Source organism: Microcebus murinus, chromosome 6 (genome assembly GCF_040939455.1).
Source record: "Microcebus murinus isolate Inina chromosome 6, M.murinus_Inina_mat1.0, whole genome shotgun sequence".
Lineage (NCBI taxonomy): Eukaryota > Metazoa > Chordata > Mammalia > Primates > Cheirogaleidae > Microcebus > Microcebus murinus.
The window spans coordinates 108,835,767-109,114,800 of NC_134109.1; the positions used below are offsets into that span (position 1 = coordinate 108,835,767).

At 56.3% G+C, this 279,034-nt stretch overlaps 6 protein-coding genes and 1 long non-coding RNA gene across 11 annotated transcripts in view; 3 read left to right on the forward strand and 4 right to left on the reverse strand.

Moving 5' to 3' along the window:
• Positions 1 to 18,964: 18,964 nt before the first annotated feature.
• On the forward strand, positions 18,965 to 20,712 carry LOC105862172 (uncharacterized). The gene is made up of 2 exons (XR_001149931.2): positions 18,965 to 19,193; positions 20,292 to 20,712. It is a non-coding gene; the product is annotated as an uncharacterized LOC105862172 (long non-coding RNA).
• A 6,130-nt stretch (positions 20,713 to 26,842) lies between these two features.
• Positions 26,843 to 29,951, forward strand: ISLR (immunoglobulin superfamily containing leucine rich repeat). Of its 2 annotated transcripts, none has more exons than XM_012748261.3 (2): positions 26,843 to 27,141; positions 27,943 to 29,951. In XM_012748261.3, exons 1-2 carry the CDS (start codon positions 27,123 to 27,125, stop codon positions 29,238 to 29,240), a joined length of 1,317 nt encoding a protein of 438 aa, XP_012603715.1. In that variant the 5' UTR covers positions 26,843 to 27,122; the 3' UTR covers positions 29,241 to 29,951. The 2 variants fall into 2 exon arrangements, with proteins under 2 accessions (XP_012603715.1, XP_012603716.1); XM_012748262.2 differs by lacking the exon at positions 26,843 to 27,141 and adding an exon at positions 27,617 to 27,752.
• A 2,411-nt stretch (positions 29,952 to 32,362) lies between these two features.
• STRA6 (signaling receptor and transporter of retinol STRA6) lies at positions 32,363 to 54,461 on the reverse strand. Its single transcript, XM_020286082.2, has 19 exons — positions 53,514 to 54,461; positions 52,640 to 52,757; positions 48,972 to 49,038; positions 48,604 to 48,689; positions 47,328 to 47,467; positions 46,967 to 46,990; positions 46,612 to 46,778; positions 45,183 to 45,296; positions 42,936 to 43,003; positions 42,685 to 42,761; positions 42,349 to 42,410; positions 41,003 to 41,165; positions 37,847 to 37,922; positions 36,798 to 36,931; positions 35,192 to 35,309; positions 35,018 to 35,119; positions 34,261 to 34,424; positions 33,747 to 33,899; positions 32,363 to 33,184 (listed from the first exon to the last, which is right to left on the reverse strand). The coding sequence occupies exons 1-19, from the start codon at positions 53,557 to 53,559 to the stop codon at positions 33,015 to 33,017; spliced, it is 2,049 nt and encodes a 682-aa protein (XP_020141671.1). The 5' UTR covers positions 53,560 to 54,461; the 3' UTR covers positions 32,363 to 33,014.
• A 30,925-nt stretch (positions 54,462 to 85,386) lies between these two features.
• CCDC33 (coiled-coil domain containing 33) lies at positions 85,387 to 170,518 on the forward strand. Its single transcript, XM_012748251.2, has 19 exons — positions 85,387 to 85,765; positions 90,340 to 90,503; positions 105,880 to 106,013; positions 109,685 to 109,794; positions 111,259 to 111,375; positions 114,913 to 115,004; positions 116,128 to 116,248; positions 121,663 to 121,792; positions 122,350 to 122,483; positions 123,400 to 123,471; positions 135,009 to 135,200; positions 165,029 to 165,194; positions 165,496 to 165,584; positions 165,771 to 165,902; positions 165,993 to 166,068; positions 166,940 to 167,106; positions 168,144 to 168,230; positions 169,461 to 169,574; positions 170,312 to 170,518. The coding sequence occupies exons 1-19, from the start codon at positions 85,742 to 85,744 to the stop codon at positions 170,435 to 170,437; spliced, it is 2,247 nt and encodes a 748-aa protein (XP_012603705.1). The 5' UTR covers positions 85,387 to 85,741; the 3' UTR covers positions 170,438 to 170,518.
• A 1,855-nt stretch (positions 170,519 to 172,373) lies between these two features.
• On the reverse strand, positions 172,374 to 202,124 carry CYP11A1 (cytochrome P450 family 11 subfamily A member 1). 2 transcript variants are annotated; one of them, XM_012748245.3, is made up of 9 exons: positions 182,807 to 183,142; positions 179,987 to 180,142; positions 178,232 to 178,431; positions 177,031 to 177,234; positions 175,854 to 176,014; positions 174,166 to 174,332; positions 173,798 to 173,876; positions 173,111 to 173,308; positions 172,374 to 172,659 (listed from the first exon to the last, which is right to left on the reverse strand). In XM_012748245.3, exons 1-9 carry the CDS (start codon positions 183,073 to 183,075, stop codon positions 172,528 to 172,530), a joined length of 1,566 nt encoding a protein of 521 aa, XP_012603699.1. In that variant the 5' UTR covers positions 183,076 to 183,142; the 3' UTR covers positions 172,374 to 172,527. The 2 variants fall into 2 exon arrangements, with proteins under 2 accessions (XP_012603699.1, XP_075860659.1); XM_076004544.1 differs by lacking the exons at positions 179,987 to 180,142; positions 182,807 to 183,142 and adding an exon at positions 201,369 to 202,124.
• A 30,072-nt stretch (positions 202,125 to 232,196) lies between these two features.
• Positions 232,197 to 256,807, reverse strand: SEMA7A (semaphorin 7A (JohnMiltonHagen blood group)). The gene is made up of 14 exons (XM_012748227.3): positions 256,563 to 256,807; positions 242,307 to 242,458; positions 241,765 to 241,806; positions 241,363 to 241,455; positions 241,056 to 241,140; positions 240,801 to 240,911; positions 240,033 to 240,172; positions 239,314 to 239,498; positions 238,323 to 238,431; positions 238,032 to 238,230; positions 234,763 to 234,890; positions 234,431 to 234,585; positions 234,175 to 234,236; positions 232,197 to 233,868 (listed from the first exon to the last, which is right to left on the reverse strand). Exons 1-14 carry the CDS (start codon positions 256,732 to 256,734, stop codon positions 233,507 to 233,509), a joined length of 1,995 nt encoding a protein of 664 aa, XP_012603681.1. The 5' UTR covers positions 256,735 to 256,807; the 3' UTR covers positions 232,197 to 233,506.
• A 12,080-nt stretch (positions 256,808 to 268,887) lies between these two features.
• The window catches only part of UBL7 (ubiquitin like 7), a 13,894-nt gene continuing 3,747 nt past the window's right edge, over positions 268,888 to 279,034 (reverse strand). For 2 of the 3 annotated variants that reach the window (XM_076004546.1, XM_076004547.1), the window contains 8 exons: positions 275,960 to 276,042; positions 274,948 to 275,032; positions 273,977 to 274,034; positions 273,136 to 273,269; positions 272,828 to 272,877; positions 272,400 to 272,603; positions 271,709 to 271,831; positions 268,888 to 269,135 (listed from right to left, as the gene is read on the reverse strand). In XM_076004546.1, coding sequence (XP_075860661.1) covers positions 268,998 to 269,135; positions 271,709 to 271,831; positions 272,400 to 272,603; positions 272,828 to 272,877; positions 273,136 to 273,269; positions 273,977 to 274,034; positions 274,948 to 275,032; positions 275,960 to 276,042 — 875 coding nt within the window. In that variant the 3' untranslated portion in view covers positions 268,888 to 268,997. The remainder of the gene's footprint in view (positions 269,136 to 271,708; positions 271,832 to 272,399; positions 272,604 to 272,827; positions 272,878 to 273,135; positions 273,270 to 273,976; positions 274,035 to 274,947; positions 275,033 to 275,959; positions 276,043 to 279,034) is intronic. The other variant, XM_012748223.3, reaches the window with a different exon arrangement.

Genomic DNA, 279,034 nt, shown 5'->3' on the forward strand with positions numbered 1-279,034 from the left:
CTATTCCTTATTCTGTTTTTGTTTTTCAAGACAGAGTTTCATTCTGTTGCCCAGACTAGAGTGCCACGGCGTCAGTCAAGCTCACAGCAACCTCAAACTCCTGGGCTCAAGCGATCCCTCTGCCTCAGCTTCCCAAGTAGCTGGGACTACAGGCATGCGCCACCATGCCCGGCTAATTTTTTCTATATATTTTTAATTGTCTGGCTAATTTCTTTCTATCTTTAATAGAGACAGGGTCTCGCTCTTGCTCAGGCTGGTCTCCGACTTCTGACCTTGAGCGATCCTCCCACCTCAGCCTTCCAGAGCAATAGGATTACAGGGGTGAGCCACCTCACCCGGCCCTATTCCTTATTTTTTTTTTTTTGAGACAGAGTCTCACTTTGTTGCCTAGGCTAGAGTGAGTGCCATGGCGTCAGCCTAGCTCACAGCAACCTCAAACTCCTGGGCTCAAGCAATCCTTCTGCTTCAGCCTCCCAAGTGGCTGGGACTACAGGCATGCGCCACCATGCCCAGCTAATTTTTTCTATATATATTATTTGGCCAATTAATTTCTTTCTATTTATAGTAGAGACAGGGTCTCGCTCTTGCTCAGGCTGGTTTCGAACTCCTGACCTCGAGCAATCCGCCCACCTCGGCCTCCCAGAGAGCTAGGATTACAGGCGTGAGCCACCGCGCCCGGCCACTATTCCTTATTTTTTAATCCTAATTTTATTCCATGTGCTTTGTGAGGGTGTCATGTGTGACTTCTGTTTTTTTGAATTTTATTAATTTTTTTTTGTGGACTAGTCAATGTTTAATTTTTTTGAAAGCTTTGTATGTGCTTGAGGAGAATACATACTTTCCAATTATTGAGTAAAGTGTTTTGGATTACTTTTAAGATCAGGCTACTTAACTGTTATCAAACAATTCATATCCTTACTTATTTCCTATCTAATCTGTAGACTTCTGAGACACATGTTAAAAATCTCCCACTTGGGCCAAGCGTGGTGGCTCACGGCTATAATCCTAGCACTCTGGGAGGCCGAGGCGGGTGGATTGTTTGAGCTCAGGAGTTCGAGACCAACATGAACAAGAGCGAGACCCTGTCTCTATCAAAAATAGAAAGAAGTTAATTGGACAGCTAAAAATATACAGAAAAAATTAGCCGGGCATGGTGGCGCGTGCCTGTAGTCCCAGCTACTCTGGAGGCTGAGGCAGGAGGATTGCTTGAGCCCAGGAGTTTGAGGTTGCTGTGAGCTAGGCTGACGTCACGGCACTCTAGCCAGGGCAACAAAGTGAGACTTTGTCTCAAAATATATATATATATAGCTCCCACTTGGACTGCAGATTTGTTTTCTCTTTATATTTCTGTTGAAGCTGTATCAGCAGATGCACAAATGTCTGTGTCTGTCATATCTTCTTGTTGGGCTACACCGTCTATCAATATGAAACGGCCTCCTTGTTCTTTTTAGTGTGTTTTGCCTTGGATTTATTTTTTGATGATGATGTTAATATTGCAACTCTCACTTTTTCTTTTTTAAAATATATGCCTAATATATCTTTTTCTGTCATTAAAATTTCCTTTTGATCAATAATTCTCTGAGGTTTATAATGAAGAAGCAGTCCCATACTTCACCCTCTGTTCCAGTTCCCTACGGCTTTCCCTCCTATTTTCAACCTTTTCAGTTTTTTCTGCTAGTTCCCACCATATTAAAAAATAACTTGCTTTCTTGTTATATTTTTTAATTTTATATGTTATCTATTGACTTCCTATGGAGGTTGAAGAATTAGCTCTCTAACAAAGACACACACTGAACTCTCCTTCCTCCATCCTTCCAACATGATGAAATTGCAATTTTTGCTGGAATCAATGTTTAATGTTTACATTATGATAATTACACAAACACTGCTCACAGCTGGTCCATGAACTGAATTATACTTCTATTAATATTTCTTTTCTTGTACGACCTTTTGTTCTCCCTGGAGTTGATAATTACCTTGGTTTTGTTTTTTTTTTTAATTTGCTTATTTTCTTTGTTTCTATTACTATACCCGAAAGCTTATTCCAGAAGTATACATTTCCTCTCGATATATTTTAAAAATTATATATATGATCGGCTTCTTTCCCTTTCTTGGAGACACCACAAGACCCTCCATCCTCCTGCTCCTGTCTGGGCGGCTGATCCCCAGGACTGCTGCACGGCTGTCGCCTGGCCATCACCCTTATTTCCTGGGCCCTCTGTCTTCCTCTTCTTGGTTTGGGCCCTCTTTTTGACAGAGCACATTTCTCTAAAGAAGCAGGAGAGGGTCCTGATTCTTTGGGGCCAAAATGCACACAATTATACGAAATTACAAATAGACAATTACGCATCCCTGAAAATACTTCTTTAGAGTGAGAAAAGAAATCACAACAAATTGCAATTTTTGGAAACGGTAACAATTACCACAAACCACACAATCTAGGAAATTAGTCTAAAGTTAAACAACATGACATCCCTTTATAATAATTTTCTCCTGAACTTTTAGTTGTATCTCGGATGGCCTCTATATCAGTCAAGGTTCAATCAAAAGCAGATCCCACTAGAAAGAAATATTTCTCTCTCTCTAAAGGGCTTTGTTACAGGGCTTTGATCTTGCACGACTGTGGACACCGGCTACCCATACTCTGTGAGGGTTACTGGTAAACCCGCCTTTGCATCTGACGCTGGAGCTTCAAGTTCACGGGCAGGCGGGGTGGGAAGGAAATTGGTTATCAAAATGGAGGACACATGTTGTCAAATGTCTGGATTTTCAAATAGAATAGTGAAAAACAACAACAACAAAAATGAGGGACAGTGAGGACACGTTGGAACCCAAGAGGGTGAGCTGGGACCTGTGAGGACAGACCAGAACTGTCTTCGACCTCAGGGTGCGGAGGAGCTGGTGTCCTGCCCGCGGCACAGAGCTCACGCACCTGGCCCAGGAGGAGCAGAGGGAGGAAGGGAGGGCGGGGCAGGTGCAGGCCTGCTGCTGCCCCACCCCAGAGGGACCCACTGGCTGCTGCTTCTCCACTCTCCAAACTGCCGTCAAAAATGTCTCTTGTGGCCACCCTATCTGAAAACGTTTCAGAAAGGGGATTCTGAGAAACACAGTTCAGAAACCATGTTGACACATCACAAAGCCACCACGATGCCTCTTAACGGTGACAGTTATGTAATATTTTCCACAGGGAACAAAAAGACAGTTCAGTCTTTCCTCAGAATGTTTGACCAAAACTTGGTTTTTATTATCGGTAGCTAAGATTCATAAACACCCGACTTCATACAAGTGGTTTTGAAGCTGCAGTTCTGTGCCCATACACAGAGGGACTCTGATAAATTCTGTTTCATGTGACTCCTGCACAAAAATGTAAAAAGGTGCCCTCACAATTAATAACTTTGCTGGGCATAGAATTCTAAGTTTGAGACTTTTCCCTTAGTATTTTGAAGATATTTGTCTATTTTGCAATATTGAATATATTCTTGACAGGAGAGACTGTTGGCTTTGAGCAAGCTTCAATGAGAACTGAACACTTTTTTTTGAGACAGAGTCTCACTCTGTTGCCTGGGCTAGAGTGCCCTGGCATCAGCCTTGCTCACAGCAACTTCAAATTTCTGGGCTCAAGCAGTCCTTTTGCCTCAGCCTCCTGAGTAGCTGGGACTACAGGCATGCGCCACCATGCCTGGCTAATGTTTTCTATATATATTAGTTGGCCAATTAATTTCTTTTATTTTAGTGTATTATGGGGGTACAAGTGTTAAGGTTACATATATTGCCCATGCCCCCCTCCCGCCTCAAGTAAGAGCTTCAAGCATGTCCATCCCCCAAACGTTGCACATCTTACTCGTTGTGGTTGTATATACCCATCCCTTCCTCCCCTCTCCCATCCTCCTGACACCCAATAAATGTTACTCCTATATGTCCACTTAGGTGTTGATCCGTTAATACCAATTTGCTGGTGAGTACATGTGGTGCTTGTTTTTCCATTCTTGAGATACTTCACTTAGTAGAATGGGTTCCAGCTGTATCCAGGAATATACAAGAGGTGCTATATCACCATTGTTTCTTAAAGCTGAGTAGTGTTCCATGGTATACATATACCACATTTTATTAATCCACTCATGAATTGATGGGCACTTGGGTTGTTTCCACAGCTTTGGAATTGTGAACTGTGCTGCTATAAACATTTGAGTGCAGGTTTCTTTTTCATAAAGTGACTTTTGATCTTTTGGGTAGATGCCCAGTAGTGGAATTGATGGATCAAATGGTAGATCTATTTATATCCGTTTGAGGTATCTCCATATTACTTTCCACAGAGGTTGAACTAGTTTACAGTCCCACCAGCAGTGTAGGAGTGTTCCTCTCTCTCCACATCCACGCCAGCATTTGTTGTTTGGGGACTTTTTGATAAAGGCCATTCTCACTGGAGTTAAGTGATATCTCATTGTGGTTTGATTTGCATTTCCCTGATGATTAGAGATGTTGAACATTTTTTCATATGTTTGTTGGCATTATTCTGTCTTCTTTTGAGAAGTTTCTATTCATGTCCTTTGCCCATTTTTTGACAGGGTTGTTTGATTTTTTTCTTGCTGACTTTCCTAAGTTCTAAGTAGATCCTAGTTATCAGCCCTTTATCAGATGTGTATCTTTCAAAAATTTTCTCCCATTCTGTGGGTTGTCTGTTTGCTCTCTTGACAGTTTCTTTGGCTGTGCAGAAGCTTTTTAATTTCATTAGGTCCAATTTATTTATTTCTGTTGCTGTTGTGATTGCCTTTGGGGTGTTCTTCATAACTTCTTTGCCTAGGCCAATCTCTAGAAGAGTATTTCCAACATTTTCCTCTAGAATTCTAATAGTTTCACACCTAAGGTTCAAGTCTGTTAAACAGCGTGAGTTGATTTTTGTGAGAGGTGAAAGGTGTGGGTCTTGTTTCAGTCTTCTACATGTGGCTATCCAGTTTTCCCAGCACCATTTATTGAATAAGGATTCTTTTCCCCAGTGTATGTTTTTGTCTGCTTTGTTAAAGATTAGTTGGCTATATGAGGATGGTTTTATATCTGGGTTCTCTGTTCTGTTCCACTGGTCAATGTCGTTGTTCTTGTGCCAGTAAAAAGCTGTTTTAATGACTATAGCCTTGTAGTATAGTTTGAAGTCTGATAAATTGATGCCTCCTATTTTGTTTTTATTGCCTAGGATTGATTTTGCTATACGGAGTCTTCTCTAGTTCCATATGGAGTATAAAATTATTTTTTCTATATCTGTGAAAAATGATGATGGTATTTTGTTAGGGATTGCATTGACTCTGTAGGTCACTTGGGGTAGTATAGACATTTTAACAATGTTGATTCTGCCGACCCATGAGCATGGTATATTCTTCCACCTGTTTACATCCTCTGCTATTTCCTTCTTCAGTGTTTCATAGTTCTCCCTGTAGAGGTCTTTTACCTCCTTAGTTAAATATATTCCTAGGTACTTTATTTCCTTTGTTGTTATGCTGAAGGGAATTGAGTCTTTGATTTGGTTCTCCCTTTGACTGTTGTTGGCATATATGAATGCCTCTGATTTCTGTGTATTGATTTTGTATCCTGAGACTTTACCAAATTCATTTATCAGTTTAAGGAGTCTCTTGGTTGAATCCTTGGGGTTTTCTAGGTATAATATCATGTCACCAGCGAAGAGTGAGAGTTTGATCTCTTCTGCTCCCATTTGGACACCCTTAATTCCACTCTCTTGTCTGATTGCTGTAGCGAGGACTTCCAGCACTGTGTTGAACAGAAGTGGAGATAGTGGCAACCTTGTCTTGTTCCAGTTCTAAGTGGGAATGCTTTCAATTTTTCCCCATTCAGTATGATACTGGCTGTGGGTTTGTCATATATGGCTTGTATCATTTTTAGGTAAGCCCTATCTATGCCTATTTTGTTGAGCATTCTTATCATAAAAGGGTGTTGAATTTTGTCAAATGCTTTCTCTGCGTCTATTGAGAGGATCATATGGTCTTTGTTTTTGCTTCTGTTTATATGGTGAATTACATTTATAGATTTGTGTATGTTGAATCATCCCTGCATCCCTGGGATGAAGCCCACTTGGTTGTGATGAATTATTTTCTTGACAAGCATCTGGATTAGATTGGCTAGGATTTTGTTGAGAATTTTTGCATCTATATTCATAAGGGATATTGGTCTGTAGTTTTATTTTTTTTGTTGCATCCTTTCCTGGTTTTGGTATCAAGGTTATGTTCGCTTCATAAAATGTGTTGGGGGGATTCCATCCTTCTCGATGTTGTGGAATAATTTCTGCAGGATAGGCACCAGTTCTTCTTTGTAGTTGTGGTAAAAGTCGGGTGTGAAACCATCTGGCCCTGGACTTTTGTTTTTAGGAAGGTGTTTTATTGCTGTTTCAATTTCAGTACTTGATATTGGTCTGTTCAGGAATTCTATTTCTTCCTGGCTGAGCCTAGGGAGGCTGTGTGTTTCTAAGAAATTGTCCCTTTCCTCCGCAATTTGTTCGTGCACATAGAGGTTTTTGTAGTATTCATAATTTATATCTTGTCTCTCCATGGCATCAGTTGTGATTTCTCCTTTATTGTTCCTGATGGAGCTTATTAGAGATTTTTCTTTTCTGCTTTTCGTTAGTCTAGCCAATGGTGTGTCAATTTTGTTTATTTTTTTCAAGGAACCAACTTTTTTAAATTATTAATCTTCTGTATAGTTTCCCTGTTGTCAATTTTGTTTAGTTCTGATTTGATCTTAATGATTTCACTTCTTCTGCTGGGTTTGGGGTTGGTCTGTTCTTCTTTTTCTAGCTCTTTGAGAAGATTCATGAGGTTGTCTATTTGTAATCTTTTTGACTTTTGCATATAGGCATTTATGGAAATAAACTTTCCTCTCAGGACCGCTTTAGCTGTGTCCCACAGGTTTTGGTAACTTGTGTCACCTTTGTCATTTAGTTCAAAGAATCTTTTGATTTCCATCTTGATTTCCTTGTTTATGAAGTGATCACTCAGCAGAAGGTTGTTTAGTTTCCATGACTTTGTGTAGAAATGAGAACTCCTGTTAGGATTGATTTCTATATTTATTCCATTGTGGTCTGAAAAGGTACATGGTATAATTTCTATTTTTTTAAATTGTTTGAGACGTGCTTTGTGTCCTAGGATATGGTCAGTCTTAGAGAATAACCCATGAGCTGATAAGAAGAATGTATATTCAGTGATTTGGGGGTAGAATGTCCTGTAAATTTCAGTCAGGCCCATTTGTTCTAGAGTTCCGCTTAAGTCCATTATTTCTTTGTTGATTTTTTATTTGGAGGATCTGTCCTGTACTGTCAGTGGGGTATTAAAGTCTCCAACTATTATGGTGTTGTTGTTTATCCTTTTGTTTAGATCAAGTAGAATGAATCTGGGTGCACCAAGGTTGGGTGCAATATATTTAGAATTGTTATGTCTTCTTGTTGAACTGTACCTTTCACCATTATATAGTGACCTTCTTGTCTTTTATTACTTTTGTTGATTTAAAAACTAAGTTATCTGTAATCAGCACCACCAGGCCAGCTTTTTTTTGGCTTCCGTATGCTTGAAATATTGTTCTCCACCCCTTTACCTTTAGTCTAATTGCATCCTTGCAGGTTAGATGTGTTTCCTGAAGGCAGCAGATTCTTGGCTTGTGTTTTTTTATCCATTCGGCCAGCCTATGTCTCTTGAGTGGTTAGTTCAAGCCATTCATATTTATTGAGATAACTGATAGGTGGTGCAGATTTCTGTTCATTATGATGGGTTGAATTTTGTTGCTTTGTTTTCTCTCTTGAGCCATTATGGTATATAGGCTTTGATCTTTAGCTTTGAGTAGATTTACATTCGTGGGTGTTTATTGTGCTGATCCGTGGGTAACACTGTTTCGAGTACTTCTTGAAGGGCTGGTCTTGTCTTGGTGAATTCCCTCAGTCTTTGCTTATCTGAGAATGTCTTGATTTCTCCTTCATATACAAAACTTAGTTTTGTAGAGAATAATATTCTAGGCTGGGCATTGTTCTGTTTCAGAAGAGTGAAAATGGGGCTCCAGTCTTTCCTTGCTTGTAAAGTCTCAGTAGAGAAGTCTGGTGTTATTCAAATTGGCTTTCCCTTGTATGTTACTTGCTTCTTTTGTCTTAAAGCTCTTAGGAGGGTCTCTTTAGCTGATATTTTGGTCAGTCTGATGACTGCATGTTGTGACATCTTCCTGTTTGCATTGAATCTCCCAGGGGTCCTTTGAGTTTCTTGAACTTGTATATCAAGATTTTTAGCAAGGCCGGGGAAATTTTCCTCTATTATATCTTCAAATAGTTTGTCCAATCCTTGAGTGTTTTCTTCTTCCCCTTCTGGTAACCCTATGACCCTCACATTAGGTTTCTTCACATAATCCCATATCTCTTGTAGGCTTTGCTCTTTTCTCTTGTTTCTCTGCTCTATTTCTGTGACTGATTTATTTAATTGGTAGGTGTTATCTTCAATCTCTGAGATTCTTTCTTCTGTTTGATCTACCCTGTTCTTGAGGCTTTCCACTGAATTTTGTAGTTCTCTGAATTAATTCTTCATTTCTAGGAGTTGGGTTAAACTTTTCTTCATTGTATTGATTTCTTTAGTGAATTTTTGTTCCAGGTCCTGGAGGCTTTTTGTGGTTTCTTTGTGTTGGTTATGGAGTTGTTCTTGCAGGTCGTTGAATTTTCTTATTATCCACATTCGGAATTCCTCTTCTATCATTTTGGTTTCCTGGTTTTGGTTGGTGTCCGTTTCTAAGGGGCTGGTGCTCCTCTTTGGGGGTGTGGTTTCCATTTGGTTCTTTATATTTCTGGAGTTCCTTCACTGATTTCTTCCCATGTTGATCAGTTGTTGTTTCTTTCCTTTAGGTTTTTGTTTGGGTATTGACACGCCTTGTTTAGCCTCTAAGCCGGTAGGTGGTGTCTGTGGGTCAGATTCGACCACTCCCTGTATAATGAGTCAGTAGGTGCTGTGAAAAGGGTGTGCAGGGTGTCCTCCCTGTCAGTAGATGGCGCTTGCTTGGAGGAACAGGCTACCCTGTTGTTTTTGTGTCCTGTTATCAGCTCTTCTTCCTCTAGAGAGGCACTCTAGTGCCTCAGGTGGTGGGTGGGGCCCTGGGACTTCCAGGTGTGTCCTTTTCTCCCCCTCAGTGAGGGCTGGCCTAGGAGAGAGTCTGGGTGGAGCTGGGTTGGGTCAGCCTGCCCTCAGGCACCACCAATGCCGTTAGCAGAGGTCAAAGTTCTGTTCTCTGCTTCCAGGAAAAGCTGCCAGGGAGGGGCTGGAATGGCCCTGCTCACCCAGAAAGTCTGCGTGTGGGGTGGGGCTGTCTGAGACCTGCAGTCTGGAGCGGGCCTCACTTCTTTCCACCCTCCCCAACTCCACGGCTACTCCTGGGCCTCTGCCAGCAGGCCAGACCACACGCCACCAGGCCTCCCCTGACTGTGATGCCGGTGGGGAGGTTCCCTGAGCAGGAATGCCTCCTGGGCTGGGTGTATGGCCTCCCTTTGGGAGGAGGGTTGCCCTCTAGGACGCTGATCTGCCCCTGAAGGCAGACACACCGCAGTAGGCTTCGTCAGGAATATCCCTTCTGTGCCCCGTGCAATGCGAGACCTGGGTGCACGGGATCTGGTCTGCAGGTCTGACCTCTGGGCCCCAGAGTTCAATCCCTGACCCCACCAGGGAGAGGAGTGCCAGTCCCAATTCACTCACGGGAGCCCAAGCTGGGTCTATGTCTCTCAGCCTCAGGATCTGCCCCGTACTCCTGGGATCACCAGGCCAGCAGCTCCTGGGAGGGCTGGCGGGTGGGGAGCTCCCAGTCTGAGTTCCCCTCAGTCAGCTGTAGGGCCCCAAAAGGGAAGGTCCCGTTCCCTGGAGGTGCCTCCGGCTGGTGGCTATACTGTCTCTCTCAGCAGCCGCGGATAGGGTGGGGGAGGGGAGAATGAGGCAATGTGGCGCCTGCCGCGCGGCTCGGGTCTGTGCACAGGGAGGTGCCCAGGGGAGTTGGGAGCCTGGTGCCGCGTCCGCTACAGGCTTACCGTCTCTGGGCTGGTGTCCGCAGGTCTCTCCACCCGCTGGGGTGCCCACCAGCAGTCCGAGATGCAAGGGCGGGGAGAGTTAACCGCGCCACCTACCCTTGCCGCTGGTCTCCAGGCTGCTCCGGAGGTCTCTGCTTCTAGTTCTTCTCCACAACCTCCTCCCGTATAGTCTCCCGTGGTCTCAGGTACCCCTCCTTCCGACCCTCCTCTGATGTGTGCGTGTCTGCTTGCTTCTTTCTTCTAATTTCTGCTAGAATCTGTCTTTTCTGCAGAGACGCTCTGTCTGGCGGTGCTTCTCGTCCGCCATCTTGATTCCCCAGTAATTTCTTTCTATTTTTAGTAGAGACGGGGTCTCGCTCTTGCTCAGGCTGATTTTGAACTCCTGACCTTGAGGGATCCTCCCGCCTTGGCCTCCTAGAGTGTTAGGATCACAGGGTGCCTGACCCTGAACACTTTTTTAAACAAATTTCTGTATCTAACGATGGGAAGAATTTTCCACAGACCACCTTCTGGCTCTATGCTCAAACCTTGTTTTTTCTCCACTATCCCCATACTTAATTGCCAAATGCCTTAGAACAAGTTCATATTATGGTACAACATTTGGCCCCATCCCTTAAAGTCACAATGCCCATGACCTGGCCCACTGGGCAGTGGGAACTTTCCCAAGTGTCCTTTTTATTAACACAATAGACAACTACCACACTGGAGAGAACTTTCGGGCCCAGCCAACACCAACTGCCAGACGTGTACTGGGGACATCCAGGTCTCCCCAGTCTTGGTCGAGCTGTCAGCTGACAGCAGCCACGTGAGTGATCCTGGCAAGACCAATGGAAGAACTGCACAGATCGTCAGCTCACAGGATTATGAGAAATGATAAATTGTTTTTGTCTTAAACCACTACGTTTTTGAGTGCTTTGTTGTATAGCGACACATACACCTGCAAATCATCTAACTGGGTTTTCAACAAACCCAGTTTGAATGCCTTTCTTCTAACTGATAATAACTTATCACAATTTGTTAATAGTTAATACTTAATGATATGTTTGGTCGATTCCTAACACTTTATTTTGAGTTTTCTATTGACATGCTTTTTTGTCTGCCCCCCTTTTTTGCTTTTTGTTAGACAGGTCAAGTTTTATTTATGGTATTTTTTCTCTCATTGTCTGGGAGTTATAAATCCTATTTCCATTCTCCTGGCTTTTCTATTCAAACAAAGGAATATATCTGAACCTGTTTCCTTATTTTTCTTTGTCTATTAGGTGTGCTTTGAGTTTAATTAGGCTGAATTTTACCCATCAGAAGGGACGCTGCTGTCTGTGGCCTAGAACACCGTAAAATACAGAGAAGCCATCAAAGTCCCCACAGGAAAGGGCCACGGGCCTGTCTGTGTGGCGTGCGAGCGGTTGGTGATCGGACGTGGCTGAGGAAGGCAGCGTGGAGGCAGCGGCTCTGCACACGCCAGTCACCCATCTGCCACTCAGCAAAAGCGGCACCTCCTGTAGGTTGACCCGCCGTCCTCAATGCCCAATTCCTGCCCCGACCAGACCTTAGGCAGGCTCCTCTCTTTCCTGCAGTCCCTGAAGTCTGCTTTCCTCCAAGCCTGCCAAACATGAAAAAATGTGGAACGTGACCCCTTATCAGCTCCTCCTGGGAACTGGCTGACCACAGCAAGCGCTTTCCCGTCACCCCGGGCTTGTTCAGCTCCCCTCCAGAGACTTTGCTTATCTCTACTGCTTGCCCCTCCTTTACCCTGTAAAAGAAAGATCTTTTTCTGTTTGAAATTTTTTTTTTTTTTGGAGACAGGGTCTTGCCGTGTCACCCAGGCTGAAGTGTAGTTGTACGATCCATAGCTCACTGTAGCCTCTAACTCCTGGGCTCCAGCGATCCTCTGGCCTCAGCTTCCTGAGTAACGGGGACTACAGGTGTGTGTTGCCACTCCCAGCTAATTTTTCTTTTTTGTAGAGATGGGGTCTCACTGCGTTGCTCAGCTGGTCTCAAACTCCTGGCCTCAAGTGATCCTCCTGCCTTGGCTTCCCAAAGTGGCTGGGATTACAGGTGTGAGCCATACCCAGCCTTCTGTTTGATTTTGAGACGCTTACAGATTTCTGAGATGGGAGCATTCTCCATATTGCAATAGTCTTTCTAATTAAAGTCTCTCCCTATTTAATTCTGGATTTGTTTTTATTTGACAAAATTTAGTCACCATTTTCTGGGGATAACTTGGATAACATCAGAAACCTGGAGGGTACACTCTCCACAGTCAGGAGCAGCTTACTCACCTTTCTTCCCTAGAACTGAGGCTGCTTGAGGCATGACAGGCCCTCAACGGAGGAGGCTGGGAGACCTGGTGCCCGCCCCTCCTTGCCCCAGGAGCTAAGTTCTCCCTGTTCACAGCTGTAGCTGCCAGCGATTCTGGGAACACATTCTGCTGCCATGGAAATGAGTGCAGTCACAGAGTAGGAAACTTTAAGTTACTTTTCTGAGAGAGTTACATCATTTAGAAGCAGATCTTTAAAAGTCCTTGTTCCTGCAGGAGTCAGTGGCTGGGTGACAGTAATCCAATCCACATGGTTAGCTATGACTGTCACATGAAGTTAAAATGACTGATTGGACACGCAAAAATTCTTGCCAATTACATGGGCTCCCTGCTCCCTCCAGCTTGCAGCTGGACTTACTGACACATCTCGGCAGCAGCTGGACCCACCCTAGTGACTGGGGCAAGTTGATCTGTGAGTCTCAGTTGTCCTTGAGAAAGCTGAGTCGACTAAAAGCTGTTCACCCTTCCCCTGACACTGCTGCGGGGGCTGGTCCCACCTTCTCCGGCCTCGCTGGGCCTGTGCATCTTTTCATCACTCTTGACTGGCTCTGGCCTATTTCTGGATCCCATGTCTGTCCTCTGACAAACCCTGCATCTCCGCCAGCTTCCTGGCGTCTGTCACTCCGAGAGGCACGGGAAAACGACATTGCCCAACAGAACCAGCATCTCACCGTGGCAAAAATAGACTCATCAAAAGCAATCTGGGCACACACGAATGTCCCCAGCACCGAACACCCCCAATCACTGATTTCCCCTGTCTGAGTAACTTATTCCCCATGAGGCTGTTTTATGAACATTTATGCACCTTTAGACATTTTAACGGTCTGATTTTCTTAATTTTGATGGCTTTTCCTTTTTCCCTTTACTTAAAAAATTTATTTAAATCCATTTATAACTGATGATTGCTTTTCTCTATAGTAGCAACAAGCTAAAAATAATGTAATTATCCAACAATAAAAGGCATTTCCTGTTCATCTTTTTGCTCCTTGGTGCTCAGGCTGTAGGTCGAGGGTGACTCATCCCCTCCCCCGGGCCTGGCCTGCTGGGAGGCTGGGGCTAACCTATGGCCTGGCAGCCTCGGCCTCTGTCTTTCCTAAGAATCTGTTCCAGCCAGCTGACCTGCCTGGCCCTTCCCAATCTGACAGGAGACCTCCTCATTCCTGGGGTGCTGAATGGCACAGTCCTGCCCACGGCAACCGATGACAAAAGTGCATCTAATCTGCACACCCAGTTTGCTCCCTCTCCCATGAATGCAGGCTGCACCCGAGGAGCTGCGCCTGCTCCCCTGCTTGCCCCTGCGCAGCACAAACAACCTCGGTACCGTCAGTGAAATCCTCAGATCGCTCGCAGTGCGCAGCGCCCCCACTTCTCAGTCACATGTCAGGCCCAGAAGCAGCTATGATGATTACAGCATCACCTCCCTCCTCTCCATCTACACAGTTGAACAGCTGTGCTGCAGTCTAGAAAAGTCACCCTGAAAACCAGCTCTAGTTTGAGGAGGTGACATGTTCTTGCTTTGTCCCCAAAGATGTTCTTCTGCTGTCCTCGCAGGGGGGAGTACCTCCTGGGCTGGCTGCAGCAGTCCTGCACAGGGAGGGAGAGATCTGGCCACCAGTACGGAAGCTGAATGTCACCAGTCTGGGATGAGGTGGGTACTTTTAATCAATCAACCCCATTGATCAAGTTTTTCATCTTCCAAAAAGACGCTAATGCCCAGTTGAAAATAGCAGGCACTGAATTAGCCTGGGCATATCACACAAACAAACTCTCATATCACACTGTTGCCATGGCGCTTTATAAAGCTGAGTAAAGTTACATTTCCTGAGTCGGAGGTTGCAACTGAAATGACTGGAGTGGGAACAAAAGGGGAAGTTTTGATAACAGATAGGTTGACCCTACAGTGTAGAGCTGATTCTGGGAGCTATTCCAGCGAGCACGCACTCTATGTTATATGGAGCAGTCTGTTGAATCATGTAACCAAAACACGTTCTCCATAGCTCTTAGGTATTTTTATTTGAGAATGGAGTTTCAAGTTGTTTTCCTGATTTCTATGAAGACCATGATGAAATCACAGAATATATAAAACATGAGATAGTGTATATTTTGTCCAAATGCAAATTAGACTCTACTTATCTATCTGCATGTTTGGCAAATGGTGAAAATGTAAATTTTGGAAAATTCCACTGAGTCCATAAACTTCTTTTTTGAGACAGCATCTGGCTCTGTTGCCCCAGGTAGAGTGCAGTGGCATCATCACAGCTCACTGCAACCTCAAACTCCTGGGCTTGAGCAATCCTCCTGCCTCAGCCTCCCGAGTAGCTGGAGGCACCACCATGACGACTGGCTAATTTTTCTATTTTTACTAGAGACAGGTTCTCGCTCTTGCTCAGGCTGGTCTCAAACTCTTGAGCTCAAGCAATCCTCCCCCTCCAGCCTCTCGAGTGCTGGGATGACAGTGACATGAGCCACTGTACCCAGCCCATAAACTTCTTATCAAAGAAAATTTTTAAAAATCTTACCTGCTAAGCACCTTTAAACAACTCCTCTAAAAAGAGGTATGATTTGCTTGCCTATAATATTGACACTATCATAATGAAATTTTTGGTTACTTTTCAGTTTTCTCACAGCATGCAGAAGCACTTTATGAGATTTTTGATTTATGGAAGTGGAAGGAGATAGCCTTCTTAGACATCTATAAGATGTCTAAAGAAAAGATGTTAAAATGTTGGCCTACTATAAAACCATATTTTCTAAGTGTGGAATAAGCAATGTCCGTCTCTGATTTAGAAATACATTGAGGATAAGAATGGAGAAAAGAAAAAAAAAAAAAAAAAAAAAGAATGGAGAAAAGAGTTACTGTAAAATGAAATGTATATGCTGTTTCTCTAAAACTGTTTCATAATCTTTGAAGAAGCTATAGAAAGGATGAACTAAGTGCATCTGACTTGCTCCATTTAGGTGTAGGTTGTGACAAAAACTCATCCAATGAAAAAAATGACTCATTTCTTGGAAGAAGATTGCTTTGAAACTCAAAAAATTATCAGCAGGAAAAGATAGCCAAGTTAAACAGGACTTTCTCAATTTCTTTACTTAAACTGTAACTTAATTGGAATCCAATTACCTCTGTGCTTTAAAACCATTTTTTTTCTTGAGAAAGAGGTTTAACTTAGGATGACATCCAACGTGCTTTGAAGTGTTTAGAATGATGGACATTTTAGACAGGGCTCACCTGTCTAAATGATGAATTTGTGAGTGCAATAGACCTTATTGACAAACAGCTGGGCTAGCAGACAAGGCTGGTCTAAAGTGAGCCTACAGATAAAAAGAAGATGGATATTTGTGGAGAGGCGGAAATGTATTCCTCCAAGTCTGAAACCCGCTGTTGCTAGCGAGCGAAGCCCCCAGCATTGCATGTCGCGCCTGGGACGAGAGCTAGGACCAGTGGGCCGTGGGCTCAAGAAGAGCAGAGCTGCAAGTCAAAGTGCATTTCACACTTGTCTCTGGGTGTATCATTATATAAAAAGAAAAGATGGATGCCCTACATGCTCAGGCAATTTGGAGGATTATTAACAAAGGAAGCTGAAAGAATAAAAATATCCTACTGTAGCATGGGACAAAAGGAATGTCACTGTTATTTTTATTAAATTTATATAATATCTATTTCATTAATCCTATTGTATTTATGTTTTGTTTTTGGAAGTCTTAGATCTATATATCTTAAGAATATATAATAATTAACCTATAAAACTTAAATATCCAATAAGGAATTTTTAAAAGTTAAAATAAATTGTTGTACCAGAGGATAGAGACAGTATAAAAATTGTTATATTTTTCTTGCACATGTTAATTAGTCTTGCTATTCATCACTACCAATTGCCACTAACTAGTCCTACTGATGTTTTGTTTAAATAGCATTTATGTAACAGCAAAGTAAATAATAAAGAATATATTTCAAAGAAACACCTATTTTTTATATTTTTATGGTCATATTTAAAAAGCGATAACATATCTGTGTATAGTTATTTGTTACATATTATATCATTGTGGCTCTTTTATTGGTCTGGCATGGTGGGACTATGTGAGGCTGTCTTTTTAAAAAGCTGGTGATCCTGTCCGGCACACAGCACCCTTCTGGGGTTCATCCGTGGTGGTGTGCAGACGGGTCGTTCGGTCTTATTGATTGCTAGGCGGTGCTCCATTCTGGGGGATGGACATAGCCCTGATGATGTCGTTGTTGTTTGTATCCATTCACTAGCTGATGGACATTTGTGTTGTTTCCAGTTGGGGTGATTATGAATAATGCTATTATAAACATGTGCATGTAGGTGGGTTTTTTAAATTTATTTTTATTTCAAAATATTAAGAGGGTACAAATGTTTATGTTACGTGGGTACCTTTTATAATGCTTAAGTCAGGGCTTTTAGTGTGCCCACAACCCAAATAGTGTTCATTGTACCCGATAGATCAGTTGTTACCCCTCCCCCGTCCTGATTTCCAATGACCTTTCCATGTCTTTGTGCCCCTGTGTGCCCATCAATTAGCTCCTAATCATTAGAGAGTGCATGTGGGCTTGTTTTTCTATTCCTAAGGTACTTTACTTGGGATAATGGCCTCCAGTTCCACACGCAGGTTTTTATATGAACATGTTTTTATTTTTCTTGGGTAACTACCTAAGAGTAGAATGAATAGGTTGTGTGGTAAGTGTATGTCTTACTTTGTGAGAAACTCCCAAATTATTTTCCAAAGTGGCTGAACCATTTTGCATCCCGCCAGCAATGTATTAACTGCTCTGCACCCTAGCTAGCACTTGATAATTTCAGAGTTAATTTTCAGCTATTCTAATAGATGTATAGTGGTGTTTCATTATCTTGAAATTTCACAGCAGTCATTTTGATGGGCATGCACAACTGCTTCTGATGGAACTGAGACAAAAAGAAAACATAAGGAAAAAAATTTCCTCCTGTGAAATGGAAGAATGGGAACAGGTGCGGAAAGGGTCCGGGAATGTGCGTGGCATCGAGTATGTTCTGGGTAAGAATCAGCTTTGGCTGAGGAACCGTGCCCGGGGAGGGGTGTCAGCCACTCTTCCTCTCCCCACAGAAGCCCAGCCCCAGAGCCCTGGCAGCTCTCAGGCCGTGTGCCTCAAGAGGAAAGAAGGAATGGAGAGCAGAGGGGAGACTCGCTCAGAGCACATTCTTGGTGGTGGTGTCCGTGTCGCTGGGCTGTGAGCTCCACAGAGGCAGCCCACGGTCACTCTCATCCCCTGCTCTGTCCCCAGACCTGGCTCACTGCCTGCCTTGCAACAGAAGCCCAGGATGTACTTGGGGAACGAATGGAACAGTGAGTGTCTCCGGACTATGTAAGCTGCCTAGTGACCGTCACCCAGAACAGTGACTGCATGCTTTCTGCCAGTCTGGGGAAAGTCCCTCTGCTCACTCTAGGCCCAACTCATGGCCCATCTGGTCATTTCTTTTCCTCCTCTCATGCCTGCCCATTCCACTGCCCCTTCCCTTGCCACCGCTTCTCCTCTGGGCTGTTGGCACAGCCTCCTCCAACAACGCTCCCTGCCCCCATCCCCTTCTCTCCCCCACTTTCTAATCTGCCACATCTGCGTGAGATTCTGAATTCATATGTCCCAGCTCTTACCCTGTAGCCGCCACATCCAAGACTATACTGGCTCCAGGATGACCACAGGAGGAGAGCCAGCAGTCCGGCCTGGCTCCCTTCCTGCATCCCAGCTCCCTCTGGCCCTCTGGCAGGCTCAGGCTTTGCTCGAAGTCTGCCGTCACCTCTTTGATCCTGCCCTTTCCTGCCGCTGCCTGTCCCATCCAATCTGCATGGCCCTCAACAGAAGGGAGAACTAGGGCTTGAGAATCAGAGATGTGGGTTTGAACTCTGGTCCCCTAGTTCCTACCCGAGGGGACAATGACAAATTCTTTAACCTGAGCCTCAATGTTCTTTTCTCTAAAACAGGCAATAAAAGTACCTACCTGTGTCCTTGTGTGTCTATAAGGAGAATGTGTGTACAAAGGGCCTGGCACATGGGACAGCTTAAAGAATGGTAGATATGATTTTCGGTAAATCCTATAAGTATAAAAAGAAAAAAAAGGCTAAAAATGGAGCTATAATTTTTTTCTCAGTCCTCTACCAGCCAAAACACCGGAGGAAACTTCACTAAGCCTGCTGAATACACTGCCGCAAGGGGACAGGGCGTCGAGTGTGGGTGCTGCCGCCCCAGCCTAGTGGGCCACGCCCTGAAGAGAAGCTCCCCCAACTCCCGTGCACCTTGGGAGGGAGGCCTCCTGGGCTGAAAGGCCAAGTGCGCCACGACGACGGGAAACCGGGAAACCGCAGGGAAGACAGGCCAGAAGCAGAGCCCTTCCATGCTCAACCGCAGGCATTTGGGACTGGCTCACGAGTGAGCACTATGGATGGGGAAGATTCAGACAGACAGACAGACAGACAGCCTGTGGTCCCCCGACTGGGAGCTCCCTGAGGGCAGAGTCATGAGCCTAAAGATGGTTTGAGTAAGGGTGCCTCCAGATTCCTGCTGAAACTTAGTCCCCGGTGCAACAGTGCTAAGAGGCGTGGCCTTTCGGAGGCGATGAGTCATCAGGGCTCTGCCCTCACAATGGAATGGGAGTAGGTGCCCTTCTAGAAAGGGTGGATTTGGGGAGTGCACCCTTTTCCTCCCTTTCTGTCCTTCTGCCGCGTGAGGACACAGCGTCCCCCCTCTGGAGGGTGCAGCAACACCATGCGTCCTGGAAGCGGAGGGCAGCCCTCACCAGACAGCTGAACCTGTGGGCACCTTGACCTCGGACTTCCGGCTCTGGAGCTGTGAGGAATAAATTTCTGTTTTTTATAAATTACCCAGTCTCAGGTATCTTGCTATAGCAGCCCCAACAAACTAAGACAAAGTTGTCCCAAGAAGAGGACACTCGAACGTCTCAGAAGTAGAATGGCCTCCTTGGAGTAGGAAGCCCCCAGCCTGGAGGGGATCCCGGAAGGGACGTTATGACCACATAACAAGTGTGACCAGTACCAGGGCAGAGAGGGACACTGCAGACGGGCTCTCTCATTCGATGCCCCTCGAGAGCCCAGCCTCCAAGAGGCCCCGAGTTTTCAGTGGGCTTCCAGTTGCTGGAAAGCAAGAACGCACCAAGGGAGCCCATCTGTCAGTCAGACAAGTAATTAAGGAAAGTAGGTGCTTTCAATACCAGGTAATGTCAGCACCAGGGGCTGTACACAAAGCCGGGTTATTTTTAGTATTCGGGGAAGGCACATTCTTCTTCTGACAATAAGAATAAAGAAAGCAATTAGAACCTCCAAGAAAATGAAAAGCTGTGCAGAAAAGCTGCAGCCCAAATGTAAAGCAATGAAGCACAGCCGCCTTTGAGCAACTGATGGGCATGGAAAATTAAACACATTTGACCTTGGCGCTAAGAACCCCTTCTTCATGGCCTGTGTGTCACAACATTGGATCAGTAGGGAAGCAAATGTAATCCTTGGATCTTCCTTGCTCAGCAGTGACAGTGGCCTGTGTTCCCACAGGCATGGGAATGTAACATCAGTTTACTGACTTTTTGTTTAACTTTTAGCGTCAATCTATAGACAAAATGCAACCGTTGCAATGATGACTTCAGAACAGTATCTAAATATTGTCATCTTTTAAAATGCAAGACTATTAAAGATTTAAGTTGAAAGGTAGAGGATTGAGGAGTGGAATAGGAGAGACAGGAGTGAAAAGTTTCTCCTTTTATACAGCGGGTAGTCATTAGGTTGTATCTCCACTCCATGGAGTAGGAAGTGAGGTTTATTAGTTAGAGCTCGAATGTAATCAGTAGAACCAAGAATATTTTCATTAGCAAAAACCAGGAAGAGTGGGGAGGGATGAAAGGGAGCTGTATAAGTGACCTAAAACCTTATTTTTCGTAGGTGAGTGGATTCGTTCCCTAGGGCTGCCATGACGAACTACAAGAAACTGGGCGACTTAGGCGACATGCAGTTGGCATCTCACCGTTCTGGAGGCTGCGTGTGAGTCACGGTGTCGCAGTGTCGGCTTCTGCGGGCCGTGAGGGAAGACCTGTCCCAGGCCTCTCCCCAGCGTCTGCTGGCTTGCTGGTGACCTTCGCTGGACCCTGGCTTGTGGATACATCACTGCGACAGCTGCCTTCGTCTCCGTCTGATGCTCTCCTGCGACTTCACCTTGTCTTCCCTCTGTGTCCAAATTGCCCCTTTGTATAGACAGCAAGAATTCTAAATCTGAATTTGTCCTTCCAGGTGGTTATGAAGAAACAATTGTCAAGGTAGAAGAATGGGACATATTAAATAGTTTGTAGGATTTGTAACTTTAAAATATTTAGACGCATGGTATGTGGGCCTCCAACTGTACCCTTGCCCCAGGCCCTGCAAATGTCGTAGGCGGCCTGGCAGGTGTGACCACAGTGAAGGAGAAAGGAAACCACCAGTTGCTGCCTCTAGAGAGCGGACAGGGGCGGGGAAGGATGGGAGAGAGAGCATAGTGGCACTCTGTTGGGAGCCTCTTGGTCAATGTGATTTTCTGCTTTGCCACTTGCATACTTCACTTTGCTAAAGCTTAGGAAAATTATTTAAGTTCCCACCTCTCCTTGGAATCTTCCTGATCCCCAGCTCTCACCTTCCTTCTCTGAACTTCCACAACGCTCGGCAGCTGTGCAGCATTCTTCCTGCCCCGACCTGCTCTCCCAGAGGCCTCTGCTGCCAACACCACCTGCCCAGGCCGACTAGCTGCCCACTTTCTAAGAGGTTCCCCTGGGCTGAATCAACAAGCCTCATTGCCAGGCCTCAGTGGTCTGCAGCCCCAGCCGAGCCCCTCCTCCACCCATCTCTGGCCTGGTGCTCCCACCTGTACCTCCCCACGTCCCTTCAGGGCTGGGAGAAGCCCCTGCCCGCAGCCTCTGTCTGGTGGCGGGGAGGGGGAGCAGCACTGTGGAGCAGCCTGGCGCCTGGCGCGTTAGTGAGGAGCAGGCGTCTGCGGCACCAAATGGCTTTCTGCTGTCAGCAAGAGGCTCAGACTTCCTCCTGGCCATCCCTGGTCTTTCAGGTTGCTGTTCTCTGTGTGTTTCTATCTCACCCCCCGCCCCCAGGCTCTCCCTGCTCCCTAGCCCTCCAACCATCGCCTCATTCCACTTTCCCTGTGGGACAAAGGGACTATTGCTGTTCCCCACTTCCAGCCCCCAGGCGCTTCATCTGCAGCAGCTACCCCTGCCCCACCCACCAAATCTCGGCCAGTTCCTAGTCCCCACAGCTGACACAGGGACGGGATCCTGACCCTGGAACACTTGTCCCAGGCTAGAACCTAGAATCTAAACACTCCGGTAGCCTTTGGGGGGGGGGGCTGGGGCCGCAAATGGGAGGTCTGCTATGTGCCCTGGGTGTGTGGCCCAGGTCTGCATTTCTAGACATTGTGGGGCCAGCGTAGAGAAGAACAAAAATAATTCCCGTGAAATATGCCCAGCTGGTGCTGCTGCTGAAGGCGGCCCCACGGGCTGAGGAAAAGGCCAGGGAGGGTGGGGCAGAAGTGGGGTGCAGGGCCCTGAGGGGGCAGTGATGGGAGCGCAGGCTGAGGAGGCCCTGGGTGGTCAGGGGCTGGGGCAAAGGCTTCCCGATGGAAGGCCAGAGGTCATTCTTCATTCAACAACTACTTACTGGGCACCTAGAAGTGGCAGGCCCTTTGCCAGGCATTGTGGGGTAGCAGTGAGCAAACCAAGTCCCCCCTGTATGGGGCTCACTTTCAGATGGGGAGACGGTGAGAAACACTAACAGACACATCAGGGGGACGGGACAGAGAGTGCCAGAGGCCCTGGAAAGCCTTTCAGGGGAGCTGGCATTGGAACAAATATCAAAAGACAAGAGGAGGTGAGCCCTGAAAATATGGGGGACAGTGTCCAGGTGGAGAAAAGAGCAAAGGTGGCAGCCCAGGGTGGAGCAGGTGGCCTGTAAGGCTGGACATGGTGAACAAGGGCAGAGAGTGGCAGGGGGCAGGGCAGGGGCATAGTCGGACCCTGCAGGGAGGCTCGGCCTGGTTTCCAAGGTCAGGGGTCCTGAGAGGGGTGAGGACCTCACAGCTGGGTGGTGGGAGGGGTGCAGGACAGTGGGAGAGGAGACAGCAGGGAGGCTGCCCCGTGTAGGTCAGGCTTGGCTGGGCCGTGGGTGGTGCAGGAGAGAGGCAGGGCCAGCAGCACCCCAGCCTCAGGGGCATGCGGTGTGCTCAGCTCACTCCCCTCCTGTCTCCACCAGCAGGAGCCAGCAAACATGCCCGGGATGAGCACAGGCCCGCCTCTCACAGGCGTGCACGTGGAGCTGCGCCTGAACACATGCGCACACAGGCTCCTCGGGTAAACGTGGACCTCCGTGAGAATCTCTAGAACAGCAGAACACTGGGCTGGAGGACTTTAGACCAACGCTCACGTGTGACAGAGGAACTGAGGCCCAGGGAAAGGAAGTCCCATAATTTGGTGGTCTAGGCAGATGTCAGCGTGTCCTTCCCATGTGTGTGCACACGTGCTCCCGTGCGCTGGCCAGTGTCTTCCAGAGCCTTCTCCTCTCAAGGGCTGGGGCCAGACTCTCCCTTCCAGGACACCCGCAGGCTGACCCAGTCCCTCCAGGAGTGAGCAGGGCTGCCTCTGGCCACTCCAGCAAGCCACGGCGGGCGCGGGCTGGGACCCAGACCGACTCTGGCCCCTTGGTGTCCGGCAACAACGCACACCCGACTGGCCTGGCCTCGCAGCTGGGCCACCGCGTGTGCCTCTCAGAGCCTGTGTCAGGGCCTGCAGACCTTGCTCTGTCTCTCTTCTTTCCTTTCCCTCCCTCCAGCTCTAACCCTGCTGTCTGCAGTTCTCTGTGGTTCTCTCTTCCTCCAGCGTCTCTCTCATTCCTGTTTCTCTCCAGTTCTCTCTCTGCCGGGCTCCGTCCCTCTCCATTTTCTCATCGGCATCTTTTGTTGACTTTCAGGAAAAGCTGACGTGGCGCCACCAGTAGCCCCTGGTCAGTGAGCGAGGCCGCTTGGGGTGGGGGCAGGCGCAGCAGCCAGCTGGAGGGGGAGGCCTGTACCCGGAGGGAGGGGCAGCGGAGAGGGAGGGGGGAGGGCCGGCCTCTGCGAGGCAGGAAAGGGAGGGGCAGAAACACTGCGGGAGGAAGTGGGCCCCACCTCCCCTGCTAGGGTGGCCAACTGTCCTGGTTTGCCTGGGACCGCTGGGGTCTTAGCACTGAAAGTCTCATGTCCTGGAAAACCCACCAGTCCCAGGCAAACCAGATGGTTGGTTAGTCGCCCTACAAGCTGCCTGAGGCCCACAGGAGCCAGGGCAGGGCTGACCTGAGGGCTCCCAAACCTGGCCCCTCTTCCCCCTCGCACCACCTGGTGGCTGCCCCTGCACCGCTTCGGGGCTGTGGAGTCCGAGTCCGGGCTGGGGTGGGGGTTGGAGGGTCAGGAGAGCTCTCCAGGCCTGGGCCTCCAGGCTCCTTTTGTGAGCTGGGCACTGTCAAGGTCCACACACTCACTGTGGGTCCCCATCTGCAGGCCTGAGCCCAGCTGGGAGGAGGTCAGGAGAGGGAAGATGGCAGCTCAGAGAGTGCACAGGAGGCCCCCAGGCTGGGAGGAGGACAGGAGGTCAGGCGTCTGCCTTGTCTCCTCACGAGCTGGCATCATCTCCTGTGGGTGGGGTCTGCAGGATGACGGCAAAGGGACAGTAGGCATTGCCCGGGAGGTAGCAGGCCCCCACCTTGGGGCTGTGCACAACTGCTCCTTGGCTCTGCAGGGCGAGGGGGCACCTGTCCCACTGTGAAACACCTTGGAGGTCGGAGTGTCCTTAGCTGAGTCTGCTTGGCCCTGGTGGTGGTGGGGCACGGCTGCACCTTGCAGGCAGCGGTAGGACCTGGGTGGATGGGAACGAGCTGTCAGTGACAGTGTCATTTCTGCCTGAGTGGGCTGGCACCTCCAGCATCTCCTGCCCTCAGCCCCCAACGGCGGTTCCGAAGTGGGAGTCTAAGCCTGGTGTTCGGCTGTCGTCAAGGTCGTCAATGGCCGGGAGTGAGGGGTGACGGCTCCCTGCGCCCAGGAGGGCTGGTACCAACAGAGTGTGGGGCTCCTAGAGCGTATGAAATATTTTCTAAAATGTCCTTATTGTAAGGAACCAAATAACCTTGGGCAGGCTCCTTCCCCACACTGGGCCCAAAGTCCCTATGTGTGCAATGCGAAGGTGGAGTTGGTGAGCTCTAGTGCTTCCGCTTCTAGCACCCAACGGCCGTCCTCGCTGTCCACGGCTGTCAGGGCTATTTACTGAGACCTTCTCTGTACCAGGGATCAGCAGCAACTGCAGGGAAGGGCGTCTGTCCTCGATGCGCGTGCTCTCTGGTAGAGGGTCGCGCATTAAACACGTGTGAATAAACAATTGCGGATTGTGGCAAGAGCTAAGAAGAAAACTCAGGACCTGCGTGAGAGTAATTAGTGGGAACTGAGGGCTGGGAGACGGTTGCACTCTGACCCTGGTGTGGTTTGGAGGAGGGGGGTGGGATGTGGTCTGTGAGCACCTCAGAGCACCTGGAGGTGAAGCTGGTGGCGCGGGTTCTGTGCAGGTGCGGGTGCATGGGCTGGACAAGACACAGTGAGGCCCTGTCCACCAGGAAGCCCTCCCTGACTGACAGTGAGGTCGCTGGTTCTCCCTGTGGTTTATCGAACCTTGGATGTGTGTACTTCCAGCCTCTGCTTCACCCACCAAACAGGACCTTCCCAGAAATTCTATGGCACGGCAAGGGGGATGCGAGACAGGGCTTCCTCCCCAGGGGGAGGCTCTAGATCAGACCGCAACAGACTCTCAGCGCGGGACTCAGGCATCGCGCAGGCAGCGTGCTCTGGACCTCTGCGGCCTTGCGTGCTGACAGGGAATGGGGCATGAAGATCGGGCAAGGCTCCCTGGGGATGCTTTCAGCCAAAGATGCTGGCTGTCTGAGCTCGGCTCTGCCCAGAGGGTAAGTTGAGTCGTGAGCAGAATCCGGCCAGTTAACAGATGGAAGGAAACAGAAGCTTGGGTGAGGGCTACTGGAGGATACAGTAGGCTTATGATGTGAAAGGCAAAATTATTCAGTCTACAAAATTCGTTTCTGGGCTTCCTCGTCTTTTGTTTTCTCTTCCAGCTCTCTTGCTTTAGACCACTTTTATCTGATTCTTTCTCTCTCTCTCTCTTTTTAGAGGAGATCTTGCTCTGTCACCCAGGCTGAGTGCAGTGGCATGATCAAGCTCCCTGCAGCCTTGAACTCCTGGGATCAAGCAATCCTCCTGCCTCAGCCTCCCGAGTAGCTAGGACCACAGGTGTGTGCACCACCACACCCGGCTTTCAGGCCTCTTTGGGTCCCATTCCCACTCCCCTGGGCCCTCACGTTTGGGGAAAAGGGCCAAATATCCTCGCCTTGGAGGTGTATGCCCCTCCCATATGGCACTGGGGCAGTGGAGCCCAGAGAGGGCGATGCCGACTGCACAGGCACCAGCCCCTGGGGTGCGGTTTCAGGCACTGTGGGGCCCTGCAGAGAGTGCTCCAGGAATGGGGCCCCTCAGCCTCCCCTCCGTGCTCTAGGTGGGCAGTCCTGGGTGACAGAGCCTCTCTGTGAGTCTGGTGTCTCAGAATCGCAGGCAGGGACCCCAAAGCCCAGCTGCTTCCCTCCCTGAGCTTTCTGTTACCGAGTTCTGAGCCCCTGTCCCCTCCCATGCAGTGGAAAGCCCAGTGTCGGGGTGGGAGGCGGCAGGCCTGGAGCCTTAGGAGCTACCTGGACAAGGACACGCCTTTGCGGCAGCTCAGTCTCAGAGCTAGCGGGAGGTGTTTCCTTAAAACAGTGGCCTGGCCTAACCCTGGCTTCTCGCTGAGGGTGGAGGCTGGTGGCTGTGTCAGACGCTGTGGCCTTCTCAGCTCTTCACTGGGACACACGCGCGCACACGCACACTCACCTCCACACACACTCACACACACCAAGGCAGGCACAGAGTGTCTGCCCACAAACACACACAGAAACATGCATTCACAGTCACACATAGGCACACACATCCACATACAAACACACACACTTGAACACTCTTAAGCGCACACAAATTCACACACACACACAGTCTCATACCCACATCAACGCGAGCACACACGGACACGTCCACACACAGGGGTGCACACTCACACCCACACTCTTGCACACGCGCACACATGGACACACATGTGGCTCCTGCTGGGAGAAGGAGCCCCACTCTTTTCTTGCTTGAAGTGAGGTTAGAAGTCTCCCCCCTTCCATGAGATTTGATTTCTCTCCCTGGCCCCGCTAAAAACTTCCTGGCCCCATGTTTTCTTGGGTCCCTTCCAGACAGTGCTGTGTCTTTAAGGAAGTTGAAGCTGCTAAAAGTGAGTGAGAGAGAGAGAGAAAACACAACCCAAAAAAATTTGGCATCGTTTCCCCCTCAAGTTTCTGGTGTCACTTATGAAACACGGTCCTAGTTGTTGTAGAGAAGCAGTTGTTTTGCTGGAAGGAGGGAGCTGGCGGCTGCCCTGCCCCTCCCTGCAGCCCCCTCTCAGCAGAAGCTGGCCCCAGGCAGCCTGTCTGTGACAGGGGCACAGGCGTGCAAGCTGAAGGTGGGGAGGGGCCCGGCTAGCCCTTCCTCGGCGTCCAAGCCCTCCCGTGGCGCCCTTGGCCCCGCAGACTCCAGGGCTCACTTGTCCTCTGCTGGTGTGTGATTCCGCCTCAGAAGAGGACTGGATGGAAGCACAGCTCGAAGGTAAGCTGATGGCAGGGGCGCTGCAAGGGGGCTGGCGGTGGGGGGCCTGTTGGACACACGAGCTGGTTCCCTCTCGGCGCTTCCCTGTTGGTTCGAGGTGCTTGGGACAATCCCGAGCTTGGAGCTGTTCAGGGGCCTCTGCTTCTTTGACGACAACCGAAGCCCCGGAAATCCCAGCTGTGTCTGGGCTGAGCTCCTGGCCTCACCCATGTCAGCTGAGAGGTCCTGGCGGGTTTGTTTAGGCAGCTGCCTGGCGTAGTTTGAGCAGAACAGGCCATGGGTGTGATTCTGCAGAAAGGGCCTGGTGTCTGCTGTGGTCACGCCGGGGGCGGGGAAGGGCGGGCGGGTGGATGGATGGGGGTGGGTGCACTGCACAGGGGCCTTGTCTGGGCCGGGCAGAGCATGCCTATGGGGGCTCCAGTGGGAGGGACTGCAGCCAGGATGTGGGAGGGCAGGGGGAGGTTCTGCGAAGTGCTGGGGGAGGGGGTGACTGGAAAACAGATTTCAAGTCATAAAGTTGGCTAAGAACAGGCTGGAAGAGCTGTCTGCTAGGAGGAGGAGCTGGGGTCCTCTTCCATCTTGTCTTCCTCTGCCTGACTGCGTGATCTCGGGCAAGTCCTGGCTCTTCTCTGGGCCTCAGTTTCCCCTTCTGTAGAATGGGGGTGGTGGGCTCAGTGGTGTTGGGCCTCAGCTGGGTTATGTGGGGCAGGGCCCCCTGATGGGCCCTGACAGTGAGAGTCCCTTTGGCAGAGTCCCGTTGGCAGGTCCTGGACTGCCTGGGTGACTCGCCCTTCTCTGCAGGAGGCGTGATGCAGGGGCTGCGTCTGCTCTGCTGGGCGGCTCTCCTGGGCCTGGCGCAGGCCTGCCCTGAGCCCTGCGACTGCGGGGAGAAGTACGGCTTCCAGATTGCTGACTGTGCCTACCGTGACCTGGAGGCTGTGCCGCCGGGCTTCCCCGCCAATGTGACCACGTTGAGCCTGTCGGCCAACCGGCTGCCGGGTTTGCCGGAGGGCGCCTTCAGGGAGGTGCCCCTGCTGCAGTCGCTGTGGCTGGCGCACAACGAGATCCGCACGGTGGCCGCTGGCGCCCTGGCGCCTCTGGGCCATCTCAAGAGCCTGGACCTCAGCCACAACCTCATCTCTGACTTTGCCTGGAGCGACCTGCACAACCTCAGTGCCCTCCAGTTGCTCAAGATGGACAGCAACGAGCTGACCTTCATCCCCCGAGACGCCTTCCGCAGCCTCCATGCCCTGCGCTCGCTGCAGCTCAACCACAACCGCCTGCACACGCTGGCCGAGGGCACCTTCGCCCCGCTCACTGCACTGTCCCACCTGCAAATCAACGACAACCCCTTCGACTGCACCTGCAGTATCGTGTGGCTGAAGACGTGGGCCTTGTCCACGGCCGTGTCCATCCCAGAGCAGGACAACATCGCCTGCACGGCACCCCACGTGCTCAAGGGCACACCGCTGAGCCGCCTGCCCCCGCTGCCCTGCTCCGCGCCGTCGGTGCAACTCAGCTACCAGCCCAGCCAGGACGGTGCCGAGCTGCGGCCTGGCTTCGTGCTGGCGCTGCACTGTGACGTGGACGGGCAGCCGGCCCCCCAGCTCCACTGGCACATCCAGACGCCCGGCGGCACCGTGGAGATTGCCAGCCCCAATGTGGGCACTGACGGGCGTGCCCTGCCTGGCTCGCTGGCGGCCAGCAGCCGGCCACGCTTCCAGGCCTTTGCCAATGGCAGCCTGCTCATCCCCGACTTTGGCAAGCTGGAGGAGGGCACCTACAGCTGCCTGGCCACCAACGAGCTGGGCAGTGCTGAGAGCTCAGTGGACGTGGCACTGGCCACACCTGGAGAGGGCGGTGAGGACACACTGGGGCGCAGATTCCACGGCAAAGCCGCTGAGGGCAAGGGGTGCTACACCGTTGACAACGAGGTGCAGCCATCAGGGCCGGAGGACAATGTGGTCATCATCTACCTCAGCCGGGCCGGGAGCCCTGAGGCTGCAGTGGCGGGAGAGGCGGCCCCTGGGCAGCGGCTCCCAGGCCTGCTCTTGCTGGGCCAGAGCCTCCTCCTCCTCCTCTTCCTCACCTCCCTCTAGCCTCGCCCTGGCCGCTGGGCTGCAGCAGCCCCAGGCCTTCCCTAACTCCACCCCGACCCTGCCACGGCCCAGTGAGCTGCAGGGGTCTGCAGTTGGCAGCTGCTGAGGCCTGCCGGGGTGGCTTTGCATTTTCCTACCTCCCCTCTAATCTCTTCTAGAGCACCCTCCACTCCCAACTTCTAGGCCTGCTCCCAGCTAGTGACTAGGATAGGATTTGATCCCCTAAATCGCTGTCCGTCCGTGGAGCTGTTGCTGCTAACAGCATTGCCTGTGCTCCCCGTCAGGGCCACAGGGTCATGCCCTCCCGGGAGCCTAGCGGTGGGGTTCCAGGCCCTGTGACCCACACGCCCCGGCAAGGGCCAGGTGGGCGGGGCTGGGGCTGGGGCTGGGCTGGGAGCAGCCTGAAGCACACAGGGCACAGGGAGGGGGACAGGATGTATGCAGGGCAGTGGTGGCGTGGCCCTGAGTCTCTTCATGACCTGCTCATGCTCCTCCTGCCTCCTGCCCCTTGGGGGCTCTGGAGTCTGTCTGTCCTCATCTCAGACTGAGCTGCAGGATGGGGGATGGGCCTTCCCCTGGAACTGCCTTCTTCAGCCTGGGCACCTGCCCCTCCCTCCTTCCTCCCCAAGTGCGCATCTGTAGCCTGCCTGTCCCGGAGGCCAGGCCGGCCGGCCTGGGGTGGCAGGGAAATAAACAGCATTTCTGATGCTCCCCTGTGTTCGCCTGGAGTTTCGTCTGGATCTAGGAGCCCCTGTGGGGATAGACTCGGGGGCTGAGAGTCGGGGCAGCCAGCCTGCCTGCCCACATGTGATGCGGACCTGTGAGACCCACGCAGGCCACGTGGTGGGCCAGGGGCTGGGCCTCTGGGGAGCGGAGCTGCAGATGTTCCCTCCCCTGACACTAGCCCACAGGAGGCCGGAGCCTCACAACTGTCACAGAGGGTTCCCTGGGATCGCTGGTGACTCCGAGTGGGGCTCTGTGTCAGCAGTGGCTTCAGGAGGCATTTTCAGAAACGGGCGGGGAAGTGGGAGTGCCTGGGTTGTGTGGCCCCTTCTGCCGTCCTGCTCCTGGAAGACAGTTAGGAATACAGAAAGCAGGGACAGGCGAGGCAGAACGAAGGAGGAGGGAGGAGAGGGGGACACGGGACAGGGGCAGAGAAGACCCGAAGGAGAGCCGGAGGGAAATGACTCGCACTGCCCTGCCCTCCAGGAGGGAGGAATGGGATTGCAAGCAGAAAGCCCAAATAGGGGTGCAGGTCCCCACAGGAATCTTTCCCCACAAAGCAGAGGGTCAGTGACGACCGGGTCAGTAGGTACAAGGAGGGGGTGCTGACAGTGACCTCCAGGTTGCTCAGAATGGGGGCACACGGGTGGGTCTGAACCTGGAGATTCTGCAGAACCCCAGATCTGTGCGGGTCAGAGATGTGTCTCTCTACTTCCTCCATCCTGCCCCTTTCAAGATTGAGGGAGCTGCACACAGGGACGATGACCCAGAGCCCCCGGGACTGCTGAGCTCAGCAAAGTGGAGGCAGGAGGCCAAGGAGTCTGGGGTAGCAGCTGGGAGCCCTGGAGGCTGGCCAGCCCCTCCCCCGTCCACATACAGCGCCTCCCCTCCCCTCACCCCTCACCAGCTTGCAGCTCTGGCTGAGCTGATGTCATCAGCAGCCAGTGTCAAGAATGACTCCACATCTGGTGGAAAGCAGCAGGATAGAGCCGAATCCCATGTGCTGTGCCACCTTGGGTAAGTCACTGCCCATGTCTGGGCTTCAGTTGTCTCAGAAGTCAAATGATGTGGTAGGACAGGGTACTGCTTAAGGGTCCAATCAACTCTGATTATCTAAGGCTTGATAATCCTGGCCTAAGCTGGGTCCCCGATGTCCCTGGCTCTATTCACAGGGATTGGTCCTTGAAGCAGGACCTGGACCTAAGACCCGGTCAGGGCAGCAAGGGAACAGCTGCGCTGGGCGAACTGTCTATGCCCTGCTGTAAGGTCTTCCATGGCCCCGACGTGCTCCAGGCAAAGCTGAATTCCCAGCCACCATTCACAGCCCTCTGGCCCTTCTGTGTCGTTCAGCCCCCTCTCTGCTCCTTCTTGGAACTGCAAATGAATTGTTCCCATAGTGCTCCGCGGTGTGTCATCCACTGCACCTCTGCTTACGCTGTTCCTCGACCTGGGCACCACCTCCCTGTTCTTCATTTGGCTAAGTCAGCCTTTGAGACTTGGCTCAGGCACCACCTCCTCCAGAAAGCCTTCCTGGATATTCCCCCACCCCAGTGTGGACCAGGTCCCCTCCTCTGTGCACACAGTCCTGGGGTCCAGTGACCCAGTTGGATCACACTCTACTGTGACTCTGTTTCCTTGTCAAAGCAGAGACTGAATCTGGGTTCTCCCTTGTGACCCTGTCAGTCGCTGACACAGGGCCAGGAAGACAGTTTTCCAGCAGGCTGCAGTGGGATTGGAGCTTGCCCTCTTTGGCCTCTTCAGGGCAGCCTCAAACATGGGTTTGAGGTCCCTGGCCCCGCACTGGTCCCACAGGTGTTTAAGGCTTAGTGGCGGCAGGAACCTGGGTGTAGGGCAGGGGGTTGTTGGGCTCCACTAATCGTGCAGATGTTTCTCAAGATCCTGTTGCCTCCGCTGTGGGGTGTCCACACCTTCCCCCCCCTGTAGCCCCAGCCCATCAGTGCACCTCACACCTAGGGCCTCTTTCTCACTAGCGCGTCCCTGTCTACCAAGCCCCCAGCAAGGGGAGGGACTCCATCTGTCTCAGCTCCCTCTTCTCCTCCACACCCTTGGTCTGCTCCCATTAGGGCAGCCTGCGCCGTCCCCCGCACGGCACACCCTTGTCTACCTCCCCAAATCCCGCCCATCCTTTGAGACCCAGAATGAGTCCTACTTCCAAAGTGACATCCACACTGCTCAGGGTGGCACCAAGGACCCTCAGTCTCTTCTCCACCCAGAGGGATGCAGCTGTGGGTTCTCTGCCCTCCACCCCGTGCCCAGCCCAACATGTGACCTGATACCCCAAACTACCCAGGCCCACGACTGCAGTCTTGGCTTACTGAGCGTGTGGCGGGGTTGCCCTGCGTACCCCTCCCCTAGAAGGAGGACCGTTTCTCAGGAACAAGTTTATTACAGGAGCACACTAACCTTTTTCATAATAGCTACAGGCACAAAAACTACAAAAATACCTGGCTCTCAAGTGTGGGCAGCTCGGTATGGGGCCTGGCCTGAGTCGTGGCTTGGGCGGCCTTGCAGGCCAGAGGCCCCGGAGACTTCCAGCCACACCCTAGGGAGACAGGGAGCTTGGGGAGAGAGGAAGCGCCGTGGCTGGCTTGGAGGCACAAAGGCAAGGCTGGAGTGGGGCTGAGCCGGAATGCAAGGCAGCTATGCCCTGCATCACCTACCCTGTCCGATCCAGAGAAGGCTTCAGGGAGGCTCTGCAAGGCTGGCGGCAGAGCCAGGGTGGGGAGGGGCCTGCAAGTGGCTGCCCAGCTCCACTGGCTCCTGCCCCAAGGGTCCAAGGCACCCTTCGCTTTCTCCAGGGCTCCGGCTGGTGCTCCAGGCACGGGGGCAGAGCAGAGGCCCCCTGAGGTGCACAGAGGAGACAGACGTCCACCCAACCGCGGGGGTCCCCGGGGACCTGCGGCAGGGCTGTGCGCAGGGCAGGCTGGCTGCTGGGGCTGCAGCGGTGCTGGGAGAGCCAGGGCAGGAGTGGGGTGGTGGGCAGGAACGCGCCACGGCACAGAAGGGCAGGTGGGTCTGCGTCCCCTGCCCTCAGGGCGGGGTGCCGTTGGCCCGGGCGCCTGGCTGGGCTGTCTTCCGGAAGGCCTGCAGGGCTGGGTTGCGCAGCAGCGTGTAGGCCAGGCCCCAGCGGGCCCTGCCGCAGCCGGCCCTGGGTGCTGCTCCCTTGGTTATGGGGTCCTTTGGCTGTAGCAGCTGTAACCCTGAGAGGAAAAGACCTTTTGTGGGTCACTCAACAAACGCCCAGCCAAGCCTCCCCAGCCACCATCCCTGAGCAGAGCGCCTGAAACTCCTGAGCATAGTGAGGGTGGCCAGCCTGGGGTTCCAGGTGGCAGCTCAGAGTGGGAAGTGGGGAGACTCCTCTGTGGGGTACAGAGGCTGCTTGTAAAGGCTTGGCATGTCACCCTGCAGGTGGCAGACAGAGAGGGAGTGATGAGGTCTATGGGGGACGACACACTTCCCGGGCAGCAGAGGAGGGCAGCTTCCTCCCTGCAGGGAGAGGTGAGGGTTGCGGGGCTGGCCTGGGTGGCGGTGGGCACGCCAGAGCCCCTCAGCAAGGCAGCCATTCGCTCTGTGTGTACATATGGGGTGTGCTCCTGTCGTGGAAAACATTACCCAGAGACCGGACTGGGAGGGGCGACCACAGGCCGCCAAGGCAGAGAGGCAGCGAGAACGTTCCTGGCGCTCACTCTGGGTGGGGTGCATGCCTCCTTCCTGGGAGAAGCTGGTAGGCTCGGTTCCCCCCATCTCCAGAAGGGGGCACACCTTCTTCCTCCCCTGGCCTGAGGCTGTCCTGGGGGACTGGCAGGGTCCAGGGCCGGGGGCTCCGTGCTCGCAGGAGCAGGGTGCAGAAGGCTGTCATGGCCGGATGCGACTGGCTGACTTCAATCTTCAAGAAGTTGCGGTATGTGTGGTAGCCTGGGGTGCGGCAGGGGATGGCAGCGCTGAGGACAGAGGGCCCCCAGCAGACCAGGGGCACCCAGACAGCCCTAACCACACACGGGGAGTGTGCAGGCACACCCTGCAGCCAAGCATGTAGACACGCCGGGCACGTGGCACACACATTGTGCGTGGGCACACGGGGACCTGCTAGCACACACCACGCCTGGTGCGCGCACTGCAGAGCCACTCAAAGCACGGTGCAGTGGTGCACAGGTGGCGCGTGTCACGGACATCTTCGTGAACTAGTCAGCACATGGACGGGGCAGGGCACACCCCTCCCTCGCCGCTAGGGTAGCCTGAGCAACCCCGCAGCCCCCGGCCCTGCTCAGGGACTTACCGGGGTCAAAAGTGGCGGCTCTTGGGGGCAGCAGGCTGAGGTCTGTCTGGCCGAGGTGGACAGCGTTGTAGAGGGCAGAGAGGAACACTCGCCATGCAGCCACCACGGCGCCCACCAGCACATTGATGGGGAAGAGAAGAAAGGTGGCTGCGTAGAGTGCTCGCCTGGGGTGGGGACAGAAGAAAGGCTGAACGGGCCCCCCACCTCGGTCACCCTCCCTAGGGTCAGGGTCAGACCCAGATGCCCAGAGCTGCTGTGCATTTCCAGAGTGCCTACTGTTTACCGGGTGAGCCTTCTGTGCACCCGACCCTGTGCTGGGACTTGTCCACTTGGGTCTTTCTGTGAGCCAGGTGTCTCCCACCTCCCTCCTCAGGTCCCCTGTCCACTAACTCTAAGTCTGTCTCGGGGCCAAGGTTCTCCTAGAGCCTTGCCATCTGCCAGGGACCCTCCTTCCCAAAAAGGAAAGAGGCACGCGGTTTGGAGGGGACTGAGGATCCAGGGAGAGCAGCGCTGATTCCCAAAGCAAGAAAGACTCATGGGTATTTCTGGCCCCATGACAGGTATAGAGAGGTATTTGAGGAGGTTGGGCCACTGTCCCTTTTCTCTGTAGGTAAGGCAAGCTTTCTACGGCCTTCTGGGATCCCTGATAGACAAAGTGGAGAGACAGTAATGGAGGAGGAAGGGCACAGAAAGAGAGAGACATGGGAGGAGAGGAGGCTGAGGGCCGAGGGAGCCACAAGCTCAGGCGCCACCGTACCGGTTGGTCAGCTCTGGACGTCCGTGATGAGTCTCCAGGAAGAGCCAGTGGGCCGCCACGTTCTGCAGGGTCACAGCCAGGGCCAAAGTCAGCCAGAAGGGCCTGCGGGGGGGTGGGAGGCGGTGTCTGTTGGCAGCCCTCTGGGAAGGCCCGAGCCCTCCTCGCCTCACTCACCACGAGGACTCCAGGAAGCGCAGGAGCGGGAGGCCCCTGCCCTGGAGCACAGGCACGAACACCAGGAAGGCCAGGGCTGTGGTCCCCAGGAAGAAGATGATCTGCTGCACCAGGAGCCCTGCCAGCGGTGGAGAGGCAGAGGGACAGGCATCAAGTCCTGTGGGGCCATGGACCACCCCTGCCACCCCCAGGAATTCAACGGCTTTGGAACTGGGCAGATCTGGTTTCAGATCCCTGCTCTGCCATTGCCCAGCTGTGCCGCCTTCGGCAAGTTACTTTACCCCTCCGAGCCTCAGTTTCTTCTTCTGTAAAATGGGGATAGTAGTCCCTACCTCAGAGGGCTGTTATGAGGATCCCATGAGATAGTGTCTGTGGAAACTCTCCGAAAACCACAAAGTGCTTTGCAAATGTGATTAATATTTTGGTCTAGTTGCTCCAGAGTTCTTGGGGATAAGACCACATTTTAAACAAACGTTTGCATTCCTACGATCCAGAGCCTGGCCTATGGTAGGTGCCCAGGTGTGTCTATTGCAATAATCTGGCCACTTGATTATTTGGGATCATGTGTACAAAGGGGCTTGGGAGGCACAGTATACATAGAGTCTACCAAGAAGAGAAACTGTGACTTTCAGTCCCAGTAATTCCTCCACTTCTTTATCATCCTTCTCCAGCAAAGTGGGAACCGAAGGGGCCGAAGCGGGGGGGGGGGGGGTCAGGCCCTTGGATTTGCAACCCTGGCCTGGCCCCCAGCATCAGAGTGCTTTCTCCCTGCAGTGCCCAACGAGGGGCTTGAAACTCAGGGTGGGGAGGGGTCCTAGAAGGTTATTTGGTTCAGATCTCTCAGGGCAGGACCCCCTTTGCAGATGCCAGCAACATCTGAAGAACTCTGCTTGCAGACGCCCGGCAAAAGGGATCTCATCACCTCTTGAAGTGGCCCATTGTGGCACAGCCCTTCCTTATATGAGCAGGAATGGGCCACCCTGAACTTGCCACTTTCAGACCTGGGTCCACCCTTCATGTAAACAGCTGGTGGCACCCAGGGTTCATTTTCATCTGAAGGGTACCCACTTCCTAAGGGGCTCCTACACCCCCCACCCAACCTGAGCAGCTTCCTGAGGGCAGGGAAGGCAGGGTAGGTCCCTCCGCTTGCTCTTGCCCCAGAGCCTGCCCAGCACAGGCAAACACTCAGGGGCAGCAAGGACCTGCTGAGAGGCAGGGCGCAGTGGCTCACGCCTGTAATCCTAGCACTCTCGGAGGCCAAGGCAGGAAGATCGCTTGAGCTCAGGAGTTTGAGACCAGCCTGAGCAAGAGTGAGACCCTGTCTCTACTATAAATAGAAAGAAATTAGCCAAACAACTAAAAAAAGATAGAAAAAATTAGCCAGGCACTGTGGGGCATGCCTGTAGTCCCAGCTACCTCGGAGGCTGAGGCAGGAGGATCGCTTGAGCCCAAGAGTTTGAGGTTGCTGTGAGCTAGGCTGATGCCACAGCATTCTAGCCCGGGCAAGAGAGCAAGATTCTGTCTCAAAAAAAAAAAAAAAGGACCTGCTGAGTGCCTCCCCCTCCCACACTGGGCCCTGGCAGGGTGTAGGGGCAGGGGAGCTCACCAAGACAGGTGAAGGCAGTCTGGTAGGCGCTGAAGCTCATCCAACAGAATATGGCTTGGCGGGAGGGGTGGGGGCTCCGGGGTGGGGGACCCAGGTCCAGGGCAGCCCCTCGGTGCAGAGCTCGAAGGTTGACCCTGGGGCGGGAGCAAGGGAGCCAGGGACCTCAGGGAGCAATACACACTCCCTCAATTCCTGCTCTGAGCCAGCCTCCAGCCGGACTTCCTTTTTAATTACATGCCATGGCCATTGGCAGGGAAGCCAGAGCTGTGGAGCCCAGAGGAGGCCACTAACCCAACTTGGGAGTCGGGGAGGGCTTCCTGGAAGAGGCAACGTCTGGGCAGAGTCTGAAAGGGTGAATAAGGGAGACACAACCAGGCAGAAGTTTCAACCAGAGCCAAGTCAGGAAAGTGGGAGGCCACAGTGAGGGTGGAAGTGACATGCAGCTCAGCCACAGGGCGGGCGTGAGGAAGGCAGGGGCTGGGGGCCTTGGATGCCAGGACAAGCAGTGCCGGCCCTGTGGGGAAAGGTCCCTGAACAGGTGGTCTGAGGCCTGGCGACTGCACAGGGCATATGGGCCCGTTCTCCGACACTGGTGAGCGCCCATTCCTCCCCTCCCACCCACCCGCCCCGCTCTGCCCAGAATCCCCCACGAAAGGGCAAGCCAGGCGGCGTGGCATTCAGACCCGCGCAGCCACGGCTGCCTCTGACCCCTCTCACGTGAGGCCCGCGTGCTCCCTCTCCTGCCTCTTCTTCCATCCCCAGGCTCACGCAGGCTGCCTTCCCGCCCCTTCTCCCCTTCTCGCAGGGCCAGCTCCACATGCTGCCCAGTCGCCTGTGCCTGTCACTCACCCTCACAGACAGGAAGGCCCGAGGGCAGCCCCGCCCCACCTTCTCCTTCCACCCAGCGCAGACAAACTCAGGGGCCTCGGTGGCAGCCTGCCGCAGAGGCCTGCCCTCCCTCCAGCCCAGGCCTCCCCACAGGCGCTGCTAGTCGGGGTCCTGTGGGCCCTTCCCTGCTCCGCACTGGCGAGTCAGAGCTCGCCACTAACCTGTGTGCTGCCAGCGAGCGGACCAGGACCAGGATGGTGAGTGAGCAGGACAAGACCAAGGCTGAGATGTAGCAAACTGGAGGGCAGAGGGAACAAAGGGGAAGGTCAGGCCTTCAGGGTCTCCGGGGTCCTCTGAGTCAGTGCCAGGGTGGTTGGTGCCTTGGGGGAGAGAGCCTGTGCCACACCCCACTCTCAGTGCAGCCCTCTTGGCCACACCCCCAGTTCTCAGATCCAGTGTAAGTTGATGACCCTGGCCACCCATCCTTCCCAGTGACATATGGTGGCCGAGATGGGAGAGGTCAGCTCTGAGCCTGGAGACCCAGCCCTCACTCTGCTGCTGCAGCTCCACTGCTGTGAGGGCCACCGACCTGGCGTCTGCCTCCAGCTCCACCGCTTCGGGAGGGCACTCCAGCGCCCCAAGGCTCGCTTTGCTTGTAAACATACGGCTGCCGTGTTATCATCTCCCAGGGTAACAGGAGACTCGGGAGAGGCCTTTCCCAGCCAGCCACAGTGCCGGCAGCGACGCAGAGGGTGCGCAGCCATCTCCCAGCAGATGCAGAAGGAGCCCGGCGCCCGCACCCTGGCCTGCTCAGTCAGCCCAGGGAAGTGTCCCTGGTGCCTGTGTCCGCACCAGGAAGCCGGAGCAGGGCAGAGCAGACACACAGGGACAAGGCAAGCTCTCAGGCGCTACAGCAGGATCACCTGGAGCTGCTAAAACTCCCCATCACACCTGACAGGTACATCAGAATCCCCGTGGGCGGCACCGAGCCCTGGCTCTGCGAAAGCGCGGCCGCGACTCCAGCCTGCAGCCAGGGCCGGGAATGCTGCTCTGGGGCTTTCCGAAGGCAGAAACTTCATGACTTATTTCCATCAGCAACGGATTGAGATTAATCAGTCACCGGCACTGACTGGTGGTGCTCAAACTGCCTGCATCGGTCACCGCGGACTGCGCAGCCGCAGGTGCCGGGCCCCACCCTCCGAGCTTCCGGTTTGGTAGGTCTGGCGTGGGGCTTGAGCGCTAGGAATTTCAAAGTTACCATGGGTTCCCAGGCACAGCCAGGGCTGAGAACAGCCTACAGAAACCTGGGGCCTTGCTGCCGGTCCTGGCTCCCTCCTCCAGTGGCCTCACAGGGACACGTGTCTGAAAAGCAGGGCCGGGAGAGAGCGCGGCACACCCGTAGCCCCGGCCTCTGCATTGCCTCTCTGGAGCCCGCGGCCCCGGCGCAGGTGCACCCCGCACATTTGCTGCCAGGAAGAGCCTCTTGCTGAGCTGGGCCAGGGCAGAGACAGGCTAACACAGGGTGAAGGGTTAGCAAGCGTCCCTGGCATTTATCTCCACCTGTCCACCTCCTGCCTCTCTCTCCCTCCGTTGGCTCCAAATGTGGGTCCCTCCAAACCCTGTCACCATACGATCTCCTTTCTTTGCTGCCTTGGGTTGGGATCCTGTACATGCCCCTTCTGGGCTCTGCTTTGGGGATCGATCTGTGTCCCCTCTCCTGATTGGGGGCCTCAAGGACAAGGGTGCCTTTTTCACTTACAGCACCCATCTTGCAAGTAGGGAAATTGAGGTCAGGAAAGGTTAAGCTGCTTGCCCAAGGCCACTCAGCTTGTAAGTGACGGAGCGGAGGCTGTAATCTAGTCTGGCTGACTCAGAGTCTGAGCGTTCTGTGAATCATGCCAAGCTTATGGTCCAGTGCCAGGTGGCAGCCCTAAAAGAAGCTGTCAGAGCTCAGAAGACACTAGCTCCCTAGGCTGAGAATAGACCAAAGGACTCCCAGACCCCAGGCCTAGACTGCTGAGTGGCTTTGGCAGATCTCTAACCCTCTTGAGCCTCAGTTTTCTCATCGCAAACTAGGAGAGTAAAACACCACTCTCTTTGGCCCCTGCATCCAGGAAGATCCAAAGCAGGAGAGTTGTGAACTGGAAACTGCATGGTGTGATCACAGACATAGGTGAGATGCGCAGGAGCAGTGTGCATTGCCCGGGACGCGTCACTTCTTGCCCCAATTTTCTGCTTTGTGAGGCGGGATCAGTGATGCTGACCTAACGAGGCTGCTAAAAGCAAGGCCCAAGCTTGGATGTGGGCTGACCTGGGCCATGTCTGCTCCTGCCTGTGACCCAGGTTGCAGCCAGCTTAGAAAATCTCCCTGGAGATGCCATTTTTCAGCCCACCGGAACTTGTCACCTGTCCAGCAGCAGTTCCAGGGCAGCCTCCAGCGTGAGAGCTGAGGTGCTCAGGAAGGTCAGGGAGGGAGGCCACCACCCCACTCCCTGTCCCCTCCCACATTGCCAGCATTCCCAGGTCTGCAGGACGAGGACGATGTTATTGGTCAGGAAGAGCTGTAGAGCAGCCACACCTCCACCTGCAGTGCAGGCTGCCTGAGCGCCGACCTTTGCATGTTACTCCTCAGAAGCCAGGGTGCCTGTACCAGCCTGGGTCCCCAAGTCAGCTGAGGGTGCAGCCCCACAACTCCTGGCCACCCGGCTTTGTCTCAAGGTGGTGGAGAGAGCCCAGCCCAGGCTTCAGGAGTCCTGTGTCCTTTTGTCCACTCAGCCTGCTGGATGGCCTTAGGCAGACCCTCCCCACCTGTCGAGTAGGGGCACTTCTCAGTCCCCTCCACGGGGCTGACGGGAGGGCCTGGCAGGTGGGGTAGCAGGTGGCTGCAGAAGGCATCAGACCATAGACGGCAAGGCGGGGGAGGCTGCCTGGTCTGAGGACTCACCCTCGGGGAGGAGTAAGGAGACACAAGAACGGAGACAGGGAGGGGAAGGGAAAGCATGCCCCCACCCTCTGCAGGCCCTGCCCTGAGGACCAGCTCAGAGAGGCTGGCCCACTGCCTCCTTTGCTCCTTTGCCCGCCCCCAGCTCCTCATCCCATGGCCTTTGCCGCCTCCATACCCGGAGAGCTGGTCAAAGACACTGGGGTGGGGGTGGGAGATGCAGGAGGACTGACAAGGAGCAGGGGCCACTGCGGTAGTCCCTTTGGGTTTCATGGAAGCTCCACCTGCCCCTATTTGGAGATGAGGCTGTCAGGACCCAGAGAGTGGAAGAATGTGTCCAAGGGCTCCAGGGCATCTGTGCAGGCTGGGGTGCAGCGCTGGGGTCTCCTGGCTGGTGTCCCCACTGTGGCCCTCAGGGGCTCCCGGGAGGCCTCACCTTCCAGAGCCCACAGATAGTGCTTCACCAGTTCCACCACCTCCTGCCTGTCCTCTGATAGCACGATCCCAAAGCCGGCCAGCAGGTAGGAGACGTCCGTGGTGACCCCTGCCCGCACCTTCTGGATGGTGGGGATCACGCCCACCAGCAGCAGCAGGGCCACCTGGAAGAGCCCACAGTGAGGCCACCAGGGCCTGGCCGCGCTCACACTGGCCACTCCCACCCAGGAGAGGTGTCTTCTGTGCTCACGGGAGGCCGCGGGGGAGAGCGTGGCGCACGCAGGCTGCAGCCACACGGCCACCACCCGCCGAGGTCCTCACGCCTCCCAGCAGCCAGCACAGACAGGCCCAGCAATGGCCCACTAGGCCACGGATGGGCCTTCAAGCACTGCAACTGTATACAGTTGGCCCTGTGTACAGTGGGAAAAACCCGCAATAGAAAATAACAACAACAAAGAATAATTCAAATTTAAATAGCACAGCATAATAACTGCTTGCACGGCATTTCCAGCGCGGGAGGTGCTATGAGTAACCTGGAGACGGCGTGAGGTGTCTGGGGGTGTGCGTCGTTACGAGCAAACACTGCCCCATTTTATATCAGGGACTGGAGCACCCTGGATTTTGGGATCTGTGCAGGTCCTGGAACCACTCCCCTACGGATACTGAGGGACAAGTGTCTCTACACCTCCATCCACCCACCCATCTACCCATCTGTCGTCTATCTAAACTTCAGAACATAAAATTCCCGATTTTTCCATGTTGTAGAAAGCAAATGAGGACAAGAATTAAAGCTAGACAGACAGGATTCAAATGGCCACTGCCCTGAGACATTGGCCGTGTAGGAACTTGGCCAAGTCAAATTCACCTCTCTGAGCCTCAGTTTCCCCACCTGTAAAATAGAGAAAATCCTACATTCCTACCTCTCAGAATTTTAATTTTTTTTTTTTTGGATGTGGTGGGGGTTCGTTTGTCAAACATATTAGCTCACTGAATCTTCCTAGCTACTCAAAGAGGAAAGTGATTTTATTTATTTCCTCCATTTTACAGATGAACTAACAGGTACAGAGAGGTTGAATAACTTGCCCAAGGTCACTAGGAGGTAAATAATGGAACCCGGATGAAAATCCATGTGTATGTGGATTCCAAAGCTCTCACTCTGAGTCGCTTTGAATCAACAGGAGTTGACGCCGCCCGCCCGTCGGGCAGCCGCATCCCGAACCCGGCCAGAGCAGCCGGCCAGGACTGCGTGCGGTGCATCTGGAGAGCTGAGTGGGGCCTGAGCTGTTCCAGGCGCGGGGACTGAGAGCAGGTCCAGAGGCAGATGGCACTACGGGGTGCAGGACATACCTGGTAAATGGCCGTCCCTGTCAGGGTGGCTGAAAGCACCAGCTTCAGGGGGAGGCGGAATCCTGCAGTCCCCAAAAGAAGGGGCGTGGTGACCAGCACAGCACCAGCCAGGTCTGGGAGTCCCCATTCCGCCCAAGGGGCCCAGGAAAAGGGCCAGGGCTCCCAGGACTCAGGACCACCAAGGCCAGGCCAGGGTCTTCCCGTATTAATGAGCTGGCAGTTGTCCCTCCCAGTGACAAGGATTCTGGGGAGCAGGAGCCAGCCCTCCACTGCAGCTGTTCTGTGCAAGGGAGGCTGAGGTCACGCGTCACTCTTGGCCTTGGCGCCCACCCTTACCTCTCTGTGGAGTGTAGACGCACTGTCGGAGGCAGGCCCAGGCCCAGGGCAGAAAGCCATGCTTGGGGGAGGGGGAGCTGTAGAGAGACCCAGGCGGGCGGTGGGGCACTCAGGAGAAGCCCCTGCCCCGAGGGCAAGCCCCTGAGTCTGGTCACCTCTCGCCTCTGCCCCTGCCCTGCTGCCAGTGCCCGCCTCCCACGCACCCCCGTGAGCAGTCCCGCCGGCCCGCCCAGCCGCGCCTGGGACCCCACCTGCTCTCCAGCGTCTTCCTGCGAAGGAGGGTCCTCAGGTATTCCTCAGAGTCGCTGCTCCGCAGCCCCTGTGAGACCGGCAATTGGAGAGCAGATGAGACCTGCTCGAGCTGTCCCTGGGGCTCTGGCTTGGGGTCTTGGAGCGCCCCCCAAGTAGATGCCCTGGCAAATCCTCCTGGCTGCGTGGCAGTGGTGGGTGTGAGGCTGACCTGTGGGATGAGTCCGTGCCCCTTGAAGCCGCCCCTTTCTCTTCCACAAGTACAAGGCCAGTCAGTCTCCTATGGAAAACCCTCAATGCTGGGAAGTTCTTCCTAAAATCTATCTCCAACTCTCTCTTGCTTTACTCAGTCACCTCCCATCACTGCTTTTCTTCCATCCCTCAGGCCTCTGCTAGCTGAGAATGGGGTGAAGCAGAACTTATGTCCCATGGCGCATCCCTGGCCAGGACACAGGATGGGGTCGTTCCAGGCCAGACCCCCCAGGCCTCTCCCCCTGCTGCCACTCAAGGGAGATCACAAGGTGGCCGGATTTGTCTAAGCCACATTCCAGGCCTTAAGCTGCCCACGAAGTGGCAGAGGCCCATGGGAGGATGGGGTGAGGCCCTGACTAGTGTCACCTGTGGCCATGGCAACCCTGGGATCCAGGGGAGGAGTGAGTCAGCTCGAAGCTTGATGAGGTCCTTTGAGGCTTAGACCTCTTTGACCAAAGTCCAAAGAGGATTTTGTTCCCCTCGAGACCTGGGAGGAGAGGCATGCGTGGCAGGAGGGTGAGGCAGAGGAAGTCCTGGAAGGGGAGGTAACGGGACTCAGCGCGGCCCTGCGTGTCCCTGGGGGGCCACGCCGTCTCCTGGGCCAGCTGTAAACCTGAGGGGCCATGGCTTCCCAGGAGGACTGTGAGCATCAGGGCAGGAGGGACACGTCTCAGAAGCCTACTGCCTACCATGAGAGAGCCACACCAAGAGTCAGTGGCCTCCCCAGTCCGGAGGGGCCTGTCGGGGACCCAGGGCTGCCCCTTGGGAACCTGAGCTCCCCGCTTCTCCTCTCCTCACTCTCCATCCACGGAGCTGAGACCCAGTTCCAGCCCAAGTGGCGCATGCCCTGAGCCGGGCCTCGCTTCCGGAGCACCTGCTCCTCATCCACCTTCTCTCGGTCAGCACCGGGCACCGCCGCCTCCCTGTCGCCGGCCTAGGTGCTTCCCGCCAGCCCCTTCCTTCACCGCCTGTCTAGAGAGGAGCCCAGCCCTTTGGCCTCTGCGTCCTCCGCCTTTCCTGAGACCGTCCCCCTTCTTTGCTGAGAACCCAGGGGAGTTTTCCTCCCCTCCCGCCCCGGCACCTGTGCTCCCGCTCCATGCACTCAGAGGAGCCCGCTGTGTTTACATTGCACTGTCTGCATTAGCCATGGCTGCATGCATCGCCCCCACCTCTCCCGCCCAGGGACCTCCTGCAGCTCACACCCACGTCCATCAGCTCTGAGGCCACAGCACTGAGCCCAGGGCCTGATGCAGGGTAGGTGCATGGAAGTCTTTGTAATAAGATCCCAATGTCTTTTAAGAATTCTCTCTTACTATAATGTATCCACCTGTCCATCCAAAAATTCAAAACATTTGCTGAGTATTATTGTGGGCTAAGACCTGCCCAGTGCTGCAAACACACATGAACAAAGCAGACAAGACCCATCTCTGCCCTTCCCTCAGGCTTCTTCCTGTGCCGCTGCTGTCTTCTCCTAGTCCCTCCCTACTCCAGATCCTCCCTGGCCTCCAGGCCTCACTAACCCCCACCTCCTCCAGGAAGTCTCCAGGATCGCCCCTTTATTTGATGTTATCCAATCATGTCTGACCCAGAGTTGACTCATGATGCAGTTCTGCCCCGGGTGCTCCCTGCACATCCCAGCATGTGGAAAGCTCTGGCTAGGCACAAGGCTCCAGGCCCGTCTCATTTCTCCATGGGTCCTCTGTTTCAAGAACAGGGCTGTGATGTTCCTATCTCCTGACCCCGTTCTCCTTTCAGTCCCTACCGTTCATCTGACCCAGTGCCTCAGGTGTCCTGGGTGCAAGTCAAGGGCCCAGTCCAGCCTTTGCCTGCGGAGGGAGGACTGAGCAGTCACTCAATGACTCAGCAAACATTTTCTGAGCACCTGTTGTGTACCGGGCCCTCCTGCAGGCATGGCCGTGGACACTGGACCACAGACGGGGTGAATTCAGGGTGTCTTAGGTGTGAGCAGGGCCCACCCCAGCCCTGTGCCCCTTTACCTCGAAGCCTGTCCGGCTGAAGCTCCTCACCAGCTGCACCGGGTACCAAAGGCTCAGGAATGCGAGGCCCAGAAGCAGAGGTAGGGAGGCCAGCAGGGAGTAGTACTTGTAGATCTGGACAGACAGACGGACAGACAGACCTACCTTCTGCCTTCCTCCTCCAAAGACAACCAATCCATTTCCCTGCCCACCTCTCGCTGGGGCTCTGAGGATGTCTGGGGGGCGTGGAAAGGCTTCTGATCTAGATCCCCCAATCTGCCACCTGCTCACTCTGCCTTCTCAGGCCCTGCAGAGGGGCTCACCCCTCCCCCAGGCTCCTGGGCTCCCTTGGACCTGAGAGAAGCCAGAGAGAGGAGGTCACGTGACCCCTTCTACCCACCCCCAGGGGTGGAATGAGGGCAGAAACGGAGGACACCACTTTCTATGTTCCTATGTTCCTGGAGCGCTAGAACTCAGGCTTCTGAAAATCGGACAAAAGCCTAATTTTGTCCACATACGGTTTGCAACATGGGCATTAGGGAAGTACATCCGCTACACCTCCCAGGACTGAGGCCTTGCTGGAGCTGGGCGCCTGATGTACTCATTCATTCATTTGTTGATTCAGCATGCATTGAGTGAGAGCTCAGTACGCGCCAGGTCCTAGGTGCTGAAAAAGACCCACCAAGTCCTCCACCTCAGAGCAGCCTCCTAACTTTCACCTCCACCATGAGGGACTGGTGGTGTTGTCACCTCCATTCACGGGTGGGGAAACTGAGTCTCAGAAAGGTGACATTGTTTTCTCAAGGCACTTAGCACCACCTGGCATTATTTTGTTTGTTTATTGTGTTTCCCCCTTTGGAATGACAGCTCTTGGGAGGCCAGGGACTTCCTTTGTCTGTTTCACAATGGTAGTCCAGTGCTTGGAAATGTCTCTGGTACAAAGTATGTGCTTCAAATATGTTTGTTGAATGAATGAATGGGTGAGTGAATGAATGAAGTAGTAGAGCTGGATTTAAACTCAGGTTGTCGGGCTCCAAAGTCTCCTGGGGTTCTAGACTAGGTGGCTTCACTACCAGTGAACTGGTCCTGAGGGTCTGGAATTTTCCTTTCAGCCCTCGGAGACCATCCCCCAACTCGGCACTGGCAGGTCTCCAGCCTACTCTGGCCTAGCAAGGAGCGAAGTCTGGGGAAACTAACGGGGTGTTTGGGCTGCTTCCTCCTGCTCTGCCCACCCCCCGCCCTCCTAGACTCGAAGCTCCTGAGGGCAGGGCCCAGCTGCCTCGCCCCTGCTGCTCCCACAGAGAAGCTGGGCTTGCCTTTGCAGGAGTGGCGTCCCCCGCGTGAGGGACAGGGCAGGGAAGCCAGCACAGGGGCAGATGGAAGGGCACACTGGTTTCAGTGGCTGCTGTCTGCTCCCGTCCGCCCTAGGCCATGGGGAGTCAGCAGTTACCTGGGGTGCCTGGGGACACTCTGCCCTCTGCCAGACCTGGACTCCAAGGTGGGCCCAGGACAGCACGCTGCCGAGCAGGTGTGCGGCTCTGTGGCCAGCCGTGGCACAGGCGGCCAGCGGATAGCAGAGGGCCGCGCAATAGAGCAGCCCCAGCATCTTCCAGGGCCCTGGAAGGCGAAACAGGCAGAGACCCGTGCTGGGAGGACATGGTGGGGCTGGGTGAGCCCATCCCAGTCTTTCTCCCGCCTCTAGCTTCCAAGCCCCTTGGCAAGTTCAGCGGGCAAGAGCCCCGGGTTCAAATCTAGTCAAATCCAGACGCTGACTAGCATCAGCTCTGTGATCTTGGACAAGTTACCTCTTGGAGTCTCAGTTTCCCCATCTGTAAAATGGAAATAATCATAGCATGTTAGCAAGGCCAAAACAAAAAGGTTTATGCACAGTGCTTAGCGCACAGTGCCTAAGTACTTAATAAATTAAACTACTACTTATTATTGTTCCCTTCTCTGACCCTCAGTTCCCTCCATTATAAAATGGGGCTAGTGTGCGTGCTTCGCAGAGTCATTGTGAAGACTGGGTGACCTAGAGAGGTCATGCTGCCTGGTAGTGGCCCCTCCCATCGATACCCTTTCTTGTTACTGTCACCTCCTCGAGCCAAGCTTAACACCCCAGGACCCCTCCCCTGGTCCCATCGAGCGAGCCACAAAGCCTCTGGGTACCTGGGCTGGGCGGCCAGGCGAGGCTCAGGAAAGGCAGCGGGTCCTTGTCAGGGAGCAGCAAACACAGGGAACTGAAGAGGACCACGAAGACAGCAGCAGGCACTGTGCGGGGCCTGTCCCCAGCCAAGAAATCCACAGGGCTGGACAGAAGCAGGGGCAGGCAGGGGGCAGTGGCTCAGCCCTACACCCTCATTACCCATGTTGTGTTCCATAAACCAAGGGATATAGTCAGCCCCACTTTCCAGATGGGGAAACTGAAGCTCCTTCATTCATTCATTCATTCCATAGGTATTGTGGAGTGCCTGCTGTCTACCATCTCAGGGCCCTGTGGCAAATGGCCCTGGGACACACACAGTGGGAGCAAGCCCTAGCACTGCTCCCTCCACCCACCCTGGAAGCTCCAGGAAACAGCTGCCTCCACACGAATCAGTCTGTCTGTCTGGGCTGGCAAAGCTTCAGAGAGCTCAGCGAGTCACAACATCCTTGTGCAACGGCCGCCGCCCTAGGCGGGGTGGGACCCGGGTCAGAGGTTAGACAGCGGCCACAGCTGTCCCAGGCATCACCCCTCTGGGCTCGGGATAGGCCACTCAGACCCTCTGCTTCAGCATTCCGGCTTGAGCTCACGCTCTGAGAGCCCCATGCAAGCGCCCCCCACAGGCATGACAAGCTCTTTCGTGGGCCAACCAGAGACCCCAGGCTGGTTCCCCACAAAACCAGCATGGCAGGACCCAGCTGGGTGCACAGACGGCCCAGGTCTGGGGTGTGAGGCTGTCTAGCCTGGGGCTCCACCCACCACCTCCCCCACCCCTTTGGTCTCTACCCCACTAGCCTGCCCAGTCCCATCTCCTCAGGGTGCTGCCTGTCCCAGGCTTTGGTTCCAGCCATAGGGACCTGAGGTTAGTCCTCATAAATCTGCCTTTAAGCATCAGGGTCAGACGACAGCCTCGGGGAACGGAGGGTCAGGATGGCGTTGCGGTGGTCGGGTCAGCCCCGACCTGAGGGCTGCCTGAGGAGCCTCGGCCTGGAGCTGGGTCCTGCTGTGCTGTTTCCCTGGTCTGGGCGGGAGCCCTTTCCCGTCCTGCGCCACGGGAGCAGCTGGCCCCAGTGCATCCCTCCCCGCCCTCTGGGGTCCGGAACCACACCTGGAGGTGGGGGGTGGAGAAAGCCCCCAGGCTGAGAGAGGTTGGGGTGTCCCCGAGGCCAGACCTGGCTTTTAGGTACCTAACAAATCGCCCAAGTGTGCCCCTGAGCGGGGTGCCCATGCCACGGCACCAACCTGGGCAGGCCTGGCCTGCAGCGCCCACAGTCGGGCCGGAGCCGGCGGCGCCTCCCCAGCGTGGCCAGCAGCAGCAGCACGAAGATCTGAGAGGACAGCACAGGAGGGGCTTGGGTGCCCGGGCCTTCCCTGAGGTCCGAGTCTGAGGGTTGGACGCAGACCCCGGCACGGCCCCCACCTGCCCAGTGCCCACTCACATGGCATCTTGGGATGGCCAAGAGGTGACAGATGTCTGGGAGGTTGCACTTGGCCTGCATCCTGGTTTGGGTTCCCACCCTGGGAGAACTCCCAGATTCCTCCTCCCAGGGGCTCCCAGGGTCCAGGCCGGCTGCAGGTTGCAAGCCAGGCTGGGTTCAGGTTGGACTCACCGACAGCGAGGCGAGGCAGGCGTGGGGCAGGCCGGGCGGCACACTGGGGTTGCAGGAGGGCACTGCCCTGTAGGGCAAGCAAAGGCCAGCTCAGACCTAGGTAGGGCCCCCCTGGGTGAGCAGGTGAGCAGGTGAGTACAAGGCTGTCTACACTGAGGCTCCACCCAACACCTCCCTCAACCCTCTGATCCCTCCTACCCAAGCCTGCCCAGTTCCACTTTCTCAGAGTCATTCTGGGGCCCTCGTGTCCTGTAGTGTGCCAGCCCCATGCCGAGCTCAGGGGTTATAGGGCAAAGGAGATAGGAGGCTCCCAGGGGAAGCAGAGTGGGCCAGCTCGACCTGAACACCTAGTTTTGCTCACCTAGATGCTTCCATCCTCCAGGACCCACTTCATTCCTCCCCTTCCAGGAAGACTACCTGACTGCTCTAGCCTCCCAAACCCCTTCTCAGAACTGTCTATGGTCAAGCAATCAAGTAACTGGTATCTGAGACTGGACTGTGACTGAAATGATCTTTCCTGGACCCCCTCTTTTCCTATTTCCCTCTCATTAAGAGTCTCCATGTACAGCTGGGCAGGTTGCATACTGCACAAGGATGACCCACCAAGGTAATGAATATGGTGTGAGATTCAGGCCACACTGCTCACCAAGCCCTATGCAGCTGAATGTACCTAAAGGGGGGTCCTTTTCTAATTCCACAGAGGCTCCCTACAGCCTGGTGGAGGTCCTGTTCTCGCCTTGGCTGAGCACAGAAGAAGGCCCATTGTGGAGATGAGGAGATGAGTGAGGACAATGAAGGCCTCAGCTTCCCCGCCTGGGTCATGTGCCAGAGAAAGGAGGCTGGGCAGGAGCCCTGAGTGCAGGGCCGGACCTGCACCTGGGGGAGCAAGCAGGACTGGGTGCCCAGGGGGGAGTAGACCTCCAGATTTGCCCAGCTTGGCCTGGGAGTGCCAGAGGGAGGGTGGCAGTGTGATCAAGGCCAGTGAGGTGTGGTGACAAGGGCCTGAGACAGAGCCCCGACTGTAGCCAGGCCCTGCCTGCCCAGGAGGCTGTCTACACGCTGCATCTTCCCCGTGAGCTCCGAGCCCTGGGCCCTCTGCCGGGCCAGCCCGTCCCTCCTGCTTGCACTCGCTCAAGAAATCCCAGAGGGTGAGGGGTGGGAAAGAAGCCAGTCGCTTGGGCTTGTCCTTGGGGTGGAGGGGCAGCGCGAGTCCACGCCGTGGCGCTCCGTGCGGGCAGAGCTGAGCAGGCAGTGCAGGCGCCACTCCGGCCCGGCTCCCATCGTCTGGGCTCAGGCCTCACTCCCCACTCCCAACTCTGAGGCCTCTCAGCCCTGCATGCGCGGCCGGGTTTGGGCGCCTGCCCGGCCCCCTCAGCCTGCATCTCACATGACTGTCCTGCTCCGCCCTGTAGCCCTGGGCCTGGCCAGGGCAGGGACTCGGCAAACTGTCCCTGGAGCAGCTTGACCATTTCTCTGGGGCCCTCACCCCAAGCTAGGGACTACCTCCACCCCTGGAGATGCCCTCCACGGCCCTGTCTGGGGGAACCTCTGGCCCTTTCTGTACCACTTGAGGTCCCCATCTGACCCCTCAGCTCCGTGTGTCCCTTTCCTGAGCAAATGTTGGGTTGGCCCCGTGTTTTGTGCTGTGGGACAGGCAGGATGGCACAGACAGGGCACGGTGTGGGTGAGGGTGGCTCCATCCCAGGAGAGGCACAAGCAGGTGCTCGAGGACTCAGAGAAGGGAGAGGAACTTCGGGCAGGAGGAGGCGGCATCTGATTTGAGCACCTCTTTAGACAGAAAAGGGGAGGGCAGTCCCACGGACAGGGAAGAGCGGGAGGAACCCGGGCAGGAACCCAGGCAGCCGCAGACAGCAAGCGGGGCCGGCAAGGCTCCCAGCCTCAGTGCAGCCCGGAGCTCAGGGAGACCAGATTTCAGCAGGTGTGGGGGGCCCTGGGAGGCCATTGAGTGCCTGGATTTGGGGAAACTTATCTTGGCTCAGTCCATCCTGGCCTCTGTCGCCAGCGCCCACACCCCAACCCCAGCCCAGCTATGCGGAGCGTGCTCAGGCGCAGCGGGGAGCTCCGGATTCCGGATTCCGCAAAGCTTTGATGCTCCACATCCGTCCCTGTCCCTCGGGTGAATGACTCACAGAGCGAGAGGTGAGCCCAAGTTCAGCTCCTTGGGATTCCCCTGAGCTCCCAGCTTCCCACTCCCACCTTTGGGGCCAGGAGGATGGCAGGCAGCTGGCCTGGGTTTGGCCAAGCAAGTAGATCCAAACGGATCTCTCCATCCTTATGGCGCCAAGCCCTGCAGTGGGGAGGGGAGCTGCAAATTCCAGGTGCCACCCACGGTAGGGAGAGCGCTCCTATCTCCAGGCCCTGCCATGCACGCGGCTTCATTCCGAGACCGTGTCTGAACACCGCAGCTACACAGCGGGCTGTGGCACCTGCCCCAGCCGGAATCCAGGCCCTGAGGCTCCCAAGGCCACAGCTTCAGATTCTGGCCTTTGCCCAGGTTGGAGCTTCGTCCGCATGGGGTTCCTGGCCCCTCCCCCTCCACTCCCTGCCAGCCCGTACATACACAGAGGGGACCTGGGAGCCCACGGGCTCTGGAGGTTAGCCAGAGCTGAGTGGGGAGCACGCCCTTGCCAACAGCAGGCTGTTTTCCAGGGGGTCGGAATGCTGAGTCCTCCCAACAACAGCTCCTTCCCGCAGGCCCGGGTGGGACCTCCATCCCCCCTGGGTGACCCAAGCCCAGCCAGGCTGCAGCCCGGCCTCTGGGGAGGCACGCCAGAATTTTTCCTTCTCCAGTTTCGGGATTTGATGGAGAACAGATGTGTACACATCTGGCTCAGCAACCCCCCAGCCTCACCTTTCCAGTCCCCCAAACCCTCAGACAGCGCAGGGAGGCAGGGGATGGGGCCTGGGCCGGGGGAGAACTGAACTCTGGGTCCCACGCAGGCAAGGCATCCTGGCAGCGGGTCGGGGGCACAGAAAGCCCCAGTGCCCCTGCCAGCGTGCCCAGACTAAACAAAGGTAGGAAGGGCCTGGGCGAAGCAGCTGTGGCCAGTCCTCAGGTCCCCACCCTCCCCTGGGCTGGCCTGAGCACACTTGCTAGAGAACAGGCCCTGAAACCATCCAAAGACAACGAGGCGCATGTTTGCTCTCTGCCTTCTCCCCAGGCCTCCTTTCTCCAATTCTCTCCCCTCCTACACACCCCAGGCTGCCCAGAGAACCGCACGCCCCAAACAGTCACCACGGAGACCAGCAGCCCCTCGAAGTCGGGCCCCCTTCCCCCAAGGCCCCCAGCCTTCTCCATCCTGGCTGCGGGCCAGGATCACCCAGAGAGACACCCCAGACCTGTCGGCCGGAATCTGCAAGGATAAAGCCCAGGAATCTGTATCTTCAACACACCACACAGGTGCTTTGCAGGTGACCAGCCTGGCCCATGTCCCCCTCCTCAGGCACCTTAACAGCAGGGCAAGGGGTGTTGTTCTCATGGAACAGATGCAGGGACTGAAGCCCAGAGAGGCTGTGACTTGCCCAGGGTCACACAGCAAATGAGTGGCAGAGCCAGTCTCAGTAGCCGTGCCCAGGACCTCCCTCCCCCATTGGTAACCTCTGCCACCCCCGCGCTGGTGGCCGCAGAGCAGGGCCTCCACACTCACCCCTCCGGCTGGATCTCCTCGGCCCCGGGGGCCTCGTCAAGGTACCAGGAGTCGTCATCCGCTGCCCCGGAGGAGCTCTGGTTCCCTGCGGCCTCTGACGACATTCTCCGTCCTTCTCCTGTGACCCCCAGATGACAGAAAAAAACGCCACTACAGATGTGAAAAGAGGCTTAAGAGAGAAAAAAAGAAAGAAATCCCAAACAAAGAAACATTTTTCTTTAATCCTAAAGGTTACTTTCTTGCTTTTAGCTCTCTGGGAAAAGCCCGTGTGGGACTGTGGCCCTGGGCAGGCTGGCACGGAGGAGGGGAAGGTCCTCTCGTGTCCCTCCTGTCCTGTCCTGCCCAGTCTCGCCTGGTCCTGCAGAGGCAGTTATCCTCTGCCTCGAGGTCCTGGGGTCTTGCCGGAGCTTCTGTCTGTCTGACCGCCACCAGCAGGCCTTTGTTCAAAGGACCGTTTTCAAAGAAGGTTTGCTCAGTCCTAGCCGTCCACAGAGACCCCCCTTCCTTTCCCCTCCCCAAGCCCACCTAGATGGACCCACAGGCACACCAGGAGGGAGGCCAAGAGGAAGGAGCTGCAGAGATGAAAGGGTGGGCGGGCCAGGGGCAGCTCCGCATGGCCTGCCGGCCCTCCCAGCTGGCCCCCTGCCCCTCCCCATCTCTGGGGTCCTGCCGAGGCCCCCACCTAGCTCAGGCTCCCTTGAGCCCCTCCCAGCCTCAGCCTACCTCTCTCTGGCCCCTTTGGGCCTCAGTGATGGGAACACACCATAATCCTTGGCAAATCCCCCTCCTGGGGGAGGAGGCCCCAGCTCCATTGGCAGCCGAGCCCTGGAGGGGTGTGGCCAAGAGGGGCCGGCACCTGACTTCACACACATACCTGCCTTCAGCGCCTGCCCAGAGCTCCCAGCCTTTGCCGGCCACATCTGCAGTGGCCCTCATGTGAGCCCAGCCTTGCAGCAACCCAAGGAGACAGACCACGGGGGCTGGGCCGGGGGTGGAGGCAGGGACAGGGAGTCTGTCCATTCCTTCTCTTGGGGTTTCCACGAAGGCGGCAACATGTGTCTCACTAGTAAACCCTTTTTGTTCCTGCGACTTGATTTCACAAGGAGATAACTCACCCCCACGGGGCGGATGTTCTTTAAACACAACCAGACCCATGGGCAAGCAAGAAGAGCCCCGCCTGCCTCCCCCTCCTGCTGGCGGTGGGGGAGGGGAGGAGAGGGCTCCTCCTCATCCTCCCTCCACTAAGGAGCCCGACCTCTGGCCCACTCCCTCCCCTCTCCCTGGGCCCAGCCCCCAGGGAGGGGCAAGGTGCAGAAGAGGGCAGACAGAAGTCCTCAGGCCACTAGCCCTGGCCTGAAACTTTGAGGGCCCCTATCCTTCCAACCCCACAAGGGGCTTGGGTCCTGGCCCCACCCAGCTAAGGCATAATCATTCAACAGCTTTTTTGAAAAGACATTCATTCACTTGTTCGTTTAACATAAATTAATGGAGCCCTGCTGTGTGCCAGCACTGTTCTGGGCTGTGGGATGTGAGAGATTCCAGGGGGGAAGAGCAAAGTAAGTAGCCTCAGTAGCCTGAGGGTGACAAAGGGAAAGCACAGGGTGACCTGGCACTCCCGTGGGGACCGCATGTGGATGACAGAACTGGCCGAGCTGGGGGATTCTGAGGAAATAGGCTGTCAGCGGAGGTCTGCAGCAGGGAAGAGTCTGCCGGGCAGAGGGGCAGGCTGAGGGCGTGGGAGAGGGGAAAGTGCTGGGGTGGAGGGACAGCGCAAGGAGCAGCCAGGGCTAGAACTCCACACTCGGTGGCACCCGCAGGGCAGGATTAGAGCCTGAGTGCTCGATCAGCCTTGGTCCCTCCCCTCCTTCCCAAATGGCCCCTCTTCCAGGAAGAGGGCTCTGGCTCCCCTCCCCCGTCGCACAGAGATGCCCGTGCCTGCTGACTCAGAGCTGAACCTGAACTTTACTTGATGCCAAGCAGGAGCCCACACTGGTCCCTCTGATCCCTCGGGGTGGGGCAAACCTCGCCCCCAGGCCTGGGAGTGAGCTCCAAGGGCAGCAGGCTGGCCCTTCCTCCCGTCCCGCCTCCATGCCCTAATGCACAGCACCTGGCCCGGGGTCAGAGGGGGTCTGGAAATTGAGTCTGGCAAAGCCATTGCTTGTTCTGGTGACCATCGTTCATCTGTGGGCATGTCCCTGTCCCGAACAGGCTGTGTGCCCTGGGGTCCACCGCTGGGCTTCCGGAGCCCCTGCTCCAACACCAGAGCCCTTCACCGCTCGGGGCCCCAGACCTTTACCTGCCGAGCAACCAACTCCTATCTGATTTCAAATCTCCAGTTGGAGTCCTGTTCCAGACAGGGAGCTCACCCCTCTACAAAGCAGAGATGTCCCTGGCGGGTCTCTAGGCCTATCCGACACCATGTGCTTGCTTGGAAGGAGCTTAACTCTGCCTGCCTTGGGCCATTGTGTTCATTCATTCATTCAGCAAATGTCCCTCGTGCTGACTGTGTGCCTGGCAACGTTCTGCCCGCACCGCATGGAACTTGACATGCAGTGGGGTCGCGGGGACACAGCGTGGCTGGAGTGCTGGGAGGGACGATGACGTGGGGAGAGAAGACACACAGGAGGGCTGTGTTAGACGCGGTGTCAGGGAGGCCTCGCCAGGAGGGCTGTTTGCCCATACCTGCAGGGAGAGAGGGTGTGCTCCACGAGGCTGCCCGACGGAGCCTCCCGCAGCCCCGGCCAGCACACGGGCCCGGCCAGGCCCAGACACAGACCCTCCCCACAGCAACCTGGTCCCAACCCCGCCCTGCCCCCAAGGGACTTCCCGCGCACGCCCCATCCCTCAGGGCTGGCCCAGGGTGGGCAACACCCCGTCCCTCCTCTCTGGGGGAGGCAGAGGCCACCTCCAAGGTGGCCCTAAACAGAGGCAGGGAGAGCTTGTCCCGCTGCCCCAGTGTGGGCACAGCAGGCAGAGGGCAGCCTTGGCCAGGGAGCCAGTCCGTGGCGCGAGGCCAGTAGGGCGGGCTGGGGAGGCAGCCTAGCTGGGTTTGAGCCCAGGGCTGGAGTGTGGTCCGCAGTGAGTCCCTTCCCCTCGCTGGGTCTCACCCCCCCTCTGTCCAGCCTAGAGATTCTTCAACTGTGGGCTCTCCCTCCAGGGCCCCCACTCCCTGCCCTCAGTGACACCATGGCCCAAGAATGTGGAGCCAGCACACCAGTCACTGGCTGTAGCAAGGTCAAAGCCACAGAGAGCTGGCTGTGACTCCCCAGGCGCTCCCACTGCCTTCTGCCCACCCGCCCTCCCGGCCCCAGCTCTTCCACCCACCCTGGTGAAGGCAGGGGCAGGCTGGGTTGAAGATCCATGGATCCTGGGTGGCCGCATGGCTCCAGCTGGAAGGCTGACCCCACTTCTTGGAGTCCAAGGTACCTCCTGGGCTTGGGGCTCCCGTCTGCACAACGGGAAGGTGAGGATTGCCTGTGAGGAGGGTGCCACCGGCCAGACTGCAGGCTGCAAGAAGTATTTCTCCGAAGGCCTGGGTGGCAGAGTCCAGGCCTGCCCTCCAGAGCCGGCCTTACCGAGACACTCACACCCAGAGTCCAGCCCCCACCACCGGGAGAGGAGGCTGGGGAGTGGCATCTGGGAGACGGAACTGCAGAAGCCGGGCGCGTGGAGTGAGGAGATGGCTTGGGCAGGCTTGCAGGCTTCCCGGAGGAGGGGGCCCAGGAAAGATTGGAAACGGTAGCAAGGATGAAGTATAAGCGTCTTAGCAGGCTGAGAAGCGGAGTGTGAGAGGCGAGGAGAGAGCACGGCGGGTCAGGGCAGGGCTGTCTCGCGGTGACCTGCTGCGCCCACGTGGCACACTCAGACGGGCTGATGCCAACGTCCCAGGAGCAGCCCAGGCCAGCAGGACTCCCAGCTGGGCACAGATGGGGGTTGGCCAAGCCCTGCTCACTGTGGGAAGGGGTCCTAAAAAGCTTCTAAAAATCTGAGCCAATGGAGGCCATCTGACATCTGGGCCTGGCACAGAGCTGCCCTGTCCCTCAGGCTGGAGCTGGCCTATGAAGGCTTGGGACAGAGCTTCCTTCCTCCCTGTGTTTTTGTTCGAGTTGATTAAACCTGAGGAATTTTTGCATCCAGGAACAGAGGCCACGTGCGTGCCTTTGGCAGCCCGTGGTCACCAACATCCTCAAAGGGCAAAGTGCTTTGCTTAGAGGGAGCTGACGGCCAGCCAGAAGGAACGGGGAAGGCCAGCACCCCAGAAACACCCCCCAGATCTCTCAGAGCACCTCCAGCATCTCAGCGACATTTCCAGAATTTCAGTTATGCAACAAGAAACCCTGGCGTCTCAGTGTCGCCCCAGCCCCCAGAACTTTGGTGACACGTCGGAGGCATGCGACACCTCGGCACCCTCAGACTCTGGTGACTCTAGTGCAGGCTGGAGCAGGGCGCCCAGATGCCAGAGCCTGTAAGTGGCACGGAAAGCCCGGGGCCCCTGTCACTGTCCCCCTCCCTTCTCCCCCTGGGCTCTGAGCCGGTGGCGCACAGCCGAGCCACACCCCAGCGCCCACAGCACCCTCGTCCCACAGCACAGCAGAGAGCGCCCAAGGGGGCGGGGGTGGCCAGGGAGCCTGCCTGTGCAGCCCGAGCCCCGAGAGCCCATGGGGAAATGGCCCAGGCACAGTCAGCCCCACGCAGACGAGCGCGCACACACCCCAAACTGACCCCCTCACACAGAGGGGCTTCACTCTGGCCCCAGACCAAGCCTGACGCCGGGCAGTGGCTGGGCAGCAGTATGATTGGCTGCCAAGCTCGAGAGGGAAGAGTGTAGGTGGCCGTCTCCCCTGCCGCTCTGCCTCCTACCTCCCCTCCCACGTGGGAGGGTCAGAGCACACCCGATGCGCCCTTCCTGGCATTCTCTCCACCCACTCCTGGAGCACTCTCTGCACGGCCCCACAGTGCCTGAAACCGCACCCCAGGCGCTGGTGCCTGTGCAGTCGGCATCGCCCTCTCTGGGCTCCACTGCCCCAGTGCCATATGGGAGGGGCATACACCTCCAAGGCGAGGATATTTGGCCCTTTTCCCCCAAACCTGATGGCCCAGGGGAGTGGGAATGGGGAGACAAAAGAGGTCCGGAAGCCGGGTGTGGTAGAGCACAGCTGTAGTCCCAGCTACTCCGGAGGCTGAGGCCGGAGGATCGCTTGAGCCCAGGAGTTCAAGACTATAGTGAGCTATGATCGTGCCACTGGAATTCTCATACCCCTTTCACCAACAGCATTATTATAACATGAGGGACTGGGGCAGGCTACTCTGGAATGAAGCTGGACTCTGGCGAGGAGGAGAGTAGCTGGCTGTTCCAGGGGACCAGTGTGTTCTTCCCTTCCCAGTGGGCAAGGCTAGAACAGACTTGGAGGAGGGAAGGCAGATTTTAGCTCAAGACAAGGGAGACTTCTTACTCTAACAGAGTGGTGAGCCTCCCATCAAAGGAGGCAATCAAGAAGAGGCAATTGCCATCAAGATCCTACAGAGGGTTTCCTGCTTTCAGAGGAGAACTTGCCAAAAGGCCACAAAGGTTCCCAGCTATAAGAGCCCTGGATTCTCTTTTCCCTGGGTTGGTGCCCCCATGATCTGGCCTTGAGATGTAGGCTTTGTGCTCCCCTCCTTCCTCACTCAAGACACTGACTGCTGGGCAGGTGCCCTGAGTTCTCTCTCTTTGTTCCCCTGGTGACCACAGGATGAGGTTCTCCAACAACGTGTAGGCCACAGGCAGTCAGCCTGGCCCAGACATGACTCTTCTGACTTCTCCTTGCCCTTTGGAGCTCCCACTCGCCCCCCAGTGTCCGGTCTCCAACCTTATCCATCAGAATCGCTCAACCCCACCATTCCCGCCCTCTCCTTGCCTCTAAGCCTTGGTTCATGCTCTATCCTCCACCCACCCCATGTGCCTTCCCCGTGCTTAGCCTGGTTCCAACCCAACCTGCCCTCCGAGCATGGCTCTAGCCCCACCCCCCGCAGGCTCCTGACCTCTACCTTCTGCATCCCTTCCTTTCCCTTTATTGATCACTTCAGGCAGGCAGGGTGCTCCCCCAAACTGGGGCCGCCTCCCCTGAGCCCCAGCACTAGCTAGGCTGGGATCCTGGAGGGATGGCTGCTTGTGTGGTCTCAGCAGGTGGCCCTGAGCAGTGTCCCCAGCACCTGCTTTAAAAGGTGTTTCATCTCCTCCTGCCAGAAGGCAGCTCCCTCCTTCCCTAGTCTGGCCCTGCCCCTCCTCCTTGCCCCCGCCACCCTGTGATTCCAGGATCAGAGAAGCCCACCCCACCCCCATCTCCCCAGCTGGGGCCCAGAGCAGGGGCTGTGGCCCCACACAGCACTCAGGGCGGCTTGTCCCCCATCACAGCCTCTCCCCGCAAACCATTTGCCGGAAACTTGATCTCCTTGGCCCTCCAGTCACCTCGGTGGAGAAACGTGCACGGGGCTTTGATGGCTGAGTTTCCCCAGCTGCGACCATGGATGGGCTCAGGAACCCCCTATGTACCCTCATTTGTCACCATCCATCACTCCCAGAAGGCAATTTCCTGATGAATTGCACTGAGCCGGAGGGGAACCACCAGCTCAGCGTTTAATAACCGATCAGCATCTTGCCGCTGCCCAGCCGGCCCTGCTCATGCAGGGGTTTCTCACACCTTCTCGGGCCTTGGGGCTGGAGCTCCAGGTGTGAGCCCTTCCAGGAGGAGTCAAAAAGGCCCCAGGGAGCTTTCTCTCTCGCCCCTCATAGAGAGGCTGGGCCTCTGGGGTCCTGCTCTTCACCCCAGGCATGTTCCTACAACCTCCAAGGCTGCAGGACAGTGGGGCCTGATGCCCCAGCACCTGAGCACCAGCTCCCCATGTCCCTCCACCCCCAGAGGGGCGCCCTGCAGGGACACAAACCAGACTGGGGAAGGAAACCGGTGCTCAAACCTGGTGCTGTGGCAGGCGGGGAGGGCAGGGAAGGGCTAAAGGGGAGGATAAGAAGGGGGCCCTAAGTCCTCAGGAGAAGGGAGCTGGAGAAGGTATCTTCTTGTTCTTGAAAGAAAAAGGGGGTGCAGCCAATACAAGGGGGGGTGGCCCAGAAGCACGGGCTTTCAGATGTGAGATTGGCTCTCGGTGACAGTGAAGACCGCAGGAGGGAAGGCTATGGGGGGACGGTGCCAGGGCTGTGCCTGCCAGGCAGGGAAAAGGAAGGGAGGGGGAGAGCCACCAAGCAGAGGCGGAAGTGTCAGCCCGCTCCCATGTGGCCGTCCTCTGGCCGTGGAGAAGGACATTTGGATAGAGAGGGTTAAACCCACACAAAGAGCGTGAACCTTTGGCTCATTTCTAAGCACTCGTGCTCAAGGAATGCTTGCATATCCGCGCAGAGGAGACGCCCAGGGCTGCTCGTCAGGGCAAAACGTCGGCAACAAGCCCAACATCCATCGGTAAGCTTCGGCAAGTCTACATGTGAAGTGCTATTTTGCTGTTAAAAAGAATGAGGTACCTCCCTGTGGACTGACACGGTGGAACCTCTAAGGTATATTGCCAGGCAACAGTAGCCAAGAAAGCAAATTGCTGAACAATACATAAATCGTGATCCATCAGATCTTCTTTAACTAGGGAGACATATGTGTGTGTATGTGTGTATATATAAAAAGTGAATCTGGCAGACACACAGCAAACTGTTCACAGTGGTCACACTTAGGGGAGGGATGAGTCTAGAAAAATGAAGGAGGGTTTTCGCTTGTTTGAAATGTATATTTAAAAACTTACATCGCATGTGTAATTTTTTGTAATATGCCTGCTGTGAGTAAGGAGCTGTGAAGGCATCTCTGAGCTGTGTGAAATGGATCCTGTCGCCGGCCCGGCACTGCACATTCCCCGCCTCCCTCGAGGCTAGATGTAGCCCTCAGGCCAAGTATTGGACAGTGAGATGGAAAGCGCAGTGTTGAGCATAACTCTAAGTATGTATTCTCAAAAAAGAGACGTTTTCTTTACCCCTTCCTCCTCTGGCTACCATGCAGCTGTGATGGCTGGATCTCAAGCAGCCACATTGGACTGCGAGGTGGAGGTCATGAGTTAAGTAGGATAGAGAAGTAAGTTAGCTGCAAAGACAGAGCCTGAGCTAAGGCCAGATTGTAAGGCTGAAGGAGACCTCAGAGACCCCTGATCCACCACGTCCAAAGGACGTCCAGAGAGGCCACATGACATGCCGGGGCCAGTGACTGAGCCAGGGGGAGAATTGCCAGAGATTACTGTACACACCCCGCTCACCACTCTTTCCCCAGAAACCTTCCTTCCTAGAGCTTGCACTCTTTTCCATTCTGTGGCTGGAAGACCCTCTTTGGGGTCAGGGGAAGCCCCCAGAGTTGATCAAGCCAAATGGCAGGGCTGGGACATCTCTCTCAGCATTGCGCCCAATGACAGCACAGCAGAATCCCTGCCCGTGGGGCCCGCCGGGGCCACTGTGGGTCTGTCTGTCACCGTCTCCTGTTCGGCTTCTTTCTCTCTTTCTGTCTTGTTGTTCTTCTGTCTGCCTTTCTATCCCTGTCCTTCAGTGTCTGTCCACCCTTGTCATTACCCCTCCCTGTCTCACCCTCTGTCTGACTCAGTCTGTCTCCTCTCTTTCCGTCTCTCCTTCTAACTCTCAGCCTCATTCTTTCTTGGTCTAACTCTGGGTGTCTCTCTATGACTCTCTGTCCTTTCCTATTTGGTTTGGTTCGGGGTTTTTGTTTATTTGTTTGTTTGTTTTTGAGACAGGGTCTCACTCTGTTGCCCAGGCTGGAGTACAGTAGTGTCAGCCCAGCTCATGGCAATCTCGAACTCCTGACTCAAGCAATCCTCCTGCCTCAGCCTTCTGAGTAGCTGGGACTATAGGTGTGCACCACTGCGCACGGCTGTTTTCTACTTTTAGTAGAGACAGGGTCTCTTGTTCAGGGTGGTCTCAAACTCCTGACCTCCAGCCTTTCAGAGTGCTCGGATTACAGGCGTGAGCCGCCGCTCCTGGACTGTCTTTCCTTTGGTTTCTCTCTCCTGCTCTTTGTTTTGCTCCATGCCCCACTATAACCACCGCTGCCTGGCCATAAAGTTTGTATCTCTCCTCCGAAATGTTTTAGGTGGTGCCTTTTCCAAGCTAGCCCTGCCCTGCCTAAACCTCTGACCTTGGGCCCTGTCCTGGGCTGACTCAGTGCTGCCCCACCAGCCTTCCCCTACTCACCTGTCCAGTCTGCCCTGCGGCTGCGGGAGGCCGGGAGGCGGTGTGGTCTCAGAGCCCCCAGAGGCGCAGGGCCCGGGCCGGCTGACACTGCTCAGGGCTTTGTGCCCTCGGAGCCTGGTGAGGCAGCTGGGCGGCTGGGCACACAGAGGCGAAGGTCAGTGCTGCTGGCGCGGCCAGCGAGGCCCCCTCTCCCTACTGCCAGGCAGGACCGTTAGCGCCTCCGAGGCAGGGCTGGCAGAGGGGCTGCTGGGGCAAGCCCAGGGATCGCTGGCGCAGCCTGGCTCCCTCCTCCAGCTTCTGCTCAGCTGAAGGCCAGAGCAAGAGGCCTTCAGGGATGGCCTTAGACTCTCCTGACAGTGCTCAGGGCAGGAGCCTGGAGCAGGAGGCCAGGAGGGGAAAGGTGTGCCACCTGATGGGGCGTAGGGGACAGGATCACAGCTACCACTCCTGGGCGACAGATTCAAGGTAGCCAGACCCTCCGTGGAGGGACAAGACCAGGCTTCTAATTTTGTCTTTACTCCGTACTAGCTGAGTGACCACAGTGCGCCCTGTTGAGACTCGGAAAACAAGACCCCAAAATGCAGCCTGCGAAGCAGCAGTTCCCCTCTGCCCTTCTCCTGCCCCTGCCTCTCAGTCCCATCCTCCTCGATCGCTTTCCCCAAGGGTCCCAGAAACCAGAACCCCTTTTCCCCAAAGCCGGCCATAGAGCCTAAAATCATCACTCTGACTTTTCCTCTGCCTTTCTGTGTACAAACCAGCCATTAAAAAAATTATCTGACCTGCCCTGTTTGACTGCAAGTCTAAAGACCCCATTCCAGAAAGGGCCCTGGCCCCACGCCCAGAAGGAAGAAACACACCCTCAGGGAGGCCACGTGGAGTCCAGCCCGGCGGGCCTGGCTGTGCCCACTCAGCCTAGCAGCACCAGGCCACACGCTTTGCGTCCAGTCATCTTCCTACACGGCTGTCGGCGCTTCGCTGGACCTGCGTGCGGAAGTGGGCAATGTCCCCTGCCCCTCTGGGCCTTCCTCCCGAAGGCGCCGTGTGCACACTAACAAATTGCTATGCCTCTTCTCCTGCCAGTCTGCCTCTCACCAGGGGTCCCAGTGAGCCCTGAGGGGTGAAGGGGGACTTTTCCCTTGGCCTCTACGGTCCCGTCCTTGATTTTGCCATCTGCGCAGTGGGAGAGACTGGCTGCCCATCTGAGTCTGCGGCCCGTGGCCTGTGAGCCCCGCACTGTGGCTGAAGGGCGTGGGCAGTGGGCCTGGGACGGTTCCCTGCGGGGGAGGGAGGCTGCTGGGGGCTGCGGGGGAAGGCCCCGCGCGAAGCAGTGACGGCCACAGGATCACAATGGCTGGGCAGGCAGGAGGCCTGAGGTCCATCCCTTCGCCACCTACCTGATCTCTCTGAGCCTCTGCTCCCTCATCTGTGGAAGGGGTAAGGGTCCCAGCCCCAGGGCCTTGGCAGGACCCAGGCCGCACAGATGGCCCTGCTTGCAGGGAAGATTCAGTCTAAGTGGGCAGTGGGTTGGGGGTGGGGAGGAGTTGGGGGTGGGTCTTTGGGAACCAGGACAAGAGCCCTCAGGAGCCATGGGGGGGTGTCAGCTGGGGAGGCTGAAAGGAGCCCTTGTGAGAAGCAGGAAGGGCCCTCTGCGGTGGGCTAATTACAGCCCAGGCTCCTGCAGACAAAGCCAGCAGCCATTCTTCTGGCCATTCTTCTGGGGAAGAAAGAGGACTCAAGGGCCCCATTGAGATCTTTCAGGCTGGGGCTGCGGAAGGTGGCTCAGAAGTCAGCCTGCCAAGACTGCGCCCACCCTCCCAGCTCACCTCCCACCACCTGCCCACACCCGACCCCCTTCCCTTCTCGGCTCCTCTGTGGGAGCCAGGCCTACCACCAGGGACAGGCTCACCTGTAGTTTAAATCTTTTGAAAACAGTAGGAAGAAAGCTGAATCAGGGAGGCAGCTTTAAGTAGAGCCCTGGGAAAGGAGTAAGGATCTAGTCCTGCTACGCGTCCTAGGCTCAGTTTCTTCCATCTGTGAAATGGGAGCGCCACCCAGCCCTGACTTGCTAAGGTCCATTGAGGTTTCCAGACTCCCTCCACAGAACTGAGGCCAGGCCCAGAGAAGCCTGACCATCAGGAGCCCCTGCCTCCCGCCCTGCTGCTTACCCACACTGCTCCCTTTCCCCCAGGCACCAGCTGGCCCACTGAGGCACCAGGCTGTATCTCCAAGTCCAAGTTTGACTCAAGAGCCTGAAATGGTCTTTGCCTCTCACATTTGGAATCCAGATGAAATAGCCAAAATTATTAAGTATGGAATGTCTGATTTCCTTAAGTACTAAGTTTGACAGTTGATATCTCTGACATTTCACTTTGACACTTCTTTTTTATTTTTACTGTGAAGGAACATCCTCATTGTTTCAAACACATGGTTTGGCTTGTGATTATCTTTCAATTTTTTTAGAGCAATTTTTGTGAAACCATGGGTAAGTTAAAAATTCAGGTTATTTTTTATTATGAGTTCCATCATGGAACTAATGCAGCGCAGACAGCTTGAAATATCAACAAAGTGTTTGGGAAGGATGTGGCTAATGAACACATAGTATATCGATGGTTTGAGTTCTGTTCTGGTGATTTAATCTTGAAAATGAGCCACGTGGGTGACATGAGACCAAGGTGGATAATCATGAGCTGAAAGCTGTAGTGGAGCCAAATCCATGTCAACCTATGCGTGAATTAGCAGCAAGCTTTGACGTTACTATTCCAACAACGTTGGACCATTTGAAACAAATTGCAAGGTAAAGAAGCTGGATAGATGGGTTCCGCATGAATTAAATGAGCGTCAGAAGAGAAATCGTCTTAAAGTTTGCCCTTCTTTGCTGTTGTGACATAAAGGTGACCCATTTCTATACCCTTCTGTGATGTGTGATAAAAAATGGATTCTTTTTTGACAATTGCAAGCATTAGGCACAGTGCTTGGATAAAGATGAAGTGCCAAAACACAGTCCAAAACTGAATATTCATCAAAAAAAGCTAATGGTGTCTGCTTGGTGGCCCCGCACTGGTGCTATCCACTCAGCTTCATGAAAGCTGGTCCATCCATTACAGTGGGAGTCCACAGCAACCAGGTGGACGACATGATGAGGAGGCTTGCGAGGAAGCAGTCAAGATTGGTCAATAGAGACAGGCCAATCCTCTTGCAAGAAAATGCTAGACCACATGTTGCACAAACAATGCTGCTCAAACTATAACAGCTGGACTTGGAAACTCTCTGTCATCCACTGTATTCACCAGAACTTGCACCAACTGCCTACCCCTTCTTCCAGGCATTGGGCCACTTCTTGCCAGGAAAAGTATTCAATTCTCAACACACTGTGGAAAATGTCTTTCACAATTTCATCACCACTTGCTCTCCAGGCTTCTTGGCTGCTGGCATAAACGAGCTGCTGTTAAGATGGCAAAACTGTGTCCGTAGTTCAGGTGCATACTTTGATGAATTGTACCGCTTCTTGTTTGAGATATAATAAACTAAGCCTTTAATTTGAAAACTGATATTTCATATTTAATGACCTACTATTTCTTATTCCTTTCTGCACAAGCAGAAGCTAGGTCAGGTTTGTTCATCAATTCATTTATCCTTCAATTCATTCATTCATTCATTCATTCATTCATTTGTTCATTCATCCCACATTGCTTTAAACCATTCCCCTGGCAGCATTCCTTGGCCAGCCCTGTCCTGGACTCACAAACATGATCCCTGAAGGAACATTCTGTCAAATGTGGGCAGGTCACCATGTGAGACAGAAGAGTCGTGCAAAATGAGGTGGGGAGGTTGTCCCTGCCCGGGAGGAGGCTGTGAGCCAGTCTGCCGAGGAAGAGGAGCAGGGTTCATCGGGTGGAGCTGGGAAGTTTGGCAGAGGGAATCGCAGGGCAAGGGCAGAGAGGTGAGAAAGGGCAGGCCTGGCCTGGAGCAAAAGCGAGCCTTCCCCAGGACATTATGCTAAGTGAAATAAGCCAGTCACAAAAAGACACATGCTATAGGATTCCAATTCTGTGCGGTTCTGAGTAGTCAGATTCATAGAGACAGGAAGTAGAGTGAGAGTTGCCAGGGACTGGGGAGGAGGAGTTGTTGTTTAATGGGTGCAGAGTTTCAGTTTTGCAAGATGAAAAGAGGTCTGGACATTGGTTGTGCAACAGTGTAAATGTACTTAACACCACCAAACTGCACATTTAAAAGTGATTAGGATAATAAATGTCATGTTATGTATATTTTATCACAATTTCTTTTTTAAAAAGCAACCATACACATACACCAAAAAAAAGTAAGCCTTCCCTGAGATGGAGTGGGGGAGGGGAGGCCAGCAATGGGAGGGGGTGGGGATGTCAGGAGGTGGAAGGCCCTAAAACCTTACTAAAGCCAACAGAGCCACCTCAGACCTTTTGCAGAAAGTCGGAGGGAGGGACAGAAGAGAGGAAGGGGGAGAGGGCAGTGTTGAAGGGACTCGGGTGAACAGACCAGGAGAAGATGCGACTGTGCGCGTGGCCCTGCTTGCAGGGCAGGGGCTGGGCTGCGGTGCACAGAGGTTGGCTCCAAGGCTGAAGCAACTCACCCCCATCTTGTTACATTTCCGGGGGTGCTCCAAACATGCAAGAGAAGAGAGCTGCTCTTACTGAGTCACTAAGCTCCAGCACCTTAAAGCTGGCAGATACAAACTATGGCCACCAGACCCAGGTTGGGTGGGCCATGCCCAGCCGTTGAGACCAAGGTTTCCAAGAGTCCTCTGCCACCCACCCGCTCCCCCAAATGGCCATGCTGTGGCCTTGCCCAATATGATTATAAAGTTCAGACCAACTGAGATGAAGGATGACTTATCTACCCCACCCCCTTATCATTCAGAAAGGGCACTGACACCCAGAGAGAAGGGAACTGGTAAACTTGACCTACAAGTCAGGTGACTGGAACTCTTTGCTGCAGTTTCTCCTTGGGGAACTTGAAGAAACTGAATTGCAATCATTGCAGAAGCCTGCCACATACATTAGGACCCCTAACTGGGTACTTTTACAGTTCTAAGGCACAGAATTTCCTAATATAATGCATTTCAGTCTCTGAGCCAGTCCCAGGACATGTTTAGTAGGAGAAAGTGTAGACTTAAAGCCCTTGGGCTCAGATCTCAGCTTGTACACAGTAGCCATGTGATCTTGGGCGAGGTTCCTGACACTTTCTCAGCCTCAGATTCTCATCTGTACAAGGGGAAATAATTACATCTGCCTCACAGAGCCACATAGAGCGCCTGGTATCCAGTAGCTTCTGACGAAGGGTGTCATGGGTGATGATGATGATGAGGTTGAAAAATGATGACAGTGATGGTGGTGATGGAAGTGACAATAGTGATGCTGTTGTGGTGGCCGCGGTGATGGTGGAGGTGGTGCTAGTGACGGTGATGGTGATAGAGACAGGCATTACTGAGGTGTGTCCAGAATCCCCCATCTCCCCCTGGGTAACAAGACCCAGGATCGGGAGAAGGGATTCCATGTTGACAACTCTTTGGTGTGAGAGGCTCTGAGCTCTCTGCAAAGCGAAGCCGCGTCCTGCACTGTGCGTCTGGATTGAGGAGATAAACTAAGAGCATGCCCCCAGGGCACAAATACTGTCTCCCTTCCTTGGGAAGCTCCCACACGCCAGTCGAGGACCCTCGGGAAGGCACGGGCGCAGGCACGTGGAGACAGGCTCTCCGGCAACGGGCGGTTCTGAGTCCCACACACCTCTGTGCTCCCCGCACCGCAGTCTTCATCCTTGACCCATTCTCATTTTGCCATAGAGCTTACCATCTTCTACATTACAAGTTACTTATTTTCAATATTTGGTGTTCATCTTTGTCTGTCTCCACTCGCCTCCCCCATTGGACGACCAGCTTCAGAGGGCAGGAACTTTTGCTTGGTTCACTGCTATATTCCAAATGCCTAAATAGTACCTGACACAAGGTAGGTGCTCAATAAATATTTGTTGAAGGAATAAATGCTACAAGGGAGGGACCAATGGCTGCCTTTGTTCCTGGGTCAGGCCCAGCTTCCTGGCTTGTTACCTGGTTTCTCCTCAAACAAACAGAGAGGGCAGGGAGCGGCCTAGAGTGCCCAGCCTGCAGGCTTTCAGACTGGGCCAGGCAGGGACTGTGGGCGGGAAGGGGCAGTGCTCAGCCTGGAGGTCAGTCCCTAACAGTGGCCATGGCCTCCAGCACGCCCAAGCCCTGGGCCTCTGCATCCCTGATGAGCCAGAGGCTGAAGGTGGAGGAGAAGACACTGGAGCTGGAGTTCGAGGTCTTGCGTGTGGGGTTTAACGAGGGGGGCAGATATGTCCTGCGGCTGTCAGCTGAGAACCCCCTGCAGGCAGGCTCTGGGGCTGGGGTGCAGCTGCGCCTGAATGACGGGGACCCCCTCCCTGCCTGCTCTGCTGTCACTGGTGTCATCCAGCAGCAGGATCCGGGCCAGAGCCTCGCCCTCACCGGGAACAAGTTTATCTTTACTTTGCCCAAAGGTATGAAGTAGGGGCAGGGGGAGGGGGAGAGAAGGGCCCTGGAACTCCTGTCCAGCCCCGGCAGGGACCCCAGGGAGCCTCAGGGGAATGGGAGGGGCAGGATCAGAGCTCCAAACTGCATTCCAAAGCTCTGCCTGTGTCACCTTGGGCAAATGGTGGCCCTCTGTGAGCCCCTGCCTCCTTCAGTGTGATATGGGGACACTGACACTGGTCACATAAGGTAGGGTGAGGAGGAAATGGAAGGCAGATAAGAAAGGGCTTTGTGAATGTAAAAGTGCTGAGCACACAGCAGGTTAGGGCCAGTCCTGGGCAGTGGACTCTCCCTGAGTGACATTACACCAAGTGCTCAGCCCTGAGCACCACCCACTGTGGGTATGGGCGGTGGACGGAAACAAGGAGGCCTGGCCCTGCCTTCCGGGAGCTTCCATACCAGCTGGAGGGGCAGGGATCCCAAGCAGATAGTTAAGTGAGCTGAAGGGAGCAGAAGACCTATGCCCAGACTGCGAGGCCACGTAGGCAGGCTGCCTGGCAGAGGAGGACACGAGGCAATAGGGAAACCAAGTCCTAGGCCTTAGGTGGGCAGAAATCGGGGCAGACTGAACTCTTCGCTGGTCTAGGCTGGTGGCAGGACCCCGGACCATGCCATAAGCAGAGAGCCCTCCCCTCCTCAGCCCCTCCAGCTTCAGCCCCACCCTCCCACCCCCGGCCATAGGCTTGGATTGGGCCTTGGTAACGAGAGAGAGCCATGGGTGGGGGCCTGATGGGGTCGCCCACCAGGGAAATCCTAGCAAAGCCCGCTTGGCTTCAACTCAAAGTCCGGGCAGCTGAGGTGTCCCCAGGGCCCTGCCTGTCCTTCTCTCCCCTGGGCAAAGACAGGGAGACCCCAGGGGCCATCTCTGAGCCCCATGCTCCCTCACCCAGGGTTCTGCAAGAACGACGGGCAGCATGACGCTCAGCTGCGGGTGGAGGCGTTGAGGCTGGATGGAGCCTCGGCTCGGACGGCCCGGCGGGTGGGCGAGGCCATCTTCCCCATCTTCCCACGGCCAGACCAGCCCCGCATGAACCTCGAGGCACGAGAGCACGAGGACCTGTACTGCTACTGCGGCAACCTGGCTCTGCTCCGGGCTGGCACAGACCCCACAGCCCGCCACTGCGGGGGCCTGGCCTACCGCGTGGCTTTCCACGTGCACCGGGCCCCTCGGCCTCCCGCCTCCGACTGCACTCCCGGGGTTGGCCAACCAGAACCGATGTCATCGTTCCCAGAGCCTCAGCTCCCCAGGCTGCAGGTGGGTGCTCCCTGGGTTCCAGCTCAGGTTCTGGGGTCCCCCATGTGGCCAGGAGACAGAAGTCTCCTCTTTTGCCCACCGTCAAGCCTATCTAGCTCCCACCGTGACTGGGAGGGCTCAGCCTGCGCTAGGACCCTGGCAGGCTCAGGCCCAGGTGTGGGACCTTATCTGAGCTATAGTATGGGCCCCGGTGTGGCCATGCTCTGCAGTAAGGCAGCATGTCTAGTCGGCCCCACAGCCTGCACAGGTAGAAACTGATAGCACAAGTAGTAGCCCGTGTCACCCGTGGAGAAACTAAGGCCCAAAGATGCTTGATTCCATTTAATGTCAACAGCATTTCCTGAGGACCTACGTGCATAACAGTACATTGAATCTAAAGCTAGACCAGTCCCTAAGCCCAGGGTATCACATGGCTTGAAGACAGTTGGGTACAAAGTGGGCATCACCCATGGTTCTGCAAGGCACTGCTGGAAGGAAAGCCGTGGTGAGGGAGTGTGCTTGTCATTTTGGTGCCTAGAAATGCTTTCTTGGAAGAGGTGTCATCTGAGATGAATCTTTCACGCACTCCTTCATTCACTCACTCGTCCATTCATCCATCCATCAACCCCATGCTAGGTAGGGTTGGCGACCCTGCGCTCAGGGGAGGGTATTCCAGGAGAAGGGATCACAACAAGCTGGCTGTGGGGAAGGGAAGGTTTGGCTGGCAGCAGGAGGACCAGCAAGGCTGGAAGCAGAAGTTTGTGACCAAAGGTGGCTGGCCCCCTGCAGCACCTCTCTGTCACAGTGCATTGGCCTGGCATCGATATGGAGCCCAGGGGTGCAAGGTAGACTTAGTTGGGCTGGGAAAGGGACTATGGATGGAGAAAGTCAAGGGCATATGGCAGAAGAGTGGGTAGGTGTTCAATTCAGGAGGCAATGGGGAAGTGCTGGGGGCGTCGTGTGGGAGAAACGGTGTCCGAGCTGTGCTTCAGGCTGAGCAACGGGGCAGCATGTGACAGCAGAACCAGAAGGCTGGCCAGGGACGCAGGACCAGCTTCTCCTGCCCAGGTTGCTCAGTCTGCTAACATGGCCCACTGTGGCCTCTTTCCATCCATTCATTCATCAGTTGATTGACACATACTTCTGACCACCTTCTGCATGCCCAGCTCTGTGCTGGGTGCTGAGCTTGTAAAATGAGATAGCTGTCACCTACGTTCCTAGGTGACATTCTGTTCCCTCAGACTGCAAGCTCCCCGACTTCAGAGCCTGGGCCCTGGCTCTCCGCCCTACAGTTCATCACAGGACTGGGCATGCAGGAGGCTCAGGCTCAGGAGAAGCTGGCCTGCTCTCCAGGGCCCAGCATGCCCTGGCCGCCGGAGCCACAGGCTGTGGACAGTGCTCTTCAGGCTGCAGTTCTAGATGGGGGTGAGGAGGGGCGGGGCTGCTGGGGGAGGGGATTGACGGGATGTCCTTGGCAGCTCTAATTTCTGTTATTTAAAGCCATCATCTCCCCACCATGCTCCCTCTTAAAGTGTCAGATGTCTGCTTCTAGCAAGACAAGAAAATGACTTTCAAGGGAGAGGAAAATCGTTCCCTCCTGGTGGGTCAGCAATCACAGCCCTGAGGAAGGGCAGAAGCGCAGGGAGCAGACAATGGAGGGCTCTGCAAGGACACACTGCGCTTCCTCCCGCAGGGAGCTCAGTCCTCCTAAGAGGGCCTAAGGGAGGCAGGCACCTTTCTGGTGCTGCCACTTGGAGGCTCAAAGACACAGCTGGAAGGACAGCAGCAAGACCGGGCTCTCAGAGACCAACATTCAGTTCAAGGCCAGGAATGGATTTCTGGCTTCCAGACACAAATGTCTAGGTTCAAGGCCACTTCCTCCAGGAAGCCTCCCCAGCATTGATTTCCTGGCTTCTGTTCTCAGTCCTGTCTGCATCCAGCATTTCAACAACTGAATTTATCCAATTTAGAATTTCACTGCAGGCTCACAAATTGTTCTCCAATATGTGGAGGGCATGTCCCTTTGTTGGTAACCAGAACTGAGGGTGGTGGAGGTGGGAGCAGGGGGCCGCAGGTAGGGGTGGTTGGGAGTGTACTAATGAGGAGGGAGCCCAGGCAGGGCTCAGAGCCCACTGCCAGGCTGACTTTGAATCTGAATCAGTTGCTTCGTGGCCCTAAATGGCCGTGCTAGTGCTGTTCACCACATTTCCTGAGTCCTAGAGACCCAGGGACTGGAACAATCAAATCCCCTGAGCTAATGCTGTTGTAGACAGTGGACACCCTCCCTTCTCCAGCCCTCCATCTTCCTCCTCTGGGTGCGTGTGGAGAGGCATGTGGAAGGGACTGTCCCCATCAATATTTCCAGCACGTACAGCTGCAGCCTGCAGGATAGAGTCACTCCCTGGGCCCCTGGCCCCTGAATGGGGACACTTGGAGTGTGCAGGTGAGGGCTGCAGAGGGACTTTCCTGCATGGAAGGTAGCGGCCATGGGTGGCGCCCTTCCCCAGGCTCAGGGTGTTTCCTTTCCTCCTACCCCAGCACTGCCTCCTGTCACCCCTCAGCAGGTTTGAGACCATGTGGCTATACCACCCCAGCACACCAAGCCCCTCTCCCCCAGGGCAAGGGAGTTGAGCAGACCAGAGTGAGAGTGGCCTGTCCAGTGCTGGGCAGAGCAGGTCCCTGAGGCTGAGGAAAGCAGGAAGGTGCGGCCCGAAGTCTGGACGAAAGGCTGGACTCTTTAAAGGGCAACTGATGCCTCTTGGATGGATTGGGGGGGCAGGGGAGGCCACAGCAGCTCTGGGCCGAGAGCCTCCGGACCCCCAGGGGCCAGTACCCTCCAGCCCTGCAGATACCAAGAGATCCCTGAAGATTTAACTGCAACCTCCCAAAGGCAGAGCTATTTAAGAGGGAAACTTTGGGCTGGAAATTCCCAGGGATGAAATTTCTGGAAACATAAGTTTAAAATTCCTTGCTTGCAGCCCTGGGAGCCATCCTGGGAGCTCCCTCTCTATAGGGGCTGGAGCCTCCTCAGGCTTGGCTCCCAGCTCTGGGCTCCAGGTGGAGGAGGAGGAGGAGGAGGAGGAGGGGGAGGAGCATGGTGGGCCCCCTCCCCCAGCACTTACCTCTTCCAACAATGGTAGTTTTGTTTCATGGAAATTGTTCTGTTTCCCAGGAGCCTTTTAAATGATGCTTTCAAGGTTTTTTTTTTTTTATTCCTTCCGTTTAAAATACCTTTTTTTTCCTTGCCCTGGAGGGAAAAAAAAGAGAAGAAAAAGCTAATAAAGCAATCACCAAATGCTGAGCACCTGGCTCCACGCCTGTGGGTTCTGACTGTGGATTTGGCTCCAATAGGCTGGGGGCTTTCATTAAGAAGTGGGGGAGTAGGAGAGCAGTGGGCCGTGGAGCTGCTGCTAGTGGCTTGCCCAGCGTCCCCTCTGCCCTGTTCCTCTCACTCTGCCCCTCCTCCTCCCCGTGTGTCTCTGGTCCCGGTTCTGGCTGGAGCTCTGGGCCATACTCTCCAGCCCCAGGCATCCTCTGCCCTTGGGCCCAGGCTCTAAGTCCTCACTCACCCTGCTTTTAAATTCATTATGCCTTTTATGCTTTTATTGCTGGCTATTGCGTATTCTGTTTCTATTGCCCTGGAGACTAGAGCAGTTCAAGCGGGAAAGGCAGGCAATGTGGATTTCATTAACTTTACTCTTTACTGCCCATTTCATCTTGGTGGGGATACCTGAGGGAGGGCTGGCCTGGCTGGGGGAGCTGAGCTCTTTGTCCAGGCCCCTTCATCTCAGTGCCGGCCCTCAGGTCGGCTGGCTTCCCCTGTCTTGTGAAGCCTCCCTTCTGCTGCTCTGCCCACTCTCCTGGTGGAGGGGAATGTCACTGGCCCATTTTACAGGTGGAAAAACAGAGGATCTGGAAGGCAATGCTTGGGCTGCTACTGACAAAGTGGCGGGAGGCGGGGATGCTGAGAACAGGTTAGACCAGGACTGCCAGCCCCCTCCCAGGCGTCCCTTAGCACTAGGACCCCAACATTGCCCCTCCTCCTTTCCTGCTCCATCAAATACGGAGGACAGGAGGCAGGTCAGCCCTTCCTTGCAAATGAGGCTGTTTTATAGGCTTTAGAAAAACACTGCAATTGTTCCCTCAATTACCCTGGAGCGGATTGAATATATTAATCTCTCTCTTAACTCGAGTTAGGGACTCGGCTGCCACCCCTCCCCCAGCCACCAGCTCCCCCCTCCCAGCCCCCACCCTCTAGGCCGGGCCCTGAGTGGTTGGTCCAGGCAGCATGCTTCTGCTGAGGCTGTGTCTACCATGCACACACGCGCGCGCACACACACACACACACACACACATGCTCTGCAGACAGCTGCTGTACATTTCTCTATCAATGTTCATTGATTTCCTCCTTTGCCACTATTTGGAAGAGACTTCTCCTTGAGTAAATGCAATCATGGGGCTCCTCTCCCCAAATAGAGGGCAGGGGGGGTGGGAGGGGGCTGGGTGGCTTCCCCTTCTGCTCCTGTGACAACTGCCTCCAGCTTAAACACACTCTGCCCCAGGCAGCTGAGCCCGGTTAAAAGCTACCTGAGGTTTCCCTTTGTAGCTCGGTTTTCTTTTATTCTGGGGAACAAAGCGCTGTCAAGGCATTCTGGAGAGAGCACAGTCACCACGCAGGGAGGGGCGCAGACCCACCACAATGGAGGGGTGCAGAGGTGCAGCAGGCGGTTGCTGGCCCTGGGGAGGGTGGGCTGGAGGGCGCCCCTCCCCCACCCGGCGTCCCCACCCTGTCAGGAAGAGAGGACGGGCTAAACGCAGCACAGTCACCCTGCAGGCCCCCTGGCTCCTCACCCTCATCCTCCGTGGAGTGCTCTGAAACACTTTCTGCCCACCAGGCCCTGGGCATCATGGATGGTACCCACAGAAGCATGTCTGGGGGTCCCACACTTATGTCCTTGCCCACATCTGTCTCTCCACTCCCACCCTACCTGACTTCCAAGTCACCTGTAGGTGCCTATGGAGATCGATTGAGGCAAGTGCTTGGAACTCAGCGGGTAGAGTATGGAGAGATTTGGGATTCAGCCAGTTCAGGATGAGAGGCAAGTTAGGCTCTGGCATTTATTTAGAAGCTATTTGCCTTGTGGAGGTTACATAATAATATCCCTTTGCCTCTACTTCTGCATTTATAAACTGGGGAAGAGAAGTTCCTGTGTCCTTTCTTGCTGGGAAGGTTAAATGAGCTCGTGCACAGTTAGCCCTGCCCTGCAGGCCGTGCTTGGCAACTTCTCGCTGTTCTAGTAACGAGTTGGGATGTCTGCGCCGGGCAAGGAGGCTGCATCTGAGCCTCGGTTTCTGCACCTGGAGAATCGCGCTGCTCCTGCTTGCCCAGCCAGTCTCTCAGGGGAGGGGTGTTAGGAACTTGTGAGTCTCGCTGTCTCTGGGCCCAGATACCAGGTTGCAGTGTGGAGCAGGCTGGCCCAGCCTGGGTGCTAGTCTGGGAAGAGGCTCCATTAGCAGATTGTTGTAACCAAACACACCAGATGGCCCTGCTGCCCTCCCCCGGCTGCCTTCCCCACCCAGCCAGGGGCTGACGCTGATTCACACCTCCTGGAGGCGTGTGTGTGCGTGTGTGTGTGTGTGTGTGTACGCAATGTGTGCATGATGTGGGGGGGAGATGGGGGAAGGGGTGCCTGTCTCTGTTGTCCTCCCAGCCAGCCGAGGCCCAGCCCGATGAGCAAGCGGCTGATGGACTCACGGGCGGGGACATGTGGTGGCCTTCTCGTCTCCAGAAATGACCTTTGCGGTGAAAGAAGTGGGGAGGAGGTACAAGAGGGCCTAGATATGGTGGCCTTTTCTGGTCCTTACAGCCCTGGAAGGGGTCAGGGGGATGTGCCCCATCCTGACCACAGCTGCCCTCATGGACACGCAGACACACGGGAACACGCATGCCTGCACACACACGGACACGGACGCGCCACGTGGCATAGATGCGTTCACATGGAGGAGCACAGCTGCAAGCGCATGTCCCCCACGGGCCCACCCCGCCTTGGGAGCCTTCATCCCTGTACAGATGCCCCAAGTGCAGCCTCCGCCAGAGGAGGAAGAGGCTGGGGCACAGGCCTGTGTGACGTGTGCGTGGCAGTGAAACCCCATGTGGAACCCATCTTTCAACACATTAACTGCCACGTGAGTTGTATTTAATGCACACAGTTTTGAGCCCGGGGCCTCGTGAAGCACATGTAACTCACACGTCTCTTCACCTCGGGAGCTGCCAGAACTGCCTTTCAAGTTGCATATAACTCTCGCACAGAAAACAATAAAAAAAAAACCCACAAATTTTCCGTTAAATTAGAAAGGATTCTTTTGTTTTCAAAGTTTTTATTCTATTTTCATAATAAAACACCGTGGCCACAAGGAAAAAAATATTTTTCCTAAGTGTGGCAGTCAGTGTGCTAATTCAAGCCTACCAGAGGGGGGCAGGGCAGGAAGGCCCAGGGCGGGTGGCCTGTCAGGGGCCCAGGGCTGGTTCTGCGGAGTCCTGGGCCAGGAGTGGTGCGGCCAGGAGGGACCAACCCTCCCGATAGATGGAAGAGCTGGGACATCCTTCCTCCACCTGACCTGACAGCTCGCCCTGGGCTCCAGTGGTCTGACCTCCCTCAGCCTAGACTGGCTATCATTCATTCATTCATTCGGTTTCCTAAGCAGTAAGGTAGGTTGCGGTATGCCCAGCCCTCGGGGAGCTGCCGCGCTGGACAGGGAGAGGAGGCAGGAGGAGCTGGGGAACGTGACTTCACAAGCTGACTGTGGAGAGGAGGGCACACCTGGGTGGCCATGAAGGACTCAGCCTGCTGGAGGAAACAGCTCTGGCCGGCAGTCGGAAGACTTTGGTTCCCAGTCGCATGGAGCGGGTCACTTACCCCCTGGGCCCCAAGTTCCTGGTCTGTACATCGGGCGGAGCGCTTCCTCCTGACAGGCGCGTTGTGAGGCTCAGGTGAGGAATGAGTGGGAAACCGCATGGCGCTTAAAGTCTACAGATGTCAGGGGCCCCCTGATGCCTGCCTGGACGGTGGGGTGGGGTGCCGACAGAGACCAGGGGCAGGGGCTTTCAAGGGCAGAGGACAGTGTGAGCAAGGTGTGGAAACCAGACGTGGAGGGTGCGAGGGGCAAGCAAGTAGGGGAAGGCAGGGGGGAGAGAGCAGGCGTGTGGGATGGGCAAGCTGCAGGGGATGCCAAGGGAACGGCTGCAGGCTTCATCTTGGCAGCCCCCGAGCTTCTGCTAACCTGTCTTTAGCTGAGGCTGCTCTGAGCCAGGCTGGCAAAGGCAGAGGTCGTAGCACACTCGGCAGCCTTGCGAAGCCCACTGGCACATCACGTTGGTCTTGGAAGGTGGGCAGGGTAGGCTTGATAGAGTCTGTTTTCTGGAGCGGGAAACTGACCCCCGAGAGGAGGTGAATGACTTGCCCCGACAGTGCATAGCAAATTCGCTGCAAGCTGGGTCTCCACTGTACATTCTGGTCTTTCTGATCCAGCAGTCGGCACAGGGGGAAATGACTGGCACCACCCTTCCCCTGGAAGACCCACACTCTGCGAGCTATTCCTCAGCCCATTTGAACACAGCACTAGTGCTGGGCTTTCTGGGCACGGTGACCCAGGATCATGGGGAAGCAATTTGGGGGAGCAGATTTCTTCCTGGTGGCCCCATGTCACATGAAGTCTAGCCAAGCCAGGTTACTTGGCATTAAGTTGGGCCCGACAAAGAGTGCTCACCGCACTGGGTGCTTTGGGAGCAAGGCTGGGGCTGGGGTTGGGGCTGTCAACGGCTGAGTCCAGGGCAAACCCCTGGCCCACTGTAGATGGCTGATGACACTTGGGAAAAAGTGTTCCACAAGTAGCCCCAGCCCAGAACGAAGCCCTTTCCCACCCTATCTGAGGAGTGACAATGAGTTAGTTGCACCAAAGAAGGTTCTGTCGACAAACTTTGGAACTCAGGCTTGAATTCAGACTCCCACTTTGCCACATAGTAGGTGTCCCTGAGCAAGTCATTTTACTTCTCTGACCCTCTGTTTTCTCATCTGTAAAAGAGGGATAATGATGCCTATTTTGCAAGGCGGTTGCCAGTGATTAAAAGACATGCTACCCTCATTGCATTCCAGGAGGCCTTCTTGCAGGAGAGGGGATTCCAAAGGTTTCTGGAACATAGGCAGCCTGGAAGGCAGCCCGATTCAGCCTTGGAGGCAGGAGTGGGTCACCCGTCCCTGCTCCAGCCCCCACCTCTCTGGGAGGGTTAGCGATTCTCCAGTGCAGGAAGCGTTTGCTGAGCCCCGATTCTGTGCCAGGCCTGGCCTCCCAGAGCTCCCCATAGGGGCAGCCAGTGGGCACAGAAGGGGAGCAGCTGGGCCCACGCTGGGGCGGCTGAAGGCACAGAGGAGGGGTGGAAGTACTTGGGTTAAGACAGGAAGGCAGCCAGTAAGCAGTACCAAGTTCTACCTTAGATCCTGCTCTGCCCTCTCCAGCGGTGGGACTTCAGCCGTCGTGCCTCCTTCCTCACTGTGGGAAGGGGGTGATGCCGCTCCCCCAGCAGGACTGCTGAATGGAATAAGCAGCACATTTGGAGGCTATAGCAAGTGTCCGTAAAACATTAGCCAAGCTCGTGGTGTCCAGTGGATGGCAGCTCGCTGGGTAGACAAGGGTTGGAGGGCCACTGACAGCAGACGACAGCTTGGGCAAAGACCCCCAGACTTGGGGCAGTGTGGCTTCTTTGGGGAACCTGGAGGCTGTCTGGGGAGGTAGTGAGTGTGGGGGCAGGTGAGGGGCCAGGCCATGGGCCCCACCACCCCTCAACTCTCACTCTAGCAGGAGGTTTGCCCTTGAGTGAGCACAGGAGGGGAGGGTGTAGACATTATTTTAATCTTCCTCTGAAAGCATAATTGCTTCTTGTCGGTGGCGTTCCTAGAGAACCTCCCCATGAGAAAGGAGATTGCTTTCCCGTCTCCTCTCTGCCAGGAGACAGGCAGGGGCTGGGCCAGCTCCACGCTGCATTAATATGCTGCAAATGCGATTTCATGGCCTCAAATGAGATTAGGGCCAGAGGCTCTGCTCTCTGGTACAGACGGCAGGCAGGCGGGTGTCGGTGAAGGGTGGCCGGAGCTGAGCAGGGAATGTGAGGGGAGGGATCCCAGCCGGCTTGGCCTGAATAAGCAGTTTCCTGTAACCGGATCGCCTTTGCAGAGCCTGCCCTGAGGCCCTGGGTAGGGGCCTGGGGCTCAGGGTCAGCCCCAACCCTAGACTCCCCACCGGCACCTAAAAGGGAGAGCTGAGATTAACAACACAGGTTCTGCAGCCAGATGGCCTGGGTCTAAAGCTGGTCTCTTCTGCTCCTGGTTGTGCCTCAGTTTTCTCATCTTTAAAATGGGGACCACAGTAGTACCTACCTCATATGTAGATGTGAGGACTGAGTGCACACCTGTAAAACGCACAGAACAGTACCTGGCACGTCTTAAGTGCTCGCTAGTCGTTAGCTGTTATTATGAGGTTCACACAGGCCAAATATTCACGCCCTAGCAGAGGGAGAAGGCACGAAGGGCTTGGACTCTGGAGGAGGAATGTTTTGGGGAGCAGACGTCACTATCCGGGCTGAAGTAGCAGGGAGGAGGAAGGCACCAGACCCGTCATCCCTCACTCACTTGCCAAGCACCTGCCTGGTACCAACTCTGTGCCAGGCAACATGCTGGGCCCCAGGGACGGGCAACCGCCAGGCACAGTCCCTGCCCTCAGGGAAGACAGACCCTGTCCCAGAAAAGTCACCATTGAGTCATGAGCCAGGGCAGGGGAGTCCCACGGGCTGTGGGTCTGACGTCGCTGGGGTTGGGGCGGAGACAGGGAGGGAGGTTCCAGAGGACAGTCGTGCCCTGAAGAAGCACCGTGAATTACTCAGGCTGGCGGGGGAAGGACAGCCGGGCCTGTGGAGCAGCCACGCAGCCACGTGAAGGCACGTGTTGGAGAGACCAGCGCCCACTCTGGGACACAGGCGTGCCGCGAGGCAGGAGCAGGGTGTAGGGCAGGGACCCTGGGCGGGGATGGAGGCCCGGTGGGCAGACCATGAGGCCCGCAGGCGTCTCTGGGAGCAAGGGGGCCTCCTGAAGTGGTCACGGAAGCAGGGGGACTCGCTCAGGTTTGCGTGGCTAGAAGAGTGGGGTCAGGGGACACAGATTTGCTGGAAGCTGCTTGAGCCTAGACCCCCAGGCCTCCGCCCTCCGAGTGGACCCGCCAGCCTTGGCAGGGCACCGCTCTGCCCTCCTCCTGGAAGCAATGGCAGAAGGCTTCATAGCTTGCTCCTTTATTCAGGTCCTTGTTAACGAGTTATTGATTTCTCAAAAGAAAAACGCCCAAAAGGCACTTTGCATCTTTAGCAAAGTGATTTACGACATGACGGTGGGACCTCGCTGCCCCAGACGAGAGCTCTGGGTACCAAAGGCTGAGGTGAGCCCTTCAGTGTGGCAGTCAGTGAACGCACCCGCGAGGCAAAAGGCAGCCGTGTCCCCCAGAGCCGGGGCCACGGGGGTCCACGCTGGCGCGACCTGGTGCATGGGTGAGGGAAGGCTCACTGAGGGGCCGCATGCCATGTGCCAGACATCCATCCCCTTGTCTAACCCTCCTGCTTGCTGGTCTGCTCTGCAGATGAGGAATTTGAGGCTCCAAGGAGTCGGGTAGCTTTGCCCATCCTCACTGCAGGGCCCGGCAGGGCCAGAGTTAAAGCCAGGCCTGTCGGATTCCAGGCTGTCATGCTTTTTGCTGCCCAAATCTTTTTTGCCTACTTGTTGGTGCTAGACCAGGCTGTCCCGGGGGGCCAGAGCCCACAGAACAGGTGCAGCAAGACAGGGTGAGGACTATCACAGAGTCTGCTCTGTAACACAGCAGGGATGCACATGGGTTTAGCCCAGGAGCCGTTTACCAAGCTGATCCAGGTCACCTCTGTGCAGTAAGGAAGCAGGGGAAGGGCAGAAGGCAGCCCCCAGTGCCTCCGGGATCCACCCTGGCCCACACAGCCAGCAGGCCCCAAACAGTCAGCCTGCTCCCAAGGGGCTCAGTTGGAACAAGCAAGCTAGCCCTCGTGACACGAGTCATGGCCCAGAGTGTTGTGACCACACCAACCTTTGGGGGACAAACAACCCCACGGCCCATTTGTGCTGGACAAAGGCGGCTTCTTCCAGACCCCTTGCTTCTGCCCTTGCTGGCAGGGGCTTGCCCTGCGCCCCTCACTCTCCCTTGCCACCGTGCCCGCGGGCCACACTGTCACAGAGCCATCTGTTGGCCACATCCAAAAGGCCAGGTGTTTTTGACTTGAATTCCTTCATGTTGCCCCAGTCTCAGGAGAGAAGGAAGGAGAGCAGTGACTCCTTTCCCTGGAATGAAAGGAAAAGGCAGCATGATTTGGTGGCTGGTCACGGACTGGGCCAGCAGGACTGGATTCAATCCCAGCCCTGCCACTCCAAAGCTGTGTGACCGTGGGCAAGTCCATTCCTCAGACCATCTGTGCTCTTATTGTAAAAGGGACTAACAGCAGTCGCTGCGGGAGCAGGAATGTGAGGGTCAAACGAGACAGTGCAGTAAGCGCTTGGCACAGCACCGGGCACGTAGTAAGTGCTCACTGAACGTCGAGGGCGGGGTGTGAAGGTGCTGGTGGTGCCATGCTGGCAGTGGCGCCAGGACGTCAGGCGAGAGCGCAGGCTCAGAGAGGAACTCGCACACGCGCCAGTCAGGCTCTCACAAGGGAGAGAAGGCGCTCAGATTTGTGAGCGTGGGGGAGTTTAATAGGGGCACCATGTGCAAAGTCCAGGGTGGGGTTCAGGAGAAACAAGAGGCCGAGTGCAGCACCCTGGGGACTGGGAACTGTGAGGACCCTTCGTTGCTCCAGTTTGGGAAGGGGAAGAGGAGGGAATGATGGCCTTGACCTAGAGGGGCAGCTGTGGTACGGAGGCAGCTGCCAGGCAGGGTGGCGGTCCCAGGGAAGTGTGTCTCTCCCAGAGCCGGCGAGCTTGGCCTTCCCGTCCCCCTCAGCCCTGTCCGCCCCCACCCCCACTCCTCCCCCATCACTCTCTCCATGTCTTTTGGGCAGTTGAGATGGATGAGGCGGGAAATGTGGGCAGTGTGATTTTGCAGCAAATGGCAGCTCATAGCTGTGTGATCTTGGGCAAAATGTTAACCCTCTCTGAGCTTTAGCTCCCTTCCTTGTCCAGTGGGGCATCAGGGTGCTCTGAGGACCCAAGGAGACAGCGCAGGAAGGCACTCGACACTGACAGTGAAGAGTCCCCACGTCTCGTCCCCGCCCCCGCTTGACCCTGCACAGCGCCAGGCATCCCAGCCCCTCCCTCTCCTGCCGACAGGCAGGCCGTTCCTGTGGCCACACCTTTCCCCGGGCAGCCCCTCACCAAAAGTGTCCTTCCCTTCCTCCCTGAATCCAGTTCATCCTCGGGGTCCTGCTCAAGACCCTCCATCCAGGGGACCCTGTCATCTGCTGTTCTGCACGAGCGCAGGCCTCTCTGTCCGAGGCAACGCCACGCCGTCAGCGCTGCCTGCCACGGCTCTCACCCCCCACGCCGCGTTCGCTCCTGGGGCTTGATACGCACGAGGCAGGGGCCTGGGACCTGGGCGCAGTCCTGCCCCTCCTCGCTTTTTATTTGGACAGCTGTGAACTGGCAGTTCCTTTAGAAAGTCTTTGTGCTCCAACCACCACTCACCCTCAGCCCCAGCAGTGTATACAGCAGGTGCTCACTTGTTGGCTAAAGGATGGAGGTCTCTGAGAGGATCTCTGCCTCTGACTACAGCAGTGAATCCACACCAGGGGTCCTCACACTTTCTAAGCAGGGGGCCAGTCCACTGTCCCTCAGACCGTTGGAGAGCGCAGCGCACATTCCTCACATGCGCACTGGGGCCTGGGAGAGCCGCTAAGCAGGACAGGCAGCGGCGGCCAAAACACCTAGCGGCCGGATAAATGTCCTCGGCGGGCCGCATGTGGCCCGCGGGCCGTAGCTTGAGGACCCCTGATCCACGGCCTGCCTGGCCAGCTCTCCAGGGGCTGCGCTGACCTCGCATCAGCTATGAGGCTCAGCCTTGGAAGATTCCGCAGAGATCTGAGGGGCTGGCTTTGCCTTGTGCTTAAATCATGGCTCCAACCGGGCCCCCGGAGGCTGGTTCACATCCTGACCCTTGAGGTGCTGGGATGGGTTTAAGCTTAAGTCACTGCAGCCGGAGCTGTGCTGGGGAGAACTTGCCAAGTCCAGGGTTGGTTAGCAGGGAAACAGCAAGCATGTCTGGGGCACTTAACCATCAGTGTTGAGTGCCTTCCTGCGCTGTCTCCTTGGGTCCTCAGAGCACCCCTGATGCCCCACTGGACAAGGAAGGGAGCTAAAGCTCAGAGAGGGTTAACATTTTGCCCAAAATCACACAGCTATGAGCTGCCATTTGCTGCAAAATCACACTGCCCACATTTCCCACCTCATCCATCTCAGCTGCCCAAAAGACATGGAGAGAGTGATGGGTGGGGGAGAGAGAAATGGGGGTGGGACAGAGCTAAGGAAGAAGGGAAGATTGCGTTTGCTGGCTCTGGGAGAGACACACTTCCCTGGGACTTGCTGCATGGGCAGTCAGTCCCAAAGGGCTGACTCCTCGGAATGCAGGCCCTAGACATGGCAAAAGGCGTGGCTGACTCCGAACCGAGTATGTCCGCCCAGATTCTTCTTGCTGCCCAGCAAGGCCCGTGCAAAACTAGGGCAGCAGGACCCCTCCCTCCACAGCAACCAGCCTCAGACCCAGCCACCGGGCTTGCGTCTCCCAGGGCTGTGGGCTCCCTAGTGGCTGTGTTTAACCCTGGTCCTGCCCAGTGACATGGCTCCAAGTGCTCTCTCACTGGGGGACAGGGGGTGCAGGGTTACCTATTACCTTGTGAGATTAATCATTATCTGCTTCCCCTGAATCATCAAAGCTTGAGGCTAGCCCCAGGGCAGGGGAGCAGAAGTTTCCTCTGGACATTTGGGGAGCAGGCGAGTTTCCCTGGGCTGGGGAGGTGGAGCCCCTCTTAATGGGGGAAAGGGAAGAGCAGGCAGAGCAGCTGGGCCCATGCTGTTGTCAGGCCTTCTCACCAGCCAGGAGAAGTCGGTTTGGGGAGGGGGTTATGGTAGGTACAGGGGCCAGTGTCCCAGGGGTCCTTGGTCCAGGGAGATAGACAACCGGCAAGGGAGGTCGTGAGAGGGCCCTCCTTCCCCTGTCTGCTGAGTGTGCAGAGCTGGCTCTCGCTCTGGAGCCAGACGGCCTGGAACCAGTGTCCAATTGCATTATCTTCTTCCCGGGCAGGAAGACCGCAGGGGTGGGGCTGCAGGGGCAGAAAGCTCAGATGCTAGGTAGCGCAGCTGAGCGATAGCCGAGCATGGTGGGGCCAGGACCACAGTGAGGCAGGCTTGGTGGCTGGGGCACAAAACATAAAGAGGCACTTGTGCAGGAAGGGAGCACCCACACAGCCCTGAGAGCAAGTGCCCCCTTAAGTGTGCTTCCTGAGCACCTTGCTTGCCCCTCCAGGCCCTGCTGCAGGGATGCAGGGATGCCCCATCCCCTTCCCCTGCTTTCTGCATAGCCTCCTGGACCAAGCAGGCCTGAGACGGGGGAGGGGCGCTCTAGGGAGTCTAGGGAGCAGCCACTGAGACCCTCTCCTCGCATGACAGTGCTGGCCAAGGAAGGAGATAAAGCACGGTGCTCCCAGCCAGCCCAGAGCCCCAGGGTACCACCCTGGGCAGGCCTGGAGCAGGAGAAAACTAGGAGTGGGGTTCCTGGCTTCCAGCCCCAACCATCTGGGTGAACTTGGCTGGTCCTTTCAGTTCTAATCAAAGGCGAAGCCTCAGTTTTTCTGTCCCTAAATTGGGGAGAACCACATCTTCCCTGCCTCTCTCCCTGGAGTGGGGTGGAGGGGAGCCAAGAGGCTATGGGGTGGTCCTGCTTTGGGCCCCAGGCCAAAGAAGATGAAAAGAATCCCCAGTGCAGGGCCTAAAACAGCTGGCTGAATAGCGAGGCAGGCCAGCGGCCTCCCAAACACCCCAGGCAGCACCCAAGTCCCTTCTTGTGCAGCCCAGGATGCCTGACTGTCCTGCAAGGCCCAGCTCAGACCTCCCTCTCCATGGGGCAGCCCCACCCCAGGCCAAGGACATGCCATTTTTCATTCTGCCATCGTGCCCCACAGCAAGCACTGAGAGCCACTCCCGGTGTGCAGGAAGTGCTCAGTGAAAAGATTTGTTATCCTTATAATTTCCTGTGGCACTCAGAACCAGATTAACCATAATCTTTGGTTCATACTCTAGTACCATCATTGGTCCATATATGGCCCTCTTTAATTCTTTGATGATAATTTATTTTCAAAATAGAGTGAACTCCCATTAACTGCCCACCCAATCTAAAAACCAGAATGTTACCAATAACAAATCTACTTATATTTTCCCCCTTCATACCCCCATCTTCCCACCCACCCTCAAGAAATTATCCTCTTGAAGTCTCTGTTTACTATTATCGAACAAATGGAAACTGCAGGCACCCAAACAGTCAGAATGGCTGCAGATTCCAGCCAGAAGACATGAGCCTCCAGCTATTTCTTGGGCCTGTGAGACTTCAGCCCCGCCCTGTGACGTCACACAGCGTTGCCCAGGTGACCCAGCTAGGTGGCAAAGCCCACTTGTTTGCCAAGTCTGGGCAGAGAGAGGCCTACCCCTCTCTTCACCTTCCTGGGGGTGCCAGGAGTCAATTGCCCGGCTGTTGACCCCTGCCCAGGCCATGGCCCAACGCCCCCAAGGCATCTCCACGCACAGAACGTCTTGCTGCTGAGAAAGATCCAGGCCCCCACCCCGACCTGCCCGCCCCCCCATCCAGGCCCCAGAGCTGGTGTGGGGTCCCCCTGAGACCACATCGACCTTCGTATTGTTCACTACCCCCAAAGACTCGAAGGTGCCCAGGCCAGCTGTCTGGGCAGGACTGATGCCTGGTCACCCACCAATTCCAGGTACTGGTCCCCAAGATTGTTAAACAAGGCCAAATACTCCTGCCCCCAAGATGATGGGATGGAAAAAGAAAAAGGTAAGGCTGGGGGCATGAGCCACGTACCTGTGTGAACCCATCCCTCCTTCAAAGTCTCTTATTTTGTTTGCTCTGAAATCATAACAAAAGCTTTCCTTCTCTGGACTTCAGTTTTTGCAGCTGTGAAGTGGGGAGTGAGGTGGTCTCTGTGGCTCCCCCAAGTTAGACCCCTCTACTCTCGGGCTACGTGGGAGCCGAAGTGCACTGGGTTTGCAGGTGTTGTTGACTTCGGTTCTGCCTTCTGTTGCTGGGGGCACGCACGCCCAGAGAGCCTGCGGAGATGGCCCATCAGCCCCTCTCCCCCTCTCCCCGAGATCTCTGGGGGGGTTCCCAGGCTGCTTCCTCGCAGCCTCGAAGCCCCAACGCCCCACTGTCCCCGTGATCTCCCAGCTCTGGCCCTGACCTTCTGGGACCCAGGCCCCTGTCCAGGATGCAGATGCGTCCTGTTTGTTCTGTTCTCTGCTGCATCCCCAGTGCCTGGCACATAGTAGGTGCTTAATTAAAAGCTGTGGATATCCAGACATGGTGGCTCATGCCTGTAATCTCAGCACTTTGAGAGGCCAAGGTGGGAGGATTGCTTGTGCCCAGGAGTTTGAGATCAGCCTGAACAACATAGTAAGACCCCATCTCTTAAAGAAAACAATTTAAATTAGCTGGGCGTGGTGGTGCTCACCTGGAGTCCCGACTACTCAGGAAGCTAAGGCAGGAGGATTGCTGGAGCTTGGGAGTTCAAGGCAGCAATGAGCTATGATGGTGCCACTGCACTCTAGCCTGGGTGACAGAGTGAGACCGTCTCAAAAAAGAAAAAAAAAAGCTCAGCCAAGCAGCAGAGCCCTGCCAGGAGGGGACTAGAATCTCAGTTCGATGAGATGCAAACAGTTCGATGTTCCCTTACTGGCCGCTAACTGGCAGGGCTGAGCCTGTGCCCTCAACTGTGTCACCCTTAGGGATGGCAGAAGGCACACAAGTACTTGCTAAGTGGGAGCACCCTCTTTGCAGTTACACTCTCAGGTCAAATAAGCCAAATAGCTGGGAGTGCCCAGGCCCCAGTATGAGTTCCGTGTCATTGTCCTTGATTTTGATGTCTCTGGTTCCTGGTGTCCTCTGCCCACAGCTGGCCCCTCCCCAGACTCCACCCTCCTTATTAAGCCTCTTTCTAGAATGCCGCACACTCAGGACCAGGCACCAGGCTGGCCTGGGCACTAAGCTGCCAGCTGATTCCCCCTGCCCCAGCGAGCTGGACTCAGGGACCCAGGGAGTGTGCATGGGAGCCCTGAGGAGGAGCCAGAGTTGTGTTTGATTCATAGCTTTTAGAGCATTTTTAATAGCTGGGTAGAATCCCCTGTAAGGATGTTCACACGTATATACACTATTATACATTCATGTTTCTTCTTTTGTGGATCCCCAGTTTATGTCTTTTTATTGGGGTGATGTTTATGGATTTCAGTACTCTCTGTGTATTAGGGATATTAGTACTTTTATATTTCTTGCAAATATTTTCTCCCATTTGTCTTTCCTTTGTACAGCAGTGAATCTTGGACCATTATAGAAGTTGACATAGATATACATTTTTTAAAATGTAATCAAATCTATCAATCCTTTTCTTTATTCTCTCTGACTTTTGTGTCATCTTCTGAAAACTCTCTGCTCCAAATACAACTCTTCTTGCTGCTACAAATGAATACTCAGGTTAAGAGTTCAAGGGGGTACATCGTGGCCCAGAGAAGGAGCCCACATCCAGAGAGGGGCGGTTGGAGCAGAGCAGGGCCACGAGGTCGTGGAGTCAGAGAGACGCTGGCTCCAGCCCGGCTCTGCCCTGCTGGCTAAACTAAACTGTGTGCTTTGGGGCGAGAGGTCTAGTCTCTCTGAGTGCTTCCTCACCTGTGAAAAGCCTCCTCACCTGGCCACCGCAACGCCCAGGTGAGTTTAGATGCCGACACTAGAAGGAACACTAGGAGCCATTTCTAACTCAAGGTCCTCGTGATGCTGCTGAGGAAACAGGCCGCTCCTCCCAGCACAGCCTCTCCGCGCCTTGGCTCGCAGACAGGCCCTTCTGGGGCAGAACTGGGCCTCTTAGCTTCCGGCCTCCCAGAATGCTGGGGGAGGAGGGGTGGGCCGGGAGGAGGGAGAAGGGGGTGGGGGTGATAGAGTCCGGCTCCTTCCATCCCTGTCCCCACCAGGGCCAATGCAACCCCTCCCACTCATGGGAGCCAAATTGAGTGGGCCATTAACTCCTTCCCCTTCCCTGTTGGTCCTACCCTCCCACTGCCACCCCTCTCCCTCCCCCCACCACACACATCCAAAAATGCCCCAGGCGATGGGCAGTCCCAGGGCCCCTGGGCCATCTGCTGGCCAGGCCCAGCCTACCGAGGGCAAGGCCGCCCATGAGGACAGGTAAGGCGCCGGGATTAGCTGCTCTGAGCTTGCCCACACACCAGGCCGCGAGGAGGAGTGGACAGTGCCATACTCTGGCACCAGGCTGGCTTCAAGCTCACACCCCAGCCTGCCACCCACTGCTGTGTGGCCTCGGGTGGCAGGGAAGCTGGCCAAGCCCCTGCCTGGCAAAGCTGCCTCCTGAGGTCTGCACCCTGCACGGGCTAACCGAGAGCAAGCCTGAGAGGCCGAGAGGGGGTGCTCAGGGGAGGGAAGTCCCTCTCAGGGCCTGTCACACCCCAGTAGGTGAGTTTGTGGGACCTGACAATTAGGGGGATTTCACCGTCACTCACAGTTCAAACCCCTCATACAAACCAGCAGGTGTGCCCCCTCCCTCATAAATCCTGCAATGCAGGCCAGGGGCAGGGGACGGGGACGTTGGTTCTGATGCAGGACATCTCTGAGGAAGCCTGCAGGTCCCCAGATTTCCATCCAAACATGGGAAGGAAGGAGGGGAAGGCAGAAGAAGGGTGGCGGCCCTGGCCCACCATCCCCGCTCCAGGCCTCCCCTGTGGCCCCAGGCCTCCCTGGCCCTGGGCCTGGCCTGCCTGGTGGCACATGCCTGCAGGGCTCACCAGGAGGAGCCAGCCTGGCAGCTGGCCTCACACCCAGAGCTGAAGCAGGAGCGGTTCTCGCCAAACCCTTTGCAAGCTTTATTTCCCAGAAGGCTCTCCCCACGGGGAGGCACGGAGAAGGCATAGAAGGAGGGTACAACTCCTAGCCTGGTCTGCAGATGCCCAGCTGGGATCCAGGCTGCCAGGGAGTCAGTGGGAACCCCTGGACAGTGGCCCTGCTTCTCGGCCCTCACTTCTGTGGCCCTAGGGAGCTCATGACAAGCCCTGTGCCCTCACAGCGACAGGGGGATCAATCTCGGGCCGGGAGGGCCATTACTCACCCCTCCCAGCCTCACTGCAGGAACTTGAGGCACACTGAGCACTGGAAAGGCATCAAAAAGCACTCCCGACATTCCCGTTGGCCAGGTGGGAAAACTGAGGCCCAGATTCGTGGCACAAAGTTGGAGACGGAACTGGGCTGAAACCTAGTCCTTGCTCCTGGGCTGCTAGTCTCGCCGCTACACACTGAGGGGCACAAAGCTGCTGGGCGTGGGCTGGCTAGGTGCAGCCGGTGAGCTGGTCCTGGGAAGAGGCCGTCCGACCCATGAGGGCACGGGGCGTCTGAGGGCACTGCCCCTTCATTCTTGCCTGGCAGCAGAATACAGGAGGGGAGCGGCAGCTCTCATCAACACCTTCCCAGATGGTGACAGGCCCTGCTGGGTCCTGGGGGTGGGGGCGACCTCCTCAGTCAGGGGAAGGGGGGGTCTCTGTAGGGCTGGCACTTCTGCCTTCGGGGGGGTTCTCACCTCCTAATTAGTCACTAGGGTGTGGGCAAGGGACAGGAATGACAGTGTAGGCAGAGGGAACAGCCAGGGCAAAGGCTGGGAGGCGGGGGGGGGCTTGGTGGGGACAAGAAACAGCTAGGAGGCCCGTGTGGCTGGATGGAGTGAGCAAGGGCGTGGGACAGATGAGGTCAGTTTCCCTGCCAGTGAAAGGCTCTGAGAGAAGTGGGGAGCTACTGCAGGACTGTGAGCAGAGGAGAGAGGTGGTCCCATTTGAATTCGTAAAGACCACTCTCACAGCTGTGTGGCATGGGACAGGGTAGAGGGACAGCCAGAAAGGAAACAGAGGAAGCAATCATGAGGATAGTGTGGGCATCGGGTGTCCGGGCACCAGTGTTTGAAGTGGGGATGGTGAGAAGCGGTCAGCGTCTAGATGGGTTTGGAAGTGAGCGGCCACCGTCTGCCGCCCGGCTGGAGGTGGCGTGTGAGATTTAGGAGTCACGGCAAGGGTGCCTTCAAAAGCAAAGGCGTGGAGACGAGGCGGCCTCTCTCACTCTTCAGGACGTGAGGGTCCAGGACCAGGGGAAGGGCAGAGAGGTCCTGAGAGAGGTGCGGGGTTCAGTGCGGGGTGGGGAACCGAGGTAGGGAGAAGATGGGGCAAGGTGACTACCTTCCAGAGTGGGTGGAAGGAGACAGAGGGAGACAGGCACTAGGAGGGGAGCCGTGGGGGGCTAGAGGTTGTAGGGTGGCAGTAAAGGGAGGTGCCACATTGGAAGAGGCCACTCAACCCAGGCTCTCCCCACAGAACATTGATATCTCAGAGGAGCCCCTGGACACCTCCCAGAGTGCAGAATCTGAGATCAGCCACCTGTCTCCCCCTAACAAGGAGACCATCGTGCTCACTTTCCACGGGGCCACCAATCTACCCCTCTGCAAGGACGGCTCTGAACCGTGGCCCTATGTGGTGGCGTAAGTAGCTGGGCGAGAGTGGGGGCAGGGGACGTGTGGGGGCTGTGAGCAGGAACCAGAGCATGGCCATTGGTACATGAGCACCCAAAGGTCAAGGCCTGGGACCGTGATACCCAGTGGGGAAATGCCAAGTGTGACTCACATGGGGCTGTGCGCTCTACAGATGAGAGGCCTGGCATCTTCCCTGCTGCATGGCAAGCTGCTCACCAGAGCTGGGGACTGAGGGGCGACAAAGGGTCCAGAGAGCCACCCCTAGATCCCACACCAACTGGGCAGGGCTTGGCCACAGCTCAACCCCAGGGGGGCAGGGCCCTTGCATGCAGAGGCCTGGCTGGGCTCAGTTGGGGGCGATGGGCAGCGGAAAGGGAGACTTGGGGCTGCCTCTCCTGGCCTCTGGGTGCCCCACCCACCCATGTATAGCCCTGGGGTAGAGTCCTCACAGCTGCCCTCCCCTGAGGCTGCCACCCCTCCCCCAGTCATTTCCGTCATTGGGGCTTCCCACGCTCCGGTCCTTCAGTGCATCCACATGCCGCCACCAGCCAGCTGCTGTCAGGGCACACACCTCTCAGCCTGGTCCCCAGGCTGCCATGCCATGTCCGCTGCTCACTCTGCAGACCTGGGCACCACATCTCCTGCAGCCAGCCTTCCGTGTCCATGCAGACTGGGCTTCTGCTCAGTCTGTATTGTAAAGCACCATCCTGTATCCCTCTCCAAGGAGTTTGTCGTCCCTTAAATCCCCTCTGTAGACACTGGGAGCTACACGACTTCTCCCCAAGGCACCCTACGCTTCCCTTCCTCCACCAGTATAGCATCACCCAGTTCCCGCCAACGGTCTGTTTCCCTCTGTCCTTCAGGGGCCGCCTGCCCCAGCCCTCTCACCAGCACCTGCTGAGCCCCCTGCACAGCCCTGCTCAGGACGCCCCCTTCCGAGCAGCCACCAGAGTTGAGCCCTCCCCACTCTGGAGCCCAGGGTGGTGGCAACACTGGTCTGAAGCACTGTATGTAAATTGTGGTTTCCTGCTCCTCTTCTGGCCCCAAACCGGGGCTCCCTGAGCATGGATCCAGGCAGGTCGCCTCCATTTCTCCAGCAATGCTCCCAACACAGACCTGAGCACAGACCGAGGGGCCAAGGAGTCACTGAGACAAGCACCTGGTCCCTATGACAACAAGCCCCGCCCTGCCGCCCCCCCCCCCCCAGCGAAGGGGATGGGCGCCTTGCTGGACACCAACAGGTGAAACACTCTCTCCAAAGCCCGTCTGCGCCAGCCCAGCTCCCGGCCCTCCCCTCCCCCAACCCCATTTCGGAGATGACGGAAGGAAGGACAGGTGGCGGGAGCAGGCTTGGCAGGGAGGCTGGTTTCTAGCGGGGAGCGGCTTTCTCCCCTCAGCTATTTCCATAAACCAATTATCACCGATCATCTCGGGAGATTGAGGCCCTGCCTGTCACCAATCCAGCCTGGGCGGTGGGGCGGGGAGCTGGGTGGCCGTGTTGCTCCTCAGCAGGCACAGCGACCCAAGCCATCACCCCGTTGCCATGGGAACGAGCAGCTGGAGCCTTGAGAGCTGGGGGCTGGGGGTGAAGAGCTGGGCACACCCGGAGTCCGCCTGCGCCCTCCTGGCAGCTGTCATGTGAGGAGGGGACACAGTGGCAGGGAGGGCCGGGGAGGGGAGAAAGGGTGCATCGCTACACCCTTCTCCACTGTCCCAGTGCTCCAGGCAGAGCTGCCACCAGCTCGAGGTGGTGCTAATGAGATGCAAATGAAATGAGAAGGGAGGGCTTCTGAATGCAGTCCCAGCTGTCCGGCTTGTTGCTAGCCCTAGCCCAGGCAGGAGCCCCAGAGGAAGGACCCAAACCCCGAGAGGCCACAGACCCGGAAAGAATTTGATGTCCTTGCATGTCTAATTATAGATACATAGTAACGAAGCATGCACTAGTCCACTAGAGTTTTCATTTTGCTCATGATGAATATTTCAATGCTTTAAATGTTTATTTATAAAGATTTAAAGGTAACACCTGAAACTGTAAAAGTCCTAGAAAAAACTCAGGGGAAAAGCTCCTTTATATTGGTCTTGAGACCAACTGGGAATGATTTTTTTGATATGACTCCAAAAGTATAGGCAACAAAAGCAAAAATAAACAAGTGGGACTGCATCAGACCAGAAATTTTCTATACATCAAACATCCACAAAATGAAAAGGCAGCCTATGGTATGGGAAAAAATATTTGCAAACCATGTATCTGATCAGGAGTTAATCTCCAAAATACATGAGGAACTTATACAACCCAATAGCAAAAACACAAATAACCTGATTTAAAAATGGGCAAAAGGACCTGAATAGAAAAATTTCTGAAGAAGACACACAAATGGCCAACAGGTCTATGAAAAGGTGCTTAACATCACAGTCATCAGGGAAATGCAAATCAAAACCACAATGAGATATCATCTCACACCTGTTAGGATGGCTGTTATTAAAAATACAAGAGAAAACAAGTGTTGCCCAGGGTGAGGAGAAAAGGGAACCAACCCTTGTACAATGTTGGTGGGAATGTAAATTGGTACAACCAATATGAAAAACAATATGGAGGCTCCTCAAAAAATTAGAAATAAAACGACCATATGATCCAGCAATCCCACTGCTGGGAATATATCCAAAGGAAACAAAATCAGTATCTCAAAGAGATATCTGTACCCATATGTTCATTACATCGAATTTCACAATAGCCAAGATACAGAATCAACCTAAGTGTCCATTGACGAATGAGTGGATAAAGAAAACATCACGTATCTGTACAATTGTGTATATTGTATACATCGTGTGTATATATACACACACAAATGAAATATTATTTGGCCGTGAAAGAGAGAACCAGGCATTTGTCACAACATGGATGAGCCTGGAGGACACTATGTGAAGGGAAATGAGACAGACACAGAAAGGCAAATACTGATGATCTCACTTACCTGTGGAATCCGAGTGAACTCGTATGCAGAAAGTAGAAAAAGAAAGTAGTAGTGGTTGCCAGGGGCTGCGGGTGAGGGCCATGAGCAGATGTTGGTCAAAGGGTACAAGCTTTCAGTTTTGAAAGATGAGTGAGCTCTGGGGGTTTAATGTGCAGCAGGTGGCTGTAGCTAGTGATGCCATATTGCGTATTTGAAGTTCGGTAAGGTGATCCTAATTGTTCTCACCACACACACACTCACACACACACACTCACACTCACACACACTCACACACACACACTCACACTCACACACACACTCACACACACATGCTCTCACACACTCACACACACACACTCACACTCACACACACACTCACACACACACACTCACACACACATGCTCTCACACACACTCACACTCACACTCACACACACTCGCACACACATGCTCACATACACACTCACACACACACTCACACACACACACTCACACACACACACTCACACACTCACACACACACACTCACACACACATGCTCTCACACACACTCACACTCACACTCACACACACTCGCACACACATGCTCACATACACACTCACACACACACACTCACACTCACACTCACACACACACACACATGCTCACATACACACTCTCACACACATGCTCACACACACACTCACATACACTAACACGGTCACACACACACTCACACTCACACGGTCACACACACGCTCACACACACACATGCTCACACACATGTTCACACACATTCACACACACGCTCACACATTCTCACACACACACACTTACACAGACTCACACACACTCACACAACTAACTCACATTCATACACACACTCACGCTCACACACTCACATGCTCACACACACTCACCACAACTCACACTCACACTCATACACACACTCATACACCCACTCACACGCTCACACACACTCACACACACAACTCACACACACTCGCACACACACACATACTCACACACTCACACACACTCACACACACACTCACACACAAGGTAACTACATGAGGTGATGAATGTGTTAATTAACTTGATTGTGGTAATCACTTCATAACGTGTACATGTCAAATCATCACATTGTATACTTTAAATCTATACAATTTTGTCAATTATACTTCAATAAAGCTGAGAAAATATGCATATATAAAATTTCACATTCTTTCCAAACATACTTTTCTCATCCCTTTGCTGCCCCTGTTTTCTGGTGCCCTGAGCGTGGTCTCCGAGCAAGGTGTCCTGTCTCAGCCATCCCATGCTGTCTCACCTCTGACTTTGGCTGGGGACTCCGGGTCCCTTGGTTCCGTCGTCCTCTCTGGGCTTGCTGCCCCCCAGCAGGCAGGCCCACAGTCGGGGTGGGGGTACTGAGGCACAGGCTTGGGAGTGCTCAAAGCCATCCACTCATTCGCCACGTTGGTGGGGAGCTCAAGAGGGTTCAGGCCCAAAGATGGCGCCTGCTTGTTTGGGGCTTGGCTGCTTTACCTGTTACGTGGCACCAGCCTGAGCCAAGCTGGTCCTGGAGCACGTCCTCCAGTTGAAACTACTCCAGACCGGAAGGTGCGCCCAGCTCGCCCTGTGCTGCGCCCCTCGCCACCTAACCCCGACCTGCTCCCATTCACCCCGCTTCTCCATCAAAGCCGCTTTCCCCACGGCCCCGAGCCACCACCATGCCTGACCCTCTGTCCAATGTGCGTCTCGTCTTACATGATCTCAGGACATCAGCCTCTTGGGACCACTCAATCTCTTCGAAGCCCTTCTCCTCTTCCAAGATCCCCTACTCTCTTCCCTCCTCGTGACCACGCCTCTCTGTCTCTTCTCTCTGGCGTTAAATGTCGGCCTGTCCCAGGTTTCAACCCTAGGTTGCTCTTCTTTCCTACACTGCACTCTCTCTCCATGTGATCCCATCCCCAACCTGGGGGCAGGAGAATCTCGGTCTTCACCCCATCCACTCTGTCACCATGTCAGGTCTCTCCTGCCTCTCCAAGTCAGCGGCTTCTCTCCGCCTGCCCCACCCACTCAGGCCACTGCATGATTTCCCCAGCTGCTCTTGGTACATCTCAACTTGCCCCTGCAAAGTCCCTTCAAACCAAAGGAACCCAGTAGCTTCCCCTTGTTCCTGGAGCAAAGGGGATTCCAGGCCCAGCACGGTGGGTCTTCGCTGGCCCCTCCAGCTCCCCGCACTTCCAGCTACACTAGACATCTCTTGGTTCTCTGAGCAGACTCTGTTCCCTCTCACCCTAGGCTTTTGCACTCTCCCTCCCCCAGAACATTCTCCCTCCCTCTTTTCCAATCTCCCTGGTTTCCCAGACCCAGCCACATGCTCCCCATTACATGCTTCATGGGCCTATGTGCAGCCGCAGTGTCACCTGTGGCAGTGTGCTGTATGTGATAATGACCTTACCCTTTGTCAGTGTCCCGCCCCATGGTGCCCCATTAATTCCACGAGCAGTGTAGGTCTGCTTTGCTCACCGTCACGTCCCTATTATTAAACACACTATCTGGAACACAGGAAAATAAATGATGTCAGCAAATGATTGTTGAATGAATGAATGAATCTGTCCCTGATTCTAGCTTGCTGTGAGACTTTGGGAAAGTTCCTTTGCCTCTCGATGCCTGAATGCCTCGCTTTAAACCTGCCTCAAAGGGTTGCAGAGATGGTAGAGCCGGACAGTGGGATGCTGCCAGGCCCACAGCATGGCGGGGTTGGGGTCCTGAGCAGCGCCTGCGGTGGGCACAAGAGAACTATCAGAAGAAAGCCACAGACTGGGCCAGGCTAGTCTGACCCAGAAGACCCAGCATGCAGCCCACTGCCCCTGACTTCCTGTGTGGCCTCAGGCCAGTCCCTGTCCTCTCTGAGCCTCATGCCCAGGATATAAATTTTGGTTTCCACACTGCCGCAGGCCTGCCTGGCTGGCTTGTGCTCTGGCCTGGGAAACAGTCTCAGCTCTTTAGAGGCGACAAGAGCCCCAGCTATGCCGCCTGAGACAGATTCCACCCCCAAGTTTGCTGGGCCAGTGCCCAGGCCCAGGGTCTCCCAGTGCCCAGCACCTGTCACCAGCCTGGCACAGAGAGACCTGCCAGTCAGAGCCCAGCAGGCACCAGGAAGGCAGTGGCACTGACAGGTCGGGGGTGGCCCAGGGCAGGATGAGATGAGAAGGCGCCAGCCAGGAGACGGCTTGTGGGGTTCTGACCCCTGGCCAAAGGCTGCGTAGCAGGGCCACCAATGTTGGCAGCTGCTTCTTTGGCTGTTTGCTGCCCAGAGCTAGTGAATGGGGACAGAGCCAGGCCTGGGTGGGGGAAGGCGCATCTTCCTCTGTGCACATGGTACGGGCTTGGGGCAGCACGGGAGAGCTGGCACAGATCAGGGCCAGCTGGAGCCACACTCAGAGGATCTTTGGTTTTCTTGGATAAGCCTGGGCACCCTCACCCTGGCCTGGGCACCCTCACCCTGGCCCCAGACTGAGCCTGACCTTGGTCACAGACTGAGCCCTAACTCTGGAGAACAAGTGGAGAAGGCACTGAAAGCAGGACAGGTGTGTGTCGTCCTGGTAAGAGGGAGTTTAAAGAAGGTTCTGCTTACCAAGTGCCTACCGTATTCCTGGCACATGTGCTAAGACTGTATGTGTGCGTTTCATGTGATTTAGTTGTCACCCATCCCTATGAACTAGGTATATTATCCCCATTTCACAGATGAGGTTCCTGAGGCTCAGAGCATTTCCGTGACTTGCCCAAGATCACACAACTACTGAGTACCCCAAGAAGGATCTAGGATCCAGGGTCCCAAAATCCAAAAGCTCTTTCACCTCATTTCCTGCCTTGATCTTCCATCAGCAGTTACCCCTTTTGGGAGGGGGACTGTTGGCCCCAGGACCCTAACCCAGACTTCCAGAGAAGATGCAGTGACATTCTGGAGACTCCCTGGGATCTGGAGTTCCCCTCCCTCCGGGTCTGGCTGTGGGTGGGCAGGGATCTAGGCAGAGTGGGTGGAGGCCTGGCTTGACTCATGGTGCCCTATGGGCTTGTCTCAGCAGCCAGAGGGTTGGGTTTGGCAAAAATAACAACACAGTGACTGTGATCATGGGACAGTCCCAGGAATAACTCAGCCCACACGCGCTGGTTGTGCCCCATCTAAGCTCACTGGGAACTGGCTCTCCACACACCCTGGCTCCAGCGGAGCAGCCCTACCAGGCAGCTTGCATGACCCCCATGTGATAGCCATGGAGGCCGGAGCCCACTGCAGCGCAGGGACTTGCCCGAGGCCACATGGCTGGCCAGTGGGAGTGAGCAGATGGAGATGGCTCTTCCCATCTGGCGCCAGCTCCTTTCCTCCCCGCAGGGCGCCGTGGGAGAGCAGAGGCGGTTGGGGAGCAGTCCCTGGGTGGGGCTTGGGAATCCAGGGTCCTCACCTCCCCGCAGGGCCCCAGCCCAGCGCCTGCTTTCCGACCCACACCTGCTCCCTATATTGCCAGTCCCTGGAGGCTCAGAACCTCAGCACTTTTGTTCAGTGAGAACTTGCCAGTATCCCAGGGTTATAAACACAGCTGGTGTCGGGGCTAAAGGAGGCTTGGCCTGAGACCCCCTGCCAGACTGAAGCCCAGGGATTCTTTCCAGATGTTTCCCCACCACTGCCACCCAGGGCCCCTGAGGTCTTCTCATGGCTGAAACGCTCATTCAGACTCAGAAAGCAAGAGCTCTCTGCCGGGAGCCTGGGGCCCGAGAAGCAGCCATGAGGGCAATGGCGCTCAGAAGCCAGTGCTCTTGGGGTGACTCCGGGCAGTGCGCCGGGCCGGACGGGGCCTTCCTGGTGTCCTCGAGGCATCACGCACGGCTATCTCCTGGGCTTATCCCCATCACAATCACGGGCAGAGCTGCTGGCAGGCTCCTCCTCCCTCCCCAGACTCGGGGAGCAGCCAGGGGGCGTGGTCCTCCCTCCAGGCTTTCCATGGCTGCCCCCTGGCCTGCTGGCCCTCTGGGCTCCAGCGACAGTGCCAGGCGGTCCCGCATCTAGTGAAGCGAGGGAGACCGCTGGGCGGGGGCGGGGCTCGGGCCAGTTCAGCGTGTCACCCCTCTCCCTGCACACACGGGGCTGCCAGATGCAGTGTCCTCAGGGCCAAGCCAGTGCCACCAGCCCGAAGGCCCCGCGTGAGGCTGCGGAGTGCGAGCAACTGTGGCAAGCCCGAGGGCACGCAGCTCGGTCAGAGCAGCAGCCCTGGTCCCTCTGCTGATTTCTGTCAGGGAAAAATGAGGCCTTGGGTTGTCAGCTGTCTCAAGTTTTCAATTTTTCTGCAAACGAAGCCATATTTTACATGCGGACTGAAAACTCTAGGCAGTTAGCTCCTCTGGCCCTTCACCCTCTTCCCCGCCTAAGCCCTGGCCCCGGCTCAGACTCCATGCAGCATCCGGCTCTGCTGACAGCTCCTCTTCGGCAACCTCCGGTGGCTGCGCGTCCCCTACTCTTGTGGGAGTCAGCGTCCCCTCCTTGAAGCCCCTCCTGACTCCCTCCTCTGTCTCTGGCCACGGTGCTGTAGACGCTCCACGTTACGTCCCTGTGAATGTGGGGGCTCCTGGCTCAGGCCCTGCCTCTCCTCTGCACCCAGCTCTCCCCGAGAGACCCCCACCCCAAGCACCCCCATTACCCCCATGCTGAAGGCCCCAGGATCCCTGGGTGCAGCTAGGGCCTCTCTCCTGAGCCCCAGCCCCGTGGGCTCGCCTGCCGCGCACGTCTCCACCTCGGACTCAGCCTCCCCCAGCTGACCGCCTCTTCCTCCTCCTCCCACTCCTCTTCCTCCTCCACCAGGGCTCCACTGTCCATCTAAGAACCTGTGAGATACGGGGAGGCGCTGAGCCCAGAGGTGTCTAGGGGCCGAGGCACACGGCCAGTGGCAGTAGAGCCAGGAGCCAGGACCCAAGCCCACGCCCCGAGAGCCCAAGTGTAAACGCATCTCTGGCCTTCAGCAGGCCTGGCCTGGGAACGCTGAGAGGGCAGGCAGTGGCCTCCCCCTTCTCTGCTCCTACACAAAGGTGGGGACAGAGGAACAGCTGGCCCTTCCCTGTCACTCTGTCTGACTTCCCAGGCAGCTCTGTGGGCCGTGGAAAGTGCTATGTGCAAGGGGAGGTCCCTGTGGGTGCTGGAGGAGTGGGGCCTAGGGACTCGCTGGGGACTGTGGCTGGGGACTCAGAGGGTGGCCAGTGTGGCCAGTGAACCGGACCCAGGGTCCAGCACAGGGCCCCGGGCTGGGATAGAGAGGCCAGGGGCCAGGCAGGACCAAGGTTCCCGGGGCTCAGGGCCTTGAAGGAGCCCAGTGGCCGCAGAGGGCTCTGCTCCGTCTGTGGGGACACGCCGTCCTCCCAGCCAAGAGCCGCTTCCAGGTCCGTCCTAAGGAGGTGCCAGCAGCCGGCCGGGAGCCTGGCAGAGCCAGAGGGTTGGGGCTTCCTCTGTCTCCACCCGATTTTCCAGCAGCCTGTCCCCTCCTTCTTTCTCCATTCGACAAACACCACCGGGCCCACTGGGCCCACGGTGGCTGGGAGCTGAGCTCCAGCAGTGACAAGACAGGTCTGCCCTTGAGGAGCCCACAGTTTAGTAGTGGCAGTGGTGGCGGTGAGCAGACAGACAACCCTTTGCCCGCAGTCCTCCAAGAAAGCAGCCGAGCGGCGCCAGGCCCCAGCGCCGTGTCAGAGCCCCGGGCGGGCGAGGCTGTGTCTAGGAAAGGGCGGGAGGCTAGCTCCAGCCACCGAGCCGGAGCGAGCCCCGCACGAGTTGGGCTGGGGATCGGAATCAGAATGACTCGGGAATCAGAAGGATCAGGTGTTTCTCTGAGGCCGGCAAGGTCCCCTGTGTGTCTGGCCACGTTCCTCCCCGCCGAGGCGCTCAGAGGCCTGGCAGTGCAGAGTGGCCGAGCCCTTGAGAGGACCTGAGTCACGGCGCGACCTGCCAAAGGCTGCCTCACCCAGGCCGCTGCCTTGCCACGGGCACTGTCCCTCCACCCCCACGGGCTGTGGTGTTGACTCACAGGCGCATCCTCCCGCTGCCCAGGACGGTGGGGAGAGACCCTCGCCTGCTGCGCCGGGGGCAGACCCGACGCGACACCCCTTCCTGGCCCTGCATTGTCTCCAGTCTCAAACAGAGAAAAAAGCGAGGAAACGAGGCAACTCCCGTCCCTGGAGAGGTAGGAGGCGCCACGACGACAACCCCAGCATGGTGGCGAGCCTGCCTCTGCACAGCCACAAAGCTCTGGTGGCTGCAGTTGTCCCCTGTGCTGCCGTATGCAAAGAGCCCTCGCGCCTGCCAGCCCCAGCGTCACAGGTGGGGACTGGAGGTGCACGCAGACCAGGAAAGGTCCCTCAAGGACCGCTGGGGCGCCTTCAGGCGAGGTGTGAGCAGGTGAGAGAAGCAGCACTTTTGTTTCACAGAAAGATTTCGCCTTTCCCAGAGTGCTTGGCTCAGAGTCCTGGGAATGTGCCCTCCCTGTTCCCAGAGCTGTCCCCATGCCCTGCCTGCAAGTGCAGGGCGCTGCTGGCCTCCACTTTAGACCCTCCTTGCACCAGAGCCAGTGCTCTGCGAATCGAGGCCCACCTGTCGTGTTGTAGCACCATCAGCAATTAGTGACAGTTCATTGGAGTCCAATTAATAAATGAAACCAGGATGAGAGCCCATCGCTTTGCTGAGAATAACAGCCCTGCTCATGCCTTAAGTGGCAGCCTCCCGAGAGCTCAAAACCCACGGGACCGCCCGGCCGCCTTAGCCCTGGGGGCTGGGAGGCAGCATGGAGTGGGGGCTTGTCTGTGGCTGCTTTCTGGGGAAGCGGGCAGGGGGGGAGGGAGCTTCAGACCTGACTGTCCCTGCCTCACACCTCAGCTCCTCCTCAGAGGAGCCCCTGGCTCAGCTCCCTGCCCGGCAATCCCAGGGCAGCGTGGCCAGGCCAGAAGTATGCGGGCGGGCCTTTCCCCTCCTGCCTGCTGCCCTCAGAGGACACTGCCTGTGGCCATGAAGAAAAGGGACTCGAGAGGGAACTCAGTCAGGGAGGACCACAGCCTCTCTCCTGACCGCCCCAACCCACGCTCCCAACCACCGCACCCTCCCATGACCTGCCTGCGAGCCCACCGCATCCCAAGCCTCAGGCCTTCCCCTCCACGTGAGGAAGTCCTCCTCTCCCTGCTATTCACACCTGCCTCTGCCAGGAAATCTCCCCTCACCTGTCCAGCCCAGGTGAGGTCAGAAACACAGGAATCCAGCTTTGGCCACCCCATTCAGATGGCTGTCTCTGCAGAGACCCACTCCTCCACTCCTGTCCCTGTTGCATTAGCTCGGGCTCCTGGGCTGGGGAGAGGTCACTGGGATTTTCGGAGCCTTCTGGGGTGGAGGCAGGCCTATGGCCTGGGAACCTGGCTGCTACTTGGACTTCTGGAGGGTGCGAGCGGCTGATCTCCCTGGCCCGGAGCTGGCGTGGAGGATGCAGGTGGAGGGAATTTGCCCTGACTTCTCAGGACACATTGAGGCCAAACCACAGCATCCTGGCAGCTGGCCCGAAGGCTCTTAATCTGAACCTGGCCCCCCACCTCCCTCTCAGATTCCCAGGTGAGCCAGCAACAGGCCTGTGATGGACCAGGCCAAAGGGCTGCAACACCTCTTGACCCACCATCCATCCACCTAAAGGCCTGACTTTGCCCATCCTCAATGCCTGTCTGACTGCTTCCTTCCCCAGTGCTTCTGGGCCAGCCCTCCGGTCTTTCAGGATCTGGGAGCCTGCCCAGCAGCCAGAACAGACATGAATTGGGGCTCTGCCCTTTCCTTCACTCTCCTGGCAGCTGCCCTGGAGTTGGCACTCAGGACTGGACAGGCACCCGTGTACTGGGCGTCTAAAGCCCTGCGGGAGGAGGCCACACTTTTACTGCTGTTCCTGTTTTGATGCTTGAAGAGGAGCCAGAGACCAGAGGACAGGCAGGGCGGTGGGGCAGGTGGACTTAGGTGCAAAAAGAAGACCTAGGCTGGCAGCCTGGGGGCATGGGGTGGGTAGTGAGCATGGGCATAGCATGGCACTCAGACCTCCGGGCGTGTGTGCTCTGGCGACAGGGTGGGGGTGGCCCTCCCTCTCTCCCACAGCAGTGGCCTGTGTTTTTCTGCTGCTCACCTCTGCTCACAGCTGCAGCCCTGGGGAATCAGACAACACATTTTCCCTTAGTCATGACCTTGTAGAAGGAAAGCCAAGTCCTTCTTGTTCCCTCCCACCCACTCACAGCTGCGCTTGGGCCTGGCCTCCCACCACCGGCTGCTGGGTGGAGCCCTCCTCCCACCCCCCCAGGGATGCCTGGCTTGAGACTGGAGTTTGTCAAAGACACACACACCCCTCTAGCAGCCTGGGGGTGGCCTGGGTTGGGGGGTGGTTCCCATTTTCCCCAAAGGTTGGGCCCAGGACGGTTGCACTGTGTCTGTGAACATAACCCCAGTCCCCACCCTGGTGTGGCTGCCCTGCTGTGGCTGGATTAGGTCTGAGCCACCCACTAGCACCCCCTGGCCCTAACTGCCTGGAGCCAAAACCAGGGCAGGACCCTGGGGACAGGGAGGGAGGACAGACAGTCTGCGGAGAGGCCTGGGGAGGTAGGCCTTGCAGAGGTCCCCCAGGGCTCTGAGACTGCACTGGCAGGCGGAGCTCCTCAGGGCCTGGGGAACCTAGAACAGCCAAATGCCCAGCTGGAAGTTCAGAAAGGAGCTGAGAGCAGGGAGTGAGCTGACCCTTCTATTCTGCACGGAATCAGAGGTGGCTCTTGCTCTGCAGTTTCTAGAATAGTATGAAGGCCCAGAGCAGTCAGCGGTGCCAGGAAAAGCTGTTATCACCCTGACAGCTTCCCTCCACCTGCTAAAAGCACCCCCTTCCCCTGGGGCCTCCCCTCCTAGTGCTTCCTCAGCACTCACCTAGACCTCTTTTGGGGGAATTCAGGGGAGGGAAAGAGAGGCAGCCTTGCTTAACCCTTTCTTTGCCAGAGGGAAGCCAGTGGCCTAGGCTCCCTTGCCTTGCCCCCAGCCGGTCCCCACGCTTTTGCCCCTGGAATTCCTCTGTGACTCCCAGGAGCTTTCCAGAGAAGGGGGGGACCTGAGGCAGCAGAGGTCAGGAGGGTAGAAGACAGGCTGGCAAGTGCAGGACATGGGGTCCAGCGTGGCTCCTATCACTACGCTGCTGTGACCTCATGCCCTCAGTGTGTCTTCTCCCCACACATGGAGCCACTGGAAGACCTGGGACGCCCCAGGGCCGAGCCTGTGCAGGAGCAGGAGCAGGAACAGGTGTGGTGCGATGTTCGATGTTGTTCTGGTGTAGGACGGGTGTGCCCCGCACACACCCTCAGCGCTTCACCTTTCTGCTCCTGCCCACTGTCCCTGGACTGCAAGGCCCTGAGAAGGGAGGCAGGCATGCGCACTAGCCCGGCAGGGGCAGACCCCGGCCTGATGGCAGAGGGGCTGCGAGAGCCCTGAGGTCTCTGACTCTGGGAGGCTGGAGGAGGGGGCACCAGCCAGAGTGGTGGAGGAGCTCAGATTTCAGGAGGAAGGGACCATGGGGGTGGGGCTGAGCACCCCTCCAGCCTGGCAGCCTCCCTCGCCCCCCATGCCCTGTGGGAGCACATTCTGCGGGGCCTGAGGGGTGGGATGTGAGAGGGGCTGGGCTGTCCCCTCTTCCCCTGCGTGCGGCCCCAGCCATTGTGTGTCACAAACGCGGTAATAGCATGAACTGGGGCTTCCTGCGTGCCGTGTAACCACTCCGTGCGCGAGGCTCGGTTTATGGGCAGGACCCAAGGCTCAGAGGGCGACCGTCCAGCCAGGATAAATGCGGGCTCAAACCCAGTTCTCAGTGACTCTTCCCAGGAGTCCACACCTTGGCCAGAGCAGCCAGAGCCCCAGCGCTGGGGCGTGGGGGGAGAAGCGAGGCCGCCGAGGCTGAGCTCTCCAGTGCTGTGAGGTGGTAAGAAGGAATTACATTTATAATTTAATAATTAAAAGTCATCATCATTATTAACACTTTATGGCCCTTAACAATGTGCCAGGCTGTACACATGAAAACGCATTTCATTCCCACGACAGACCTGCGGGTTGGGTGCCATTATCCACCCCATTTTATAGATAAGGAAGTGAGGCACAGGGAGGTTATGCACCTTACCCAGAGTCACACAGCTAGTACAGGGTAGAGCAGGGACTCGGAACCCAAGTGGTCTGATTCTATGACAATCATTGCGTCACACTGCCTCCCCATCGAGGCAGAGTGGGAGTCCTCAGCTGACCACTGGAGCTTGGAGATGGGACTCCCACAAGAAATGGTGACCACAAGAGCAGGACTGTATGAGTGGGAGCAAGGAGCCAGGCCACGTGTTGCTTACGTCTAAAGGACCGAAGCGGCAGGGAGGAGCAGGCTGGGCTGGGAAGGTGCTGGTGCTGCTCATGCACAGGCGGGTTGGACCTGAGCTTCTGGGCCAACTCTTCTGCCCCATGCTCCATTTGGGGGCTTTAGGGTGGGCCAAGGGCTGGAGAGGATGCCACCTTCACCTCCCCCCTGGGACACCATTTGTGCACCAGGCCTGCCCTCCTGGGCACCCTCTGCTGCTGCAGGTGACGTAGCAGTGCCGTCCACAGCCTGACACGACCACCTCTTCAGCACAATGTGAGCTCTCTCACCGAGCTGGTGACTGCTCTGGATCTCAGGACACTTAGCCCACATTCCTGTGGGGTGCAGTGGGGTGCAGAGGGCCCCGCTCCCGCCTCACCTTGGGCAGCCTGGCTGTGAGCAACTTGAGTGCTTGAGGGCTGGAAAGCCCTCACCCCTGCCCCCTGCCCCCTGTCCCCTGCCCCCTGCCCCCTGCCCCCTGCCCCCTGTCCCCTGCCTCCTGCCCCCTGCCCCCCGTCCCCTGCCTCCTGCCCCAAGCCCTGCACGCATTGGGCACCGCCAAAGGCCTAGCATGTGTGTGCTCCGCGGAAAGGGCTTGGAGCCGGGGGAGCTGGGCCGGAAGCTCAGGGCAATGACAGTCAGGAGAAGGGAATGTAGAGGAGAGACTGGCGGGGAGTCCCTACACACACGCACCTGCTAGGGAGCACCCTGCCAGCCCCCCAAGGGGCAAGAAGTCAGACGGGCAAGGCGTCCACTCCCACCCCCACCCTGCCCTGAGCCTCTGGTGCCTGTCTGAGTGAAGGCTTCAGCAGTGGCCAGCGAGACAGTATGGTCACCGGGCAGGCAGGGCAGCCGAGGGGAGAGGCCTGGTGTCCCCTGGGTCTGGGGTGACATGAGTGTCTACCCGTGGGAGGGAGCTCTCCATGTTCTGTCCACCTCTTGCTCAGATTCATGGGCAGCGGGGTCTGGGTGGGCAGGCAGCAGGCACGACCCCTCCCTCTGACCCCCTGCCCTTCCCTCCCCAGGAAAAGCACATCGGAGGATGAAAACTACCAGACCTCCAAGGCAGTCACATCTGTGACCTCGAAGCCCACCAGAGACCCCATCTGGGGGGACACTGTGAAAGTGGAGATCCAAGCGGAGGACGCAGGGCGGGAAGGTGAGGCTGGGGCGCGGGGGTGTGAGCACAGACCTGCCGGGGACGAAGCGGCCCCCTCAGCTCAGCTGGCAGCCACCTGGATGTCTCTGTGGGCTCCGTTAAAAGCACTTTTAAAAAATCCTAATACTGTCACGCCTCATCTCCCCAGTCTGCTCGAAAAATGAGTTGTTACACATAAATGAATTTTCCAGACAATGTAAGCTTACCTTTTTTATGTCTGCTGTTATTATTTTCATGGTTATTATCACCATCCCCCACTGAAATGGCACATTAAGCTTCATGGCACGTCCCCACGCATCACTCGCTGGAGTCCGCGCCTCCCAGGAGGGGCAGTGCTGCTCCCACTGCCCAGGGGAGGACGTTGAGTTCGGATTTAAACAGCTGGCCTGAGCTCCAGTACTCAGTGAGCAGAGGCCTCGGCATTGCGTGTGCTCACTGTGGCTCCCATGTTCCAGCTGCCTCAACTGGATTTTTTTTTAAAATGCTTTTAACGTCCCTAGAATGGATTCCTGTCGCTGCCTAGTCATCCCCGGTCTCAGCCCAAGCCGCCAGGTCCCTGTGTACACACATGCCTGTGCACGCCTGGTTCCCACTCTCGTGGGCAAGCTCAGGCGGGCGCACGGGAGTACGGGCTGGCGCTGGGGCGGCTGTGGCACCAGTGTCCGGCGTGGCCAGCACAGACCAGCAGTGCCCAGCGACGTCTCTGGTCTTGCCTAGTCAGAAGCAGCTCAGGCTCACTTCTCGCCACAGGCTCTCCTACAGAGGACAGGCTGCCCTCCCCTTAAAATCTTGCCAGGGACCCAGACAGACTCCTTCGCCTCACAAAGAGCAAAAAGCTGGCAGCTGGGGGCTGGGAGGGGAGAGAGGAAACGGGAGCAGCCTCCACAAAGGGGGTCTGATTGTGGGTCAAGCCGGAGAATTCTTTTTCTGCCTGTAAAGGGATAGGTGGAGCTGTTGGGACAGTTTCAGAAGACATGGAAGAGGAGAAAAAATTGACCTGGGATTTCATGCAGAGGCACGTGCCAGTGTGTGCCTGCCTTTGTGAATGCCAGCATGCCGGTCCGTGTGTGTGTGTGTGTGTGTGTGTGTGTGTCTGTGTCTGTGTCTGTGTGTGCATGAGTGTGTCTGGCTGCAACGGTGTGTTGTGTGCTTGCCTGGACGTGTCTGGATGGTAGTGTGCACCCTGCAGCGCATAGGTATGTGTAGACTGTGTGTGTGCGTGTGTGTGTCATGCATGCATTTATGTGGCTGGGGGGAAGTTAGGGGCTGTGGTAAGTGGACCTGGGCTGGGATCCTGCCCTGGGCTCTACACACCCAGGACGATAGAGGGAACAGTATGTCAGGGTCATCAGCCCTTGGGCCCATCTGTGCAGCAGGGAGGGGCAGGACTAGCTGCAGGGGGCTAGCAGGGCAGGGGCCGCAGGGGCAGGCAGGGAACACTGGCAGGTCCTCTCTGCAGATTGAAGTGGCTGGATGCTTGTTGGAACCCGGTTGGAACCGGTTGCTGTGGTGATGTCTGCTGTGGGGGTGGGGAATATGGGGGCCAGGCCAAGAGGTGGGGGAGGGTGGGAGGCAGCTCAAGGATGTGTTAATGAAAAGCAAAGGGGAGTTTCAGACCCTGCATCAGGGCCAAAAGCAGGCAGGCGACAGAAATGGCTTGTTGGCCACACAAAGAAAGCAGTAGGAGGCCGGAAGGGCACAATGCCCAGAGAGGAAGCTGATGAAGCGTGTTTGTGGCATGGAGACAGGAGCAGGAGGGTGGCTGTCCATCCCCCCAATTTCAGCTCATTGCTGGCTGCCCGCACAGAGCTCCAGGAACAGGGCTGGGGGTGGGAAGGACACAGGGCACTCACCTCTCGCTTGACCTCAGCAAATCCCAGCCAGACCTGGGCACCTAGGGTCCATGGGGAAAGGGCCGGAGGGGCTGCAACCTGCACAGACTCTGGAGCTTTGGCTGGGAGGGCTGGAATCCCCCAGCTGAGTGTCCTCAGTCCCCGAGTGGGGCGCGTGTATGGAGAGCCGCAGATGGTTAGCAAGGAAGAAAATAGTGACAACCACAGGAGCATTTGCACAGACCTTTATAGTGTGAAAAACACACTCCCCTCCCTACGGCAACCCAGGGGAGAGACGAGGTGTTTCTTTCTTACAGTATTAACATTCTGCAGAGCAGGAACATGAGGCTCAGACAGGGGAAGTGACTCGATAAAGGTCCCAGTTAGGGTCTTGGTACTAGAACCCAGGCCTGCCAACTTCACACCCTCACCTCGGTCTACTTTCTTCAAGCCAACCTCAACACCGTGGGTGCCCTTGCCTACTCTTTACTTTGAGCAGGGATCCCATGTGGCTAGGCTCTTGGAAGTCTTTGGCAAGTTTCCCTCTCCGAGTGTTCAGGTTAGCTGTGGGGAAAGGGAGAAAGAATAGTTAGGAAATCCCTCAGCTTCCTCCTCCACCCCACATCCAAATGGCCCCTCTAGCTCCAAGTGACCCAGATGCTGAGCTCACCACTGGGCCTCCAGCCTGCAGAGCCTTCTGGGGCCAGCAGCTGTCCCTGGTGCTGAAATGTCCTCATCTCAAGCAGAGAGGCAGGGGCTCCCCAGGGGTTCCCTCAGGCACCCCTCTCCATCCCCATCCCCCTTCCTATTCTTCCCTAGCTCTTTGTTTTATCTCATTTTGTCCTCCTCCCTCTCTCTCTCATTTCTCCCTCACCTTTCTCTTCCCTTCCCCCTTCCCAGTATCTCTTGTTCCTCCTCAAAGCATAGATTTCCAGAATGGAAAGATGCCACAAGGGCCACCAAATCCAGCTCCTCCCATCATCCCTTTCCTAGCTCTGTGATGTTGATCAAGTCGCACAACCACTCTTAGCCTCGTCGTTCATACTTTAAAAACAGAGATGGTGACGGCCTACTTGAGGGTGGTGGCAGGGATTCGCTGGAGTAGAGGCTGTGGAGTGCTGTCCTCATGCCTGGCACGCAGTGAGCACTCACTAAGCAGGACCACCATGACTGTTTCCAGGACACTGGTGTTCTTCTTACAGTTCACCCCAAAGTTCATGCCATCTTTGGCATGGTGGTCTCTTTGGAGGGCCTTTACTAAGTGGTGCATTATTATTAGTGTTTAATTTTCATTCATTTGTAGTAGACTTTTGTTAACAGTTGCACTAAGGAATTTCTTGAGTGGTCACTTTTTGTTACTGACAGTCAGTTTCCCCACATGCAACATCTGGAAGGTAATTCTCTCCCCTTCCCTTCTTGCCTGTGGAGCTGGTGAGAGTGTTTATGACCAAGGGAGGGGGCCTTATTCCTGGACAGGGGCACTATACCTGCTTGCCTGCACATCCCTGTGTGTGTGCGCATGTGTGTCTGTTGCCCTGGGGGCTGAGCTCCATTCTGTGTGTCTCTCTCTGGGCTGGGAGTTTCTCAACCACAAGAGGGAATTGCACGTTGGGGTCCTAACAGCACCTGGCATGGAGCCCTGCCCAGTTCAGGGGCTCAGATAGTGCTCGTGGGGCAGTGTGTGCCTGTGTGACCCACACGTGTGCATACATGCGTTGATTCCTCAGTGTGGTCCTGCTCCCTGCTCCCGGCAACGCCTCTCGCCTCTCATCGTCTCACCTGGCTGGGAGGGAAGCTGGGAAGTTAAGGCCTGTCCTGACTCCTGTTTTCTCTTTCCAGATGTGGTCATCAAGGTGGTAGACAACAAGAAGAAAGAGGAATTGTTGTCCTACAAAATCCCCATCAAGTACCTGCGTGTTTTCCACCCCTACCACTTTGAGCTGGTGACGGTGAGTAAGGGACCATGTGGGGCTCAAGAAGGATTTCTCCTGACCCATAGCAGGAATTCTCCAAATTCATCTCTGTAAAACAGCCCAGTTAGCATAGAACAATGATACCACATTAAACGAATGCACCCATTAAAGATATATTCAATTTCATAAAAGTTAAAGAGGGCTAGATCTAAGAAACAATATATCAAAGAATATATTGAAACGATAAATCAAAGAAACAATACTGACAGAGTACCTACTGCTTCCAGGCCCTGCGCTAGACGCGTCACACACCATCTCCAAACCTCAAGGCAAATACATTCTGCAGACATGGGACTGGGGCTCGGGGGAAGGACTCTTCCCCTCGTGGGTGGCAGAGGGTCAAGGGCGAGCCCAGGGCATGATGTCTTCCAGCTGGTTCTGTCTGTGCTCCCCATGCTTCTCCACATGCTGCCTTGGCAGGCAGGCCCAGGAGGGTTGGAAGACGTGAGGGATAAAGCATTCCCAGGAACGCTGAGTGGGCAGCTGGGCGCGATCTTGGAGGGGGGAGCCTCAGACCCCTCAGTCCACAGCCTGGACCTCCCAAGCTGGGCCCTCTGCCTGCCCTCCCCGCTGGTGCTGAGCAGTAGGGAGCAGAATTCACTTTCTCATTGCTCAAGTAGTCAGGAAGTACCTACTACGTGCCAGGCACTGGGCTGGAGATGAGCACAATTGTCACTTTCCCCTCCTGCCATGTGCACTCCAGCCCCCTGCAGTGGTCGAGAGTACAGAGCAAGGTAAAGCCAGCCAGTCTGGGCACCCACCCCAGGCCTGCTGCCCACTGGCCGGGTACCCCTTTGAAGCCACTCAACCCCAGGCCTCCACCCTCATCAGCAAAGCTGAGACAGGTACCCCTGCCATGGCCATTTGGAGGATCCAGTGCAGTGATGGGCAAGGTGCCCCACACATAGTAGGTGCTCGGTTCAGTTTCCCTCCTCCCTCCCTCCTCCAGGCACTGGAACTGACCTTTTGTCCAAGCACCTATTCAACCATGGCCCCAGGGATGTTTATCTTCCCTTAGGCCCCAAAGGGGACCCCAATCCCAGGGCTTCAGGGTAAGGCACCAGGGCCGGGCAGGGGCTCAAAGGCCCGGAGAGATGAGCGACTTGCCCTGGGAGACGCAGCACTTCAGCTGTAATGCTGGGAGTGTCACCCAGCTCCCCTGGCTCTGTGCACCGACGACCCAGGCCTTGTTATCGCATCCTCGCCAGAGAGCAGCAGGCAGTGGTCCCTGCGAGGGCGATGAAATATTCAAATGGAAAAGGGAAGATTTATTCTATCGATCTCCTTGAAGGGCTCACAGGGACCGTGAGCTTTAATTACCAGCTCAGAGCCCCGGTGGAGCAATGCCAAGTGACTGTCTGCAGAGGGCTGGATTTATGGCCAGGGTCTGCCCCTTAGACACTCTCCTTCTTGTGTGTCATCTTCCCCCACCGTCTCCAGCCCGCCCAGTCTGGGAAGGCCGAGGAAGACACTGTCAAGAGCAAACTCTACGCCACGGTGGTTCGGAAGTGTAGCTTCATCCCCCGCTACATCGGCTGCAGCCACACAGCTCTGGAGGTAGCAGGGCGGGGCCCCGGGGACAGGGGTGTGGGAGGGGTTAAGCTTTGAGCCGACCTGGGCCCTGCCCCTGGCCCCTCTGGCTGGCCTGAAGGTGTGGAACAGAGGCGTCAAGAATGGAAAAAGCAACCAGGCTTCTCCAAAACAGTCAAAGTAGTTTGTAAAGACAGGCCCTGGTCGGGCAGGAGTGGCGAGGGTGAGGATGCCTGGCTTCTTCCCACTCTCGAGCACCATCCCTCTGTCCTTTGGGAGGACGGAGCCTCCCAAAGCCTCGTGTCTCCCTGGATTTCAGGGAGGGGCAGAAGCCCTGTGCTCCCCACCGTGGCCAGTCCCTGGCTGCTTTCTGTTCTACTCTCCCCTTTCTGGGGTACAGAATGTGCCGAGGCCCCCAACCAAAAGTTAGGGCCTCCCCGGTTCTTCCTTTAGTGTTTCTGAAGACCTTTGGCTGGTCCCCCGTTAGGTATCAGGAGCCCTTTCACCCATTCAACAGCTGTGCAGAGAGCCGCTTCCATTAGCCAGCACAAGGCCAGGCCAGCTGGGCTGGCGCCGTCCCCCGGCCGCCCCTCCTGGCCAGGCCCTTCAGCAGTGTCGGGAGGAATCACTGATGCTCAAGGCCACGTGATGAGGGACTGGCCCTGCCCCACCCCCAGCCTTCAAACTGCCCGCGGTGACAGATTTGAATCCAGCTATGGCTTCGGTATGATCAAGGTAGGAGTCACAGAGCCCCAGCTCTGGGCTCCCCCCACAACCTGGCTGATTGGACCCCCACTCCTACCCCATAGCACCATGAGCCTGGCAGGGCAAGAATTGTTCTTTGGCCCCATTTCACAGCTGGGGACACTGAGAACCACAGGGGTCTGGTATGGAGAACTCCTAACCCATTCCTCTGCCCCACAACCTCCCCTGGATGCCAGCATGTGCCACCCCTGCAGGCGCCCTCTGCCCCCACCTCTGCCCTCTCTTCTACCTCACCTTTTCCTGAAGACGGCCAGCAGCTCACACACACGCCAAGCAAGAGGGAGTGGCAACATCTGGGCCTTGCTGTCCCCAGGCTGCACCCCACATGCCCGCCCCCCAGCCCTCGGACTTGCCTGCTAGAGTTTGGGCCTCCCTGGCCCCCAGCACCCTGCCCACCCCCTGCCCCAGAACAGATGCCCCCGTCTGTGTGACTGGTATGGCCACCAGAGAGCACAGCAGGAGCAGAAACTGCTTCGTTCCTCACCAGGCTGTCACGAGCAGGTGTGCTTGGGCAGCTGTCACATCCACACCCGACCAGAGTCAGCAAGACAGGCGTAAATTAGCTCTCCCTCCTCTTGCACCCCAGCCTTGCACCTGCCAGAGCCCACGGGCAGCGGGGCAGAACAGTGCTCCCGTGAGCTCCCGCAGGCCCAGACCCAAGCCCAGCCCCAGCCAGAGTGTGACACGCACCGTCAGAGATTCCGCCCTCCACCGTGGTGAAGGGGTTCAGCTCCAGTGAGAGCTGGGAGGCCCCAGGGACTGCTGTGAGCACGCCTGTGTGGAGTTAGTGACGACCAGCTGGGATGGGCCCCGGCAGAGGGCCTGAGGGGAGCGTGCTCAGGGAGAGGAGAAACCAGAGAAGGATCCAGAACAAGCCCACTCCTGGGCCCTCTCCTCCCCTTGAAGGTCAGAGCTGGAAGCAACAGGGAGATTATGGCCAACCCTCCACGTCCAAGTCGGAGCACTGAGGCCCAGAGCGGAGCAGGACTGGCCAAGGGGCCTGGTGGAGTGGGCAACCGAGCTGGGGTAGACTGGGGCCCTTCCTGTCCCCACCTGTGCCTGGGCATGGTCCCACAGCGCTGCCCAGAGTCCCTTCCCTTCCTGCTTCTCTTCCCATCAGCACCAGGCACCAGGTAGTTGGGACCTCTGCCTGTCCCTCCGCCCCCCTCCTGGGGCTCTTCCTCTGCTGCTCCCCCTTGTCTCCCTCGTTAATGGGACACTCATTCACCCTGCAACGGATGCTGTGCTCTACTCTGCACCAGGCTCTTTTGCTAAAAGCCACTGGGACAATGACAGTGAATGAGACAGACGTGGTCCCTGCCCATGTGGAGACTGTGTCTAGTCAGATAGAAAATGAGCCAGAAGCGAATTAGAACGAGCAGTGGGAGAGGCAGACAGGGGGCTCCTTTGTCAGGAGGGTCATGGAGGCCTGTCAGAGGCAGCGACACGAAGGCCACAGCACCGGGAGAGGCCGGACAGAGGCGTTGGCAGCGCGAAAGAGTCTAGGCAGGGGACCAGCTCACACAAAGACCCTGAGGCAGATGCGAGCAGGGCCGGTTGGAGGAGGGAGAGAGTCTGGAGCAAAAAGAGGGGAGCTGGGGGCTGCCATGAGAGTGGCAGAGGGGCCTGCGGCCAGCACACGCCAGCACCGCAGCCGCAGGGACCGCAGAGCTCCTGGGACGCAGGGTCTCGGGCAGGAAGTGGCGAGACCCAGTTCATTTTAACGGGACAGTTTTTGCCACTGTGTGTCAATTGCCGGGGAAGGGGTGGCTCAGGGTCAGAAGCAACGGGAGTGATGGCTGAGGCAGCCAGTGGGGGCAGAGAGGACAAGAGGCCACTGGTGGGTGAGGGACAGGCGTCGGGCCCAGGCGATCGGGGTCGTGGGTGGCAATGGGGGTGGCGGGGCCGGCACCCGCCTTCTCCCACTGTCAGCCTGGCAGGCGCTCCGGGAGGGCTGGAACACGCTCTGCCCGCCCTGCCCCTGGGGACGCCGCCCGCTTCTGGCTCTGCCCCTGAAAGCTGTAGGTACAGGTCCGGAGGAGAGGGGTGGCAGTCAGGGTGGGGCACAGGGAGGCCCTTAGGAGGTGACGGGGACTGAGGAGGTAGCCGGAGGGCTGTCGGGGAGTAAAGGCTGGGCTCTGATGCAGGAAGAGGAGCCGTGGCCGTCGCGAAGCAGCCCTGCCAGGGAAGCCTGCGGAGCAGGCCCAGGAGCGGGGGCTCCGGGGCTCCGGCAGGGGGTGGGGGGCTAGCTGGGCCACTGCCCTCGAGAAGCTCGGTGTGGTCAGAGAAAACAGACCTGGGCGTGGTGTCCTTGGTTTGCAAAGTGCTCTCTCACGGTCTAATCAGAGCCCCCCCTAGCCTTGGGAGGAGCCAGGACAAAGGTTTTCGGCCCCTTTGGTGGACAGAAACTAAGAGGTGCAGAAAGGCCTAACCCCAACCCTAGCCCCAGGAGCCAGGGGAGGAGCCAAGGTTAGAACCAAACCTCCTGCCCTCCTGTCTAGGTCCTGACTCATCTCAGCCCTCCTCCCCAAGGGACATTGGTGTGAGAGACCCGCCACTTAGTCCCAGGACAGAAAGCTGGAGCAATTGCCTCCGCTAAGCAGAGAAGGCAGCCTGGAAGGCTACCTGGAGGAGGGCAGCCTGCACGGAGCAAGCACCAAGCAAGGCAGGGAGGAGCAGGTGCAGAGTGTGGAGCCAGCCATGCGCCCCCGGGAGGGGAGAAAGATGGCAGTCGGGTTGACTGTGTCTCTGGAAGGGCCCAAGGCCACACAGAGGTCACCTGTCTCCTTTCTTCTCCAGGTCTTTCTCCAGGGAGTCAACGAGCCCCTCGTCAACAACCCCAACCCCATGGTGGTGATTGCCCGGGTGGTTCCCAACTACAAGGAATTTAAGTGAGTGAGGTGCAGGGGCATGGGTAAGGGGGCTGTGGCTGGTTCCAGGAGCTCCCCGCTGGGGGTGAGGTCCCGGGAAGCTTCCTGCAGCAGACCAGCCTTGCTTTCCCCAGGGAGAGCTCAGGCCCCTGGAAAGGGCAGCCCAGACCCCTCCTGAGAGCAGGCTGGGGCGGTGGGCGGATAAGCACCAGTGTGTGGAGGGGGTCCCCACTTCCTGTGGGGGTGCCAGCCCCTCAGCCTGCCTCAGGTCTCACACTCACCCCTCTCTCTCTAGCTCAGAGCCACGGGCTCCAGCTGGTGGCTGTCCCCAAAGGAGGCAGCCTAAGGGACTTCTTGCAACTTCATAACCTTCAGCCCTGCCTGGGAGTCCCCTCCCTCACCCTCCTGGAGGTGTCCCTGGCCCCAGCCCCAACACGTCCCCTCCTCCCCAGACTTCCTTGTGTGTGTGCTGGATTTGCAGCCCTCGGGGGCTCGGGCTAGCGTGGCTGCACAGTGGGGCATGTTCCCCAGTGTTCTCTGGGACAGCACCATCTCCTGGGAGTCGGTGCCTGCCACTAGCCCTTCCACTGGCTCTGATGGCCCAAGAGGACCCGGACTCATCCGCCCCACCTGTTGAGTTTTCATCACCTTGAATCCCCCCTGCTTCTTGAAGGAATGAAAATGTCTGATGCACGCCCGGCCGAGTGACCTCAGCGCGTGCGGACACACACACACACATGCCCTGAATCCTGCCCCTGCAGGTTCTCCAACCCCCCCCCCCACGCCTTTAGGCAGGATTCCCACCGTGGGGGTGAGTCATCTGACTGCATCTTCCAAAGCCGGGCAGGGAACGCAAGGCCCGTTTTAAAGCTGGAGCAGCTGAAGCACTCAGGGGTGGCCAAGGCCAGTCAGTCCCCGCTAAGGGACTGAGCGCTACAGCCCGTCTCCTGACCAACCGGAGCTTTCCCGAGTTGGGCTGGCAGCTGGAGGACAGAGGTCTACCATCCGTGTCAGGAGGTCCGGGCCTGAGCTCGGCAGGCCACGGCACCCTTCTCTCCCATCCACCCAGAGTGCAGTGGGGGCCCTGGGCTGCCCCGCGTGGGCCCGGGCCAAGGGGGCTAACCCTGTCTCTCTGCCTCCCCAGGGCCAGCCAGGTGAACAGGGACCTGGCCTCCGTGGGGCTGCCCATCACCCCCGTCTCCTTCCCCATCCCTTCCGTGATGAACTTTGACGTGCCTCGGGTCAGCCAGAACGGGTGCCCTCAGGTACGGCTCCTCCCCTCGCCGGCTCCCCGTCTGGTGACTGCCGCCCCTCGCTGGCTGGGTGAGCTGCTCCCGGCTACTGAGTGCTGCCTAGCCGGCCGCACTCTCGGGGCGCGAAGCCGCTCAGGGAAGGCGGGTGTTGCCGCGCTGGTTACAGGCGACACCAGGTGATGTGTAATCTAGTAAACCAGGAGCGACTCTCAGAGCCATGGAAATCAGAGGAGAAAAGACGCAAAAGGACAAATATTCCACTTATCCGGAGCACCTGGAGTGGGCACATTCACAGGGACAGAGAGCGGAACAGCGGTTACCAGGGACTGGGAGAGGGGCACACGGGGAGTCATGTTTAGTGGGAACAGAGTTTCTGTTTGGGGTGTTGAGAAAGTTCTGGAAATAGACAGTGGTGATGATTGCACAAGATTATGAAGGTACTTAACATCACTGATCTCTCTACACCTAAAAATGGTTAAAATGGTAAATTTTATGTTATGTATATTTTACCACAATAGAAAATTTTTTAGAAAAATCAGGAGAGGGAAGTGATTAGGGAGGGCAGTCTTGACTTTTGACAGAGGGAGGGTTGGTGCAGGGCAGCTGACAGCAGCAAGAGCACAGGTGAGGGGACACGCCAGTCGCCATCCATGGCGAGTGGACAGGAGGGCAGTCATCTGAGCAGGGGGGTGGGGTGCAGTTCATGGCTGGTCCCGGGAAATGGCCAAATCTATCTCTTCCTGCAGTCCGCACTGCTGTGCGAGCTTGCCCCACACAACGGTCCCAACATTCCTAGAGGCCTTTGAGGCTGGGGGCGGGGGTTCCTGGAAGTCCCTCTTGTTGTCTGCCCACCAATGCTCATGTCTGGCATGGCAAATCAGAACAATACACCCCTTCAGAGCCTCTGCCCCCATTTAAAGGCAAAGACATCTGAAGAAGGCTCAGACACGGGCAAGAGAGCTGGTAGTGGGGAGCAGTAGGAAGAAGGGAAACCCTGGGGACGGAGGCTTCAAACCCAAACCAATCCGTCCTCTGATTTCCCCAGAGTCATCTCACACATGGCCCTGCATTTGCCTAGGAAATTATGAACCAATCAGCAGGCTGTCCCAAGGGGCAGGAGGCACTGCCTGCTTTAATGAGTGGTCCCCCTCCCAGCCTCAGCCCTCTCTGGCTGCCTTAGCTGCTAACTAGTGTGGGGGTCCCCTTAACACAAAGCCTGGCCTCTCCTACTCCCTCACGTGTGGACTTGGAGTCAGAGGTCCGGCAATGGCAGGACACTTGTTGAAGGTCACCCAACACCACAGCAGCTGGGCCAGGTTGACACGAAGGTGCCCAGGGGCGGCAGTGAGAACAGGGGCAGGCTGACCGCCACCTGGAGGGGTGCCAGTCAGCAGCCCTGGGCTCCGGTGCTCACAGAGACCCCTGCCCTGACCTCTCTGGGCTCGTCCCCTCTCCAGTGGAGCGGTGGGGCTGCACTAGGCAATCTCTAAGGCCTGCCCTCTCTGACATCGTGGGGGGCTGTGATTTCCCCCCACTGTCACCAGGCAAAAGCACCTGGGCAAGGCTGGGGAGTTCAACAGACCGGGCTTGCCCCCAGCTCTGTGACTTACTAGATGTGTGACCTCTGGCCAGCTGCTCAATTCTTTCTGCACCTGCCGATTCCTGCCCTGCGGGCTGTTGGGAGAGCTTAGAGGCTAACCTGTGCAAGCGGCCCAGCTGGGGTCCAAGGTCAAGCAGTCTGGCCTTCAAGAGCTGCACCTCCGCTGGTGCCGAATGTCCCTCTGAGGCAGCCTCACCACTGCCCTTGTCCCATTTGGCTCTGAGTAACAGAAACCCCAACTCGGATGGACTTAAACACTAAGGATATTTATTGTCACACATCACAAGTCCCGACACAGGATGTGCCTGTGATGCCGGCTCAGAAGTGTCCTTGAGGACTCAGGATTTTTCCAACACCCCAGAACTGCCATCTTCAGCCGGCTAGCAGCTCATGGGGGAAACATCCCAGGCGCCCCATCCAAATATGACCAAAGACCAAGGGAAGAGCCAAGCCGTCCCTTCTCATGGGTGGATTTTATGAGGAACTGGAAAGCAACCACCCAGCCACCCGGTCGGCAGAGCTCCCTCTCGTCTCATTGGCCAGGGTCGCAGGCACTGCCCTGAGCCTGTCGCTGAGGAGGGGCCACCTGGACCGCAGGGCCACCTGCCAGGAGGAGGTGGGGAGCAGACTGGCTGCTGGCTCAGTGGCCCTCAGTGGAGCTGGCGGTGATGGCAAACCTGAGCTCTGATGAGTTAGGGGACAGGTGGCCCAGACTGCTGCCGCCAACACTGGGTGGCCGTGGGAGTTTCTCCTGCCCCTGGGCCCACACCTTGGAAAGGGGCCCTGGCCCAACAGGCTGCTCTGCTGTCACAGCCTCCTACAGAGCTGGAGGGGCTCCGAGGAGCTGAAACACAAGCCTGTTCCCAAGCTTTCCTGGGGCCCTTTCCACCGCAGGCCCTGCCCTGGTGCTGGCGCACTCTCCAGCCGGGACCCTCCCTCATCCTCTGCCCAGGGCTGGGCCCCTCCCCGGACCTATGGTCTGAGACTCAGCCAGGTCCACAAGGCTTGGCCCTCAGCTGTCCGGTGACACGCGTCCTCCAGCCCCGCGGCCAGCCTGCGGCTCTCCACAGTCGTGCCGCCCTTGCTCTCCCCCAGCCCTCGCCTCGGCAGGCCCCAGCCTGGAGTGGCCTTCCTGTCCTGGGCTGCTGCCCCCATCCCCGTCTGCCCTCCCCGGGCGGAGCCACGGCTCGCTCAGACCTCGTGCTCCCACGGTCACCGCTGGCTCAGGATCACGCATGCGTGTGTCCTGTCACCTTGCAAGACGCTGGCGCCTGGGGCAGCGGCCTGGCCCCGGCTCCCACGTGTGCCCGCAGCACCCACAGGTATCTGGCGTGGAGAAGTCCCCGCCAACACGAGCTGTGTCCTGTCAAATTGCACTGTCACCTTACTAGAAAACACCCTCTGTCGCCTTCAGCCACTTCAGCGTGTGGACACAAAGCATTTCCTGTTGGTTGTTGAGAAAACCTGGTCCCAGAGAGGGAAAGGGACTTGCCAAAGGTCACACAGCCAGGTTGAGGGAGACCCAGGCCCACAGCCAAGGAGTCCTAGCTCCCTGGAGGCCCCACCCCAGCCCCAGCTGCCTGCCCTGCCCTGCCCAGCAAGGCGGCCGCAGAGCAGGCAGTGGTAGGTGTGGGTGGGTGGGCCCAGGATGGGAGGATGAAGGCTGTAGAATGAAGGCTTTGTCCCCAGGGAAGGCGGGTCTGCCTCAGTGGCCGGGGTCACTGGCCTTTCTGCAGATCACAGCTGAGGGTTAATCTCATTCCTTCATTCCACAGCCTGCCTCTCCCATTAGAGCTGCCGCAGTGCCGGCCCTCACTCTCCCACCCCGCCCCGCACACACCTCAGCCACCAGCACCTTCGCCGGGGCCCTGGCATCAGCCTCTGCAGGTCATTTACCTCGAGTCCACTCCCCACACACACGCAAGAGAGGACAACCCTCCCTCCCCAGTTCGAGGTCAGACGGGGTCTTTCCTGGAGGACTTAGCCTGGGGAACTGTCCAGGGAGGGCTGTCCCTTATTGGGCACTCACCACCTCTTGCTTTGTAGATTCCATCTAGACACATCAATAGGTCCCAGCGAGGACAGCTAGCATCCATTAAATAACCCTCCTCCAGGGTGGGAGCAAGGCACAGGGCAGCAGGGACCAAGTCACACATCTTCCCTGAGTACCCCAGTGCCTGGCAGATGGTCCTGGCCATTTGGACCCTTGAGCACCCAGGAGAGGGGTGGCTCTGGGAGGAGCATGGTTTGAGGATCAATGCTGAATGATCACTCCCAAGTCCCAAAGAAGCCAGAACCAACTTCTTTGGCCTGACATGGTAGCCAAGTGGCTGTCCCTGAGCTCCCACCAGGAGTGTCTCAGGGACCCTCCCATCGCCCCAGTCCCTGTCCCTGTGTTCAGGCCCCCTGGCCCTGCAGTGACTACAACCTGTCTCCCCAGGCACAGAGGCAGACACAGCTGAGCCTTGGGGCTGGGGCTGGGAAAAAGAGGCACATTCTTGTGACAGACATCAGGGCCCTGCCACCACGGGGCGAGCAGACCCACACTGATATTTCATGATCCTCCATCAATAACTGCTGCAGCCCCGGTGTATGTGCGCTGACCTTTCTGAGCAGTGACTGATTCCCGCAGGGGAGCGCGTGGGGGGCAGCAGCTGCCACTGTTGCTGACAGCCCCTGACTCGGGCCAGAGGCGAGGCAGCCCCTCTCTGTGCTGGGACCATGCAGGGCTGCCTGCTGGGAGTTACAGGTGACACCCACCTTCCAGCCTTTGCAGATACTGGGCCTCCTCCTGGAGTCTCCCCTCACGCCAGGTGTCTTCTGTCCATGCCATGCTTGGTGCCACCCCATGGTCCTGCTTGTGCCACTCTGCCCGCAGAAGGGCTTCCCGCCTCCCTCCACCCACTGAAACCTTCCTTCAGAGCCTTCCTCTGCTTCTGCTTCCTCCAAGGCGGCTTTCTGACCACCCCCAGGGAGTCTCATAGAGGTCCTTTATTTATGAGCTTTGGCTAATGCTGCCTTGTTTCATTGCTTAAATCGTACCCACGTGAGTTCCTTCACTGCTGATCACGGTGCCTTCAAGTCCCCAAGTGCGTGATGGCCCTCCCTGCTGACACACAGGCTCCAGAGCCTGAAGACCTGTCCTAGCTTTCCGTGAGGTGCTGGGAACTTGTGTGGGGCAGAGAGGGGGTGTAATGAGGCTGGAAGTCGTGTCTAATTTGGAATCCGTGACAAGCCACGAGTATGAACATTGGTGCAACAGTTTAGGAAAACAGTCTGCCAATAATGAATCAAGTGCCTTAAAATACACATGTCCTTTAACTCAGCAATTCTGATTCAAGAATTTGTGCTAAGGCAATAATTTGAGATACACAGGTGTGTGGCAAAGAACATTCAATGCACTGTTAATACGGGGAAAGTAGGAAGGGAGAACCAGGACACTTGGACATGACAGAATGCCCTGAAGTCACTAAATCATGGGCAACAGGAGTTTTTGTGACTCTAGATGGCTTAGGCTTTGATGGTGAATGAAAACTGCAGGGTGTAGAATGACAAATATATACAAAATATGCATGGAAAAAACTGGAAAGAAGCATACAGTTTTATGAACTGTTGTCTTTAGTGTGAGAACACAGGATTTTGTTTCTTCTTTCTACTTTTCTGTGTCTTCCAAAATTTATTCATTAAAAATTGTGTGTTGGTTTGATAACGGGGACAAACATTTGTGACATAGATAGACACACACCACACACAACCAAATGTCCGCACATGCTTTGATTTGGGAGGAGCTATAGCCCCACCACCTGCTCTCACCCTCTCCCTCCAGCTGTCCAAGCCTGGGGGACCCCCAGAGCAGCCCCTGTGGAATCAGTCCTTCCTCTTCCAAGGCCGAGACGGAGCCACCAGCTTCTCAGAAGACACAGCCCTGGTGCTGGAGTACTACCCCTCCACTTCCAGTAAGTGCCCGGCGCCTTGCCAGGGCAGCACGCTTCGGGAGCTTTGTGTGAAAGGGTGTTCGGGCCACCCCGCCTCTGCCTCCCAGGTGCCGAGGCAGCCTCCCAGTGCAGGCAGAGGAGAGCCTGGCTGCATTCCTTGTCCGAGTGGCAGCTGTGGGGCACGGGCCAGGACAGCTGGGCCTATTCCCAGGCTAGGGCCTGTTCCCATGCCATGTTTTCATTGCACCTGTCAGTGACTGGGAGGGCGGAGCCCTCAGAGCTCACAGGGGTGGCTGGGGGAGACAGGATTTACTTCCACTCTATAGGATCAAAACCCCCAAAGGGCAGAGATGAGGGCGACCCCTATAAATACCCGGAGACTCAGAGTGCGTTTAGAGTCGGCTTTGAATTCACAAAGCCCTGAAGATGGGTGGGGGAGGGTGTACAGGGATGGCCAAGAGGCAGAAGCAGGTGGGGCGGTGGGAGGGGTGGGAGGTGGGAGGGCTGGACGTGGGCTATGGAGGACGGGGCGGGGGGGGTGGGGGGCTTTGGTGGGACCCAGCTGCTCCTCCCCTCAGTGAAAGGCAGCCAGCCGTGGACCCTCACCCATCCCCTGGGCATCTCTGTGTTGCCGCTAAAGAGTCGTTTGTACCGGAAGATGCTGACGGGGAAAGGCTTGGACGGGCTACGTGTGTCGCAGCTCCCCATCATGGTGAGCCCCTGCTGGACTGGGCCCCCACCTGGTCCCACCCCGCCCCTCCCGCCCCACCTCGCCTCACCTCCACGGAGAACTTGGTTTCTGTGAAAGCCGCCGCCAGGCACTCACTGTAGGTGCGGAGTTCCCCAGACCAGAGCACATCTCGCCCCGGGCTGCGGAGACCCAGGCCCCATGTCGCCCCGGGCTGCGGAGACCCAGGCCCCATGTCGCCCCGAGCGACCTGCTGGAGGAGCACGGGGAGGCTCTGGGGGGTAGCACGAGAGCTCAGGCCTTCAGCCAGCCAGACCGGGGTTCGAACCCCGTCTGGCCCCATCTTCGCCGTGGAACATGGGTAAATTACTTACCCTCTGGGAACTCAGAGCACTTGTCTCCAAAATGCGAGCGACGTGCCCAGGACGCAATTTCTGTGTGTAAAAGAGAGTTAAGAGCTCAGCTCGCGAGCCAGACTGGGCCCAATTTCTGGTTCCTGCTCATGGTTACCCACTTACAAGACTGCGGCATCTCGGGCTTGTCCCGCAGGGCTGCTGTGAGGTTCTGTGAGGGAATACATGTAAATGCTTAGAATAAGTTCTCAATGAGAATTAAGACCATTATTATTATCGTCATTATCTATTTCTGTGCCACTTTCCCCCTAAAATGCTTCTGGCCATCCTGACATGTAGACCTCAACAAATGGGAGCTTCCCTCTGCCCGGCAGTGACCTGCAGGTGCCACGCAGGTGCCCAGTGGAGTTGAGAAGGGGCTGTGGAGGTGGTGACGGGGACAGAGGCAGAAGGCCAGCCCCCGCTCCCTCCCACCTTGCTGGGTGCAGCCCCTGGCAGGCACCTTCCTGGGGCATCCAGAACAGCGGGTGGAGCAGAGGCCAAAGCTGCCCTGGCCAGTGTGGTCTGAGTGCCCCTTCTCCTCCCAGAACACCAACCTGAAAACCATAAACGGGGAGGCCCCCACAGTGGATCTCTCCTTCCACCTGATCTCCTCCGAGGTAAGGCTGTGGCCGGCAGGGGCGGGGGCGGTGCAAGGCTGGCAGGCGCGTGCCAGTGCCCGTAGCCCTTCAGTGAGGTGTGGCCTCGTTCAGGGCCTGGGGCCAGGGGCTTCTGGACAGAGGGTGCTGCTGCTCTGGATGGACAAGTCTAAGGGTGAGTTGAGGCTCCAGAAGATCAAAGAGAAAGCTGAAATTAGGAGGAGGGAAGTTGAGAGCAGAGGGCCACCCAGACCTGAGAGACAGCCTCTGACCCAAGCCAAGCCAAGCCTGGCTCACTGGTATCAAGGTTCTACAAGGGTGAACTAGGACATCAGTTTTCTATTACTGCATAACTAACTTAGCAGCTTAAAACAATACCCATCTATTAGCTGACACTTGTGTAGGTGGGTAGTCCAACACAGCAAGCCTGAAATCAAGATGTTGGGAGGGTCACACTCCTTTCTGGAGGTTTCCAAGCTCATTTAAGTTGCTGGCACCATCCAGTTCCCTGCAGTCAGGACTGGTATCCCAGTTTCTTTGCTGGCTGCCTGCCAGGACACTCCCAGAACCCCCCCCCCATCCCAGCACCACGGAGAGGAAAATGGGAAAAGCATGGGAAAAGCCCAGCCGGCCAGGTGCCCAGGGGCCAAGTGGCCAGGGACCAAGCGGACTCAGCGCTCAGGTGCAGCTGGCTGGAGGAAGAGAGGCACCGTCAGTGCGGTCCCAGCCCCGGGCATCTTTCCGTTCCGACCAACCGACTGGGGCAGACAGAATTCCAAAAATGGGTCCCCAGGATCCCACACCCTAAATATTGGAACCTGCGAATACTGCGTGCTTCCCCTGCCATGACTCTGTGGTGCTACGCAGCACCATTGACCTCACGATAGGAGAGTAGATGAAGCTCGGAGACGCTGGTAGGGCTGGTGTCGGGCCCAGCCCACTCCTGCCAGCTTCCCACGAGGGAGAACTACCCCCCAGCTCCGGGGCAGTACTTGGCCCTGTGACCTCACCCACGCAGAGCACAGAGAGTCCTGTGGTGCGGGGCATAAGGGGTATGTCTGGGCAGGTCCCAGCCTCAACGTGTCTTCACAAGGCCTCTGGTGAGGGCCTGAGAACTCCCCTTAGCACCCCCTGCCATGGGGGTTCAGCACTGCCCTCTCAAGGGTCCCCTAATACCTGGGTGAGAGAGAGCTAGCTACTCCCTGGCAGCCCCCGCCCCAACTACCAAACCAGGAATAAGAAGATATTAAAAGAGGAGGGCAGGGAAGAAACAAAGGACCCCAAGAAAGGGGCAGCAGGATCTTGGAGACAAAGGTCACAGACTTCCAGATTGGAGCCCAGGCCTCTTCCCAGGGTCAACAGTCTGCCAGTGGCCATTGCCAGTCCCTCCTCCCCTCCCCCGCCTACTGCCCCCTTCACTGGGGCACATGTGTCCTGGGAGTGAAAGAGTGTCAGGTGCCCTGGTCGGGCCTGGTGGGCCCAGGCAGGCAACAGGCAGGTGGGCAGGATGCTTCCCCCATGGCCCAGGGGCTGGGCCAGGTCTCCAGTAATGAATTATTCACTGGAGCTGAGCTAAGTGCAGAATTAATCCCTTTCCTTCCAGCTGGCGGCCTCACTAAATTACCCCTCCAAGCCATGCGGGAAAATGCTGTGAATTCATTTAGCTGCTGAGTGTTTTGATCTGGGCCTCATGATTTTAGCGGTCCCTTCCCCCAGCCCCCTCCCCCTGGAGGCGGGTAGAAAAAAACCTTTTAGTAATGGATTTCTGAGAAGAAAGGAAAAGAAAGGGATAGAGATTGGGCGTGTACCAAGAAAACAGTACGAGCAGATTGTGCAGCCAAGAATTTATACACACAGACTGTGCACATGTACATGCTCCCATGCAATCACACGCAGATGTCTCCACGCGGACAGCCACATATGCACGGATGAGTGCAACACCCTTGCAAGGGTGCACACACTCAATGCATACGTGCATGCTCTCACACACGCAACCTGACACGCAGAAGCCAAAACTCTTTGTAGCTTAACTGTTTTTTGGTGAAACCATTGAGAGTTGGCCAATAACTGATTCACTTTGGTTCTAGAATCTTAAAGATCAATTTAGGGGCCTGAGTATGAAGTGCTAATGGCTAGACTCACCAGAAGGTTCTTGCTGCCACAGGACCCACCCATTTATTCTTTTATTTCACATATACTTGAGCAGGAACCACTACATGCCAGGCAGCATGCAGGGAAGGAAGTAGAACGTTGGCTGCGCTTGTGGGTTGCAAGGGGAGGGGCCAGCGGTCATGGAGCCCGTCTGCTCTGAGGTCACCCTCATCAGGCTTGGACATGGCTCTCTGCTGGCGTCTGAGCCCTTCTGGCACCCTTCTTCCTAAGGGAGTGACAGGACAGCGTCAGAACTGAACAGGGCAGAGGGCATGCAGCTGTCTGAGGGGACACCCCCTTCTCCATCCCACACCTCCATCTTTACTGCGATACCCCCTTGTCCTCCAGGCAGCACAAACGTGGGGCACCCCCGCTGCGGAGCAGATACTGTTCTGAGTGTTAGGGGTATTACATAGAAGAAGACAAAAATAGAAAGCCCTCCTATCATAAAGCTTACATGTCAGACAGCAGGAAGTGTGGCCAATGAACAAATAATTTAAAAGCAGGGATCAGCCAGTGACAAGTGGCCTGAGAAAATGCAAACAACATGATGTGATGGGCAGTGCTCGGAGGAGCTATTTGGTTCCATGTAGTAGCCTGGTAAGGCCATGAGCTAAGTTGCTATGAAAAAGAGACCAGGGCCTGCACCTTATTGTCATGTCTGAGGTGTTGCCTGCAGCTTAATGGTGGCAGGTGCCTGACCCTCACCCCTGCGTCACAGCCCGTGCTGAGGCAGTGCAAGGCAGTGGCTGTCCATCCTTCCACCATTTAAACCAAACACTTCTTAAAGGTACAGGCGCCACCACCAGACACCTGGAAATCTTAGGGTCCTTTGGACACTCCAGCTGCAGGGGGTTGTGATGGCGGGCTCCTGGGCCCCTCGAGCACCTGGTCAACAGCTCCATCTTAGGGACGGCTCTTTGCACATGGTGAGACACGGCAGTGCTGTCACAGAGCAGAAATGCTTCAGGAGAAATGGACATGCAAGCCTTATTTGGGAAGAGCCCCAGCCTGAGTACACAGTCTCTTTCCCGTGAGCCTCCACGGCCGGAGGTTTGGGCACAGGCTGTCCTGAGTAATTGGGCATTTTGGTGACACAGCCTCCCCACACCAACTGCTTCCACATCAGAACTCTCAGAAACTTCCACATAGGCAGAGACGGACGGCAGAGGTCTCTCAGCAGCCCACCTGGGCAGGAATCCTTGGCAACAGGCAGCACAGGGGTCGTCCCACCTCTCCTCCTGCTCTGCCACCACAGGGAGCTCGCTGCCTCCAGAAGTAGCCCCTGCAAGGCTTTTTGAGCCCAGACTGCCTCTGGGGACCTCCTCTGCCCCAGGTTCCTGGCTCTGCCCTCGGGGCTGTAGGGCACTCCAACAAGGGTGGGACAGGCAGGGCCCGCCAGCGTGCCTGCGGGCAGACCAGATAACAGAGTCTGCAGTCTCGGTGAACCACAGGAGGTGGCCTCTGGCTTGGGACATTGTACTTGAAGGTGTTTTGTTGGTGATGGGTTAGTTTTCACCCTCTGGTGGAATCTCTCTATAAACTGGATTTATGTGTGCAAGTGAGTAAAAACTAGAGAAACAAGTAAACTCACACACACAAAACTTCCCTTTATTGCACATCGAGTGGGGTCAGCCTTTGAGGTCCTTTAGGCTCTGAGAATCCACAGCCTGTGGCTGCTCCACATGCACATGCACAAATGAACCTGCGGTCTCCTCCAAGCCCTCTGGTCTCAGCCTCTTCACTTTGAAGAGCGTGATGTGGTCCCCCCGGGAGTCTGCACTTCTCCGGCTAAGCAGCCTGGCTCTTTAATGAACTGGTTTCATGATCCCGCAGCATCCTGGGTGCCCTCCAGCTTGCAGCCAGCCTCTTTGAAGTGAGGCCCATGCTGGCCAGGTTTCCTGGGCTGACCCATGTGGATGGGAGCCTGGTATGCACACAGTAGGTGCTCATTGTGTAGGTCCCTGCCTCTCCGCCTGGGAGTGCACCTCCCCACGAAGTCATGTGTGTGTTTGGCAATATTTCCCTCTTGGGGTTAGGATTTGGAATCCATTGTCTTGCCCAGGTGGAGCACAGGGCACAGGTGGGGTCAGGCTCCTCAGACAGGTGACCACCCTCCTCGCCTCACAGCTGAGAGCTGCCGGGAGGACATGGAGCCCACTGGCTCCCTGGGATTTTAGCACAGGGAGGGTGCATTTGAGGAGAGGAGGTGGTGGCCACTGTGCCACCACTCAGGAAAGGGCCAGCTGCCATGGTCCCATCTGACCCTCCCCTCCCTCTTCCCCTCATGGAAAGCAGGTGGGGTGAGTGTCGATGCTGTCCTAGTGGGGTTTTCTTTCAAACTAGCTACAAAGCTCTCTCTGGAGACTAGGTTAGAGTGGGGACAAGTGGCTACTTAGCAAATGTAGCAGGGAGGGCAGGGGACAGGCAGAATCATGCTGGCTTTTGAATAATTGTCATGGATTTTGGAAGCCATGCACAACAGCCCTGGGATGGTCCTTAGAGAAACCCCAACACAGACCTGCCTCCATTTCCTCCCCCGACACTGCTGCCCGAAAGGACCGGTGCCGGGACAGCACAGCCAGTGGGTTCAGTCCTCTGGAAGGTTCTGTCCCCACACCCAAAACTCCAGCTCTGAAAACACTGTCACAAGGATGCCAATAGATCCAGAGAGAGACCCTTTCGCTCCTACCACCTCACAACGTCCCTGCCGTCCTTCCTCCCTGACCCAAAGCCCCTGCCCTCCCGTCCTCTCGCTGCCCCAGGTCAGATGGCAGGAGGCAGCTCCCAGGCACCCTTTCCCTCACCTGCTCAGGTTCCAGGTCCAGTTTAGAGCCCCTCCCACCAAACCCAAAGGAAGCTGGGCACAGGGCAGGGGAGAAATGAGAGCCTGGGCTTTCCCAGGGGCCAGCCCGGCCCTGGGGTCACAGACGCTTGGCGTGGGGGGCCAGGCTGGCCACCACACCTTAAAGGGCTTTCCACAATGTCTGAATGCCCCCTGGTAGTGCTCTGCACCTTGGGGGCAATGTTGGCCCCCCCAGTCTCTTGGTGGTTGTACAACTCCCCCCAGACCCCCCACCTCCAAGAAAGGGGGTAGGGCATTCCCCCGGAGCACACACAGAGGGTTCTACAGGGTCTGTTTTCTCATTTCTCCTACCAGGGAGCTCATTACCAGCCAGGAAGCCCTCTCCCAACGCCACAAGCTTCCTTGTAAAGCTCTTGCTTCTCTCTCTCCAGCTTCTGCCCCTGGCCCTGCCTTTCCTCCCTGAGGCCAGCTCCAGAGAAGTCCGCGCCCATGCCCATGTCAGCCCTGCTGGCGTTTGCAAACATCTTACAACATCTCCAGCCTGAACCCGCTCTCCTTCCTCTGCCTGCTGTTTGTCACACTTGGCCTCTGACACTCATCCTGTAGGCTGTCTCCTCTTAACAGCACTCCTAGTACAGTGTCCCCCAAGAGTGTGGGGCCCAATCAGCACTGATGGGTAGAATAGGACTGTCACTCCTCTCTCTGAACTTGTTCTCCCCTTTGGTGCAGTGAAAGTCCAGTGCTTGCTCTGTGTTGGTGCTTACCACGGCAGTGAAGGGCCCTTTAGGGCCAGGATCCAGCTCTGGCACATCAGCAAGGCACAGCCACACCTTGCACCTCTGCTGCAGGAGGTGAACTTAGGGTTCGCCTCTATTTGAACTTAGGGTTTTTCTTCCCTGTGGCATTTGCTGCCTTTGTCTCAGCCCATCTTCTAGGGTTGGGATCATTCTGGACCCTGATTTTACCATGCAACATGTGCACAGTCCCACTCATGCCCCAGCCCAAGCTCCAAGCTGTCTTCGGATGTGGTTAGAAACATTCAGTGCTGTGACATCCACAATGCGCATCTTTAGACCTGGGTTTAGATCCTGGATCTTCCACTTGCCCTTAGCCACCTGAGCTTCCGTTCCCTCATCACACAATAGGATTGTTGTCCCCACCAGCCAGGAACATAGTGACGTTTGAATGGGGAGGGTGTGCGCAGTGTCCCACAGACATGCAGAGGAGCTCCTGGTGTCGCTCACCCAAGTTGCTGACAAACATGCTGCACTTGTCAGGGATGAGGACAGGGCTCCTTAGGGAGGGGGAGTGACAGAGCCCTGAGAATCAGTGGCTCAGCGCCTGCCCCTGTGACAGCTGCTCCACCAGCCTCACACCCATAAGGACATCGGGAGGCCTTGTCCAGCGCTGAAGACAAACATCACCAGCACCACACTGGGTCTCACAGCAATTTTCAGAGAATGAAAAAATGGGGAAGAGACAGATGGTCACCTTTCCAGAGGCCAGATTTGCTAAGGTCCCTAGTGTTTCCTGCCTTCCACGGGGGCTGTGCAGGAGATGCAAAAATGAAGACCTGCCTCCTGGCCCAGGAGCTCCCAGCCCAGGGCGGGTAGGCTGGGACCAAGAGCCAGGCTGCTTCCCATTGCTAGTAACTCAGGAGGCCTGATACAGGGTCATCCCGAAGGCCTTGCCTACCATAGCGCCTGGCTGACTCGAGAATGTGAGCCCACAACTCCCACCCAGATATGGAGTGTGCTAAGTTAGGAGGCAGAGGTGGCTGAGGAACCTTGACATGTGGCCCCTCCCTTCCCCTGCTGTGCTCTCCTGTGCACCCAATGCATAATTGGTAGATTGAAGAAGGGGGAGGGAAGGACTAGAGATGTGGCAGAAGCTTCCAGACCAAGCTTCTCAGAAAGTGGAAGCTGGTCTTGGGATTTTCCCCATTTCAAAGCCCAACCACCTTAGCCTAGACCTCCCTTCAGCCAAAGCAGATGAACCCCTGTCCCAGCCAATGTCATTCATATATATTACCCATTTATTAGATTCCTTACCCATGCCAAGCAGATCATCACCACCTATCTTCCTAAGGGTCCTAGTTAAGGGTGGTGTGTTGAGCATAGAGAGGTCGGGGAGGCATGACAGGGAGGCATGGTTTGAGACCTGCCCCAGATAATGACTTGGAAATTGGCAAGGACATTTCAGTCAAAGGGACCCCATATGCAAAGGCATGGAGGCATGACGGTGTCTGAAGCACATGACATGGGGACTGTAGTGAGTCGGGAGAGGTGGATGGGGCACAGGTTATGGAGAGCCGGGTGCCAGCATACAGGGTTTAGACTTTGCCATAAATTGATGGGAAGGTCTTTGAGCAGCAGTAGGATGTAGTCCGATCTATACTAGAAAGGTCTCTCTGGAAGTGAATGGGGAAACCCAAGGGCAAAAATTAAATACAGAAAGAGCAGGGCTAAGGCAAAAAGAGTGAGCACAGAGCCGGAGCCACAGGCAGGACACTATTTAATATTAAAATCCCTGGCAGAATTTTTAAATATTCTTATCAGTGGCTCCTCTCCCAGACCCCATAACTTGCTTTTAGATTAACTCTCTGACACCAATTTCTGGCAAAAGAATCATGGCCCCATCAAGGATTAACACCTGGACTCTTCTTGGCTGGGAGACAGACTTGCAGATTCAAACCCCACTGCAGCTGCAGGAGCAAGAGGGAAGCCACAAATGAGGGTCACCATATGCAGGACAGGCAGCAACCTTCTTGGAGGGGCCAGTTGTCTGAGTCTCGCCTACAGCTGAAGAGATAAGAACCTGCAACTGCGGCCACAGGAAATAACAAAGCAGTGACTGATCTGGGAGCTGCTGCACAGGGCTCATTACGGCGCTCGCCAGCGGGCTGAGAAACCCTTATCAGGGAGAAAATTGCATCAGGACTCCTGAATTACTAGAGATTGGAAGCAGATTTCTTGGGACGCACTTTGTTAGATACCTAATGAGCGGGATACAGGCGGGCAGAGCCCAAAGCCAGCGGGGCGAGGGACAAATGTCTTTGTTAAACAGAATTTGTCAGTTTCCGCTCCAGGCTCCCTGGGGAGGGTTCAGGGCCAGCTAATTGAATTAAGAGCATGTGCGCTCCCGCAAGAAGGCTCAGGGCGGGGCAAGAGGCGGGCTGGCCGGAAGGCGGGCACTTTCAGCACCAAGGACAGCAGCTGTAGCCTGGCTAGTCCGTAATTGCCAGGGCAGGCTGGAACTGCTGCATTTTGCATGATCAGGGATCTAGGGGATGGAGTGGGTTGGAGTGAGGCAGAGGATGTTGCGGGGAGGAGGGAGACAGGTGACTTAAGAAGTCTCGAGCCTGTGATGCCATTGGTCTGGTCTGTCTCAACAGACCCCGCTCTGCTGGCAACAGTGAGGGCTGGGAAGTGTGAGGAAGGGGTGTCTTCCCCCCACTATGGCACTCATGTGTGGTGTGGGCAGCTGTAGCAGCACAGGGAATGGTGGGCTGGGTGCTGAGTCTGAGCTAGTGCGTGGCTGTGCATTGCTTTGAGCTTTCAAAGTTGGTCTCCAATTACAGCCCTAATGAAGCAGGACATGCTCCAGCCACGGAGCCACAGAGCCAGGGGCCACTTGTCAGCCTCAAGCTGTCCCAGCAGGCAGGGCAGGGTTTATCAAATAGAAAAGCAAATAAGCAGACTGTGGGGTGGGCCAGGATCCCCAACCCACCTAAAGGAAAGGAGGAGAGCCAGGCAAGCCTGGGCCTGAATGGGAGGAGCTAGTCCCAAGGCTTTGCTGTCTCCCCATCCTCTATCCCGACCACCACCCCAGCAGCTGGCCCCTCCCTGTGGTCTCAGACAAGCTCCCTCCTTGAGGATCGAGGAGATGAGGGCATAATCCCCTCCCCAAAATATGGGCTGATTGAAGCTGAGAGCCAGGAGAGACAATGTTGGCCATAAAGAAGGGAACTATTAGGGGAATTTAGACCCTGTGTGAGGCACTGTGTCCTCTTGGTGCCTCTCACCTTATGTGACAAAAGCAACTGCCTTGGGCTTCCCCTGTAGGGCCTGCACTGTTTAGAGGTCTAAAGATTTTCCTATGGTGCAGTGGATGGGAATGTGAGCAAAATAGACTTAGTCTCGCCTCCCCTCCTCAGAACACACCCCTGCCCACGAGAGACTGATGGGTGAGGGCACTGGTCTGGACCAAGGGGTTGATCTCATCTTTATTTTAGCTCTGTGATAAAAGTAAATGAATTGCACATAGTAAAGTTCAGAATCCACAGAAAGTTACGTGGTGAGTGCCCAGCTCTGACCAGGGGCTCAGGAAATGTCAGCTCTGGATCACGGAGTTGGCCCAGCCGATGCTGGGCCACACAGGTGGACATCAGGGAGGCAGACTGTGGGGGAGGGGCTCCCTCGGCAATTGTCCCTGCTTTCAGTGCTGATGGGGGCACCTCTGGAGACCTCTCCCTTGATTTCATTACTTCTACTTCCTCCCCTAACTGGATTAGATGGCAGTCTATGAAATCCAGGGCATTGAGATTGGCTTTCTGCCTGGAAATGAGGAGAAATGTTATTATGGGTCCTGAAGCAGCATCTCACCCCAGCCCCAGGGGCACCTGCTCAGTGGGGACGTGGTCTTTGCCCTGGCTAGTTATTCCTTCCTTCGTTCTCTCCTGCATCCATCTAGCCACCCATCCATCTAATATGCATTTTAGAGCTCTCCCTCTGCAGCTGGTCTAGTGTGCAGCTGTTTTGAGTGGGAGACAGATGTGGTACTTCTTTCTATCTAAAGCACACAGACATCCAGAAAACTCCAAGCCATCTGACTCAGATGCGACACGGGGTGTATTCATGTCAGTGGGGAGCCTCCTCGTGAATCCCGCCCTCCCTAAACCAGAGCTACCAAGAGGAGCAGGTGGGAGAGACGGCCAGGCCAATGCCCACAGACAGAACAGGCCCAGAGTCCTGGCTGTGTAGTGCAGTAGGTGGCTTGCCAAAGCCAGCCTCGGGTGCACCCAGCGTCTCATTCTTCCCATTCCAAGAGTCTTATCATAGCTGCTTTCTCTTTGGAATTATCTATTTTTGTGCCCACTGGATGGGGATTGCAGGAGGACGGGGCCCAGACTAGAGTGGATGCCTCTGTGTCTTGTATGACTACCCCTTCCTCTACGGGCACAGCCTGAAAAGGTTTCATGTTAATGAATTTCTGCACACCAAATTTTAATTGAAAAGGGTATAAGGGAATAATTATTTAAAGGATCCCAGCGGTAAAGAGAAGGACCCAGTCCCATTCCGCCAGCTCATCCGGGTAGCTTTTCATACAGAGTACCCACTTAAAGAGAGGCCTGACTGCCCATTCCCACTCCAGTTGTTCGGGCATCTTAACCCTGAGTGCATCTGTCCTGGTTGGCACTGTGCCATGGCTCTATTTATTTCTAGCACAATACTCCAGACAGTGGAACAATTTGTCTGTGGCCGAGAGAGGATTCCAACAGCTGATCTAGGGTGGGACTAGCTCCCCTTGCAGGTCCCTACAAACCCCGACACTACATGGTTCTTTGAAAATGGGCATATTTTAGAGATAACCACAGATTTCAAAGAGAGCTTTAAAGTAACCTCTCCCCAAAGGGAGCCTGGACATGTCCCTAAGCACAAGGAACTTAATGTTTTGTTAGAAAAACAAGCAAGTCCGGAAAGAGAGCAGTGTGAGAGCACAGGCAGCCAAGTGCTGGGCAGGAAGAACCCAGAAAAGCTACAAGCAAGTGTGAACTGAGGCATCAGGGCTGTCCGGGGGGCTGGCATGCAAGTGGGGTCAGGTTTTGGACACGCAGAGATGACAGCGAGAGTCAGGCCGAGGGAGAAGAGAAGAAAAGGAAAAGAACGTGGAAGGAGACAGAGGCTCACCAGAGTACACAGAAAGAGGAGACTTTGTTTAAGGAGTGATGAGATTGGAGGATGATAGAGGAGACGAAATAGAAAATAAGTCTACACAGCAACGGCTGTCAAAAGAGAGCGGGATTTTAGAAGCTGTTGTTACTGCACCAAGCGTGGGGTCAGAGAGGGCATCGTTCGCTTATTCTTTCAGCAAATATTTGTTGAGCGCCTACAATGAGCCAGACGCTGGCATGGGCTTATGTCCTAGTGTGGGCATTGGAGGAGGGAGGCAGCTAACAAGTAGATCCATTTTTCGACAGTTAGTTTTCTACTAGAGTACAATGAACACAGGAAAATGGGGTAATGTGGGTTTGGAAGTGGAGGCTATTGCAAAGAGCAGGGCCTCCTGAGAAGACCGTGTCTGCACCGAGATCTGAATGCGGAGGGGACAGCCATGTAAAGACCCACGGGACCTCCGGCTGGCGAACAGCAGATGCCAAGGCCCTGAGGCAGGAAAGCGCTTGGCTCGTTGGAGGAATAGCAAGCAGGATGCTGTTAGGGCCCCGTGAACAAGGGCAGGTGGTGGGAGGTATACAGGGCTGGGCATACAAGGCTTCCTGCGCCACGGGGCAGGGGAGGCTCAGGGTGCAGAAGGTGTACTTACGGCAGAGAGGCCCAGAGAAGGGGCCTGTCTGAAGTTTTCCTGCACCTTCTCTTCTCAGAGGCCAGAAAACTTCTTGACATCAGACAACAGCAAGGCTTTGCCCACCCTGGACCCAAAAGTCCTGGACGAGAAGCTGGGAACCATCCGCGAGTCCTGGTCGGCGGCCATGAGCCCCGTAACGGGCTCCAGTACGCCCAGCTCTCAGGGGGCAGAGGAGGAGCCCCCCGAGCCAGAGACGAGCCGCGACGCGGTGAGTGTCTCTCCCCAGGCAGGGCGGGCTGGAGAGCGATGGGCGTGGGGACTAGCTCATGCCTCGGGTGGCAAGTGGCCCTCCCTCTGGCCACACTGTGCGAGCGAGCAAGCTGCCCCAAGACTAGCGGGCAGGAGGGGAGGTTCTCCCTCTGACAGTCTCCCCACCTTTCGGTTGGGCCTTGCCCACGATTTCCCAAACAGACCCATACAGCACCAGCAAGCCGGTTCCCCTACTTGCCTCAGAACTCCCTCGGGAGCATGGCCCTGCGCAGAGGGAAGCCCCTCTGAGAGATTCGTTTTAACTTGTAAAAGGGAAAATTGGGGCCCGAAGCAGAGGACGCCAGTGTCGGTTAGAGTCCGCGCCCTTGGTCGTGGGAGCTGGTGCGTCTCCCTGGTGCCACCAGGCACGCGGCTGCTCAGAGGGCCGGGAGCTGGTCCGAGTGGTGTCTTCATTTGGGAGGGGCAGTGCTGGGTCTCCACCCTTGATGCTAAAGAACAGGCCTCCAAAAAGACAGGCCAAAGTCCCCAGCTGAGCTTCCACCAGTGACCACAGGGGAATTGACGGGGCTTCCTGCCTGCGGGCACGGTGGTCCGATGGGGAGCGCTGCTCTGGAAGCCGAGAAGGGGCCCCAGACAAGGCCGCCCGCCCACAGGGAAGCCCTGGGCATCCTCCCATCCTCCCCTCGGGACCTGCCCCTCTTGCCGACGGCCTCCTCACCTTCCCCTGGCACTTCCGCACCGTCCGGGAACGTGTCCCATCAGACGAATTGGAGGGCACCACGGCACTCGTGGCCACCCCAGCCCCACCTCGCGCCTCTGCCCTTTGGGGAAACAGCTCAGACATAAACTTTGTCCAAAATAAAGATACCGCTCTTGTCTTTGGAGCTTTGGGGCAGCATGAATAAACTAATTCCTGCCGCCCCCACATCCTGGCCATGTAACCTCCCTTCTTGCGCCTCTAAGAGGAGGTGATACCGGAGAGAAAGGCGCAAGCAGACAGCCACGGAGGAAAGACAGGGAAGGTGCCAACAGGGAGAGGCAGGCAGGAAGGAAGGTGCAAGGTGAGGGCGTCCCTTCCTGGCCACAGCCCTGTGGGGAGCTCGTCACAACCCTGCCTGCCCTCCCCACCTAGCCAGGCCCAGCCCTCCGCCAGTGCAGCCCCCCCCCCAGGACGCAGACCTGGCCCCTGCACCGCCCCACGTCCGGCAGCAGGGGCCTGTCCCCCCCCAGGACGCAGACCTGGCCCCTGCACCGCCCCACGTCCGGCAGCAGGGGCCTGTCCCCCCCAGGACGCAGACCTGGCCCCTGCACCGCCCCACGTCCGGCAGCAGGGGCCTTGCGCTGCCTGACTAGACAGGCCTCTCTCGGCAGCCACCTGGGCACTGGCAGGGCGCGCTAGGGACGGGACAGTCCCCAGCCCCCACTCCCGGTGCTACGTGTGGCAGGGGCTCCCTGATTTGGAATCTGCTGGGCAAAGAATCCAAGGTCTGAGCTGAGGTCAACAGGTCTGGATTATTTGAAAGGAATTAGATACAGGTATCTCTATACCATGATTTGTTTTGGGGAGATGTGACAGAAAGGGTTGGAATGCGTCAGGCTGGAGTGTTCTCTGTGTCTGTAAAGAGTGATGCTGGCGATTATGGAGGAGGGAAGAAGAGAACATAGAGCTGAGGAGGAAACAGTCCTTAGATGTAGAGTGGATCTGAAAGGTGAGCTGCTTATACAATATTTTTAATATCGGAATATTTTATAATCATAATAATGTGGATTGTGGGTCTTGATTTTCTGTTAAGGATTAAACCAAAAGAGACGAGACTAGACTGCAGCTTGGGAAGTCAAGGTTAGCCATTAGGAGGAAGTGCTTTTGAGCAAGAGTAACCCTTGTGAGTGGCAGAGGGGAGAAAGGAGTGGCCCGGGGCACGGAGACAGGCTTCTGGGAGGCACTGAGTGATGACCAGGGCCTCAGGCGCCCATGCCCACGGACTGTCAGAGGTGTGGTGAGGTGGGGCCAAGGGAGAACTAGCTCAAGCTTCCCCCCCGGACATCACCCCCAGCAGCCCCATCAGTGCCAAGTACCCAGAGAGAGGGTCCCCTGGTCCCTCTCCCCTGCCTCTTGCTGGATACCTGGCAAGGCTGCAAGGACTGGCTGCTAGCCCTGGTCTGCCACCAGGTTAGGTCCACTCAGCCACCACCATGCAGCCCTTGAACTAAGGAGCCTCTGGGCTGCCCTGTCCAGACCTGGCCCAATGCAGATGTTGGTAAATGCTTGTTGTGTGGCATAATAAAACCTCTGGCTGCACAGCAAGAACATTAGAAAGAGCCCTAGACTGATACCCTCATTATACAAAGGGTGGCAGTGAGGTGGCCCAGGGACGGGCAGGGATGGACCTGCCCCAGGCTTCCCGATGTTGTGCTCCTGTGCTGTCTCGCATGCAGCCGAGGGAACACTGGGCTCAGCAGGGGCGTGCACGCCCAGCAACCTGGCACCATCACGTCCTCGGACACTCACAGGGTGCTCAGGGCACCGGATCTGGCCCTCTGTGCCCCCCGTCCCACTCTGCTCCAGGCCCGTCCTGCTCCTCCTTGTTCCCAACTCTTGGCTCCATCCCAAGTTCACCCTCCCACCCTGGCTCCGTCCCTCTGAGCATCATTTCTCTCCTGTGTTCTCCCTGGGCTTCTCTCGATCTCCTCAGCTCTACTGGGCTCATCTAGTCCCACCTCTGACACTCTGCCATAGTTGAATCCTAGACACCCAGCCCCCAGCTCCAGCTCCAGCTCCAGCTCCTACCCACTGGCCAGAGCCTGGAAGGCTCAGTGCAGCACCCAGACACGCACATTCACGTGGCCCATAGAGCCCAGTAATAGACAGTGGATCGTGGGCGGGTAGCAACAGTGCACAGCTCTGTGACAGTCACAGGTAGTGTGCAGCGAGGGGTCACAGTTCCATAGCAACCAGACAAAATTACATAGCAATGAATGAACTTAAGCAATCAAGAGGCACAGTGACAAGCAACAGAGTGCAGCCATGGAGCTGTGGCGTGTTGGTGCATAGCAATAGCCCAAGCCACAGAATGATGTCACACAGCCCTGCATTGCAGGAGGATGCAATGCATAGTCACAGAACACAGACAGTCACAGGGCAGCAGCGGACACTTCAATAGCACTGGCACACACTGCGTAGCAATGGCATGGTCACAAGGTGTGCAAGTCCTACACATGTGGTCAGGGACTGGTCACAGCAGCAGAGCCTAGGGGTGAAGCAGTGGCCCAGGGACATGCAGTGGTTGTGCAGTAACCAAGCTATTAACTGCCTCCCAGGCTCATGGCCATGTCTCCGGCCGTGAGCCTCCAGCGTCCCTGACTTCTGCATGTCCGTATCTAGTCTCATCATGCATTCCCCCAAGCCCGAGGAACAGTTTCGTCCCGGATTCCCTTCAGAGCCTACTTCACATTAATAGGGAATTGAACACTGTCTGGAGAAAGGAGCGCCTGGGCAATGGAGGCAGGAGCACGGGAATGAGATCTGTGCCCCTCTGTGCACGTGCTCCCTGCTGCCCTGGGGCTGCAGCCCCAAGTGTGCCCTTTGACCTGCCTTCATCCCCACGCTGCCACTCAGCCACTCCTTTGCATCTCGGACACCTGGTTTTGACGCAGGCCTTTCAAGCCATGGTGCCTACATGGTGCAAGGCTCTGGTCCTAGATGGGCCCATGGAGGGCCAGGCCCCACGGGCACGGTCTTGGGCCATATGCAGGGCCTGGGGCAGAGGGGGAGGAAGCCTACACGTGCCTTCTGCGGACTCGGAAGCCTGGGTAGGGCTTTTGAGTGTGAAGAGTGAGGTGTTAAGGGTCATCCTGAACATGGTGACTCTCCGAACATTAAATAACCTGTGAGCCTCTCCCCGTCACCCCCAGACACCTGACACCAGCGTGAGAGCAGGGACATTGAGGGGCCCACTTCCACCACAACGGGCTCATGAGACACCTGCATGTGCCTGGGCTCCCCACTCTCCAGCCAGTCAGAACTCCAGGACTCCCCACCCTGCCAGGGGCCCGGCCCTGCGTCCAGCTGGGGGCGGGGACCAGGAGGAAGAGGCCAAGGCCCCCAGCTCTGAAATCCCCCAATAGACGGGAGCAAGCCACAGCCCAGGAGACGATGTAGGGCACAGAGTAGGTACACAATAAATACCAGGGAGGGACAACAGGCAGAGGGGCACGGTTCAGACACTGCATCTTCTTAGCTGCCACACTCAGCCAGCATTGCTGGGCATGCTTAGTAAACCCTCTCAGTAAAGAAGGGAGAGGGAGAAAGACAGGGCCAGGAGGGCTTCCTGGAGGAGGTGGGCTGTGCTTGAGCTTTGGCTAAACAGGCAGAGATGCTCAGTTCAAGAAGCGTGTGTCCAATGCTATTTCCAGTGCAGAAATGCAAGCATAGAGCTGCCCCCCATCTCCCTCCCGCATCTCTCTCTCTCTCTCTCTCTCTCTCTCTCTCTCTCTCTCTCTCTCTCTCTCTCTCTCTCTCTCTCTCTCTCTCTCTCTCTCTCTCAATCTGATTCCTGTTGCCCTCCCTCCTCCTTACTCAGAGGAGATTCATGGCAGACATGAGGGCCCTCATACCGGGAGATGAATAATTGACAAGGGTTGTTGAAAGATTCAGTGGAGTTTTTGCAGCCTCCTCACGCTGGAATAGCTCATCCCTCTCATTCTCTCTTTGAAAGCCTCCCCTCCCTCCACTGTCTCCTCGGCCCTTCACACCCCCGCTCGGAGCAGACCCCTTTTGTTCCTCTCCCTTTCTTGAGCCTGCCGGACCCGAGAACCCTCCCTCCCTGGATCCCTCAGTTCCTTAAGTCCACTTCCCCAGCCACCCCCACCCGTGGGACCTGCGCCTCGGGGCGGTGGGCTGACGCCAGCTGAGAGGGCCAGTTCCGTGGGTGCAGAGAGGAAGGCAGGCCAGAGAAGTTGTGGCTTCTCCCAAGGCCCCCTGTGGTGGAGATGGGGGGCTTGGGCCCAGAAGGGCAGGCCTCCCAGCCCAGGGCCCCTCCCCTCCCAGGCAGGCAGAGCGCTGCTGCTGCACTCCCCTAACACAGGGGAGCTGCTAACCCCTCCCCTCCCTCAGCATCAAATGGGACAGGCAAGGGCCCTCAGAAAGGGGGCAGAGACACCCATGAGCCCAGTCCTTTGTGTCTTCCTGGCATGGCCCTAGGGTGGCCGGCCATCCCTGTTCGCCCAGGACTGAGGGGTGTGAGACTTGCAGTGCTCACACCAATATAGTCCCAGGCAAACCTGGACTGGGGCTGCCCTCTGTGACATGGAACGTCCTGCTCCAGGCCTGACCCACGGAAGTTGCCGGACCCCTCCCCCTTTCAGCGCGCCCCACAGGCACACCTCTGCCAGCCCAGCCAGCTCTGTGCCGTTCCCTGCTCTCACAGCACTCCCACTGCTCCCTGACGCGGCCTTGAACTCCTTCTCCCTTTCTGGGCCCCAGTTCCTGCCTCTGTCAGCACAGGAGGTTGGAGCAGATGTCCCCAAGCCCCCTGGGGCTTCCGCACTGCCCAGAGCCTTGGTCGGGCTGAGGTCCGAGGCCTGGCGAGGCTGACCCAGGCTCAGACCCGCCTCAGCGCCCTCAGCACCACCTGGTGGCAGGTAGCGCAGCCGAGCCGAGCCGGAGCCTTCTTGCCGCCCCTGCCAGTAGGCACCAGAGAGGGAAGCCGGGGCAGCCCTGGTGCTGCCCACATGGGTGACAGGGAGCAGGAATGCCAGCTGGGGTGATGGCATCACAAAGCCCTGGGAGCCTGGGGTCCCCCACGAGCAGGAGGGAGCGCGCCTCACAGAGGCAGGTAGTGAAGCCCGAGCTGGCCTGGGAGGCGGCCTGGGAGGCGGGTCACCGGGTCCTGAAGCAGAAGCCCCGCCTGGGGACCCAGACCCTTCCAACCCACAAGGGCAGAGAAAACACAAGAGAAACAGTGAGTGCGACAGAGACGAAGTGTCCCCTGGTGTCCACCTCAGCAGCCTCCAGACAGACAGCCCTGACCCAGTGCCCCTTCAGGGCACCCTGTGAGTGCCACCAGACACATCCCCACCCCATCCCGCCTGCTGCATTCCTCAGCCTCCCCAGCCCAGTGTTCCTGCCCCAATTTGCCATCGGTCTTCTCTCCCCACCTCCTTGTCAAGCACCAGCACCCACCTGGCCTCGGGGACTTCTCCCTGCGCTCTGCCGCCCTGAGCCAGGAGCCCTGCACGCTGCTGGGGGGACGCTCCAAAAATAAGTACTTGTGGGGGGCAAACTGTCCTGAGCCATGCTGAGAACCTCGCCAGCTCCTCTCTCCTTCCTGTCCCTGCCCCCACTCTGCCATTTTTCTTCCCTCCTGCCTGGGCACGCACCACACAGGGCTTACCAGGCATTTGAGGAAGGGGGAGGGGAGAAAGCTGGGAAGGGAGAAATAAGGATCCCACCCCACACATGCCCTTGCCGTCTCCCCCGCAGACCCTCGCCCACCGTGCCACTCTTGCAGGCAGAGGCGCGCCTGCACCACTCCTGAGCGGTGTGGCCTTGGCTGCATCACTCTACCTCTCTGATCCTGTCTCCTCGTTGTTAAGTGGAGGGAGTACTGTCATCCCATCCACCTCTTGAGGCTGTGGGGAGGATTAACAAGAGAATGGGTGGCCGTGCCTTGGAAACCGTACAGGGCTGTCCACCCCTGTTCACGGGGCCCCACAAGGGTGAGAATAAAAGAGGGAGCACAAATCCCCCAGGCCTCTCCCTCTGACCCCTGCTCCAGAGAGGCTGTTCCCGGACCCCTGACCCACTCCTCCTCCCTCCTCCCTCCTCCCTCCCACCCCTCCACGTCTCCAGCGGGCCATTCTCCTCCTCCATCCATCACCTGGGACTAAAGAGATTAATAAACGAGACTCATAGCTCAGCTGCTAGGATGCAGCAGATATTTACGGCTCCGTTTCAATTTGCAGAGAGATTAAGTGTTTGTCGATTTATTGTCTCTTCGTGTGTGCAAGCGGCTGAGCAAGGCCCCCTGCTGGCCAGCTCCCCCTCCCTTGCCCCACACACCCGTACACAGGCGTGTGGGCTTGTTGCCGCCCCCCCGCCAACCCCAACCGGCCCCTGGAGCCGGGGGAAGCCCGGTGCTGCCCAGCTGGGAAAGCTACTGGCCCTGGAGTGGACCTGCCTTCCTGAGTGACTGGGCCAGAGCCGCAAGTAGCCTTGACCCTGGGAAAGGGCCTGAGGCCCACAGAACAGGGAATTAGGCAGGATGGGGAGGGGCAGTAGGCTGACTTAGAGGGCCCATGCTGGCATCCTGCAGCCTGGATGTCCCCACCTGGCCAAGTAAAGGTGCCACAGGGCCCAAGCCCCACACTTCCAGAACACTCCCTCGGTCCCCAAATCCCCAGGATTCCCCACCCAGTGGGCCTGAACCTGCCTCTGGGCACTGTGCAGGCCTCTCTCTGAAGGCTGTCCTCCGGAGGGTTGAATGCTTCAGGGGGGCGCAGCTGGGCCCAAGGGATGGCTGTTTGGGGGCACATCCTGAGACCCTCCGTTTATGCTCCTGCCCTGGGGAAGGGGAGGCTTCCAGGGAGGAGACCCTGCAGAGGCCAAGGGAAGCGAGAAGGCCTGGGGAGGCTGGTGAGAAAGGGGCATTGGGGGGGGCTGAGAAGGGAAAGCACTAGAGCCCCAAGTGCCAACAGTGCCTGGGGACCTAGAAGGGGACAAATGAGCAGAGGGAGCAAAAGTGCCAAGTGCTCCCCCCAGGCCCCTGCTGCCTCCCCCTTCCCTGTCGACTGTGCAGTCTGGCACATGCACCCATTCATTCATTCATTCCTGCCACCAGCTTGTCAAGCACCTGCTCGGAGCCAGGTCTGGTTAACTCACCCCACAGACCCCTCAGCACACTGTGCAGCTCTAGCCGGCTGGGGTCCTGTTCCGCCGTTCAGGAGCTGTGTGCCCTTGAGCAACTCACTCCCTCTCTCTGATCCTGGCTCCTCATTGTTAAGTAGAGGAAATAATGTCCCCTACTCTTCTCCTGAGGCTGAGAGGAGTAACCGGAAGCTGGATGGCAGTGCCCTGGAAACTGTAGAGGGCTGTCCGCTCTGACACTTTGCAGCAGGCTAGTTGGCAGTTACTGTGCTCACGGGACCCTCTGACACTGAGGAGAGTCAAGGAAGCAGAGTGACTCGCCCAGGCCTCTCTCCTTCTGACCCCCTCTCCTCATCCCAAGATAAGTGTGGTCACACAAAGGTAACCCTGTGCAAGGGTCCCTGTCCTTGGGAAGCCCCAGATGAGCGGGAGGGACACATCCAGAATTGGAGTGTGTGGTCAGGACGGGGCACAGACTGCTCAGGGACTGCGGGAGCACGGGGCATACCCAACCCCAACCCCAGCCCCCCACCGGGCAGGGCACACACTATACAGAATGCCAGGGCAGTGCACAGGTGACACTGTGATAAACAAGACAGAGAAAAGCCGGGCAGGCACCAGTGATGCTTGTTAGTGCAAAACAATGATAGATCTTTGTTCACAGATCTTTGATTTGTTGGTAGAAGAGGAAGGTCGGTAGGTAAACTTGTTCCTGCAAGAGGAATTCGTTGATCTGTTGAGTGGAAATTGCTAGTTCGTGTGTGTGTATGTCTCTCTCCCAGGCCTGGCCTGGGGTCTCACCAAAAGGTGCTATGGAGCCCTCAGGGCTAGTCCCTTCCCTTTCTGGACCTCAGTGTATGTGTCTGGCAAATGGGGAGAACCCCTCCCTCTAGGGAGGGATGAGACAGTCTTAGGGGTACGGAAGAGGGCACTGAGCGGGTGGATGGGGTGGATTGGCCAAGTCAGGGTCTGGCCCCAAGCAGCCAGGAGGTCTGGCTCAGAGGAGATGAGGAGGAGAGAAAACTAACATCAGGGAGCAGGGTCAGGAGGCCTGGGGTCCAGTTCTGACTGTGCCGCTGACCCGAGGAGTCAGCCTGGCTAGACCTTGGTTTCCCCCCCTGTGCAGGGAGGGGCCTGGATGGACAATTTCCTCTTTCACCCGAGCAAACGAGGCAGGCAGGGAGGGGTGGGCTCCCATGCTGTCCCTATCTGATGGCTGCTGCCACCCCAGTCTCACTGTCCACCTCAGTCCTTGATTAAGAGGTGGGCGGGTGGGGTAGGAGTGTGGCACTCTCTGTAAACAAAGCCAAGATGACGAGGCCATAAATTGCTGAGAGTCTTGAGTCATCAACTGGGTGGGGGCAGACTGCAGAACCAGGCGACTGGGAGAGAGTTGCTAACCTGGGCGATGGGGCCGGTCCTTCTGCAAACTGCAGCCCAGCCTGTGCTCAGCCCGCCTGCCACTAATACTAAGTGTCCCCATCAGGACGTGCTGAGCTCTCACTCTGCACACAGAACTTTGGTCATAGCCTCATGTGACCCTTGCATCAACCTGATGCATCAACCTGCTGATGAGGGGCATGCAGTTATCACCCCCACTTTGTGGGTGCGGAAACTCTGGTAGGTCACCCTCCCAGGGCCGCTGGGTGAGACCGAGGGAGAGTCTTGGTCTGACACAGCTCTGGGGTCTCCAGCCCAGCAGCTGATCCGCAGCTGCCTTGGCCAAGCCTGGGACTCAGAAGTCAGGCCCCTGGTGAGCCTGACGCCCGCCTCCCCAGCCCATCTGAGAGGGAGAGTGCTTTGATTTCCTAGTAAACACCGGGACAGAGCTCTCTGACTACAGGTCCCCTCCCCAGGCCCACCAGGGACATTTGAGAGTGCAAGTGAGGCCCACATGCCATGTGTCTAGACCCCAAGTAATGAAAGTTATAAATCAAGCCGAAGCCAGCAAACTGTTAAACACGTTCTGCTCCTCCACCTTGACAAACACCTGTGAACAAGCTCGCCGAACCCTCAGAGCACAGGGACAGCGCTCCCGGCCCCGGCCTCGTCCCACCCCTTCCCTTTCTCTTCGCCTTGCTCAGTGTCAGACTTTGCGGGATATTCGAGAGCACAGGGCTACACTGCCACCTTCAGGAGGACAGGCCCTGCAAGCAGGAGGGAATTCGGTCCCGGTTACCCTGGGTGTGGTCCAAAGGGGGCACAGGCTCTGGGTGTGCATGTCCTCTGGACCCCACCAACTCCGCCCTCTGAGGAGGACCAGGCTGGGACCCTGGAACACACAGGGCCAGGGCTAAGGACAGAGCTGTCCCTCCCCCAGCCCAGGGACTCTGTCAGGGTGTGCCCCTGCACTCAGATTAAATGCCTTTCAGTGCAATCCAATTTCCTCCTGACACATGGACTAGAAAGGCCCAGTCCACGCGCACACACACATACACACAAACACACATACACACAAACACACGCACACCACGTTTGGTGCTAAATATCCCATCAAGTCCACAGATAATAGAGAACAGCCAGTTCACTCCCAGTTTAATCAGATAAAATAGCCATTCATAGGCTCCTGCCAGCGCAGACATCTCCCCTTAGGATGGCGGGGAGGGGCTGGGAGAAAAAGGGGGAGATCCGAGTGGCTGCAGTGTGTGGGCTATGCCTTTAAATCTTCAAGGAGGGGGGACAGTTGTCCACGTGGGACTAATTATCCTTCAGCCTTTAGCCAGTGCTACTCAAACAGACAAAGGGGGCTCAGCAGCCCGGGTGGCATGGCGGTGGCCTCAGCCTCCTCAGCAGAAAGAATGAGTTCACTCTCAGATATGCAAATCCGCCTCGGAGGGGTGGGCCCTGCAGAGGGCTGGCTGGGGCCGGGATCTGGAAGGCCAGGAGAGGGCAATGGCGCTGGACCCTCAGAGGACTAGTTTGGGAGACTGGAGGCATCTCACTATTTCTCCCCCGGCTGGGGAGCCCGCCCAGCCCCGCTTGGCCAGTTGGGGTCTCACAGAGGTGAGAGGCAGACCGCTCCCTCCCGCCTTCTCCTTTGTGTGGTGGGGGCTCCCATGGGGCCACTCAGGGTGGGGAGCTGGCAGCCCCTTCTCCCTAGGACACAGCCCCAGCTGACCTGTCCCCAGCACAAATCTAGGTAAGCTGCCCCTGCCCTGAGCCCATCTACGGCTCCCTTACCTGCGCCGTGAGCCCCTCAGGCTGATGCACACTGGGTCCACTGAAGCCTGTGCCCTGAGCCTTTACTCGAGCCCAGAATATTCTACAGCCACCCAGCCCTGATGTGCTTGCTCACAGCTCCAGGGCTTTGCTCCGCCTTGTATCCCCTCACCCCTCCATCCCAGGTGCCTGGCACACAATAGGTATTCCATAAGTGTGTGCCCACTGTATGCAGAAAATGCTCCTTCCTAAGCAACTAACGTGGACGGTCTGGACCACAGAGGAGATGTTTGCTTCCGACTCAGCTCTCAGCCGGCACCTACAGGAACCTCAGTCTTTATAGCTGTGAAATGGGGATAGTGCTAACCCTTACCCTACAGCCTGGCTGTGAGACTCTCGTGGTGCCTGGAGAGGGCTCTGTGAGCTATGAAGAGCCTCTCGTGCCTTATCTTCCCAGCAGAGGGTACGGAGGACAGTGTCAGAGAGTTGGACCAGTTCCCATCTCTCCTTGCCCCTCCAAGGCACTCATGTCACACAGCCATCAGCCACTCCCTTGAGGAATCTATTGAGTCTCTACCCTACCCAGTCCAGACTCCCCCATGTCCTCTACCAGCCGCCTCGGCAGGGAGCGGGCAGGGAGCGGGCAGGGAGCTTACAGACTCCAAGCCAGCAGTGCAGCGCAGCAACCAGAGAGGTGGGCGTGGTGCAGGCCTGGCTAATCAGGATTGGAACCCTGAGACTGACCCGGCGCCCTGGGTGGGCATGGGCAGGGCCACCCAAGAGACTCAGTGGGGAGGGTACTCCAGGCTGGCCCCATAGAGCCCCCCCCCCCTCCTTGCCACCTGTGTCTGTGAGGGTCTGGGCCCTGGAGTTCCGTTGCTTGGGAAGCAGACAAGAGCTGGGCGGTGGTTAAGGCTGAAGGAGGGTGCAGAGAAGCGGTGGGGGAGGGCAATTCGTGGGGGGACAGTGGCCAAAATGCTGCGTGACAAGCTGGGGGAGATAGGCTCTGAAAGGAACGACTGCCTTGAGCTCCAGTCTCAAAAGGCAAAGTTGAGCACAGAGACTTCTGGAAGCATTGCCCAGGTTTCAGAAAGCAGAAATTGTGAAGCTGTGGGGTGACCTGGAGCCAGACAGAAATGGAGTGTTTCAGCAGCACAGGGCTGGGAAGGAGGCTCTGGCTGGGCTGGAGGCAGGAAGGGTAAACCAGCCGCGGGGGTTGAGCCACTGGGGATGGGTTGGGAGGGAGCATACCCTGCCCACACCTACAAAAGCTATGAATGGGACTTGAGAGGCAGAGACAGGTGGGTGGGCTTCCATAGATGGGGGGCCTATGCACGCCCCACCCCAGGGCAGGCCGCCCCAGGCAGCACCCTAAGGATTGCCCCGCCGCACCAGCCTCCCTCTGCTCCTCCCGGCAAACCAGGCCTGGGCCTTGGGAACAGAGAATGCTCCCTCTCCACTGGCCCTCCCAGTGCTGGCTTTACAGGGCGCAGGTGAGACCCACCTCCGGCTCACCTGTTACAGCTGAGCTCCCTGGCCCAGCCCCTGCCCCACCCACTGTCCCACCCATGGATCAAGGTGGTCTAGGCCCTGGGATTCCCCAAGAGGCCCAGATGCTTAGCCAGGGCTTCTTCCTGGCAGGTGCCCCCGATCTCTCCCCTCCACAGCCCCTGCCCCAGGGCTTTCCCCCTGCTGGGTGGGGACAGTGAACAGAAGCAGTGGGCACACAGCTTCCTAAAAATAAGGGACGGAGGAGGGTAGAAATGACAGCCTGGAATTAAGCGTGGAGAGCACACTAATCTAAGAGACGATGCTCTAAACCGTGGGATCGCGGCCCTCCGGGACGCACCTAACACACCTGCGGTCGGGCAAACGTGGTTCGCTGACTCGTTGTAGCAAGGGGTGCGACCACAGGGAGCTGTGGGCATCTCAGGAAGAGCAAGTTGGAAAGGATGTAAAGGATCAGGTTGGCGTTGGGTGATTTGGGGAAGGGTTGAAGGAAGCAGGGCCCTGCTCGGCTGGGTGCTCTTGGGAGGCAGGTACTTCTACGAGAGCCACAGTGACCCTTGTCTAGAAGGCAGGAGCAATGAAGGGAGCCAGGAAAGGGAGACGCTTGGTCTTCTCCATGGTTCGGACAATGTCCATGCCTTACCTGTGTTCACACATGCTACAGAGTGGCCGGAGAGTGGCCTTGTATAATGCTGACATTATGTTCAGCAGGAGACCACCAGGGTCCAGCTGTGGCCGGCCATCAGGGGCTGCTTTCCTTTCTTGGTAGCTTCAGGCAATGACTGAGGAGAGAGGGAAGGGACACGCGTCACTCACATCCCACTGCCAGGTGCAGGGCTCAGCACTGGACAGACTTGCTCACTTAATCTTCACCGCCACCCTCTGCCCATCCTACAGGCAGGGAAACTGAGGCTCAGAGAGGCAAGATGCTTATCAGAGCTGAGAGGAACCAGCAAAATTGGAAGTAACCAGAGTTCTCTGTCTCCAAAGTCCCTTCCCACCCCTGCCCTTGCCTGGAGGCTGCCCCTGCACCCGAGTAGGGCCCACGGCCCTGCCTGCATCCCCAGTGTCCCACCTGTGTCCCCACGGCCCCCCCTGCATCCCCAGTGTCCCACCTGTGTCCCCACGGCCCCGTCTGTGTCCCCAGTGTCCCGCCTGCGTCCCCAGTGTCCCACCTGTGTCCCCACGGCCCCGCCTGTGTCCCCAGAGTCCCGCCTGCATCCCCAGTGTCCCGCCTGTGTCCCCAGTGTCCCGCCTGTGCCCCCACGGCCCTGCCTGTGTCCCCAGTGTCCCGCCTGTGCCCCCACGGCCCTGCCTGTGTCCCCAGTCTCCCGCCTGTGTCCCCAGTCTCCTGCCCGTGTCCCCAGTGTCCCACCTGTGTCCCCACGGCCCCGCCTGTGTCCCCAGAGTCCAGCCTGTGTCCCCAGCGTCCCACCTGTGCCCCCACGGCCCCGCCTGTGTCCCCAGCGTCCAGCCTGTGTCCCCAGCATCCCGCCTGTGTCCCCAGCGTCCAGCCTGTGTCCCCAGCGTCCAGCCTGTGTCCCCAGCGTCCAGCCTGTGCTCCCAGCATCCGCCCCGTGTCCCCACAGCCCCGCCTGTGTCCCCACGGCCCCGCCTGTGTCCCCAGTGTCCAACCTGTGTCCCCAGCATCCAGCCTGTGTCCCCACGGCCCCGCCTGTGTCCCCACGGCCCCGCCTGTGTCCCCAGTGTCCAGCCTGTGTCCCCAGCATCCAGCCTGTGTCCCCACGGCCCCGCCTGTGTCCCCACGGCCCCGCCTGTGTCCCCAGCGTCCAGCCTGTGTCCCCACAGCCCCGCCTGTGTCCCCAGCATCCCTGGCAGCTCGCGCATCAACGGCTGCCAGGCGGGTCTCCTGTGCCTAGAGGTGTGAAGGGTAATGAGGGCCCGTAATTAAGGTTTCTGGAGACGTGGCCGGGAGATTTATAGACAGGCCCCGTCAATAACCGTGCTGCGGCTGCAGGCAGCGAGACATCGATAAGCGCTCATTACGGCTTCTCCAGCTCCCCGCCCTGCCCCCGCCAGCCCCTCCGAAGCTGTCAGCGCCTGTTCGCGGCGCCTATGTACACAGGCTTCGCTCAATTAATTTGCACTTGTTGGCACCATCTGTTCTTTTCATGTGTCCTTACCGGGAGTGTGTGCGTCCTGCCTCCTCCGCAGATGTGCTCCAGAGCAGGCACGGGCAGCCCTCCTCCTTGTACAAACTGGGGCTCCCTGGGCAGGGTCACGTCTCCCCCTCAGACTGGGTCTTCTCAGGGTGGCGTGCTGTCTCCCCTGAGGTCTAGGACCCCTGAAGACAAGGCCAAGTCTTCCTCCTCCTTCCTTTCTTTCCCCTACCTTTGTCCCTCCCCCTGGTGAGCCAAGCATGGCCTGAGCCCCTCGCAAACCCCTCTGAGCCTGAGCCCACCAGTCAGGGCTTCAGCCCTCCAGAGGAAGCTCCCTACCCCAAATCACCCTCCCTTGGAAGACTGGCTGCCCCTGGGTGCTGGGAGGCAGGGCTTCGGTTCTGGTCCTAGCTCTGGCTCCCGCTGCCTGAGGTTTGGCAGGTTGCTGTCCAAGAACAGTGACGTCTTTGAGTCACAGGGTTGGAAAGGGGCTAAGAAGCCACTTGCAAGTCTCTGTTTCCTTTGAGCGGCATCTGTCAAGGGTGGCACAGGAGCCTAGACTTGGATAGCTCCCAGAGTGGGGTGAGTCACAGCCTGGTGGCTCCAGGATGCCAGGGCAGGTGGCCCACCCAGAGAACTGAGAAAAGGCAGCATCTCAAGGACACCTGCCCTTGGCTGTCTCCCCATCCTGAGGCTTTTGGCAGCCAACAGCCCCACCTACTCTGCTCTGGGCCAGTCTCTCCTCCAGAAGGTCTCTCGGTCCCTTCCAAGTCTGATAGACTGTGCTTCTGGCCCTGAGCACAGATTTCTGACCCTGGAGGGCTACGAATACTGAGCTAAACCAGCCACGAAAGTTCCGTGGGAGGCCAGGCAACCTCTTGCCCTCCCTGGGCTCTGGGTGCTGCATAGCCACTGGGTTTGTTTACAAGGCAACCAGGCCTTACACTGGGAGGGTCTTTGGGAATTCACAGGCATGCCGGTGCCAGCATCTGGCTCTGGCCCCACCCGCTTCACCTGATTCTAATAGGCTCTATGCCCAGCCTTAGCCTGGCACCCAAGGCCCCCATGACCAGGCCCTGCAGCTGCTGCAGGCTCCTCTCCACACGTCCTGTCTGCCAGGCTCACCCCAGTGCACCATGCTGCTTCTCACTTTCCCACCTTTGCTCCTGATCTTCCTTCTGCTGGGACTGTACCCCTTCCTCACACATCTATCACCTAACAAACTTCTACTCACCCTTCAAAACCCATCTCCAGTTCTGACATGCCTTCCAGTGCACCCCTGCTTACACCCGAGGTGGGGAAGGGCTGGCTGAGGGGCTGCCCCACTACTGCATTCACCATATGATTTGTCCTGCTGCCACATCCAGCAGGATGCATGCTCCTCAAGGACAGAGACTAAGCTTTGGTCTCATCTGTGTCCACTGTGCCAGGCACAGGGCCTGGACCAATTGGGTTGTCAGATAGCAGGTATTGAACCGAAGGGACCCTAGTGTCCTTGGCCTGGGTTGGGGAAAAGCAATGCTCACACCCCCCCTTGTAGATGGGAGAAGACATTCCTCTTGCCACCCTGGCTGCCCACTGTTAAGGTCATGGGGACCTCAGGCCAGGCAGTGGATCCAGTTAGGACCAAAGGCAGATGCACACTGTGCAGTACACAAGGAGGGGCCTTAACCAAGTTCCTGTCCTCCCTCACCGTTCCCAGCCCTACCCTGGGCCCCTGTGTGCATGTCATTGGCATCACAGCGAGGCCTTTCCTGGGGTCAGGATCTGGCTGGGGCTGTGAGTGGGGTGGGGCAGTGTAGTTCTTGGCCCTCATGAGTCTTGCAGGCTCAGTGGTGCATTCCTGCCAAAAGAGGGTTTTAGAAATGGAGGGCCATGTTCCCCTGGCACGTGTCCCGCCTCTAGGTGCTGGTGTTTCTCACCTCATGTGGCCCATGTGTGGGGACACAGAACTCCAGGTGCCCATAAGTCCCCTCCAAGGCTGGAGCAGAGGCCCTCAGCCAGGCAGGGCCCAAAAGAATCTGACAACACACCAAAAGCAATGGTAAACACTGCCTCAGACCTGTCTCCTGTCCTCCCCCTTGTGTCCAATGTACTGGCTTTATTGCAGGAAGTGACAGGATGCAGGACAGCTGCAGAAGGTGTGAGCCAGACATGCATGAGCCCCTAGGATCAGGGGAACGGCACAGACAGTGGGGCTCCAGGAGATGGGTGTGGGGCCCAGGGGAAGCCACTATGAGGGACCAGGAAGACATCTGGACCTTCTGGCAAGGCTGGCTTGAGACTCTCCTGCCAGCAGCTGAGCATGGTTACCAATGTCCTGCATGCCCCTCCTGGGTTCAGCTAGCCTTGGGCCCTGCAACGGGGAGACCCTGGCCCTGTGAGTGAGGAAGCTGGAAGCATGAGCCTTGCCCTGGTGTACTTGAGGGCCAAGGCCAAGGCTGGTGGAGAACAAGAGATCCAGCACCAGGGTCTGGGTGGTGGCTAAGAGCGCAGGCTGCAGCCAGCTCCCCCACTCAGACAGGTTCTGCGACCTCAGGCATCACTCTTCTCTGGGGAATGGGCAGAAGCTACTTTATTAGGTTACTGGAAGGACAGGTTCGATTGATCAGCTCATGGTGAGCTCTTGTTACCTGGTTCATGCTCCGGAAATTCAGAAAGGAGGCCAGGGCGAGTGGGAAAGCCTTCCTTCATCGGGAGGCAGTAGGATGCAGGATGGATCTGCAGAGGCGGGATGAGGGCGCCTCCTTCCTGCTGGTGGAGGAATTGCGTGAGGAAAGGCACAGAGGCAGGAGGACCAGACCTGTGTGTGCCCCAAAAGGTTCTGAGGCTGCAGCCAGTGGCTGGTGGAAAGGGAGCTGCACTATGAGGCTTGGGGTGGGGGTGAGGCCAGGAGCAGGGGACCTTGACCGCAGAGCTGGTGAAGCAAATGCGAACAAAGCCCCCAACACCACCGGGCATCTCTGTACTGCCCCCACCTCGACCCCAGCCCAGTGCCTGCCCGGCTCCCTGGGACTCCCTGAAGAAGGACATCCCCAGCCCCACAAAGAACACTAGTCTTTACATAGCAATATTTTGGGGGTGTCTTGCTGTGCTTTAAAGGGTGGGGAAGGAACTGGGGGGCTTGTTAGGACCCATTTTACAGATAAAATGCCTGAGAAAGGGTGAGTCCCTGGGGCCTGCTCAAGGGCTCTCCCACCCTCTCAGCAGCCCACACTTGTTCGGTGTCCCTGCAGTGATGAACCCCTGGGGGTCCACCTCCTCCCGCCCCCCAGAGCCAGGCTGGAAGACGGCCATGTCTGGGGCCTGGCTGAGCTCAGAGGAGGCCTCCACGTGGTGCATTATTGATGGGGCTTCTAATTGTGTGTTTCCCAAAGTCTACAGGCTTTTGATGAAAAATTCATGGCATGCCCGCGGATGGGAGCAGATTCAATCGATTGGAGCACGGCAGGCGCAGGAGGACTGGGCCCCTTGCAGGGAGGGGCTGCTGAGAGCTGGGCTGGGGGGATCAGTTGGCGTCGCCATCCTCCCAGGCTTCTGGCCCCCAGGTGTGGGATGGGAACGGCACGCACAGCAGGAGGCAGCAGCCGTGCCTGGAAGGGAGTCTGAGGCTGGGATCGGTAAGGTCGAGGGCCCACATCCAGGCTGCCCGTGGGGTAACTGGCGTCATCCGGGGAGAGTGGCCAGCACCACCAAGCACCTCACTGTCATTTCCCTAGGAGAGCATTAGAGCCCCTCACGAGGGCTGCACAGAGGAGGGAGCACTGTTTCCAGAGCCGCTCTTATGGCCAGGCACTGTGCTTGGAGCTTCACGCCCACAGCCTCATTTGACCCCCCAACAGCGCTGTGAGACGGGCACAGGGAGGTGCTCCATTTCACAGAGGGGGAAACTGAGGCTCAGAGAAGTTAAGTGACCTGTCCGAAGTCATTCAGCCGATTGGCAGCAGAGCCCACTCTCTCTCCACTCCACCGGGCCAGCTAAAATAGGAGCGACAAAGCGGCGTGGGGAGGGTCTTGTGGAGCCCCGGCCCAACCCTGTCGCTCAGAGGAAGAGACCCCACTAAAAAAGTCAACTGTGTGCAAAACGGGGCCTGCAGGTGAGAGGAAGGGCCCCTGCGCCGCTGACAGAGGACAGGGCCCACCCAAGTAGAGTGCTAGCTAGGCACCACGGCCAGGGGTAGGGATTGTGAACAGGTAGCGACGTCTCTCGGGGGTCATTATTGTGCCACCACTGAGGCCCCAGAGAACCCTGTCAGCCAGGCATTCATTCACTAAATAAGTAAACAAATATCTGTGCAGTCCCAATGCTGGGCAGGCGTCTCACCAGGCCCCGATTGAGGGGCGCGTCACGAAAGGCTCTGGGACCAAGCTTGGCTGGCACAGAGGCTGGGCCCCGCGCGGCTGGGGAGAAGGCCACAGACCTTCCGTGCCCTCGGAGGAGGCCTCTGCAAGCCAGGCCTGGCCAGCTCTGCCCTCACGGCCAACGCCGCCGTTTCTAGGTGGTGGGCTGGCTTGTTTGGGTTTGTTTTCCCTTTACTTCCCAGTGAGTTCCTTTTAAAAACATCCACCCATGTCTCTGCTGAACTAAAGGGAAAGGAATTTGTCCGGAGCCCCAGGAAAGCAGAGCTGGGAAGGCCCCGAGGGCCAGGCGGGGCCCAAGCTGTGCAGCTGCAGGAGGAGAGCGGGCCAGCCTAGGCTGCTGCGGGCAGGCGCTCCTGAGGGGACAGGGAGATTGAGGGGCAGAGAGAGAGGAGACTGGGGGGCACAGGGAGACTCAGGGACAGAGGGCGAGGCTGAGGGGCAGAGACAGGGCAGACAGGGTATGGGCTGAGCCAGGGGCACAGAAGGGGAGGGCGGCCAAGGTCATCTAGGGGCAGCTGAGCCTGAAGCTGGGGAAGTCTGAAGGCCACAGCCCTGAAGGGCCCCGATGCCCTCCCTGGCCCTGCTGTCTCCTTGCTGTTCCTGGCCAAGGAATGAGCCTAGCCTGATCTCAGCCACCCCACCCAGGTGCCCCCACCATGGAACAAAGAGGAAGTGGCCCTATGGTCCTGCCTGCTTCCAGCTCAGGGCAGGGCTCAGTCACCAGGCAGGCACTTGTTGTAGCAACAGTCCCTGGGGACCCACCCTGGGAAAGAGGACTGCTAGCAGTAAAGATGGGGGACCCAGGGTCCTCACCCCCTGCAGCCCCCAAGGTTGTCTTGGGCCTCGTGAACAGCTGCTCTGTAAGTTGCCCCCACACCCACTGGTTCTGGAAGGATGGGTTGGCTCACCTAGAAGGCAGGTGTGTTGGGCGTGTTGCTGGGCAACCCACAGAGGTATTCCCAGAGCCTGTGCAAGTGGGACGTAGGGTGGGAGAGGACCGGAACATTGGGCCCTAGATGCTCATGGTCACGGGAACCTTCTCTGGGGCTCCCCAAGCCCCAGCTGGGCCCACTTGAGCCCCCTCCCCAGAGGGGGAGGAGAGAAGGGCTTCTGGGAAAATCCCTTACCGCGACCATTTTCTCCTGCTAACCCGGCCCTAGCTCTGGCGTCCTGGAGGTCCAGCCCCAGGTCCTGGAAGGGGCTGGGCCTGGGCTAGTCTGGGAAGGCTTGCTGGCGGTGCAGGGCGTGGTGCAGGCAGATGCGGGCAGCCACGAGAAAGCAGAGCAGCCCTAGGCCAGGGGCTTCGGCTGCCTCAGTTAGGGATAAGCTTTCTCATGCACAGCGCAGTTGCCAAAGCATTTCCTCTTGCGATGTGGCAAGAATCCCTGAGCACAACCCGGCAGGTCCTCCCCACCCCGCCGTGCCGACGACAGGGCACAAGGTGGGCGAGGGCCTGGCTCCAGCCTGCACAGCAGCTGTGGGCAGGGGTAGGTCAGAACCCACGTTCCCCAGCCAGGGCTCCTCCCTGCCGCCACGTGGGGCCTTCCAGAGGCAGGAAGCTCTAACCAGAGGGATTCTGGCAGGAGGTGACCAGTGGGGAATGGCTCTTTGGGGGAGAGTGAGCAGGGCCTGTGAGACCAGGGCTGGGGTCCCCACACCACCCCCTGAGTGCCCAGCCCCATCCTTCCCTGGGCTGGGGGCAAGGGCTGGCCCCAAGCCACTGTCAGCGGAGGCAGGACTCTGAGCCACATGCCTGAGGAGAAGTGACTGATGGCTGGGCTTGGGGTGGCCCAGGGGTCTTCCTGGAGGAGGAGGGCCCAGAGTGGAGCCTTGGGTTGAGGAGTTCAGGAAGGCCTGGGAGGGAGATGGGAATTGGAAGACTGCACCTTCCAGGAAGCCCCACCCCCACCACAGCGCCATTGCCCACACCAGGCCCAATTAGCACCCGGCTCCTGCAGGGGCCAATTAGACAAGGCTGGGGTCAGCTGCAGGCCAAGGTCCTGCCACCCCTCAGAACTTCACCAAGCCAAGCACAAAAGCTTTCTAGGCACCACCACTGCTGCAGCAGGAAGGGGAAAAAAGCACAGAATAATGGGAACATGCACCCCTTTTGTTTCTTTGCTATTATCTTGGGCTGAACAAAGAAGCAACTGCCTCCCCTCCCTGGGAGGGCAGCTTCCATAGAGCAGGGAATCTGCTTTAAGCAGCAATTTGCACAGATTCCTTGTGGCTGGGAGGCCCAGAAGACATTCGAGGCGAACCAGGAGCAGGGATCTGGGGTGAGCAGGGTCCTGGTTCTAGAACCTTCTGTGACTCCTGACTGCTCTAGGTTCAGAAGCAGAGCTTCCTGGCCTGGCACTCAAGACACCGCCAGTCCGGCTGGCCGGAGCGAGGCCTGCTCCAGCTCCCTCCATGCAGCAGGCCGAGGTGTTTGCTGCCTCCAAAGCGTCCAGGCCCGCGTCAGCCCCCACAGCTTTGCTCGGGCTGCTGGCTCTCCACACCTCAGGCCCCACCCAGTCCGACCAAATCTCACCTGTGCCTCAAAGGTCCAGCTCCACCCCTCCCCTGCTGCGGCCCCTCCCCCGGGACGTACACTGGGAGGTGTGAGCTGTGTCCCCTAGCAGGCCCCTCCTACTCTCAGGGGAGGGGTCTCCCCACCCCCCAACAGAGCTGAGCCTAGGGGTGGAAACGCTGCTGCCACCCTTGCTGGGCAGCAGGCCGAAGGCAGATATATACCAAGACAGAGTCCGGAATGGGGCTTGGGACACTGGGGCCCCCTGGGGTCGGAGAAGGGGCCCGCCAGTGCCTCCTCCAGACTGCCACCTCCAGGCAAGCCCATCGCAGAGACCTCTCTGCCCAAACCTCCCCAGCCCCACCCCTGTGCCTTGGACCACAGCTCTCACTCGGCCACGCCCTTGCTGCCTCAGTGTCCCCACTGCCCAGAGGCTCGCCGTCCTCCCTTGCCTGCCCTCTGCTGGTGATGCGGTTCAAAGTGAATGGAGGGAAAGAAAGAAACCTGTTCCTGCGGCCAGTGCATTCTGTTGTCATAGGGCCCCACAGCGGGTGGGAAGGGAGAGGGGCCAGGCACACAGTGGCATTGGCCTGGGTGTTTCCAGGAGTAAAGGGGCTGCTTAACCGCAGTAGGCCCGTCTCTTTCAGCAGAGCTTTGGGCCCAGCCCCCACCCTCTCCCTCAGATCTGGGCTCCTGCTCCCAGATCTCTGGGACGGGGGGAGGCCAGCACCAGTTTTCAAGCTGAATGTTTCCATTTATTTAAAAGAAATAAATTCCCTTTAAAGGTGCTGGTAACCGAGATAGCCAAGCGAGGCCTCTGACATTCTGAGAGGCCCGCAGGAGTGCTGCCTGTCAGTGGTGGGAATCTGGCAGGAGCAGGTCAAAGGTCCGCCTGAGGAGGTCGGAGGGGCAGGAGGCCCTCCCTGCTGTCGGGGTCTCCCGGAGCTGGAGGAGCGTGTAGGTGGCCCCTGAGCAGTGGGCAGTGCCGGGCTGGTGTGGGTCAGGGAGGGCTTCTTGGCACAGGTCGGTATGCTTTGAGGATTGAAAGGAACCGGGCCCCTGGGGGGAGTGGCCAGGGCTGAATCCGGAAAGGGGTCTAGTTACGCCAGGATGGACCGCCTTGAAGTTCCAAGTTGGAAGTTTATCACCAGAGCAGCGGGAGCCATTAGAGGGGCCTGAGAGGTCAGGGAGAATGTTCCAGTTACCCACTGTTGCATAACCAACTACGCCAAAACGTAGTTTAAAACAATAATGTTTTCTTTCATACATCCCATAGTTTTGCGGGTCAGGAACTCAGCCAAGCAGAGCAGGGTGGGCTCGTCTCTACTCCACAGCTCAGAGTCCTCAGCAGCTTGGGGCTGGTGGGCCTCGCCCTCTGCCGCACGGTTAGTTCGGGCCTCCTCCGTCTCGGGGCAGCAGGAAGGCAGCAGGAAGGCAGCAGGTGGCAGGGAAGAGTTGGGGTCACTTCAAGATGGGTCTTGTGCCAATCCCCTATCCTCCCCACCCAGGCTCACTGTCTTCCCTGGGGTTGGCCCAGGACAGAGGCTCCGGCTGAGGTTCAAGTTTCACTGTATGACCTTGAGCAAGTCACTGCGCCTCTCTGGCCCCATCATCAGAACCTCTGAGATGGGAGTTCCTGGGCTAAGGGCTTGGAAGGCAGGGCGGACTTCCTGGAGGCAGGTCATGTGCACCTGGGGCTGGGGAGCAAGGCACCCCAGTCCATGTCTTCCCACAACATGAGCTGCGGGGCGCTCAGGCTGGCCTCATCCTCCGCAGGCTGAAGCTGGAGTGTCCGTGGGACGCGGCTGCCCTCTGCCGGCTGCAAGGCAAACACATGCAGCTGGCCGGGGCCTGCCGCCATGGATCCTCCTGGCCTGGGCACCCAGTGATTGGGTGGCTGCCCAGGGAGGGGAGAAGGAGGAGAGGGTGTGTGCCCAGTCCAGCAAACCAACCTTCTGCACCCACTCCAGCCCCAGCCGGCCCTGCCTCCCACACTGCGTCAGCCCGCTACCTGTCTCAGGCCTCCTTCCCCACTCCACCCCACCTTTCCAGCCCCTGACCCCATGCACCCCTCCCTCCTGTCTTCTGATTCTCCAGAAAAGCCCCTCTCCCTGCCCCTGCCTCTGCTCTACACTGTGTCCCCAGCTACTTGTGTCCCCAGCTACCTGTTTCCCTTCTCAGCCTCACTGCCCTCAGACCTCAGCCCACGACCTGGCATTCAGAGCACTGGCCCAGGTCACCAGGGGCCACCTCCTCCAACCACACCCAGAGGCTCCCTCTGCAGATCTCTTCTTTTTTCAAAAACCTTTTAAATTGTGCACAAAATTGCATTGAACAAAAATATGGAATATAGCCAATTATTATAAAGCCAACATCCACAAAGCCACCATCCAGGCCAAGAACTAGAGCATCAGCAGCACTCTCAGGCCTCCCATGTCCCTCCCGGCCGCATCCCTGCTCTGGCGGACGTGACCACTCTGCCCGCCTCACTTCCTTGCTCTGCTTCTCTGTGCTGTCACCACCTAAGCATGCCTCTCGGATCACTGTGGCCCAACGTCCCCTTTCTAACTTCACCCAAAGGGCGCATGCGTGGTTTTGCTCACAGGGCAGGGCATTCGCCCCCAGCGCTCCTCCTCAGGGCAGCGTGGTGCCCTCCGCCCTGTCCTCACCTCTCTGGCGATCCCTGACTGTCTCGCCTCCTCTCCGATGCTGTAACGGAGATGGCTTTGCTCTGTGCGCCGTTGTTCACACTGTCTACACTGTCTCCAGTGGCAGCTGTGTCTATCTGCCCTTCGTGACCTGGCGGCAGCTGACCCCCTCCTTGGGAAGCCGTCGCAGCCTTGGCCTTGGCAGCCTGCTCCCGCCCCGTCCTCCTGCCTCCAGCGGCACGTGCCCCAGCAATGGGGGCCCCTCTTCCCGCCACCACCCTTTGTCCTCGAGCCCCTTCATCTCGACTTTCCCCTACCCCGAAGATCTGCTCCCTTCCCGAGGCTCCGGTCACAGCCCTGAGGGCTCTCTCCCACCCCTCCCTCCCACCAAGACGGCAAGCCCGACCTCATCAGCCGCCTGCTGGCCACCTCCACCCCCGGCGAGCCCCTCCTCCCCAACCCAGCTCCTCCTGCCCACTCGGGGCAGGCACCTCCCCCACCCAAGGACCCCAGGCTCCACACCGCCTCCTCCACCACCTCCCTCTGCCATGCCCAGGCCCCCTCAGTCTGCCTCCGCCCACCGCCGAGGTCTCAGCGCCTCCCTGCTCTGGGCCTCCAGTCCCCATCCATCCATCCTCGTCCTCGGTGCTGGGCAGCCAGGGGGTCTTGTCACCCAAAACCTTCCCCAGCTGAGCCCCTTCAGTGGCCTTCAGAACTGAGTCCAGGCTCCTGAGACTGGCCTCCGAGGCCCCCTTCAGGCTGCCCGCTGCCTCTGCAACTGCACCCCTGTACTCATTCCCTCCACTCTGCCCCCAGTAACCCTCCAGCTCTGCCCTTCCACACCTGCTCTAGCCTCCCTGCCTTTGCCACAGCCTCCCCTCTACCTGAGAGCCCTCTCTCCACCCCCAGGTGACTCCTTATCCTTATCCTCCCCGGGTCAGCTCAGATCATCACCACCTCCAGGAAGCCTTCCAGGATGCCTAGGCCGGGAAAGAACCTCCTCTAAGCTCCCCTCTGTCACATATGTCATTGCTGTCCCCTCAGTGTAGATGGGAGACCACAGCAGGCAAGGACAGTCTAGGCCCATCTCTGCTCCGTGGTGCAGCATGGCACAGACAGAACTGGCACACACAGCGCCCAGCAAGCGTTGGTGACTGGGAGGTTATTGTGCTGCTTCCAGCGTGGGCTTAATACTGAGTCTCTGTGACCTTGGGAAGGCCACTTCCAGCCTCAGTCTCCCACCTATACAGTGAGGGTACAGGGCCTTGCGATCAGTGTAGTTGGTGGCAGCCACACACGTCTTTGGACGAGGTGCCTCCGATCCCTCCACACATGCTTCTTACTGCGGGGTGCTTCTTGCATTGCCCCGCCAGGCTTTGGGGAGGTGCTGACCGCCGCCTCCTCCTTAGTGGAGGCCGGAGCTCTGCAAGACGAGAGCAGCCACATAATCACACCGCTGTGCCCCGTGCCCAGGGCTCTTACAAGATGATTGTTTAAAAGAAGGCACTCCCAGGGTGGTGCAGGGAAGGGAGGTACCGTTGCCAGGCACCCGAGGTGCCAGGGCCTGGGTTGGCCCTCCTCTCCCACCCCCTCCCCTCCTCCCTGCAGCACCCCCACTGAGGGGGGTGATTTTCCCATTCCATAGGTGAGAATGCTGAGGCTCAGAGAACACCTGCCCCTCTCTGGAGCCAAAGAGGAGGTGCTGGTGCAGCAGAGGCCACCAGTGCTTGGTGGCAGTGGGCAATTCAAACCCGGAGCCACCTGACATTTCTCACCTCAGAGCCGGGCTCCTGGTGGTGGTGGGTGAGGGGCCGTGGTGGGCGCTCAGGCACAAGCACAGTGGCTTTGGAGTCAGTGCCCCAGAGGACGTGCCAGCCCAGAGACAAGACGGGGAAGGGACTGTCCTGCCCCTCCCCCAGCAGGCTGGGAACGGGCGGGGAGCAGGCAGCGGTGGGGGCAGGACCACAACAGTGATCTGGGGCAGTGCCTTGCGTGTTCTCAAGGCTGGGCTGTGACGCAGAGCATGGCCCTGGAGGGGGCCCAGCTCCAGCTGCAGCGAGAGGTCAGGGCTGCCCACCTACAGGCTGTGGCCTCCCAGCCCAGCTGCGCTGCCCAAGGTCCCCACTGTGCAGGGGCAGGGAGGAGGGAAGCCAAGGAGGGAGGACCGGCCCACACGGTTCCCATGATCATGGAGCACTGGCCAGGATAGAGACTGAGGGGCCAGGGCCAAGGTCCCCCTCAATCACCCTGGGGAGCCCCCACTCTCAGAGCGCAGCCAGGCTGGGGGGCGGGGGAAAGGGACCTGTGGAAGGCCCACGGGGCTAGTCTCCGAGGGCTGCAGTCCAGCAGGGACCATCTGGCCAAGGCGAGGACACCATGCTCTCCCTCCCTTGGCCCTCTCACCCTGGGCCCAGCTTTCTTCCCCTGCCAAGGGCGGGTGTTAGTCACAGGGCTCTGCTCACCCCAGGGTGGCTGAGTTGGAGAACAGTGGGGTCTTAAAAAAGGTTGAGCCCCTGAATTAGAAGAGAGGGTGATCAGATTCAGGCCCAGGGGTAGGACCAGGGGCTGGCGGCCCCTTCCTGGATGTTTCGTGTGCACACATATGTCCCAGCTCTGGATGAGATCATAGTAATTTGCTCTTCGTTTCACAATCGAGCATGGCCATCCCTCTGTGTCAGGGCAGTTAATCTGGGTCATTCTTTGTAACTGCGCCTGCAGGCCGAAGGCTGAGCATGCCGTAGTATGAGACCACAAACTGCGCTGCAGTGAGCATCCTTGAACACGTTTCCTTGGGCGTGTATGTGTGTGTTTCTCTAGGAGATAACCCTGGAAGGTGAGAAACCCACATGGTTGCTGTTGTCATTGTCCAGAGCAGACATGTGAGAGTTTGAACCAGGCTGGAGAAGGAGGGGACAAATTTCCTTTGCCAAAATACCGTGGGCTTCCTCCAGCCAGTCTGCTGAGCCTCTCGGGCCCTCCTCAGTCACAGGACGCCATAATTGAAGATCTAGGGCATAGCGGAGGAGGGGCGGGGAGGCTGGGGACAGTGAGGAGGAAGAGGAAGGGGTCTGGCCTGTTGACTGAAGCAGCCCTTAGAACAGAAACGGGCTGGGACGAGAACAGCAGCTCCGCATTATACCTGCCGGGGCAGGGGCTCCCCACACCAACTCTGAGCCCGCTGCCAGCCCGCTGTCTCCCGTATGAGGACTCTGAGGCTCAGAAGGTGAAGGGCTGCGCTGGGCTTCTGACGTGGCTGCCCACAGAGCCCTGAGCATGTGTGCGGTCCCTGGACTGAGTGTCCCAGTTGGCGGGGCTGTCTGAGGACACCAGATGGGCAGGTCTGGAGGAGCCGCCCTGGAACCCGGCTGGGGCAGGTGCCGGGGAGATGGACCTGGCACAGGCACCAGTTAGAGGGAGCCCAGCCAGAAGGCTAGACAGCGGCAGGTGACAAGTGGTATCTGACGAGCCCCTGCTGTCTGGGGACCCCTCCCTTAGAAGCCGAGGCCTGCCGTGCAGCAGGTGGGAGGCAGTGGCGGGGTAGCCAGGCCACATCCGCAGTCAGCAGGGGCCCAGGTGGGATCTGGGGGCAGAGCTCCGCTACCCGGGGCATCACTCCCCCATGTGTGAGGCTCCCACAGCTTCAAGAAGCCCAAGGCCACCAGGACTCAGCAACTCCGGAGCGAACTCGCTTCCCTGCTCCACGTCCCTCCTCCCAGCTCACGCCTCCTCCTCCTCTCCCCAGACCTTTGTGGCTTCATTTGGGATTGCTTTCCTATGGTGCTATTCAGATTTAAGAAACTCCCTTCACCAAACTTTTTAAATTTTTGATTATAAAACAAATGCATATAAATATAGCTCATGCATCCTCCTAGGTAAATAAATGAGCAAACATGAATTTTTCCCCAAATTGGCATTGTACTGCTAATTCATTTTTGCAGCCTGCTTTGGTCACTTGTCAACATATTGTGAAATGTCCATGTCTGAGGGTACCATGGCAGGACTGCGCAGTGCTTAGGAGCACAGGCTGAAGGCCCAGCGGACCTGGATTTCAGAACCTGGCTCTGCCACTCAGGAGTTTGGTAACCAAGCACAGTACCCACCTCTCTGGGTCTTGGTTTCCCCATCAGGAAATGGGGATGATTTTGGTAGCCGCCCTCACAGGCTTGTCCTGAGGACTGAGGGAATGCACATGGCGTGCTCAGAAGCTGCCCGGGACACAGTAAATGCTCAGTGAACTTCAGATGTTAGGATTGCTTTGATTCCTTTTTGTATTATTTCATCATATTATGGGGGTACAAATGTTTAGGTACATATATTGCCCTTGCCCCACCTGAGTCAGAGCTTCAAGCGTGTCCATCCCCCAGACGGTGCGCACTGCACCCATTAGGTGCAAATATACCCATCCCCTCCCTCCCCCTCCCATCTGCCTACACCCGATGAATGTTATTCTGTATGTGCACTTAAGTGTTGGTCAGTTAATGCCAATTTGCTGGTGAGTACATGTGGTGCTGGTTTCTCCATTCTTGAGATACTTCACTTAGTAGAATGGGTTCCAGCTCTATCCAGGATAATACAAGAGGTGCTAGATCACCATTGTTTTTTGTAGTTGAATAGCACTCCGTGGTGCACATATACCACATTTTATTAATCCATTCATGTATTGATGGGCACTTGGGTTGTTTCCACATCTTTGCAACTGTGAATCGTGCTGCTATAAACATTCAAGTGCAGATGTCTTTTTTTTTTTTTTTTTAATAGAGTCTCACTCTGTTGCCCAGGCTAGAGTGCTGTGGCGTCAGCCTAGCTCACAGCAACCTCAAACTCCTGGGCTCAAACGATCCGCTTGCCTCGGCCTCCCAGAGTGCTAGGATTACAGGTGTGAGCCACCACGCCCAGCCCAGATGTCTTTTTCATAGAATGTCTTTTGTTCCTTTGGGTAGATACCCAGCAATGGAATTGCTGGATCAAATGGTAGTTCTACCTGTAGCTCTTTGAGGTATCTCCATATTGCTTTCCACAGAGACTGCACTAGTTTACCGTCCCAGGATTACTGTTACTCCTAACCTAAAGACTGAGTCCAGCTTCCTGGCCCCACCTTGCAACCCACATCGTGCAGCAGGATCCCAACTCCACCCTGGGTCCCCTGGGCCTAGTATGGATCCTATCCTGACCGCAAGGCTGGTTGGGGGCTGGTGCCGAGGTCAGCTCCCAAGTTGCATTAGTGGAATTTCTGAGAGGTTCTTACCCAGGTCCTCAGAGCTGTGAGGAAAGAGGAGCTAGAAGAGGGAATAGAAGGAGGGGAAGGCTAAGAAGTGGCTGTGCCTTAGACTCTGGGGACCTGGCCCAGATCACTTCAAGTCTCTGCTGCCAGTAGTCTCCCTCTCCTTGAATCTGGGCCCTGGGTCCCCCTAAGTGGGTATCATGGGACAGGAGGTGGCCCCTGGGAGAAAACATTAGTGCAGCTGCCCTGTCATGGCCAGGAGCCAGTTGTAACCACCCCTCCAGAGACTTGCTAAGACTTGGGGGCATGGTTTGGGCTCATGCTGCTTGTAGGCCTTGGGGGTGACAAACTGATTTCCAAGTGTGGGTGCAGAAGTGGGATGGGGGCTCCCGTGGGACAGAGGGCTGAGCTCTGGGCTCTGGGACCCACAGGAGATGAACAACTACCGGCGGGCCATGCAGAAGATGGCGGAGGACATCCTGTCTCTGCGGAAACGGGCCAGCACCTTGGAGGGGGAGAACCGCATGCTGAGGAGCCAGCTGGCCCAGCAGGAGCTGGAAGACGGGCAGGACAAAGCCCACGAGGCCCAGAGCCTGGGTGAGAACGTACAGGCCACCGAGGGCATCCGGGCACCTGCCTGGGCCTGTGCTCTGGGTTGTGCAACAGGGCGGTAGGGAGCTTTTCCCAGGTGTGCATGCAGCTGGATTGGCGCTAGTTAGTAGGAGCCCCGCATGCTCACAGACACTCACCCCGTCCCGTCCCCGCCGGGTCCTCTGGGGGGGGGGGGACAGAGTGCAGGCCTGTCTCAGGCCCAGGGCTGACAGCGCCTGCCCTCTCCCCGCTGTCTGCCAATTTGGGAGGGGCCCTCCCTGAGCCAGCTCCCGCACCCACCCAGCAGCGTCCATGAAGCAGAAACTGCTGCTGAGCGAGACGGACATAAAGACACTGAAGGACAAGGTGCAGCACCTGCAGAATGAGCTGATCCGAGTGAGCTGGGGCTCGGGTGGGGAGGGAGCTGGGGTGCGCAGCGTTGCGGGAGAGGTGTGTGGGAGCAAGAGGGACGGCAGGGAAAGGAAGTAGGCGCACAGAGGGAAGGGGGCCCAGCCCCCTGGAGGACTCAGCAGAGGGGCCAAGGGGACTCCCAGGCACCCATTCCTTTCCCCTGCCCCACAGAAGAATGATCGAGAGAAGGAGCTGCTCCTTCTGCACCAGGCCCAGCAGCCGCAGGCCGCGCTGCTAAAACGGTACCAGGACAAGCTGCTGAAGATGAAGGCGCTGGAGGAGACTGTGCAGCACCAGGAGAAGGCAGGTGCCAGACAGGCCACCCCCAGAGGCCCCCAGCGACAGCAGGCTGTGGAGCCCCGGGGCCAGCCCAGTCTCTGCCTTGCCCTCCAGGTGATCGAGAAGATGGAGCAGGTGCTGGAGGACAGGCTGCGGGAGAGGACCGGGCCGCCGCCTCCCAACAGGCGACGTGAGTGAATCTGCGCCCAGCTCTCCCCCGCCCTGGGGGCCCTGCCCTCCTGCAGGGCCCACGGCTCAGCTACATCTGTGCATCTAGGAGACCCGGGATCCTGCCACTGCCCTACTCATTCAGGCACTGAGACTTCTAGAGGTCCCCTGGGCTCCCTCCTTCCCTGGAAGCCTCTCAGGACACAGTTGGGACACAGTGTGTGAGCCAGGCTAGACAGAGGCTGGACCTCCCCGGGGGAGGCCCCAGCAGACTAGAGCCGAGAGGGGTGCTTCCCAGGGAGCAGCAGTTCCCAACTTCTAGCTCCAGGACACTTTGAATTGTTTCCCCATGTCCTCGTATCTTCAGAGATTCCGCCTCTGCAAAGCAAACAAACATGCTTGATTAAATCAGTGATTCGTTGCGGTATTTTTCCCCATTGATGTTAACCAAAGCCACCTAGAACTGCCAGTCAGAGGTGGCTCTGATAAGCAGGAAAGAACCAGGTGCCACCACTGGAACAGTCCAGCGCAAAGCAAGGGACTTTGCAGAGCCGCCTGTGCAGCCTCATCATGGCCCCCGTGTGGCCAGCCCTGAGCTCAGCCAGGCAGTGGGTATGGGGGGTGGGGGTGCTAAGGGTCTTTAGAAAGCTGGGCCAGACTTTCAGGGCCACTGAGGTCGTCGGGAGTCTAGGTGAGAGACAGGAAGGCAACCTAGGGAAACAGCCTAGAAGGACAGCCCAAGGAATGTGGGCTCCATCGTGCTGGCAGTAGGGAGCCACTGGAGGCTTGAGAGCAGAGGAGGGGCAGATTGGAGCAAAATGCTGGGGCAAATCAGGGCAGGGACATGGAGGCAGGAAAGCCCATCTCACCAGCAACTGTGGCCTTGTCTACAGCCTTACCCATGCTCTCAGCCTCTGGCCTTCCCCTGGGTTCTACCAGAGAGAGCCTGCCCAGTGACCTTTACACGGTGCTGCTGGCAGAAAACTCAAGGCTGCGGACAGAGCTGGACAAGAACCGCCACCAGTCGGCCCCCATCATCCTGCAGCAGCAGGCCCTGCCGGTAAGAGCTGCCGGCACAGGCTTGGCCTGGGCCTGCCTGTGCCGGTCACCGGGTGCCCGGTGCCCAGCAGTCACTCACAGCACAGTCCAAGGTGGAGAGCAAGACCAGGAGCTCGGCTTCCCAAGGTCTCCACTCTGCCTGGAGTCTCCTGGAATCTGAGCTCTCAGGCCTCGCTCTTTTCCTCCTGGGGAACACGCGCACCTGAAACCTCCGCCTCCACCTCCTCCAGCTCCCTAGAAAGCAAGCCCCTAGCTGACCCTCAGTCCTTACACCCTGACCCTCTTGCCGGCTGGCCTCCACCTGGGCTCCACGCAGGCCTCTCAGAACTCCCTTCTGAGGCACTTCCTGGGATTGGCGCAGCCTTGGAGAGCCCTTTCCCCCATCCCAGGTGGACCCCGGGGAGTTGGGAGCAAGAGGAGACTTGGCAGAGAGGCTGCAAGAGACGGATGGCCCAGGCCACTCCAAGTGCACAGAGACCCTGCCCACACAGGTGGGTGTCCGGCCAGAAACGCCCAGGCCCGCCCTGCTCCAAGGCCGCTCCCGCTGCCTTCCGCTTCACACAGGCCCAAAGGCCACCTGCGGGACTGCGGACGAGGGCTGGGGTGGGGCACGGGACAGCTTTCTCTGCGCGCCAGGCCCCACCTTGAAGAGCTCTGTCGGGCAGCACACCCGATGTGCAGACATCCGGGCCAAGAGCGAGAGGGGCTGGCTCCACAGACTCTTCTCTTCACAAAAAGACCCGGTTCCAGGTTCTCTGCGTGCACCAGAGGAGCTCCCTGAAGTAGTTCACACCTAAAACCCGAGGTGTGGACGCTCCATGTTCCCGAAATCTGTGGGGGAAACAGCCGTGGCAAAACCGCGTGTCAGGCCCCTTCGGGACCTCAGGGACAGGGAGCGGCCGGGCCTGAGGCTCTGCCCCGGGGGGCCGAGGTCGCAGCTCAGAACCGGCTAGTCTCCCCTCAGCACCTCATAATTCCTGAGCTCATGGGGCCAGCAGCCCCCAGCAGGGCCACACATGACTTCTGCTTTGCCCACAGGATCTCCTCAGCAATTCTTCAGACAGGTTTAATCTCCTGGCCAAGCTGGAACGAGCTCAGAGCCGGATCCTGACCCTGGAGAACCAGGTAGGTGAGAGGCAGGCGGGGATCACGCCGGGCAGGGCTCCCCACACAGCCTGTGAGCAGGGCAGGGGGGAGTGTGAGCAGGGCAGGGTGGGCGTGTGAGCAGGGCAGGGGGGCGCGTGAGCAGGGCAGGGGGGCGCGTGAGCAGGGCAGGGTGGCGTGTGAGCAGGGCAGGGTGGGGTGTGAGCAGGGCAGGGTGGGGTGTGAGCAGGGCAGGGTGGGGTGTGAGCAGGGCAGGGTGGGCGTGTGAGCAGGGCAGGGGGGCGTGTGAGCAGGGCAGGGTGGGGTGTGAGCAGGGCAGGGTGGGGTGTGAGCAGGGCAGGGTGGGCGTGTGAGCAGGGCAGGGGGGCGTGTGAGCAGGGCAGGGTGGGGTGTGAGCAGGGCAGGGTGGGGTGTGAGCAGGGCAGGGGGGCGCGTGAGCAGGGCAGGGGGGCGCGTGAGCAGGGCAGGGTGGGCGTGTGAGCAGGGCAGGGGGGCGTGTGAGCAGGGCAGGGGGGCGTGTGAGCAGGGCAGGGTGGGGTGTGAGCAGGGCAGGGTGGGCATGTGAGCAGGGCAGGGGGGCGTGTGAGCAGGGCAGGGGGGCGTGTGAGCAGGGCAGGGTGGGCGTGTGAGCAGGGCAGGGTGGGCGCGTGAGCAGGGCAGGGGAGGCGCGTGAGCAGGGCAGGGGCGGCGCGTGAGCAGGGCAGGGGCGGCGGGTGAGCAGGGCAGGGTGGGTGTGTGAGCAGGGCAGGGGGGCGTGTGAGCAGGGCAGGGTGGGCGTGTGAGCAGGGCAGGGGGGCGTGTGAGCAGGGCAGGGTGGTGTGTGAGCAGGGCAGGGGGGTGTGTGAGCAGGGCAGGGATGGCGTGTGAGCAGGGCAGGGTGGTGTGTGAGCAGGGCAGGGTGGTGTGTGAGCAGGGCAAGGGGGTGTGTGAGCAGGGCAGGGATGGCGTGTGAGCAGGGCAGGGTGGTGTGTGAGCAGGGCAGGGGGGCGTGTGAGCAGGGCAGGGACGGCGTGTGAGCAGGGCAGGGGTGTGGACTCAGGGTCCGGGGTCAGTGCATGCTGGCGTGCAGAGAAGGTCCATCTGTGTCTTATCATTTCGCCTGTGCTGCCCGTGAGGTCCCTTGGGAAGACGTGGAGCCCACCTTGCCTGGTGCTTTGCTTCCACCCGGAGAGCAGGCTCAGGCCCTCTGTCCCCGCTGTCAGAGACGAGCCCTGCGGCCCGGGTCCTCAACCGCCCTCTCTTTGTCTGCAGTTAGAGGACTCAGCTCGACGCTGGGGCCGAGAGAAGCAGGACTTGGCCATACGGCTGCAGGAACAAGAAAACGGTTTCCGGCACCCTTCAAACTCCATCACCCTAGGACAGCCAGTGAGTGACCCTTGTGCAGGGGCTCCTGGGGGCTCCGGCGGTGGACAGGAAGCCACCCCAGCCCCCACGTCACTGTACCCTGAGGAAAACCGTCCCGGGTGCCAGTTCCTGCTGTGTTACCAACTAAAGGCCTTTCTGGGCCTTTCTCATCTGAGGGACACAGAAACTCCCAGCCAAGGCCACCCTCCCCCACAGGGGCCGTGAAACTCACGGAGGAGATGACTGTGGGTGAGGGTGGCCACACAGCCATCTCTGGGTGGCCTGACACTGCCTGTCTTTAGGACTGGCTTTGCCCGTGGTGGAGTAGCCTGTGCCCCACACCCCACGGTGCCCTTCCCTTCGGAGGCGCGGTGGCTGCTCTGCAGGTGTCACAGGAACGGCCAGCCTGCTCACAGCAGCCCCTCGGGCTCAGCCCCCAGCAAAGCGCCTGGCTTCTCCTGCTCCTAAGCCAGTGGTGCTTTGCCCAGGGCCAGAGGCTCAGTGGCTCCTGGGAAAGGCCTGAAAAGGACAAGGGAAGTGACAGGGAACACAGGGCTGCCCTTGCAAACGCACCTCAGCCCTGGGATTCTTGGACAAATTGTCACCTGCTGTGATCAAATGAGTTTAGAAATCTTTAGGAAGCCATGGCCCACTGGGTTCTGGACCCTCTGAGGCAGGGCTTGCCAGGCAGGATGCCCTTGGATAGGTCACCCCCGAGAATGGGGGCACGCTCACGTGCCTTGCTTTGCATACCACAGATTGCCTCCACCCAATCCAAGGACCTCAAGCAGCCCCCAAAACTGGAGCCCGTGCTGCCCAGCTCGGACACTAAGCTCGACAAGCCCTCGAGCTCCCAGGAGATTCCTAACTCTCAGCAGGCCTGAGCACCAAGCAGGCCTCTTTCCCTGAGTGCTGGACAGCCTCACCCCAGCCCCTAAAAATGACTTTGTTATAATAAATGCTGTAGCTCCATGTGCGTCCACCTCTTTCCTAGGGTGGGGCAGCCTGGGGGCCAGCTTTCTCCGCCCAGGCTCCGAATGTGGTCTGGGCCTCTGCGGCAGCCTCACAGCCGCCTGCCTGTCCCAGGAGCTGGCATCTTCGGAAAGATGCACTGACCCACAGTCGCTCCAGGACAGTGAAGAGAGGACTTCTGAAGCAGGGGCCAGGGAAACAACCCCTCCTAGACCGCAGAAGAATTGAGGCCAGCTCTGTGGGAGACATGGGGGAGGCTAGGACTTTCCATCTGCCCTAAAACATCTATCATGTCTGAAGTCCCTTTTTTAGAAATAGGGTCTTGCTTTGTTGCCCAGGCTGGAGCACAGTGGCGAAATCATAGCTCACTGCAGCCTTGAATTCCTGGGCTCAACCAATCCTCCCACCTCAGCCTCCCGAGTAGCTGGAACTAAAGGCATGCACCACCACACCTGGCTGATTTTTTATTTTTTGTAGAGTTGAGGTCTTGCTATGTTGCTCAGGCTGGTCTTGAACTCCTAGCCTCAAGCAATCCTCCCGCCTAAGCCTCCCAAAGTGCTGGGATTACAGACATGCGCCACCACCCTTGACCTGAAGTCTCTTTTTTCAAGTTTGGTTTATCTGGCTCTTGGGAAGGGAAAGACTTGGAGCCTCGCTGCGGCAACCAATTACAAATCAGTGTGAGATATCCCATTAACCACAGCTCTGCTGAGCTGGCAAAGTTGTGTCACCAGGGATAAGAAAGTAGATGGGGCCAGGAGAAGGAGGACCCCCGTTGAGAGTCAGGAAGCCTGGGTTCTAGCTGCAAGTATGCTGTGTGACCTCAGGTGACCCAAGCAACCTCTTTGGGCTTCATTTTCCCCATCTGTCCCATGCAGAGCTTGCCCTCTTTTGCAGTAAGGCTCTAACATTCCTGAGCGAAAGCTGACTCAAGCCCAGAGAAGAAAAGGAAACAAGAAGGAGAGAGAAAGACAACAAGGAAGATGGTTATGTGGTGCAGGAAGAAGAAGGCTCTGAGAGTGGGCCCAGCACCTGCAGACTGGTAGGAGAGGCCAGGCCAGCCAGACTGCTGTCCTGGGCTGGACTAGCCCCCTGTACCTGCAGGCTTAGACGTAGTTAGCCAAGGATCAGGAAGAATCGGGTCAGGAAATGCAGCATGCAGACGGAGTTAAGGGAGCTGAAGTCGAGACCAGTGTCCTGCAGTGCAGACCATGCACCAAAGACTGCTGTAGCCCCTGCCTACTGCCCAGACTGGGCGAGCGGGCACACTTCCCTGGAGCAAGGAGACGAGGCCCGGGGCAGGCCTAGAGGAAAGTCAGGAGGGGCAGCGGAATTTTGCCGGCCTTTCGTCCCCAGGGCCGGTCACCTCCCACCAGCGCCTCGGTGACATGGCGTCTCTCCCACAGCCCTTGGCCCTGGCCATGCCCAACTTTCTGGCTAGGCCTTGGCAGGATGTCCTCATGACCCCACAGGGGACTCCCACCCAGGATTAAGCCAAGCAGAGCCCTGCAGGAGCCTCGCCCCTGCCGGGTGGGCCCACCCAGGAAAGCAGGACTGCCCACACCCTCAAGCCACCCCGTTCTCTCTGAAGAACCCCACCAGCTCCTTTGTCCCTCTGTCTGGTGCTTCAGTAGCTCCCAGCACCCCCGCCTCACCCCAGCTCCAGCCTGGAGCTGGTCCTGCTGGCTCCTGAGCTGCTGTGGGTCGGTGGGTCACAGCAAAGATGGCTTCAAGTGTCCTGCCTTGATCCCCCAAGTGTACCCCAGATCCCACTGTTGACCCAGGGTCAGGGAGCATCTCCACAGGAGCAATGAAACCCTTAGGAGTCTGATGGAAATGAAAACATCACATAGTTCAGCCATTTATTGTCTTCGTGAGCTGGGGCAGGCAACCACTGAGAGCCCAATCCACCTGCTCAGCGGCTGGCAGATGCAGCCGGGCTGGGGACAGAGGACTGAAGATGTGGAGACTCCAGGGGCCCGCCGCCAGCCACCGTCTCTGATCACGCCAAGGCTGCGTCCTGCTGGATGGGCCGGAAGGTGAAGACGATGGGCTTCTCGGGCGTCAGGATGAGGTTGAACGTGGTGTCCACATTCCTGAAACTCTGGGTTTCAACTCTGAAGTTCTCCAGCATCTGAGAAAGGCAGGTGGTGGGCTGAGGGGAGGCCAGGGGAGAGTCTGTCTCCCTAAGCCAAAGCCATTCACCGGTCGGCAGTGCCGGTCGGCTGTGATCTGAGGAGCAGAGGGGCTTACCACCAGCCTCGTCAGCCCTGCACGTGCTGAAGAACACCGCTGGTGTTCTGGTCTCTTGATTTAGGGCTTGACCTTAACTAGTCTGCAAAGCCCTGGGCCCACCCACCTCCCGGTGTGGAATGGTGGCCAGAGGGCACCAGCGGGTATGGGGGTTGAGCCCAAAAGAGGGGGCAGCAGGGAACTGTGGGAGACAGCCAGAGCAAGTCATCAGAGGCAGATGTGCCCAGCCAGCCCTGCACCCCGGGGCCCTGGCAGACGGGAGGAGGAGGGCTGGTGCCTCTGTTAGGGCCAGGGTCAGGGCAGGGGGCCCAGAGTCTCCAAGCTTGACTCACATGGATAAGGAAAACAGTCATTTCAAGCTCAGCGATCCGCCGGCCCAGACACTGCCGCACGCCCCAGCCAAAGCCTAGGTTCCGGAAGTGGGTGATGTTTTTGTCTTTGTTCAGCCATCGGGTTGGGTCAAAATTCCACGGGTTGGAGAAGAACTTAGGTTCTCGGCCCAGGGCATAGTTGGACACCTGCACCAACGTCTGGGGCAAGGCAATCAGAGGCCTGAGTGGGCCCCACCTGTCCGCAGCCCTGAGCACAACACCCAGGTCCCAGCCCGCTTGCTCGCCCTGTCCCACCCCCAGCGTGGCTGCCCAGACGCCCAGAACAGGACATTCCGCCCATTCTGTGGCCCCAAACAAGGTTCCACCCCTCCCTGAGCCTCACCCCCCAAATAGGGATGGCTGCAGACACAGGCTGGGATGACCCAAGGGATTGTTCTACCCTTTCCTCAGCCCCTGGGCCTCCTGAGACTCAGGCAGACCATGCGGTCTCGCTCCTAACCCTGGGCCCCCGCAGTATTCCAGAGGTCATCGCCTAGCGTGCCCGCCACCTCTGCCCTGCGTTCACACTTGGACTGCTGCTGCCGCGGGCCCCACCAGGGCCCCACGCCACCCTCTGTCTGCACTTGCAGCCTGCCCCAGCCCTCTCTGTCTAACCTGCCCCTCCTGCAGCCTCCTCGCTGCACCTACCTTGGCGGGAATCAGGTAGTCGTGAAGAACCAAGTCATTCACAAGATACCTCTGCAGGGTCACAGAGATGGGGTGCAGTCTGCAGGAGGAGGGCACGCAAAAGCTGATGGCCCTGAAGCCTGGACACAGCCCTCCCCCAAGGCCCACACCCAGCATGGCATTGCAGCCCCACCTGCAGCAGCCCGGGGCGTCTGCAGGCAGGACCTGGGCTCTATTCCCCCTTCCCATTCCCAGCTGTCTCCTCCGGACTTCCCACTTCCTGCTTCCAATCTCCTTCCCCCAGCCCGTCCTTATAACCCTCTGGCGTGCACCACCCTGGCTCTGCCTGGTGGTTGGGGCTGGCAGGACAAGGGTGGCTGTGGGCTTGCCTCAGTGTCTCCTTTATGCTGGCTTTGAGGAGCGGGACCAGCTGCAGCATGGCGAGCATGTCTCCCCGGGCCTGGCGCCGCGCAGCCAGGACCTCTGCCCGCAGCATGTTCTGCACCTTGAGGCTGTGTGCCATCTCGTACAAGTGCCACTGCAGGGTCATGGACGTCTGGTGGGGAGTGTGGGGGTGCAAAAGACCTGTCACTCTGGGGCACCTTGAGGTCCATGACCCATGCTAAATTTTCATGTCCAAAAACCTCTCTCCCCAACCCTCACCCCAGTCTCCAAGACCACCATCTGCAAAAGAGAAACACAATTCAAACGGCCAGGAAGCCTTTCTTGCCTCCCAGGCAGGAGGTTTGGGGCAGCATCTGTCCCTGTCTCTGCCCTCATGTCTCCAGAGCCTGTCCATCTCCCCGGGCAGGAGAGTCCACTACACAGCCCATGCCTTCTGTAGAGGCCAAATCCTACTTCTGTAATGATTGTAGTCTGGAATGACTGCCATTCCTTTTGAAAACCCCGTTAAACAACCACCCCTCATCGCAATAGAACTTCCCCAAACCTAGCATTGGCCTATAGCAGGATAGCCTAAAGTAAAGCGCAAAGATAATGGTGCTTCCTGCCGGTGTTGCAACCTGTGTAGTGTATGCCGGATTAACTCCTCTCAGCGTGAGCCAGAGGTTGTGACGGTGAGCCCTCGCTGGAGGTATGAGTGACCCCATCAAACTCCACAGTCGCAGATTCCTCAGTGATGACAAACTAAGCCCAGGTGGGGCCCCAGCCTGGAGCAGCCCTCCCTCCTGGGGCTAGGACACGCGTTGTTGGCACGCTCTCTTATCAAGGATTATATTTTTGTCCAAGAGGCTTAGAGACACTCCTCCCTCCCTCCCAGTAGGGCAGCAGTGAAACAGTGTCCCCAGCCCCTTCCCCGCTGAAAACCTTCGCCTGGATCCCAGAGCGTCCAGAGGAGCGCAGAGGCTCAGGCCTGCCCCACGGGCGACAGCCCTGCCGCTCCTCCACCTCCCACCCGCCCCTCTCCAACCCGCCCTGCTGCCCTTGCTACTCGGGCCACACACGTCTGCCCCAAAGCCCCTCTTCCTGTGACGCCCTTCCCCGCCCAGGAGGAAGCGCATGCTCCTTCTCCAAGACTCCAGGCAAATGCGTGTGTTTGCCTCAGCACCTCGGGCCTGCCACAGAGTAGGTGCTGGGAGCTACTTGCTTAGCAAGGCAGTTAACCGGGTTAGCGCTGGGCTACTAAGGCCTGGAAGTGTAGGAGAGAGACGACGGAAAGCCCCTGGGGAGCCAGCCCACGCAAGCCCCCCGGCCTCCCAATCCCGATCTGAGTGAGCTGTGTCCTCCCTGGGAGCTGGGGGCCCAAGGCTGGGGGTGTGGCGTCCTCAGCTGGGCTTCCACAGAGCCTCCGGAGGCTCCGAGTAAAGACTCACGCGGGACCTGGGCCACGCCACCTACGCCGGTCACTCCTTTCTCACACGCAAAGGAAAATGGCTGATCAGCCTCCAACACGCCCCACCCTCCTTCGAGGAGGTTACTGTCTGGGGAACGTGCCGGGAGAGGGAGAGAAGTCACCCAGGGTCCGCGCCCTTGAATGGCGGGTCCTGACAACCAGCAGCGGTGGGAAGGAGCATGTGGGCACAGGAGGGCACGAGCCGCGCCCCTACGGCCACCTCACCGTGTCCACGCCTCCAGCCAGCAACTCAGTAACGTTGGCTTTGATGTCCTCGAAGGGCAGCTTGTTGTTTCTCAGGAGTCTGTAGAGGATGCCAGGGTAATTGTCGCCAAAGTCTCTTTTCTGTCTCATGTCCCGGTAGAAGTTCTGGGTGTATTTTTCAGCTGCGGGGCGGGAGAAAAGAAAGAGAGTGAGGTTCCCTGCAGGCGGGAGGGAAGGAGGCCCTCTGGTGAGTGGAGGTCGGGAGGCTGCCGTTTGACTGAGCACTCACTCCACACTAAGCCTTTCATATCTGGTTTCTCAGTGAATTCCTGGGGTACGTGACATCATCCCTGCTTTACACATAAGGAAACAGGCACAGAGAGGCAGTCACTGCCCAAGGTCATGTGGGTTTAAGGGGCCCTCAACGTACCCCAATCAGCCTTCTCCACCCGACCTCCCCCATCCTCCCACTGAGTCCTAACCCCCATCACCCACCACAGCCCTGGCTCAGACACTGACCCTACACCCTCTGGGCATCAGGAGCTCCTTTAAAAAATATTCTGGGCCGGGCGCAGTGGCTCACTCCTGTAATCCTAACACTCTAGGAGGCCAAGGCAGGTGGATCGCTCAAGGTCAGGAGTTTAAAACCAGCCTGAGCAAGAGCGAGACCCCATTTCTACTATAAATAGAAAGAAATTAATTGGCCAACTAAAAATATATAGAAAAAATTAGCCGGGCATGGTGGTGCATGCCTGTAGTCCCAGCACCTCAGGAGGCTGAGGCAGGAGGATCTCTTGAGCCCAGAAATTTGAGGCTGCTGTGAGATGGGCTGACACCATGGCACTCTAGCCCGGGCAAAAAAAAGTGAGACTCTGTCTCAAAAAATAAAATAAAATAAAATAAAATAAAATAAAATAAAATAAAATAAAATATATCATGGACATCTTTGCTCCTCTTTCTCCAAAAAATCCTAATCATCCCCAACAGCCAGCCTTCAGCCTACTGTAGCCAGGAGTTCCAGGGCCTTCTTGACACCCGTCCACACCCACCAGCCAGTCAGCACCCTCTGCTATAACTTGGGACAAAGAAGCCAGCTGGGCCTGGGGCTTCCTTCCAGCCAGCACTCACCCGGCCTGAGTAGACAGGCCTCTCCCGGCACCCACACTCGTCTGCCCAGCGCACAGACAGGAGCCCTCACCTTTACTGAAAATCACATCCCACGCAGCCACATGATCCCTCCAGGTCTTGGCCTTGAGCAGACGGAACAGGTCTGGGGGTAAGGTGAGCAGGGGGACGCTGGTGTGGAACATCTTGTATATGGCATCGATGAACTCCTGGGCCTCGGGGTCCACTATGTCCTCCATCATTCCCAGGCGCTCCCCAAATATGACATGGGTGATGGCTGCACGGGGAGGCAGAGATGAGGAGCCCCTTCTACCTGGCCATCTGAGGGCCTCAGCTCACAGGGACTCACAGCCACCTTCCCCACTTGGCCCCGTAGCACACAGGACCCCTTAACCCACTCTCAGCCTCCCTCAGGAAAGAAACTGAGGCCTCAGTCCCCAGGGCTGAGAATGCAGAGCTGGGGAAGGCTGCCTTCTAGGGCTTTCTAGGACCTTCTAGGACCGTGGAGACCCTGGGAAGGGACCTGAGATGGGAAACGGGGTCTCCGGCAGAGCCAGAAGAGGCCCAGGACGGGACGAGACCACTCCACCCACCCTTCCACAAGAGAGATTTCTCATCTGCAATGGACTAAATTGGCTAAATGCCTCCGGAAACCTGTCAGATGGGAGACTGAAGGACATGAGTCCTTAGATACTTGGCCATCCAAGACCCAGTTTGGCTGGACCTAAGAAGTCACAACAACATTAAGTTTTTCCCACCTACCAGGTAAGGAATTTGAGTGCTGGTTTCATACCAAGCCCCAGGCAGCCCAGACCTCCTGCGTGACCACAGGGTCTTCATTAAGCTGCGTCGGCTTTGCACATGCCGTCCCTCTGCCCATACTGCCTGACTTCCATAGCCCATCTGGAACTCTCCTACATGTTCTTCAATGCCCAACTCAGATTAACCTCCCAACCCTCCTCTCCCCTACCAGACTTTAAAGGTCTATGTCCCAGGAGAGGAAGTCTTGCAGAATGAATGGCTAAGCCAACCTCCGGCTTTTGGAGGAGAGTGGCAATGGAGACTTATGCTCTGGGGACCCTCATCCCTGCCGCATGGACGCCAGCCGAGAAAGGGTGTGCAGCTGCCTCTCGGTAGCTGGCGATGGGGCTGTGGTCAGCCGTCATCCCAGACGCCAATCTCAGTGCTTCTGCAGCGTCTAGGCTGGGTCTCAAGGTAGAGAGTGAGTGCTGGGCCCTCACACCCGCCCCACGGCCCCGGGCACAGCCCCTTACACTCGAAGGCAAAGCGGAACAGGTCCTCATTGATGTCCCCCGAGAACGTCTCAGAGCCCTGCCGCTCGATGCGCCTGCGCAGGACACTGATGAAGTCCTGAGACACTGCATCCAGCAGGGGCACAAAGTTCTTCCTGGTCTCTGGAGCCATCATCTCCTGGTTCAGGGCCAGCCGGTCGGTCTTCCAGGCTCCCGAACTCCTGAGAAAACATGGGTCCCCAGGCCCTCGTGGGCACAGGCCCCAGGCCTGGCTAACACAGAGGGGCTGACTCAGCATCCCAAGCTCCTGTCCGGCCCCTGCCCTCACCCCCCCCCCCCGCCCGCTCTGCCTGGCCTGGGAGGAGAAGAAAGAAGGTGAAGGAGCACAAAACCCCAGCTCCCTCCACTCCCCCTGCAGCTGCAGCTGCAAGGCAGGAGCTCCTGTTCTTACAGCCCTCTGAGCAACTCCCGGGCTCCCCAGCCTGTGCCTCGGCTGCAAGCACCCCTTCCACGCCGCCCCCCTCCTCCTGCTCAGCTTAGCCCGGCAAGGGCCCCCCTCGCTCACCTCTCCTGACTCTCGCAGAGACAAACGGATTGCCCTCTCCTCCCCTGCACCTCCAAAGGGTCCCCTTATTCAATCGGTGGGGAGACTTCGGGGCCCAGAACCAGGTTAGTCATAAACCGCAGTTCATGGCACACTTGAAAATCGATCCACGCAAAGCCCTCTTTATCATTTGGCGAGTTTTGGTGGTGGCTCGAGTTGTTTATAAGAATGTGATTATAAACTTATCGCCCTCCTGAAAACTAAGAACTTACAGTTATCCACTTGGTCCTTCCACATCCTTCGTCACCTTCTAAGGCGACCACCAACCTCAATCCCTTGCTCTCTTTTGTGTATAGTTTTATCTGATCTACACTTATTTCTAAGAGGTACTTTCTAAAAAGGTATATTTGTTTTCAACTTCTTTTAAAAAATGCTGCCATGCGTGGGGGGACTTGCTTTGTGCACTCAATTTTGTCCAAGTGTTATCTGTGTTGTGGGTGTGGACCACCATTCCCTCATTCACGCTCCTGCTGAGCACTTTGTGGCCTCCTGAGTTTGCTATTGTGAACAGCACTGCTGCAAACATTCTAGCATGTCCCCTGAGGGGCAATAGTCTCAGAATACATCCCTGAAATCAGAATTGCTGTCACAAGTATGTGAATATTCAATTTCAGGAGCTAATGTCCAAGCATTTTCCAATGTAGTAGCACCAGTTTACACTCCCACCAGCAGTGGATGGGAGTTCCAGTTGCTCCGTAGCCTCACTAATACTTGGCGTGGTCACATTTCCAATTTCTGATGAGCAGTTTGGTCGCAAACGGTATCCACTACACTTAAATACACTGATTTGTCCCTGTTTCCACTGTCCCCTTAGGCTGTGCGGGTCTCAAGGGGCGTGCCCCATTTGTCATGGTGTCCCCAGTACCTGGCACAAGGCCTAGCACGCAGTGGGTGCTCAGTAGAATGGGACTCAGCAGGAAAACCAATAAATGAGAACTTTGCAAGGTCTTTCATTATTCATTAAGCTCTTCAGCCTGCCACCTCCCCAGAGGCTGGCAGGCTGGTTCGTCATCTGTTTTAGGGAGGAAAGAAGACGGCTGGGCTTTGCCTAGAGGCCCTGCTAGGAAGTGCGGGGCAAGCCTGGCCCCAGCCCCTGCCCCCCGCCTCTGCCCTCCCACGGCTCCCATCAGTCTCTCTGGCCCCTGGGAGATGGATGATGGCTCAGGACTCACTTCAACAGGACTCCCAGGGGTCTCTGGTATTGCTGATGATAGGTGACCCAGGGCGGGATGAGGTAGCGTTCTGGGTTGGGACCCTCAGAGTTAAAGAGAACAGCCACATCTTCGGGGTCAATGATGTAAACCGATTCCACGGTGCCAAGCTTCTCCCTGGAGGGGCGGGGGAGGGGCTGACGGAAGCATCCAGGAAGAGCATGGAGGCAGTCCTCATGGCCCACGACTTCCTGGCGGTGTGGCCTGAGGTGAGGCCCTCAACCCCCTCTGACTCTCTGTTTCCTCTTCTATAAAATGGAGATGAATCTAGTACCTGTCAGGCAAGGTTGCTCAAGGAGCAGACGATATAAAGTAGGCAGGTGTGACCTCTGTTAAGCGTTGTACAAGTGACAGCCCACACCTGCGGCACCATGGCCTCTCACTCGCCCACAGAGCTCAGAACCAGGGCACGCTGCCATGTCACCGCTGGAGTGACTCGCTGGAGCTTGCTGCAGAGGCCATATCCCAGACCAAATCCCTCCCAGGCTCTAGGAATGACATTCCAGAGTGACCACCCTGCCCCCGGGAGTCAGATGCCACCAACGACACTTCGTCTCTGTTAAAACTACGACAAGACATCAGGCCCCAAGTACAGATACAGGCAGGAAGAGGGGACACGGTGCACTCTGAAGACAGTTTCTGTGAAAATATATGAGCAGGAGATGAGGACACAGACAGGCACAGAGGAAAGACCACGCAAAGACACGGGGACAACGGCATCTACACGCCAGGCAGGGAGGCCTCAGAAGTAACCGACTCTGTTGACACCTTGATCTCAAACGTCTAGTTCCACAACTGTAAGATAATAAGTGGCTGTTGTGTAAGCAAAAAAACAAATACAACAACTACAAAACAACAGAGGATTCCGCTTCTCACTTGCTTCTGCCTTTTGCCTAAGAAAGTTAATTCAAGATATATTTTAAGGCAGAATGTCACTAAGACGTGCAGATACAAGCAAGTTCTCTCTGCCACGGTGCCTCTTTACCCCCTGAGAAACCTGGCCGACCTTCCCAGGGCTCAGGCCTTCACTTGTTCTGTGGCCGCTCAGAAACCCCGCTAGGTTTCTCCAGCCTCCAGCCAGCCCCTGCGGCGCCCCAGCCCAGCCAGGGCCTTGAACTGCTGTTGCTATTCCGCTTCCACTCTGGGACTCCAGCCCAAGGCAACGACCTGCCATTTCGCAACAGTGCCTGACGGATGGGGGTGTTTATCCCGTCCCAGCATCGGGATATGTCTGAAAGAACTGGCTGAAAAAATATCCACACTGTGGACTATGACGCTGCCTTTTAAATGATATCAGAGAAAACAAGAAAGAAGCCCTTGGCCCTCTGTCTGAGCAGCACCCAACAGCGTGCATGGTGTGTTCACAGTCCTAATGGCACCTAGATGTTATCGCAGTTGGGATTGTAACTGACTTCACTTTCTCATTTGTGCTTCTCTGTATTTTCTAAGTTGCTTTACAAAAAGGCAGGAGCAGCCTTTGTATTAGGGGAAAACCGCACAAAAGCTGTAGTTTAAATTCCTCACATTTACTCAGAAGTTCGTTATTCCTAGGCTACAAGTTACAGTGCTATGCACAGAGCTGGAAGTCAGACAACCCCGGTCCTGGCCCTCGCTTTGCCCTGATGAATTGTGTGACATCGACAAGACCCTTCTTCTCACCGGGCCTCAGTTTCCCCATCTGTAAGATGAGGATAACACCAACTTCAAGGACATGTTGCAAGATGCAGATAAAAGTGACTCAGAAGATGGAAAGGGGCTTAATGAAAGAGGGAGTAGAGGGGGGAAGGGGAAGGGGAGGAGGCAGGGGTGGCAGGGACAGCTAGAGAGCTGCTGGAGTGGGGCTGTGGCAGGCACCTGGCAGAGAGAGGGAGGAAGCAGGACACAGGAAGGAACCTTCCCTGGAGCCCAGCACTCAACCCAGCGGGTCTCTGCTTTCAGCCATCTGTAGGAAACCTCAGCTTGGACTTCAAAAGGGGTGTGGGACACAGGGGAGGGAGCAGCCAGACCCCAACACAAACAAGCCTGCCCTTCCACCCTGAGCCCAGCCTCAAGCCAGCCAACTCTTCCTATCTGTCCTCCCTCCTCCCCCTTCAGGACCAGCCCATTAGAATCCTTTGAGTTGTAAAGACCCTTTCACTTAAAATAAAATGCATTGCCCCTGGTCTTCCCTACTAGCCCCAAACCATCACCCCTCCTCTGCACTGGTCGCTGAGGAAAAAACCCAGGTGTGGCTTGAAGACTGCTCAAAAACAGCTAAACCAGGAGCTAGCCATAGGCCCTGAGGGCTCAGAGGCCAAAGACCATAGGCCCTTCCTCCTAGCAGGAAGTAAGGCAGAGGCCTGGGAAAGGGAAGGGGCAAAATCAGCTGCTCCAGAGCGCCCCAGGGCTGACAGGTGAGGTCAGCACCCCAGGAGGCCCGATGGAGCTGGGTGACTTCTCTGAGCCTCAGTCTCCTCCTCTGACCATGGGTCTAACAAACTTACCTTACAAGGTAAAGTGTCCTGAGGATAACGGACACAGGGAGGCACTTGGGGCTTGTTCTCTTGCCACCTCCCACCCTAAAGTTTCAAGGGAGGTGGGACTTAGGGAAGGTTGAGGCCTCAAGCCTAGGAACTGGGAAGACCCCCCTCCTCTTACCCCCATTCCAGGCCTGGAAGAAATAAAAGCAGAAGGTGGGAAGGAGTCTGGGTCCGGAGCGCACAGCCCTAAGACGGGGGCACGGCGGGCCTGCCTGGGCCCTCCGCCTCCCACTCCCGCCAGCCCTCCCTCTGCCAGTTTTACCTGAAGATGGGGCCATACTTCTGGAAATTCTGGAGGTGGTGGTGGTGGATTTTGTTTGTACCTGTCTCCCTCCAGAAACGATACAGGTTTAGCCAGCCGTTGTCACCAGGGGAAGGGATCTCATTGTAGGGGCGAGGACTTCGGGTGGAGATGCCAGCGCCCTCGCCAGTGGGCCCCCTGGGATGCCACGGGCCCCCACGGGGGGCATTCAGGAAGGGCTGGTAGCCTTTGACCAGGACTGAGCGCAGGGGGAGCCCCCTAGCCAGCATGCTGTCCCCGCACTGCCAGTGTGCCTGCTCCGCAGCAGCAGGGCGGGCCGGTGACGCTGGCCCTGGGCCACCAGGGGTAGGCTTATAACCCCCAGCTCAAGGCTAAGCGAGAAGCTAGGGCAGCGTCCAGCCTCCCTCCTCCTTTTGCGGCTTCGGCCCACACACAGCCCCTCCCAGATGCAGGGGACGAGCCTCGGGCTGGAATTTCAGCGTCCAGAGAGGCTCCCCAAGCCCAGGGAGACCCGTGTCTCTGTCCTCAGTGCCAGCCGTAGCAGCCCCCTGAGATGATGTCCGTGCCTTTGCCTGTGCGGGGTCCCCCGTGGCCCCACCAGCCAGAGGTGCGCGCAGCCTGCGCCTGCAGGGAGTGAGGGGCCCAGGAGGGCAGAGGCGCTCGGGGCTCTGGGGCAGCACGCGGCTCGTTCCGGCTGCGGCCCTCGCTATGTGCAGCTGCGCTTTGCTGAAAGACGGGGGCACGTTCTGAGAAATGCTTCGTTAGGTATTGGTAATTCTGTCATTGTGCAAATATCAGTGTGCACACGGACCTAGATGGCACGGCCTGCTACACTTGCAGGCTGTGTGGGGCAGCCCGCGGCCGCTGGGCTGCACACCTGTGCTGCGTGCCGCTGTGCTGCGCGCCGTAGGCAGCTGCAACACAAGGCCAGCGTCTGTGTGTCTGAACATAGCTGAATATACAGAAGACAAGTAAAAATATGGTGTTATAGTCTTGTGGAACTAATACTGCATAGGCAGCCACCGCTGACCAAAACGTCATTAGGTGTCATTAACCTGTATAAATATGTGTGTGATTATAAACTGTTTTTGTATAGTTCCCTGACTTTTAAAGTTCTACTTTTTTCTGTTGCAACAAAAAAATACTCTGTATTTGCTGAAAATGTTGTAAGTGGCAAGTATTGCTATTATCATTTTTTAAATTACAGTTGTATTTGTTCACTGTAGAGCACTGAGGAAAAGAACAAACAAGAAAATCACCATTCTGGGAGGCTGAGGTGGACAAAGCACTTGAGGTCAGGAGTTTGAGAACAGCCTGAGTAAGACAGAGACCCCATCTCTACTAAAAATAGAAAAATTAGCCGAGTGTGGTGGTGTGCACCTGTAGTCCCAACTACTCGGGAGGCTGAGGCAGGAGGATCGCTTGAGCCCAGGAGTTTGAGGTTGCTGTGAGCTAGGCTGATGCCATGGCACTCTAGCCCAGGCAATAGAGTGAGACTCTGTCTCAAAAAAGAGACTATTAAGATCCTCTGAGTCCTTAATGTGAAAGCGGATAGAGACAAGGGACTACAAACTGTTGGATTCCATTTTGATTAGGTTCGAGAATTGCCGAGATTAATTTATGGTATTAGAAGTGGTTCTCTTTTGAGGTAATGACTGGGAGAGGGCAGGACAGAACTTTCTGGAGTGTTGGAAATGTTCTCTTTCTTGAGCTGAGTGTATACATATGTAAAAATTCACTGAGCTATATACACTTGTGACTTTTTGCATTGTATTGACAAGTTACCTCAATAAACAAGTAAACAAAACATCTGCATCTTTTCCTAACAGACTATTTTTCCTAAAAACACAATGGCCTTTACAAAGAGGACAGAGATTCTCTTAGCAGGAGGCAAGTCCAAAATAAGCTTTGATTCGGGTTTCTCTACCTTGGATACTGTGAGAAGCAGAAGGGGACCTCTGGCTCAAGGGACAGCAAATTGTCACTTCAGGCAGAGCATGAAGTGGGCTACCCTGACACAGCAAAGAGAACAGGGGGCGGGTACTGCCAGCCAGTGGCTCTATAGGACACCGCCACCCGGCAGGGAAGGGGCAGCGGCTCATTCATTCATTGGGCCTCAACAAGGGTAGCAGCATCGCCACACCTGAACAGTCATCCCACTGACCCAGGTGACAGCCATCGGTCTCTCTGTTTCTGGGGCCAATGAATGTGGTCCTGGCTTTTATCAAAGCACCTAGGCACCCAGGACTGGGCTGTCCAGGCACAAATTCCCACAGATTTTTGGAGATTCTCCATCTAATGACTCCATACCTTGTCTCAAGGCAAAAGCCAGAAACTCTTTCCCAGCATCCTTTGCCACTGGGATGCAGGCAGCTGACTTGGGCTCCACCAATTAGATGCACCCTTGTGAAATCTTGGCCGACAAGGCAGGCACAGTGTGGAACCCACTCTGACACAGGGAGTGGCAGAGACCTTCACCCTGGTCCCTGCGGGGATCAGTGGGTGGCCACCAGGGCAGTTCTGGGATGTGATTTGAGTGATATTCCTGACACCCCGGAATCCACCCCCGACTATTCACCCTCCTGGAGATTTTGTGAATGACATAGTCTCCCTTAATAAATTCTTTTCTTGCTACATATTAGCTACAGTGACTCCTGTTCTTGACAACTAAGAACTGTGAATGATATAGTAGTGAACAACTAACCACATTGCTAAGAGCTTCCCATACTCTCACATCTCAAACTTACCTGAGTTGAATGATTTTGTGCCATTCTACCTTTAATGTCAGCCCTGTAGTCTTCAACTCATTAATGGGAGTTGACAGAAAGAGGGGGACTGTTACTGTGATGCTGTAGTTTTACCACCCTAGATAACCGGTGTTTTTTGTTTGTTTGTTTGTTTGTTCAGACAGGGTCTCTCTCTGGCACCTGGGCTAGAGTGCAGTGGCGTTATCATAGCTCACCACAACCTCAGACTCCTGGGCTCACGTAATCCTCCTGCCTCAGCCTCCCAAGTAACTGGGACTACAGGTGCATGCCACCACGACTGGCTGATTTTTCTATTTTTTGTAAAGACCGGGTCTCACTATGTTGCTCAGGCTGTTCTTGAACTCCTGGCCTCAAGTGATCCTCCTACTGAGGCTTCCCAAAGTGCTAGGATTACAGGCGTAAACCATTGAGCCCAACAACCACCCTTAGACAACTGTTAAAAAACATTTTAGTGTGGTTCCTTGCAGTCTTTTTTCTAATTAATTCTTTGTTTTTTCCTTCTTTTTCTGAGTGATTAAAATTCTATCTATTTATTTTTACTTCAATATATAGTTTTATCAAAATAATCCAGGGCTGGGCGCGGTGGCTCACGCCTGTAATCCTAGCTCTTGGGAGGCCGAGGCGGGCGGATTGCTCAAGGTCAGGAGTTCAAAACCAGCCTGAGCAAGAGCGAGACCCCCGTCTCTACTATAAATAGAAAGAAATTAATTGGCCAACTGATATATATATAAAAAATTAGCCGGGCATGGTGGCGCATGCCTGTAGTCCCAACTACTCGGGAGGCTGAGGCAGAAGGATCGCTCGAGCCCAGGAGTTTGAGGTTGCTGTGAGCTAGGCTGATGCCACGGCACTCACTCTAGCCTGGACAACAAAGCGAGACTCTGTCTCAAAAAAAAAAAAAAAAAAATCCAGGGGGGTTGAAAAATTCAAGTAGTTCTTGTATCAGTCAGGGTTCAACCAGAGAGGCAGACCAATGGGAGACAAGTAGTAAGAGATGTTTGGCTTAGGCAATCACAGGCTGGCTGGGCAATCTGTAGGGCAGCCCGTCAGGAAGGGCAGGGTGGAACCCTGAGTCACGGACCGAAGCCACCATCCACGGGTGGAATCTCTTCTTCAGAGAAGCCACAGATCCATCTGAAGACCTTTCAACTGATTGAACCAGGCCCACCCAGCTTGTCGAGAATAATCTCGCTTATTTACAGTAAACTGATTTTGGACTTTAGTCAAAAACATCTGCACAGCAACACCCGGATTAGTGTTTTTTTGATTGTTTCTTCTTAGAAGCATCTTGCAACCACTCACATTCTCCACTCCAGGCTACCTTGCTCTGAGCCTGGGCACGGCTGTCATCCGGGGACCTCCCTTCACCATCGCACGGAAATTTCCACTTCTTGTTCCTGTTTTCCTCATTCCATGTCTCTCCTGCTTTGCTGGAACAAATCGTTTCGTATCTTTCTTTGAAAGAGTACATGAAACCCATGTTTGTGAGGCTTTGCTTATCTGACAATGTCTTCATTCTGCCCTCACACTTGCTTGAGAGTTTTGCTGGATATAGAATTTCAAGTTGGAAATAATTGTCAACATTTTAAAATAATTTTTGAAAGCATAGCTCCATTGTCTTCCACTTTCTAGACATGCCGTTAAGTCCAAAGCTCCTGTGATACCTGAATTCTTGCATTTCTTCTTTTCATTCCCCTCTGGGAGCTCTCGGGCCTTTGGGCTGCTCTGAAATTTCACGACGCACATCAGCTCTCAGGCTGGATACTTGGTGAGCCCCTTCAGTCTGGAAACTCATGTCCTCGAAGCCCTGGAAATGTTCTTGCATGATTTATTTTATAAGTTTTCCCCTCCATTTTATCTCTTCCCTATTTCTGCAACTCCTATTATTTATATATGAACATCCTGGATTTACCTTTACTTTTTTCTTTTTTCTCCCACATTGCATTTCTTTGTTCCACCTAATGAAAGATTCTCTACTTCAGCTTACAACCCTTCTGTTGCAATTTTATTTCCATTATCTGTTCTCTAGTTCCCGAGGGCCCTTCCTTATAGCTGGATGTGGACACAGTATGGACGTAGTAGCTTCTCTTAACGCTCTGAAAACGTTGACCGTAGTGTGAGCTCTTTGTCCAGTTTTGTTTTGCTGTCTGCATAGCCTCTATTCCCCTGAATTTCTTTTCTTGTTTGTTTTGATCCCTGCCTTTCATGTTAGAAGGTTCCTCAAACGTCTGCTGATTTCTGGCCATCCATTTGAAGTCCTGCCCAGATTCTAAATTTAAGAGTCAGGACCCAGATGACTGGCCAGAGTTTGGAACATGCGGGGAGAGTTCAGCAGGGGCTTTGGGGCAGGGTCACCACAGAGGACTCTTGACAGATGCCAGTGTCATGACTGTCTAACTTCTCACTCAGACTGGTCATTTTCTCTACAGAAGGATCCTCCACCTCCAGTATGAGGCCTCTCACTTGCCTCACCATGGCTGGTGTCCACAGGTCCAGAATCTTCTTGGTTCAGTGAATGCAGACCTCAGCACATTGACCCAGAAGCCCTCCGGGAGTTCTGTGCACACAATTTCATGAGCTGTGTTTTCACCAAAATTCTCATAAGCATTTCCCTTAGTAAAGAGGACATTAAATGCTCCTGAGACAGCTGTCGACTTTTCTGTTAGCTGAATGCCATTATCTGTGCCTTATTCTTTTAAGTTCAAAACTCTGAGGTTCAGAGGTCAACTTGGACGGTTAGGTGGGGTAACAACCCAGGGTGGAGGGACAGGTGCAGTTATTTATTCCAACACCTGCAGCATCGACATCTCCATTCCAGGCATGGGGCCAGGTGAGGGTGGGGAACAGGCTCCATGGGACATGCAGGCCCTGGCCTTAGGGAGGCTTGGTCCAGGGGGCAGCCTGAAGCAGGAGTGGCATTGGAGGATGGGACTAGGAGGGGGTGAGGCTCCTAGGAAGAGGGCGGGGGAGGAGAGCTTAAAGAAGGAAGGAGAGAGCCAGGAAAGCACTGGGAAAGAAGAGTCCCAGGAGGAGAGCAGATAAGGTTGTCCAACTGCCAAAGGAGAGGTTGTGGGATCCGGGTCGGTGTTCACAGTTTTCGTTTTCATTCCTGCAAGTTTCTGTGCCATCGCGTTCCTGCACCTTGGTGCTTTAAGGAGAGCCGACTCTCGAAAGCTCAGAAGCCAGGAACATGGAGCAGACCCTGCTCCCTGCTTGCGCTAGTGAAGGCAGGGGCCGCAGTGCGGTGGGAAGAGCACCAGCTTATCTGGCCTTAGGCAACCCCACAGGCCTGGTCTACACCAGTGGAAGCCAGTACACTCTGTTAGGCACTCGCTGTGTGCGGGGTGCTGTGCACGCATTGCCCTACTTACTCCTTGCAGCCCACACACAGGTCGATTCTAATACTTTCCCCGTTTCACAGATAAGGAAACTGAGGCTCAGACAGGATGGACACTTGCCCAGTGTCATAGTGCTAACTCGCAACAGAGCTGGGATTCAAACCCGGGCTGGCCTGGGCTAGTCCTGGGCTCTCAGGCCCTCACCACGCTGCTGAGAGGCGGACCTGTGCCCGCGGCTGAGGGCCGTGAGGTGTGCAGGGACACCCTGTGCGCTCCAGAACGAGCCCCGGTCACCCTGAGCCAAGACTGCAGGCGAAGCCCTAAGGGGCCATTTCTTTGAACTTCCATGTCACAGATGAGAAGACGGGTCCAGCAGGGGCAGAGGCCTACCCGGTGTCACCAGAGGGAAGCGAGGGCAGAGGCAAGACTGAAGCCAGGCCCCAAGGCCCCCAAAGAGCCCTGAGCGCTCGAGTTAAGAGTGGCTCTGCCCGAGGCTGCCCGTGCGAGGCCGCAGACACCACCGCAGACTTCCGCAGCGGGTTCCAGCTGCCGGCGGGAGGCCAGACCAGAGGAGGAAGATGAGGGAGGAGGAGGCTTTCGTCACTCAGGTCTTGGAGGAAGTGGGAGAAACAAAGGAATTTCACCTTGGACCCTGATCTGGGCGACTCAGCACGGCTGACGCGGGAGCCCGGGTCCCTCAAGCTAGGGTCAGCGGCCAGGCCACGCTGGACCCACTCCAAGACGTGGTACATCTGGTCCCCACCAAACCCAAGATGTCAACTCTTCCCTGTCCACACCCTGGATCTGTTGCTTTCCTCTCCAAGCTGCCTCCACAGCCCCTCCCCCCAGAGCACACGCCAGACCTACCGTCCAGCCCAGGTCGGCTCCCCGACCTGCCACCTGCACCCTCCGCCTTCCCCAGCCACAGGGTCATCACCAAATGTGCTGTCAGATCATTTCGCAAAACTACAACCCACTTGATAAAAACATGTATGCCAGAAAACACACACACACCATATAGAACAGCAATCTGCACTGGACCTTATGTTATACATTGGCGAGTATGACTTTTCTCCTTTTTTTCCCAAAATCTTATCTGCTGGCACATAACGGATGCATTTAAAACACACACACAAGAGACAAAGCAGCTCGTTGGTGCTCAGGACCGGGGATAGAGGGATCGAGGAAGATCCAGAAACCGTAGGAGGACTCTTAGGGGGGTGAAAATGAAAATACAACTCTGTGAATATGCTAAAAACCACTGGATTGTCCTTAAATGGGTGTTGTACGATATGTGAGTCGTATCTCAGTGGAGCTGTTGCCACACACGCACGCACGCACGCAACGTCCTCCTGCTGGGTCTGCCAGCCCATAGATCTCCCGTGACAGTGACAGTTGCCCTTACACAGCCACTTGACCCAGGGTTTCAACAGCATTGAACACTTCCAACACATTTAGAGCAGCAGCTTTTAGCAGAAAAAACAACTGGCTCTTATCAAGAGCGCTGCTCTCCCCGAGGGAGCGGCTGCCGCAGGGACCTTCGGACAAGAGCCTTGGGAAAGAGCCTGTGTGCCTCACCCGGCCTCCACCCTGGTGACATCAGCTGGGCAGGGGTGTCTCGCAGAAGTGCCGTCAGCTCGGCCCCCCGACAGCTCAGAACTAAGATAACATTCCTGATTGAAAGCCAATCCCTTTCATTCTGCGTGACCCTGCATTCTCCCTCAGAAGCAGCCCTGACCGACGTGACGCGAAGGCCTTGTGGTCCTCTTCTTGGCAGCCACCCGACTCCGGTTCCGGCCTCCATGCCTGCCCCTCGGCCCGTGCAGTGGGCACTGGCCACCCCGAGAGGCCCTGGCTGCAGGTCACGGCCTCATGCCGCCCAGCAGCCACAGTCACATCACAGGACGGCTGCGGTTCAGTTTGGGCCAGTGAGATGCCAGGAAGGGTTTGCTCACTCCTCTGAAAGAGCTTCAGAAACACGTCACGCCCTGGCCGAAGCTGAAGGTGTTAGCTGTCTATTGCTGCTTAACAGATTAGCCTGAAACTCAGTGGCTTAAAACAACCACTGTGGATTACCACGCAGCCTCTGCGGCCAGGCGGCCAGGAGCGGATCTGCTGGGGGCTCAAGCCAGGTTACTCCCAAGGGGCTGCTGACAGCTGACAGCTCTCAGTGGATGAAACTGGTCCTACCGAGAGACTTCCCAGTGGCTATTGGCAGGAGGCCCTGGTCCTGCCTGGTGCTGGTCACAGGCCTCATTTTTTCACCTCACGGCCTCTTTGAGGGCTGCTTGGGTCCTGCCAGCACGGCAGCTGCCTTTCCCCAGACACGGGATCTGAGAGAGCACGCGGAAGGCTGCGCTTCTTACGTCCCAGTCTCTGCGGTGACATGCCGTCACTTCCACGTTTTCCCACCTGTTAGAGCGAGGCACTAAGTCTAGCTGCTAAGTCGAGAAGAACTGGGCTCTACCTTTTAAAAGAAGTGTCAAACATTTTATGTTTTTAACTTTATTTAAAGGCCATCCAATATTCCACAGTCCCCAAAATGAAAAGACTTGTTTCTTGTACTGCAATATTCCAAATGTATTGCTCATAAATCCCTAAAGCACATTATGTAACCCTAATTACTTCATTTTAATTTTTATCACTGTAATATATGTATATGATTTTAATAGTCTACCAAGTATCAGTACTACTTATTAGCACTACCAAAGCTTATACTAAAATAAAAGAAGCTCACAATTACTTTGAAAAAAATAAAAAAATAAATAAAAGTGTCAAAGAATCCATGAACATATTTTAAACCACACCGAGAAAGCCTGCCACCCCAGAGATTTCTGGCACCCATCTTGCAACCACAAAGAGGAGCCAGTTTTTAGAAAGGTGCATGGAAACAAGGCCCTTGACACCACTGTGGACTAAACCAGCCTGCCAGCGGGCCTACTTTGAAACTTCTGTTTACATGATTAATCCTCTTTCCAGCTGGGATTTCTGCTGCTTTGAACCATGTGTGTCCTGGTCCTGGTGGGAATGAAGGTGGCAGCACAGAGTCATGTGGCCCAACCACCCACAGCATGTCACAGGGACTCTCTCACCCACCCCGGGGGGCCCAGAGCACTGCCAGGGCTCACTGGGCGTCACTGCATAGAGGGCCAGTGGGCTCCTGCCCAAGCGAGAGCCAGCCCGGCGTGCCCTCCGCCCCATCAGGAGACTCAGTAAGAAACTCCTGGATGGTTACATATCCAGAATTTTCTCATTTTGTGTCCCAGACAGAATGCTCAGATACAGCCGGCCCTCCCAATCCATGGGCTCTGCATCCGTGGATTCAACCAACCGAAAACCGAAAACATTCAGGAAAAAAATTGTGTCTGCACTGAGCATGTACCGTCATTTCTCCTTGTCATTATTCTCCCATCCAAATACTGACCAAGCCCGAGCCTGCTTAGCTTCCGAGATCAGAGGAGATCGGGCCCGTCCAGGGTGGTATAGCCATAGACCTTTGTCATTATTCTTTAAACAATATAGTATAATGACTTTTTACATAGCATTTACATTGTATGAGATATTATAAGTAACGCAGAGCTGATTTAAAGTGTACGGGAGGAGGTGCATAGGTTATTTGCAAATACTGCACCGTTTCAGATCAGGGACTTGAGCATGCAGATTTGGGTATAGGGGGAGGGGTGTCCTGGAACCAATCCCCCATGGATACCGAGGAATGACTATACTAGATTTTTGAGATCAAAACCAAACCCTCTGGAGACCCTTGAGTTGGGCCCCCATATTAAGACCAGATCGGTGCCCTCCAGCCTTGATGGCTCCTACCCCTCCAAATAACAAAAGGTCATTTCAGATATGCCTTCCTGCACCTTCAACCTCTAGCTCAGACAGTTAAACACCAGAAAACAGTGGGAACAGCATAAAAAAGCTTGAGAGGCTCAAGCCTATAATCCCAGCGCTTTTGGAGGCTGATGGGAGGATCACTTGAGGCCAGGAGTTCAAGACCAGCCTGGACAACATAGTGAGACCCCCATCTCTGCAAAAAATTTTAAAAATTAGCTAGGCATGGTGGCACACACTAGTAGTCCCAGCTGCTTGGGAGGCTGAGGCAGGAGGATCACTTGAACCCAGAAGTTTGAGACTGCTGTGAGCTATGACGACTCCACTGCACTCCAGCCTGGGTGACAGAACAAGACCCTGTCTCTTAAAAAAAGAAAAAAGAAAAAAAAAAAGCCTATGAGGCTGAAAAATATGTGGTTGAGTTTCAAATTCACCACCACCACGTAGCTGCAAAGCCTTTGGCAAACCCTCAGTTTCCTTCTCTGTTCATGGAAAAATTAATACCCACCTCACAGGACTATTGAGAAGATTAATGAAGTATATATATTTCTGTCTTACTGCTTCACTGTGCTGGCACCGGGTTTGCGTTCCTGAGACCCCTCAGGGTCCACGCTGCTGCAGGAACTCTAACCCGTGGCTGGCCAGGAGAAGGAGGCAGGGCCACGGAAGCTAGAAGGGCCCTCCCTGGGGGGCCAGCTCCATTCCAGCAGCCTTTCCTGAAGTCCCACACTAGTCCAGTTACATTTCCTTGGCCAGAACTGAAGCACATGACTGCACAGGGAGGCTGGAAAATGCATTTTTTTATTTTGGTGGCAATATCCCAGCTAGCAGTCTTGGCCGCAGCAAGTTAGGCCAAGTCAGGAAGAGGAAGGAAGCCTGGTTGCGACTGTAGCTCGGAAGCATGCTCTTCATCCAGCTTCACCAGGAATGAGGCTGATAATCAGACCCTATCAGACGTCTGAGTCTCTCGCTCAGTCTCTATGGGACTTACAGGCAGGCAGGAATGTTCCTGGGACCTCAGCAACCCTCAGCGGGGCCAGCGCAGAACAGATGAGTAGCACTTTCCTTTCTGCGGCAGTCACCGTGTTGGCGACCCCCGTCTCATGACACCCCTCTCCTCTGTGAAAGACCCCAAGAACACAGCTGGGTCCCAAGTAACCCTCCCCTCCAGAGGTAACAATTTTACTTGTGTGCCCAGGCCAGGCAAATCACTGCCCCTTCCAGAACTGTCTGAAGTTCCTCCTAGAGAGAGGAAGCTGATGGAGAGAATGAAGCTGGAGCCAGAGAAACTCAGAGAAAAGCTCTCCAAAGCCTACTGGCCACAGTCCAGGTCCTTGTTCCTGGTCCAGGGGCCCTGGAGACCCAGCACGCCTCTGGCCTTCTGGTAAATGCCCACTCTGTGTCACCCAACTTCACCTGGGTTTCTGTCACTTGCCATCAAAAACTGCGACTACTCCAAGTATCTTTCCCTTTACAATAGAGAAGAGCTTCTATGTTTACAACACTTTTAATCATAGAATAGTATTAGTCAGAATTCTTTCCATAACAAGTGGCAGAAATCCAGCTCAAATTGGCCTAAACAAAAATAAATACATACATGAATAAAAATTCATTGACATAAAAATTTGATAAGTCCAAAGGCAGAAACTGATGATCTGAAGGAGTTCCAGGGCCCCAGTGCTCTGTCTGTAACTCGTTCTGTCTCTTGATTCTTCTTTCTTCCTTGTTGGCTGCACCCTCCTGCAGTCGTCTGCATGTGACAAGGAAAAGCCCAGGCAGCTCCTGACTCCATGGTCACCTCTGCACAGAGGTAGAGGGCCCACCCCCTGCAGCATGAATGGATCTCACAGAGGAACTCTGATTGGCCAGCCCGGGTCACACGCCTACCCCTTAGTCTACTCACAGCATACCTGTGTACCTGGTAGACTAGACCTTCTGCTTGGCCAGCCCTGCAGCCAGGGGCCAGCTCTGCTCTGTGGTTGATGGGGCCTCAGGAACCATACAAGACGGAGGAAAGACAGTCCCCAAAAGCAGAGAGGTGCTGGACAGACCACAGACACATTAATACAGCTTCGTATTATGAAACAAGCAAGGGACTTGGAGCCTGATGGACTTGGGTTCAAATCCTAGTTCAACCACTGTGTGGTCATGTGGCACTGGGCAGGTCACTTGAGCTACTTGAGACTTAATTTTTTCATCTTTAAAATGAATATAGTCATACCTGCCTTTCAGGGTTGTTGCAAGACAACAAAGCACTTAGAAAATTCATAGGTTTCAAAGTAGCCCACCCAATATCACTGCCTTGAACATCACTGTCTTGTGATGTAGCTCAGGTGTGGAGACCAAACATGAAAACTGTGTGCTTCTTTCTCGGCTTTCTTCCACACGCGCAGCTTCAGCCATTTCACTACGGAACTCGCCCCCAGCCCTCCCTATTCCCCGCTTTGGGGGGTTTCTTCTACACTCTCATCCCACCCCCACCAAACAGTTCAAATGCAGGGGACGACCTAAGACGCCTGGGAAGAAGCCAGCCCTGGAGACGGGACGCAAGGCCATGCATTCTTCCTTTTTCTTTTATTTCAGCACATTATGTGGGTACCAATGTTAGGGTTAAGTATATTGCCCATGCCCCCCTCGAGTCAGAGTTTCAAGCATGACCATCCCCCAAACATTGCACGTCTCACTCATTGTGTTTGTATATGCCCACCCCTCCTCCCCCCTCCCACGCCCCCGACAATGATAAATGTTACTCCTATGTGCCCACTTAGGTGTGGATACGTTAATACCAATTTGCTGGTGAGTACATGTGGTGCTGGTTTTTCTATTCCTGAGATACTTCACTTAGTAGAATGGGCTCCAGCTCTAGCCAGGAACATACAGGAGGTGCTATATCACCATTGTTTCTTAAAGCTGAGTAGTACTCCATGGTATACATTTACCACATTTTATTAATCCACTCATGAATTGATGGGCACTTGGGTTGTTTCCACAGCTTTGCCATTGTGAATTGTGCTTCTATAAACATTCGAGTGCAGGTGTCTTTTTCATAAAGTGACTTTTGATCTTTTGGGTAGATGCCCAGTAGTGGAATTGCTGGATCAAATGGTAGATCTACTTGTATTGTTTTAAGGTATCTCCATATTGCTTTCCACAGAGGTTGAACTAGTATACAGTCCCACCAGCAGTGTAGAGGTGTTCCTATCTCTATGCATCCACGCCAACATTTATTGTTTAGGGACTTTTTGATAAAAGCTATTCTTACTGAAGATAAGTGATATCTCATTGCAGTTTTGATTTGCATTTGCCTGATGATTAGAGATGTTGAGTGTTTTTTCATATGTTTGTTGGCCATTATTCTGTCTTCTTTTGAAAAATTTCTGTTCATGTCCTTTGCCCATTTTTTGATAGGGTTGTTTGATTTTTCCTTGCTGATTTTCCTGAGTTCTAAATAAATTCTAGTTATCAGCCCTTTATCGGATGTGTAGATTGTGAAAATTTTCTCCCATTCTATGGGTTATCTATTTGTTCTCTTGACAGTTTCTTTGGCTGTGTAGAAGCTTTTTAATTTGATCAGGTCCCATTTATTTATTTTTGTTGCTGCTGTGATTGCCTTTGGGGTCTTCTTCATAAATTCTTTGCCTAGACCAATGTCTAGAAGAGTATTTCCAACGTTTTCCTCTAGAATTCTAATAGTTTCACACCTAAGGTTCAAGTCTGTTACCCAGCGTGAGTTGATTTTTGTGAGAGGTGAAAGGTGTGGGTCTTGTTTCAGTCTTCTACATGTGGCTATCCAGTTTTCCCAGCACCATTTATTGAATAAGGATTCTTTTCCCCAGTGTATGTTTTTGTCTGCATTGTCGAACATTAGTTGGCTATATGAGGACAGTTTTATATCTGGGTTCTCGGTTCTGTTCCACTGGTCAATGTCCCTGTTCTTGTGCCAATCCCAATCTGTTTTAATGACAATAGCCTTGTAGTATAGTTTGAAGTCTGGTAAATTGATACCTCCTATTTTGGTTTTATTGCCTAGGATTGATTTTGCTATACTGGGTCTTCTCTGGTTCCATAAGAAGCATAAAATTGTTTTTTCTATGTCTGTGAAAAATGATGATGGTATTTTGATAGGGATTGCATTGACTCTGTAGGTCACTTGGGGTAGTATAGACATTTTAACAATGTTGATTCTGCCAACCCATGAGCATGGTATATTCTTCCACCTGTTTACAACCTCTGCTATTTCCTTCTTCAGTGTTTCATAGTTCTCCCTGTAGGGGTCTTTTACCTCCTTAGTTAAATATATTCCTAAGTACTTTATTTCCTTTGTTGTTATGCTGAAGGGAACTGAGTCTTTGATTTGGTTCTCACTTGTACTGTTGTTGGCGTATATGAATGCCTCTGATTTCTGTGTATTGATTTTGTATTCTGAGACTTTAACAAATTCATTTATCAGTTTAAGGAGTCTCTTGGTTGAATCCTTGGGGTTTTCTAGGTATAATATCATGTTATCAGCGAAGAGTGAGAGTTTGATCTCTTCTGCTCCCATTTGGACGCCCTTAATTCTGCACTCTTGTCTGATTGCTGTAGCAAGGACTTCCAGCACTGTGTTGAACAGAAGTGGAGATAGTGGCAACCTTGTCTTGTTCCAGTTCTAAGTGGGAATGCTTTCAATTTTTCCCCATTCAGTATGATATTGGCTGTGGGTTTGTCATATATGGCTTGTATCATTTTTAGGTAAGCCCCATCTATGCCTATTTTGTTGAGCATTCTTATCATAAGAGGGTGTTGAATTTTGTCAAATGCTTTTTCTGCATCTATTGAGAGTATCATATGGTCTTTGTTTTTGCTTCTGCTTATATGGTGAGTTACATTTATAGATTTGCGTATGTTGAATCATCCCTGCATCCCTGGGATGAAGCCCACCTGGTTGTGATCAATTATTTTCTTGACGAGCACCTGGATTTGATTGGCTAGGATTTTGTTGAGAATTTTTGCATCTATAGTCATAAGGGATATTGGTCTGTAGTTTTATTTCTTTGTTGCATCCTTTCCTGGTTTTGGTATCAGGGTTATGTTCGCTTCATAAAATGTGTTGGGGAGGATTCCATCCTTCTCGATGTTGTGGAATTTCTGCAAGATAGGCACCAGTTTTTCTTTGTAGGTGTGATAAAATTCGGGTGTGAAATCATCTGATCCAGGACTTTTCTTTTTAAGAAGGATTTTTATTGCTGTTTCAATTTCAGTACTTGATATTGGTCTGTTCAGGAATTCTATTTCTTCCTGATTGAGCCTAGGGAGGCTATGTATTTCTAAGAAATTGTCCATTTCCTCCACATTTTCTAATTTGTGTACATAGAGGTTTTTGTAGTATTCATAAATTATAGCTTGTTTCTCCGTGGCATCCATTGTAATTTCTCCTTTATTGTTCCTGATGGAGCTTATTAGAGATTTTTCTTTTCTGCTTTTCGTTAGTTGAGCCAAAGGTGTGTCAATTTTGTTTATTTTTTCAAAGAACCAACTTTTTGTTTTGTTAATCTTCCATATAGTTTCCCTGTTGTCAATTTCGTTTAGTTCTGATTTGATCTTAATGATTTCACTTCTTCTGCTAGGTTTGGGGTTGGTCTGTTCTTCTTTTTCCAGCTCTTTGAGACGATTCATTAGGTTGTCTATTTGTGATCTTTTCAACTTTTGGATATAAGCATTTATGGAAATTAACTTTCCTCTCAGGACTGCTTTAGCTGTGTCCCACAGGTTTTGATAACTTGTGTCTCCTTTGTCATTTAGTTCAAAGAATCTTTTGATTTCCTCATTTATGAAGTGATCATTCAGCAAAAGGTTGTTTAGTTTCCATAACTTTGTGTAGAAGTGAGATGAGAGTTCCTGGCCAGGCGCAGTGGCTCACATCTGTAATCCTAGCACCCTGAGAGGCCGAGACAGGTGGCTTGTTCGTGGTCAGTAGTTCGAAACCAGCCTGAGCAAGAGCGAGACTCCATCTCTACTATAAATAGAAAGAAATTAATTGGCCAACTAATATATATAGAGAAAAAATTAGCTGAGCATGGTGGCACATGCCTGTAGTCCCAGCTACTTGGGAGGCTGAGGCAGCAGGATGGCTGGAGCCCAGGAGTTTGAGGTTGTGTGAGCTAGGCTAATGCCACGGCACTCACTCTAGTCTGGTCAACAAAGTGAGATATTTATTGAGATAACTGATAGGTGGTGGAGATTTCTGTTCATTATTTGGGTTGAACTTTGTTGCTTTGTTTTCTCTCTTGAGCCACTGTGGAATGTGGGCTTTGATCTTTAGCTTTTGAGTAGATTTACATTCATGAGTATTTATTGTGCTGATCCATGAGTAACACTGTTTTGAGTACTTCTTGAAGGGCTGGTCTTGGCTTGGTTAATTCCCTCAGTCATTGCTTATCTGAGAATGTCTTGGTTTCTCCTTCGTATATAAAACTTAGTTTTGCAGGGAATAAGATTTTAGGCTGGGCATTCTTTTGTTTCAGAAGGGTGAGAATGGGGCACCAGTCTCTCCTTGCTTGTAAAGTTTCAGTAGAGAAGTTTGGCATTATTCAGATTGGCTTTCCTTTGTATGTTACTTGCTTCTTTCATCTTACAGCTCGTAGAAGGGCCTCTTTGTTTGATATTTTGGTCTGATGACTGCATGCCGCAATTTCTTCCTGTTTGCATTAAATCTCCCCGGGGTCCTCTGAGCTTCTTGAACTTGTATATCAAGATTTTTACCAAGGCCTGGGAAATTTTCCTCTATTATATCTTCAAATAGCTTATCCAACCCTTGAGTGTTTTCTTCTTCCCCTTGGGGTAACCCTATGACCCTCACATTAGGTTTCTTCACATAATCCCACATCTCTTGTAGGCTTTGCTCTTTTCTCGTTTCTCTGATGTATCTCTGTGACTAATTTATTTAATTGGAAGGTGTTATCTTCAATCTCTGAGATTCTTTCTTGTTTGATCTACCCTGTTCTTGAGTCTTTCCACTGTGTTTTGTAGTTCCCTGAATTGAGTCTTCATTTCCAGGAGTTCGGTTTGATTTTTTCTTCATTACTTCAATTTCTTTGGTGAATTTTTGTTCCAGTTCCTGGAATCTTTTTGTGTTTTCTTTGTGTTGGTTATCCAGGTTTTCTGGCAAGTCATTGAATTTTCTTACGATCCATGCTCGAAATTCTTCTTCTGTCATTTTAGTGGTCTGATTTTGGTTGATGTCCATTTCTGAGTGGCTGGTGTTCCTCTTTGGGGGGTGTGCTTTTCATTTGAGTTTTCATATTTCCAGAGTTCCTTCACTGATTTCTTCCCATCTGGATCAGTTGTTGCTTCTTGCCTTTAGGTTTTTATTTGGATAATGACACGCCCTGTGTAGTCTCTGAGCCAGTAGGTGGTGTTTGTTGGCGAGATTCGACCACTCCCTGTATGATGAGTCAGTAGGTGCCGTGAAAAGGGTGTGCAGGATGTCCTCCCTGTCAGTAGGTGGCGCTGGCTCAGAGGAACAGGCTACACTGTTGTTTTGGGGTTTTGTATCCAGTTCTTGTTCCCCTTGAGAGGCACTCTAGTGCCCCAGGTGGTGGGCGGGACTCTGAGGCTTCCAGGTGTGTCCTTTTCTCCCCCCCAGTGAGGGCTGGTCTGGGAGAGAGTCTGGGCGGAGCTGGGTTGGGTCAGCCTGCCCTCAGGCACCACCAATGACGTTAGCAGGGGTCAAAGTTCTGTTCTCTGCTTCCAGGAAAAGCTGTCAGGGAGGGGCTGGAATGGCCCCGCTCAGTCAGAAAATCTACGTGTGGGGGCGGGGCTGTCTGAGACCCGCAGTCTGGAGCGGGCCTCACTTCTTTCCACCCTCCCCAACTCCGCAGCTACTCCTGGGCCTCTGCCAGCAGGCCACCACACCCCACCGGACCTCCCCTGGCTGTGATGCCGGCAGGGAGGTTCCCTGCGCAGGAACGCCACCTGGGCTGGACGCATGGCCTCCCTTTGGGAGGAGGGTTGCCCTCTAGGACGCTGATCTTCCCCTGAAGGCACACACTCCTCAGTAGGCTTTTCGTATATCCCTTCTGTGTCCCAGGCAATGCGAGACCTGGGTGCACAGGATCTGGTCTGCAGGTCTGACCTCTGGGCCCCAGAGTTCAAACTATATCCCCACCAGGGAGAGGAGTGCCAGTCCCAATTCACCCTCGGGAGCCCAAGCTGGGTCTATGTCTCTCAGCCTCAGGATCTGCCCTGTTCTCCTGGGATCACCCGGCCAGCAGCTCCTGGGAGGGCTGGCGGGTAGGGAGCTCACCGTCTGAGTTCCCCTCAGTCAGCTGTAGGGCCCTAAAAGGGAAGGTCCCGTTCCCTGGAGGTGCCTCCGGCTGGTGGCTCTATTGTCTCTCTCGGCAGCTGCGGGTAGGGTCGGGGGAGGGGAGAATGAGGCAATGTGGCGCCTGCCGCGTGGCTCGGGTCTGTGCACAGGGAGGTGCCCTCGGGAGTTGGGAGCCTGGTGCCGCGTCTGCTACAGGCTTACTGCTCGCTGGCGGTGGCCGTCTCTGGACTGGTGTCCGCAGGTCTCTCCACCCGCTGGGGCGCCCACCAGCAGTCCCAGATGCAGGGGAGGGGAGAGTTAACCGCGCCACCTACCCTTGCCGCTGGTCTCCAGGCTGCTCCAGAGGCCTCTGCTTCCAGTTCTCCTCCGCAACCTCCTCCCGTGGAGTCTCCGTGGTCTCAGGTACCCCTCCTTCCGACCCTTGTCCAATGTATGCTTGTCTGCTTGCTTCTTTCTTCTAATTTCTTCTAGAATCTGTCTTTTCTGCAGAGACACTCTGGCCGTGTTTCTCGTCCCAAGGCCATTGCATTCTAACCTTAAGTAATAGATGAGGCTGTTAAAACTATTTTATTAGTACATAAAATTCCTTTTGCTGTTTCATTTTGTTTTGTTTGGCCTTGGGAGGGGTCATGTGGTCATTTGGTAGGGAGACCTTCCCAAAGAAGGAATGAAGCATGTTGTCCCTGCCCAGACGAGCAATTACATAGCCAGGGTCTATGAAGACTCAATGCCTCATGTCCTGAAGGAAAGAGGACTCCACTCTGGGGGCTGTTTCTTGTCATAGACCCCAGGCTATTCCTTCTGGCCAGAAAGAATGAAATGAAAGTAATTATGGGACAGAGTTGACAGAACTTTGCAGGCACGGGTCAGTCAGGCAAGGAGGGGAGAAGACTAGACCCCTGGGAGCCAAGGGCCCAGAGCCCCCAGTGGGGGAGTGCTGCCAGTGTGGGGCCCTGCACAGGGCATCTCGGAGGCTGGTCCTAGGGCCCGGCCCATCACAGTCCTCCCACGAGAACTTGTCCCACATGGACTTCCCAGAGACGATCGATCCCGGGCCTGAGTCCTAATCTTCACTCGGCTGTCCCATGCAGCCTCCCCCGCTCCCCAAAGACGCCATAGCACCTGTAAGTCCAGAGGAGCCCCACACCCCAACCTGAGGTGAATGACTCGGCCAGAGCACTCCCTGCCTGGGTGCGGGACACACTATGCCCCCTGTGCCCCTCCATGTTGCCCAGACTGGTCCCCAGTGATCATCCCACCTCAGCTTCCCCAGTAGCTGGGGCTGCAGGCACGCACCACCGTACCCAGCTTCAGTTTTATTCTTGACAGCTTCACTCTACTTCCTCAGTGCAAACATATTAAAATATTAAAAATTTGCTGTAAAGTTTTTGAAAGGATATTTCTAATTTTGCTCTTGAAACCATTCAGCTAGGAGTAACTGATTTAAATTACAATTGGGAATTCTCACAAAATGAGAAAAACCTAGCCCACACACTCTTTCAAATGTAATGAAATTTTTATGAATACTAAATTTAACAATTAATGAGGTTGATATAATGTTACAGTTGGACATTTGATTAAGAATTTATTGATTTCAATTTTGCAGTGTTCTTATTTTAGAGCCAATCATGTTTTTCCTCAGCTGTCAGATAGTCACATGGGTCCCTGAAAGGCCCCCTGCTGTGGGCTCCTGTGGCAGGTGGCACACAGGTGACCTGGGCCAACAGGCCTTCCCTGTCCTCCCCGACACACCCACGCCCCTTTACACACGCACATAACTGGGATCAGCATCTGTCTTGGCAGGGCGGTGGAGGCGCTGTCCAGCTCTAGATGAGGAAGAGGATGGAGCCAGAGCAGAGTGGGGAACCACGCCACGCCACGCGAGAAAGGACTTCCTCACTACAACCAGTGGCCGGGCTGCGACCCGAGATCGGTCAGCCACGGAGCTTGGCATGGCACCTCTTCCCTCCGGGGACAGCGGGTCCTGAGGACAGGAGAGAAAGGGCCGCCGGCTCTGGTTTCCATAGCCAGCCACAGAGCAGCGCCCACACTTATTTGGGGACAAAAGCGTCTGTGTTCCGGGCAGGTGGGCATCGGGGCAGCGCGTGGCTTCTACCTGGCACAAGGCACCGCCCCACAGGAGGCCAGGAAAGGGCTGACACAGCAACACAGGCAGGAGCGCAGTGTCCCAGCCTCTCTTCGGAACCAGAGCGAGCGGGGGGCTGAGGCAGGAAAACGGCACTTTGTCCTTGCTCCTGTCTCTCCCAGGTCTCCAGACAGCCGTCCGCGTCGCCCCGGGGCTCAGCCGGCGCCGCCGAACTTAAACGTGCCGCCACTGGGTGGCGCCAGAGCCCGGGCAACAGCGCGGCGGCGCCGGGCCGGGAGGCGGGGGACGCGGGCGCCGGGCCGGGAGGCGGGGGACGCGGGCGCCGGGCCGGGAGGCGGGGGACGCGGGCGCCGGGCCGGGAGGCGGGGGACGCGGGCGCCGGGCCGGGAGGCGGGGGACGCGGGCGCCGGGCCGGGAGGCGGGGGACGCGGGCGCCGGGCCGGGAGGCGGGGGACGCGGGCGCCGGGCCGGGAGGCGGGGGACGCGGGCGCCGGGCTGGGTCGGGCCGCCGGGGCCGCAGGGCCAGGGCGACCCGCTCGCCCCGCGGTCTGCTCGGTCTGGACTCGCTCTACAGGCGAAGCCGCCCCGGGCAGAGCCTGGCGGCCGCAACGCCCATTTATCGGACGAGCCTGAGGCCCTGAGAGGGTCCGGGGAGCCGCACGGGGCGAAGCCCGAGGCCGCGCCCTCTCCGCGGCTCCTTCCCGGGCGCCGCGGGACCCAAGCGCCGCCGCGGAGCGCGCAGCAGCAGCCTCCCCCAGAGTGGCGGCCCGGGAGCGGGACCCGGCGCACGACGGCCGCGGAGCCCCCGCCCGCCCAGAGCCGGCTGCCGTCCCGCGGCGGGGCCGGGCGCACGCGGCGGCGGGGGCGAGGCTGGCGCGGCCTGGGCGCTCCCGCATTGGATGCGGGCGTTGCTGGGGTTCTCGGATTGGCTGGCCCTGGGGGGCGGGGCCCAGGGCGCAAAGGTCCGGGCCGCGCGTGGGGCAGGTACCGGGATCCCGCGCAGGTGTCGCGGATCCTTCTGCGGCTGGGGGCGGAGCTGCTCGAGCATCTGGGGTGGGCGTCGGTGGCCGCGTTGTCCCCAGGCACAGGTGTGCTGCGGGGACCCACCTCCAGGCTCCCTCAGATAGGCAGGTGTGCACCCTGCCGCATGGCCCGTCCCCCCGGAGCGCAGTCTGCCAGTCGGGAGCGCCCGGACCCTGGCCTGCCCCACCCTGCGCTTTCACTGGCCTCACCAGCCGAACCAGGTGGGAGTCCAGACCCTTCCCTATCCCGCTCCTGCTCCTGCAGCCACCAGCCATGCCCAGCCCGCCCCAACTCCCATCTCCCCTGCAGAAGTCTCCTCCAGGGTCCAGGGTGCCGTCACACGCAGCTTCGCGCACCCGTACCGGCACGGAGCGCCGCCCTCTGCGCCTGTCCGCCTCTCCGCGGCTGTGCGGCAGGGGCCAGGCATCGGGCTGCTACACGACTTGGGTAAGGATGTTTGCAAAACGTGTTGGCTTAAAGGTCACCGCAACCTGCAAAACGGAAAATGGCCAGTTATCGTCAGTGTCAAGAAGAAAAACTGCCCCTGTTGCCCTTCTTGTGGGGAACTGCAGCAGGGCGCTGCTTGAAACAAGCCGCCTGCCAGTGCCCCCCGCGCGCATCTGGTCGGGAGGCGGGCAGACACCAGCCGTCTGCCTCCCTGCAAGGATCAGCCACAGGGTTTCCGTCAACGGCAAACGTCCTTTGCAACCTGAAGGAGGAAATTACCTCTCTGGATGCCCCAGGTCCCTGCCCTCTCGGGACAGTCCGCGCGGTCCGCCAGAGGGCAGCGGAGGACGGAGCCGCTCGCTGAGCTCGCTCTCGCCAGTGCGGAGCCGTGGGAGCTGAATAAAAACGGGACGGATGATAGTTCCGGTTCTGAGTTGCTGCTCCAGGCCAGCCATCCTTCTGAGTGGTTCGTAGAAAATTAACTCATCTGATCCTCCCATCAACCCTATGAGGTGGATACAATTTTGTCAACCCCATTCTAAAGGTGAGGACACAGAAGCACAGAGACATTGAGTAACTTGCCTAAGGTCACACAGCCAGTGAGAAGTAAATCCAGGACATGACCCCAGGAGTAGAGCTGTAAATCCTGCATCCCTAAACCTGTACAATTCTGCTTCCTGTGAAGAAGAAGGGGAGAATGGAGAGCAGAGGAGGCAGCTGAGGTCCCACAGACATAACTCTGGTGGGCGCTTTAAGGCCAGTTCCAGAAGCAGGCACCAGACAAGGTCGTCAGGACCTGGGGTCATCAGGCAGGCAAGGCTGGAAAATCTGAGCTCCCGCACACATACCCTACACACCTTGCAGGGACCTGGCCCAGCCCATCTGTCACCACCTGCGATTGGACCCAGCTCTCGGACGCGCTGGGTGCCTGGCGCCATGGTGTGCCCCTCGGCCGCGGCGGCCTGTCTGCTTAGATGTGTGAAGTCGGCCTGGACTCACCCTCCACCTTACTGCAGACAGCCTCGCCCGCCTCCCCATCGGGCTGGAGCCTGGAGCCCCGTCAGGCTGGCTCAGGCCTCCCTGGGCCAGTCACGACGGGGCTGGCCAGCGGCAGCCATGCTGCCAGAAGGCGGGGTCCAACCATGATGGAGGGGTGTTTGTGGGATCCTGTCCAGGACAGCCTTGAGAGGACTGCCAGGCCTGAGTGCAATCCTTTCCTGGTTTTCTTCCCAATTTAACAAACATTTACTGAGCTGCAGAGTGTGCAGGCACCATGCTGACTGCACAGGCTGCGAGGCGAACTTGCTGGGTGACCTTGAACCAGCTACTTAACCCCCTCTCCTGTCCCTGGTTAGTTCCTTTTCTGTAAACTAAGAGGTTAGAGAGAACAAGGGTTCTTCTTGGGGCTGAGGGATTCCCCAAAATTGCACTGTGGGTGTGTCCAAGTACATGTTTCCTGGGCAAGGTTTCTCAACCTCAGCTCCATTGATATTTGGGGCCAGACAATTCATTCCTGTGGGGGTCTGCCTTGTGCATTGTAAGATGCCTTTACCGACTAAACGCCTCTCTGAAGCTGGCCCAGCCCCATGGCCTTTTTTGTTTGTTTGTTTCTTTTTTTGATACTTTTTTATTATTTTTTTATTGTTTTTTCTTTTTTTTTACAGTAGTGTCCTAGACCTTCACATTCAAGCCCCATGGGCTTTTCACCCACCCCTCCTGCTGTGGCCAGGCTGGGAGGGGTACAGGAAGGTGGCACATTGCCAGGTACCTTTTGGAAGAGGAAGAGGCAGGACCTCCTCCAGGCTCAGCTCTCTGTGAGCCCTGTCAAGGCCGCCCACACCTGCCTGACTCTCTGGGGCCCCTCAGCCCTGGCCTGGGAAAGAGGCTCCCCGCCACCCAGGGCCCACAGACACAGGCCTGCCATGGGCCTTACCTGCCCCATGAGCGCCCCAGGTAGGGGTAGGAAAAGGGGGCAAGGGCCAGTGTTGGCACTAGTGGCAGATGTTGGAAGCAGGTATCCAACGTCCCAAGGCCAAGCCTGTATTCTCTCTCTCTCCTCCTGGTCGGCGCCCCTCACCGAGCACTGGCCAGGTCCAGGCCTGCTCGGGGGACCGGGCCAGATGAATTCAGCAGAGCCGAAAATGCTGCACAGCCAGCTCTCTGGGCTGGGCTAGGGACCCTGATTTGTAGCCTTGGACCACTTCTGCGGTGCAAACACTGCCGGAGGCTGGCTGCGGCCCCTGCTGGGAACTGCGTGTTGTCCTTGCTCTCTGAGGGAGACAGGCCCAGGGTGGGGTGGTCTGTGGGGGACAGGGGGACACACTGGAGCCACGGAGAACCCAAGGAGGTGCTGACCCTGCTCAAGCGTTCAGGGAAGGCTTCCTGAAGGAGGCAGCATCACAGAGACCTGAGAGACTGGGGAGAGGGGAGCGCGCTGGGCCAAAGGAGTCCTGGGGAAGCGGGAGAGGAGCCAGCACTTAGCACAGACCAAAAACCAAAACCCAAAAAGGAGCGGCTCTGTCTGGCTGAGGGGATGGCTGGGTTCCAGTCCAGTTTCTGCTGCTGATGCCTCTGTCACATGGGCCAAGTCCCCTCCCTTCTGCAGGCTTCTCCCTTCTGTCAAATAGGGGCCTGGATCCAGATGGTCTCCGGGCCTGCTGGTGGTCTTGAGCCCCCAGGAGTCTGCAGAGGGGCCTTGTGATTGTGGGCATAGCTCTTGCGGGGGCAGGGGGGGGCTGGCCCACAGCAGGCCCTTGCAACCATCTTCCCCCATCCCCCACTGTGTCCGATTTCCCCAGGTGACCCCTGGGACTCCTGGTTTGGCTGCAGAAACTATAATTACAGTCATTTATAGAACACTTTGCTGCCTCTTCTAATTACTAAGCTGTGCAATTCCAATTACGTGTCTAAGGAAACATCCATCTCAGGGCCCCTTCCCCAGGGTCAGCCAGAGTGGGGGGCGCTGGCAGATGTGCTGCCAGACCCTCCCTCGTCCCAGACCAGGAAGGAAACCTGGGCTCAGAGGCCTGCGCTGGAGCCGTGTGGGGTGAAGGGAGGCAGAGGAAGCCCCCCAAGAAAATGAGCTTGAGGCCGGGGGAGGGGATGGACTCTCAGGGTCCAACCTGACTTCCAGCCCCAGGGGGTGCACCTGGGGCCAGCAAAAGCCACTTGCGCTGGCATGGTCCTGTAGGCAGGAGTCTGGGAAGAGTGGTCCCAGGGTCCTGGAGCCCAGCCTCCCACTGTTGCCTCAGGGACCATCAGGGCAGCCTGCCAGAGTCACTCTTTGCCCCTCCTCTGACAGATCCACCACCCACAAAGCTCCTTCGCAAAGGTGTCATTTGTTTGTTTAATCCTCCCAACAGCTCTAGGAGTCCAGTGTTGTTATCCCATTTTACACTGGGCAAATGGGATGATGTTCTGGTCCCATTCCATGCCCACCAGGGGCCCACTCACAGCGGCTGGTGCCTGAGCAGCAAGAGGGTTAGGGCTGCTCCTTAACCCGTCTCAGCCAGCCAGGCCCAGAGCAGAATGTGGGCCGAGTGTGGAGGGCCTAGGAGAACCCCCAGGCAGCTGAGCCTGCAGTGGGCAAGTGGGGGCTGCCAGGCGCCCTGTAGAGAGAGGCAGGGAGGGGCGGGACAGCTTGAGGGCAGGGAGAACAGGAACGGGGTGGAGAGCAGGCTAAGAGCTGGCTCCAGACCTGAGATCTGGCAGAAACCTCCTGGAGTCACCCTGCTTGCTGTACAGGAAATTGAGGCCCAGGCAGGAACAGAAATTTGGCTAAGGCCACTCAGCCTGCCAGAGGCCAAGCCAGGGTCTGTCCTAGGATGCACCCAGCTTTGGGAGAGCCAAGGAACTAGCCCCACAGGGCCAAGCAGCCTGCACTGGGTGACAGCCGGGACAGAACGAAAATTCTAGCCCCGGGCCTCTCTGGGTGGCCAGCAGGGGGCGGTGCTTCCCCAGGAGTGGCCATCTGCCGGGCTACCTCCCTTGGGCCCACCTCAAGGTACACAGAGGTAAGGGGGTGCGGCATGCAAGGCTGAACGGCAGGACTCCTGAGCCCCGTTCTGATGCCATTCCCTTCTAACCTGAGCAAGGGAGAAAATGAACCCTTTCTCCCTCCTTGAATGGCCACCAGCTGAGAGAACATTCTAGAAATGCACCTGGCTCCATCCAAACTCCAATCTCTGGAGAGAGGAAGGGGCTGGGGAATAGAATGTGTCCCAGGCCACAGACCTGCACAGAAAGTTGACTTGCAAAGGAAGCTAGACCTAAGGAGGAGCTTCCAGAGGTCTCCACACAGTATCCCCCATGGTTCTGGGATCGTCCCTTTCCTGAAATCATAGTCTGGGGGAAGAGGAGCGAAGGATGGGCAAGCTGCTGTGGGGAGAGGGGCTAGGTGGCACTCCTACTGTCTCGGGCCCCCGTTATGTGGGAGGAGAAGGGTTTCCCCAGAACAGCCAAGGAAAGGTGAGGGGATGGGGTGAGGAGGGCCTCAGGGTGGAAAAGGTGAGCCCCTCTGTCCCCCCAGAGGGACCCCCGGGGTACAGGGCAACCGGCCTGCCCAGGTGAGGAGGCTCCATGTGACCGCCATCAGGCCTGAGCCCCGCCAGTGGTGAAGTGCACATGCTCTAGCCAGTCTTCTGGAGCCGGCCGGCGGGAGTCCCTGCTGAGGCTGCGTGCTCCCAAGGCCTCCCTTCACAACCCCAGAGCTCCAGCTTCTAGGGGCAAAAGTCCCAGGGCAACAGGCAATGCAAGCCCTAGGGGTAGGGGTTATTAGGGGTCCAGAAAGACCCTACAGACCTGCCTCCCTCAAGACTGAGAACGCCCCAGGGCTGGGGGTTCTCATCCACATGGCTCTGCTTCCCCATGGCCCTTGGCACCCAGCCTGGCTGTGCCCTGTGGGGACGGACAGGTGGTCTCCAAGGGGCCCCTTTCGGCACTACCCTCCTGGGGTTCCCATCCATGCCACCGTATTCCAAAGTCCAGGCACTGTCAGGGCGAGTTGTCCCACAATTAACACTTCCATTCTCTCAAGCTTGTCGGCTCTGCTGCCCAGAGAATAGACAGGAGGGGCAGGGACCTAAGAGTCACAGGAGGCACCCCAGGGACAGAGGGGCACGGAGAAGGGAGATGGGGACACACGTGGGGAGTGTCCTATCAGGTCCCTACTCCCACTGCCTGGTGGGGCTGGTGACTCACAGGACTGGCGGGACATTTCCTCCCAGAGCTGCTGAAACCAGACACAGAAGCACGGGAGGGAGGAAGGATTACACTGTCCCGCAATTTTGTCCTTTGATAGGTGCGCTTTCAGGCCAGTGTTTCTATGAGTCAGCGTCTAGACACCGTCACCGTGACCCCTCCCACTGCCTCATGCTGATGTCTGAGTGCTGCCCGAGCTCCGGTCTAAATACCCACCCTGGTCAATAGCCATCACCTCTGGCCTGGCCACATAAGAACTGCTTCGAGTCACAAATCTCCCGTCCCGGGGCTTTCACCACATCGGTGGTAAAGGCTCCAGCTTGCCCTCAGCCCTCTGCCACCACAGGGCCTTTGCTCCTGCTCTTCCTGCTGCCTGGGATCCCCCCACCCACCCCGCTTTGCCTAGTCAGCACCTACTCATCCTTCAAGTTTCAACCCATGCTGCCTCCTCCGGCAGCCTTCCCTGACTCTCAAGTAAGTCGCACCCCTGTTATGTGAACTCCTGGAGCCACACACCCCTCTCTGGGCCCTGTCCGAAGTGAGTTGTGTGGCTGGCGACAAGTGCCTGCCTTCCACTCGGGATCTGCAGCTCCAGGAGGGCAGGCACTGAGACCTGGCCCAGTGTGCCCGCCACCCTCTCTCAGCGCGTGGCAGTGCCAGGCACACACGAAGCGCTTAGACACACACTGGACAAGAGGACCACCAGCGGGCTGGACATCCCGCGGTCCCCCCACCGCCCCTCGCCAGCCCTGGCCCCTGTCTGTGACCCTCCCACCCGCAGTTCTTGGAGCCTCCGAGTGCTGGGCTACGTCTGTGGCGGGGACTGGGCAGCCGGCCTGGCTCCAAGATCCAGGCAAGACTCAAGACTCTATACCCCGCCGACAGATTACAGGGGGGTTCCAGTGACACCAACTGCTCTGGTCCAGTGACTCAGAGGAAGCCAGTCCTCCAGAACCCAGATGTAGGTGGGAGGAGCCCTCCTTCCTGATTTTGCGTGTGGCTGCTGTTCCGCACTCAGGGCCTATGGCCCTCAGAGGCCATCCAGCTGCCACCTAGAAATCAGATGCCCAGAGAAGGCCAGGGCCCAGCCCAAGGTCACACAGCAAAGCTGCCACAGAGAATCCAGGATGCCGACTGCAGCATAGGGTTCTCCCTATGCTATAATAAACGTGGCTATTTTTAGGAAGTGAATTAGCAAGTCAAATATGACTTCTGCTAACAATAATACCACCCTTATGCTTTTCAGAGTCTTCATCACCTCATTTGCTCTTTTTTTTTTTTTTTTCTTTTTTTTGAGACAGAGTCTCACTCTATTGCTGAGGCTAGAGTGCTGTGGCATCAGCCTAGCTCACAGCAACCTCAAACTCCTGGGCTCAAGTGATCCTCCTGCCTCAGCCTCCCAAGTAGTTGGGACTACAGGCATGCACCACCACACTCAAGTAACTTTTTCTAATTTTTTAGTTACCTAGCTAATTTTTTTCTATTTTTAGTAGAGATGGCATCTCGCTCTTGCTCAAGCTGGCCTCAAACTCCTGACCTCAAGCAATTCTCCTGCCTCAGCCTCCCAGAGTGCTAGGATTACAGGCATGAGTCACCACGCCTGGCCACCTCATTTGCTCTTGTAACATCAGAGTGGGCTGGGCAGTGAGGCAGGTGGCATTCTCATCAGAAAGGTATGGTCCAGACAGAGGAAGTGACTGGTCCAGGAACAGTGAGCCCAGTCTTCCTGCCCACCTGACTCTGTGATACTCCCCAAGAGGAGCAGTGCCCCAGAGGCGTCCCTCCCAGGGGCCTGCTTCGGAACCTCTCACCTGGGCAGCATCCTTGGGGTGCTCAGGACAAGCTTCTGCCTCCCCCAGCCTGCTGCCCTCACAGCCCTGCCTGCCCAGCCACCCAGCTGGGGTCAGCCTCCTGCGCCCCAGCCCTGGCAGATCCTGCTCCAGTGCTGGCTCCAGCCCAAACCTGCCTCCTCACAGCCCCTGGGCTGCAGGTGGCCTGGAATTCACTGCTGTTTTTCCCCTGCAAATTCCTTAGCACATGCCAGGGATAGCTCTGGGCAGGAAGGCACAGGCAGCAGCTGTGCAGCCTGGGCTGCCCTCAACTTGGGACCCCAGTTCCCCATCAGAATGGAGAACAGCTTCATACCGGTGGGGCTGGGGTCAGATCAGCCCCTCGTCCTGCAGCCCCGTCACTCTCCTTTCCCCCATAGAAGCTCCTCGGACATCTGGTGGCTCCAGACAGGACAGGATTGACGCAAACATGAGGTCAGATCCTCACTGCTTCCGGAGCCCTTCCCAGAGGAGTGGACACTTCCCACCAGGATGCAGCTGGGCTGTTCCATCAGGGAGTGGGGGAGGGGCAGGGAGGGCGGGCCGCTTCTGGCAGAGGGTGTGGCAGAGCCCCCACTTCTCAGATGGGCAACTGAGGCACAGGCCACAGACCAGAAAGCTAAGATCAGCGTGATCCCCTCACCTCCTGTGAGAGCCTGCCCTGAGCCCCAGGGCCTGGCACATGCCAAGGAGAGGTGGGGTAAGAACAAAAGGGCACCTGGGCTGGTTCTTGACGCACAGAATGAGCACGCGCCGTGATGGATCCTTCACACACACTCGGGCTGGGGAGTCTGTGCAGCCTGGAGGGCTTCTCAGAGGGGTGCAGGGTGCTCAAGGGCAGCAAGGAGGGAGGGAGGCATGGAGTCAGGCCAGGCAGGTGCAGAGGGTGGCAGAGAGGAGGGGCTCTCTGGCGCCCCCTTCAGATGGATGCCCTGGCCTGTGCCCCACCGCCCGCAGGCTGGCTGGCAGGGGAGGAAGCTGGCCTCGCCGTCCACCATAGGTTTGGTGAGACTGGGCCCCACATGTGGTAACTGTCCGCCATCCCGGAGTCTCTTCACTGACCAGTGGATCAGGCTACTGGTGCCTGGCGGCCAGCAGGGAGGGGTGGCTTAACAGGAGGGAGACAGCGGTCAGCCCATGCTGAAGAGGGAGTGGAGGGAGCAGGGCCCTCCCCAGGGCAGGCAGGTGAGGGCCTGTCCAGGGACGCCCACAGCTGCCCAGGGGACAGGGGATGCCTCTCCCTCCTCCCTTTACCTGGCAGGATGGGGTGAGCACCCTCCTTGCCCAGTCCCAGACCTGGTCCCCACAACAGGGAGCCCTGCCCAGCAGCACCCTCCCAGGGGAGCCCTGCAGTCTGCAGGGCCACGCCATGCCTGGCAGGGGACGGCGATGGTGCTGACACAGCAGGAACACGGCTGGCAGCAAAAACAACGAACAAAGGAAGACGGGAAAGGGGCGTCTGCAGGAGCCATTCCCAAGGCGGCCTGCACAGGCGGGCCACAGGCTGAGGGAGGACACGCGAGACGCCCTCCCGGAGTGTCCAGCCCAGCGCGGTCCTGGTCACTCGCTGGGGAGGCAAGGCTGGCTGAGGCCCCCCACGGCACAGCTCAGGGCAGGCTTCATTCTCCCCTGAAAAACCCCACTGCCACTCCCTGGGGGCCTGAGCCCCCTCTCCCAATGGAAAAGATCCCTGAACTGCCTCTCAACCCCACGGCAGGGAGGGGGACTGCGCAGTAACGGGGGAGCCCACAGGTGGGCAGCCCCCATGGGGCAGGGGGCGTGGTGCTCTGAGAGCCTCATGGCAGATGCTGTTCCCCGGGGGCGGGGGCGCACCCAGGAGCAGGGCGGCAGGACAGGTGCGGGAGCCCTGACACTGGGCCTGTCACACAGCATCAGGGAAGGAGCTGCGAGCGCTGGGTGAGGGTTGGGAGCCTCAGGGAAGCTGTGGCTTTTCAGCTGAGTGAGCAAGAAACACTGGCTAAAGCAGAGTTGGTGCCCCACTTTCCAGGCACACGCTAGGGAGGGCTGCCCACTGCCCGCAGGGCCCCGAGTCAGGGTGGAGGGGAAGACCAGGCAGGTCACGCACGTGGGCTGGCTGAGTCCCACGACCCAGAGAGGTGTGGGACAGGTGGCAGCCCCCACCCTTCACCATGTTTCCCACGAGGAAGGTGAGGCATGGGTAGGAAGAGAGGGACTGGTGCCGGAGAGGAGCCCTGGTGTCCAGGGGAGGAGAAGGGCTGGCTCCCTAGGCTGTGGGCTCAGCAAGGCACAGTGGCCTGGGTCACCCTGGTCCAGTGGGGCTTCAGGACGTCCCAACTGCTGGGATGCAAGCAGGGCAGGGACATTCATTCCGGAGCCAGGTTCTGGGAGTGTCCCAAGGGCAGCATCACCCCAGACCCAAGCAAGAAGGGCCCCTGCCCTGGGTCCTGCGTTCTAGAGGAAACCACTCAGGGCCTCTTCTGGCCTTACCCTCCAACAGGGGGCAAAAAGTCCATGAGGGAAGAAGACACGCCCACTGAAGGCCCATATCCCTCCTCCAATTGCAGGACCCCAGAATTCCCTGCCCATGAGGCTCCAAACCCAATTCCACAGTCCACGTGGGCCTTTCTCCTGGACCTGCCTTCCTTCTTGAGAATGAACTCGCATCTGGTGTGTGCACCATAAGGCCAAGGGGTGGCCAAGGGGCAGCTGTTGCTGGGTATGTGGATGGGCCATAGACAAATGGCCTGGGGCTGTCACATGGGATTCCCAAGGCAGAGGCTGAGGGAGGCTGGGATCCACTCTCTCTGCTGCCACTTTCCAGAATTGGACTCCAGGAGCCCAAGAACTCTAAGTGCAAACTTGGCCTTCTGGGGGGTTATGAAGGTATATTTGCCAATGTAGGAGGACAGAGCATATTCTATTTAGCAGTTTGTTGGCTCGATTCATAACTTTGCAATATCAAGACATATGGTATGTGGGCCTCCGTCTTTGCTCCTGCCCTGGGCCCAGCACATGTTGGGGGGGAACTATGAGAGGACAAGCCCTGGCCCCCACCCCACCCCTCAGGCTGGCCCCTGGGAAGGGACTCAGAAGACCCCTGCTGGCCAGCCAAGGAGCGCAGCAAAGCAGGACTGGGCAGGGAGCCAGCACACAGCAGGCTGCAGACCCCCGTGGCCCAGCCCCAGTGCTGGTGGTGCAGTGCAGGGTCCCAGCAGGCTGAGCCTTGGGGATGAGGTGCGCCAGGGCACCCCAGAGAGCAGCCACTCCCCTCTTGAAGCTGGGAAAGCCACAGAGGCTGAGCTTGTAGCATAGGGCCACACAGCGTGGGTGACATGTTGCGCCAGGCCCTGAGGTCCTGCAGCCGATCCATCTGCTGCCTCCCAGGTCCCCGCACCTGCGCATCGGCTTTGCTGCTCTGTTCCTTTATTTGGGGTCCTTCCTATGGCCGAGCCTTTCCTCCCGCTCTTTGCCATGCCAGCCCCTCTTGCCCCAGAGGAACCTGCGCACCCAGCCTCAGCCCCTTCCTTCAAGGACCCGCTCCCAACTCTGTGATTGCAAGTCACCAGACTTCAGCTGGAGACAGGGTCTCAGCTCAAAGAGTGGGCCCAGCCCTTGTCTGCAAAGGGCGGACTGAGGCTCAGGTCCCAGAGCGGGGCTGCGGCTGAGCTCAGGGGGACAAGCCTCCTGCCCCTTCAGCACTGGGCAGTGCCTGCCGCCTCAGCGCCTCCCAGAGCCCCTGGTTCAACCGCCACCACCACTCACTGTCTTGTGACCTCTTCCAAGCTTCTCTGTTTCTGTGCCTCTTCATTTATGAAATGAAGATAACAAAATTTGCCTTCGAAGTAGTTAAAGATTAGATAAAATACACGCACAGGCCAGGCCCCGTGCCAGGAACGCCATAGGGCTTAAACCTTCTACCTTCCTCATGCTGTCAATAGATATTCCTAGGCCAGACCCCGACAGACAGACAGGCAGACGGACGGAGCTCCCAGGCTGCCCTCCCGCTGGGGGAGACTGACGCCAGCGCTGGGACGAGCCCACAGAGGGTCCTGGGAGGAGCAGGGTGCCACTGAGAGAGCGAAGCTGGAGGCAGCAGGCTGGTCAGCGAGGGCCTCCCTGAGAAGGTGGCATTGGCACAAAGCCTTGAAGACCCGAGGGAATGAGTTGTGCATTTGGAGGAAGAACGTTCTGGAGAGAGGGCATTGCACATGCCAAGTCCCTGAGTTGGGATGGCGCCTGCGGGTTCTAAGAACACCCTGGCCCTTATCCGAGCACACACTCCCCGGCCGCTGTCACCACACTCTCCTGGTGCTGTGCAGGCAGGGGTGTGGGGAGGGGGGCTCGGGAGGCCCGGACAAGCCCGGCAGGCAGAAGTCTGCCCGCCACACAGACACCGCAGCTGGGCCTCCCTGCGGGACTGACGAGGCCAGACCAGATCTCAAGCTCCGTTCTGTCCCATCTTTCCTTTTCCCTGAGTGGCCTCAGAGGCTTGTCCAGCCAGGAATGCCCCCACTTCTCTCCACAAGATGAGGGTTAGAAGCCGCCTCCTTGACCTTTGCTCCTTGCGGATAAAACAGCAGTGCTGACAGTGACATCGTCCTCAGAGGGCTCCTGTGAGGGTGAGGGGCACTTGTTCTGGAGCCTGGCTCATCAGAGATGCTCGTAAGTGCCACTTCTTCCCCTGGGCGTGCAGGCCCCGGCCAGGCCCTGGGCACCAGGACAAAGTCAGCTCTGCAGGGAAACGGGGAATGAGCTGTGGGACTTGGCCCTGCCTCCAGGGAGCTGGCGGTCCGGCTGGGCCTGTGGGGTTCGTGGCCGTCCCCAGCTGCCAGGAGGAAGAAGCCCGTGACCTTCCAAGCTGGAATGAGGAAGCACTCCGCAGAGGTGTGGGGCCCTGCATGACGTGCCTGTGACCACAGATGGGAGGACGCTGTCGTGTCTCTGCGAGAGGGACAGCAAGCCCGGGCTTTCAAGAAACGGGCACCCAGGCCAGACGGGGAAATCAGGGATTCACCAGGCCACACAGGTGTCGGGGCGACCACGTGCAGGGGACTGATAACGCCACCACCAGGTCTCTCAGGCTCCACGTATCTGTGACGCCAATAGACTCGTGCCACAGTGTGACCTTGAGGGGATCACCGTACCTCCCACAGCCTCAGCTTCCCCACCTGTCAAAGGGGGACAGTGACAGTGCCCTCTCCATGAGGCCAGGGTATCACGCCAGGTGAATATGTGCTTAAGAGGAGGGCTGTCAACAAAGGCTAGTTTCTTTTCCCTGAACTTAACAAAGGTAGTTCTGATTTTCAGGAAAGAGGAAGTAGGTGGATTCCTAGGAAACCTTAGCTCCACTCCCTCGGGTGATTCAGTAGCTGAGATCCAGGTGCACCTAGCTAGGGCAGGGGCGGCAAACACGAGCTATCAAAGCCAGGGCCTCTCACCCGAACCCTCACCCACCCCCACCTGCCCCGGACATCTGTTCCCTCCTGGACCTCTGGGCCAGGCCCGGAGAGGGTGCGACACCCGCAGGCCCTGCTGAGCCCAAGCGGGAAGTAGGCACGGGGACAGTGGGCATCTTCCGTCAGGGGTGCTCGGCCGAGATCCCACAGCGCTGAGGCCTGCCCAGCAATGCCCGGGTGCCCCGCCTGGCAGGCTGGTTTCCAGGGTCAGGCCCCGCCATCCTGCTCGCCCTGCTTCCCAAATGCCCGCAGCTTCCCAGCCAAGCCGCACTCCTGCTTCCACCTCTGTGACTGCAGTCAGGATGTCCTCTGTTTTCTGTGGTCTATCGCCACAAACAACCCTTGTCTGTCTGTGAAAGCTGCTGGCACTCCCCTCCACCTGTCTCTGCCCCAGCTGGCTCTGCTCCTCTTGTGACCACCTCATCTCTCCTCTCCTCCCTCCTGGGACTCAGGAGCCAGCGAGGCTGCAGGGGACATTCTGCCTTGTCTCCCCAGCTTCTCAGCTGCCCGGACCTTCTGCTGCTGCCACCTCCTGGCACCAACCCCTACAGGACCCCTCTCCCAACAGCCCCCACCTTGCACTTCCAGCCTCTGCCCTCAGCTCTGGAAAGCATGGTCTCTACTCACTGCTTCCCTCACCCCCCTCCCTCCTCTCCCTTTGGTCCCCCAACACCCCACCAGGCCCCCAACAGCCTCTGCTACTATAGTCAGTCGGGGATACTTCTCTGCCCACACCTGACTCAGCTCCCCAGGGTTCTTCCAAACTGCTGAGCACTCCCTCTCTTCCTGAGACTCGCACCCGGCCTCCCACCTCCCTGACCACCTTCCAGCCCTTCCTCAGTCTGCTTCCTCCTCCTGAGGCCACCCTCAAAGTAGCCCCACCCAGGGCTCTGCCTGGGACCTTTCTCCTCTCCCCCCTCCCCCCAAGGAGACCTCTGCTTGCATCCTCCTCTCCTGAGCTCCAGACTGGACACCCCTCCAGTGTGTCCCTGGGCACCCACGATGGTTACCGCCCTTCTCCCTCTCTCATCCTGGCCACGCCAAAAGCAGCCTCAGCTTTCACTCCCTCCCTCCTGATCTCGTCCTGTCCCAAGGCGTCGAATGAGTTCCATGCCAAACACACACCTGGCCAGCCCCCACCCCATCCAGACCTCTCCCCAGCTGCCCACGCACACCCCACACAGATGTCTACCACACGCCTCAGCTGCTCCAGCTCTGCGCCCCACAGCACCCCAACCTGCTCCCCACTGCCACACTTCCGTCCCAGGCTGGCAGCTCCCTTCTTCCTATCACTCAGACTAAAAAGCCTGAAGGCATCTGGGACCCTCTCCCTCTTCCTTCCCTCCCCCTCCCTCCCCCACAGTGGCAAATCCTGTGGTTCCAATCTCAAAGGATGCCCAGAATCTGACCACCGTCCTTTCTCATCTGAATCACTGCGGGAGCCTCCTGATTGGTCCCCCTGCTCCCACCTACTCCTGCCCCCAGCCATCCCCTGCACAGTAGCCAGGCGGTCCTGTTCACACACGTCACCGATCGTGCCTCTGTCCCATTTAAACTTCTCCCATGGCTCCCACTTCTCTCAGCATCAACGCCAAGAACATCTGGCCCCTGGGCCGCCTGGCCGCCCTTCCCTCCTCCCTGCACCCTCTCCTCTCCCCGGTGTGTCAGCTACGCAGCCGGGCCGTGCCACGGCGACCGCCCGTCACAGGACCTTAACACGGAGCGGCTCACTTCCCACCATGCTTGAGGGGCAGCAGGCCGTTCCTCCTCGTCACCCTGTCACCCTCACGCCGTGGCCATGTCAGGAGCACCTGGCACATGCCCTGCTTCCTGGCGGGGGGGGGGGGGTGTTAGGGAATCACTCACCGGCCCTTGCACGCTAGCAGGGGGTGACGCCCTGTCTTCTACTCTGTCTCTCTGGCCAGAGCAAGTCACCTGGCTGTGCCAGGGCCCAAAGGGAAGAAGAGCAGCCCCGCCGTGCCAGGGTGGGTGAGGGACAGACGCGGGTAGGCAGGGCTCATGCCGCTGCTCCTGGAACACGCCAGGCACACGCCCTCTCTGGCCGTCGCCCTGCTGTCCCCTGCCTGGAATGCCCTTCCCCAGGTATCTGCGCGGCTCACTCCCCACTTCGTGTCTGCCGTAAATGTCGCCTGCTTGACTGCCCACTCAAAACTTCAGACGCCTCCTTGACCCCGAATTCTAGTCTCCCTTCCCTTCACTTTAGTTTTTCCAAGGTTCTAACAGACTATGTAATTCCATTTTTCTTATGTTCATGATCTGCCCTCTGTCCCCACCAACTAGAATGGAGCTCCTCGAGGGCAGGGTGTTTGTGTGCTGTGGTGCCTCCTGCGAGCCCAGCTCCTGGTGCCTGGCCCAGCAGGCACCGTCTTTTTGCTCCATGAATGAAAGCATGGGTCTCGGCCCCTCTCTCTTCTACAACATCCCCGCCCCGTCACCTCCAGGTCTGCTTGTCCCCGCCCCTGTAAATCTGAGCCCTGTCGCCACAGGCTCTGCCCTCCCCCGTTGCTGCTCTCTGGGTCTTCCTCCTGTAACAGCCTCCTGGCCTGACTTTCCTCACCCTCACGCCCCCTGAAAGGCAGGGTGGCCGAGTGACCCAGACTGAGCCGGCGCTGTCTCTGGCAATGCGGTTTACCAGCTGTGTGGCTTGGGGCTGCTTCCTCGAACTTCCTGTCCCCATTCCCACGCTTGTAAAAAGGGGAGGACGATGCTAGCACCCCTCTCAGGGGCGGTGTTGGGAGGTTTGAGTGAGACGGGCCGCGGGAAGCACGTCGGGTGTGGGTCACTGCTTTACAGTTGCCAGATCTTGTCACGAGGCAGAGCAGATCTGGATCGCCTGAAAACTGTCCCTTGGCTCCAGCAATTTTCAGTTTCCTCTCTGGCCCTCCCACCTGGTCCCCTTCTGACTTGCCTGGCACCGGCCCTTCGTTCCCATCCCACCAAACTTTCCACAGTCCCCCTGCCCCGTCTGGGCATGAGCCGCTTCCTCTGCGTCACTGACATGTACTTTTTTACATAACGAGAATCCCAGGACTTTTTTGCACATTCATACACAGAAAGCGGTCACGTTCTTGTTCATAGCTGCATTGTACTCCATCATGGGGACATACCGCTGGGACATACCAGTCCCAAGCTGATGACTGTAGAGAGTGTTTCCAGTCTTCTGTTGTCACCAGGGTACAGCTGTGCACAATTATATATATGTCATATCTGTGCAGGTGTCTCTGTAGGACAAACTCCCAGAAGTGGGATGGCCAGGTCAAAAGGTAGCTAGTGGGGTGTGAGGTGCTGCGCCCCACTGCCCAGCCAGCCCAGCCTGCTCCCCACCAGAGCCAGGCTCTCGTCCCCAGGCAGCGGGACTCAGAAAGGTGCCCTCCCTCAGCACCAGCCATCCCGCCCTCCAGAAGCAGGCCTGAGCGCTACCTCCTGCCTCAGTCAAGGCCAGCCGCGTGAGCGTGGTATGTGGGGCGCTGCGAGGCGTTGGAGTTGGCCGGGGAGGGGAGACCAGGCCCCAGACCCTTCCAGAACACTGTGAGCCGTCATGCAGTTTGGGGAGGGGGCACGGGCTCTCACCCAGGTGGTCCCCGCCTCTCCGTCATCAGCACACAGCAGTACTCCCCATGTGGCTCCTCAGAGGTGGAGCGGGCATGCCCAGGCACCAGTGAGCAGTGCGCGCTTCCTGTCCCCAGCTAGATCTCAGCCGTCAGAGCCCTCGAGGAAGACATGCAGAACCTCAAGACCCTAGGTGGAGGGCAGCCCAGAAGAGCCAGTCCTCCTGGGTCCTCCCATCTAGGTTCAGGGTCGAGCTCTGAGCCCCACTGGACGGGCGTCCCAAGGGCAGGCCCCCTGTCCTCACAGCCCGCGCAGGCTGGCTGGGGCAGCACGGAGGCTCACACTCAGGCAGACTAGCCGTCCAGGGAACTTTCAGCTGTGAGGAGCTGAAACCCCCACCCCACAGTGCCACAGTGCCAGGACAGCCCCTAGGAAAAGCCAGGCCCTCGGAGGCCTTTGCTAAAGACCCAGGAATTGCCCCCAAAGCCCTGCAGAGCTCCATGATGGGGAAGTGAGCCTTTCTGAGGCGAGGGGCAGGAGGCGCCTCGAGCACATCATCTTCTGGACTTCCCCCAGCTACTCGCATTTCTGAGCAGCAGCCACAGGGGCAGACTCGGGGGCTGCCGGGAAACAAGACCAAGAGGCAGCGTCAGCCGGAGTGGACTGAACCCCGAGATGAGGCAACGAGGAGATGTCAAGGGACAAGAGGGCAGGGATGGGCTTGAGGGACACCCAGCTCCCTCCCAGCACCCAGAGCTGTGCTGAGGCCTCAGGAAGGCGCTTCCTGTGCAAGGAAGGAGGGGCCAGAGGGACAACGCGCCCCTCCCCGCAGCCTGAGTCTCCCCGCCAGTGCCCAGTGCCCCCAAAGGATGTCTCCCCACTCTGGAGAGGCCCAGAGACACGGCGGCAGCCCAGACACCTCCCACAAAGGACCTTGACAAGCACAAGGCAGTCCGAGGCCTCAAATCGGGACTGTCTTTGGTACGTCCAGGGTGTGGTCTCTGAGCGCACGTGGCCACAGTGTGGGAAGTGGTCCTCCCGGCTCGGTAGGCTCTGGGACTGCCAGTCCACCCACTGGGCACCCACATCAGGCTGGTCCCGCCTGTCAGCACCCCCACTGGCACCCACTGCCCTCTCTGGTGCCCTGACCACGCTAGCAGCAGGACTGGGGCTGCTCCCTCTGCCCAGGATGGCGGGGAACTGCATCCCACCCGGTCTCTACGCACCCACCACACCTCACACGGGACTCGCCCTGCGGCCTGTGAGTCAGGGAGGTGTGTGAGTAAGGGGGTAAGAGAGCATTTCAACTTGGTCCTAGAAAGACTGAGGCCATCAAGCACACATTCCCCAAGCCTGACTGGGGCCAGTCACCACCCACTGGAGCAGGGAAGGCCGTCCACACTGCAGCCAGCCAGGCCCACCGCAGCCCACTCCTCCCCCAGGATGGTCCAGCCAGAGCTCCAGCCTCTGCCCTCAGACACAAGGGTGCTGAGGGAGGAAGCTGGCATTGAGCCCATCCCCCACCTCACCCCTAAGGGTGAAGATGGGCTTGGCTAAGAGCCACCCCAACCCTGGGGTCTCAAGGGACAAATGAGGCAGAACTGAAACTGGGCAGAGGATAAACGGTCTGGGCAGGCCCAGGGGCCTCTGTCACTCACCCCTTACCCACACACAGCCTGGCCAGAGCCTCCCCCAGCCTGGGAAAGTCTTTGAAGCCTGACTCTCTCCCACCTGGGCCCTTCCCCTCCCCCAGCCTCCTTCCCCTCCCCCAGCCTCCTCTGCCCAGGCTCACCCAGCAGAGCGGAAAGGATCCCAGACTGGGCATCTGGAGATCCGGGCTCTGGTCTTCCCTCTGCCACTGCCTTCTATCATGACCTTTGCCAAGTCATCGCCACCTCTGAGCCTCAGTTTCCCCATGTGGCTTGGGCTGCTGGCACATGATCTGGAGACGAGGCCTCAACACAAAGGAACAGGCTCTAGTGGATGGATTTCAGGCAAGGACAGGCTTCTCAGGTCACAACACAGGCGCCCGGCGCCTCAAGCACCACCCGTCCCAGGGACACAGGTGCCAGGAGGAGGCAGAGGCAGGGCTGGGCAGTGACAGCCACGACCTCCCTAGGGCTGCCCCCTGAGGCCTGCCCTACCTGCGCCTGGCACCACTGGGCCTGCTCCCTCCACTCAGCACCTGCCACCACTGGGTCATGTCTAGAGCAGCCTGGGCCCCACGTCCCCTCCCTCAGCACAGGCCTGGCACCGAGTAGGTGCTCAACAAAATATGTGTTGCAAGAATAAAGGCAGAGAAAATAACAAGCGTGGGTGAGGCTGTGAAGAAATTGGAGCCCTCACACACAGTTGGTGGGGATGTAAAATGGTGTTGCCTCACTGGAACGCAGGTGGGCAGCTCCCCCAAAAGTTAGACAGGGAGTTATCACATGATTCTGCAGTTCCACTCCCAGGGAGACAGATATTCCAAAGAGTTGAAAGCATGTGACCACACAAAACTCGTGCACAAAAGTCATGCAGCACTGTTCTGGCTGCTATTCTAACAGCCAACCCAAGTGGCCATGAGCTGACAAATGGATAAACCAAACATGGCACAGCCACGCCACGGAGTATCGCTAAGGTGTGGCTCGCTGATCCGTGCTCGACAGGGTGGCCCCTGAAAACAGTATGCGAGTGAAAGAAGTCAGAGACAAAAGGTGGCATTGTATGATTCCGTTTACATGAATCGTCCAGAAAAAGCAAACCCATAGAGACAGAGAGTAAATTAGTATGGGGACCAAGAAAGAGGAAGTGACACTGACAGGCTTCTTTGGGGTGAACGAATATTCTGGAGTTGGTGGTAGGAGTCACACAGCATTAAGAATATACTAAAAACACTGGATTGTATGCTTTAAAATGGCAAATTCTATGTTACTTGGATTTTTTTCTCAATAAAATAAACAAACAAATAAAGGCAAACAACTTCCCCAGGGACAAGTTAGGAAGGCCAAATCTGGCTGGCTGGCCGGCTTGTCTGTTTGTGTCTCTGAAAACACCACCTCAGGAGAGCGGTTCTTTGCCCTGCCCCCACCCCTGCCCCCAGACGGAGCCGGTAGGAGGGGAGGGACTCTGGGAAGACCGGTGGGCCTTGCAGCAGCACGGTGCCCTCTCCTTGTGTGCCAGGCTCAGGGCAGGTGCCCCACGACGAGGTGACTCGAGGTCCGGCTGCAGTCCAGCTTGGTACAGGCCCTGCTCCCTTCCCCCGCCTCCCCACCAGCAGCCTGCCTCACAGGGTCTCCGAGGGCCGGATGCAGCATGACACAGCTTGAGGATGGTGTGCATTCCAGCCACATGGGGTACCAGCAGCGGGACAGTTCTGCCTTTGGTCTGACCACAATATTCCACTTGGAGACAGCAGTAGGCAGAAGTTTCCACTGAGTCACCCTGATTCAGCCTCACTCAGCTTCAGGCCTCTGTGGGGTCCTCACCCTCGGGTGCTCACTTCACCGTAACGGGGCAGGATGTGGGCTTCCGCCAGCCCCCACGGCAGCTGCACCCTGAGATGGCTCTGGTGGGAGCCGGCGAGAGGAAAAGGCTGATCGAGGCCCACCCCCTGCAGTGGCTCACCATCCAAAGCAGAGGGACCACACCCACCCAGCCCACTCCTGGATGGACTGGCAGGTGACCTCCCACTCTTGGAGCCTCAGTGGAAGCCTTGGAACAGGTAATCCGGCATCTTCCACTGATGTCCAAGCCTCAAGTCCTAACGGGCTGCGCATGAGGGGCCCTGGTCCTCTGGGCCTGACTCTGCCCCAGGCCTGACCTTTGCCTTTTTACCAGAGCGACACACCTGCCTGCTCACCTCTGCTGCGTGTAAACCCTGCATTACAGTGTCGTGCGTCACACACATGCCTAGGATGGTTCTGAAGTTTCCTATGAATGGCCGTAGTTGGTGTTCTCACCAGCCCTGCGAGGTTGATGCTATTATTGTCCCCACTTTGTAGTGAAAGGGGCGGAAGCACAGAAAAGGTAAGCAGGTCGCTGAAACTTCACAGCAAAAGGATGCATCTGGTCTTTGTCCTCAAGAAGCTTCAAACCATCCCAGGCAGGTGTGTGACGTACGACGCCGTTCTCCACTGCTGCTGTCTCTGCCGTCCTCACACGCTTGCCTGTGAAGCTGAGCCAGGCCCTGATCAGTGACCCTTTCTGGTAAGGAAGGTGGAGGCAAGTGACACATTTGAGAAAGGTCCCTGGGCTTCTGTTGGGTCCTCCCCAGCCCCTGGAATGTGCCTGTGGTGGGTGTAGCTCCTGCCCCAGCAGTGACAGGCACCCCTTCCCTGGTGCTCGGCCCTGGCTCTGCCTGCCCACACATGCCTCCTCCCAGCAGTCTGCGCTTAATAGGTGCTCAGCAGTGGGTTGCCCTGAGCAGGGAGTGGGCCCATGTGCCGAGGTTGGGGGATAGACGCAGGCTCTGAGGACCACCTGAGTCCAGACACCAAACAAGGAGGCAGGTCTTTGGTGACCCCAAGCACTTCCTGCCTGCCCCTCCTCCAGTGGGATTACTCCAACCCTGGGAGACCCGCAAGGTTGGACATTCCAGGAAAGCCCTAACCCCCCCCCCAGGAAACCCAAGAACCTAGCAGGGCCTCATCTGGTCCATTGTCCTAAAAGGACATGAACAAAAGCCCTGTCCCCGTAACCACACACCCCGGGGACGGCCAGCCCCCAGCTCTCTATGGGTGGGGCACACGATCAGTCAGCCTTCCTCCTGCAGCTGCCTCACTCTGGGGCCTCCTGTGGTCCAGTCATCCCGTTCCAGGCTCAGGTGGGTCATGGAGCTTCTCAGCAGGACAACAGGGAAGGGGCATCACTGAGCAGGGATCCACATCTGCACCATTAGCTCCACATCTCATCTCCCTATGCCATCCTCCTGCGCTCACCTGCAGGGACACCCCGCACAACTTGCTCTCTCTGCTGGCACGTCATGATGGCCCCGTGACTCCTGCTGGAGTCTGGATATCAGTGGGGCTCCCAGTCTGGGTCTCCAAACTCCCAGTTGCCAGTGACAGGGAGGCAGAGACAGATTGGAAATTAGATTCAGGTTTTCCCTGAGCCTGTGAACACACCAAAAGAGAGCTTCGCTACCGCCCCCCTCTCCGAGTAGGTGTACGGAACCCGAGGAGGGAGTATTCTGTGTGTGGATGCATGTGTGCGCAGATGTGCATTTCTGCATATGTGTGGTCCCGTGTGCTTGAGTGTTGCATATACATGTGCTGGTTTCATGTGAGTGAACACAAGAGAACAAGCCAGAGAATCAGAGCACACAGGATGAAAGAGATATAGAACAGAAACAGAGACCACCAGGGAAAGAGAATGGGTAGAGAACCCACAGCCCCATCTTCCCTGGTGCTGGGCGGCTGCTGAGGCAGCGGGCACTCCACTCATCTCACCGATGCCCCGCTGTGTTTGCATCGTAATTCAGTTCAGGAAGGGATGTAGCAGGGCTAGGGTGCCAGCAGGCCGCACCTCCACAGGCACAGGACCCGTCTGGGTTCTCTCTGAGGGCTGCAGTTTCCCCAAGCTGCGAAATGGGTCTGGGACCCCTAGGATGCCATCCAGGTGCAGAACCACTCCAGGTGGCCCTGGGCTCTTGAGGGGCCTGGGGAAGGGGGGCACTTATGACAGGCCCAGAGCCAGGGGCAAACGTGTCTGACATGTCATGGGGCCAACACGCACGTTGAGGTGTCCCATCTGCTAGGAAATGAGGGGGGAGTAGAGGTGAGAAAACCTCAGGGGTCTAAAACCTTCCCCTACACCTTCAACTCTGCTGAGAAGCATCTAGCTTCTACCCACCACTGCTTTCTTGGGGGAGGGTGTTGTGTGTGGTGGGAAGAGGCAGGAGTCCTGGGCTCTAGGCCAGGCTCTGGTGCGCCAGGTAGCTCTGGGCAGGAAGCTCCGTCCCTGGCCTTGCACCTGGTCTGTCTAACGGGACACGGACGTGCACGCCGGCCCCCTGCCGCCGAGGGCTGTGCCAAGGCTACAGGGACAAGAAGGGCCTTTGGGAACAGATTCCCGGCACCTGCTGTGGAAAGAACCGCCCCATAATATGCTCAGCATTTTCCCCCTGGCTTCCTCTGAAGCTGCGCCCCCAGGAGGACTGTGACTTCCTCTGACCCCACTTCCTACAGCTGGGACCCCGCTCAGCTCGGAGTGTAAAACCGCCATGGGCCAGCAGTGTCACCTGCACACTCAGTCCTGCCACCAGAAAAGCCCTCCACAAAGCAGCCCCCAAGCCCCCTCCCTCAGACTGAGACCAGGATGTTCCCCCAGCAGTGACTGCCCAACCTGCGGGGAGGGGAAGGGCCCAGGCTGGCACCAGGATGCAGAGGGTGTGGTCTCAGCTGTGCCGCTGAGGCACTGGGTGCCTGAAGGACTTCCCTTTGCCAGGCCCACTGTGAGCAGGCAAGAACCCCAGAAGCTCAGAGCTGGAGGCACCAGCTTCCCACAGGCAAAAGGCGTGGAAGACCCCAAATGGGCCCTGGCACCTAGGGGTGCCTCCTGGCCCTACACAGGTGTGGGTGCAGCCAGGCGCGGTGGCTCACGCCTGTAATCCTAGCATTCTGGAAGGCTGAGGTGGGAGGGTTGCTCAAGGTCAGGAGTTTGAAAACACAAGGTGTGGGTGGCAACAGCCCTACTGCCGGCTGCTGGGCATGAGGGCAGGACAGAGACACCATCACACTCTGGTTATTCCGTGCACGCAGGTGGGGCCACCAGCCCCGTCCCACCGCTCCCCGTTGCGTGCCCGGCATTTCACACTGCCCCTCGTCCCCACCAGGATCTAGCGCGGCTTGGCATGTGCTGCTTCCACTGCCTGGAACACTCTCACCCACTTCTGTGTCTGGCTGCGAGGATGGGGAGTGGACAGAGCCTGGGGCCCGGCGGGCCAGGGGCCAGGGCAGGAGGCAGCCCTGCAGCAGGCCCACCAGCAGGGAGTGCGAGCTCAGGGTCCCCAGGGCCGGGATGGGACGGGGCGGGAGGCGGGAGGCGGGAGGCGGGTCGGTGGCTGGGGCAGACTGTGCAGACAGTCTGGATCTCTGGGGCGCTGGCGGCACAGGCCTGCTTGGTGCGGGCGGCTGTGGGGGAGGCTGGAACTGCAGCCTATTTTTAGGCTCCTGCTGATTTGAGAGAAAGGGTGCTCCTGGCTACAAGCCCTTATTCACTCGGGAAAGACTAAGGTGGCCCCAGGTTCCCCGCACCCAAGCCCTGGAGCTCAAAGTCTCCAGAGCTTCCTCTTTCTTCCCTAGGGACTAGGGGTTCGGGCCAGGAGGCAGACGGGAAGCATCTCCAGCACCCCAGACACGCAGACACCACAGAGGGGATCTTCATACCATTTGCACGCTGCTGCCTGCTTCCTGACCAGAAGGAACTGCAGAGTCCCCACTGGGATGACCCTCAGCAGAGCAGTGCACTCACCCGAGTCCTCCTCCACTGCCCACCTGGGTATCAGGAAAGTCCCGAGAGTGACAAAAGCTCTAGAGTCAGAAAGCACGAACGGGGGTGCTAGCACCGTGGCGGAGCTGCCGAGAGGCCCGGGGCAGCAAACACGTTCCGTCAGACCGGCCAGTGGCGGCTCCGGAAGGGCAATGAGGACTCGTTCACTCCACGAATGACATATTGAGCACCTACTACATGCCAGGCACCTTCTAGGTGCTGGAGGCTTCACTGCAAACAAAAAAGACAAAAACACCTGTCCACACAGAGCAGATATTCTATAGTGGTGCAGTCCCATAGAAATATAATGTGAGCCGCACATATCATTTAAAAATTTCCACTAGCTACATTAAATAAAAGCTAAATAGGTGAAATTAATTTTATATTTTATTTAACCCAATATATCCAAAACACTATCATTTCAGCGTGTAATCAATGTAACAATTTGAGATCAATTCTCTTTTTTCATACTACGTCTCCAAAACCCAGTGTGTCTTTTACACTCACAGCACATCTCAGTTCGGATGAGCCGTATTTTGAGTGCTCAGCAGCCCTTGGAGGAGGCAGAGTGCTGGGCTCTACACTGCTCTCCTGAGCTCAGGAGAAAGGGACGCCACAAGTGATCAGTGGCGCCTGCTCTGGGCAGGGCTGGAGCGAGAGCCGCAAGCCCCGGACTTGCCCGCCATGAAACAGGCCCCACCCCAGACTTGTGTTCCCTCTGCCTCACCCTTGAGTCCGCTCATTCCGTCTGACCTGAGGAAACTGCCAGAGTTCTGGGACCCTGACCAGGCCTGGGTCCAACAGTTTTGGCACACGCTACCCTACGGAAAGGCCCAGCTCGCTGTCATGGCAAGTGCCTCCCGGGTGTGGTCCTGTGCTTCTTCCCTCAGTGGGGGCTGGCTCACGGCCACCGGCAACCCTGAGAATGTGGGCTGTGTTTTTGTTTTTTCCCCAAGGTCTCTTCCTCCCATTGCTCACCAATGACAACATGAAAGTGTTTCCTGAGCCTGATTTAGGCATTCCAGCCCCGCTCCATCAGCCCGTGCCCACAGACCTCCTGTCTGGCGCCTTAGCCGGGATCGCTCCACTTTCTTTTCCAGATGATGAGAGGCTAAATTGGGGCCATGGAAGGATCTGGAAACACCTGGGAATGGGGACGGGGTTGTGCTTGGAGTGAGGCAGGAGGGGATGGGGTGTGAGAAAAACTGGATCTCAGGCCCCCATCATTATCATAGTCATCCTCGCCATCATGATCATCACCACCTACCCACCCCTGCTCAAAATCCTTCCATGGCTCCCTAGTATCTGCAGGGTAAAGATTTGGGCCTTAGCTCCCAGGAGCTGGCACTGATGGCGTCATCCAATCTGAGCTCCAGATACTCTCCTTTCCTTCATCGTATTAATTCACTCAACAAGAATGTGTTGAGCACATGCAATGTGCCAGACACTGTTCTAGGGGCTGGAGACAAAGCTGTGATCAAAACTAGCAAGGGTTCCTGCTTCACGGAGCTCAGGCCCATAACACCCAGGCCCTCTCATAGCCCCAGGTCTTTGCAAATGCTGTTCCCTCTTTCATTCAGTCAGTCACTCTCCTCCTGGGGGACTCCTATGCATCCTCTAAGGGCCCCACTCAAAGCCTTCCGTGAGCATCCCCGCAATGTGTTAGGTGCCCCCTCTGAGCGCCCACCTCCAGCCTAAGATCATCACACGTATGGTCCCCATCCAGCCCCACTTCTCCCTCCCTGCCAGGCCGAGCCTCCTCTCCCAGGGACCCCCGGGGCCTGCTTCCGGTGCCTCCTCTTCCCCACAGCTCAGGGGTGAGCAGGCTGCATCATTGGGGTGGGAGGGTTCAGGACTCCTCTGGAGAATTCCAGGTCACTCTGAAACCTCTGCCTGGGAGCACCCTACTCCTGGCATTCCAGGGCAGGGACTCGCGGGGCGAAGGTGTGGAGTGGTTCCAGCAAAGGTAGGTGGAGGATTCAGGAGAGATGGGGCTAGCAGGGCCTCGAATGCCAGAGCAGGACTGACTGGTCTGCAAGTGCAGGGGTGTTCAAGGGTCATACACAGCAAAAAGACAAGAAAGCAAGAGCCTTCCCCCAGGGGAGAGGGTGGCAGGGTGTGGACAGGGGATAAACTTTAGTGGCCTCTTAGATTTATAAGGTGGGAGGGAGACATAAAGGAGTCTCCAGCTCCCTCCTGGCTTCCCCAGGACAGCTGAGCTTTCGCCGTCTTTTCCCTCTTCCTCCTCCCTGGAGAGGATGCACAGGACGTCCCCAGCCTGGCCCTCAAGTGGCCACTGTTGATGTCGTGTGGATAACCCTGTAGCAGATCCTCCTGCCACCAGGGCCCAAGGGCCGAGCCTAACGGTCCTGCCACACTGCCAGCCAGAGTTCCGCTGCGCTGCTTGTCCATCCATCGTCCATCGAGGGAACAGGGCAGGAGCCCTGTGCCTGGCCGGCCCCTCCCTGCCAGCTCATTTACATGGGATTTGCACGGGCTCATTTCATGCCTCAATGCACACGGCTTCTCTCCCAGCTCAGCCTCTCCCGTTGCCTCCAAAGAGACAAAAGAGTGGGTTCTGTCACTGAAATCCCCTGCCATGGGCCCATCAGAGCACCAAGCGCATCCCTGAAGGGAATAGGGAGCCTGCTGAGGTCCAGAGAGGGCAGGGACCCCACTGGAGGTCAGCCAGCACTTCAGGAGAGAGCAGGGCTTGAGACCACAATGTCCCCACCAGCCACTCAGCTCACTTAGAGCTGGAACCCACTCCGGTCCCTTGCTTTGCCACCAGGCAGGGGCTTGCTGAGGGAGCCCGTGGAGCCCCTGTGCCAATGCTGACATTGGCCAGGAGCTGGAATACAGACGGGGACAGACGAGATGTGCAAGAAATGGCTCCGCAGAAGCCCGAGCCCAGCCCCTCCTTTGACACGTGAGAGACATGAGGCTCTGCCCTGGACCATAAGGGGTGACAGCAGCCCCAGGTCTCTACCTCCAGCCCAGGGCACTTCTGGGTCCCCCAAACTCCCAAAGACCCCCAGCCCTGAGTACCTGCTGCCACCTTGGTCACCCTGGGAAGGCTGGGTGTGGGAGAGGAAAGAACCCGGGAGAATCCTCAGTGCTCAGCGGCCCCTGAGCGCCCTGAGCAGACTGGAGGCAGAGGGGACGCCCTGCGTGGGGTGATTCCAGTCCTGTGGGGGCCTCCCGGAGCCCCAGAAGCTGGGCTCAGACCCAGAGAGGGGAACTGTCCCAAGTCTGCCATGAGTCACTGCTCAGGAAAAACTCCCAGCAAACCCCAAAGGCCAAGGTCCCTCCAAGCTGGGGCAGGGGCAAGAGAAGGGAACAAAGGGGAGAGAAGACAGAGGGGAAGCCTCTGGGGGACGTCAGGCTCCTCTCTGCAATGCCCTCTCGTGCCGGAACCCTCATCCTGACCTCTATCCCCCAGCAGCTTCCCAACTCCCCTCCCCACCTTCCATCCTGGCCTCCGGGCCCTTCTCCCACAGACTTTGGCCTTCTGAATCCCGTGTGCTTTGCCTTGGAGGGGCTCTGAGTTTCTGAAACACAAATCCCACTGCATCCCTGCCCCCAGGTCCCTCCGCACTCTCTGCGGCATGCCCTGACCTCCACAGGCCCCCCTCACCCTGACCCCTAACCCTGCCTGCTGGCCTGGCCTGGAGCAAATCCCCTCCCCTCTTCCCCGGCAGCACCAGCCTCCAGCCCAAGGGAGCACACACAGCTGCCACCAGAGCATCCCAGGGGCCGCATTGGACCCGCTTTCCCTCCCAGAACTGGAAGACAGAGAGGTGGGAGGTGGAGGCTGGCAATAGGGAAAGGGGTGCAAGAGCTATCAGGGCTTCAGGGTCAAAGGCTTGGGCAGGCAGCATGCACCCAGGAGTTGGGGGCTCAGACCCCCATTCCTGCCTGTCACTAGCCAGAGCCTGCTGAGCTGGTTCCTGGGCTCTAACAAGGCAATGTGAGAATGGAGGCACTGGTGAGAAACAGGAGCCCCACCCTCCCGCCCTGACCAGGACTGCAGCGCAGGCAAGGAGCAGGCACAGGTAAATAAATAGCTCGTTTATTAGTAATATGTTACATTATTAAAGTGCATTGAGAAGAGATGCAGGGGCCAAAGCTGGAAGGCCGCTGGCCCCAGGCCCTGCCCTGGGCAGCCAGACACAGCCAGAGAAGGGCTTTCTGCTGAAATCCATGGACTGGGCTGGGCAGGGCCACCCACCTGGAGAGCTTGGCCCAGGCCATCCCCACGGGAATTTTCACAGTTTAGCCTAAGTTATGACATGTCCTGAGCAGAAGGTGGGAGGCTAGGAGCATGGAAGCACAGCCCCAGGGAAAGGGGGCTGAGGGGAAGGGAGGAGGCCCCCCTGCCCCCCAACCCCCAATGCCAAGGGCAGAGTCCTGGATCCTCCCCCTGAGGACCTGGCTCCTCCTTCTAAATGAACACCGTGAACCTAGGGCTCAGTTTTCTCCTTCACTCTCCTGTCTCCCCACCCCCTCCCATAACCTCCCCCATACCGGGGGCTTGGACAACACCCTCTTCAGACTGGGCTCCCAGGGCAGAGCCAGCTCATGCCACTCTCCAAGAACCCATGCCCGTCGCTAGACTCTCAGCCCATCCCCAGGAGCCTCAGACTGGGATCACCCCCCTCCCCAACCCATCCCTTCCCAGCCCTCCCTCTCCCACCCCACCCCAGCATGTAGTTTTGGTATTTTCATACAGATGCAGTCGGAAGTAGCTATACATGAAATAAGCCTAACATAAAAATAGAGCTTTTTCCGTCCTTCCGTCCGGAAAGCAAACATCCTTCAATAAACATGCAAGGCGGCTGTCCAGTGGGACCAGGACTGGTGAGGAAGCTGCAGAGGGCAGGGCCGGGCAGAGGGTGGCCGTGGGTCTGCAGGAGCACCGGCCACCCCAGCCATGAGGGTGAAGGAGGCCATTTGGGTACAGAAAGTCCAAAAGGACTCGGGCCTCAGCCCCAAGGTCCAGAGATAGGGGTCCTAGCTCCCCCTTTCCAAACCCCTCTTCCCGGCCCATGGGCTCTTAGGCCAGGAACATCACTGTCAAGTTTAAGGAGTTTCTGAAAATATTCTCCAGAAGACAAAGTCTTGGGTCTTCGGTGCCCCAGCTTCACAGTCGGCGCCCTCATTCTCAGCCCCCCACTGCCCCTGCCCCACCTGGGCCCAGCAGCCGCCTGCGGCTGGACGTCTCCGGGCCTGGCGTCCCCCCTCGGGTTGTTCAGTCTCCTGGAAGCAGCACAGGCAAGGAGCTCCCGGGCCAGCCGGCTCTGAGTGTGAGACTTCCTAGCGCCCCTGGGCTGCAGGAGTCTGCAGCATGCCCAGCCCAGGAGGCCCTAGTGGACCAGCAGGCCAAGGGTGAGTGTGGGCAGGAGCCCCAGCCAGAGGGAGGCAGCCAGAGTGTGGGCATGGCCCAACAGGTGCTCGGCCATCATGCCGTCCTCGGGCAGCAGCTGCCAGTGCTGAGCCTCGCGGAAGTAGGAGCCCTCCCGGGCCACGCAGAAGTAGTGGCCGTACTGCTGGGCCGTGAGGTTCTCGATGAACAGGATGCAGCTGGGGCTCTGGTGGCCCGGCTCGCAGCTCTGCTCCACGTTCTCCTTGTGGTGCCACGAGTAGGTGGCGTGGCGGGACTCCATGGGGCAGCTCAGGTAGTAGCGAGAGTTGGGGGCCAGGGAAACCTTCTGCAGTGGGGCCTTGTCTGGGGAGGCGGGGAGGCAGCGTGAGGAGGGGCCGGGGAGGCTGTGCCCACCCACAGTCCGGGCTCACAGGGGCAAGGCTTCTGACTGATCACAGGGAGCCCAGCGGCAGTTTCTCCTGTTCCCCACCTCCCCCAGCCCACCCCGTGCATGCCGGCCCCACACCAGGAGCTCCCTTGGCAGGACAGTCCTGCCCTGTCTGCCTGGGGCCCGCTGGACAAGGCCATGTCTCTGTCAGACCAGGACAACGGGGCATGCCTCTACCTCCCTCATAGGACCACGGCCTCCAGCAGGGCCAGATCAGGTACCTGGTTTTGGATTGGGACATTCCTCGTGTGGCGCGGCTGGATTAATGGATTGCAGCACTGACCTGGGGTTGGAAGGAGAGAGGCTCAGCAGACAGGAGGCTGCAGCCTGGCCCTGCCCTGTCTTCACCCCACCGCAGCATCCGCAGACGACAGAGCCAGCCAGAATGGGCCAGCACCGACACCTCCTCCAGCCCGTCAGCACCACCCCCACTGCCAGTCCACCTTCTCCCAGGACAAGGGATCCTGGCCAACATACCGTTGGGAGCTATAGATGGAGATACAGCGGCCCTGGTCCCAGCCGCAGTAGGGGTCTCGGGACATGAGGCAGCCATGGCAGCCCCCGCTGTAGACCTCACACAGGTCCAGGGGCACCTGGCTCACCTCCCACTGGGAATTCACATACAGCTTCCGCTGGAAGGAGAGCAGAACTTGGGTCAGACCAGGACCCCGGCCTGCACTGAGTCCTAAGCCCCCTGGCCCAGGGGCCCAGAAGCTCTTATAGGGACATGCAAATTGCATGCAAAGGAGCCCTGTCCTCAGCTGGCTGTCACTAGGTAGCCCCATAGGACAGAGTGGGGGGAGGCTCACCCGGTCAGCATCCAGCGACATGGCCTGGATGGCAGCCGCGCGGCGGAAGGGCTGGATCTCCATGATGTTGAAGACAAGGCCGTGTTCCCGCTCCCCTGACTCCACCACCTTGTGGATGGTGCCCCTGTCTGTGGGCAGTGGGCAAAAGGTCAGCACGTGGGAGCCCACGCTGGAGCCAGGCAGCCTCTCTAGGCTGGGGAAGGGCAGGAAGTCATGGCTCAGGCAAGAGTCACAGGCCTGGGGTGGGTGGGGCAAGGAGAGGGTGACTGGGGAGGAATGTGGGAGCCCAAGGGCTTGTTCAGAGAGGCCATCCCAGGAGGCCAAGGGCTCCCCAGAGAGGGCCCAGGGCCCAAGGCTGCACAGGAAGTGTGAGGAACAGAACCTGGAGGCCCACACCCCCAAGTACTGCGTGAGTGCTCTCCACGCATCACCTCGGCTAACCCTCCTGCAAGGCGGGTCTTCTCTTCCTCACTTGGCAAGTGAGGAGTGAGGCTCGGAAAGGCTCAGCAGTTTGCTCCAGGCCACACAGCTGCCCACCAGCAGAAACCAAGTCAGAACCCACATCTGTCAGAGCCCTGCCCCTCCACTTCTTCTATGACTCCCTGCCTCCTGGACTCTTAGGGGATATATTCTCTTTAAATACATTTTTTTATTTTGGAATAATTTTAGATTTCCAGAAAAGTTGCAAAGATAGTACAGAGAGTTCCCATCTGCCCTTCCCCAGTTTCCCCTAATGTTACCATCTTACATAACCACAGTACATTTGTCACACCAAACAATTGGCATTGGTGCATTACTACTGACTAAACTGCAGATTCATCTGGATTTCCCTGGTTTTTCCACTAATGTCCTTCTTCTGTTCCAGGGTCTAATCCAGGACTCCACATTGCATGTGGTCTTAGGGGATATCTTAATTTTTATAAAATCTTAGATCTGAAAAGGACCTTGGACCCCACATCAGAGTTCCCAGGTCATATCACCAGGTGGCCTGCCTCCCAGACCACTGCTCTCTCTGCTCGCACCTGGGGATTAATGGGCATCCTGACCCCTGGTCCTCCCAATCCCATCTCACCCGCTGTCCCAGTTTCTAGAATAGCCTGCCTCCCTCTCTCCCTCCCTCCCAATCTCCCAGGGCATCACTTGCCCCAAAAAAGCAGTCAGATGATCACCTGCCTAGGACGTCTCTTCTACATGCCTGTGATCCCTGTCTGCAGGCTCTGAGATGTGGCCAGAGGCTCCCTGAGCCTGACAAGCCCCCACCCCAGCCACTGCCTTGCACCTCCTTCCAAAGCAGTCCCGGAAATGGCCTCCTCTCAGCAAAATCCTCAGGAGCAGAGCCAATAACCTCTCCCAGTTGTGAGAGCCTCCCCATTCTCTGCAGAAGACTTAGAAAGTTCTACTTTTTGTCTGGCCCCAATATTTCTGAATGCCACAGGCTCCAAAATGGTGTCTCTCTGTTGCCCCACAGACAGAACCAACACACCTTGCCTGATCACTCATGTGTGCTCCCACCCACGTCTGCAGCAAGGGAGTCCACAGCCCACACCCAGCCTTCTTTGTCCTGGCTCCTGCTCCCAGTCCCGTGCTGCGTGACCTCTCCTCCCCTGCTCCCCAATGCCCTGCCATGCCCCTGGCTGACCACAGCAGCTAGGCCAGCAACTGCCGGAGCAGGGACAGGGCCCACAGGTGCAGCCAGCATGAATAGGGTAGGCGGTAAAGTGGTGGGGACTCAGGACCTAGAACCCAGGCCCTGCACCATAGGAAATTCCACTCCCCAGGCTTCTAGGAGCCGAACAATGGTGCTGTGGTTCTAGTTTCCAATAAGACCACCAAAGCCAAGACAGCCCCAAGGCAAAACAGCAGCAGAAAGTCACATGTGAGCAATTGAGGGTGGGAGCCTAGGCCCTGAACTGTGTGGCCACACAGGTGCTGGGGCCCTGTTTAGTCTCCAGGGAGCCCGCAGCCGGCCAACACTGGTCTCTGAGCCTACTTCCAGGATCCTCTTGGGCACAGCCGGGACTGGGAAGCTGTCACAAACTCAACTCAGGGCTGGCTCCTCCATGTCCAAGGGCTTCTGGAAAGCAGGAGCAGCCCAGGGCATTCGCCCAGCCTCCTCCGGGAGGCCCTTCCAGGGAAGAGGAGAGGCTGCCCCTCTGCAAACTCTACAGAGGCACTGCCGTCTAGAATTCCTGCCTCACGTCTCACTGAATCCTTTCTGTCCTATGGTCGACAGAATAGAACCCAAACCCTGTAAAATAATTTAAAGAGGTTTATTCTCGGCCGAATTTGTGCAACCATGGCCCAGAAAGCCAAGCCTGAGAAGCCTTGAGCAAGTGGTCTCGCCGTGGCTGGGTTACGGTTTGGTTTTATACATTTTAGGGAGACAGGCATTGCACATGAAGTCATAAATCAATACATGGCAGCATACACTGGTTTGGTCTGACATCTTGGCAAGACCTCTTGAAGTACGGGCTTACAGGTTGTAGGTGGGTTTAAAAGTTCTTTGACTTGTAATTGGTTAAGAAATGGTCTAAAGGCTCGGAATGTTTGAAGTTAAGATAAGTTTAAGTTAACTTATGAGATAAGTTTAAGTTAAGATAAAGAACTCTGTTGATCAGAGACAAGCCATTGGACACATAATGAGATTCAAGTGATGTGTTAAGTAAATTTATGACTTGCATGTGTGGTTTAACCTTTGTCTTACATGGCCTTAGGCCTGTTAATAATCTTATTTTTACAAAAAATAACTCCAGCAGGAACGGGGCAGAACTAGGCGCGTCTGACCTCCCTTCTCCTCACGGCTGCAACTCAGCTTTAAGGCGCTCACTGCCCACTCCTCAAATGTCTCCTCTCATCTGCACAGCCCACAGACAAGCAGAGGGTCTGATTTCTTCCCGCTGCCTGGCGGGGGCTCCCAGGACGCCCTGTGACCAGGTCCCTGCTCCTGACCTTGCGCATCTCTTCCCTGAGTCAGACATCGCGACCAAAGCTGCACCCAGCTTTGCTCAGACTTGCCACCTTTCTGCCTCCGACTCCCAGGGCATGTCTCCTCCCACCCTGGGATACCTTTCCCTTTTCCTATGCCCCCTGTCCCGCAGGAAGCCCTCCCTGCCTAACTTCCACAGCCACACATGCTAACCCTGACAGCGCTAGTCACTCAACTCTTCCTTCCCTGTGTAAAGATACAACCAGACGTTAACCACGTTATTCTTAACACCTTTCCTATCCATGGTTACAAAGCAAACCAGGGCTCCCAGGTAGCTCCTCACCAGTGGTTAGGTAAAGCACGTGAAAGGTCTCCCCGTGGCTGGCCTGCATGCGGTGGACGGCGACTTTCTGGTAGTGGTACTTAGAGTGAAACAATGGCGTCTTCAGAGGCCCCACGGGCTCCACCCTCTGCGCCACCTCAGGGTGACTGTCGGCCACCTGGAAGGTCTCCGTGGGTATCGGCTGCTGGTTTGGGAGGCACTGGCGAGGAGAGCAGGCCTGGGTCAGTAGCAGCTGGGAGGTGGGATGGGGGTAGGGCTGGGGCCTGGGCCGTGGCTGGTGTCACTGTTTACCTTGCCCGGCCGAGGGTTGGGAAGGCTGGAGTGGTAGCCCTTGAGTGAGGAGGAGCGGAAGACCTTATCAATGTCACCAAGGGAATACACGCAGACAGCCGAGTAGTTCCTGCAGGAACACAGAGACCACCTCAATGGGGGCTCAGGATCCACCTCCCTCCACTCCCCCCAGCCAGCAGACAGGGCACAGCCACATCCCTGCAATCAAGTTCCCTAGCCTGCGAGCTCGGCGAGGGCAGGGCCATCCTTGAACCAAGCCCGGTGGCTGGAACAGAGTTATCAAACACCACTGAAAGAAGGGAGGGAGGGAGGAAGTTCAGCCTCATTTCTTTCTGCTGCAATCTAAAACCGCAGCCTTGTGCTCTGTTACAGAATCACTGAGTTCAGAGGCCATCTGCTCTACCCACGCCCAGGGCAGGAGGACTCCCAACATGGGCGGGGAGATCCCCTGACCCCTGTGGGCACAGGCTGCACTGCAGACTGCTGGTGCTCCAGCAGGACAGGCCCCCGCATAAGAGAGCCACGGAGCAGGGTCTTGGCTCCCCACATCCTGTCCCCCACCTCTCCCCACACACATAACACTTTTGCCTGCCTTGTTTTCAATCAATGAGACCGATTAAGAAGTGCAAATTATCAGGCTCAGGCAGTGTCTGAGCAGGTGTGATAGCACCTGGCACTCAGCACCCCAACAGAGGCCACAGCAGCCTTTCCCAGGGCCCAGTGTCCGCTCTGGGCACACGCAGGTGGCAGGACACAGAGGCACAAGTGCAGTCACGAGTGTGCATTCAGTGCACGCACACACCCATGTGTACAACTCTCAAGCACAACAGTACACACAGCGCACTGACTGTCCCCCACGCAGACCCCTGTCCCGAGCCTGTAGTCCCAGCTCATGCCACATTGGCTGTCCCCTCAACAGGACCGAAGTCCTCTGATTCCTACTGGACACTGAACCCATGCTAGTCCCAGCCCCAAGATCAGGGCCACTCACCAGGAGTTGGAGAAAACGCCATAGACCCTGGTGTCCCTCCACTGGCCACTGGGATCAGGGAGCAGGAAGACGTCCTGTAACCTGTTGAAGTTCTTGTTGGTGGTGGCATCGCTGCACACCAGCATGGCTTTCAGGAAGGTGTTCCACTTGGAGACTGACAGCGAACTCTCACCACCCTGGTCCCCCTGGAAGGGCAGATTGGAGAGGAGGCCCCTCAGCACCTGCCTAGGATGCCAGAAATGCCAGCACCAGGCTACAGAGGAGGAAGGCAGGCTGTGAGGGGGGCCGGGACCAGCAGGGGGACGAGGCAGAGGTAGCCCAGGACGCAGGCCAGGTTTCCAGGTGAGGCTTCAGCCAGCAGGCCTGGCGGACCCAGGGCACAGGGCCAACAGTGGGGAGCTGCAGGTAAGGGTACTGGGTCTCTACAGAGCAAGAAGACTCAGACACACATTGCCCACTCACACACCACACCTGGCACAGCACACTCACACAAGTGAAAGTCACACTCACGTGTTCACATGCACACATACACACACACTTGCATACCGACACATGTGCACAAGAGCTAAGCCATTTTACCCACTCACACGCATGTGATGCTCTGCACAGTTACTCTCACAGTCCTGGACACAGCCCCCCTCGCGCTCTGCACATGCTCCTTTACACACATGCACACGGGCCCTTACACCCTCGCTCAGCCACCGCCCCACGCCCCTCACCCTGCATAGCTGGGCCACTCGGGACACGTTCAGAGGAGCCTCGGGATTCTTGTCAGGATTGTCCTCTCGGAAAAAGTAGTAGATCTTGTCATCATAGTCCTGGTCTTGGTGCACGATGGTGGCCTTGATGAACTGTGGGTCTGCAGGGACACAGGTGAGGGTGTAAGACTGGGGAGCCTGCCATGGGACCACTGGCCCTGTACACCCTCCTGCACTCAGGGTCTACACAAGCCAGGCCAAGTCAGAGCCAGAATAAAACTCAGACAACCAGGTCCAACCCCTCAAGGGGCTCTAGACGCTGCACCTCCACCCCACACCTGTTTGCCTCCTCCTACAAAGATGTCATCGGCCCAGGAGCAATGACTTCATGTCTGGGGACTGAGGGAAGGTCCCTGGGGGCCCCAATGTCACTTTTGCCCAATTGGCAGAGTCCTAATGAGAAGGGGCAGTGCACTGCCCCCACATGAGCTCAGCAGAGGATAAACTTTGGCTCTTGGGGACCCTGCACTGTGTCCAGAGAGCTTCCTGTGTTTTTGTTCCCCAAAGCGTGTTGGGCCCCCTGCCTCCACATCTTTATCTCTGCTGTTCCCCTGTCCCCGGCCACCCCTGACTCCTTAGCTCTGGCCCCTCAGCCCTGTACCCAGCTCCTGCTTTCCTGAATGACCCCGTGGTCCTCAGGGAGCCCTCGCAGGAAATATCAGGATCCCATCTGCCGCCTGGGCGTCCACACCCCCTCTCCGCCCTCAGCCCAGCCGGAGCCTGACTCACTCTGCATGACAGTATCACTGGTGTACAGCTCGCTTTCGCCCCGGATGCGGCGGAATCGAGGGATCTTCCCATTGTACTCCTGCTTCCGGATGGTGGAGTACACCTCCTCCCCTGGGGAGCGCGGGAGGGGCGTGGGCAAGGGCAGACAGTCCTGGAAGTCCCTCACCCCCCAAGGCCGGCCACTGGACAGGGAGCTGACCACTCCCCACCCCCGCCCAGCAGCACCCCGAGACCCCCGCTCCAGCGCTGCCCTACCTTCAAACAGAACCAGGGAGTTCTCATCCGGGCTGAAGGGGGCATAGCCTCTCATCTCGCCAAGAGGTACCACAGTGTCATTCACCTGCCAGAGACCCAAGCCGCCAGATGGCCACGTGACCTCATGGCCACGGCCCCCCCCATGGCGGGGGCTGGATTCCCAGCCAGAAGGCCCATCTTCCCTGGGATTCTGGCCAGGACAAGGCCAACCTCAGAGTCTCCCCACCTCTCCTTCCCACTGTGAGGGCAGAAGCCCACCCAGAGGTGAGCTGAGCAGGCTCCTGCACATGGGGAGGGGCCTTCTCACCAGGTTCCAGCAGCTGGGGCGGCGGGCATTGGTGCCACAGACCAGCAGCCCCTCACTCCGCCTCTCCAGGAGCGTGATGTAGTTCTCACAGTCCTGCCCAGGGAAGGGGAGAGGGGGAGGGAGACAAGCTGGTTGGTGGGAGGCCCTGGCAGGCCCAGCACAAGGACCCTCAGTCCTGGGGAAGAAGGCATCAGAAGAGCTAAGCACAGGTGGCAGCCTCCAGGACAGCCCAGAGAGGTGCAGCTCGCTCCATCCCCCAAGCACAGAGGGCTCTGGAGAAGGACTACATGTTCCCATCAGCCTGGGGCTCCCAGGGCAGGGCCACGCTTCCTTCCGCAGATCCCCAGATCTCCTCTTCCTTTTCCAAGGGGCTAGACCCCTCCACACTCTGGCCCCACTCACCTGCTTGTCCCGGCAGGACCCCTTGGTGGAGCCGACGTTCACCTGGGGAAGGGGAGAGGCATCAGTCCCCTCTGCCAGGGCACGATGCCCCTAGATGCATTCCATGCAGCCTTGGGACAAGCCCTGGACGAAACAACCACTGTTCTCATTTGACAGATGAGCACCTGAGGCTCTGAGAGGACGAGTGACCTGCCCAAGGTCACATAGCTGCCTGCTCAGTCTCACACCCAGAGCTGAGGCCCAGAGACCTCAGTGAGCCACGGCACTGCCTGCACCACGCTGCCCACCTGGACAGGCCGTGTTTTCTCCACACCGCCCAGCTCCCTGCTCCAATCTGGACTACCTTTAAGGAGCCTCCCCCAGAAACCATTTATAGGACATGGAGGTGGGGGCCAGCTTAGGAAGAGATGCCAGCTTCCCTGGATCCCCCGAGGCCCGTCACCAGGGCCAGAGGAGAGACAGGAGGGAGCTGGAGGGCAAGGGCGAGGGAGGGGAAGGGGGGCTGGGCTGGGCCCTGGGCCAGCAGAGGGGTCCAGGCTCACCGTCCGCACTGACGCGTTCTTGCCCTCGGGGAAGTCGAAGAGGTAGACCTTGCCACGGCCACCCACCCACACAGAGGAGCTGCCCGGCTCGTGGAGAAGCACTGTGTGCGGCTCAGCCTGGCCGAAGTCCACCCGGTCCTGCCCTACACGGCCTGGGGAGGAGGCAATGGTAGAAATATTGAAGCAGGGCCCCAAGAGAGAAGATTCTGGATCCCTCACCTGACCCAAGCACACCACAGCCCACATGGCAACTAATGGCTGGTGCCTGGGGCACTGGCGGGGCCTCAGAAACAAGGTCTGAGCTGAGGTGGCACCAGGACTTGGCCACAAGCAAGAGACGCAAGAGATCCCCTGGCAGGGTCCAGCAACCAAGCTGTCCTCGCCCAGAGCCACGGCTCTCCCCCAGGATGGCAGCCTCTCTCCCCTCAGGATGTGTGACCTCAGCGTGGGGCCCGGTTCAGGGACCTCTGGAGAGAACAGACTCCTCCTCACACACACACACTCCTGAGGGGCTGGGCGCCTGGCTCTGCCCTGTGAGGTCTGCTCCCCTAGGGCAAAGCAAGCAGCCACCTGCACCTGGGCCTTTCAGAAGTAGGGCCTCTAAGCACCCCACTTAGAGCCCAGGTCCCCAGGAATCATGTTCCAACACCACCCCTCCTTCAGGAAGCCCTCTCCAACTCCTCCTGGCCCACCCCCAGTCCCTTAGTGAGCACTAGATCTGATCTGGAATGGAATCATAACATCTACTCCCTCCCATTTCACAGATGGGAAAACGGAGGTCAAGGGAGGGGCAGCTCATTGGCACACAGATGCAGGTCAGTAACAGGCCCTGAACCAGAGCCCCTGCACTGCTGCACTCTGCAGTATGGCCTGCTCCGGTGTTGTTTTGCCCACAAAGATGCCGGCTCTCCTGGGGGGAAAGATCAACTCTCCCACATAGTAACTGGGACAGGGGACCTTCACAGAGCTCAGCCTGGGCCTTTTGGCAGGACTGACCGGGACAATTTTGCCCAAAAAAGAAACTGTCTAAAGCCACTGCCTCCGGGGAGATGTCTCATCTCCGATGACATTGCTGAGTTTGTCCTGGTTGCAGGACTAAATTACAGGGATGGGCTGGCCTGTGGCTGTGCCCCCAGCAATCAGCCCTGGCCAGCATCTTCCCACATCTGACCACCCTGGGGCCTCACCCAGGAACTAGGTCTGACCACTGTTTTTTCAGCTGCAGCAAACTCTGGGGCAGCCAGAGTGGGTGTCACTCTGGGGCAGTGACACCAAGCTCCAGCCCCAACAGAAAAGAACTGCCATTTCCTCAAGTCTGCCCCAAATCCTTCTTGCTGCCATTTGAGCCATCCCTACTGAAAATGCAACCACACCTTCACTCGCTTTCCTTAAGCACCTCCCTGCATGGCCAGTCTTCCCTGAAAGAATGTTCTGGTTCTTCACCTCTGCCTGGAACCTGAGGCTCCCTGGGGAACATGTCTGGCCCAAGGTCACACTAGCAGGTAGGACAGATCAGCTCGTCCAGACTGAGGACAGGTTCTCAGAAACGTTCACGTAGATGCTAGCATGGTTGCCACAGACAGAAGTGCTGCGCTCACTGCCCTCGAGTGGCCTGCCTCTCCTTGGGCGTTCCACAAACAGCCCACTGAACAGAGACGTCAGCCCCAGGTGTACAGGGCAGGGGCTGAGAGCCCAGCTCTGTGCTGGTGGTTCAGGGGCAGGGAGGGTGCTGGCCAAGGCTTGGCAGGGCTGGCAGGTCTCGGGTGCTGCCCTGCTCCCCCTCCCTTCCAGCTGGGTCAGCGCCCTACAGCCACACGGTCTTCCTGACTCAGCTCCTGCGGCTCCCCTTTCACCCGCAGCCTGAGCGGCAGCCCAGGATCCAGACAGTCGACAGCCCCAGACCCTGCCCCGCCCCCACGCCCGTCCAGGCAGCCAGACAGGTGCATATCTGCCCCTGGAGATGCCGGGCCACAGCCCCAGCGCACAGGCCATGCTGACCCCTGCATCGGTCAGCCCGGGCCTCAGAGGGGACTGGCAAGGGCTTCACAAGGAGATGGAGGGCACCTTGGTCTGGGGGTGCAGGGCTGTCAAAGGGAGAGCAAGTTCTGCCCAGAGAGTCAAGCCTGAGGGGAGAGGCCTGGCCACACCCTGGGAATGCAAACTGAGGGTGAGACAGCCACCGCTCTCAAGCAAACCTGTCTTGGCGCAGACCTCGGCGCTGCTCACAAAGTATTTGCTGAAGACATAAAGGGAGTGTGAGAGCCGGCGGGGATGGGGCAGCTGCTGCAGCGCTAGGACCAGGACAATCCCACACGGGTCTTCAAGCCTGAGCCCAGGTCCCTTCAAATCCTAGCTGCCGCGGCCAGGGTGGGAGGGGCACGCACTGCTCGTCCCATTTTGCAGAAGAACAGGCCGGAGCCCAGGAGCACTGCCTTCCCTGACCCCCAGTCCCTGGCCCTCCCAGCTGTGGCATGGCGATGCGTATGGGCAGGGGAATGACACGAGCTCTGTCCCAGCACAAGGCCTTGGCCCATTCTCCACCCAGCCCCGGCCTGGGCTCCTGCACTGCCCGCAGCCCTCAAAGGGCCTGATTGTGCCCGGGGAAGGGGAAGTGTCCAGTGGCAGCAGCTCGATGAATACATGAAAGGAAGCTTTGTTCAGGTTAGCAGGAGCGGGGGCTGGGGGCTCCAGGGCAGGAGGCCTGCCTGGAAGTGAAGGCAGCACCAAGGCATCACCGCCAGGGTCTATGCCCCGCCGGATCAGCTGGGCCTGGGAGGGGCGGCCTCCAAGGCTCTGCCAGCCAGGGGCTGAGCAAGGCCAGCACTGCCCCTTAAAAGGCCCAGGCCACAGGAGTGTCACATCCCTAAACACTTTGTTTTTGCTGCTTTATGAATCCAAAGAGTTGAGGAAGACAGATAAAAGCTAGATGGGCAGGAACAGGCGGGAGAGGATTCCTGGCAGGGGAAACAGGAGAGCAATGGTGGGAAGCCGGTGTGTAGCAGGTACAGGGGACAGAAGCACCGTGCTGCGGACCTGCCAGTCCTGACGACAGAATCAGGAAGGTGGCAGGGGAGGGGAGGTGCAGCCAGCCCAAGGATACTCTGACCACTGGCAATCAGTCCCCTCGCTGCCTGCTCTCTGTGAGCAGGGCTGGGAGTGGGCAATGCCTCCCCTCCTCTGGTGAGCCCCCACCTTCTGCCCCCCCCCCCCCCGCTTGCGTCCTGCTTGTCTAAAAGGAGCACCGTCTGGCACCATGACTCCCCCCTCTCTCCCCAGCCTGACGCATTAGTGGCTGACTAAGTGGTAGCTAAAAGCTCCCAGAATAACCAGGGGTTCAGGCAGGGAGGGGTTGGGGCACATGGGAGGGCATGGCCCAGAGGCAGGCTGGGCACAAGACAACCCACCTCCACCCCCATGTGATTCCAAACCAACGCTCGCCTCGCTGCAACAAGAAAGCACATTCAGGCTGCCCCATGCCCAGCCTGACTCTGTGGGCCCCCTGAGTCCCACCTCCTCACAGTGACAGGGCCAGCAAGACTCAGCCCCGCCAGATGTGAGCGCCACGAGGATGGCTGCTTTGTGGGAGACATTGTGCCAGACACAGCCCAGCAGCTGATGACGGCAAGTCTGAACCTCTGCAGAGTGGGATTCCCTAAAGCAGGCCTGCCTGGCGTAGCAGCACTCCTCGTCCTAGTCCCTCTGGGTGCTATCACCATCTGTCACGTGCTGTCCCCACAGCCTTGTTGCTTGTGAATGAGGGCAGCCTGAGGGTAGGGTGGAGTGGGGGTTGTTGTAGTCATAAAAGGGCTGGGTCCCAGGTCCAGCCTGACCCACTGACCCAAGGGGCCTTGAATGCTAACCTCAAGGAGCCCTTGGCAGGAATGTGGGCAGGGAGGTGAATTCTGAAAATGGCAGGAATGTGGGCACCCCCACAGGGAATGCCCAAGTCAGGCAGCCAGGGAGGCCCTGGGCCAAGGGGCAGGAGCCAGGCTAACCTCAGGTCAGGGCCCCACCGCATCTGGCCGGAGCCGCCTCTCACGGTTGTGCCCCACCCTGCATCGCCAGGCCTGCCTTACGGCCTCTCCTCGGCACACGCTGGCACGGAGAGAAGGCAGCCCCGCGCGGGGCTCAGGAATTAGCCTGCAGCCTCTCCACCCTTTGGAATCCCACACCTCACAGGTCAAGGTGGAAGGACAGGGATCTGAACAGTCCTTGAGCTAAGGGGGCACACAGAACAGAGAGGCTGTGCCCTTGGCCCAAGGGCACACAGCAAGGGAGGCTCAGGGTCTCTGGTACCCACCACCCAGCTCCATCTCTCCAGGACCACATCCCAGATTTCCTGGAGAGCCTCTGATTTGCAAAAATCTGCATATTCAGCCTCTCTACTTCTCTGAGTCATTCTTGCTCTCTACCCTTCTCTCCCTCGTTCACCGGGTGCCAAGTCACTAACCTGATAACTACAGGGAATCACCCACCCACCCCTTCCAGGTGAGACCCTGATTTCCCGGGGCCTTTACCAATCAGAGCCTTAAATCTGAAGGAGTGACTAATGGTGAAACTGGAGGTGCCGTGTCAGAGTGGTGCAGGAAACCTCTCCGCGGGGGCGGGGGCGCAGAAACAAATGTTTCATCGGTTCTGTCTCTCTTGGTGTGACCAGGGAAGAAGGCATGAGGAGCCGTGCCAGAGTGGCACTGGCCAGGCACTAAGGACAGGTCATGGTTGCTGTTGGGGTCACGGCAACACTCAGGCAGGGCTGGGTTCCAGAAAGCTGCCTGGCGAGGGCAGGCCCTGTGTGCTGGGGCAGGTGGCGGGCCTTATGGAGGAGTGAGAGGTCTATCCGTCTTTATCAGCTGTGGGAACAGCGAGCTATGTGCTGGGCCAAAGGGAGCATCCTGCCACCCACCAAGGTCAGCTGTGGGTGGGAGGGGACGTGTGCCACGTGTGGGCTCAGCCCTGGCTTCAAGGAGCCTTGTGCTCGCTTTGGCAGCCAGGCAGCTCGCTGGCTGAGACGGTGATCAGGGGCTGGGCCTTCCTGAGATTTTCCTCCACTGCGGATTGGCAGGGGCGGGAGAGGCAGAGTGCTGGGACTTGTTAAAGACTGGGTTCTATGACCCACTGTGCTTCTTGGAACAAGTCACAAAACAATCAGAGTTAAATTCATGGGTCGTTTTGGGAAAGCGTGAGTCTCTGAGCACTGGGAAGTCAGAGACAGCAGAAGCCAACATTCTCATCCGCCTCCACTGACTAAGCCCACCAAATCCCCACCCACCCTGCAAAGAAGGCAGGACAAGGGTTTGCATCCTCATTTTACAGATAGGAAAACTAAGGCTCTTCCAAGCCACCAAGGGCTGGGTGCTCTTGGCACTGTACCGCTGTGTTCAAGGACCAGGAGGCTTGGCTAGTGAGGAGACTGGCTAGGCAAAGTCTTGGGGAGAAGGGGCAGTGTGGAAAGCAAGCTGTAGGGGGCTGAGCCAAGCAGGACTCACTGGCTCAGGGAGGGAAGGCTGGCACTAAGACCCAGCCAGAGTGTGTAGGAGGCTGTGAGCCCAGGCCCGGGGAAAGCAGCAAGTCTGGGACCAACACTATGTCCTGTCCACCTTCTGCATGTTCTTCAGCCCAGCAGGTTCCAAAAGCCCTAGCGTGGGGCTGAGGTCAGCTGGTGGCACCTTCAAAGCAGAGAATGGGCAGAGGTACAGGGCCTGCCCTTGGGCCCAGAGCCAGGGCAGGGCAGGGAGAGGGCAGAGGATGGCTTCACCACCCAAGTGGAGGGAGGGCAAGTGGAAGACTGCGGAGAAACAGAAGGTTCCCCAGCCCAGCCTCAGCCCGAACCAGCAGGGAGACAGCACAAGGCAGCCAGCCAGCATGGCCCATGGGGACAGCTGGCAGGGGCTGGGCTGCGGGGCTGCGTTCCCTCAGAAGCCAGAGATGCCCAAGGATGATGACAATGACGACGATGGTGACAACACCCCTACCACCCAGCCTTTCACAGCATTCACGATGTGCCCAGCACCACTCTAAGTGATTTTTAGATATATTAACTCATTTACTCATCAGTGATATGAGGTAGGTTCTCTTATTGTCCCCCATCTTACAGATGAGGACAGTGAGGCACAGAGAATTTGAGTGACTTACCCAGGGTCACACAGTCAGTAAGTGATGGAGCAGACATTGACACTTAGGCTGGCTAATTCCAGAATCTGTGCTTACGACACAGTACTCCACAGACAGGCTCCTGGAGGCTTCCAGGCCAGCCCTTTCCAGACAGAGGGGGACCAAGGCCCAGCGCGTAGGGCCCAGGCAGGGCTTATTGGCTAGTGAAGGCCTGACCCTGACGCGACACCCTGAGGACACTGTGTGAGCAAGCAGGCTGTGCAGGCCCAGGTGAGCGCGGTGAAGTCCTGCGCGTTTCTGTTGCCTCGGCATCCACGCCGAAGAGCAGCGGACTCTGGTACCAGCAGCGGGGTGCAGCCCCCCGACAGTTCCCCGCTCTCCCTCCTCCCAGCTCCTCACGTGGCATCCATGTCCCTGCCTTATACACCCGCCTCCTGGTGACCACCCGCCATGGGACAGCTAGACACAGCAAGCTGGACTGATGCCGCTGACTCCACCCCCGCAGGGACTTTGCGGACATGGACGGTGACCCCTCTCAGTCACTGCGCGACCCCGCTTGCTCCAAACCCACCAAGTAAAAGTCCCAGTGGGAAACTTGTTTGGATAACACGCTGGACCTAATAAAGATGTTGGCCCATGGCGTGTGCACACACTCGCTCTCTCTCCACCTGCTCCCTGACCTCGTGTGTGTGTGTGTGTGTGTGTGTGTGTGTGTGTGTGGCCCCTGGTATGGCACGCACCCCCCAGGACCTGTTATTAACAAAATCTGTATTTCGATCTGTGTCTCTCCTAATCATTGAAAGGTGTTCTCCATCTCAAAGCCCCTTAATCACAACAGCGGGGCAAGAATCTGGGGTGCAGCATGGGGTGTGCCCTGAGTGTACCAGCATGACTGACTGGGAAGATAAGTCTCAGGAGCTCTCTGCCCAGAACAGAAAATCCTGTGTGGTCTGGGGCTGACCACAGCAAGGTGCAGAGTGCACTCATCAGCCCTTCTTTCTCGGCCCACCCAGCCAAGTTCCCACCCAGCCAGCACTTGGCCAAAACTCTCGCCTCCAGTCCTGGCTCCTCAGCTCAAGAACCCACCATGGGCCGGGCACAGTGGCTCAGGCCTATAATCCTTGCACTCTAGGAAGCTGAAGCTGGAGGATTACTTGCTTGAGCTCAAGAGTTCAAGATGAGCCTGAGCAAGATGAGACCCCATCTCTACCAAAAAGAAAGGGAAAAAAAAAAAACCCAGCCAGGCATTGCAGCATGTGCCTATAGTCCCAGCTACCCAGGAGGCTGAGGCAGGAGGATTGCTTGAGCCCAGGAGTTGGAGGTTGCTGTGAGCTACATACAATGACCCCACTGCACTCAACCTAGGGCAACAGAGTGAGGCTCTGTCTCAACAAAACCAAACAAGGCAACTGAGCACCCCTCCTCACAACCTTCCACCCCTTTATTTGCAAAACAACAACTAAAAAAACACCATGGCTCCCAACTGCCCATCCAAGCAGGGCAGGGCAGGGCAGTCAAGGCCCACCTCATCTCTGCACATCTCTGCCCTGGCTCATCCCCTCTCCACGCTTTGCTCCTGTCCTCCCTTCCCTTGCAATGCCCCTTCCTCTTCTCTCTATGCACGTGGATCTTACCTGTCCTTGAAGATCTAGCCTAAACCCCCTGGATCCAGGAAGTGTTCCAGACTGCTCCAGGTCTCACTGCCATCCCCCCAGATCTTGTGCCACACGCCACCTGGCAAAGACCATCTTCTCTCAGATCACACTGTCTGGTGGGATTTCACCTGGACTGTGGGGTCCTGAAGGTGAGGGCCAGGCCTCCTCTCACTCCACTGACATCCACTGCCAGGGCTGGGCAAGAAGGGACAGCTCAGACAGTAGGGCGGGGCACCACTGGGGCAGGCCAAGCCCCCATGCTAAAGGGGAGAGACTTCTTAGATGTTCCTGGGCTATTGATGGGGTACAGAGCTCGTTATGTGACCTTCCTTCCTTGATAGGCTCGGCCAGAGTTCTGGGCCCAGAAGACAACACGAATGGCTCTCTGTGCTCTCTCTGCCCCACCCCAGGCCCCTGCTCCTTGCTCTAGCCTGGCTCCTGCCCTCCCCCAGGAAGCCTTCCTCAATTGTACCACCACACGCGGACCTTTCCTGCTCTCACTTCCTGTCACTGTCCTAGGCCATGTCTACAGGTCATTGCTGACCTCCGGGGGTCCTCCCAATGACACAGGCAGGAGACCTGCCTCTTCAGGCACCTGGGGATCCCCAAGGGCAAACCCAGGGCTTGTCCTCCTGCCTCTCCCCAGAGGCACTGAACACAGACCTAGGCTGGCTGCCCTCCACAATGAGGGGTCCCCGGGGGTGCTGGCACAGGGCCCAAGCCTCTGATTGGAAGCAGGGGGTGCAGAAGGCACAGCAGATTCAGCCTAATCCCAGGCTGCCGTGACGGCTAAACCCAGATTAGCCTCAGCCATGACACAGATCAACCTGCCCTTGAGACCCAAGGCCCCGCCAACCTGAGGGAGGACCAGAGAAGGCGTATGGTCCAAATCTAAAGAGAAGAATGTCATGGCTGGTGTGGCTCCTAGGAGGAGACAGCACTAGGGCAGGAAGGGTCCGGACCTGGCTGAGCTAGCAGAGGACAACACGGGCTCAAGGAGTCCCATGCCTAGGACAGAGCATGAAGGCAGACAGACAGCTGGAGAGAGGCCAAGAGCTGGGGGCTGGGGGTCAGAAGACAGCCCTGGTCCCAGCTCTGCCTACCTGACCTGGTGACCTTAGGCCTCAGTTTCCTCATCTGTGCCATGTGTGGCTGGCCCAGCTGATCTCTGACATTTCTTTTCTGACGTCCTAAGCTCTGTGTGTCAGGCTGTGTGGGCTGGGGCCATCTGAGAAGGTTCCTCAGAGGAACTGAGAAAGAACCGGTACGACTCTGCCAGGCAGAAAGCAGGAGGCGGGCGAATGGGGTGTAGAGAGAGACAGCGGGCAGGGCAGTGGCCCCGAGGCAGGAGGAGGGAAGGACTATGGTGTCTCGGTGGCAGTGGGGCCAGGCCGCCGTGCAGGCACTGGGGAAAGGAGTGGCCTGGCCGCCGTGTGCTCCAGGTGGCTGCTCAGCACAGGGACGCGGAGGGGCGGAGGCACCTCAAGGAGGCCAGGGCTCAGTCCTGGAGAGTCAGCAGGGCCAGTATCAAGTCGGGGTGGAGAAAAGGGCTTGGTGAACCACCTCGTCCCACCGGGAGCAGGGAGGGGACAGGCCTTCAGGAGGAGGCAGGGCCCAACAAGGGCCACGGTCCTCCCTCCTCCAACTTTCTCTCTAACCTACCTGGCTCACTGAGGACAGGTCAGCTAGCCACACACCTGGCAGCCGCCCCTCTTCGCAAGGCCAGGGAACCCACTCTGGGACCGGAAAAGCTTGGGGGAAGCCAGGCCAGCCCAAAAAAGGAAATCAAAAAAAGCGGAAACTCCTCAGCCCCCGAGCCACAAGCCAAAGCAGAGGAAGTGTGGTGCGGTCAGTCTCTTGTGACCCAGCCAGCTGTCCAGCAGGGTGCAAGATGAGGTACCTGGGGCTGGGGGAAGAAGACCTGCCCTGGCCCTCCTCAAAAAAGGGGGCCCAGCTTTCCTACTCCCCTCATGTCCTCAGTCCCCACCCTCAGCCAGATAGTGATCTACCCCTACCCCCCACTAAGGAGGCCAAGGTTCCTGGAAGAGGAAGCTGGTCAGAAGGGTGTCTGCACCCTCCCCCAGCAGGGCCTGCTGCTGCTGGGGAGCTCCTCCCGGCAGGGAGAGTCTCAGCAGAGGAAGAGCGGGAGGAGGCAGAGCTGGGGGACAGGCCTCCTCACTGGAGCATCCCCCATGGCCAAGAGTCCATGGGAAAGCCCTGGTCCCCCTGGCCCCAGGCCCAGCTTCCCATGAGGGAGTCAGGCATTGCCAGCACCAGGGAGGCTTTCCCTGCCTGCCACGGACTTTCTCCAGAGGATACAGCCTTCCTCCCCACTGCTGCGCTGGCCACAGAATAACAGGTGGCCCAGCTCACACGGCAACCTCCTGCAAAACACTGTCCTGAAGCCCCCATGCCCAGGCCTAGGCTAACTCAATACCTCCCTTTCAGGGGCCCTCATGTGGCTTGTCTCCTCTGTATGGTCCTAGCTGCAAATTTTTGAGTCTGAAATCCTATCAGGTGGAGTAGTTCCTCCTGTCCCTTCCCTCCCCAAGCAGATTCTTACTCCTCTTGCCATCTTGGCTTGCCACCTCTTCCAGGAAGCCCTTCTGGATTGGCAGAACTGAGTTAGGCACCTCCTTAGCCCCCACAGCCGCCCTCTGTTACAGACTCTGGCACATTCTATTATACCTGGAAGTTGACCTGCTCATCTCCCCATCTATACTCAGAAGTCTACAGGAGCACGGTCTCATCTTGCCTCTCATCGATGGATCCCGAGCCAGCCCCAAGACAAGCACAAGGCTGGCCCCAGCAATGTCTGCTGAATGAATATGTCCACCCCCCTGAGGCCACAAGCCAACAAGCCACTTCCTCTAATTGATTCTCAGCCTTTGGCCCAAGAGAAAAAGACAGACAAAGAACATGAAACTCAAGGATTTCCCCTGACCTCCCAGGTTTTAATTTATCCTTCATATTTCTTGAAATCTAAGATTTGAATAGGCCACTGCAGCCTCTGCCAACCCCTTGCCACCCCCAAGAGGCAGGAATCACAAGACATTAGGGTTCAGAAAAGAACGACCCCTGCCCCACCCTCTTTGGGCATCTGGGAAAATAAGGCTCAGAAAAAGGCAAGGATTTTAGAATAGATCAGGCCTTATAAAAAAATAAAGAAATAAAAAGAAAGAGGTAAGGATTTGCCCAGTCACACAGCAAATCAGGCCATAACTGGGGCCTAAACCAGGCTCTCAAGAGACCACTTCTTTCCCCTAGGCATGGTCATCCTCGGACCTGTGCCAGTGTCCCTTCCAGTCACACCTGCTCCCACAATCTCCACTGTCGGGGCAGAGAGATCACACAGCTTAGTAGGAAGTGCCTGGTGACCTCACGGAGCATCTCTCTCAACTCAGGAAACTCCCCTTCTCCTGGGAACTGCCCTCGCCCTATGCTGTTCTGCAGGGGGAGCTCACCTTGAAGGTGATGAACACATCCAAGTCCCCAAGGGGGCAAGGATTTCCACTGGAAATGCTGATGCTTGGGGAGTCCCAGCTGTGATCTTATCCCCTGGAGGAGGTGACGACAACCCCCTGCCCTTGGGGAATGGCCCCATAATGGCTCCGTAGCCACCAAATCAACAATAACATCCTGTTGTTTACTCGGACAAAAGAGAGTGAGGGCAGAACCAGCTGGGCAGGTAGAGATAGGAAACTTGGGTTCTGTCCCCTCTGTGGACAGACCTGCTCACCCCTGACCTTAGGGATCAGGACCTTCCTGGGCTTCTCCAGCTCCTCTAAGCATTGATGGAATGGGGGAGGCGTGCACAGCTTACACAGCACCCCAACTTCCTGCCAACCCCCTGCCCTTACCTGCAATCCACTTCCCTCTAGCCCCTGCTTGCAGAGAGGGACCACACATTTACATCTTTGACTGGTGCATGTGTCAGTGACAGCCCTTGGGGGATGCAACCCCCAGAGCCCTGCCTGCTCTGGTGAGCTCTGAGGGTCAAAGACAAGTGTAGAGCTCAAGGACACCTAGCAGGTCCATGCTGGCACTGCCCTCTCCCTGGCCCAAGCTGCTCTGCCAGACTTCATGAGGCTGCAGAGGAAGCAAGCTTCCAGATCAGTCAGGCTGGGACCCTCTCAGAGTTTCCTGCTCAAATCTTTCCTTAGCGCTTGGAGGTCCAAGCACCAGAAAATAAAGAACTTTCCATACCTATTCCAGTTCCCACACTCGTACTCGCTCAAAACTAAAACCCCAATAGAGCCTTATAGAGAACTGGCTCCAGAAACCATCATCATTGCTGATCTTGTCATTCCTAGAAGACCATACCCCCACCCACCCACTGGTGGACTGGGCTCTAGGCTTACAGCAAGCATAGAAGAGTTCCCCCCACCACCACCCCATTCTTGGGCTTGCCTTAACCAAGCCCATTCCTGTCCGACTGCCATGTGTCACCCCACAGGAGACAGGAGGCAGCTGTCAGCCAGGCACACCGTCACCAGCTGGTGGCCCTGGGGGGTGAGGAGGAGAAGGTGAGTGGCAGGCCCTGTCTGGCCAGTAGGGCACCTGGCACTGGATGGAGACCACAGACTGTCCTTGGACAAGATTGCTGAGTGGCTGGCAGACCCAGCCACCCAGCAGGGGTCAACAGTGCATTACTAAGCAGAGGACATGGCCAGTGTGGCTACAGCAGTGAGCTGTGGGCAGGGGAGGGGGTATAGAGCCAGGCTGGAGCTTTGAGAAGTGGGTGAGAGGATTGAAAGCAGCTTTAAATAGCCTCAGGGTGGGGACTAAGCGTCTGAGATGGGATGTATGCATTAAGTCCTAAGAGGTGGGTATACATTAAGGGGGGAGGGAGGGTCATGGGAAGACTTTGGGGGAAAAGCAAGCAGAGCCAAATGCAAGGGGTTTGATATAGGGAAAGATTCCAGAACACTCAGACATGGCCATTCGTTCCCTCTGGAGTGCCCACACTGTGATGTCCAAGATAGCCAGGAGGACTGAAGGAAGGCAGAGCTGCCGGGAGGGCAGACAAAGCCTGCGCTAGAGCAAGGATGACAGAGGGGTGTGCAGGCATCCCCAGGAGAAGGTGGTCAGAGCTCTGGCAGCACTGCTCCACTCCCACTTCAGGCTGGGCTGCACAGCTGGCCCCCAGCACACCTCAGTCATGGTCACAGAACCACCTAAGTCCTTCTCCCTCCCTAACCCAGCATGAGGACTAGTCCTGTGCCAGATCAGAGCCCCTGCCTGCACCCTGAGCCTCTACAGTGCCCAGTGACCTTGGGCAAGTCACGCTCCCTCAGCTGCTGCCGCAGTTTGGGCCACTCGTTTTAGTGTGTGGGTTTTTTTTCCCCTCTGCTAAGAATACCTGCCCCAGATAATGCTCAGACTCCTGCAAACCCTGCAAACTGTCAAAGGCATCAAAAGGCTCCAGGAGGGACCAGACCCGACCAGTCCCCCCAGCCCCCACCATGAGTCCCCCACAACCACCACAGGGGGGCTGCAGAGACGCCAAATTTGGGGACAGAGCCGAGTTGGCCTGCGGGTGGGGAGGCATTGGTGTGCAATGCAGGGGAGGGGAGCTCAATCCCTTGCGGCAGAAAGCCTCAAACCCCTGCCTAGCAGGCTTTCTGTCACATAGTACAGGGGTCTCAACTGAGGTGCTCCTGGGGGGAGACTGCTCCGCCAGGTTCTCACAGCCACCATGGCCTAAAAGCTACACCCCTAGCCCAGATCAGCCGCCTGGGGGTCCCAACAGCCGTGCCCCACCCAACAGGCACTGTCCCCCACGCTAGCGACGATTTCTGGCGACAACTGCCACGTGTGGGCAAGAGGGGAGCGGCCAGTCCCAATATTGCAGAGGCAGAGCCCAAGTGCCCCAAGCCCCCGCACCGCAACGCGTCCCGCCTCGCCGCAGGATGCCACCCCCTTGCCTGGCCCGCACTCCGGGCCGGGGCGGGGGCCGGGGCGGGGGCCGGGGCCGGGGCGGGCGGCGGGGTCTTTGTTCCCGCAGCCGAAGCGCGGCAGCGGCTGCCAGGGGTCCGCGCCCCCCTCGCCCGCCCAGCCTGCGTCCCGCGCGCCAGCAGAGCCCGCAGCTCAGGTGGAGGCGGCCGGAACTGGGGGCCCGGGTGGGGAAAGGGTCCTGCGCAGCAGCCCCCGCGTCGGAGGACTGAGAGCAGCTCAGGGCCGAGACAGTGGCCCGCCTCCTCCCCGCGCCGGGCGCTGCGGCTCCAGGCTGCCCGCGGACTTGGAGCGACTTAGCCGGGGCTCCGGCCCCCGGCGCGCGCTCGCCGCAGCGTTCCAGCCGGCTCCCGCATGCCCGCGCGCACACTCGCACACACTCACCCAGACCCACACGCTCCTAGCGGGGACAGCGCGGGGACATCCCGGGACCCGCAGAGCAGCTCGCACTCACTCCCTCCGGATGCCGCACATTCCACGCCCGCCCAGCGCAGCGTCCGATCCCGCGCCCCGCCGGCCGCGCGGCGCCGCCTACCTTTCCAGACGGCAGAGATGCGGGGTCCGCTCCTGGGGTGGCCTTGGGCCGAGGCGGCGGCCGCCCAGAGCAGCAGCAGCAGCCGCAGCAGGAGCCCTGCCCAAGCCGGCGGGCCAGCGACTTGGGCGCGCGGTGCGCTGGGGGCGGCACGTCCGGGCGAAGGAGGCGTCATCCCGTGGCCCCGGAGCGACAGCGGCAAGCAGCCGAGACTGAGCCAGCGCCGGGCCGCAGGCACAGCCAAGCCAGGAGGCGGAGTCAAACGCCTGACCCCACCCCGCCCCTCCCCCGCCCCCTCAGCCTCTCCTCGCTTCCCGGGCTTCCCAGACGCAAAGCAGAGCTGCTGCGGGCAACCTTCGCCACCCCCTCCCGGCAACTCCACCGGGAGAACCCAGCTGCGGACAAGACGAAATTGCGGTCTTCTGTCATCGGCTGCAGGCTCCGTCCCTTCTCTGGGCCTCAGTTCCACTCCCTCCGCCCCATAGGAGGATTGGCCTGAAGTCGTGGAGGACCTCTCTGCGGGCACGGAGGAGTCTAACACCAGACAACCTAGTGTGGCCAGCTAAGTGCTTTGGCCCCTGAGGATGACGGTTCTCGGAGATGCACTTGCCAGAGTGGACACAGCTCCCTGCTGAGACTACCAGCAGGATGGAGAGGCTTTCCCCTAAGGGGGGCAGGAGGGGTGATGGTGTGTGGGGAGCACTCAGGGCCACATTATTGCTCTGCTGTGGGAACACTGGGGATTTTTCATCTTGGCCTGGCTCCTTCCCCTCCCTCTCCCTTCTCCTCCCTTCCCCAGCCAGCAGCCTTCTGGGCTGCCTCCCCCCCAGCCAGCTGGTGTACGCTCAGAAAATCCAAACTCATTTCCATGTGAGTGAAGGGGGATATAATTAGGAGGTCCCCTTCCCCAAGTAGAAAGAGAGGGGAGCATCCTGCATGCCCAAGACTCACTGTGGGGAGGCAGGGTCAGACTAGCTTAAGGGGATCTCTGCTCACAACACTGCCTAGGGCTCAGCTACCACAGGCAACCTGATGGCCCAGTGGTGACCCTTGGAGGGTTCAGGCCCAGCCTCTCATAGTCACCTGAGCAGCCCAGGCTGCTCTGCCAGCAGCTCATCCTCTCAGAACTGGACTGCCTTTTGTAAAAGGGTCTCCTCTCCCTCTAGCCAGAGTCGGGCCCAGACTACTACTGTGCTTGTGCCCCAAGGACCCATGGCTGGGAAATCCAGCCATCTCAGTGAGCACTCACATGGTACTCACCAGATGTCTAGCCCAAGGTGGGCTGCACTGAAAGGAGACAGTGTGAATGTTCAGCCTTCAGAACTCACAAAGCTAGACTTGATTCACGCACTGCAGACAGTGGCAACCCAGCCCTCTGCCCAGCTCCATGGCCAGAAAAGTTTTGAAACCAGGAAGTTTAGCTTTATCATACCACATTTTGCTTCAAAGTGTCTCTTCCTTCTTCCCTGAGAGCCCCAAGGTATCACAGCAGGCCAAGGAGGTGAAACCAAGATGCCTCCAGAGAGAGTGTAGGGCCAGGTTCCTGGCCCACTGGGTAAAGCCAACAGCTTCATGATGCTCTGGGAAGTCTAAGAGCTCCTCCCCAGCCCTGCACCTAAGCCTGTGGCCCTGAAGCCAGCAGTGGAGCCTGGGCCAGGCTAGTCTCCAAGACACTTGATTTCATATGCTAGACAGCTATGGCCCCAAGTGTCTGCTCTGTGCAATGTTAAGGCAAACTAAGAAACACCTGTCCCTGCCTTCAAGAACTAAGAATTCAAATAGTTTCAGAATCAATAAAAACATTTCTCATGTATACAAGAACTCCCAACACACAATCCACTTCACCTACATCATCCCTGCCAGTCTTACATTCTCTCCTTCCCTAAGGGAGGGAGCATAACTCCTTTTAAGAGAGGAAAATGGGCTTGGCACAGTGGCTCATGCCTGTAATTCTAGCACTCTGGGAGGCTGAGGTGAGAGGATCACTTGAGCTCTGAATGTTTTAAATCAGCCTGAGCAAGAGCAAGACCCCATCTCTGTTTAAAAAAAAACAAACAAACAGAAAACTTAGGTGGGTGTGCTAGTGTGCACCCTAGGCAGGAGGATTGCTTGAGGCCAGGATTGGAGGTTGCAGTGAGCAATGATGATGCCACTGCACTCTACCTGGGGCAACAGAGCGAGACTGTCTCAAAAAAAAAAAAAAAAAAAAAAAAAAAAACAGAGAGAGAGAGAAGGAAACTGAGGTACAAGAAGGGGAAGAGGCCTGCCCAAGGTCAACTGGTAAATGGTAAAACCAAGATGGGAACCTGGGTTTCCTGACACCAGTAACAACTGCTAACACTGTGGTTACTATATGCTGTGTGCATTTCATAGGGTGACCTGGACTCATTTAATCTTCACAATCTATGAGATAGGAGCTATTATTCACCTCCCTTTACAATGAGGAAATCAAGACACAGAGAGGGGGTGTGATGTGTCAAGATCACACAGATGGTTAGAGGCAGGGCTGGGATTGAAACTAGGTGGTGTCTCTCTAGAACAGGGGTCCTCAAACTTTTTAAACAGGGGGCCAGTTCACTGTCCCTCAGACCGTTGGAGAGCCAGACTATAGTTTAAAAAAAACTATGAACAAATTCCTATGCACACTGCACATATCTTATTTTGAAGTAAAAAAACAAATGGGCAAAAAACACCCGCATGTGGCCTGCAGGCCGTAGTTTGAGGATGCCTGGTCTAGAGAAACCACACAACTTCTCTCAGTGTGACGTGCCCTTGCACTGCTGCCTCCTCTCTGTGGCTGGATTGTGGGTCCAAACCATCCTCAGAAAGATGCAGACAGGGCTCAGGTCACCAGGTGCTGGGTGGGAGGGCAGGCCAGGAGCCTCGCTCAACCTCCCAATCAATGGGGCAGCAGATGGAAACTGGGGTAGATGCCGGGTAATTTTTTTTCCAGGCTGGAAGGGGCTTTAGGAGTAATACTAAAGATCATCCTCCCCCCCAACCCAGCCGACCTGGGGACAAAGGGCCAGGGCCAGATGACAGCCCACTCCTGGTTGGCTGCAGGCAGCCAGGGCAGGTAAGAACTGGGTCCATGACTTGAGGCGACAGCTCTATAGAAAGGCAGCTAGACTGTGGGGCAACAGAGGGGAGCAGGTACTGGGATCGGTGTTTAGGTTGAACTTTCCTGCCTCAGGCAGCACAGAGAAATCAAATCAGGATGGCAAAGGTGGCGTCAGGCACCTGCCTACTTCACTGGAGGCCAAGGCTGGCTCTTGAACCTGGACCAAGGACGGGGGCACAGTCCCCACTCACAGCCAATGATGTGAAGTGGACCAGCAGAGGCAGGACCAGATGTAGATGCCAACAGATCTGAAGCAGAGGCACATTCCTATCCTTCCAATACCCATGACTCCACATTCAGGAGAGTGGAGAGGCTAGGAGAAATAAACAATGCAGAGGCTTCTATCTGTGAGAAAAATACTGCAATGAGGTCACTTCCTAAGCGCCACGGGCACTGAGGCACAGCCAAATCCAAGAAGGCCCCTTGAAGAATCAAAGAAATGGACACACACAGACCTGAGTGTCATGGCCCTGATGCAGCAGCAGAGGCCCTGGGCGTCCTCCCTAATGTTTCAGCGAAAGCCTCTCTCGTTTCAAGGCCCAATTTAGCTCATCCCTCCATTCTCCAAGCTTCTCTGACCTCCTCAGCCCTGATTCTGTGGCTACACATGGCCCTCACAGGAGTGGTCCACCCCAAACAAGGCCTGAGGGAAGTATACGGATTCAGTGAGGAGATAACACATGTAGACATGTGGTCACCCACAAACAGCTCACTTTCTTTCATGGATATGATGACCCAAGCATGCCAATTATAGAAGTAGCTCTCAGAGGGCGTTCAGCCCCCCAACAGCCCTCATACGCTACACACCACCCCTACTGTGAGGCCCCAGAGCCTGGAGTCCACCCAGGCCTCTTGGCTACTAACAACAATTCCTACTGCCACCACCACTACCACCTATTGCAGGGCAGAAAGACCAGGCAAGGACAAGAATGAGGGAAGTGGGTGGGCTGGGGCCTGAGGACACTGGAGGGTACCTGCCCTGTCTACAGAGCATCTCCTACTCAACTGTAGCCCATTCAACCATGGAGAAGTATACCTAGTAGCAACAGGTAGGTCTGATTTTTCAAGAGAAGCTAAAAATTGAGTCTTTGTTGAAATTCTCAGTTTTAAAATATTGGCAGATAATTCAAAGATTAAAGAGTATGGATATGGTCAAATAAAAACAGGTCTGTAGGCCACATGTGGGACCTCCAATATACCACGTGCTCCCTGTGACTATCTCACAGGCACACCATCCTTAGCTACCACTGCACCTGGCCCAACTCTCAGAAGACCATGTCAGGGCTAGGGCTGGACCAGGAGAGAAGCACAGAGGAAACCCTCATTGGGCTGCGCAGACCATGCCTCACCCTCCCTACAGTGCTCAGCCCACCTCCAAATCTCTTCTAGGATGTTCCCTTGCCTCTTCCTCCTAGGTACTGGCTCAGAGCCCACTGCCTCCCAGATGTCTACTCAGCCCACTGTGAATGGAGAATTTCTCAAATTGCCACCACCCTTCTTAGCTCCAAAGGTCAATGCTTGGGCGGGTATATACATATATAATTAGTGAGATGTGCACCATCTGGGGGATGGTCATGATGGAGACTCAGACTTGTGGGGGGAGGGGGGGAAATGGGCATTTATTGAAACCTTAAAATCTGTGCCCCCATAATATGCCGAAATAATAATAAAAAAAAGGTCAATGCTTGCCACTGGCATCCCATTCCTGTGTCTCCCTTCTCTGTCCCTGTCATTTTAGGTGCATTTTTATTTGATTGGCCCTACTCTAAATTGCTAAGATCTGGGTCTGGCCAGCCAGGTGAAGTGAGGGACAAAAAAGTAAAAATCCACAGGGAAATAGTCAGTGGTGGACCTGGGACTGGCAGAGAACAGATAGACCTTTTCTCCTTCCATAATGGTACTCAGCGCACCTAAAAACATGACAGGTCCCAGGCCTTCCAGGGATAACCCAGCATCTTCAGCCAACTTGGCCAACATGGCACTGGGCTTGTGGTGGAAGCGCCATCTGGTGGCCACTCTGGACAAGGCCGAGTCAGCAGAAACCAGATTTTTACTCTCAAGACTTTCTGGAAGCCAGGCACAGTGGCTCACACCTGCAATCCTAGCCCTCCCTAGGTGGGAGGATTGCTTGAGGTCAGGAGTTTGAGACCAGCCTAAGCAAGAGTGAGACCCCATCTCTAGTAAAAATAAAAAATTAGCCAGGCATGGTGACACACACCTATAGTCCCAGCTACTAGGGAGGCCAAGGCAGGAAGATCCCTTGAGCCCAGGAGTTTGAGGGTGCTGTGAGCTAGGCTGACACCATGGCATTCTAGCCCAGGTGACAGAATAAGACTCTGTCTCACAAAAAAAAAAAAAAAAAAAACCCACTTTCTGGAGACAAACTCCTTCCTCCCCATTCTCACGCCCCAAATCCATCTCTGAGCCTCTATTCTCAGTGCCCATGGCTTGAGGCAGGGTAGAATCTCATGGAAATCATGTGAAATCCATCTAGACTAACAAAATCTCCTGACTAGATGTGGCTGGCAGGCCGACAGTCAAGTCCCAGCTTGGGGCCAGGCGCAGTAGCTCATGCCTGTAATCGCAGCATTCTGGGAGGCTGAGGTGGGCAGATTGCTCAAGGTCAGGAGTTCGAAATCAGCCTGAGCAAGAGTGAGACCCCGTCTCTACTAAAAAAATAGAAAGAAATTAATTGGCCAACTAAAAACATATAGAAAAAATTAGCCAGGCATGGTGGCACATGCCTGTAGTCCCAGCTACTTGGGAGGCTGAGGCAGGAGGATCGCTTGAGTCCAAGAGTTTGAGGTTGCTGTGAGCTGGGCTGACGCCACGGCACTTACTCTAGACTGGGCAACAAAGCAAGGCTCTGTCTTAAAAAAAAGTCCCAGCTTTGGCCAGGCATGGTGGCTCACGCCTATAATCCTAGCACTCTGGGAGGCCGAGGCAGGTGGATCACTCAAGGTCCGGAGTTCAAAACCAGCCTGAGCAAGAGCGAGACCCCATCTCTACTATAAATAGAAAGAAATTAATTGGCCAACTAATATATATAGAAAAAATTAGCCAGGCATGGTGGCGCATGCCTGTAGTCCCAGCTACTCGGGAGGCTGAGGCAGGGGGATAGCTTGAGCCTAGGAGTTTAAGGTTGCTGTGAGCTAAGCTGACACCATAGCACTCTAGCCCAGGAAACAGAGTGAGACTCTGTCTCAAAAAAAGTCCCATCTTGGCCACTGATGAGGGGCAAGGCTCTGCCTCAGCCTGGGACTCAGTTTGTGTATAAAATGATAAAGAGAGATCAAACAGCAGCTCTTGTCCTGGTCTGCCTCCTCTCTAGACCAGAGACCTACAAAGCTTTCTCATTCTATCTCCTCCATCTCCTTCTGTAGGTTGAATTAAATATGCTTTTAAATGCTCTCCACAGGATAGAGTGTGTCCCAGGACCCTGCCAGGTCCAATGTGACCCGTGGGCCTGTGGGGCACTTCAGCAAGGAGATGCACATGCGGCATGCAGACACATGGTCAGCACTAACAGCTTGCTTTCTTTAGTGAATACAGTGATCCAAGAATCGAGATTCTTGGGGTTAGAAATAACTCTTAGAAGGTATTCAGTCTAATATGAGCACCTCTCATAAGAGCAATTAGCTCCCTCATGAGCCATCCTTGTCCATCTAGTTTAGCTGACACAAAGCCTTCTTCTCCAGTGCCCAGTGCCCAGTGGTCCTAAATCTGCCCTGTGAGGCCACATGGACCATGTCTAATTCCCCTTGTTAGAATAGAGTTCTTCAAGCATTTCAACAGAGAGGTCATGTCCTTCTAAATCTGCTTTTTTCAGGGTAAACAAACTGTTTCAAATAGGTCCCTCGTGGGGCTTTCCTTGGAGTCTCTCTAATCCTGGTTGATTCCCAGGACATGACCAGGCATTTGACAAACTTTCACAGAGCCCTTCCTAGGTGCTAAGCAGTCCAGACTGTGTCTATCCCTTTCAAAGATCAAGCCTCAGATCAAAACACAACCCCTAGTGTGGAGGCTGAGCAGTAAAGGGCTAACAGACTGGTTTCTTTGCTCCTGATTCTAGCACATCCAAAGGCACTGTCTTACTGGGTTGAGATACCAAGCTGCTAAATCCTGTTGATCTTAGCCCAGGGTTATCCCTGGGTCAATTCCCAACCATCGGCAGTGGCTCTCTGGGATGCTGGTTTGAGAAAGATTGTGAGTTTGAATGTGGGCCCAGAAGGAGAAGAAATGAAACCCTATGCCACATAAGAGCAATTAACTTTCTGGTTCCCGCTGCAGGACCTTCGACTTTCCTTGTTCCTGTCCTTGTTAGGGTTATCTCATTGTCTGGGCCCTGACTCCACCTAGAACGTTCACCAGCCCAACTCTGAATGCCTGGCCTCTGATATACACTGTCAATATCCACTTATATAAATTGGGGGAAAATGTCAAATGGGACACAACTGAGGCACCAAGAAGTTAGTTTACCTGTGGAAAAGTGACCTAAACCTCAGACAGTATGACTTAGAAGCCTAATTCCCCTCCCAATTCCTCTCCAAGACCTGAGCCACTGCTTCCAGGATGAATGGTTAGCTACCTGTCAGCCAGCCTGGCACAAGGCCCCAGGTGGGTGCATTGACGGATGGCATCATACTGACACAATCCCACCCAAGCCCTGGAAAAGCCCATTTCCCACCATACAGCCACGTCCTGCTAACCAGAAGCACTTTTCTGTACATGGGGATATCTGATCCACTTCCCAGAGTTGTTATGAGGATCCACGGAGATGGCACATGTGAGTGCCTAGCTCAATACCTGGCACAGAGAGGGTGCTTAATAAATGAGCACGATTGTACTGCGTTGCTGTTAGCTAGTTTTGCCAAGATGGAGTAGGTCAGTGCCTGGGTCACCACAAAGGCATCAAGCTTGGAGGAAACTGAATTCTACTCCGAGTGACCTCAGAACTTATAGAAGCGAGACGGCCAGGCACAGGGAAACCAAAGAGCACAACCTATTGGAGAGGCTGGGTAAGCGGACAGAGAGGCCTAAACTCACTCCCAAGCATCCTCACCAAACATTCACTGCCAAAGCCTGATGCAGAGGAAACAAGAAGCCACCTCAGGGTAGGGCTCTGAGAGCTTGGTCTGGGGCCCCCACCAGATGGGGCTGAGGCGAGGAACAGAACTGGGGCCCATGTGCCCAGCAAACTGTGCCAGCCCAGCTCATGCCAGCCCAGCCAAATCTGAGTTATATCGGGAGAAGGGATCTGTTCAGAAAACTCACCCATCTCTATATATTTGCATATTCTATTTCAGGGTCTCTCCCTTTTTTTCCCCTTAGCTTCCTAGAAAAGTTCTTGTGATCATTTCCAACTTCACCTCTGCTGAACTGCAAAAGCTCACTCTCAATGTCACCTCCCTCCAACTACTACCCTACCCGTCACTGGCTGGGTTCTCTGCCCTCCCTGCCTCTCTCACTTACTCAGTCTGCAACCCCTGCAATCTGGCTCTGGTTGCCCCAGAACATCCCCACAGTCACCATGGCTCAAGTTGGCAAGCTTAAGGTCAGCCCTTCTGTTACTAGGTCTGTGACATCTGACCACACTGACCATGTCCTTTGTCCAGTTCCTTCCATTCCCTCAGCTTTGGTGACTTCCACTGTCACCTTCCCAGCAGATCCTGCCCCACTTCTGTGTCTCATGTCTATCAGTCACCATTTCCTATAAAGCCCAACTCCTTAGTGGGTATCCCCTTTTCCTCTACCTTTCCCTGAAAAGCTGAATTACCTTCTCACATGACAAAAGCCCAGTCTTCAACTTAGAACTTCAACTGATCACTATCTCAGCCCAGATACATGTCTGTAAGACATCCCCACCTGGCACCTCACTCCAAGTCCTCACCCAAGTCTCTTACTCTTGCCACACCCCCATCCACCCGCTGACAGCACGCCTGCCTCCACGCTCTCCCTCGGCCCCCACAGCTGGTCTGTCCTTCACAGCATCCCCCCAGCTCCCTGCTGCAGCTCCAGCGGAGGCCTCCCCCTGTCTCATCTGGAGGCTCCAGTCAGCCTCCTAGCTGGTCGCCCACCCCAGTCTCACTTCCCACAAATCCAGCCTCCACACAGCTGTCAGATTATCTCACACACAGATCTGGTCCTGCTGCCCTGCCTAAAGCCACTCCAGGAGTGTTCTTTGCCCTCAGGATAAAGTCCCAGGTCCTCAGCCTATGGAAGCCCTCATCACCTCCCATTCTTCTACACTTCAGAGCCATGGGCAGCAGGAGGAAGGGCAAGCTTTGGAGTCAGACAGACCTGAGTTTCTAGGCCTTTCTGTTGACTTCTTCACCACGAGACCGTAGACAGATGATCTTGCCCCTCTGAACCCTGGTGTTCCCATCTGTTCAAGGAGACAATTGTATACTTTCCCCAAGATCAGGTATCAATTGTAACTCCTAGGCTGGGCGCAGTGGCTCACGCCTGTAATCCTAGCACTCTGGGAGGCCGAGGCGGGCTAATCGCTCAAGGTCAGGAGTTAGAAACCAGCCTGAGCAAGAGCGAGAACCCATCTCTACAAAAAATAGAAAAAAATTAGCCAACTAAAACGATATAGAAAAACTCAGCCGGGCATGGTGGCACGTTTCTGTAGTCCCAGCTACTTGGGAGGCTAAGGCAAGAGGATCGCTTAAGCCCAGGAGTTTGAGGTTGCCGTGAGCTAGGCTGACACCATGGCACTCTAGCCCAGGCAACAGAGTGAGACTCTGACTCAAAAAAAAAAAAAAACTGTAACTCCTAAACTCTCTCTGCCCACTCCTTCCCTTCCCCACTGCCAGGTCAGCCCACCATCCGTTCTAAGTAGATCACTGCCACAACTTCCTCCCTGTTCTCCCTGGAGCTTGTCCACCCCCACCTCTGTCTATCCATTACACAGCTGCCAGAGTGACCTTTCTAAAATACAAATCTGACTCTGCTCTGATTAAAATTTTAAGACTCCCTATTGCTCTTTGGGTAAGCCTAAACTTACATGGCTTAAGATGATCTAGCCCCTGCCTATCAGCCTGTCTTGCTATCCACCCCCATAGACAAGGCTACAGGAGCCATATTTTCTCCCCAATCCCAGCCTGCTCAGCACACATACCTTCCTGCCCAATGCCTCCTTTCCCTTCACATCTCAGCTTAGATGCCACTTTCTCCAAGCACCTGTCCCTCACACACACACCCTCCCCTAGCCCAGGTTAGCCCCTCTTCCTGTGAGCACCCACAGCCTCTGGCCTTGCCTGGCCCAGTTCTCGTCAGGCTTGAGAGTAAACACAGGTTTGTCTGTCTTACCAACAACACAGCTGAGAGCAAGGATGCCATCATGTTTACCTGGCACAGAGCAGAGGTTCAGTGTTTGTTCAAAGAGTGAAAGGGACAATGGTTAGGAAAGAGTCCTTGGCTGATGGAAAGCCCCAGGCTTAGTGCGGGCACTTATCAGACCTGACATACACTATTTAAAACATGGCCACAGGAAGCAAAGCCAACTGGCCAAGTCCCTGGAGGAAAGAGCTGACAAAGAAGGGAAAGGGAAACCATGGGACGCCTCAATTCTGGGAAGCAGTATAACTACTATTGGGGGTCGGTTTCAGGGATAGGGCAAGATGACCCAAAAGTTCCACAGCATAAGTGAGGTGGGGGAGTTCGAGAACCCCAGCGCCTGAAGGCAGTCCTTGGAGGCAGGGGAAGAGCTGCCGCAGTACAGAAATGAGCTGTGGGGAGGCTTATCATGGGAACAGGAAGGGCTGTGTCAGCCCCATTTGACCAACACAGACCCATGAGGATGAGGATGGGATGGTCTTTGTTTCTACAAGCAAGCAAGAGACACTGGGTTCAAGAACAGAACTTCCTGGTCTTTGCTCCAAACCACAGGGAGGCAGCTAGGCTCCAGGCAGACCACTGAGGCACGAAGATGGCTGGCACGAAGTCCAGAGGGTTTTGAGACTTTTCTGCCAATGCAAACACCTCTCAACATGAATCCCAGATTGAGCGGGAAATGCAGAGATTTATCAAACTTTCTGGAGGAGGCAAAGAACATGATGTTCAGGCCACATGTGGAATAATGGGTCCCTCTGAGTACCTCCCTATGAGAGCATCACTGATAAACCAGAAGTTATCCAAGGAAAAGGACATGCTGGGAACCCAAACCAGAACAGGTCAGAGGGGCAAGTGAGTCACCCGCCACCACTCTCCATAAATTAACTATAGCACTGCTCATGTACAAGAGGGAGCAGACTTGTTCTGAGTGGTTCCTTAGGGCAGAAAGGGGACTAAAGAGCAAATGCTCTGGGGAACAGAATAGGCTGTCCCTAAGTGGTAAACCTCTTGTCCCAGGAGGAGACAAGCAGAAGCTGAATGACCATGACTGGGAATGGTGGTGAAGGAATGTCTACCAAGGCACAGGGCAAGAACAGACCCCTGAGCTCCTTCCTGCCCACATTAGGTCCCAAATGAACGGAGGCTGAAGGAATGTTTTCCTCACAAAGTATTCAAAGCACATGAAACCCACTTCTCAACTTGGAAATGTCTGTGATGCCGCAGAAACGCCACAGGGAGCGCCATGCCAGGGGGAATGAGCACAGGCAGATGGAGTAGCAGCTTGGGGGTTGGTGCCCTCTTCAATATTAAAGCTGAGCTCTGTTCGTGTTGGTGTTGTTCAGTATTGTTATTTAACTGCTCTTGTGTTTACGCCTTCAGGACAGAGAAGAGGGTTCTGCCTCCTAGCACAGCCGAGACCTGGATTCTGGCATCATTACAGAATAGGCATAGAAAAATGCTTGGGCAGCCTTTGGGAAAGGGAGTGATGTGGAAGGCAAACTGCTCCCATGTGCTCCCCCTGAAAGTCCACCCAGTCACTCCCTAGGCTGTCGGCATTTCAGAAGCGTGAGCCTCTTTTGGCCATAGCTGTAACCCAGCAGCCCTGCCCCAGGCTTGGGCATGTCCTGAGACCGCCATACCCCAAAGCACCCCAGGGTCCAAGGATTACCACTGGAAACTTCTCCCAAAGGTGAATATGGGTATCACACACCATCTCATAACATGGATCTAAAATCCTCCATCCAGGGCCCAGACCCAAGGGCCAGCCCTGCACCCTGATGCCACAGCACCAAGAACCACATGCCTTGCTTGCCCCACCGCCTCCACCAGCTCAGACCAGCCAGAAAGGCCAAGCACTGGACAAAGCAGGAGAGTTGACCATCAGGTATATTGGGGCAGAGAAGATGGAGGCACCTTCCTGGGTACCTCCTGTGGCAGCGACCTCTACAACACGCCAAGGGCTCAGGAAGAACAGGGGGTTACGGGGCTCCCCCAGCAAAGATGAGCTCCAGGGCCGCCTGGATGTCCCCTCCGGTAGCCTGCAGGGCCCTCAGGCTCAGCTCATCATCCTGGATGCCCATGTCGCGCAGCTGCTGCAGCTGGGGCTGCCACTGGCTCTGTGGAAAGACAGGAGCAGGCAGAGGCTGTTAGTGGGACCCTAATGAAGACTCACTTAGCTCTGTGCTTTCAGAGGAAGGAAAGGAAGATGGCAGTCCTACAGCAAAGTTGTGGATGCTAAATTCCACAGAACACAGGGCTTCTAGGAAGACTAAAAGATAGGCTTGAGAGTGAAGAGAACAAATTCAGTTTTATGATTAAAAAAGGAAATTCTTAACATAAGGATAAAAAGAGAAAGCACAAATTATTCAATGTCTAAATTCCAAAAGACAAAATTACTCTCTTTCTCCTGCTATATGTATGCACACACAAAAAAATAAGTGGGGGCAGAGGAATAAATTTTTTTAAACTAGTTTTGTTTGGCTTCTCTTCTTTTTTTTTCTTTTTTTTGAAACAGGGTCTTGCTCTGTTGCCTGGGCTAGAGTGCAGTGGCATCATCATAGCTCATGGCAACCTCAGACTCCTGGGCTCAAATGATCCTCCTGCCTCAGCCTCCAGAGTAGCTGGGACTACAGGCATGCACCACCATGCCCGGCTAATTTTGGTTTCGTTTTTTTAACATGATACACATGAAGTCTTACTCTCATCTACTCCTACCCCTACCCCAGATAACCAATTTTATTTTCTTTGAGGAAATATAAATATATATTCTTATATTTACCCTTTTCTTATACCCCCATTCTACATCGGTTCCCCAACCCTCCTTTTTTTAAAACAGAATCAATCTATCCTGCAGACCTTTCTATGCTGATATATAAAATATTTGTTAGTAATCATATAATATTGCAACACATGGGGGTCCTAAAATGTACCATAACTGGGCTGTTTCTTATCTTTTGCCATTATAAAATAATTATTACAAATAATGCTGCCATGACTGACTCCATACAAATGTCATTTTCCACATGCACATACATCTCCAGGATAAATTCCTAGAAATGGGATTGCTAGGAATTACATGGGTTTAAGGGTGTGTACTTCCATTTCAGTGAATGGTTTATTCATATCCTTTTCCCATTTTTCTATGAGGTTATTGGTCTTAAATTTCTAGAACCTCTACACATGAGGGAAATTTTGACCTTTATGTGATATGTGTTACAGATTTTTTCCCCAGTTTACTGTTAACCTTTAGATTTTGCTTCTTTTTTTGTTTGGTTTGCCATGCAGAAATTTTCACTTTTACAAGCTTAAAATGGATAACTCTTTTATGTAACCGCTCCTGGATTTTGAGTTTCAGTCATGAAAGGCCTTCTCTACTCTAAGGATTTAAAGAAAGTCACCCACATTTTCTTCTAGTACTTTCATAGCTTCATTAATCTATTTCATAACAGGAGGGAAGTGCACAACAGTGAAAACAACATGCTCACACGCAGGGAGAAGGCAATGCAAATGGGAAGGGGAAGAAATGCAAATACAGAGAGGCAAGCAGGGATGAGATGTGGAGAGCTTAAAACAAACCCGCACATATCAACTCAGATTCATTTTTGCAGGCCAGGTGGAGCAGCAAATGCTCCTGAACCAGGAACAAAGCAAACAGGCATCTCGCCAGAGAGGGTGACAGAATAGAGAAGACAAGTTGTCCACATGTCCTGCTCCCGTTCTCCTGTCTACGAGGACCACATGGGGTAGGGAAAACCACATGAGCTTGAACCCTGTCTTTACCACTTCATGGCTCTATGACCTTGGACAAGTTCCAGGACTGAGGCTCGCCCCACAGGCCTACTGTGAGGAGTAAAGGAAACAGACATAAAGCAAGCAGCTTGTGCACAGAGGCACACGATAAAACACTGCTGACCCCTGGGTCTCCCACCTAGCTGCCAGGGTGACCACTTCCTCCTTAAAGTCTCCCATGGCTCCCTGGCAACTGCTAGATCAAATCTAATCCTTCTAGGTTGGCATTCAAGGCCCCTCCCATGCAGGCTCCTGCTCCTTTTTTTCTGGCTCCATATCAGGGTCTTCTACGCTAGGACACAGCATTCTAGCCTTATAGTCTGGATGTGTCGCACAGACCTCATAGTTGTCTCCAACTGGAAATCACCCCCTCCCTACCTCAAACACCTCTTCCCTGGCTGGCTAACCGCTAACGAATTCTTTGACAATCAGTTTAAACACCCCTTCCTCAGAGAAGTTTTGCCTGACCCAGGGCCCCACCTCAAATGGCTGGGCTTCTCACCTTGCTGCTCCCCAGGTCAGCACGTGCCCAGTGCCCTCCACAGCAGGGACGAGGACCAGCTCACCCCTGGCCCTGGCATCGGACCCAGGCCTCTTACGTGCATACTCAATGCTCAGTCATCATCACTGAATGAACGAATGCCTGCTTGACTAAGACTGCTGTGATTATCCAAGGCAGGTGGTCAGGGGAGTCAGGCCACCGTCACTGGGGGCAGGAGGAGGAGACCACAGGGACCACTCTGAAAGTGTGCCCTTGGCTAGGAACTCTCCTCACTGCCATGCTCCAGTTGTTCCTAGAGTGAAGCCTGCCAAGTGGGAAGGACCTCCCGAGAATAGAAAAAGGCTCAGCATCCAATGTAACGAGGAAGCCACACGGAAACCCGGAAGGGGGAAGACTGACCTGAAGGCTGGGCTGCCCAGAGGCCTGCAGGGCATGCTGTAGGGCTTGGCTAAAGAGATCGTTGGTGATGGGTGTCCCTGACTGGACGCCAGAGGATATTGGCGAGGTCCCTGAAGAATGGCCCTAGAGAAAAATCAGCAGTGGTGTCACTCTCAGAGCCATCGCTGTCTCAGAGTAGACTCCCACGTGGTGACATCACCCCACAGTGTTCCTGGGATACCCAAATACTGCCTCCCAACAAGGGCCTGCCATGAGACAAGTGGACAAAGCTCTCTATGTAGGCAGGAAAGATTTTATTCTCTTCTTCTCAGAGCCCCCTGTCCCTGACTCAGCCTAGGACCCCAGCACTGGGAGAGATGGTCTTGAAAGCTAGAATGACTTATCACCAGAAATGCTTAAGTCAGCGATGTCTGCTCCCTGTCGAAGATGAGGAAGGGCACACTGTGTGAAGGGAGGTTCTTCGGAACTACAAGGAGGAATCAATCAGGACTACGCTAAACCCCGGACTTTTGGTCCCTAAAGGCAAGTGAGGGGGAAGTCACCCAAGCTGCAGTAAGAATCCCCACCAGGACTCCAGGACTCAACTCAGGCCAATTCTAGCACCAGGGTTGACAAAGGCAAATCCACCCTACTGCTAGGGAGCTTCTCCCTCAGGAGCCTGGCCCTGGTCTTCCTGGCCCTTTCTCCGTACCTGGGTGCCAGGAGTCGGCGTGTGAGAGCTGCTCTCTGGAGTGCTGGCCAGGGCCAGGGCGGTGGCCAGCTCGCTCTGGGTGATGGGCCGGGGCCCAGCAGCTCCACTGTAGCCAAGAGAGGCTGGGCGGGAGCTAGGTGTGCTGCTCGAGGGCGTGGACCGGGTGCTCTGGAGAAGGGAGGCACCAGAATCAAGGAAGCAGCACTGTGAAATTCACAGATGAACCCCACCTTACTCCAGAAACAGTTCTCAGGGAAACTCTCTAAGCTCCCGGGTTCAGAAAGGAATCCAGAAAAAGGAACAGTATGACATGGGCTTGGCCTCATAAGGGCCTCTGACCACCTCCCAGCCCTGGGCGTGCCTGGTCCCAAAGAGTGGCTCATTCCCAGCACCACCTTCCCCAAATGCCAGGTAGACAGGCCACTTACTGGGTGAAAGTCATCCTCATCATCTGAGAGTCCTTCAAACAGGAAGCCACCTGGAGGAGGGTAAACAGATTTCAGGAGGAAGAACAGAAAGGCACAGGCGCAGCTCCAGACTCTCAGCTCAAGTTACTCTCCAAATTCATATTTTTATCTCTCCCTTTGGAAAATTACAGGACAGATGCACTTCCTGACTCAAACCGAGAGTTCCCAAGGAACGCCCTCTGCCAACACTATACATAGCTGCTGAGTAAAGCAAAACCCTGGGCCACTGCTGGCTCCTGAGGCCTACCTGACAATCTTCTGGGGCTCACCTGGCATCTCCCGGTATGAGCTGGAGGGCATGCTCCGGGAAGAGGAGTCAGCCCCTGGCACTGGGGCACTGCCTGCTACCGAGTGCAGAACCAGGACGATGGCGTTGACCAGGGCTGGGTGAGCAGGCATCAATCTAGGACAGGGCAGGAAGAAACCAATAGTGACTAAGAATGAAAGAGTGCCCTCAGCCATGACAGGAGTTCTGGGGCCCCTCACAACAAGGGAGCCACCTGTGCCTGCCCGCAGATTCCTCAGTCTTTGGTATCTTCCACCAGGAAACTTTATCCACCTGTGGATCTGCCCCAGCCACAGCAGCAAGGCCTTCAGTCCCTGGGCTCTGATGCAGATTCTTGACCTTAACTCAGGCAAGGCATGATAGGAGAGAGACAGCTCGGTGCCTCAGGGCTCACCTCTGCTCTAGGCATCTTCACCACTATGCTAGGCAACCCTGGACAGGTCCCTTCTCTTTGCAGCATGGGACTATTTTCTTCACTTATAAAATAAGGGGACACGTCCCTTCCAGCTCTAGCATTTTATGAATCTGTATGCCTGCTTCTCCTTCCCTCGGCTTAAAACCCTTCAAAGGCTCCCTGACACCTACTGAACAAAACCTAAACTGAACCTGGCAGGCAAAGCCCTCTCCCTTGGAATCCTGCATCCTCCTGACACTTTGTGTGTCCCTGCCCTTGCCCTTTCTCACCTCCTCACATTATGAGAAGGCAGACTTGCTGACAGACCGCACATAGCCTCAAGAGCAGATTCCAGCCAGGGTGACAATTAGGCTTCTGCTCTGACCATGTGAGGAGAGATGAGGAACTCTAATACAACAGTTACACTTACGTATCAAGCATGTTGGGATCAGCGAAGACAGAGAACAGGTCTTTGTCTTGGAGAACCCCTGGAAGAGAACAGGGCTCACCTCAGAGAATAGAAACCTGGCCAGATCCAGGAGGGAGAAGATGCTTTAGGTCTCAGAGCAACAGGCTCAACAGGGACATAGGACCATAAACCTCATGAGAAGTAGAGGAAGCAAAGCACCAAGCAACATAACCCAAGTATTCTCCATCTTGTTCCAGTGGGGATGTTCCCCTGCTCTCCACACCCCTTGCACTTATGTCATATACTGAGTACCAATACACTGGTCTCTTTCCCCTGGATCTCTGGGTCTTCCCTTATTCATCAAGGTGTGCAGAACATCTTCCCTGATTGCTGTGATTTGGCTAACTGTTGCCCTCATTTGGCATCCTCATATCCTAATTTATTTATTTATTTATTTTTGAGACAGAGTCTTGTTTTGTTGCCCAGGCTAGAGCGAGTGCCGTGGCGTCAACCTAGCTCACAGCAACCTCAAACTCCTGGGCTCAAGCAATCCTGCTGCCTCAGCCTCCCAAGTAGCTGGGACTACAGGCATGCGCCACCATGCCCAGCTAATTTTTTCTATATATATTAGTTGGCCAATTAATTTCTTTCTATCTTAGTAGAGACGGGGCCTCGCTCTTGCTCAGGCTGGTTTTGAACTCCTGACCTCGAGCAATCCGCCCGCCTCGGCCTCCCAGAGTGCTAGGATTACAGGCGTGAGCCACTGCGCTCGGCCTTCATACCCTAATTTATGATGTTAGGCCATTATCTCTCTGTGGGACAGAAAGCTCTTAGAGGACCCGGTATATCAAACATATCTTGATTACTCTCCCTCTTCCCAAAAGACCAGTGACTTTTCAAAAGACAGTCAAAGTCTCTTTAGGGTAACTGCCTTCTCCTGGTTTCTCCTTTTCCAACATCTCCTATTTTCTCAAATTCAGTCCTGCACTTACCGAGAGCAATGGGGTCACTGCTGAGGCCTGGAGTGGCCACAATGATCTGATCCAGAGATTCCTTGTTGCTGAGCATCTTAAAGACCTGCAGGAGAAATGGGGAGGGCTGGCACTCAACTAGCTCAATGCACTCATCAAATACCCGCACTCTGCTGAAGGACTTCCTCCTGCTAAGTGCTTGTACCTACACCACAACACAATAGAAAAATAGCCCCAGAAACAGATGAAGCTCATTTTGCCCTGAGATCATGACTTACTGGAGGGAAAACAAACAAAAGAAAGAAAAGAAAAAAGCAAGACTACAGTAAACCTTCAGTCTCTGCGGTGCTTTCTTCTGTCTATAGCTCTAATGCTTCCAAAATAAAAACTCATTACGAGCCAAATAACAAAGGTTTCTCTAGGTCCCAAAAGTTCTTTTCAATCTCTGTACAATTACTATTTCATATTTATATGTATTGGGAAGTTCACAGCTGTATTAATTTTGCCTGTCAACGCTCCTATAGAGGCTGGTCCGAAGGTAGTGAGTTATCTCACTTGACTATTCACAGTCAGTTACAGAATGAATTCCTTGTTCTACTACTTTCGCCCCTCCTCACTACTGCACTTGACTAGTCTTAAAAAAAAAAAACAACTCTTCTATAGAAAGACATCAGCCCATTTTCCCAGTGAGGACATTGAGGTCAAGGGGTTTGGTAAGCAGGCAGTTCATCCAAAGTTAAAGAATGAAGCCCAGCTAAAACAGTACATAGATGTGTTGGCTGTCACCAAATTCATTCCATGAGGTCAGTATCATGAGAGGTTGTATCATTACCATTAAAGGGAATCAACAATGCCTGACTGAGATAGGCTCTTTGGGGAAAGACAGAGCTCTACTGAGGCCCACAGACATGGCAAAAACTCCCCAAGGAACTCCTGGTTGCCATGGCAACAGGCTTCTAGTTCCCACTCCACAGCCCTTGCCCACATTCACACCCTCTCCTGCAGTCCTGGCTGGGGGCCGTGACACACTCACCGCCTCCCTGTAGGAGGAGCTGCTGTGCAGGGCAGTGTGCAGCACCCGGAACTCCCTCATGGCAGTCACTTTGTCCACAGGTTCTGGGAAACAAGACACTCAGAATTACCCCACAACTCAGGTCCTGCCCCTGCCACGAACATGGCAACATCATTTTAGCATGTGTCCAAGTGTGGCCTGGTCTGCACTTTCCCTTCCTTCATCCGCTGCTAAGAATGTGAATGCCCATTCCCAAAAACCCATCTTTGTGCCACAGATGTGAAAACTGCACACTCTTGTAAGCATCTTCAGCAGATAAAACAAACAAACAAATTCAAGTTGCAGCAGAGAGGAATCTTACCCCATGAAAGAGACTGCTCTGATGAACATCCCACTGCAAGAATCCTGGACTTCTTATATTTTAATCAACTCACAGATTCTTACACAGTGATTTACAGTAAGTGAGCTGAGTCGGCTAAGAAGTGAGCAGGGCTGCTGTTAGGGCTTTTTCTCCTGGAGGCGCCACAAGAGAGAAGGGTTTGCCATACTGTCCTTGATCAAAAGGTGATCAGCACTGCAAAGCCCCAGGGGCCACTGGTCCCTATAGCCAAGCTGTGTTTGTGGAGAGCACCATTTATATTTCAGGACAGATAGGCATGGACCCTTCAAGGGAACAGCTTGTGCCAGGAGGGGTAGCAGAAGAAGCTAAACAAGCTCTTAAAAACATGGGTGAAATTCTTTTTTTGTTTGTTTTTTTAATCTTTTTTGCAGGCCAGGATTCAAGCATGGGTGAAATTCTGAAAGCTGCTGGCCGACTTCACTAATGTGGTAAAAACAACTGTTTTGCTGGCTGACATAAATGACTTTAATAATGTCAATGAAATCTGCAACAGTATTTCAAAAGTAGTTTTCCTGCTAGAGCTGCTTACCAGGTTGTTGTTTGCCAAAGGAGAAGGAACTGAAATTGAAGCAGTAGCTGTCCAAGGACCTCACAACAGCATGACCGTCAGCAGGCACGGTGTTTGTTTAGTTTGGAATTTTAAATATCTTAATTTTTACAATTGCCGATAGCGTAAGTTTGACTAAAATATCTGGTTATTATGGAAATACCATATCATAAGGGTAGTTGAACATGAATTGACGATCAGATAATGAATCCAGTTACTGATTTTATAAATTATATTTACGTACACCCATATTATGAATGTAGGAAAGAGATATTCAATACACAATTACTCAAATAAATAAAAGTAAAGGGAAATAACAGGTAGGGAAAATAAGTTACTATTCCTGAGAAATTAATCAAGAGCACACCTAATTCAAACTAATTTAATGATGTGAAATATTTAGTTCTCACGTCAGATGTGTGATTCTTCTTTTACTTGAGTAAAATCATTTAAATTTGAATGGCAGAAGTCAAGGAGAAGAAAGTGGACCAAAATTTTACGTAGATGGTATTTTCCTAATGGAAATAAAATAGACATGCAGATTTTAAAAAATAAAATAGGCCGGGCGCGGTAGCTCATGCCTGTAATCCTAGCACTCTGGGAGGCCAAGGCGGGCGGATTGCTCGAGGTCAGGAGTTCGAAACCAGCCTGAGCAAGAGCGAGGCCCCGTCTCTACCATAAATAGAAAGAAATTAATTGGCCAACTAATATATATAGAAAAAATTAGCTGGGCATGGTGGTGCATGCCTGTAGTCCCAGCTACTCGGGAGGCTGAGGCAGCAGGACGGCTTGAGCCCAGGAGTTTGAGGTTGCTGTGAGCTAGGCTGTTGTCACGGCACTCACTCTAGCACAGGCAACAGAGTAAGACTCTGTCTCAAAAAAAAAAAAAAAAAGAAAAGAAAAGAAAGTCCATTTGTTTCAAAAATAAATCTCCAGGCAAAGGTGGGAAGAAAAGGACTCTTAATATCTAATCAGCTAAAAGTAATGGTTGTCTCTGTAACATCTCTAAGCTAAGCTCACCCTTTCCAAGTGGAAAGCAGCCAGCCCCAAGGAAAGAACATGGGCTCCTGAGCCAAGAAAACCTAGGTCCATATCCCAGCTCTTGCATTTATTTCCTAAGCAGGTAACCTTGAATAAATACCTTCCTAACCCTTTTTCTTCATCTAAGATATGTTAATCCTGCTACCTATCCTGCAGAGCCACTGTAATGATTAAATGAGGTATAAAAGGGAAAAAAATCTGGCTCACAGAAGTCACAAATGTTATTTTCCTTCTGTCAATGCCATCCAGCCAAAGGGCCCATATTTGAATAAGTTGGGTTTACTGCTCAATACAGACAGAATACACACCATAGGGAATCGTGAGGAGTCTCAATAAGAGGATATTAAAAAGGACTTAGTATAGGATTTGAGTTTGGCTGGGTGATTCAGGGGATAAATTTAAAGAAACGAGGCTTTACTCTGGATTGGATACTGTCGGGAAGTGGGGGTGATTCTATAATTGGGTATCTTAATAATCCTTATCTGGAAGGAAGGGAAAGTAGAGCAAGGGATAGAGGGATATTTGGTCACTTCTGTGGCTTAGATAATGCTCAGGTTTTTGTCTCTGTTTGGAAATTATAAGGATTTTGTTTTTGTCTTCATCCATGACAATCTCCGAGTGACCTTGTCTGATGCTGGTGATCTGTACAATTGTTCACGTTCCACAAAAGGATTCCAAGGGTTGGCTGTGAATGCCAGGCAACCCCTTACATGTCAGGGGCTCCCTTTCTCTTTCTCACTGCCCGTTAGCATACAAAAGAAGATCTTTTTGTCCTTAATGTTTAGAATTGATAAAAGGGTAAATTTCAAGCTGATAACTAGTCACAGCAATCACAAACATTATAAAAATATGTAAATCTGCCAGTTTAACAAAGCTACTCTCTGTTACACAGCTTAGCTTTATCCTTGGGGAAGCTTGTAAAACACAAATGCAAAATTTAAATTATGAATTCTAAGCAGCACCTTCTATTAATAAATCAAAAAGGCATTTGAGGCTTTGTATACTTTTTCTGAGAGCTATTTTAATACTGTTCAAATATTTTCAGGAAAGTAAATTACCAGTATAGCAGGAGTAGTTAGCTGACTGAACAAATCACCACCTGAGGCAG

What these genes read in the sequence shown, in the direction of transcription:
- STRA6 (XM_020286082.2), bottom strand. Translation starts at nt 53,559, where the DNA reads ATGTGGCCGGCAAAGGCTGGGAGCTCTGGGCAGGCGCTGAAGGCAG. An exon ending in GAGGAGATCCAGCCGGAGGG is followed by an intron (nt 49,039 to 52,639) that starts GTGAGTGTGGAG and finishes CTTGCCCTACAG; the next exon opens with GGCAGTGCCCTCCTGCAACC. An exon ending in TCAGCCGGACAGGCTTCGAG is followed by an intron (nt 43,004 to 45,182) that starts GTAAAGGGGCAC and finishes CCGGTCTCACAG; the next exon opens with GGGCTGCGGAGCAGCGACTC.
- CCDC33 (XM_012748251.2), top strand. Translation starts at nt 85,742, where the DNA reads ATGATGGGATGGAAAAAGAAAAAG. An exon ending in CCGTGGCCCTATGTGGTGGC is followed by an intron (nt 90,504 to 105,879) that starts GTAAGTAGCTGG and finishes TTCCCTCCCCAG; the next exon opens with GAAAAGCACATCGGAGGATG. An exon ending in GCCGCCTCCCAACAGGCGAC is followed by an intron (nt 166,069 to 166,939) that starts GTGAGTGAATCT and finishes CCTTGTCTACAG; the next exon opens with CCTTACCCATGCTCTCAGCC.
- CYP11A1 (XM_012748245.3), bottom strand. Translation starts at nt 183,075, where the DNA reads ATGCTGGCTAGGGGGCTCCCCCTGCGCTCAGTCCTGGTCAAAGGCTAC. An exon ending in TGGCTGGAGGCGTGGACACG is followed by an intron (nt 174,333 to 175,853) that starts GTGAGGTGGCCG and finishes ACTCCCCACCAG; the next exon opens with ACGTCCATGACCCTGCAGTG. An exon ending in ACTACCTGATTCCCGCCAAG is followed by an intron (nt 173,309 to 173,797) that starts GTAGGTGCAGCG and finishes GCCTTGCCCCAG; the next exon opens with ACGTTGGTGCAGGTGTCCAA.
- SEMA7A (XM_012748227.3), bottom strand. Translation starts at nt 256,734, where the DNA reads ATGACGCCTCCTTCGCCCGGACGTGCCGCCCCCAGCGCACCGCGCGCC. An exon ending in GGTCCTGCCGGGACAAGCAG is followed by an intron (nt 241,456 to 241,764) that starts GTGAGTGGGGCC and finishes TTCCCTGGGCAG; the next exon opens with GACTGTGAGAACTACATCAC. An exon ending in GCCCCAGCTGCTGGAACCTG is followed by an intron (nt 241,141 to 241,362) that starts GTGAGAAGGCCC and finishes GGTCTCTGGCAG; the next exon opens with GTGAATGACACTGTGGTACC.